General features: G+C 44.4%; 1 protein-coding gene across 2 annotated transcripts; it reads right to left on the bottom strand.

Annotated features, from left to right (window-relative positions):
- Positions 1-76,188: 76,188 nt before the first annotated feature.
- Positions 76,189-274,767, bottom strand: LOC144761285 (cysteine-rich venom protein-like). 2 transcript variants are annotated; one of them, XM_078646736.1, is made up of 8 exons: positions 274,712-274,767; positions 208,820-208,884; positions 161,007-161,123; positions 153,798-153,888; positions 131,796-131,941; positions 127,939-128,024; positions 113,661-113,749; positions 76,189-76,484 (listed from the first exon to the last, which is right to left on the bottom strand). In XM_078646736.1, exons 1-8 carry the CDS (start codon positions 274,716-274,718, stop codon positions 76,360-76,362), a joined length of 726 nt encoding a protein of 241 aa, XP_078502862.1. In that variant the 5' UTR covers positions 274,719-274,767; the 3' UTR covers positions 76,189-76,359. The 2 variants fall into 2 exon arrangements, with proteins under 2 accessions (XP_078502862.1, XP_078502863.1); XM_078646737.1 differs by lacking the exons at positions 208,820-208,884; positions 274,712-274,767 and adding an exon at positions 169,250-169,378.
- Positions 274,768-288,358: the final 13,591 nt, after the last annotated feature.

The raw sequence follows: 288,358 nt of genomic DNA, 5'->3' as shown, positions 1-288,358 counted from the left end.
AAGTCTCTGTGTGTCCTATCAAACAGCGACACATCACTTCCCTCCCCTGCTCCCTCCTCCTTGTCCAGCCTCTGGGTTGTTCAAACATGGCATCGTCAAGTGTCTCTGGCCACATGGCCTCTAAAACGCAACTCCTTCCCCCCTCACTGCCTTCACATGAGGCAACCTGGTGCCTGGCACCCAGCGACAGCAGTTGATGGATTGGCTTTTAGCTCCACCTATCTTTTCTCCTTGGAGGGAAGATCTTCGCTCTGGAAGGAAAGGTCATTAATCTAACCTGCCATGGCCAGACCCCAGCCAGGGACTCAGAGAAATGTGACATTTCTGGACGACCCAAAAGTAGTAAAAATATGACTTTGGGCTTAGCCGAATCCTCATTTTCACATCTGCTACACTGTACATTAGTGCGAATCTGGAATCTGTAGGCTTTGTGGAAGTTATGTTAGCCATGGGCCCCACATCCCCATAGGGAAATAATGAAGTAAAACACAGTAAGACACACTGACTTTCCCTGGCATGTTCCTTTCCAGTGTATAAAGCCTATTCCATGTCACCACCCAATTCTGCATAAGCCGGCCACGCCATTCACTCTGTAGCTGCTCCTGGACTGCGCACGCTAGGAATCTGCCCTGCGCAGCCCCTACACATGTGCACACGCATGTACACCTGTGTCTGCATGTAACCTGCACAGTGCCCCATACTCCAGCTGCTGCGCAGCGGCCTAGTCAAGCCAGGGGGACACCAGTAAAATCCCCATGCAGTCTGCTTCATTATGAGTTCACTGTGGGTGAGTCCCAGATTATGAGGCTCCCCCACAGTAAAAGCTCAACATTTAGGTGCTCAAAAAGGGAAAAATCCGGGCTGCCCATAGTGTCAGAACGACCTTCTAACACACGCCGCGCCCAGCTGATTCCTACAGGGAAGAAGTAGCCATTCTACATGGGTACACTTCCCGTAGTCAGCGATAACTAGTTATAAGGGGTTCTGACCAGACCCCCCTTACTCACCAGTTATCCCCTCAGACCACCTGCTTCTCCCATCCATGACATCTCCACCCATGACAAGGATCCCAGACTACCCTAAGAACCCTCCAGGCTCTAGGTTAGATACTTCCAGGTCATTCATGGTCTACAAGAACTCAGCCTAACTAGGCCCACCTTTGCCCTTGGGTATACACACTATGCCTAACCCTTGTCTGGACAAGGGTACAGTGCCTCAGCACTGATGCGGTCTCCTGGGATAGGTCGACATCCCATCCCCGGGTCACAAGCTGGTCTCCCTTCCAGAGTTTGTTCCAACCAGTACCCTCTCTCCGTTTTGGTCCTTGCACCCTAAAGTTGCAACCTCTCTGGACCCTCACCTCCAGCCTGCAGCTGAGGTCATTTTGCTGCCACCACCCTTTCTGGATGACTGGCTTCCCTAAAGAAAGCACAGCCACTCATGCTTCTCCCACTCAGAAAAGCTCTTCTGACCACTAGCCTGACTCCAAAAATAGGACCTCAGACCGGTCTCACTACCACACTGGCAGTGCTAGGGAGGAACACTGAGGGTGCCTTGACAGACCCCCTACAGCTCATTCCCCCCGTCAGTAGCTCCACATGGAAACTAGCCCGGGAACCTAGACCCCCTTCTTGTTCTCCGCTGCGCGAACAGGGCCTATGCACCCTTCCCTCCGAGAGGCGCGCTCTCCTCCCTGAGTACCCTTAGAGAGCCTGTGGGCCCCGATTCAGCTAGACCCAGACCCACTTCTCATGGCTCGCCCCGATCTCCCGGCAGCACCTTGGGAGACCGTCCAGGGACCTACATGGTCCCCAGGATGGCCTGCACCACCCCTTCAGAAGAGCAGGGTCCCTTCACTTAAGATAGTCCCCACCTGCCTTCAGGGTAGTACTACCACTCTCAGCCAGGGACACTAAAGATCCCGGCTAGGCCTGCACCACCCCTTCACGAAACACAGGGTCCCTTCACTGAAGATAGGCCCCACCTGTGTTCAGGGTGGTACTACCTTGCAGAAGTCCACCTCTTGCCTCGAGCTAGGGGAACATCCCCATGCTCCTGGTCCTTGGGTCCAAGTCCCACAGGACCTACCTGACTGGTTACTGGCTAGGCATCGCCCCAGCCACCACTTCAGGTTCCCTCTACCAGCTCCTGGTCCTGGGGTTCAAGTCCCACAGGAACTACCGGACTGGTCATCGTCCACCACTAACCCTTCAACTGAAAACTAGGGAGCACATCCCCCTAACTCAAATCTTCACTGGGTCAGTTACCTAGCCCACCTAGGAGCTACCACTACACACCATCACTCAAGAACTACCCTCCTTTGGGGCCACCCACTACCAGGGGCAACCCCTGGGTTGCTCACCTCCCCACCAGTTAACCTGGGGAGCCTGCTGGACACTCAACTCTACCACACCCTCCTCCCACCGTGGGAAAAGTTTGTTGGGGTCCCCCACCATGGGAACCCCTGGGGTGTTACTACCCGGGGTGAAGAAACGTCCTGCCCCACCCTTCAAGTGGTTTAGGCCTGCGCCAATAGCAAGAAACTTTCAGCGGGGGAAGGATATCTGGGGCCCCTTCTGTGGAAACCCTCCCAGCCCTTAAAAAGTGCGGGAACCTCCCAGGACCCCCTTTTCTCTTGACCCCCATAAAGGTCCATCCACCCCTACACCCCCCTCTGTGATGTAGGTATCAATTGCTGTCCCTATCTCTTGAGGAGACACCCTCCTCATGCAGGTGTAGTGCGTGTAGTGTTAGGGTTTAAAGGTGTACAATATGGTTTAGAACATTTGTTTGTAATCATTTCCTGGAAAGCACCGTCCCGCTAGCACATGATAATTAACATAGCGCGGTCATATTAATACAGTTTACATTTAAACCATAATATCTTCACCTGACACATATGGGCGCTGGGCTTTCCTTTCCCATACTTTTAGTTCACATAACCAAAACTTTGAACCCTTCTCAGAGCCTTGCGCTCTTCCATTTGCTCATTACTGCATAGGTAATGTGTGGCTAAACTGGACTTATCAAATGCTATAATTGCACACCAGAATGGGATACTATGTTTCCCGCCGCTAGACACCAATGTTGGAAAACGAGGCAGCATCTGTGAGGCCTGCACAAATAACATGACACATTTGTCCTTCACTGGGAACCAAACACCCTAGGGCAGCGCCTGACTCTCAGAGGGTAGCGTTGCAGAGCAGTCTGAGGCTTACTCAAGGGAGGTGGTGTGGACTAGTAATCGCCATTTGCAGGTGCGCAAAAATAACACTCAATAATTGATTGTCCAGTCTGTACTTTGCTTTATAAAAGTTAGAGTACATTTATTAAACACACACACCACTCAATACTATATACCAATTTACAAATATACATAAGCTGTTGGAATTACTTTGTGACATTGCATAACATCTCCACCCCTCCCGCAAGGGGGGGGGGGGGTCTAGTACCACCATTCCTATGTATGCACATCATCTTGCCCCAATGCAATTAGTTGAACCTATCCTGGAGGGAGGGCCCTGCACACTGGCACCATCCCAGTGGTGTCCCCCTCCCATTACCTCAACAAGCATGAAACAGGGATACACCTGCCTTGGTGACACATGACTCTGACCAAGCATCTCCTATTGACTCTAAAGTATACACCTCTACATCTTAAGGGCTAACAGTCTGGGGTCTTCACCTAAGCGCAGCAGCAAGAATACATGTTTACGCACACTTTAGAATGACAGTACTCAGCACATTTGGATATCATTAAAAATGCATTGCAATTACAGCCCCTAAAGGCATCACAGATGATCACAGGATTAAGTTGTAAATACCGTCAGACACCCTAGCAGGAGTGTCTAGCCACTTAAATCCCCTTTGCTTGTGACATCACCTTACATCAGTACATCACATTGAACATCAGTCCCTCTAAAAGAAATAACCATTAATAAATGCATTTCAGTGCAATCACGCCATTTCACCTCCAGGGGATGCCCTTCTCGAGACATCTCCAACTCAGCCCTTCAATCTTTGATGCACTTCTCAACGAACCCCCAGCTTTAGAACAAAAGTTCCAGCCTAGGAGGTAATGCAATCTTCACTGAGAGTTGAGGGGTTATTCTTTTTAAATCCTCAAGAAACTTAGGGTGGGACTTAGCTTTGTGCTGGGGGCGAGACTGCACTGCTGCAGCAGCTCCCCCCAGCACCTTTTCACACTCAAGGGTGACCCCTCTCCTCTGGGGGCCACCAAAACGCCAAAAACAATCCCTTCCTCATGCCTTGCAAGGCATCAAGGGGCGCTTCAAGCTCCTGCCGCTTTCTGGGGCCTCGGTGGGGGGCCCGTTCCCACCCGGACCCCCGGGTAAGGGTATGTGACGTGGGGAGCCCACACCCGGCCGCTCCGCGCTTTGGTCGGGGGCCCGGTCCCACCTGGGCCCCTGGCTCCTCCTTCCTTGTCCGGGGCCCCGGTCCCACCCGGGACCCCCGCAGGCTCTCCACATTGGAGGGCAGACCCCGGGGACCTTTTCTGGTCTGGCGGCGGAGCCTCACGCGCTTCGCCATCAGGGGGCCACAAGTCAAAGGTTGCTCACCTTCTGGGGGTCATATCTCAGTCCCTGGAGGTCCGATCTGCCCCATTTTCACGTCTTCTTGCTCCTGGCGGTGCCCCCCATCCACTGGGAGCACTCTCCTCCCCCCTCCGGGTCTCCAAGAGGGTGCATTCTGCAGAGAGTGGTCTGCACTGGCTACCTGCACCAGCTTTTCGTCTGGATCTCCACCTGCGCCACTCTTCTCCCTGGCAAGAGGCCTCACCTTCTGCGCACCGGTCCTGGGCTCTTCTTCTGGTGCTGTTAGTGCCCTGGGGGGCAGTCAGGGGGTCTCTCCTTCCAACTGCCCATTGCACCAGGCTCCAGCACCTTTCGCCTCCGCAGACCACACCCCAAAGAGAGCTTCTCTTCCTGTGCAAGTACTTTTTAAAAGTTGAGTAGGGGGCTGGCAGGAAGTCTCTGTGTGTCCTATCAAACAGCGACACATCACTTCCCTGCCCCTGCTCCCTCCTCCTTGTCCAGCCTCTGGGTTGTTCAAACATGGCGTCGTCCAGTGTCTCTGGCCACATGGCCTCTGAAACCCAACTCCTTCCCCCCTCACTGCCTTCACATGAGGCAACCTGGTGCCTGGCACCCAGCGACAGCAGTTGATGGATTGGCTTTTAGCTCCACCTATCTTTTCTCTTTGGAGGAAAGAACTTCGCTCTGGAAGGTAAGGTCATTAATATAACCTGCCATGGCCAGACACCAGCCAGGGACTCAGAGAAATGTGACATTTCTGGACGACCCAAAAGCAGTACAAATATGACTTTGGACTTAGCAGAATACTCATTTTCACATCTGCTACACTGTACATTAGTGCGTGTCTGGAATCTGTAGGCTTTGTGGAAGTTATTTTAGCCATGGGCCCCACATCCCCATAGGCAAATAATGAAGTAAAACACAGTAAGACACACTGACTTTCCCTGGCATGTTCCTTTCCAGTGTATAAAGCCTATTCCATGTCACCACCCAATTCTGCATAAGCCGGCCACGCCATTCACTCTGTAGCTGCTCCTGGACTGCGCACGCTAGGAATCTCCCCTGCGCAGCCCCTACACGTGTGCACACGCATGTACAGCTGTGTCTGCATGTAACCAGCACTGTGCCCCATACTCCAGCTGCTGCGCAGCGGCCCAGTCAAGTCAGGGGGACACCAGTAAAATCCCCATGCAGTCTGCTTCATTATGAGTTCACTGTGGGTGAGTCCCAGATTATGAGGCTCCCCCACAGTAAAAGCTCAACAATTAGGTGCTCAAAAAGGGAAAAATCTGTGCGGCCCATAGTGTCAGAACCACCTTCTAACAACCAGATACTAGAATATGGTCAAAAACTCTTTCCTTCTCCCTTCCCACAGGCGTTATATTAGGGTCACCACATAAATCTGATAAAAAAGATAGATCATTAGTCAACATAATTTCATTCAATGCTTCCCCATGTGGAGAATGCAAGAAACGGGCCACATTTTCGCCCTGCCCGTTTATAATGCCAAACATCTGAGTCCAACTATGATGGCATTTAGTGGCATTAAAATCCCCTGCCCCTATGAGGGTGGTCTCCTTGCTCAGTAAGCACGAGATTACTGCCTCCATGTCCTCAGTGATGTTCATGTGAACATAGATGTTAAGTGGCCCTAAGGGATTTATTTCCCACTCCTGGCTTTTAAGTCAACAGAACAGTGTCAGATTTGGAGACCCAAACTTCTAACGGAAATGTTAAACCAGTATACAGAGTGATGTTGGCATAGATGTGACACATGATAATGGGACCTTGTGAAAGTTATGGGTAGTATGTCGTTTTTCAAATGATATTTTTGGGGTTTGTAGTTTTTTTTGAATGAGCGGTCCTATCAGAATATCCCAAATCAGTGTATTCCCTTAATAAATTAACCCCTCCACCTCCCATTTTGTAATTTACTGGACCACATTTGATGAAGTTCTAAAACACATCAATAACACGACGGAGGTTACAGAGTCAAAAATTAACTACGACAAAATACCACAGACATAGCTTGCTGTAAAAGCTGGATGCTGAATGCTGCACCCATAGTAAGGAGGAGCAGGCCTATTTCCCACGTGTGACCCGATCATCAAACATAAGCTCTAACTCAAAGCGGATTCAATGATCAATTTACACAAACACCTACATGGATTCCTATATGAAAACCACTAGTTCTACAGCAAAAAAACAACAACATTTAATTGTATACAAAGTGGCAGCCCCAGACGTGCAAGAAAAATCAGCGGGAAAGGATAATTAACTTTAGGTGGACTTCAGATTCAGAACGTCTACTGATTGCCCTAGTGTGAGAATCGAAGACCCCAAACAGGAAAAAGAAAGTAAAATCATCTCATTACTTGCAACAAGGAGTTAAGCTGTGAAATGTTCACCGGCACACACCACAACTACTACAAAATTACTTGGAGGAAGAAGTGCTTGGATTCTTGAGAGGTTGAGCATTCTGTAAATGACAGGATACAAAACAATACAGAGGAATGTCACTCCATTCATTCACTTTATTGCTTGTGGATATATAACGTTTAGTGATAGCATGTCATTCCCAGCATCTGCTGCGAAGCTCCTAGCAACGCCTTTAGGATGTATTCCACCCATGTGAATGCCCATTGATGCAATTGACTAAGAGAACGATTCAGAACCAACTATTTGACCCCTGGTCTTCAGCAGCAAGTTTGCATAAATAGTGGAAATGCTTTGGTTTTGCATAACCAATGGGAGTTCATTATGAATGTGTGGGACTGGTAGACTTGCTATGTTTGCAATAACTAATTCTTCCTCAGAAGCAATTTTTTTGTTAGTAGAGAACCACTATGCAGTATAAAGAATCTGGAACAAAAACAAAGGTGTTCTTTTACTGTTCATAAGGGTGAATGCAAATTAAGTTCTAGTTATATAGACTTTGCTTCTTCAGGTATACAGTGACACCCAAATGGTGCATTCAGAGTTGCTGCACTGTTATTCGTAATACTGAAAATATTTGAATATATATTAGTGATGTAAACACATTTGCCGTACACAGCAGTGGCTGTACTACTAGAACCAGAGAAAGACCACCAGGTCCAGTCCTTGAAAGACTTTACCCCTGCCAAGTAAATCACCAGTGGATGATGCTACAAATAAAGAATCAAAATACATTTACAATTATACAGTTCCTGCATCAACAAGAATCAAAGTTACAGAGAATGCCAAGAGGAAGAAATTAACTTACATAATAATTAATCTGTTAAAAATGAAAAAAATGAAAACATTATTAAACTGTTAAACAACAATGAAAATGTTAAAAGTTGGCTTGTGATTTGATCACAGATCATCTGCGGCCTGATGGATGTCATGCTCAATTGACAGCACTTTATCGATTCAGCCTGATGGCTCTTCTTTGGTCTGAGGAAGGTAGCATGTTGCCTGTTGGACAATAATGAGCAGTCAAAGTTAAAATACACCTTCTGGTGAGGGAGAATAGTCACTATCCCTGAAGACCTGTTGATATATCTAAGTAGCAGTTTCTCAACTCAGGGATAAAAGTATGCTCATGATTACTGAACGCAGAATGTTGCCTGTGTCCCTTGTGCTCATATTGATCATTTACCAGAATAAAAGTTCAATAGAAAGCACCAATTTCGACACACACTCAACCCTCCATCAGGGTCATCAAGTCCAACACGTACAGATGTTGCATCACCATAACAGCAGATGCTGTCAGTTCTTCCTTGACAGCATTTAGGCCAAGCACAGTATTTTTTATCATTTTTAACATCTCCCACTAGGTTATTTGTAACCAGTGGGATTGTGCCTCTGTTTGCATGGTGAAGAAGGGTATGGACCCTTCTGCATTTACTTGAGTCTTTGAAATCAATCTAAATTCTTCTGGAATGTCCTTGTACTGAGCCTAGCCAAAATAATCAGCAGTTCTTCTTCAAGCCTGATGCTACAGAGTTGTTTTCCTCTGTAGCAAATGTTGAGACAACTCAGACAGATCTTCACCAGGGATGACCAGCGCTGTGGTGTATGGTCATGAGGGTGCAGAGGCCTCGCCATCCGGGGACGAGCTCGGTGTAGGCAAGCTCACCGCATTGCCAGTAGAAATCCATCAGTTTTGAGTTGCCTCATTTGCAGGTTCTGTATATGCTGCACTACTTCATAGTTCTCGTTATAACAAAGTAGTAGGGTACCTTTGCCTCTGAAACACAAGGAATACAGTGTAAGTTTCACTGCAATTTGGGGTTGTCCCTTCCCTTCTAAACATGTGTACCCCATTAGCCTTGGCATCCAAGATTTCTTAGCACCGGGCGTCCATATGGTGTTTGACCCCCCCCCCTCCCATGAGACTCATTTCCAATAGCATGATCGAGGTGAGTGGCCTACATTGGAACTCCATGTCTAGGGCCCACTTGGTATTAAAAAAAAAGTAGCCCCAAATATGTTAAGGGCCACCCCCGGCGGGCGGGGATGTATTTGTGCACAAGTGCAGAGGTCTTGCTACCTCCAAGAGTCTCTTCTCTATGATGCCCTGGGGCAAAACAGTGTCCTCACCTATACTGCCCCTTCTGCACATCCTGTCAACCTCAGTTTGGATGTTGCTAGGTTTGGTAAAAAGATACAGTGCTGTGAGCTTGGTCTCGTACTGGGTGAAGTCAACTATTGTTCTACAGGAATCTTGGCCTTTATCTTGCATACAGAAAGGTGGGTGAGGAATTTTGCTTTTTAGGGGGCTATCTCTTGCGATGAGTAAAGCTTGTCTGTGCCTATAGTGTGGGATATAAGTGAACATATGTAACAGGACCTGTTCGTGGTTTGAGTCCCCACAGTGGTCATATGTTGATACCAGGTGTTGTGTAGGAGTGCGCAGTGTAGTGCGTGAGGAATGCAGGCATTTGGTTCACCATATTTGTTAGTGAGGTGAGAGAGGTCCCTGCGCATTTATTGCAAGAATGTTTAAGTATAGTTCTTGAGACTAGGCACATTTCTGGCTCCTGAGGGGCACAAGAGTATCCTGGCTAAACAGAGCGTCTAGAAGAATGCATGAAAACATACCTTAAAAACAATCATAAGCTGTAGGGTGGTCTTCAGGAGAGATGTCTGTCGCCTGGACTAGGGGATGGTCTTCAGGGGAGATTTCTATCTCCAAGGCAACGTGTCTTCCCTTGGTGCAGTGCAAAAAAGAGATTTTATTAAAAAAAAGATTGTAAAGTCAATTTTAGTCTGTGTTCTTGAGCAGTAGGCTTAGTCGAAGTCCTTTTGGAAGTTTTAATTGAATGGCAGCAGACCACGGCAATGTTGGTGCACTTGCAGCTCAATCATAGACCTGTAGGATAAGAGCTGTGGTTGGTAGGTTAGCTTGGAAAAACACATAGTTAGGCAGTTTTTAGCAAGTTTTTGCATTCACTTTTTACTGATACACTCTATGGCTCCACTGTGAGTGATGTGTTCTAGTAGGGTGCAGGAAAGAGGTGCTAGCATTTTTAGGATATTTTGAGTTTAAGCTAGTTCACTGCTATTTATACATTTGTTCCCCCTCTTCTTGCTACTGTGCGGATAGTAATTTTCTTTGTGGGCTGCCTTGTTTAAAGGTGTGTTGTTTAACCAGTGTGAGATGTCCTTTTGACATGCATGGTCTATGTACAACTGCGAGGGGAAGTGGATGTTTAATTTTAAGCTTGATGTTTCTGTTGACTGTGTGCGTCTCTCGGGTCCCTGCACATGGCTTGTAATGAGATTTTCTCAAATGGAGTTGGGTTGTTGGGTACACCCTCCTTCTGAAAGGTCTGATGATTTTGTCCTACTTTTGGGCTGGTTTGTGCAAGTCATGTTTGGCGTTTACCTGTGGTTTGGGGGGTGCTGTTTTCAAGGCATGCTTATTAGAGGTATTCAGGGGGGTTGTGGCGGGAATCATGTCTGTTTGCTGTTTTTTTTGCAGAAAGTCTGGTTTGATGTTGGGACTCGTGTGCTCGGCCCAATGTATGTGATGCTTATGGACTCAATAGACTTTTCTCTATGGACTGGAGTCATCCGGTTGTTTCTTCTCTCATTTTGGAGGATGTCACTGCCCTAAGCATGTGAGAAATGTGGCACCCGTCAGTGAAGTACTTGCCTCATTTTTGAACTATAGGAGGGCCTTCATTTGGTGGAAACCCTGAGGTTCGTGAGACTTACATGGCATGCCCAAAACTGGACTAGGACTACTGTACCTGGGTGCTGGTTTTATGCACCAGCTGGGGGCTGCCCTGCTTCCTCGTCCGACTGTCTCCCCCACGGGGATGTGGTTAACCAACGCTGCACCTGGGGATCAACAGAAGTGGGAGCCCTGGCCACTGGAAGCATCTAGGTAGCAAACTCTAGAGTGAACTCCCAGCTGACATAGAAAAGTGGCCCTAATGTTGGCTGCGAGTGCAAGTTAAGACATGTAACTGGGAGAAGTATGTAGTCTCTTTGGGGGAGGATTTTGGACTTACTTCGTGTTTTTACTTTGTGATTGCACCCCAGACATTTACCCTTCTTTGCTGTGGCCCAGATCCATGCTAAGCAGGGATCCCAGTCTGTTGCAGCAGTTGTCCTGCACTCAGCCACCCATCCGGCCCCTGTGGCAGCAGTGTGGCTGTAGCCTGATTTCCATGGGGCTGATTGTACGATGCAACTTTGTTGCTCTGGGCTTGGCTTTGGGGATGGACTGGTACTATTCCTTTCCAAACGTGGTATATTTTAAGGCAGCACATGTTAGCCATGTGGATCTGTCTGTGGCAATAGTGGTATTTTCTGAGGCTGGGTTGTAACCAGCTTCCCTGACCTCAACATTTAGGACTGGGTGGATATCCCCTGGGGTCAGTAGGCAGAGCTCTTTTAACTACTTGTGCCTTCTGGACGCTTGTGCCCAATAGGGCCCCTTGACAGTGGTCTTTTTCAGCTTTTCTTGGGCCAATTTTGCAACATCTGCCTAGGCCTGCTCTTGCTTTTCCCTGTCCTTCTCTTGTCTTTTCCTGTAATAGTGTAATATGTGGGCCTGTATTTCTCACCAAGTGTTAGTGTCTAGCCCTACTGTGGGATCTCAGTGAGGCCTGGACGAGGAACTACGCTCTGTTCATAGAGTTTGCCGAATTTTTTGCACTCCGCACTCTGCGGAGCTCGGGTAGTGCAGAAAACTACGCTTTGGGATGTGCAGCGGAGTTGTTTCCCCGCTCGCAATCATGAACGGTAAGTTCGCGAGTGCAAGCTGCCGCTCGTGTAGAATTTCTTCCCGAGTGGCAGGAATACCAGCACAAACTGCAGTTCGCACTGCACTCCGCCACTCGCGGACCTTCGCAGAGTTTTTTTGTAACTTCTCGGAGTTCCGCATAGCAAAACTCTGCAAATTATGCCCAGGGCTAATCTCAGTGGGCAGTCCCTTCTTGAAGATGTTGTAGAAGAATGCAGTCTTGGCACCCTTGTCGGTCTAGGGCTGTCCTGTCTATTGTCCCCATCTTTCTCTCATTTTGTCTAGGAAATCAGTCACGCTCTAACCCAGTGCTTCATACTTTCTGCCATCAGTCCTCCTACATCTTGGCGGTCAGGGCATACCTCACTCAGGGCTGGCCAATTATGGTATCTGAATGAGTTAAATGTGGTCCCATCATGTTCGGTGTTTATCATTGTGACTGTAGGGATGCAGGCTCGGGAAAACATCATATCGGTCTGCTTCCTGATGAGGCTGTTTGAGTGGACGTTTGATGTCCCCTATAGCTAAGTTTACACTTGATGTGTGTTAAATTACTATCAGTAGTCCTTTCTTTTCAATGCTGGCATTCTTGTCCAGTAGGAATTTCAACAAAATGTGCAGAGAAACTGAGTTGGTGTATATAAATTGTGTTTAATACAATTTCTCTGAAGTTTCTCTGTTTTCTGCAGTTAGCAAAACATGGCTGTGCTTAATGTGTCAGCATCGTTGCATGAGAAAGCTTTCTCTGAAGGTTTTGTAGGTGTAATTGTACATCTATTGCTTTTGTGATTTTTTTAACCACAATTATGTAAACAGTACATTTCTATGTTATTTAGAAAATGAAAACCTGAACTTTAAATTTCAAAGGTAGCATAAACAGACAAACCAATCATTAATTTGTTTTACAGTATCAAAGTCCCGGGGACCTGAAAAGGAATCATGAATAATTACATAATTCATGAAAACGTTCAACACATATGTCAATTGGAATGTCTCAGTGGGTCTCATCAGTTAATATGGAATACATTTTCCCAAACTACTCCCTCAGGTACAGGATAAGCTGTAATGCTGGTGGCATAGAGATCTTGACGAGCTCTGTATGTAGGATGAGAGATACAGTTGAAGTTCCCAAACCACAGTTTGTGAAACAATTCTTTCAGTGACGTAATGTCCATTCAATAGCAGTAGAACAACAGCCACCATTGTCTGCTACATGATGAAAAAGAAATACTCTTTTAGTGATCCAAACATAGGACTATGGAGGTTACAGGACAGGTACCGGTTACAAAACCAATGATGTACAAGAAGAAAGGATGGTGCAGCTTGACTGTGGATTATTATGAGAAGTCCTCTGTGTAGAATGCAGATTCATTTTTATAAAGCGATGTTTCTCAAAAAAGCACCATCGGTGTTGACTCATACTGTGGACTCAGGGTACCAGGATCACTGTAGTCTTCCTGGGGTAGTTACCCCAGAGTAGGGAGAGACTGAGAGGTTGTACTCTGAAGGCACCTTCTTGTGGTTCCTAGAATCAGGCAGTGGAAGCAGGATTACAGTTCTTGAACCTTCTACCCCATTAACTTGAATGGGTGGTCTATAAGATGGTTTAAATACTTGTTTATCAGGAATCTTTTCTCAAACTTTGATACACCCATCCGCAGCTTCGAAAACCATAGCTTCACAGTTGGCAGAGTTGCAATGCACCACATTGGAAGACTATCTACAATTTTTATGATTGTTTTTATGTGATTCTAGCCAATCTTTTAAATTTGCTTATTTGCACATTGAAGGAAGGTGGACCAGCCAAAATATCAGTGTATTTCAAAGGGAGGTGGGAGCAGCAAAAAATTCTACTTTTATTTGGTCTTGAATTAAGGAATGTTTGCCATAAGCCAGTGGCGCCACTTTTTTCAGTGTGTGCTCTAGCACTTCTTGGGCCACATGTATTTAAGTGGAGATGCTGCACGGACGCAGTAAGGCTATCTGCAATTTTTACGATTGTTTTTATGTGATTGTAGCCAATCTTTTATATTTGCTTATTTGTACATTGAAGGGAGGTGGAGCACTTTAAACTTGTGTGTATATCAAAGGGAGGTTGAAGCTGCTAAAAATTGTAGTTTTATTTGGTGTTGAATTTGGCCACTTTTCCGTCTTTGGGACAGCAAAAGATGACATTTTGGCAGTGGGTACTCTAACACTTTTTTGGCCACATGTATTTAAGCAGAGACGCTGTGCATGCACACACAGCAGGGGTGCCTAGGGCAAGTCTGTCTGCACCAGTCAGCATCCCTGAAGCGGCAAGCCACCCTGCTTTCTGCTCTACAGAAGTAGGCCACGCACATTCTATATCAGCGATGTGCTTCTCAGTTTGGCCTTTAGGTCTAAATGCATTCCTGACTGTTACCCTCTTATATTGAAATATGTTTTTTCCTGAACACACTGTCACTGGTCACCGAAAACCTCATTAGAGATAAAGGCAACAGCTACCATACAAACAAAAAGGACAATAAATGGGCAGCATTCGGCAGCTTTACTAAATGTTCACTCGCTGAAAAAACATGAGATTAATGTTTTTCACTTCCTGAGTGAACAAAAGCCTAACTGACACACGGCTTGCAGAATACTCGAATCCCACTATAAAGGCAGCCATCGCCCAGTGTACAAATCACAAGGGAAGAAGACTGACTAGCAACAGAATGATCGGTATGTTGCAAGCACTAATGTTGCGAATATAGAACACAATATATTACAGATGGTTCGACACCATGGAAGTAGTTCCTACTGTAATTTCTTATTTCACAAAACACACTTGTTGGAACAATGACAACATATTGTGCCTGCTTTTATGTTTTCAAGCTTTCTCTGCAATGCAAGCTAAACATGCTAGCCATAATATTAGATGTTTGTAATCTAAAGTGAGACATTTTCAGAAAGAATCAAGGGTTATTTTAAATAATTGATCATAATATTTTGATACATTGTGTAAATGAACATGAAGTTATTTTGGGTTAAATCTCATGAATTAATAGTTTCATTCCCAAAAAAATTAGGGGCCAGATGTAGGTAAAATAGATTTACCGATTCTTAATTACCGAAAATTACCGAATTTTACCGATTCGGTAATTAAGAATCGGTAAATCTGAGGGGTGGATATGTAGATATTCCAGATGTGCTGGAATAACGAATCGGAAAAAATCGGTATTTACCGATTCGGTAAATACCGAATCGGTAATGCCCATTCATTCCTATGGGCTTTGAAGCCCATAGGAATGAATGGGCATTACCGATTCGGTATTTACCGAATCGGTAAATACCGATTTTCACAAGGGTGCAGGGGGTTTCACTTTGACACCCTCTGGCCCCCCCAAAACAGGCTCGGGTGCCATGTGGCAGGCATACATGCCCTAAGGGCAGGTCTGCCTGTCACATGGCATAGGTGTGCATGCACACATGTGCATGCACACCGGAATCTGTATTTTACCATCAAATTGGATTTGATGGTAAAATACCGATTCGGTAAGGCCTCTGGGACTCAGAAGAGTCCCACCTACATCTGGGTGCCTCAGATTCGGTAAATTTACCGAATTTTTATTTTACCGATTCGGTAATTTTACCGAATCGGTAAAAAAATGCCCCCTACATACCTGTCACCCATTTGTGGTGTTGGGTTCAAATCAGGCCTACATACTCTGCTAAACTCTCGAACACCTTAGTATAGAAGTTGGCACGGACACTGGAAAAGGTAAAAGACAAGTTTATTAAGACCCCATGGGGTGGTGATACATTCCTACAGCACTCTTCGGCAATGTAAGAAGTAGCACACCGAACATTGGTGCGCGACCTCTTTTATACAGTTTAATAGTAATAAAAAGATAGGCGGTTACAAGTTACACATTTTAGGTACATATAAGGTCATTTTTGGAACACAGCCAACGTGTGGGAGGAGCTTCAACAGCGCTGGTCAGTTAGTGTGAACATTCCTAAAGAGTGACCAATTGGTGCGTAATGCGCATGTGCGCTTGACCAGTACTAAAAATAGCCTGTTGCCGAGCAGACTAGTGACCATGGGTATCGAGAAAGGACGAAAGGGCACACTGACCACGAGGCAGCGTGTTCATAGGAAACGGAAGTCAGAGGGATTCAAAATGGCCCCCGTTCGTTTTGGTCAAGTTAACAGAAAAGACAGTGTAGCTGTGCTAAACGCTAACTCAGGAGCTGCCAAAACACGACAGACGGCCCTTTTAGCGTTTAGCAAAAGCTACCTCATAGTGGACATAGTCAGAATGTTCATCCTCAATGTTAATAGCCATTATTTTCAATACTTCATCATTGATCAGTTTCTCTTGCTTAACAATAGCTCGTTTGGACGGAATACAGGCTGTGATACATACAGAACATAATGTAGGGCCACATTGAATACATAGACAAAGAAAAAATAGTATTCCAATAAAAACACAGAGAATCGTTAATAATTTCCAACCCCAAGTACTAAGCAGGGTCCAGAACCAACCAGAAAAGGTCCATGTTCCATTTTCTGGGTGGATCTCAGCAGCTATCTTATGTAATTTTGTAATTGAATCATATACAGAAGGTGAGTTATCTGGTACGTACACGCAACAACTACTTCCGATGACGCGGCATGCTCCACCCCTATAAGCTAGTATCACATCTAGAACCATTCGATTCTGGAGCGCTACAATTCTGGTAATTTGTAATTCCTCAGTAATATTCCCTAAAGCAGAGGCAGTTTCGTTAGCGACGGCTTCCACTACACGTGTAAGCCGTCTTATCTTCCTGCTATTCAGTGCAGCTCCTACAAATGAAAATAACCCCAAATTAAAATCTACATATTGTTGTAAAGTGGTATCAGTCTGGTCTATTTCATCAAGATCTAGTGCTCGTTTCACTCTATTCAATATGAAATCATGGTACAAAACATAATCATTATGATACATGGGAGGAGCAATAAACACAGGTGGTAATACAAATGCTATATAACACGTTCCCAACCATCCCAATGGTAGACGATGGTATCCCTTATTTCCACAAACGAAATATGTGTTATGTGAAGCTACAAATGCAATTCCAGTCGGTGTATCAAAGGTAAGTGTAATATTACATTCACTGCGGCCTACAGGGATTGTACCTTTATTTCTAATACACAAATCTGCTTTTGTATCGATAACGGTTATTATATGCGAGTTCGTCACATTTATAAGTCTTTGATTCGTATATACACGAGGTGTAGAAACATTGTCCGGACGATATTCTTCCCATTCGAATTTAGTTCCTTCAGCGTGTGGATAGCCATCTTTATCGTTATAGCATATTTTATTCAACCGAAAAAGTAATCCACCTTTCGTCGGCCATCGCAGAGTAAAAAGAAGAGTGTACCAAGCATGACAAGAACCATTATGAGAAAACGGGAGAGGAATGAGTGGTGTTCCTCCCTTCTTCTGGTGTCCGGGCAACATTCCACATACCCAACAATTGGACGTATTGGTCATGTTATGAGTATGATGCAAAATTTTAATAAAACTGTTATTCAAATAAGTCTGCCTATGCCTTTCTTCGTGAAAAGGCAGAGTGAAATGAAAATGTTCAGACGGACTTGGAGTGGTGGGCAGTAAATGTTCTCGTACAGGAAACAACAGTTCTATAGTCCAAGCTAATACTGCGATCACCACTATGGTCAAGACAAACAAAACAACACCAAGAATTCTCCTCTTTCGTGTCGAAGGAGATGCCATAGTTCATAAAACAATACTCTTTAAAAACAACACTAAGCGGGAAAAATAAAAACGATGGTTCTGAACCGAGGCTGCCGTTGATTTGTTCTCCGGGATTCAAGACGGGTGTCGCTACACTGGGCAGAACTGATCCCCCCCCCTTGATATTCCCGGCTTCCGTTTCACAAACCTCAGAGCGGTCACCAACCAGTTTCAAAAAGAGCACAAAAGAAATCTTATTTCCTGGGGCGTAGATTATACTTCACTTTATCAGAAACAACGTGGTCCGGGAAGGCTCCCTCCAATTCATCAGGCGTGACAGCTGGGCTCTTTTCTGTATCCAAAATCTTTCTGTAGTCGGATAGCACCACAGGGCTCACCAGATCCGGAGAGACACGTCGGCAGTGCGTAGAATGTATCCACCGCTTCTTGTTGGTGACTCTCACAGCAGTTCGCGTAGCCAGCAGCACTTGCTCAGGGCCATGCCATCTCGGTTCCAAACTGCTGGATCGCTCAAAGACTTTGACCATCACGTGGTCCCCAGGGCGGAGATCGTGAGCCTCACCAGTGGAGTTATCAGGGAGCGCCTCTCGAACCTGTTGATGAATAGAAAGCAAATCATTTGTTAATCGTGCCAGATAATCGTTCATCATTATACAAGGCATATCATGTATCAAACGAGGTTTCGGAACTCCCCAGATATTCATAGGCCTTCCAAACACCACTTCATAGGGTGTGAGGCCAGACCAGAATGGGGCACTGATCTAATGGACAGCAATGCCAGAGGCAAAGCGTCCGGCCATTTCAGAGATGTCGATGCCACTATCTTTGCTAGCTTCAGCTTCAGAGTTGCATTGTATCTCTCTACTAAACCTGCCGATTGCGGATGAAAGACAGCATGGAATCTTTGTTTGATTCCCAATCCTTTCAGGACATATTCCACTACTTTTCCAATGAAATGAGGGCCATTATCACTCCACATAAGTTTACAAACACCATAGCGCGGGAAGTACTCCTTGAGTAGCACCTTAGCTGTTGTCAATGCTGTATTGTCTTTCGTAGGGTAAGCCTCAATCCATTTGCTGAAGGCACACACCACCACTAGGACATACTTGAGATTATTACAGCGTTCCAGCTGGATGTAATCCATTTGCAATACTTCGAATGGTGCAGTAGGTGGAACAAACCCACCTTTAGGAGTATGAGTCCCTTGTCCAGGATTGTGCTGCAAACATATCAGACAGGTCTGCACTACTCTCTTAGCCGTGCTAGCAATGTCAGCATTGTCCCAAACTCGTGTAAGCAATTTAGTAATTGCGAGAGCTCCAATGTGTGCCAGTCCATGTGTCATTTGCACCATTGTTTGTAAATAGGCCATGGGTAGTTTCCATCTCTCCATATCTTTACTACGCCAGCAACCCTCATCATCCAATACTCCCTCGGTGGCCCATTTCACAAGTTCTGCCTCTGATGCTGACTTCTGTATATCGAGTATTTCTTCTCTAGCATCATGCCACCGCTCAGCTTGTGACTTCACCACATACATGGGGAAATTATTTTGCAGCATAGCGGTCTCTCTCGCAATGCGGTCTGCAAAAGCATTGCCCTGTCCTATTTTGTCCGTCACCTTTTTATGTGCACTGCACTTGACTATTGCAACTTTCTTTGGGCATAACAGTGCATTCAGGAGATCGCGTACCAATTCTCCATGCATGATGTGTACTCCGTGTGAAGTCAGGAATCCTCGTTCCTTCCAAAGTAGGCCAAAATCATGCACTACTCCAAAAGCGTAACGACTATCCGTGTAAATGTTCACACACAGTCCAGCACTTAACTCACATGCCTTCGTTAAGGCTATCAACTCAGCCGCTTGAGCTGATTTTTGGGGTATCCGTGCTGCTTCTACCACAGTCTTAAGTGTCGTGATCGCATAGGCTGCGGAAGTCGTACCATCTGGTAACCTCACACATGACCCATCAACCCACAGTTCCCCATCTACATCTGGAAATGGCGCATCCTGTAAATCGATACGACCCTTTGTCTGTTCCTCAGTCAGAAAAACACAATCATGTTGTTCTTCCTTCTGGGTCTCAGCAACAGGATCCGGCAATAAAGTAGCAGGATTTAGTGTTGCACATCGTTTTAGTGTGATGTGCGGCGCCAACAACGTTAGCTCATATCCTGTCAGACGGGCACTAGTTAGATGCTGTGTTTTCGTTTGATTCAGTAACGCATCTACTGCATGGGGAACTAGCACCAACAATTTGTGTGACAAAACTATTCCCTCACTTTGTCGTATCGCTACTGCTGTTGCTGCAACTGCTCGAAAACATCCAGGCAATCCTCGAGCCACAGGGTCGAGTACCGCCGAGAAGTATGCACAAGGTCTCTGTTTGTCTCCGTGTGTCTGCACTAACATTGACAATGCGCACCCATCTTTCTCGTGTACATATAATGTAAAAATCTTCGTGTAATCAGGTGTACCTAACACTGGTGCAGAACAAAGAGCTTGTCTCAATTGTTCAAAAGCATTCTGACATTCATCCGTCCATTCAATGGGAATCGGTGTATCTTTAGACAACAATGCTAACAATGGTTTAACGATATGTGAAAAACCCAATATCCATTGCCTACAAAAAGACGTCAAACCTATAAAGGCGCGAACATCCTTCTGAGTGCGAGGGACTGGAGTATCTAGGATTGCTTGAATTCGATCTGGTGTCAATGCACGGCCCTCCTTAGACAAAAGATGACCGAGGTAGGTCACCTTTGGTCTACAATATTGTAGTTTTTTCTTCGAGACTTTATGATTATGCTTAGCCAGGAAGGAAAGCAAGGAAAAGGTACTCTTCTCACATTGTTCTGGTGTGTCTGCAGCAAGTAAGATATCGTCTACATATTGAATGAGAACCACTCCCTCTTGTAAGTCAAAGGAATCAAGCTGTCTTTTTAATGCCTGACTATAAATGCTAGGACTTTCAGTATAGCCTTGAGGAACTCGACAGAATCTGTACGATTTATTATTTAATGTAAAACCGAATAGATATCGACTGTCAGGATGTACAGGGATCGAAAAGAAGGCGTTCTTCAAATCAATGACTGTAAAAGTAGTTGCCGTCGGTGGAACCAACGTAAGCAATGTGGTGATGTCAGATACCACTGGATACTGAGGCACTACTATCTTGTTTATTTCCCTCAAATCAATAATGAAACGGTAAACCTTAGCATCTGTATCTCTCTTAAGGATCGGTAAAATTGGACTATTGCAAACATTGTAAGGAACTTCCTCGACTACTCCTGCCGAAATCAAATCATTTACAATGTGTATTAAAGCAAGTTCACCTTCTCTAGAAATCTTATATTGCGGGACACGTGGCAGAGATACTCCCTCCTTTACAGTAATATGCACTGGAGGAATTATCATTCGTCCTACATCCGTGTCAGAAGTGGCCCACAACGTTTTTGGTAAGGAGGCCAATACTTCAGATTCATGGAGAAAACACACTCGCTCAAAGTCTGGGTAATTCTCATTCAACACAACTCGCACTCCTTCTGGGGCACAGCGAATAGTAGCTCGAAAGTGTTTTAACATGTCGAGTCCCATAATATTATCTGGTGTATTTGGAGACAACAAAAAGGGACATGGGGCAGCAAATTTATCGACATGGAATGTAACTGGTTGAGACAATGGGCTAGAAGAAGGCGTTCCATCGAACCCTATAGCTGTAATTACCTCGCCAGACAGGGGAGCCCTTGGAACCAAGTGTTTGGACAAAGCGCTACGAGTAGCTCCTGTATCGACCAGAAATTGATCAGTAGAACCCAAAACATGTGCTTCTATGTATGGACCCCTCTGATCAACTGGTACCTCAACCGATTCCACACCCCATCCTACGCAATCCTATGCGTAATGCTCATCCCGTGCTTCAGCAGGACCACCCTCATTTATCTGATATTGATTGCGGTTATCAAACGTATTATAATCTGACTGACCACGACCCCTTGCTCCATATCCTCCACGATCATTCGTGCCATAACCTCCTCTTGTCCCTCCATAATAACTTCTAGACCTTCCACTTCCTCGTCCCCTCAAATTACGCTGTTCTCGAAACACCGGACAGTCTGCAATCCAATGCCCAAACTGTTTGCAGTATGCACATTGATTCACAGAAATGTCAGAACGAGGGGGAGGAGTATTACTGTACGATCCTCGTCCCCCTCTATTGCTCCCTCTCGTAGCCTGAACCTGAGCTAACATTACCTTCGTTTTCAATTCCTTCGCCTTCTTTTCACTACTTTCTTTCGCCTCCAATTCCTGTCTTTCATAATATTGAGCCATAGTCAATAAAGAAGCAGGGGTTGCTGTGGTCCATGAACTTTCACTCGCTTTTAATCGTTTCGCAATCTCCGGTAGGAGATTAGCCACATACTTATCAACGAATAAATGCCTGCCAGTATCTTCTGTCAATAATTGACCACTGTAATCATGGAACGCTTCCTCGAAGCGAGAGAAAAAATCAGAAACTGATTCATCCGCTTTCTGCTTACAAGAGGCTAATATAGTCCAATCAATCTTTTTAGCGGGAGCAAGAGTCTTTAATTTTGTTAGTATGGCCCCTGGAAGGTCTAATATTAATTGACACGGCTTACATGCTGGTTCTCTATCTAAATCAGCCTGAACAAGATCTTTCCAAGTGGCCCCGAGGGTCGTGAGGTCATCAAACCTACGAATCACTCTCCACATATCAGGGGGCAATATCAACCCGAAAAATAGATCAATATCAACTAACGTCATGATACATGAAGAAATTGCACTTTCAACATTTTCATAAAAAGCCGCAGGGTTTTTACGGGGATCAGGTAAAGCATTCTTAAGCGCCATGACATCTGCTCTATTCCAAGGCGTATAAACCCAATTATATACAAAATACCCTTTCGCATCTTTAGAACTTTTATCATCATCTGTGCCATCCCCTTTATGAGGGACATATAAAGGCGCAGCTTCTCGCATGGGTCTAACATTAATCGCAGCGATCTTATCTGTTTCAAAAATAGGGCATTCTTTGGATATCCCCGTCGCTCCGGACGCAGACGAATTCTTCGACGTTCCCAACTCCCGTAGTCGTATCGCCTCATTTAGTAGTTGAATCAAACGCTTGAAGAAATCGTCCGCATCTGAAAGAACAAAAAGACCTTTACGAAAATTCTCACGGCCCTCGGATATCTCCTTGGGTTCTAACTCGAGAGAATATTTTCTATACCGCTCAACAACTTCATCTCCAAAATGATCTAAAAAATACAGTCGTTCCTTATCAGGCCACTGTTCCATTTTTACAGCAATGTCAGAAACAGTAACAGTATTAATATTTAGCTTTCGTGCCAACGAACGTAATTCCGCAGTTCGTTCCGCATGTAACCTGGTACGCTGTGTTCGATCACTATCCTCGTCTGATCCCTCGCTCGGAGCCGTGGGTGCGACGTACGGAGGCGGACAACGATCTAGTAATGAAAAATCATCCGTTTCATTAGTAAGGACTGGATAGAGAGGACGCCTGATAGGGAATTGACCATTAACCTGTAAATTACGTTCTCGTCTCTCCCTCTCTTTCTTTTCCTGTAATTCCTTCTCCTGTAGCTGTAAAGCTTTGTCATGTGCAGCCTTCCGCTGCACTTTCTCCGCCAAGGCTTCCTCACGCTTCACTCGTTCACGCACCTCTTTCTCCCACATACGCACACAATCAAACATATCTTGTCTAGACCTTCGCTGAAACAAACACTGCTCTACATACTGTACCTTTCGAAGGTCAAACGACCCATATAGTGGCCACTGTAATTCACGATCAGTTTTAGTATACTTATGCCATAATGTACTATACATTATTGGTGGAATACCGAATTTGACATACATTTCACGATTTGGAGTCCCCTCTGGGGGAGCCGGCTGTTTTGCACTTAATCGATAATTGGTACCATTTTCAGAACAGCACATCCTACGGAGTGTGCTAAAAACAGGCATGTTTCAAAAAGTACCACGAAAACGTGATACTACAAAAATGCCACCTAACACGGTGCACTGTTCAAATCAAATAAATCAGAGAAATATCCCTACATGCCTGCCTATGTGAGGTGCACTTCACATATTCAAATTCAAATTCAAAGATTCAAAAACGTTAGCTAACAAATTCAAATTCAAATTCAAAGTTTCAAAAAGCCACAGTAAGTGTCAGTAGACTACTTCACCACTCAAAAGCTTACCAAATATTTTCAAACGCCCAAAGTCCAACTGCCAAGTTCTGTGGTCAAATCAGCCAAAACGGCACATCACGACAATCCAAGATCAGAATCTCAGTCGAGGACCGGCGCCACCTGGAAGGTCAGATCGGAAGGAAGGGAAAGCACACCGTGGGTGCCGGGACTCGGGTCACTCAATGGCAGCGATCGCGTCCATGGCGAGTTTCCTAACCTTCGTCACGACCTCTCCTTCGGGCATCCGAGTCGCCGATGAGTCCCTTCGTGGTCGCCAATTGTGGTGTTGGGTTCAAATCAGGCCTACATACTCTGCTAAACTCTCGAACACCTTAGTATAGAAGTTGGCACGGACACTGGAAAAGGTAAAAGACAAGTTTATTAAGACCCCATGGGGTGGTGATACATTCCTACAGCACTCTTCGGCAATGTAAGAAGTAGCACACCGAACATTGGTGCGCGACCTCTTTTATACAGTTTAATAGTAATAAAAAGATAGGCGGTTACAAGTTACACATTTTAGGTACATATAAGGTCATTTTTGGAACACAGCCAACGTGTGGGAGGAGCTTCAACAGCGCTGGTCAGTTAGTGTGAACATTCCTAAAGAGTGACCAATTGGTGCGTAATGCGCATGTGCGCTTGACCAGTACTAAAAATAGCCTGTTGCCGAGCAGACTAGTGACCATGGGTATCGAGAAAGGACGAAAGGGCACACTGACCACGAGGCAGCGTGTTCATAGGAAACGGAAGTCAGAGGGATTCAAAATGGCCCCCGTTCGTTTTGGTCAAGTTAACAGAAAAGACCGTGTAGCTGTGCTAAACGCTAACTCAGGAGCTGCCAAAACACGACACATTTACCAATCGGTAACGGCCAAAATCGGCCGTTACCGGTCGGTAAATGGCCTGAAAAGGCCACCTACATCTGGCCCTAGATCTCTAAAAGAGATGGGGTGTCAAAAGTTAATTTTTTACTGTGCATCTCCATTCCGTTACATCTCTTACCCCAAAACCGGTCCTAGGATGCTTGTTTCCGGTCCAGGGAAGACCTGGCTTGGTAGTTTTAGCTGGACTCTGTCCACACAAGGAACAGGGTCAAGACTGATTTGCCTATGGCTGAGTCAGAACTGGGGTGGCAAAGTGAGCTAAAGAACGACGATGGATTCAACCCAGATCTGTGACTGGGGGTGAGTGTCTGTAAACGTTTCAGCACTCCGTCTATCATCTCGTTGTGTTTCTTTCAAACTTCAGTCTGCTTAAGTCTTCTACTGCAGAGGAGGCACACTTAGCAGTACTCCCAGAGTGCAAGGCTTCATGACTATGATCCATCCACTATGTGAAAGATGGAAGTGGAAAATTGGAATTCATTCTTTGTTCAACAAGAGTTGTGAATGACCTTGTTCTAGCTGAAGTATCATGGATGAGCAATAGATACCAAGGATTTAGGGCCAAATATATGTACAACTGGCTGCCAAATACTGGTTGCATTTTGTATTTTCCAGCCAGTGTGGTAATTTGTGAACCTACCTATAGACTAATAGGTCAGTTTGCTGATTACAGATTCATAGAGGATGGCTATTCAACCTACCTCATGAATATCAATGAAGTAAGTCACAAATTGTGTCCCACTATGAATCACAAGTATGACAAGTGTAGTGACCTGCTGGGGTCAGAAACCCTCAGTGTCAGTGATTGCCTTTTTCTTTTTATATCAAACCTTTTTTTTAGTACAGCTCAATTGCCTGAAAGGAAATAGGACTGCTTTTAAAAAGAAAAGTTACATTTTTTTATTCTTTGTTTAAGAAGACACAGTGATACCATAGACCACTGGCTCTTACGCTTTTTTTACATTCTCAGAGTAGGTGGGGTTACCACTACATGGTTTTTAGTCAGAAAAGCATGAATGTTTTGCAACCGGAATTTGATTGCAAAAAATAATACATACAGTTCGGAAATGTTTTTGGTAAGTGAAGCCAAAAACACGTCCCTTCCAGATACCGAATGGGGATGCCTTCTAGTAGCTGGGCACAAAGGTATAAAAATTGGGTCCAGGCCACACATTTTGTTACACTGTTGGACCTGCACACAACTCTGCTTGAGTACAGGCTGCTGTGCTGGAAGGATTGCCTCTTTGCTGTGCCTGCCTGTTCCCAGGAATGGCTTCTCAACCTGGTTGAGCTGTCCTCCTGCCTGATGACCTCTTCCCTGACGGCCGGACCAAGGATTCAAACCAAATGTCTCCCAGGTTGGCCTGTGCCGCCTGACTCCCTGAGGTCCCAGGGAGTAAGTACCTTCTCAACTCAAGTTCAGCTGTGATCCACCCCACAATGCGGGTCTAAGCTGCAGTTCTACCTGAGCACTGAAAGCTCTTTTGACCGGGTGCACCGGGACAACGCGACTGCCTGAGACCTTGCCGACATCACTGCCGCTGCAGTAGCGTGCAGCTGAACCGAGCGTCTCCTATGAGCGGCACCGGGTTTGCCCACAGCATCTCCACAAGTACTCAAGGTGCGTAAGAGGTCCCAAGAGGAAGTGCCCGGGTCCCAAAGCCCCGTTCCTCACAGTGGGACTTACACACAAATGTGGGGGGTTGGTGTAGTCAAACCCGGGGTAGTCCCTGTACCACGGACTCGCTCATACTTCGCTTTGGGACATATTTGGACTGAGCTCCGTCTGTGCCAGCTGCTCCACATCACACTCCCCATGGCCGGGCATGACGGACTGTTCATATTGCACCAGGAAGTCCACCGAGATCTTGCCCAGCTGTTATTTTAAATACTACTTTCCAAACTTGGGCAATACTTAACCTATTGATTGAATGCCTGTCGCTTTGACTTTATTCATTTGCTCAATAAAGATTTAATATTTTTTAGGCCTGTGTGGAATCTTTTTGCAGCTTTCCCATTGAGTTACTGTAGGGTTGTGTTACACAAATACTTTACACATTGCTTCTTGGGATAAGCCCGTCTGTTCTGCGCCAAGCTAACAGAGGGTGGGTACAGGGTCCCCTAGGGCATTTTCAGACTTACCCTGTATAGAGTTAAGGTCCCTGCTTGGCTAAGGGTGCATACCCCTGCCAATCAGAGCCCCTAATTTCTAACATTGATGCTCAGTGGTGGGATAGGACTTGTGCTTGGGTAACACTAAACAGTGACTCAGTATACGCCACAATTTTACACCTGACTCAGTTCAATCCATTTTCTTTGATTGGTAACTTTTTGTCCGTTCACTCCGATTTGCATTTTGTTTTGTCAAAATTCTTCCTGATTGGTGGCTGTGAGCAGTTCTTTTTCAGTCCTTTGCCTAAGTCCCGTTGGTTTTCTCTGCAAACATTTGTGCTCCTACCTGGCAAGATGGAATTCGAGCTGGCCAACCTGGAAACTTATACAGTGGTGCAGCTCAGGGGTTTTTGCCAGGAGAAAGGGGTGTTCTACAAGTGAAGCGCCAAGAAGGCAGAGCTTCAGGAAATCTAGGAAGCATGGGCAGTTGCTCATCCAGAGGAAGAAGGGGACAGGGAGGATTAGAGCAATATGCCACAGAAGATCTTGACCTACTGCTAACAGAAGGAGACACTTTTCTCCCAGAACTGAGAGTACCTTCTATGGCAGGCAGCAGTATATCTTCAAGGACCTGTCCTCAGAGGAATCAGAGGACTGGATCGAGGAAAGACAGTTGAAATTGGAGCATGTCAAGTTGGAGCAGGCTCGTGAAGAAAGGAGGTTGGCCATGGAGGAGAGGAAACTTAGTCAGGAGCTCAGCCTGAAGGTACTGGGTATCCAGGCCCTACACGTAGGGGCCAGCAACAATGCGAATGGTGGCAGCATACTAACTGAAGCTTCATTTGAGTCTAGGGTCTATATACCCAAAGATGTGGGGGCCAGTTTTAATGTGCGGGCATGATATTGATAGATGGCTAGCAGCCTATGAGGTGTCTTTAAGAGCCCATAGGGTCCCAGAGAGTTACTGGGAGGGTAGCTTGTACAAGTACATGCCTCCGGGGGAGGGGCAAACTCCTTACACTAGACAAGGCAGATCAGACCAACTATCCTGTCTTGAGAACAGCATTAGTTAAAAATAATGGTCTTACCCCTGAAAGGTAGAGACAGAAGTTCAGGAATAGCCATAAACTTTCCGCGTAGAACTTGGTAGATATCCTGGATTATGTTAGTAAGGCATTGGAGGGGTGGGTGAGGGGCAGCAATATAAATGATTATCAAGGGTTGTATGACTTGTTCTTGAGAGAGCAACTTCTGGAGAAATGTTTTTCGGAACTACGCCAACACCTTGTTGACCGTAAGTGGACTAACCCTAGGAAGCTTAAGGACACCTGGGTCAGCACCAGGGTGTCCACCAAGGGATCTGGGGGGACTCCCAAAAGGGTGGTCAGGGTTCCAACCAGGAGAAATAGTGGGGAAATACAAAGAAGGAGTTCTTCAAAGGCCCCCAAATCAATTCACAAGGGAAAGGGTCTGGGTCCCAGCCCCAATCTTACCACCAAAATCAACTTATCCTGACAAAGGTCAGCAGCCTAGAAATGTCCAGTGCTATGAGTGCAGTGAGATTGGACACTACAAGGGGGACTCCAAGTGTCCAAAGAGAGCACACCATCACACTGGAGGTAAAAACTAGGGGTGGGCGAAATTTCACAAAACGGCAAGAAATGTCCGTGAGCATGCAAAATTTTGCGTGCTCGCAGAGAATTTGCTGCGCCTGACGAGTATCACCTGTAAAGGGGTGCTACTGTGTTTGCGTGAGAATAAACCAACCTGGTCACTGTGTCTTGCTATATTTATTTTATTTAATTGCCGATTTGGGGCTCACGTGCCGTGCTTTCTCAAATCGCTGCTCAGTGAGTAGCAAAATTGTTTAGACTTTGTGCACATCCAATTCTTGCCCTCTTTGCAGAGCTCACAGAGCGATGGTTAAATATATGCCAATTGTAACTGTGATTTTAAATAAAAAGGAGGCACACCGCTTTTAAAATTTGACAGTGACAATGGGGAAAAAATAAAATGCTTAATGCTGTGTTGGTAGTTAGGTTGTGTGGGGTATGGGTAAAGTGAAGAGATGAGCACTTACTTATACACATCCCTACATGTCCGTATTCTGTGAGGGAGAGACGCTTGTACTGAAGCTGCCCCTCTTATGCTTGTAAGCATTAATCACACCCACTGCTTCATACCTATTTCTTTGGCACCGCGAGGCCTCTCACTGCTAGTCGAGCTGTCTGATCCACAGGGCACTGCTTAATAGTAACATGACCAGGGCTCGAGTCGAAGATTATGAATGTGGGGGGGGGGATATTTGAAAACCTGAAGCGCGCAAGATCACACAGTGCGATGCAGTGCCCACCAGACTATGCAATATCGTGACCTGCTGTGGGTATTTCCTTGCTATAACATTTCAGTGAGTGAAGCTGGGGGCAGAGACTGCCGCCCGAGCGTCCGACTGCTGACAGCGGAGCCTGGCACATCTTGGGCACTGCTTCAGTGTTACCACACTGAGGCATGCATGGATGGTGGCTTCATGAGGCTCGTGAGCTGGGCACCAACCAAAGTTTCACCAGGCAGGGCAGGGGCTGGTAACCAAACCCCCCCCCTCCGGTAATGTTTACATTTAAAAGGGATTTGTTTTATCTGTCTTAGCATCAAAAGGCAGGCTAGACCAATAGTCACCGTTTCAATGTTTTTAAAGCAGCTTAAATTGTTAATATACCTGCACCAGAATATTACATGTAATTTTGATCTTACATTTCAGGTTTGACTAATATAGTTTAGGTGTGAAAGGTTTTTGGTGCAGATATCATTGTGTAACCTTTGCCCCTCCACTTGACACTTTTCTTTTGCATCCACCTACACACCACTCATCACTTGCTCTGCACATGGTGGCAGTGAGGGTGTTGACTTAGACTCCGTGTCCCTCAGCCCCCCTCTGTCTCAGCCTAGTTCAATCTAGTCTCTCTGTTGTTGTATCTCTTCAATTCATTGTGTCATGGTGCCCTGTCACAATCCAGTGGGTGAGGAGACAACAAGTGGGGCAATCAATCTGCAAAAATCCATCTAGATGGTTCAGTGTTGGCTAGCTTAGTAGTGAAACGAGCTCAGACCATACTTCCACCTCACCCTACAGCAACAGTACCTCTTAGACATAATTACTTTCACCTTCATTTGAGCAATACAGATCAAAGCAATACAATTGTCTAAGTGTTTGATCCATCAGTGGCACATCCTTCCGTTTTTCCGCGGATCGCGAAAGTTTCGACATTTTCGCGGAACGCAAAAATGCAGAAATTTTGCAAGTTCCGCGAGCAGAATGGAATTTGCCGCCCACCCCTAGTAAAAACCCCTGGGTGGCTAGTTTAGTGCTGGGGTACACTGCCTGAAAGGAGGTGGAGCTCAAGGCGCATGTGGAGAGGATGGGGTTACCAGAGTGGATCTGTGCTACCACACGGTCCATGGTTGCCAGGGAAGGGAGTGTGATAGGGCTGGATTCTGGAACAATGGCCCAGCCAACTACTAAAAATGGGAAAAGCAGAGGGCGTGCGAAATCCACCCCTGGATGAACTCCCCGTGAGACAAATAGGGCACCTGAGGTGGCCGCCCAGGAGTCAACGGAGGGGGTCTTTGCTTGCCTACCCATGTGGAGTGGCAGGTGGAAAAAGGACCCACCAGCGAGGAGTTTTGTAGGGCACAGAGGAAGTGCCCCACACTTGAGGGCATGAGGCGACAGGCCGAAGCCCAGGAAGCAGGAATGCCTTTGGGAACTAACACATTTACTGGGAGCATGGCCGCCTTTACAGTGAGCCTAAGGCTCCTGTGCAAGGTCATCAAGGGCCTTAGTGGTCACCCAATGCTACAGGGCCTTCCTATTGGGGTTGGCTCATGAGATCCCATTGGCAGGACACTTGGGTCAAGACATAACCTTTGCTAGGCTTCTCCCACATTTCTATTGGCCCAGGATGAGGACCTCTTCAAATACATTCTGTAGGATCAGTGTGACCTGCCAAGCTAGTAGGAAAAAAGGGACAAAGCCCCCCCTAGAACCACTACCTGTCATTAGCCCCCTCTTTGAAAAGGTGGGCATCGACATTGTTGGCGCTATGCATCCTCCAATCTCTTCTTGTCACACCTTTATCCTGGTTCTGGTGGATCAGGCAACCCGGTACCCAGAGGCCATTCCTCTGAGGACCATCACTGCATCTATGGTGGCCAGGGCCCTGCTGTGGATTTTTACCAGAGTGGGTTTCCTCAAAGACGTTTTGTCTGACAGGAGTACAAACTTTATGTCCGCATATATGCAAGCTATGTGGAAGGAGTGCGGGGTTACTTATAAGTTCTCCACCCCTTACCACCCTCAGACAAATTGGCTTGTAGAGAGTTTCAACAAGACCCTGAAGGGCATGATTAGAAGTCCTCCCGAGGGCCTGAGGAAAAAGTGGTACATCCTCTTGCCCTGTTGGTTGTGTTCCTACAAGAAGGTACTGCAGAAGGGTGTAGTCTTCATCTGCCTTGAGCTTCTGTATGAACACCCTGTTAGGATACCTCTCATCTTGGTGAAGGATGGGTGGGAGAAAACTCCCAGGAGGATTCTCCAGAATATAGTAAGATACAAGCTGGGCTTCCGTAGACAAATGGCTAAGTTATGGAACCAAGCTTCTGACAACTTAGAGGCCAGTCAGGCTGTAATAAAAGAGTGGTATGATCAGAATTCTAACCCTGTGGAGTTAGAGCATGGACAGAAGGTGTGGGTCATGGACCCTCAAGAGCTCAGTGCCCTCCAAGACGGCTGGATGGGCCCCTATGAGGTGGTTGAGAAGAAGGGCAAGGCCACTTACATGGTGGACCTTAAGACACCCAGGCAAACCCACAGGGTACTACATGCCAACTGCCTAAAACCCCACTACGAGAGGTCTGAGCTCACCTTGCTGATTGTAACTGATGGGGCGGAGGAAGAGGAAAGTGAACCTCTCCCTGACCTCTTTGCCTTCCAAGAGAAGGATGGGTTGGTGGAGGGAGTGGTCCTTTCCCCATCCTTAACTCCCGAACAGCAGAGGGACTGTCATCAAGTCCTGGAGCAGTACTCCTCAATATTCTCCCTTATCCCTTGAATTACCCACCTGTGCACCCATGATGTGGACACAGAGGACAGACTCCTTGTTAATATGAAGTCCTACATACTCCGCTTACTCTCCCCTGAGGCGAAAAGCCGGGGGTCCTACTTACTATCCCTTTCTGAAAGCGCGCTGATATTGCACAGACTTTTTTAGCACTGATATTGCACAGACTTTTTAAGAATTGTAAAATATTTTAATTGATGCAATTTTAAGCTGGTGTAATTATAGTTGGCTCGAGTGCAGGATTAATTTAGCACCGAGGCAAGCTTCACTCACCCCCCCATCCCGGCGTGGCCGATTGCGGGCTGACGACGCGGGACAGGGGCGCCATCTTGGAGGGAGGAAGGGTTGGCGGTCCAGTGGCAGGACGCCTCCCGCCCTCCCGGATACTTAAGGAGCAGCATTTGTAAGGCTCGCTGTACTCGCTTACTCTCCCCTGAGGCGAAAAGCCGGGGGTCCTACTTACTATCCCTTTCTGAAAGCGTGCTGATATTGCACAGACTTTTTTAGCACTGATATTGCACAGACTTTTTAAGAACTGTAAAATATTTTAATTGATGCAATTTTAAGCTGGTGTAATTATAGTTGGCTCGAGTGCAGGATTAATTTAGCACCGAGGCGTGCTTCACTCACCCCCCCATCCCGGCGTGGCCGATTGCGGGCTGACGACGCGGGACAGGGGCGCCATCTTGGAGGGAGGAAGGGTTGGCGGTCCAGTGGCAGGACGCCTCCCGCCCTCCCGGATACTTAAGGAGCAGCATTTGTAAGGCTCGCTGTACTCGCTTACTCTCCCCTGAGGCGAAAAGCCGGGGGTCCTACTTACTATCCCTTTCTGAAAGCGCGCTGATATTGCACAGACTTTTTTAGCACTGATATTACACAGACTTTTTAAGAATTGTAAAATATTTTAATTGATGCAATTTTAAGCTGGTGTAATTATAGTTGGCTCGAGTGCAGGATGAATTTAGCACCGAGGCGTGCTTCACTCACCCCCCCATCCCGGCGTGGCCGATTGCGGGCTGACGACGCGGGACAGGGGCGCCATCTTGGAGGGAGGAAGGGTTGGCGGTCCAGTGGCAGGACGCCTCCCACCCTCCTCGGCAGGATATAAAATAATGGGGTCATTCCGTCCGCGCAGCGGGCGGGCGCAGCGGGCCCGTCTGCGCCCGTCCGCGCCAGATACGGGCCTAGGGCCACCCCCCCTGGTCAAAATGCCCGCGCAAGCCTCATCTCATACCCGTGCTCAGCATTGACCGATTTACGCCCGCAAATCTCGGAACATTGCATAAGGTACAGTCCTGATTCCCTGCTATCTAAAACCGTATTGCACTGTAAACATTGTCAAATGTCTACTCCCCTATTAAATAAAAGAGCAGGTAGCGAAAGCGTGAAACAAACAAACCAAATTTTTATGATAGCCCTGATTAACGTGCGTTCATTACCCAAACACAGGCAAGAGGTAGCCGATGTACTCACCGATAGGAACATAGACATAATGTTCCTGACAGAGACATGGCTGGATAAAGCCTCTGACCCAGACCTCGTAATAGCCGTTCCACAGGGATACAAATGCCACAGACTAGATAGAATTGGCAAAAGAGGTGGTGGGGTTGCAATAATTGCCCGTGACTTTTTTAAAATTCGCACCACAGCCATACCTTCAAAGGCATGTGAAGCACTTCAATTTGACATTTATCTCTCCCCCTCATACAATTTTAAAGGTATATTACTTTATAGAAGACCAGAAACCCGGGTGGACTTCTTGACAGAAATACTCACCATCCTAGAAACTTCAGGCACTGACAATTCGATAACTCTGTTAGGTGATTTTAATTTCCATTTAGAACGTGGCGAAGATAAGGACACCATATCATTGCAATCTGAAATGGAGGTCTTTGGTCTATCTCAGCTGGTGAAAGGACCCACTCATAATGCAGGCCATACCTTAGATGGTATTTTCACCAACTTGGAAAATATATCAGTGTCTGATGTCTTGCCTATGGCTTGGTCAGATCATTATCTGGTTTTGGCAACCATTCAAATTAACAAAACCACAACCGCCTTTATATCTCCCTCACGAGAATTGTTCAAGGTCTGGAAAGACATCAGTATCCCCTGCTTTAAGGAGGCGCTATTGAACTCCACTCCCAAATGGGCAACTGATCCAGACACTGCTATTGAACAGTATCACACATGGGTAGGCCAGGCGGCTAACAAACTGGTACCTGAAAAAAGAATGTCCAGAAACAGAAGTTCCCCCTCAGCTCCTTGGTATACTGAAGAGCTTAGAAAAGTGAAACAGCAATGCAGAAATAAAGAAAGAATCTGGAGGAAAAAATATGATAACGAGGACAAGATAGTGTACAAGGAACTCTTAACTCAATATAAACTTCTAATTATAGAGACTAAAAAGAAGTTTTATACAGAGCAAATCGAAAACGCAAAAAACTCGAATAAAAAGCTTTTCGAAATAACTAAACATCTCGCGGGATGTGCCCCAGATCTTAATCCTCCTTGCTCACAAGAGTTCTGCAACTCATTAGCAGCATTTTTCTTCGCCAAAGTAAATGATATATTTTCAGCATTTAACCAAGGCGAAGATCAATGGATCAGGAAAACAAATATCCCTTCTCCAAGTAATACCCTCTCTTGCTTCGCAGAGGTAACAGATGACAATATTCAGGACATTGTGAAAACAATTAAATCCGGATCAGCTTTGGATCCTTGCCCCTTAAACACTCTTCGGTCATTAATAGACGTCGTAATCCCTGCAATTACTCAAATGATCAATCTCATGTTTCGCACAGGAATCTTTCCTAACCAATTGAAAAAAACCTTACTCAAACCACTTCTGAAGAAAGCAGGCTTGGATAAAGCAGAACTTAAAAATTATAGGCCTATAGCGAACCTACCCTTTATCGCTAAGGTAATTGAAAAAGCCATGAATATTCAACTTGCGGGATTCATCGAGCAACACCATCTGCTCGATGAAACACAATTTGGTTTCCGTAAGTTTCATGGGACGGAAACAGCCCTCATTAAGGCAGCGGATGACATCCGATTAATCAGAGACCAAGGTGGAACTGCATTACTGGTGCTCTTAGATTTATCAGCTGCCTTCGACACGGTTGACCATAAGATCTTAGTCAACCGTGTCGAAATGATGGGCGTGCAAGGCCTAGCAAAAGACTTAATAGCATCTTTTCTAGCAGAGAGATCCCAGGCAGTCATACTGGGCCAATATGAATCTGCTGAACTATCACTACCATGTGGGGTACCTCAAGGTTCATCCCTTAGTCCGACACTATTTAATATCTATGTGTCGGACCTCGCTAACACCATCAAAGCGCATGGGATGAACCTTACCTCATATGCGGATGATACTCAGTTGATACTGGCTGTCAGAAATGATGGGGAAAAAGTAGCGGAAAATTTCAAGACAGGTATGCTGGCCATTGGAAAATGGATGTCAGCAAACTGCTTGAAATTAAACTCCGACAAAACTGAGGTGGTCACCTTTGGCCACCTCAGCCCTAGTTGGTCCCCTACTTGGTGGCCATCATCTTTCGGAGCTGTACCTGAACCAGTTACGAAAGTGAGAAACTTGGGTGTCATCTTCGATGATAACCTAAATTTCATGGCTCATGCCAATCAGATGGCCTCCAAAGCCTTCTACAAACTTCGACTGGTAAGGAAGATTATTCCTTTTCTTCCTACCAATGTGGGAAAGACATTGGTTAGTGCAATGGTCCTATCAGCGCTGGATTACTGCAATGGCTTGTTTGCAAATGCCCAAGTTAAGACAATTAAGAAACTGCAAACAATCCAAAATGCAGCAGCCAGACTTCTCCTCAACATTCCTAAATTTAAACCTATATCCGAATCCTTGAGGAGTCTCCACTGGCTACCTGTTAGGAACCGAATCAAATTTAAGACGTTATGTATCGTCTACAAGGCACTACACCATCAAGCGCCTCAATTCCTGTGCGACCACCTTGTTCCGTACATTCCCACCCGAATGCTACGATCTGCAGGACAGAATGACCTAGTAGTGCCACGGACTAGATTGGTCAATTGGGGAGACAGACGTTTTTTAGCTGCCGCCCCAAGATTATGGAATACGCTTCCACAAACAATAAGATCAAGCCCAAATCTATTGTCCTTTAGGAAGAAATTGAAAACCTGGCTATTCAACCTCTGAAAAACTGCATAAATCATAAAGGAGGGTAAAACAGTATAGCGCCGAGACGCCTGCGGGCAATTGTTCGCGCTTAATAAATGCCAAAAATAAATAAAAAAATAAAAATAAATACAGGCTGTCAGATAAGGTGAGGGCCAGCATCAAGAGTGAAGTCTCCTAAGATGCTGGAATTGGGAGTGCTAGAACCCTCCAATAGCTCTTGGTCCAGTCATGTGGTTCTGGTACCTAAAGCCACCCCACTGGGCACCACACATGAACTTAGGTTGATCAGCTGGGGGTTGCCCAGTACTTGACTACCTTTGAAGTCACATCAGGGACTGGCAGATCCCCCTAACCGATGGAGTTAAGGAGAGGTCCATCTTATTCATCCGAGAGGGCTATTATAAATTTAGGGTGATGCTTTTTGGGCTATAAAAAATGCTCCTGCCGCCTTCCAGAGGCTTGTGAACCGGGTCCTCTTGGGTTTAGAGGCCTTCTCCACTGCCTGCCTGGACAACATAGCTGCCTGCACCTGCAGCTGGGAGGACCACCTGTGTCACTTCGGGGAAGTGCTTCTAGCCCTGCAGGAGGCAGGCCTGAGTATCAAGGCCAGCAAGTGTCAGATAGGGCAGGGGTCAGTGGTGTACATAGGACACTTGGTGGGCAGGGGTAAGGTGCAGCCCGTACAGGCCAAGATAGAAACCATCCTTGCCTGGGAGCCCCCCAAAACTGAGACTGAGGTCAGGGCTTTTGTGGGCCTCACAGGATATTACCGGAGATTTATCAAGGGTAATGGCACCATTTTGGCCCCCATGACTGAGCTAACCTCCAAGTAACAACCCACAAAGGTGATCTGGACCGATGCTTACCAGAAAGCCTTTGACTACCTAAAGCCGGACCATGTGCACAGCTCCTGTGCTCAGGACCTCTGACTTCTCTAAAGAGTTCATTGTTCAAACGGACACCTAAGAGCATTACATAGCAGCGGTACTTTCGCAACTCAATGAGGAGGGCTTGGACCAACCCGTGGCCTTCCTCTCCAGTAGGTTACTCCCCGGGACCAGCGATGGATAGCAATAGAGAGAGAAGCTTTTCAATTGCAAAAAATTAATACATACAGTTCGATATTGTTTTTTTGAAGAGAAGCTAAAAGCACGCCCCTGTCAAATATTGCGATTCGATGACGTATTACTGATTCGCACTTTGGATTTCACACACACTAAAATGCTTTTTGACACCATAGACAAGTCAATTCTGTGAATCAACCTGTTAGCGAATGCAAAAAAACTTAATACAGCTGGACACTAGGCTTTGATATGCACCTAAGTTTGCACTCACCCTTTTTCCTTTTACAGTTTACAAACTCCATACCCTGGATGCATCCTTCATAGGATTACTAACTCAATCGCACCTTTTTGTAGGGGGAACTTGTGTACCCTTCCCATCGTGCAAGCTGTGTTTAGATTACATGAATATTGTATGGTATTAAGGGATTTCTAGTGGTGAAGAAGTGAATGTATGTTATCTGGAGTAAAAGCAAACTACTGATAATTATTCATAATGTTATTGCTGATGAACTATGTGAATTTACAATCATTTAGATCACAGACTTGATTTCTAACTCACTTAATGCAGTTATAGATTTAAGCATGTGTAATAGACTTCCGGTTGTTCTATGCATTTGCAATGGTTATGTATATTTTTCAGCTTTAGGATAGAGTTAGCAGCAGCCACAGAACATGGGTTCTGCAGAGATTGCTACAAGATTTAATAGATGTTACAGTAGACATAGTGAAGGGTAATATTTTTGACCAAACATTAAAATAAATACTTTCTTTTGTAGATATCAACAGCACTCCACTGCAAATTGAGTTTGCTAGTAATAATAGGCAAGAGGAAGATATCCAGAGACTCTGTTTCTGCTTCTCTGTTATTCTCTTTCTTGTTCCGTTGGCATAGATATTCTTTGCATTGTTTGTTCTGGGTTCTGGTAAGTGTGGAGACTAGCATTTCTCCTGTTGGATCTGGATTCCCATAATGTACCATTTTATCTCACAATAGATTGGGTATAAAAGTTCATGGACATTTTTATATCCTATAGTCTATACCAATGTTGAACAATCCAATGCCCATTGTTACTGACAGAATCAGAAATTGCCATCTAGTAGAAAGTTTTACAGGAGCCTTTTTAACTAGCAGTGTGGCTTGTGGATCACAAATGCGTTGTGTGTATACTCTTTATTGTACCCTTTCTTTAGCTGTGGCCTATGGCTCCTGATTGCCAAATGTTGAGTTCTGTATGCTATTTGTGTATTTTATTGTTCATATAACACTGTTTTGATCATATGTCATACATTATGATATTAGTACTGTTAACATTCTTTGTATTGGCCTGCTATTCTATGCACATATATGAAATTATAATAGTTTCCATGATATTTTTCAGTGTGATCATTATGAAGCACAAAAAAATCTTCTCACTGTCCTCCTGCAGAAACACTACACATAGGATGCCATTTCTATATCAGTCTAAGGGGAAGAAGCTCTTTCATTAAAGAACATGGGCAGTAACACAGTCAGGCTCCTAAAGACTTGGGCTGTTAGAGCTGATGGTGGCTTTCCATTGCCAGATAGGTAAGTAATGCTATATTTCACCGTTGACGAAGGTAGACCAATTAGTTTATAACTCCATGTAGCAGAAACAAACTAGGAAAGAGAATTAATAAAACATGCTATCTCTTTTGAAAAAACTACTTACCTTTTTATACTTTATATTGCCTCCATATCTGTGATATATAGATATGTTCAGCGCTAGTTTCGCTTCTAACAAACACCAGTAACCTGAGTTTAGATATCTTGCTTGCGTTGTGCATAAAGAGAAAGGGGTGAGGGGGCCCACATAAGGACAGCTATTGTCTGTTGTAGAATCATCTGTTCTTTCTGTGGGTTCTTCCATGATAAGTTGGTAGTTATGTACTTTGCCCACAGGCCTTTCCAGTACTCCAGATGGTAAGTTCGCATTCCAAAGCCACCTGGGAGCTAAGAAAAATATTCTATAATATACCTCCATTTTATATATATTTATGTTCTCTGATACTAAATGCTATTTTCTCGTATTAAACACTCGGGTAACAGTTGTTATACAAACCCTTTGTGCCTATTTTTAACATTAACTATAACCACGAAAAATGTTCAACATTGCATTCCATTCTGTAAAGGTCACAAGAATATTTAGGGTGCAATTCAGAGTTTGGCATCTAAACATCGCAGAGTACCCTGTCCATCAAACCTTCAACCGTCCCACTCTGACTCAGGTGGACTTCCTTTCTGACAGCGGTGCCCTGGCTGGCCCTGCATCGGACAGCTTTTTTCGACAGTTCTAAATAGTTGAGGCTGATGGAAATAATTTTAAAAATAAACTTGCACAATGAATTAGAATGACAAATCTGCCTTGGGCTTCAAATATAAAATACATTTTCACAAACATGACACATAGACATTTGGTGCTGAAAACACGAGTCTTTGACCTAATGCTTTCTCTTTATTAAAATATGTTCTGTAAAAGCTAAAACATGCACAAATATGATTTATAGTTTGACTTTAATGTGACTAGTCCTAACTATAGCATGTTTTTTTTAACTTACAATAATTATTATACATGTGTGAAGAATTAACGTGTAGCTTGTATTAAATTAACAGCACATTTAGATGTGCTTAAAACAGTGACAGTTAATTAGAATAAAGAGCTAACTTCAGCTGAACCTTCAAGATAACAGTAGAATGTGTCTTTCATTCGTGAAATAAGACACCTCACATATATTACAGCATGTAACCTTTATTTATTTATTTTTTAACTGTATTTTATTACGCAACAAAAAAACATACAGTGCCGGAAGTTCAGTTACACACATAATACCCCTGAAATACAAAGTGGAGACGGTTACAGATACGGGTGCACATCATGTCAGGCATTATAGCATCAGAGGAATAACCACAATAGTCGGTACAAGACAGTAGAGGGATCAAGTCCTTGAACAATACATCAGAAAAAGAATCATAACAGCAACGTGCACAGTTACCATAAGCACGGCAGGGCAAACATTAGCCAGGAAGCATCCATTTACCCGCAGCCAAGGCATTTAGTTCCTCTTGTGGGATCCATCCTATTTAATTTATAAGGTGTCAAATAGGTGCAGTGTAAAAAGTAAAAATTACGCTGATTGAACCTGCTGTTACAAGGAACCGCGCACACCAGGGCAGAAGCGCATGCCCAATTAGAGTCCAAAGGTGGCTCCCCCCACTCCTGCTACCAGGCCCTACGTGCGGTGAATTGGTGTGCAAGCATGTCTCCCCTGAGGGCCCTGCAAAAGAGCGTGATTAGGTGTGGCCCCTCCCCTCACCAGATCAGAACATTAAGCCCCCACACCTGCCTCGCTACACCCTCTAGTTTGGTGTAGTGTAAAAAATGGTCTGGGATAACCCAAAGGAGTTCTAAACTTCACAGAAGGTGACAACGATCTCACTAGGATAAAGATAACTCGCCACCTGACAGACACCTTCTCCCGCCACTGCTCCATTAATCATCAAATGCTCAAACATCTACAAGATCCCACAGTTGTAGTTCCCTGCTAAAGGGTACCCTATGGATCACCTTCTGAACCACATTCTCCCAAATCTTTGCTGTGGCCTGAACCAAGTATGGAACCTAACAGTCTGACCTATCCCTGCGCATTAGTATTTGTGGCAGAGTATCCCCTCTTGCCGTGCACCCCAGCAGTCTCTTCTCTGAATTATCAGCCTTCACCAACCATCTGGGGGCATGCTGCAGATGTGCTGCATAATAATAAAGCTGGATATCTGGGATTGCTAACCCTCAATCCTCCAAATCTCTCTTAAGCACCGATGATGCCACCCTGCAGCGTTTTCCCACCCATATCAAAGAGACCAACTGGTTATCCAGCTGGCGGAAAAACCTAGCATTGATCAGGAAAAGTGAGTTTTGAAAGAGGTATAGGCAGCGTGGGAGGAAGACCATCTTAGCTATGGTTGCTCTATCCATCAAAGACAGAGGGAGCTTGTACCAGAACATAATTGCATTCTTGTGCCCATTCACAACCTGATCAACATTTCTTTTCTTCTGTTCTACCTCAGTGTGCATGGCCCAGATCCCCAAGTAACGAAACCCCTCCAGCTCCTAATGAAATCTGACAGATGGCAGTAGGTCTGGATATTTACCAATCAAACCTACGAAAGGGAAAAAGAGCGACATACGAGCAGTCGCCATAAGGCCGGAACATCACCAAAAGCTCCCAGCTGCAGTAGGAGCGGAACCGACTGACCAAGGGAGAGAACGTACACAATAGAAGGAAACAATATGAGTGGAACCGCCATCCAGATCCCCAAGGCTCCATTTCCCTACACACCAATAGAGCTAGAGGTTCAATGGCAAGCACAAAAAAGTAGAGGTGAGACAGGACACTCCTGCCTGGGTCCTTTACCGACAGTCCACAGCTTGAAGAGTTCACCACCCACTTTGACATAAATAGAGGTCTCAATATAGAGGGGTTGTACCTAGGAACACAAATTGGACCTGGGCCCCATACCTCACAACACAACTATTAGATACAGCCACTCTGCCTTATCAAATGCCTTCTCTAGGTCAAGGGAGCAAGGCCATTCCCTTCACCCTGCCGGCAGTGTCATGGAATACATGGGTCAGTTCCTGCAGATTTTTTGTGGTACTGCGTGCAGGAATAAAGCCACTTTGGTCCTCATGAACCAACTCATGAAGTACCCCTTGCAGCTTGGACACCAGAAGGTTACACAGCATCCTGAGATCTGAGTTGAGCATGGTGAGGGGCCTATTTGAGGAAGGGTCCACCATATAATTCCCAGGTTTTAACATAAGGCACACAATCCCCTGACGTAAGGTCGCCTGGATAATTCCATCATCCCTCGCTTCAAAGAAGACCTCCAATAATTTCTCCTTGAGTACAGAATAGTTGGTCTGGTAAAACAACACTGGAAATCCGTCACCGCCTGGGGCCTTGGATCTATTAAGAACTTTTATAGCAGTACTCAATTACTCCACCGTGATTTCCCCCCTCCAGATCCTGCATGTGGGCCCACCCTAGCTGGAGGAGACCAACCCTTGCCAGAAACCCCTCCAGCATTCCCTTAGGGCCAGTTGGGCCTCTCTGATATGCCTATTTTAAATGATCCAGAAAGCCCGACAAGATAATGTGTTGTCTGGTTTGAAGTTCACCATGTCCATTAGGAATGTACAAAATGAGTGGTATGTCCATTTCACATCCGAGTATCCAAGCCAAAAGCTTGCCTGATTTATCACCCTCCCAATGTAAGAGCTGACAATAGGATTTGAGAATAGTCCTATCCAAAGTGTACCATATCTCAAGCATTTCTCTGTGTACCCCTAATATAGTATGCACACCTCCGCCGAGGATGCTTCACATTTTTGCAAATCGGCCCTCCTGAACCCTAAGATTTTTTACCATTCTCCTCCGTACCCTGCAGATGGTCTCCGTGCACTCTCTACTCACTACCGCCTTGGGCACTTCCCACTCAACAGCCCTGGTGTCCATTGTTCCCCAATTTACTGCAAGATAACTTTCCAAAAAGGTTGCCAGAGCATCACTACAAACTGTGTCCTTAAGGAAGTCAGACTGCATTCGCCAGCCGCAAACTCAACCCGGCCTATCCTTCCAGGACAGAGTTAATTGCACAGCAGCATGATCTGAGAGGAATCGATGCAAGTGCTTCACTGCTGTTGACCGTGAATGATCGAATCCATCCACCAAAAAACAGTCCAAACAGCTATATGTGTTGTGCATCTGGATTGACAGGTGTACTTGCGCCTCCTCAGATGTAGCGGATTGCCAGTTGTCCAGTAGACCCAAATTGGGACACAAATAAAATCACCCGGCCAGAATAATTACCCTCCAACAAGTCAATGTAAATGCTGATCGTCAACATTAGGGACATACGAGTTAAGGATTGTGATATCTTTGCTGTCCAAAGTACCCTACAACAACAGATAATGCCCCTCCAAATGCACTTCACTGCAGGTGTACTTAAAGGGTAACTCCGGAGCCACCAGATGACCACCTCCCTAACATGCGAGGAGGAGAAAGCAGAGAAAAGTTGACCTCTTAATTTCTTTGTTAATTTTTGTGTTTCTGCCCCTTCTGAGGTGTGCTTCTTGAAGCCAAGCAATTTTCACTTTGTGGTGCCTAAGAAGCAAGTGGACTCTGTAGCACTTAGCATAATTTCTGAGCCCCCTGACATTTCATGTGATAATGCTTATCTGATCAGCCAGGTGAGTGTCCTATCCCTCTCTGCAGACCCACCTAATACACCATCCACACAGATGCCTAAATTGAGCACCACCAGTAAGGAAGATACATGTGCTGGCTATATCCCGGCTCAGTAAGCAAGGACAAAGAGGCCCCAACAGTTGGGCCATAGAACAGAAAATGGACCCAACACCCCCCCCCCCAGATGGGCAGTATATCAACAACTTACCATACTGCAAATCCAATGCATCTGCTGCTGTCAGGACCCACAGCCTAACCCCTCCTCCGCAATTGTTGCCTACTGCTATACGTAAAGAGGCATCCCGAGCACCCCATACAGATTATACCTTCTAGAATCCACTTGAAGCATGACACAGTAAACCAATACAGTGCCCCAAGAGTAAATGACCCCTGGTAAATTCAAACTCCTCAACAGTAACAGAGGGATACAACTTGAGATCACCCCCTGCAATAAGAAATAAAGAGTGGTTAGGAAAAATTACATCACAATTGCTAAGACTCAGGTGCAATATCAGATCCCAGAATCGTCCTCTAGCAATGGAGCCCCAAAGGAAGGCAAACGTTCCCCCAACACCAACTGTTGATCCGAAAGGTACAATGCCACAGTACCATTGTCCTGCATAACAGCCCTGGTGGGGCTCCACCTCCCAGGAGAATGACTGCCCTTAGTCCCGTCCCCATCATTGGGCCCCTAAGCAGGTCCATCAGCTCCAGGAGATACCTGAGATCTAGACCTCCAGAAACCCACTCTTTCCCCAGGTACCTGGTCCTAGGCTTCCAGTCACCACCTCACATCATACGGATGATTGAAAACATTTGATTTGCCCCTGAGAATACCCTCAATCTGGCAGGGTAACATATAGCAGAGGCCCATAGAACGAAGCATCACTTTAACCTCCAAGAATGTTAGGCGGATTCCTGTACTTTATTGGTGTAGTCGGTAAATAGAGATCTTTTGATTTTCACAACTGGCAGTGTCACTTTCCATGGCTTAACAGAGGCTACAGTTCCTGTAGTTCAGTATGTGTGCAATTATATTATGTGCAGCACTTCGGGTCGAGGCAGAGATACAAAGCCCAATGAGCTCTCTCCAAGGCAAATATTGGGGACAACCCACATGGTTTTAGGGCACCATGGATTCATTCTTGGACAAAAAGTTTGATGGCATTCCCTTCTACCTGCTCCTGAGAACCACAGTAGGTTCACATTACTTTGGTAGGACCTTCCATCCACGTCCTCTACACGCACCTCCAGGGCCCCCAGTCTGCATGTGACCATAACCACCTGCTTCTGCAGAGTAGCCACCTCTGCCTGGAGTTCTGCAATAGAACCTTCACCCACCCAGACCTTACCAGATACCGTATGAAGGTCCATGCACAGCAGTTTAACCTCTATGGCCATAGTCTAAATTTTTATGCAGCGCCTGCCTAGAGCCTTAAATGGCCCCAGTAAGTTCCCCTTGGTGCGTTCTCTGGTGGAGAGCTCTGGCTCCTGGTCCACCCCACATGTGATGTATCTGCTGCTAAGAGGTAGTCACCAGAGTGGTATACTGCTCCTGGTGGTGGTCCCGGTTGTTTGTTGAGCCCCATGGGGAAAAGGAAAGTGACTGGAGTGCCTCACGCCTTGTCCCGTGAGCCTCCAGATGGCCTTGTGCAGAGCAGACGACAAGCATCCCTGAAACAATGCAGATCCAGCAGTACACCACCACAGAGGAAAGAGTAGGCACTTACCCTGCATGCTGCGTCAGTGACCCCCCGCCACCAGAGCCAACAGAGTGTAGCCAGAGCAAATTGACCCCCCACCGTCGCAGACACCCGCAGTTATCTTGCACTGGTAATGCAATAACGTCAGGGTAGGAGGCCAAAGAGTGCAACCAAAAGGGAACAAAACACAGCTGTGAGCCTGGGTGAATCCACAAAGAAGGCAAAAAGCAATGTATGACCCCCAAGGCAACGGGGTCAGCATGCCCACAATCTCTTTTAATGTGCAGCAGCGACCAGTCACATGCAGCCTTCAACCACCATTTGGGGAAATTAACCTACAGGGCCAGGGGCTCTCAGTATTCAGTGCCTCCACACCCACTCACCTGGGGCCACTCTACATAGCACTAACGTCCGCTTGGCCACTCAAGGAGAAGCATGATCCCATCCTGGAACAACAATCTCGCCTGTCTGATTTACCTGTGCAATTCAAGGCCCCCAGTGCACTCTCCACTCTAGACACTATTCCAGCAGCCAGGCGGACTGCAAAGGATCACAGGGCTCAAGTGCTGCTTGTGCTCACAAGTCCAACAGAAGTCATGCAGCCACTATGGGGGATGAACCTAGGTTGGCGGCTAAAACTCTAACAACCAGCATGGCCTCTTTGCTGAAAGTAACTTCCCTGCGGCTCACCACTCAGCCCAGGTAGTCGCGGTTGGTAGCGTGACTGCGCAGGGGATCAAGGCGGGACCTCCAATGGAAGAATTCACCTGCAGCAGCCGCCCCAGTCCCGTGCCTCAAAGGCCTGGAAGCCTCCTCGGCAGAGTGGAAGGGCTTGCAACATCAAAGAGTGGGTTCCACAGAGGCTAGTGGAACGAGGGTGCCCGTGGGTCGCAACCCAGCCAGTTTCCAGTCCCTATGTCTCTAAGGCCTATGGGCACACCACGTGTAACTTTCCACTGCAGCTCCCTCGGTCACTTCCCTGATTTGTACGGCGGTATACAGGCGTGCTGGGGATCAAGAAGGCAGTGCACAGCAAGGGATTATGTAGGATGTTGCTAGGGGCTGAATTAGAGTCTCTAGCGAGTGCGTCCGGTTAGTCATTTTGCATGTCCACACCTCCAATGCAGAGCCCTATCCATAACTGACTTAAAGCTTTGTCATATTGCTATGGAGAGCACAAAACACATGTATTGCAAAATGCCTTATCATTTAAGTTTCAGATGATTTTCTGCTTAAATCAGCTTTCCTTGACGCGTACAGACCATGTGTTTAGTTAAAATAACAGTTTCTTTATTAGAAGGTTAGGAAATAAAGTAACTTAAACAAGATTCAAGCTGTGGAAAAGTTTTATTTGTTGCTACAAAGAAGATGACTAGCTGGCATGATGGATGACCAGTGGGCAGAAGGAGAAATGTGTCTTTTGGAGAACAGCTGGATTTCCATTGGATAATTATGAGAACAGACCATGTTTTAGCAGCATGAATTATTGCCTTTTAAACGCGTTCCTAAATTAGAAGCTTCAGATTCGGATGCAGGAAATTCAGCTGGAGAAATGAGGTGCAGATGACAGGAAGCACAGTCAAGACAGGGGAGACAGACAGCTGGGATGGGGGCAGATCAGACAGAGCTGGAGAGATTTAGTGCCCGATGAGATGGGAGGCAGATCAACTGAGATTCAGAGCAGAAAGGACAGGCTGTGTTCTTTTAAAATGGCAACCCAAAGTTTATGCTTTTACTAATTGAATTTACCGAGGCTTACTTGTTCTATGCTTTATTTCTCTTTACGGGTAATTCAGCAATTATTAAGTACTGATTTTTAGCTTCCAGCTCATCTCACTCTTGCCTTTATTTTTTAGCTCTTCATGGGTTCTGACAGACATAATTTGCGCCCATTTCTTAGAATAGGGATTCTTTCTTTATGGAATGTGCTGGTTGCATATTATTATATGATCTGCACTAACTATATTTTTCAATTATCAATTCTGTAACCTGATTGATATTTGACCAATGAATAAAGATCATAAAAATCTAAAAACTAAAATTAGAAAATAAAACCCTTCAAAACCACTCCCAAACCGCTTATCATTCACTGAACATTAAACATTTGACAGTTGATGATACGCATGACCTGTATGTTCTGTTTTTATCTCCATTCAGGAAATGGTTACAAAGGTCCATTCAAACTGTTAAGCACTCACCATTTCAAGGTTTCAAGCTGATGATGCTGATTTGATTGGTTAAAAACCTGATGTTCCTATTTTTTGGGCGATATCAAGGCCATTGGAGTTAGGACACTTCATCCCTCTAATTTTCTTTTTCTGTCCATCATCACGTGAGATGGAAATACCTGGCATTCTCAAACAGGCAAAAAGAATAATGACTTACGCACAATGACAGAACAAGAGTGTGGAGGAAATAGTTTTTTTATTTTCAATAATAAACGTGTACTTTGGGAGTTTATTTGTTAAAAAACCAAAATGCTTGGCATACAACCACCTGAGATGACAGCCGTGCACCAAACTTAAAGTACCTTTAGAGGAACTATCATACTTTTAATCATGCCTTTAGTTTTATCCTGTAACTGTTGCTATTCTCCAGGCAGGCATACAGAATGCTTTTCTCTGAACACTACAATGTAATTGATGTCCCTAATATTACTGGGGTACTGCATGTGCCTTGGGTCCCAGCTCACACTTGGAGCATGGTCGTATCATTCTATATTCTCGGTACAAGCTGTATTCTTAAGGTTGCTCCATATCAAATGTGAGTGGATTAGTGTCATGAATCAGCAAGATGATTGTTGCGGCAGAGGAGCGGGGTTCTCAGCAGAGAATGGTTGCGGCAGCATGATGGTCAAGATGAGGCGGTGGCAAGGCAAGGCGAAGGGGAAGCCCGACGAGCGGTTGACTTGACTGTGCATTTGGTTTTCCTGTGTGGTCCACGTCTCCAGCCTTGACTTGCCCTGGCCTCCTGCCCCTGCATTAGCCTTGCCTCTGTCTGCCTTTGGCCCTGCTCAGTTCTGCCCAGCTTGGTCCCGATGAACAGGCAGCTCACAGCTAGAAGCGATTGGGGGGGCATCTGTCGGTGGCAGTGAAGCAGTTAAGGGGGCACAAGAAGACAGCAAGTAAGGCACACAGAGGCAGGCTGCGGTGAGAAGGAGGAGAAACAGGCTCCAGCATATAATAGTGTTTGGCGAGGGATGCCACAATTGTGGTGGAGAGCAGTGCAGGTATGCCTGCATTTTGAGTTTGATGCTCCCACGCATCTCCCCCTAGTTGTACGTGAGTTGCAAGCAGCTCACCTCCCATCTTTCAGCTCGGGGCTCCTACCCTCGCTCCCAGCTTTCCCAGCTCTGGGTCCCCCAGTCTAAAGAATCTTGGGTAAGATCTAAGTGGGGCACACACTCAAGAGTCAAGAGCTGAGGGCTGGGAGGAGCGGATTAAAAGGGTACAGGGTGCTGGCAAAGCCTCAGGGGCATGGTTACTTCCCGACAGGTGCAGAAGTGACCAGCATTAGGTTGTGCATCTTGCTCCTCTCGGGGGAGGGCACCACGCTGCACGCTGCACCCCACCTTCAGTGACCACAACTCCGAATTTTAGACTCTATAGCACTGGAGTCCACGATTATTCATCATTATTGAACTTGCTGTTCCTTTGGAAATCTGTCTGGACTTTGCACAACCGCCCACCCAGCAAGAGCTTTACTCCCCTCTTGTGATTCCTTCCCCGCATCTGAACCGGCATGGAACCAGGATTGAACTGCAGGTCATAAACCCTGCGACTTGCCATAAGAAAAGCTTGGATTTCCTACTCACCTTATTCCGTGCCTAGCCCAGAGCTGCGTAAATACAGGAGCAGGATGACCTCAAGAAAGTTATGCTCAGGTCGTGCAATTTCCTCTTCACCTGGACAACCCCGTAAAACAAGGAAATCACACAGTGGCATCAAAATACTACAGCAACTCCGCTATAAAACCTTCCCAGCTATTACTGGATTCTTCCTAAAGATGTCACAGATTGTACCCGAGGTGAAAGCAGTGACCCTTAACGGTCTGGCCCCTACTTTTCATCTAGGAACTCCCTCCTCCTCAGACAATGTTGGCCAACAGGGGGGTTATTCCACTTCTGGTGGGGTTAAGATTCAGTTAAATGAGGGCACCCATGATAACCCAGTTCTACAATCTATTGCTGCTCCATTTCCTTTGGATACGAATGCACCATTCGATCTTCAGGAACTGCTCCACAATTCCTCGATTGAGCCCAATAAAGATCGTCCTCCCACTGTTACACCAATCCGGATGGATGTTGGTGAGGGGTTAAGCCAGGTCAGGGACTATGAAGATCCGATGGAATTTTAATCTAGCTCATGTGGGAGGGCGAGGATCTGTCCAGAATAGATGATTGGGGCATATTTTACACTCCCAGGTATTGATCTTGAAGCCCAATTAGGGGACTGTGGAGGCCCTCCTGAGCAAAACCTAAGAGCGATCCTCCACCAATGAGATCTAATGAAAATAGTTCTTTAAACTTAAGTTCTTCTCCCCGGCGTCTCTCTTTGCCCCCATGTATTGTAGCTCAAGTCATTAAATTGGCTCTACTTCAGAATCTGTTCAAGATGTATTCTTGCCTTATACACAGTCTAAGATTGGAAATGGCGGGAATGGTGTCCCCTTCTGAATAACTTTTTTGTATTGAAACGATTTTAAATTCCATTTTGTCTCTATTAGAGAAATCGTGTTAATTTCTGACCATATAGTGGAAATGATGTCAGTAGTTTTGTTGAAGTACAAAATGTAAATAAGTCTGCCCTGCTAAATCTACACTTACGGCACACTTTCCTATGGAATTAGCAGTGAGCCACAATCTCTCCCAGTATGCCTTGCTGGGAGGGCAGAGAAATGCTTCTCTTCAAGCAGGTATACCCTTTCATCTGCTATCTCCCTCAAAACCTGGGTGCGATTTTGAAAAGGAAAAGCTTTGCCTAAATACATAATTTAAGGATTTAGAAACAGGTCCCCTTGGGAAACCCAAAATTGAAATATTTCCCTTGTTTTAAGAAAGTTAAAAAAGGGGCATTAGAGAAGTTGGGAAACCCAGTGTAGTCCTCTCACAGCCAGGTAGAGGATAGGAGGGGGAACTGTCATCTCCCATTACCTTCCTCACTAATCTGTTGGAGGCAGGTGGTTTGAAGGATGGGCAGGGCGACAATCTCATAAGAAATCAAAAAAGCAAGAATAAGAAAAGGAAACATAAAACAGTTAGACAGTTTCCCAAATGTAAAACTATGAGGCTACATTTTCCGAGGGACTCAGTTATGTATTGTGACATCAAGAGAATGAGGGAGTAGTGAAATTCTCCTCTGAAGGCGGTCTTCCTAGAGCGACCCTCACACCGCATATGGCATCAGTAGGAAGGACCCAGAGGGGTGAGCTCGAGACCTGAGGGCTACACAAGGAGGGCCTAACAAGGTCCATACAGGGTGCAGCCTATTGTCCAATATAAATTAGGTGGGGGGTACCATCGACACTCTCACCCACACCTTGGTGCAGCCTAACAGGGGCCATAGCTTATAGCTACAGGGATAGGTTTCCCTTATGGATCCCCTTGAGGGAAGCTATAAAGAAAACCAGTGTGGTGCAGAATATCTAATCTTCCATCCTGGACTTCACTTGGTTATTTGATTATGAATACCCTCCAGTAAACAGAGGTTTTATCCTGAGCTCCTTCTTTGAGATTGAGACCTTAAGGTTGATATCCAGTTGAGACATCTCAAATATGAAGATCTACTTATTCGATATACTTCCCTACTCTAGGGACACCTTGTGCTCCTCTATCGTCACCATCCTGCTTAAGAATTCGATCAATTGAAACCAGATTTTTTTTTTTGTCGTCCCTTTAAACTGTGCTTATGCTCGAAGTTAGCATGTTTGGAAGATAATGGTTGCCCCTCTTTTTTACCATTTGCCAAATATGTATTTTCCACCTGGGAGACATTTTGATTATAAATCAACTAATACGAAAACAGCATGTGCAGTTTTCTATGGGTCACCAGCAGGACATTATCCATCTCACACATGTAAGACGTCACCATAAACTCAGTGAAAGGAGAAGGGATTGCAACTCGAAGAGGATCAGTTTGAGAGAAGCCGCAATGTTCAAAGATTCCAGGAAGTACTGGTGCCTGATCGCAAAATATTGTGACATCAAAGTGTGTGTGGCTCAATGGTTAGAGCGGCAGACCCTGATGCAGAGGTCTAGCCCGGGACCAGGGTTCAATTCCCCGCCTCGGCGGGTCTTGGGCTCAAAAATTCCACGGACCTGATAATTCTCGCCTCGGTGCCTATTCTAATCATAGAGCCCCACTCTGCAACTCTGGGCAATAGCTTGCTTAATCTCCACAACGGCCCCCACGACGCTAAGGATGCCTGGCCTTCACCCTGGGGGTCCCCAGGAGTGGACGCCTCACAGGGAAAGCCAGGACGGGTTCCACAGCGGTATTCGTACAAGCGCCTTGAGACCCTTGCGGGTGAGTAGTGCGCTATACAAGTGTCAATTTACAATTTACATTCAAGGCAGAAGTCACGTCCTATCTCGATCTCTGAAAATGACTCAGTGGATTATATCTCCCTATTATACACAAACAATAGACCAGTCATCCCTGTAACAATAAGTCTGGACAAGGACTCTCTCTTGGCATATTGTCCCCCGTTGGAGGATGAATTAGAGGGGTTTATAAAGAACACTAGAACATCCGGTGTACAGGGCCCTCATGGAATCTCCGTTGTGATAATCAAAAAGGAAGCTGTGGCCTGGGGAACCTTTCTTGCCACTTTGTTTAGTTCTTTTTTTCGAACTAGGAAAATTGCACTTCTTGGAAAGTAGTGTTGTAGTCCCTGTTTACAAGAATGGTCCTACAACCACTCCATCTAGCTTCAAACAGATTATTTTGCTGGACTTCGCTGGCAAACTATTTGCTAAAAGCATCCTCCACCATTTACAACATTGGGCTCATGACCAGAACATTATACCCCCAGAGCAGGCTGGTTTCTGAAAGAAGCATAGTAGATAATATTGCGGTACTCCAGAATATTGTAGAGAAATATGTTTTCATTTGGGGCTTGCCAGTTTATACTGCATTTATCGACTTCTCCACAGTGTTTGATAGTGTGGATTGTCATAAGCTGTAGAGAATGCTTCTTACATTGGGCATCCCACATCATCTTTTGGGTCTCGTTATGGGGCTACACTCAGATACTTGGTGCCAAGTTTTATTGGGAGGATACCAGGGATTATCCTGTAGGATTAGAACACATGATGGGTTTAAGCAAGGTTGCCTGTAGGCCCCATCTTGTTTTCTTTATATATATCTGATCACTCTGGCACCCTAAATTCTGTGAGAGGAGACACCCTTAGAATTGGTACAATGTGAGTTGGCTCTCAATTATATGTTGATGTGGCCTTCTTTGATTTGACGCCTATAGGCTTGCAACGTCGCTTGGAAGGCCTGACCAAATATGCAGAAGCCCATTTCTTGAAAATCAACATCACCAAAAGTGAGATCTTTGTCTTCTGTAAGAAAGGGCTTAGAATAAAGAGGTGTTTCCTGGCTGATGGGTTCCAAAGAACTTGAACTTGGTGATTCATATATATATATCCTGGAAAGGTCTTTTTAAAAACTGAGCGGGATAGAGAACACACTAAGCTCTGAGTAAGCAGGGCTCTTTTCCAAGCTGTGCACTGCACAGATTCTACAGAATCTGCGAGAAGTGCCATTTTGGGCATGTTTTATTAGTATTTAGGGTCAAAGTACCTCCTTCCTTGTCCTATGCTGCTTAGGTGTTGGATATGAGCTACTGGCTTTCCTTTGACAAGGCTGAAGGCCGAATCTTGTGTCAAATTTTCAACATAAACTATCTGGCAGCCCCCCATGTTTTGTGTCTTTAATTTGGCTTAGTCTCCTCATTTACCTCCTCCTCGGGAGCAATTTGGAGATGGGGCGATTTCCTCCTTCAGGGGGATGAGGGAACACTTAGGGCTGACCTCAGAGTATACATTTTTTGTAGGCTGAAACAACATTCCACATTCTTTAGGTCCTTTCGGCGAGCAAATGATTTATTCGGTCTTAGCTTGAATACTGATTACCCCATGCTAAAGTCTGTGTTGAAGTCATTTATAAAGATGGCTGTTGTAGGAAAGATACTAAGACCAGGATGAGGTTTCTTTTGGAGTTTATTGAAAGCACTGCTCTCCTGATAAAGTCAAGAACGTTATGACCTTCTTTCCAACTCCCACCTTCAAAAGACGCTGTGGCATGTGCACCAACAACAACTACAGACACGAGATAGACACGAGCACATCTCGTGCTATCTCATGTTACACATGCTATATAACACACCTCCCTTCCTGTAATAAAAAAAACAAAACAACAAAAAAAAAACCCATATAATATACTAATACAACATTGAAAGAAAATACATCATAAACATTCTGTGCACATGAAATATTGATTCATACAATAAGTGTAGCTCACAATAATACTAACTCATTACAAAATCTTTGTACTTTTCAGGAAGACGATGAATTCTTGAACATTTTTTTGAAAACACAATAGGAGGAGATAATGTAGTTTCTCTATCTGGAAGATTACCAGAAAATTTAACATTCTCAACATCCCTATCTGGAAGATTACCATTTGGAAAATATCCTTCATTGTTGGACTCAAAATCCAAGAAAACATTACTGTCACCATCTAATTTTACATTTTATTTGCCCTTGAATATAGAAACCCTGTTCAAATTCCATACACTCCCATCATCAATTCTAACCGCATGCTTAAAGACTTCAATGACTTCTTTAGGATGTGACCGAATTTGCCCCCCTTTCAACACACCTTCCTTTCTCTTGATACGCACCAAATCACCAACAGAAATTACCTGTTTGCTCACTGAACCTCGTTTCTTCTCCATCCTTTTCTTCATTTCGTCTTTATATGCACACACTCTATTACGAACCAATTCATAGTCGACCTTTGAAAAACTACAGTGATTACTCAGATTCTTTTTTAACCACCAAGGAGTCAATAGAGTACTGGGTTTCCGACCCCTTAAAAGTTCAAATGGACTGACCATAGTAACAGAATTCGGTGATGTCCTGTAAGACAACAACATGGACTGAAGAGCGTTACGCCAGTTTAGATTACCTTTAACTGAAAGTTGTATAGCTTCCTTAACCACTTTGTTAAATCTCACAACTTGCCCATTGGCTTCTGGATGGAAAACTGCAATTTTATTATGTTTTATCCCACACTTAGTAACAAAACACTCAAACTCCTTACTGATAAACTGCGGTCCGTTGTCAGTCACTAACTCTTCTGGGATCCCTTCCCTGCAAAAAATTTCGTCTAAAAATTCTATTACATTTTTAGTTGTAATGTCTCTTACCATTTTGACCTCTGGCCATTTCGAGAAATAATCTATCAAAACAATGCCAAACCTTCCTTGCTCAGGTAAAACAGCAAACGGTCCAATAAAATCAAGTCCTAATTTCCGCCAAGGACCAACAGGGTACTCGACAGGACAAGGTTCAGGACGCAAAGGGACAGCAGACTTGTCACTATTAGCGCATTCTATGCATTTCTGGACATAATGTTCCACGCAACCATCTATGCCTGGCCACCAAAAGAAGTCTTTTATTCGCCTCCTGGTAAACGAGATCCCCAAATGTCCTTCATGAGCGATGCTAATAATGGTATTCCTCAATGAAAGAGGAGGAATAAACTTATCACCTCTCATAAGCAAACCATTTTCAATTGCTAACTCATCTCGCACCTTAGCATAACTCATCATTTCTCCTGAAAATTTCCTTTGCTCCGGCCACCCTTGCATGATGTAGTTTTTAACTTCAGTTAATTCAGTGCTTCTTTCCATTTCCCTTGTCCAGGATTCCTTACTTAAGTCAAATTTTTCCCCATATACCATCAAAATGTCTTGAGCAGTAAAAGCAACCTCACACTCATCATCGTCACCAGACACATCATGAGAAGAATGTAGCCTGGACATGCAATCTGCATGAACATTAGTTTTCCCTTTTACATAAATCATTTCAAAATGGAAAGTTTGTAATCTGGAAGCTAGTCTAGCCAGACGAGCTGACATAGTGCGACCCCCACCTGGTGCCATCATATAGATAAGAGGCTTGTGGTTAGATTTTATTGTGAATTTTGTCCCCCACAAAAATGTTTTAAAATGTTCAGCTGCCCAAACTGAAGCTAATAACTCTCTCTCGATTACTGAATAATGTTTTTCAGCATCCTTCAACGCTCTTGAGGCATAGGCAATTATCCATTCTTTCCCACAATCATTTTGCATGAGAACAGAACCTAACCCTGTGCTACTTGCATCAACCATGATGGTACACTTTTTCCCTACAACAAAAGGTTTCAAACACGGTGCATTCACAATAAAAGATTTGAGACTTTGAAATGCTTCAGTCATCATATCAGACCATATAAACCTTGCATTCTTCTTTAAAAGAGGTCTAAAAATATCTACTTTTGATGAAAAATTGGGAATAAATTTGGCGTAAAACTCCATTAGCCCTAAAAATGCTACCAATTGTTCCTTTGAAATTGGCACAGGAGCCTTAATAATGCTCTCAATGTGCTTCTGCTTTGGTTTAATACCGGCACCACTGATGGAGTGTCCCAGGTATTCTACTTCCTTTTCTCTGATTTTACATTTATCAATACGAAGGGTAAGACCTTTAACTGATAGTGCAGATATTACATTTCTTAAATTATTATCATGTTCTTCAACATTTTTCCCAAAAACAAGTATATCATCTTGAAAGGCGATTGCTCCTGTCAATCCATCAAGTGTCTATTTCATAAGCCTTTGAAAGACCGAGGCAGCACTAGCCAAACCAAAAGGCATGCGTTTATATCTGAAAAGACCTTCAGGGGTAATAAAGGCCGTCAGGTTTTTGGATTCATCGTCCAAAACTACTTGGTGGTAGGCGCTTGCTAAATCGATGCATGAAAAAAGCTTAGCACCTCCTAAAGTTGAGACCATCTCATGGAGATTTGGCAAAGGATGAGCATCAACCCAAATGGAGTTATTTAAGCTGCGAAGGTCTACACATAATCTCAATTCGTTGTTGGATTTAACTGAAATAACAATCGGAGAAACCCAAGGTGACGACTCGATGGGCTCAATTATGTCTTTGTCACACAATTCCTTGAGTAGCATTTTAAGTTTATCTCTATATGTGAGAGGGACATTTCTGACCTTGTGTCGAACAGGTATTACACCATCATTAAGCTTAATAGTGTGTTTAAAACCCTGATATTGACCAAGTTTTCCACTAAAAACATTTGAAAATTCAGATTTCAACTTACCAAGCATTAGATCCTTGTCAGAATCATTAGTACTTATAATGGAATATACAGGAGGATTGGCTCTAGGGTCTATCTTAATACCCAATTGATCTTGGTGTGGCCATCCTAATAAAGATTGCCCAGACTTTGCAACATAAATTTTTCCATAAGTAGACTCACTTGTAAAAGTGATTTTTCCCCCAAAAAAACCAACTAAGTCAATTTTGTGTCCTGTATATCCTCCTGGTGAAATGTCAGATTCGAGTAAATTTTTGTTTGGCCAATTCTTTTCTACAATGTCTAAACCTAGTAGGGTATACCATGCACAAGTGTCAACAAATACATTTATCATCTTTCCATCTATGATCACATCACAAGATGGAAACTTACTTACACCTTCACTACCACAAATATTTATAACAGTGTTGATATCATTCTCATTTTGTAATTCATAATCATCAACATCTTGAACAATATTCACTTTTCTAGTGGTAGATTTGCAAAATCTTGTTAAATGCCCTTTCTTATTACATTTTAAGCATATTTTATCAAGTGCTGAGCAAGATTTAGAATTTGCTAGGTGGTTAGAACTTCCACATCTGAAACAAACCCATTGAGCGTTCTTTTTTTCATTTTTTTGATATTTAAATTTGGAATCATTCTTGTTATTAGAAGAATCGTATTTCTGAACAAAAGTTTTCTTAAATTTTTCCCCATCTGTGGGAATACTGAAAACATCTCCTTTTTCATTTCCTCTTATTTCTTTAACGAATTTCTCGGAATGTTCAATCGACCTTGCAATGTCAATTGCTGCATTTAAAGACATATCTGATGTTGTCCAAAGTCTTTCTTGAACTTTTTTATTATTTGTTCTCATTAGTATTTGGTCTCTCAATACTTGTTCGTAAGTTATGTGTTCGAAGTCGCAAGTGACAGCAAGTGACCTGAGCGATGATACAAAGTCTTCAATTGATTCATCCGCAAGTTGTTTACGAGAATAGAAAATAAATCTTTCCATAACAACGTTCTTTTTTTTCTCCAAATCTTATCTTTAACTGTTCTGCTGCACGGTCATACACATTTTTATCACCAGGATTGGTTAAAGCAGGAAGAGTGAGGAATTCTTTTAAACCAATTCCCCCAAGACAGTGCTTTAAAAGTGAGAGTTTCCTCTCGGCTTCACATTCTGTCCCTTCTAAAACTTCCACATAGGCTAAAAAAACTGGTTCCCATATTTCCATGTCCATAGGTGGATCACCCTTATTTGCCAAAAATGAGGGAGGAGGAACAATGCCACTCATTGTTTAATGTTGTAGTATAATCAATTGTTTATTATTATTATTATCAGTATTTGATTAATATTTAATAAATTTTGATCAGAAGAAACCAACATCCAAAATAGATACCTTGTTCCGATGTTTTACCGTGTTAAAGTCTTTATTTTCTGTGTTCCTTCAAATGTAAAGTTGAATAATAACTGAGGAATTGAATAGATCGATAAAATTCACCTTTCCAAGATGGCCGCCGTAGTTTTCACGTTCTTTTTAAAGGTGGTGGAGCTTGTTTATCAAGCGTTTGACGTCATACGCTTGTTGCTTATGCGTCCGTTTTGAAAGGAATTGGAAGTACAACTAGAGACCTCGCGCTGTAGGCTCGCAGTCGTCGGGAACCTCGTGCTGAAAATTACAAGGTATACTTTTAAATGAAATACCTTGAGAATGTTGAGATTTGACTCGCAGGTCTCCGCAATTCTCTCTGATGATTCCTTTATGGTGAACAGCGGGCGCCGTAGTCTCCGATTAAAAAGCTCCAATTTTTTTTTTTTAAATTTTTTTTTTACATATAATTAGATGAAAGCCTTTTTGAAGATCGGTTGCTAATCACCTTCATTCCTTTTACCCTCGTCGCCAGTGTAGGAAAGATACTAAGACCAGGATGAGGTTTCTTTTGGAGTTTATTGAAAGCACTGCTCTCCTGATAAAGTCAAGAACGTTATGACCTTCTTTCCAACTCCCACCTTCAAAAGACGCTGTGGCATGTGCACCAACAACAACTACAGACACGAGATAGACACGAGCACATCTCGTGCTATCTCATGTTACACATGCTATATAACAGCTGTATCCTCCATATCTTTGCCAGAGATATTGCCTTGAGTCAGTCCAAGTCGCACAATGAGGTGATATGACGGAGTGCTTTGGGGAACAAAGCACAGCCCACCTTACCTTGGAACTTACCCCATGGGACCAGAAGGCTGATACTCTTGTTGAGACTGCATTTGCTGTCCTTAAGATACATTACTGCTATTTGGGGCAAAATACTGAAGAAGGAGAGAATCTGTGAGATGTGTGATCTACAAGTCCAAGATATTAATCACACGCTATTTGTTTGTCTGGAGTTGCAAAAGGCTAGGCGCTATTTTTCACGGCCTTTATTCCTCAAATTCAATATTCACTCCACCCTCGAGGCCCTTTCTTTTATTTTGTCCCCCCTAAATGAAATGGTTTGTAATAGGACTCATTTGTTTTCAAAAACTTTTCTGGAGACTTATTATGAATTTTCAATGTGACCCCTTACATTGTTGGTAATATTTCCTATTGTTCCTCACTTAGGTGTACGTGCACTGCAATGTTTTAGGAATGTTTTATTTCCACCCACACTTTGTATATTGCACTTTGCACTATGTTGCCTTACAAGACTGTTTTATTCTATTCTGTATTCTTCTTGGTATGCATGATAATACATCTTAAGAAATAGTTTTGAATGATGGATTCTGCTTGGTATGCATATAATATATCTTAAGAAATAATTTGGAATGAATAAATATTATTTATTGTAGGAAATGTATTCTTTGTTTCATCTTTACTGTATAATTATGTGGCACTCCATAGGAGTTCTGTATCATAAAAAATAAACTTGAAGTGTGCATGAGTTTAAGTTAAACTTAGATTTATGCCTCTCGGATAAGATACAATAATTTTAAGAAAGCCTGAGATGTTAATGTTATGCAACACGGATCATTGAAAAAATAGTAATATTTGAACAATAACATGTCCTGCTTCATTATTAATTTCATTCACAAGGTCATGGTCTTCATTCATGCTTTCCTCTTCATTGATTGCCCGCTGTATTCAGTAGATCTTTAGCAACTACACACGTTTGCATTGTTAGAACAAAAGTGATGGCGAAGCTGAAATTACAAAGGAACAACTCCAAGTTTAATAAACACATACTTGATTGTAAAATGTTTTACCAAACTACTGGATGAAAATGAGCAGTAATCTCTGTAATCCCAGTCAGCAAATAAATGTATGACTAATATAAAGGCATACATTCATGTTAGCCTGATAATATATGCAAACTTTACTGACTCAAAACACGTTTAGGATTCAGAATTTCATTAATTGGATGTGTTTTGATAGCAAATTCATAGTCAGTTGATATTCCAAGATACAAATTATTGATTTGGGCTCTTGTCTAAGAAACGTAAGGCTCAGTTCACAATTATATTTTCAGTCATAAACATACAATTACATTCAGTTCCATTTGCACCTAAAATTATCCACAATAGAATTCCTGGCAGCTGGATTTAGTGCTGGGGATTTCTTCATCAAAAGTGCAGAAAAATCTGAAGTATTAAATCCTCCTCAAGAGGTGGTAAACATTTGTTACGAGGCATGGTTAACCCTGTACATTTGTGAACACCCACACACAAGCGAAATTTGTGGGCATTCATAAGCTGAAATGTGAGCTGGAACTAGTCATAACATTACTCCAGAAAAAGCCTGCAATAACTTCAATTCCTGGATGGGAAGGGAGGGGGGAGGAATTCCCGCCAAATATGCTGTGGTTGAATGGGTATGGCGTTCTCCACAGGAAAAATGTTTTACCAACAGAAACAATGTCTGGTTGCACAGGGGGTCCCTACATCTTTGCTTTCAGAGAGTACTACTAGGAATGTTTGTTAACTACCAAAATTAATATATTTATATTGTATGTAGAGCTTACATGTCTATGGGTGCAGGTTGACTACATTTGTCATGAATAGAGCCCATTGTGTGTTCTAAATAAATGACAATTTCCTTCTCTCCCTAGCCTAAGATTGATGGCGATGCAGATATAGGAATGGGAATATGATGCATCTGTTATGGTCCTGCAAGTTATTCAAAGCTTTTTGGAGTGAGGGAGCGAGTCCTAAGAATACTTCGAATGGAGCCCCACTTCACTTTTCGCCAGCACTGGTTTTGTTGTCCGATACACTAGAAATACTGGAACTGAAGTGACACAAGGAAAGACGGATTGATACATCACTGGCTGTGGCTAAAATGTGCATTTTGAGATGATGGAAATAATGTCAAAATCCTATGCACTGTGACTGGTTGGTTGCAGGCCAAGGACCTGGCACTGACTCATGATTTTTCTTTTACTGGTTTATGAATCAGACACATGTTTATGAGGCCAAATGGGCTCTCTTTAAGACTGTGGGATATATTCACAAGGAGTTAACTCCGATTTAGCTCCACCTTAAGGCAGCAAAAGTGGAGATAGATTTAACACCCCATTCAAAAGCTGGTGCAAACTGCAGACAACACCAGTCTTTCCTTGATAACTGCACCCAAATTTATCTCCATGGTGGACACCACCAACTAACACTAATGAGATGCAGAGTAGGTGATCCTGTGCAAAAACACATGAGAAAACCACAACACCACATTCACAACGAACTGCCAGATCTGCAAAGCAAAGCAAAAACAGGGGATAAACCGAGGTAGCACCTAGGGATTTTACCCCTGCCTTTTGCTGGGGCAAAGCAGGACGACTACCCACAGCATGAAAGGGAGCCCAGCCAAGAGCCACACTAGAAGACCCACATATGCCATGGAGGCAATGATCATGCAGCTCCGATACCCATGAGGTTCACAACACCCACCGACACCCCGTGACCCCCCGCCATATTTTTTTAATAACCTGCCAACCCGTTTGCATTCAACCGTGAATGCATTTCCATCTATCACATGTAGGTGCTGGCTGACAGGGTCTTTCAATAGAGTGGGGGTATAGAGGTCGTGGAAAGGGCTGCCTGCCAAATGTTAAATGAACTAGACAATGTCTCCTGCATTTGTTATTCACTTGACATCCTTACCCTCGCATCCTAATATTTGTAGGATCATGTTCGCAATGCGATATTGCCTGGGTTGAGAAAGGTGAGTTATCTGGTGCTGATGTGCCGATCCACGGCTATCGCCTGCTAACACAGGAATAACTTTCACCATTGTGATGTTGCTGTCGTCTGTTTTCTCCGCAGTTCACTGTAAATATCGCCATGTAGCGCGGGCTTCTGAATACCACGCTATCACAGTGAAAAAAATCGGGGTTAGGAAGTGCTAACTTTTCTGCCGATAAATGACTTTGCCGATAGTTAGCGCACGTTCTTGTGAATATACCCCTGTGTTTTATTTATTTATTTATTTATTTATTTGCATGTTTGTATGGCGCTGGGAATCGACTCCCGAAGGAGTATCTCCGCGCCTTAGGCAGCATCTGAAGACAGCAAACTAGTCCTAATTTAATGAGTAAGCACTAAGGCCAGCTAAAAATTAAATAGGAAGGTTTTAAGTTTTTTCCTAAAAGGGAAATGTTCCCTGCATATTCTAATATCCTTTGGGAGTTGGTTCCACAACTTGGGGCCAGCTACTGATAAAGCCCTTCCACCCTTTCTTGCCTTAAAGGCCCTGGGAACACATAGCAATTCCTGATCTCCTGATCTTAGAGATCTAGATGGAACATAGGGGGTGAATCTTTCCGTAAGGTAACTAGGACCTTTTCCAGTGAGGCATTTGTGGATGATACAACAGATCTTAAACATCACCCTCTGCTTCACTGGAAGCCAATGGAGTTTAGTCAGCAACGGTTTTGAGGGAGTACGAGGTGGGGCATTTAGAACCAATCGCGCAGCAGTATTTTGCACCACCTGCAATCTGGCAAAAATCCCCTCATTGGCAGCTAGCATCAACCCATTGCAGTAATCCAGCCTGCTTAGCACCAGTGACTGGACCAACGTTCTCCTGGTTGTATCCGGCAACAGCGGGAATACTCTCCTGAGAAGCCCAATGACATGAAAACATGAGCCTACCACTTGATTTGTTTGCTGTGTTAGGGCAAGCTCATGATCCAATTTCACTCCAAGGTCTTTTACCACCATTTTGGGCTCAGGGACGGGGCCAAGATCTTGAGGCCACCAGTCCGGAGTCCACAGGCGTTTGGCTTCTCCGAACAGCATAACCTCGGTCTTGGAGACGTTACACTGAAGGAAGTTAGCTGCCATCCAGCATGCCACCTCCTTCATCCCCCGGGCAAAGGAGTCACGCACTTCAGGAGTCATAGTTTTAAAAGGGAAGAGGAGTTGGGTATCATCCGCGTATGATACTGGAATGAACCCATGGGATCTCATGATGTTAGCTAGGGGTGCCACGTAGATGTTAAATAACGTCGGGCTCAAACAAGAGCCCTGTGGCACCCCCTTCGAGATCGCCACCACCTCAGATTGATATGGTCCCAGAATGACTCTTTGGGTGCGTTTGATGAAGAAACTCCTTAGCCAGGCCAGTGCCTTGCCTTCCAGACCGATGTCAACTAGTCTGGCGGTCATGATGTCGTGTGACACAGTGTCAAACGCCGCTGACAAATCTAAGAGTACAAGGACAACAGAATAGCCCTTGTCCTGTAACATCTGAAGATTGTCAGCGACGGACAGCAAGGCGGTCTCAGTACTGTGCCTGGGCCTAAAGCCCGACTGAGAGGGATCAAGCCCACCTGCCTGTTCAATGAACTTTGACAAGTGCTGATTTACGTATCTCTCAGCAAGCTTCCCCATAAAAGGGAGAAGAGAGATCGGTCTCAGGTTTGTCAAATCGGACCAGGGGATCGAATTGTTTTTCCACAAGGGTCTCACAAGGGCCTGTTTCCAATCTAAAGGGACTTCCCCTGAACACAGGGACAAATTGACTACATGTCGTATTCCAGCCCCCAAATCATCCAACAAAAGTGGCATAATACGTGCCGGGATGATGTCTGTGGGGCACCCACTTTTTGTTCGAGCGACAAGAACAGTCAGCTCTTCCATAGAGATGGGGGGGAAAGCGGCAAGCTTCTTAGCCTCATTACAAGCAGTTATAGTATAAGGCTGGACTTGATGGTCAATTTTTACTGAATTATTAGGGATGGAATTAGATGTTAGTATCTTAGTGTAGATAGCTTCAATTTTCCTAACAAAGAACTGTGAGATATTATCACAGAGCTCTTGAGATTCGATCCCATCAGTATCACAGGCAGTGGGCTTAGTAAATGTCTGTAAAATTTGATACAGAGTTTTTACGTTAGTACCAGCCTCTGTCAATTGAACTGCTATGTGTTGTTTCCTAGCAGCTCGAATTGCTTTGTGGTAGCATTTAAACGACCTCCTAAAGCTTTCCTTATCCTCTGCCAGATGTGTGACTCTCCATTTTTTCTCTAACTTTCTCATATTTATTTTTAATTGTCTGAGATCCCCCGTGAACCAGACTTCTTGTTTTGGGGCAGGTCGGGGTTTATAGGTTCTAGGCGGGACCACCTGGTTAATAGTAGTTAACGTGGCTTCGTTAAATGCATTCAAAACTGAAGTGACATTATCTCCGCATGTTTCCCATTTTGGTTCGGAGTATTTATCCCTGAAGCCTTCTGGGGTTAGTTTGTTCCAGGGTCTCCTGATCTCAGCCATAGTCCTATGGATGGCTTTGGCTTTGTAGTTGGAACAAGTAAAAAATATTATAACAGAGTGGTCCGTCCAATCAACTTGATTGGGAGTCAGGCAATCAATAGCTCTTGAGTTACAGAGCACTAAATCTAAAGTATGGCCGGCAGAATGGGTAGGCCCCTGATTCTTTTTATTGAGTCCAAGTGTGGACAAGTCTGTTAACACAGTATGTGCCTCAATGCACGTGGTAATCTCACTGTGGATGTTAAAGTCCCCCACCAGGATAAAATCAGAATTGGCTTGCATGTGAGGTGCCAAGATTTCCATTAATTTAATGGAAAAGGACCCACACGGGCCAGGAGGCCGGTACAGAAGTGCACCCTTCCTGGTTTCCCTAGAAGTAGGGTTAATGGAAAAAATCATGAGCTCCATTTCTGGGGTACACACGGTTTCAATGACTATAATCTCCATCTCTTGTTTAAAAACAATAGCTAGCCCTCCTCCCGTTTTAATGGGACGGTCCAGCCTTACTATTTTGTACCCTGCCGGTACTCCCAACGTTATGGCAGGAACTGTGTGAGGCTTAAGCCAGGTCTCAGTTAAGAAACATAGATGAGGTCTCTCTGTTGTTATGAGATCCCAGACCTGAGTAGCATGAGAAACAAGGGACCGGACATTACACAAAAGGTTCTTGCACGTTAGGGGCGGATCATTAGGGGCATTAATAGCCACTGTTGGTGGATTGGTGCTCAAAACTGCCCTGACACACTTTAGAAGAGGAGGAGTGATTATCGCAGTGCTGGTAAATTGCATATGACATATTAAACAAGAGAAAGGTCCCCCCACACTGGAACAGGTCCGGTGGGGACACAGTGTGGTAACATGCCTACCTATTTCCAATAGGGTATGGCGAGAGTATGACAGCGTGGTACAATGGCCATTCTCTGCTGGAAAAGTGCAATCTTCCATGGCCCCCTGCCCCTAGTCCCGTCCTGTCGCGGACGGGCGCAGACGGGCTGGTCTTCGGCTCGTCTTAGGCGCAGGAGTAGGCGCCACACTGCGCGTAAACACTGCGCGTTTAGGCCGACGAGTTGCTTTATAGCCCTCGAGTAGGGGAGAGCTGGAGCGCTAACCGCTCGCCTCCCTGGGTGCTCCTGGCTCTGCCCCGCCTTCCGCCCCCGTGATTGGCTGAAGGGTCGGGCTGGGCGAGCAGGCACAGGTCTGGCTACAGAGGAGCTGGTCCCTGATTGGTCCCTGAATGCGTGTGGGAGTGCGGATTTGTTTCACAGAGTGCAACTAAAATAAACAATTCCTGCGCTCTTACAGATCCTGACACTCTTTAAAAATACGATTTAAATTCAATTCAATATTAACACAGTAAAATACGAGATTTCTCGCTCACGGAGCTGTTAACTCAATTAAAACAGTGCAAGCAATCTGCATACAGAATGGCGCCAAGCGGAGTGGGAGGAAGCTGCCACCGACCCCCTTACCGCAAAAGTGATCGCCTCCTCGCTAACTTTATAGCCCTCGAGTAGGGGAGAGCTGGAGCGCTAACCGCTCGCCTCCCTGGGTGCTCCTGGCTCTGCCCCGCCTTCCGCCCCCGTGATTGGCTGAAGGGTCGGGCTGGGCGAGCAGGCACAGGTCTGGCTACAGAGGAGCTGGTCCCTGATTGGTCCCTGAATGCGTGTGGGAGTGCGGATTTGTTTCACAGAGTGCAACTAAAATAAACAATTCCTGCGCTCTTACAGATCCTGACACTCTTTAAAAATACGATTTAAATTCAATTCAATATTAACACAGTAAAATACGAGATTTCTCGCTCACGGAGCTGTTAACTCAATTAAAACAGTGCAAGCAATCTGCATACAGAATGGCGCCAAGCGGAGTGGGAGGAAGCTGCCACCGACCCCCTTACCGCAAAAGTGATCGCCTCCTCGCTAACTTTATAGCCCTCGAGTAGGGGAGAGCTGGAGCGCTAACCGCTCGCCTCCCTGGGTGCTCCTGGCTCTGCCCCGCCTTCCGCCCCCGTGATTGGCTGAAGGGTCGGGCTGGGCGAGCAGGCACAGGTCTGGCTACAGAGGAGCTGGTCCCTGATTGGTCCCTGAATGCGTGTGGGAGTGCGGATTTGTTTCACAGAGTGCAACTAAAATAAACAATTCCTGCGCTCTTACAGATCCTGACACTCTTTAAAAATACGATTTAAATTCAATTCAATATTAACACAGTAAAATACGAGATTTCTCGCTCACGGAGCTGTTAACTCAATTAAAACAGTGCAAGCAATCTGCATACAGAATGGCGCCAAGCGGAGTGGGAGGAAGCTGCCAAGGACCCCCTTACCGCAAAAGTGATCGCCTCCTCGCTAACTTTATAGCCCTCGAGTAGGGGAGAGCTGGAGCGCTAACCGCTCGCCTCCCTGGGTGCTCCTGGCTCTGCCCCGCCTTCCGCCCCCGTGATTGGCTGAAGGGTCGGGCTTTTACTCATCTACATTTGACACTGAAATATGCATCTCTCCTTTCATTGTTAAGTGACAATACTATGAATCAAATTGGAAAGATGTCAATACTAAATCGTATGGCTGCTTTTTTGTTTGAAAATAGTAATAATGTTTTATTTTTGGCATATGGATTTATTGTACCGTCTCTATGTCCACCTCAGTTATTTGTGATGTATTGGATTGTTACTAATTAGAAGCTAGATTCCTCAAACACATGCTCAATCCTTGGTTTGTGTCTAGCTCTTTGCAGATGATAAGTGTATCTGCTATGAATTTAACTGATTTGTAATTACGTTAGCTTGACCCAACCTTTAACTTCTATTGATGCAAAAGCTAAATTTTGAGTGTCTAATAATTTTCTGCTTTCCATATGTTTCATTATTGTACATAATGGAATGGTTGGCATTGGCAAACACCAATAGGGACTAAAGTTAAGAAAGATGATTTCCTACCTATGATTAGTTAGACCAGTAATAAAGTCTGACAAAATCTGATGAAAGCCCGATGACAAAATAAATCTACAGCACTAAAGTCACAGATGTGTGTATATCAAACTCACTAAAACCTGTAGAGAAGCAAAACTATAGGTCGGTTAAGTTATGTGTATTTGTAAAGCGCACTTTCACCCTCAAGGGAATCCTAGAACTCAGCAGGTGTATGTGCCTAGCTCTGCCTATAATAGGTTGGTTAATTAAAAAGTCAGTTCTCCAACTTCTTGCAGACTTCAAGAAGAGAGGAGGCTCTGATGTGGATTGTGAGGCAGTTCCATGTTTTATGAGCAATTTAGGAGAACTCCTGTTTCTGTGTATGCATAGGATGTGTATGAGTAGGAGACTTGTGGAGTGCCAGTATCAGGGAGGTGGGTGGAAGGCCATGCCATTGTTCAGGTTGGGGCCTAAGTTTTGTAGTTCCTTGAATGTGTGAGCAAGGAGTACGAAAAACGCATGTTTGTGTATTGGGAGCTAGTGGAACTTCCATAGGTGTGGTGTGAGTTCTCTATGTGATACGGAGAATTGGTCTCGCTGCCAAGTTCTGGAGTGTTTGTAGTCTTAGTCGAGTTAGTTGCTTGGTGATCCCTGCAGAAAGGGTGTTCCCATAGTCCAACTTGCTGGTGGCTAAGGTGTGAGCGAGTTTTTGTGGCATTGCTTATGAGCCAATCAAAAATCTTCCTCACCATCTTCAGGGTTTGGGAACAGGGTGCAGTGATGCTGTTGACTTGTTTGCCATTTCTGGTTTGCTGTTGAGTATTCCAAGGTTCCCGGGTAAGGGTGCTGGGTGTGAGTGTGTGTTGCAAGGTCATTCTGTGAACTGGGATATGTTGCAAAGTTATCTTGTGCCCTGGGTACTCCACACATTTTTACTGACTGATATTGGAGGCAAGTGACTCCAACCAGGCCTAGGGCCAGTGCTATACTATTAACACACTTAGAATACAGTAAGAACACCTGCACAGACTAGGGTGTAATATGGGTTTAGGTACCCCTATGATTGGCATAACCTCCTCTATAAGGCCCTACTACATATTAGGGAAATGGGATCAAAACGACCCTCAAGTCCCTAGTATATAATAGGGCATGGCAGTGTAGAGGCCAGCAGCCCTTTCTGCACTTGCATGTGTGCAATGTTGAGGCCTGAGGTCAATTTTAAAATGTAAATTGTGCCCAAACTCGACTTTGATGTATTGGGGCACTTAAAAATGAATAAACTTCAATATTATGTCACATTTCGTACCCCCTGTGGACTCCCCTAGGTGTCCCAGTGGTGGGGGGCATCAGGTATATATAAGATGGATCCTTATACAATGGTTTTTATATGCCCTGGGTTTAGATAAACTGCACATTTCACTTCCCCATTGTGGAAAGTGATTCCCAAAAACGACTTTTGTGCTAGGAGCACTGTGGAGTGAGGATCTGCTATATGTTGACCTACACATAACCCCAAAAGTTCCCCCTAGATGTTCCAGGGTTAAGGGGCCAGGTAGATATATTCAGGGTCCCTGTAAAATATGTTTTATAAACCTTGGTGTTGAAAAAATGTGCAAGCCATTTCCCCGATTGCAAATCCCCAGCCACATGGGTTAACATGGCAAGAAGATATTCTTTAATAATTCCCACCAGACGAATCACAAAATTATCATTCAGGGACTCACTAGAATGGTATCCAGCAATATATACTATTGTTGAAATTATCCTAAAATGTACAGTCAAGGTATTATAAGACATTCTTATTTGTAAGCCAAAAATCAGCCTTCCAGTGATCTACCCTGAATGGACACAGTTAAGTAGATTAGCCAGGCTATTTTGATAAGTAGCCCCTGGGGTTAAAAATCCATTCTGGGAGGAGAGGGTTCTGCTACATAGGAATGCCAGAGCAAGGTGGAGGGGTCAAAAACCATAATCTTCAATAGAAGGAGGAGACAGTCAAGAACAGCCAGTTTGACTTACACCCCTACTCTATAAACCCAGCCAGATGGTAGGCTTAAGGAAGGAATGTGTAGATGTTAGGGAGAGGCAGAATGTGGAGATGAGTCACCCTGGATGTTAGTTTAGTCAGCCCCTAACTCTCTGCTGAGAATTCAGCTATATTGAATTTTAGAAGAATAGTGCTTTCAGAGAGGCCATAGTGCCATACTCTGGAAAAAATGGTCATGCTCTGGGGTGTTGCCCTGCACCTCATTGGACAGGAGTGCTCTCCTGCTTGACCCAAAAAACACAAAATAAGTATCTGAGAGGGGTAGAGACTCCTTGATCTAATGATTGAAACAAGAAGAAGATAGGTCCAATCTAAGAAGTTTGATTTACATCAACCAGGCCTTGTACTCTAACTGACGGCACCCATACACAATCTGAAACTACAGCCTTGTGGACCTATCTTGCTACAGAGTGGACTTCCATGCAAGTTACAGGTTAACAGAGCTCACCTGGACCATCATCACCAAGAATCCCCAGCCTGGAGTGCTACCAGTGGATTTGGGAGGGTTTTTTTTTACAAATGGATTGTGAGAATTGAAGTCCAAACTTTCAAGGACCATATTGGAGCTTCCAGACCCTTTGAGTAAGTTTTGGACACTTTGGGACCCTCACATGAACTTCATGAAGAAGTTTGAAGGAGTTTGGAGCATCTTTGGAAAAAAGTTATATACGTGGACCCACTTGACCTTGCCAGCCAAGCTGGAGACCCTCAACCGCAAACCACCCAGTCATTTAGATTCATCATCAGTATGAAGCGGTCCTGCTTTCAGAGTTTGACTGGGAGCTTATCAAAACCCAAGCCGGGGAACCCTCACCCAATCTTGCCTGTTGAAGAGCATTGAGGGACCCTGGGAGAAAAATCAATGTAAAAGTTTCTAGGTTTGAATGTAGAAAAGGTGACCAGAAACAAGCGTGAGCGTCAAGCTGCCCACCTTCAACCGCAAGCTGCCTGGATCTCTGGTTCGCCCTCCTGCAAAAGTTTGACCGGGAGCTCATCATTACAGGGCGTGCTGGCGAATCCTCACTGAATCCGGACTGGTGAGAGTTATGAGGGACCTCGTGAAGAAAAGCTCCAGAAAAGTTTCTAATTTAAAAGGTAAAAACTTTTACGGAAACCTACCTCGAGGGGTAGCCCTGCAGGGCTCCATCACAGTCAACCTAAAACTTTGACTTTGTCCTGGTCTATCCTGACCAAATGTCCCAATAGAAGCTATAGGTTTCTATGTGCTATTTAGTGCTAAATCTTTATAAATTCATATTTACTGTTCCCACATTTGGATTTGTTTCATTTTGGTGTCATGTAAAGATAGAAATATCTCCTATTTTTATAAAGTGGTGTGAGATTTTTATTATGCTTTGTGTCTTAATTATTTACTGAATTAGTGTTTTTGACTGCTCTACATACCTGTCTTTGAAGTTAAGCCTGCCTGCTTGCAGCCAAGCTACAGAGGGCTGAGCATGGGACTAATTTTCTTTGACCTATACTAAGCCTTAGACCATGTTTGTGGCCTCATTGCCAGTGGTGAATATACATCTATCACTACTAATATGCCACTTTCAGAAAGTGTGGGTCTGAGTTTGGCTGACCACCAGTTGGTTTCCCATGGTGAGGTGTTTTCTGAACCTCACTACGTCTGGCTTGTCAGGGTTGAGCTTGAGACGGCTGAATTTCATCCAGTTAGTGACTTCGGTCATGCAGTTGATGTACTTGTTTCTTGTGTTAGGAGTCTCATCCAAGAGGGAGAGTATGGGATGTGTGTTGTTGGCGTAGGAGAGTATGTTAATATCATGTGCATGGATGACACTGGCTAGAAGGATCATATGTACATCAAAGATATTGGGTCTGAGCGCTGAACATTGAGACACTCCAATGATGAGCTTGTGGGCTTCCGAGGAGAAAGGTTCCAGGCTGCTAGCTTATATGTATCAGTTAAGAAAGAGCAGATCCAGCAAAGAGCAGGTTCTTGCTTGTCAATCTCATGTAGGTGTCTGCTGATAATATGGTATGAGACAGTGTCAAATGCTGCAAAGAGGTCTGAGAGAATGAGGGCTGCCATGTCTCCACTGTCGAGGATCATGCAGCTGTTGACTGTGGCAGTGATAAGGCTCTTTCTATACTGGGGATTGCCCTGATCCGGACTGAGTGGCATTGATGAGGTGGGTTGCTGAGGTGATCAATAAGGCATCAGTTGATTAGTTTCTCCAAGACCTTTGCCAAGTATGGTAGGAAGGAGATGGATCTGTATTTGGAAATTATGGTTGTTTGAGCAGATGCTTTTTTGAGCAGGGGCATGAAGGTGGCATGTTTCCAGCTGTCAGGGGATGTTTCTGAGTCAATGGAAGTGAAGAAGATGTGCGTAAGTGCTTCGCTGATTATTAGGAGTCCTTTGACGTAGGTGTGGTAGGGGCGAGGGGCAGATTGAGTACAGCTGTTGGAGCGACCACTGGTGGCCTTCCTTGCTGGGCCCCATCCCACCACCAAAAACTCTGGTAAAAAACCGGGGGGTTTGGCTGGACTCCTCACTGAGTTACCAAACCCACACAAAAAAAGTGGCCGCTACCTGTGTGGGCTTGCTGAGAAGCCTTAATCCTATACTTGGCTTCTTTGATTCCAAAACGCGCCAGCTCATAATCCAATCCATTATCCTCTCTCGGTTGGATTACGCCAGTGTCCTTCTTTTAGGCGCCAACAAAGCAGAAATAGCAAGGCTACAAAGGGTACAGAATTCAGCGGCTAGGGCTGTAGTGGGTCTTCCCAGGAGGTGCTCCGTTAGAGCTACCATACAAAGACTTCACTGGCTCCCGGTTGAATCTAGAATTCACTTCAAGACCCTCACCACTGCTTTTAAAATTCTCAAAACTGAAGGCCCTGAACTCCTTCGACCGCTTTTAGTACCTTACACTCCACAACGCAACCTGCGGTCCTTAGGTCAACATCTGGTAGTTGTTCCTCGAACGAAACTCTGCCGTGTTGGGGGCCGCTCCTTCAGAGTTTTGGGAGCGAAACTCTGGAATTCCCTGCCACCTAACATTCGCTGCCTGGACAATCTGTCCGCCTTCAGAAAGGCAATTTAAACCCATCTGTTCCCACCGTCCTAAGCCATTTGTATCTTTCTCCCCCTCCAATCAGTTGGTTATTTTATGGTTCTCAGCGCCGGGACGCCTCGTTGCTGGGGCAGCTGTCGCGCTCAATCAAACTCATACCATAACATAACATAAGTGGGTCTTCATGGTATGAGTGATTTTGACTGTGGTAACAGAAGACCACTTGAGCCATGATGGGAATTTGATTTGCAACAGTGGTGTCAGGGTCCAGTGGAGAGTCGAAGATGTTGTAAATGGAGGTGTTTAGATATAGAAAAATTCTGAGAATATTGCAAAGACCTGGTGAGGGAGTGTTGTTGCTGGCGGTGGTGGGAGACATTGAGAAATCTTTGATGATGGCAAAGATTTACATATCTGCTGCTGGTAATATCTTAGGGTTGATTAAAATTCTCTTTATCTCCTTACATGCTCCAGTTGCTTGCAGTGTTGTTTCCCCAACTGAGTTCTTCTGTGTACCAACTGCCATGTGGTCAGGCTCTGACTGTTGTGCTGTGCTTGAGAAGACCCAGGCTGTCGGTGCATCCAATGTTTCAGGTTTTTTAGTTCTTGCTAGCTTTCAGTAAGTTGCATGTGGGCTTCGACAGGTTTGCAGAGAGGGTGGAAGCCCACTCCTCTTCTTTAATGCTGTGCAAGCTGTTATAGGTGATTCAAATGGTTGTAGGTCTGTGCTCATGTGGGATTGGTATGCTGAGACTGACAAGGCATGGTCTGTCTAGGTCATAGATGCTGGCTTGTTGACTGTAATGTTATTGATTCAGGAGAAAATTGGGTACAATAGGTGTTGGCAGTTTGGGATCAGTGCGGTCTTCTAGGTGAAAGTTAAGGTTATGAGGAGGATGAAGGTGCTGGTGGTGATGATAACGATGCAACAAAGTCCATAATGTGAAAGTTAATCAACTCAGGGGCATATTTACAAGGGCTTTATCCAAAAAATGGAGATAAAACTATTGCCCTATTTACAAGAGGGTGCTAACATACATATTCGCATGTTAGCACCCTTTTTCCCAACGCCTCCCATTGCATCTCTAATGAGATGCAAAGTGGGCGTCCCTGGGCATACCCCGGATGGACTACCTTGCAAATATCGCTGATGTTCACATCACGATATATATACAAGGCTGCCCCAGCATTTTAGCACAAGTTAGTTTTTGGATAAAACCTCTGTTTTCTCCAAAAACGAACGTCTGCTAAAATGCAGACTTACCTATCCCTAACATTGGGGTGGATTATGCTGATACGACCCTGTGGGTCGTATCAGCAAGGTGTCGTATCAGCAAGGTTATCACCGTTTTGCAAGGAACATCGCTGGAAAAAAAGCAAAACCCTGCAAAACTGCGATAACCTCGCTATCTCTGGAATTTTTATCGTCCTGGAGAAACGTGTCGTTAATATCGCTCTCTCAGGGCTATAAATTCCAGAGCTAGCCTGTGAAAACAAAATTATCGCTAAGCACGGCCAGTGATAATTATCGCTGGCCATTGATAATGTGCCCCTTCATTTCTCATATTTATCTCTGCCTTTGAAGTGTAAATCTATGCATCTTGATGAAGGGTTATTGTAAATTATTGAACTTTTGATTATTCTCCTTCAGATAAATCTACCATAGGTCCCTTACTTCTTGAAGGGTCCTTACCTATTGATATTTGAATAGGTGGTGCAATGCTATTTATTTTGGTATTTTATGCAACTATGTTTTTCAGAAATGTTGCCTACCTAAAACATTTGCAGTGAATAAGCAATGAGCAGTATTGCTTGGAAATCCTTACTGAAGCCATTGTCTCTCTTCATCTTTAGATACTTCATTTTTTAACAATCCATCATTTGGTCTGCTGATTTTCAAGAAGCATGTATTTATTTTTTCTTGATTTCCATTTTGTTTCCTCACTCTCCTGCCCCATCGAGAAGGTGAACTTCGCAAGCCCTTATCTCATTTTTAACTATAGTGCTCCTTATTTTGTGTACTAGATTTCATATCAATTTGCTTATTCATTTCTCCTTGGTCTCCTTCTCTTTCAAGTTCTATTACTTTCCCATAGCTTTTCCCTTTCAGACATTATTTTGTTATAACAAACAATCTATTTTTAATAGTTTAGCGTGAAGTTATATTAAAATCTGTCACTTGGCTTTAGTTGCATTTCAGATCGCATCTGTTTTAATGACATTCCCAGTGTTATTTCCATGCTATGAAATTCGCCCGCACAAAACAGGACCAATTCCCCAACAAGTTACATATATACTATTAGATTCTATGTAATTGCTCCAAGGTTTCCTCATATACATAGAGTACATTTCTGACTTTTTTGGGATTCTCAAAAGCTTATTTTGCAGATGTCATCAATGCTATTTGGAAAATTGTGATTGTATCTCACAAGAATCCCCCTCCTCCATACCAGTTTTGGGAATTATATCTGCCCATTCTACTTCACAGGCCATGACCAGTCTAGAATACCCTCTCCCATGCAAGATGATTTCCCTCCTTTCAATATTATTTCACACTTATATATGTAAGTCTACATCATGTCATTTGCACCTACAAGATAAACTACTTGAATAGGACCTGTACCTGGTGATGATCCTGAAGATTTCTGCAATATGGCCTTCCATGTTAGGATGCAATCTGTATTTGAGTGTAGTGTATACTCATGCTGTTAGCATCAGCATTTTATATTTGTTAGTTTTACAAGTGATAATCTTGTGGGTTATATACTTATTGATTATAATGAACTAATTCTGGATAGAATAATGATTGTGTCTTGAGGGGTAGGTGAGTACTTCTTGGTACATCCTCAACAAAGTAACAACTATGGTGATGAGGATAGGCAAGACAGGAGTTGGTCAATTAGTTACTGTTAATATCTTAAACACTCATGACAAATTTTCCTGGTCAGTATTCTTGGCTTATGCTGCTCCTGGGAGGATAACATGACATCTCAGCCATCGAGTTACTGCTTGCCATTCAGCAGCAGTTTTCTGGGTAAGTTCTAAGATCCTAATACTAAAACAAAATGCCAAACAATAGAGGAAAAATTCAAATGGCCCAATTTGTAAAGAAACAAAATATTATGTGCAGAGGATTCCTCATATATGGTCACAGAAAGTCGTGAGGAAAGCTGTCCATGCCAAGGTTCCTATGTGCTTCTTGGAAGGACATGTGCCATTCTCATCGATACTCTATTCCAGTGGACCAGAGTTTGCCATAGAATAGAACGTTGCACAGAGGATACCATCGCTGGTGCAAATGCACACTTGTAGCTGTCTGAAAAATATTTTTTTATTGAGAAAGCCATATACTGTACACGTCCACCAAACCTGCAGTTGATCCTTTACTCTTTGAACACAGGAATGTGGTTCACATCAGACCTTGGATGTAGTAAAAATGGAATGAGGAGAGTTTGTGAATTCCCAGAAATAAACGTGTTTGTGGAAGTTGACAAACTTCCAAGACTGATTATGCCTAGGAATGCCCATTTACCACTCTTCGTAGGAAATCTAAAGATAAGAAGTACTTTGCACTGCTGGTGGAGGCTTCTGCATATAGAAAGGAGTCTACGCTTGCCAGGAATCTCTTTGTGAATTTCTGGCAGGCTCAAAATAAATAAATCTGGTAGTAAACACATGCTTACTTATGACTGAATAGATCTTTGTGAATAGGGCTCATAAACGTTAAGAAATAACTAATTTATTTTGTAGGGAGCACGTGAATTAATACTGTAAGACTTGGGCACAGAGTCAGATACATTGAAATAATAGATAGATAAGAGAGACATTTGTAGCTGTATTTACCATTCTAAGACATTATGCAACACTTTATAATATATTCTATTTATAAAGAATCAACAGTGAGTTGTAAGGAGTCTCATAAAACAGATTACATTCAATCACATTATACTAACTATGTATTTTCAGAGAATTGTCACGAATATAAACACAGGACAGACGTATTTATTTTGATGCAGACATTAGATACTGAGTGGCATACAAAATGATGTATAACGTGGTAAAGAGTTGACATTGCTCTTTAGTGCCTTGGTAGTGTTGGGGATGTTGTTTTTTTCCAAATCCATGAGAAATCTCTTGGAGGCTTTGCCTGAAGTATTTATTTTATTTCAGTAGTACATTTACACGTAGCTTGGCATCCCGCCCTGATAATGGGGTCAGTTTGGCAGCCATGTTTTAATCCCTCACAGTTTACATAGTTGTCTTTGTAAATACATGGATTGGCTAGAATAAAAAAAATGAGAAGCAAATGATTAGATGAGCATTTTCAGATAATGAAACACATATACATTTCTATTTTTGCTTTTGCAAATTTCGCTATCCATCACTCTATATATAATTAGTGTAGTTGACTAATTTACCAGTCGAGTTGTCAACCTCCAGTCTGAACTGGTTTAGAAAAGTATATGACAAATATGTTTCTTGCGCCTGATAGGTGATACTTCTGCCCCAACACTAAGGATTTAAAGGGCTTAAATCTCTACAGCTCCTGCTGGAGATATAAGCATATAAATTCAATGTAGACCCCTACCTCCTGGGACCACCAGATACAAGTGTGGATTTTCACATGGTAGATCACTTCCTCCTCTGCCATATCTTGGAAAATGCAAAACACAATTGAAGGCTTTGGTCTGCTAATGGAGGCACATCATTTATTCTGTGAGGTGTGTCTGGCTGTGCAGGAACCTGCTGACCTAAGTGCAGGACACCTAATGGGAGGAACAACACTGTTCCGCCACATTTACTGGGCTGACGGATTTCCTCATTTTTTTCCATGTAGGATACTATGAAATCTCTATCCACAGTAGAAAATGGCCATTGATAAGTTTTATGACCCGTGTGAATATAGAAGGATTTTTTTGTAGTCTGTCCCTGATCTGTTAGGATAATAATTTTTCCCTCACTTGTACTGTAGATTTTCTGTAATATATACCTCATTGTACAAAACAGAAGTGCTGAGGATCAGTTCTAAGTACAACACCGAAACACATCACTGTGTATCCGTGAACTGTCAATCTGCCTAATCACACACGCAAAGATTCAACAATATGGCTTGATTTTTTTAAAATTCCTTAGTAAAAGCACTTAAGAACTAGGTGAAGGTCATTACATTCACTACTTATGATGGACTACATAATCTGACCATGAAGTAGCACATCTTAAGTAATTGATATTCAAAGTTACATTGGCATCTAGTGGATTCCAAGTTGACTGACCCCAGGCAGAGAATGTGTGGGTGCACTCTAGGTTGTCTAAGGAGTCAGGGGGCGGGGTATTTCTAAGAATGGGAGACCGGCCCTCCTCAGATGAAACAGGGGAGCAATAGGATAAAGAAAAAGAGTTCTCACAAAAGCCCCAAAATTCTAACAGGGAGGTGGGTCCCCTGTTTTTCTCCATTTTTAGATGAGATGTGGAAAAGGGGAAGAAATCCTTTGATACCTCTAAGGCTGGGGTATGACTGGACTCTCACAAGCCAGGACACATTAAGGGAGCCTATGTTACAAAAAGCTCCCCATTGGTGAGCATTTCCAAAGGAGGGGTAGTGTAGTTACTGGGTAGAGTTGTCCCAGGGAAAACCTGGGCTGATGAACTGAAGTCACCCTAGTCTCCATAGGTTGAGTGGTTATTGAAGTACTTGCTGCCTTACCTCCCTGCATTGTGAAGTACAGACAATGGCCCATACTCAACGAGACCAAGATAGTGGCTCTTAGGGATACAGTGGTGGGCCGGTTAATGTCCCCAGAGCAAATCATTCCACATATTTTCCATAGGGGTATCAACAATGCCAATGTGGTGAAGTGTAATTTCATAGCACTAGTCACCATTAAGTGGGGCGGTGTTAGTGGCCCTAAGAAGGTTTTTGTGAGCCCAGTCAGACTAGTGGAATGTCTGTTGGGAAATGATCTAGAAATCTATGCTTGAATGGAGGTGGATAGGAGGACCCACATTGAAATGGAGGGCCAGTCTGAGTGGATGTGCTTGGCCACATGGGCCAAAACTGCCTGTCAGGCAACTCAAGAAAGCTTGAAGTCTGAAAAATCATTATCACAAGCTAGAGGAAGAGCAAGCGGGCTTGAAAACCAGTCTCAAAATGTCTCAGGGACATGAAGGAATCTGATCCACAAGGGGAAAATCTGGAACCTATAGGGTAACATAATCCTGTCTTGAGAATCCTGCCAGAAGTCTCTGTGTTGCTTGGAGGAGGAGAACTATGCAGGGATGAATTCTGTTATGCTCAGAAAAAGTGCATTCAGTGCCAGGCTGAGGTCCTAGAACAAGGGGTTACCAATGGAATGCATAGGATATACTGACAAGAAGGTGGCCTATACATCAAGACTATGGACCCAAAACCCGGGATGACCAGAAGATTGGTAGCATTACAGGGCGTTTCCCTTAGACTTAGCCTATGAGATTCCCTTGGCTGGGGCAGTTTGGTTCACCACTTTTACTGTCCCCAATAAAAAGTAGAAGGGGTTCTCTAACATCTGCACCACCAGTCAAGTCAATGGCAAGACAGGGGGCATGACTATGTCCAGTATTTTGTCCAGTATTTGTAACGTGCGAACAATTACCTGAAGGTGTCAAGGTGCTGGGGGCGGCCGGGAAGATTAAGAGAGCTATTGCCCAGTCATATGGTGCTGGGCAGACCCCTGCCGCCGGACCTGGGGATCGAACTGTGATCCTCAGCATCCAGCGTCAGTCGCCCTGGCCGCTGCGCCACACCTCTTCCACTCGCCCTGGCCACTGCGCCACACCTCTTCCACAAGGACAAGGATCCCCTGATCCCACTACCCATGATGGGGATGCCCAGTGAGAGGGTGGGAGGGCAGGGGTTGACATTGTTGGGTCCCATGCTACGACCTTCTGAAGGACTAGGTTAAGCTTTATACTGGTGTACTATGCCACTAGGTATCCTGAGACCATACCTTTAAGGACAGTGACTGCACCTGTAGTGACCAGGGCCCTGTTTGATATTTTCACCAGACTAGGATTTCCCAAAGAGGTGATCTCTGATATTGGTACAAACGTAATGTCTGTACACTTGAAGGCTATATGAGATGACTGTGAGGTGTCTTAGAAGTTCACTATCCTTTATCATCCCCAAATCAATGGGTCTGTGGAGAGCGAGTTTGTCTGAGAAACTACGTAGGAAGTAGAATGCCCTACTGCCATGCCATTTAATTGCCTACATGGTGGTACAAAAAAGCGCCAGGATGCCCTTTGGGAGACAGTATAGCGCTATATAAGTATGCAAAATAAATAAATATAATAAATAAAATAAAAAAAGGGAGTGGGCTTCAGGCTCCTTGAGCATTTGCATGGGCACCCTGTCATAGGTCACTTCCATCTAGTCTGAGAAGGATTGGAGAAACCTCTCAAGGAACGCAAATAGAACATCATAGATTATGTGCTGGTCCTGCATTCCAGTATAAATGAGTATATGAAGGATGTGAACCAAACACATGGAGGCCAGCCAATCAAGCAATAGTATGATTAAAAGGAAACATTGGTGGAATACCAGCCCTGCCAAATGGTGTGGGTTGTGGAACCCATGTCAAACAGGGCCCTCCATGACAAATGGAGTGGGGCCATACATGGTACTGAAGAAGACCGGGGAGTCACATACTTGGCAGATATTCGTAGCCATAGCCATCCCACACGGTGATCTATGTGAATGGTTTGAAGCCTCATTTTGACCAGACTTAGGACAGCTTATCTGGAAGAAATTGCAGCCTTTAGCTTCACCTGGGGGGGAACATCTGACTCACCTTTGGAAAATGCTCCAGGCCTTGCACCCAGCTGGACTGAATGTCAAGGACCTCAAGGCCAGGGGACAACATAGAAGACAATGATAGCTTAAGAGCCTCCCAAAACCTAAATTCAAGTCATCTTTCACCTGTTTCTGACAGTATATTAAAAGAAGTGGTTGAAGAGGTTCGGTACCATTGTGTTACCCCTACACCGATGACTACAAAGAAGTAGCCTAGGAAGGCCACATAGACTGAAGAGTGTCAGAAGGTCTTGGACGTCCTGAAAGTGGCACTTGGTACATATCTATTTCAGCAAAGAGTTTGTGGTCCAAACCAATGCTTCATAACAGGTATTTAGCAGTATTAACCCAGCTAAATAATGAAGGTTAGGAGTAGGGGTGGGCGGAATTTGTGTAGTCGCACTACGCAAAGCTCCGCGAAACAGTAAAAAATCTCTGCGAGCGCGCAAACGTTCCGCGAACATGCGGAACTGCTTGTTCTGCCCATTCGCAATGCTCTTTTCCTGTTTGCGAATGCTGTTTGCGTGCTCGGGAAGAAATATCTCACAAACACGCATTTTGATAGTGCGAACAAGCAAAAAATTCAACGAAACTGCGGCTCATGGAATATTTGGCAATTCCGCAGAACGCGAAATTACCCAAATTCAGCAAATTCCACGTGCGGAACGGAATTGACCCCCCAGGCCTAGTTGGGAGTAACCAGTCACCTAGATCAGCAGGTGACTGTTCCCTAGTACTCAACTTTGGAGTGCCATAGAAAGGGACTCCTTTGCTGTACTTTGGTCACTGAAAAAAAAGACCCTATCTGTTTTGGACTCACTTATGGATCAAACTGACCAAATACTTCTCCAGTGGCTTATGCAGGTGAGGGATGAGAAAACTAAACTGTTGAGGTAGTCCATTTCCCTACAGGGCCTGGACTTTACAGTGAGGCAAAGACCTGGAACTGGTCAAGCAAAAGTATATTGCTTTTCCAGTTTCTTCCGTTTAGATAATAACTGCGAAAGACTGAGTTGCTCCACACCTTTTATCTAGGTGTTTGCGTTTGATTAAGTATGACATTTTGCTTGGACACCCAAATTGTTTGAGGACTGATGTTGCTGTTTTTTGACTCCGTGCACTTGGACACTGCTAACAAAGCCATGGTGCATGAGCTCTTTCACCTAAAGCATGTCAAAATTGGTTACAGTCAAATTGCCATGGGATACATAATATCACATATGGACTACAGCAGTAATGTGCCATCCACTAATGTGACAAGACAAACATGACGCCAAGCCTACCACTTTAGCCTGGCTATTACAGTGTTAAAATTTCAACTTAACCTGACAAAATTAATCCTTTTCACTGAAGAAAACCTAGTTTTTTACATATTAATATGCCACTCCTATATTGGTACCATCTACCATGCATGAAGGCAGGGTCAATGGTATTTTGAAAATGGGACCGATCAAAGTTAAACATTAAAAGATAATATCTCCGTTCATTGACTAGCCCCGTAAGATATTTGCACTGTAGGAAGGCTGGCTAACCCACATTTAAACTTTGGAAAGCAATATGAAATGTCAAATCTGCTATCTCATTTTCTCACATACAGCTTTTACTATATTTAATCATTTTCAATATTGTGTTAGTAACTGGAGACATGAATCACATTATCAGTGAACCATAATTTAAAAGAGCAGTCACAAATATACATGTGGAGGAGATATTGTTAGAAATGTGGATTATTATTACATGGTGTGGTTGTGTGACCTCATCATGCTGCACCTCTGCATCTAGCAGCGGATGCAGTTTTGGTGCTAGGCTCTCAGGGTGCAGGCTTCTCAGCTTTTATAGACCAATGGCTGCAATAAGGAGCCAAACCAACTGAATCTTGGAGTAACTTCTTCTGTCTGGCACACATGGGCAACTTTTCCAGGAGTGGGACACCACAGGCACAGACCTCTCTTTGCGAGCCCTCATATTCAACAGATGCAGCCTAGTCTTTGCTGCAGCCTCTCTTTGCTGGGTCAAGGAACAACAGGGCGGTCCTTCTTTGATCTTCTTTCCAGAACAGTCATAATATGAGGTCTTTGAGCCAGGGGTGCTATTTTTATGCCTACTACGAGCTTAGAAGGTGGTAGTGACTGATTATCCAATGAGCTATGGGGTCCCCTCCTGCCTGATGATCAGGGGTGGGCGGGATGTCCCGTTGTGGCAAAGGAATTGACAGAATTTTGTCCACTCCACAATACCATATCTGCAAATTACACCAATCACAGCGTGGGAGAAATTTTCTCCCACTAGGCTCCAGAATATGCCAGCTGGTGAGATTTGGCATGCCCTAGCATGATTTTCTAATATGGGTGGTTCGCTGACATTTGAGAACAGTTGCGGTCAGAGGGCTGCCGTTGGAGTAGATTTGCTACTGCACAAGTTGAATTCCTATTCATGTAGTAGGAAAATCAACTCGAATGTGTAATGTATGGCATCATTTGTGCTGATTTTCAGTGCTGCTTGTGCTGCTGCTGGTAAATTGCAGCGTGAGCTGCATATTTTCGGCCTATTAGTTGTGTGAATCTCTGCAAGTTCTACCCATCTTTACTGATGACTACTTCCTGTAAAGTATGGCATATCCCGGAATGCATTAATCAGCCCACTTACAGCATGGTGAGACCCTTCTCTTGGTGTGTGCAGCTCCGTAGTCAATCCCATAGTTATGGCTACATGGGGGCTACACCTCCCACTTCGCAAAAATGGTTTGACAACAGGTTCTTCCTCTCTGCCTAGGATACCAGTCAGTCTGCCTAAACAACATTGCAGTGGGACTGACAAAGGCAGCTTTCTCTTTAAAGCTTTTTGTTTGGGCTCAAACCCACTGTGACCATTCTGCCAGGAGGAGGTTATTCCTCTCCCCTCAGCAGGTACTCTGTTTGCATTCCTGAAAGTTGTACTCACATCTTCCCAGAAGGGTAGCAGGCTATCTCAAGGACAGTAGCTGTTTGCAATAGAAAACAACTACTGGAAAACTTGAGCAACAAAGTTGCAACTTTCTAAATTTGATATTTGTAAAATAGTTACATTAAATGTGACGGGCAAAAAGTCGGGTTTTTCGAAGTAGGTCAGAGTTATCTCGTAGTTTCAGTTTTAGTAGTTCAATTGAAAAGTTATCACTGCTGAGTTGTCAGTGTGTAACTTCATACTCACCAATGGGACTACTAGCTTTATTATAGTTTAAACCACAATGCAGGGTTTTTACTGTCATAGTACATAAAGTCATCAAACCATATATATTTTTGTATATATATATATATATATATAATGCATCCTACTCCTTAGGGTGTGTTAGGCCTACTTTAGGGGTAAGTTATGAATATTAAAAAGGAAGGCTTTAGATTTACCAAGGGTTCAAATGGCAAAGTTGAGCTATCAGTTTAAAAGCACTCAACCAGTCTGCAGTGGCATCCTGGGAGTGATACCTAGCTTTGTGTCTTATAAGTAAGTTAACTAGTGTAAATTTGATGTAAACCAATCAAACATATATTTGTAAGGGTCAGAGCACCGGAACTGAGGCCCGATTGGCAGGTTCCGACTGCACTTTCAGAGTCAAAACACCAGCAGCATCAGTTCTAAAGTTTAGGGGGGGGGGGGGTGATCATGCATTAAATCATGATAAAAAATCATTGAAAAATACAGCATTAGTGTCGTGTCATATGCGGATGACACCCAGCTCGTAGTATCTCTGTCCCAATCTCAGGAATATGCTGCCACTAACTTCCCCACATGCCTACAATAGCTTGCAATCTGGATGTCTAAAAACTGCTTTAAGCTGAACGGTGGCAAGACCAAGGTCTTAATTGTGGGTAAGGCTCTCTCGATATGGTCCCCGAGATGGTGGCCGCAAACTCTGGGTACCACTCCCACCCCGAATGAGCAGGTAAAGAACTTGGGGATGTGGCTAGACTCTAATCTTTCCTTTGACCACCACACCAGGACTGTGGCTGGAAAGTGTTTTGGCATAATGAAAGGCCTTTGGAAGAAATTAGATGTGCTCCCGGTAGCTGCCAGGAAAACCCTTGTCCACTCAGTTGTCACCTCTCACTTGGACTACGGGAACTCTCTTTACAAAGGCGCCAGTAGTAAAAGCGTTCAAAAATAACAATACATTCAAAACGCGGCTGCCGGTCTAGTCCTGATGCTTCCTAGGAGAGCCTCGTCCAAGAATGCCAGAACCGTTCTACATTGGCTCCCAGTTAAGGCCCTATGCATTAGTCAATGGATCTTGATGAGGAAAGGACCAAATTACCTATACAATCTAGTGTCCCCCTAAACTCCTACCAGGGCCTTATGCTCTTGGGGCGCAGGGTTGGTCCAAGTTCTAGTAATAAAAAGAATGAGAATGGGGGGGGTCGATCTTTCAGCTACCTGGCCGCCAAACATTGGAATGTGCTTCCCCTGGATCTTCGGATGGAGCAATCTGAAAACATTTTTGGGGAAAAACTGAAGACATGGCTCTTTCAGACATAGAGCTTTCTCTTCTATGTTTCAGCCTGTTTTTATTGCTTCTCATGTAGCTTCTTCTGGCCGCAGCATGGGGACACACTAGCTAGTGTAACCAGGTGCTTTACAAACTCTTTATTATTAAGATGCATTTTCTTATGTGTTGAATAAATAGAGGATGGAACTGTAGCTTGGTCAAGAGAGATGATTTGTATAGTAACTTAGAGCCATATGTATAAACAGATTTTCCGTAGACCTAGAATGGGTGAAACCCTTTGATACATCTGTCCCTTAAACCCAAGAAAGTGAGAAACAATCCAGTTGGATTGTGAACCGCAGTCTAATACATAGAGATAAAAGTGTTTTGATCAATAAATACATTTGGTATTCCATGGCCGTATGACCTTAGCATTAAGGCATCTCTCAGAGAAGGTATATGTAATAGACAATCAAATAAGATATTTAATCAGTAGATTACAATGAAAGTGGGCATAGGTTAGAGCAAAAAGACAATAGACAAGAAACATTGTTATTCTATTTAAAATGTGTGACCAAGAAGTTGTATTTATTTGAAGGGGAGACAGGTGGCCATTGCGATACTTCAAACATGCCAGAATGAAGCACACATATTTGTATTTGTTTAATGCAGAATGTTCCTCAAATGAACATAAACATTCTAAAGATCTCTGAGTTGTATCAGTTCTCAGACACTTTGGGCTGAGTTTTACATTACATAGATATCTTAGCAAAATTGTTGAGGGGTGCCCTGCATGTCTAAGATGTGCTGCTTATAGTCAACAATCTTTTGAGATTTTGCAGATTCCTACTCAGTAAAGCAGGTTAATTACAGCAGTGATATGACCAGATATTGCAATTTGAAGAGGTTCAGGGAACTGCCTCCCCCAGACCAGAAAACAGGTCATAGATACTGAGGTTCAGAACAGGAATAAAGCAAAATCTTCCTGTGTCCTCTTACAAGAATTGGTAGGTATCCATTAAACAGCAAATAAACACACGTTCTTCTTTCATTTCCTTAATTGTCAGAGGCCAGGCTGTCTTTTCAAAGGGGCAAGTAGAATCCCATTGATGGATCACCCTAATCTTATAGGTAAATGATTCTAATACATCCCACTCCTACTTTCACCTCATTGAGATGCAAATCTGCACATATTAGCACAGATATTCTCCTATAGTGGTCAATGAGTGCACTCTGCAAGGAATAAAATTGAAATTCACTGTTAGATCTTTCCCCTCTAAACCAATGGCTTTAGTGTGTTGGCAAAAGGGTATCCAACTTAGAGTGGACCTCTTTGGATAGCCCTCAACTTTCTCCCACTGGAGGATTTCTTCTTCCAAAAAGAAGAATCAAAACAAGAAGGTAAAAACTCTGACTAGGGTGGCCCATTTAGAGCATCTGACATCCGTTCCACTGAGGTCATCCTCAAATCGTGCCTAGGTCCACTCAACCATGGATAGTGACTTTTGATTAGTGCTATACTTTTTCTTGGTGCTTTATGCATCAAAACATTAGAAATTCATATTTCCAGTTCTCACGATTGGATTTGTATTATCTTGTGCCATTTTTGTAATTACATTTTAATTTATTTTTAGAAATTGGTTGTGCAGTTTGTTTTAACTTTTTAGTTGGTTTGGTATTGCTAAGTACAAATGTACCTAACGTTAAGCGTGTCTGTACTATAACATACCAGGAATTTAGCCCACATTTACTTTATTGAATGTATGTGTGGGACTTGACAACATTTTGCATGCATTATTTAGGAAGAACGCCAATCCTCCATAACTAATGACCCATTTTCTTAAGTATGCACTCTAGAAACTGACTCGCTACAGTTCACAAAGAATGGTTATGAAATTGCAGAACTCTTCTACACCAAGTTTGTTTTGTTTAGTAGGATTCCAATTTCACTAGTCTGCAAGGTTAAATGTAAAACATAACTAAGAGAGCATTTTCCTTGCGTTACAGCTGATTCTAAATGAGGACCAATAGTAAAAAGAATTATGTTCATGCTAAAAGAAAATTAATATAAATTTAGGAGCATCTAGGAATATTTGTCTTTAACAGCTTGTACTGATTATTCTGGTTGCTTTTTTACTTTGCTTGAGACTCATTCTCTATATTGTCAACACTTATTAAAGCATTTCTGTCTCCCTCTTTATGTTTCTACCATTTATCTGTAATATTATCTGTATTTAAAAGGAAATAGAGAAGAATACTAGTTTAACAGTTTTTCTCATTTATGTATAAAGATAGTGAGCATTTAGTCATAGATAGGAGTATGTGTAGCTTTAAAGTGTTGCATGTATTTGCATCTTGTTCAATACTTCAAAGGGAATTCAAGAAAGTAGTGTACAATATGAACTATATACTTTTGGAACAAAAAGCACCAAATCTTGCTACACTGTAACGATTTACTGCTGTCTTGGGATTTGTAAATGTAAACGTTGAATATTTAGTGTACTACTGTGTAACTTTAAAGTTCTGATGAGGATGAAGGAAGCTAATTTATCAATAATGTTAATTGGAAAAATATTGATCTACAGGAAGACAAGAATAACAAAACAACATATGTGGGACTAAATGTAATACTTCACTGTTGATCATATTCGTATTGAAATGTTGATCCAACATTAATCTCCTCAATAACCTTAATGTTTAACATTTTTTATATGAGCAATATTAATCATTGTATAAAGTTATATCCATCCCTAATCACATATGTATTTCATCATTCCTCTTCGCTCACTGACATAACTATATAGGGCCCCATTACGATGACGGGCGGACTTTGTCCGCCCATCTCCATAACGGAAAACGGGACCGACCTCCAGAAGTGCTGCAGTCTCGCGGGGCCAATTAGGATGCGACCGTCACCCTGGTGGTCACATCCCGCATCGTTTACATTGCTGCAGACAGTGCTGTAAGCACCACCCGCCGCAATGTAAAAGTTGCACTTTGTGCATTGACATGCACAACGTGACAGGCACTGCATGGTGCCTGCCACCTTGTTCATACCAATGAAGGGGGTACCATGGGTACCCCACAAGTGCACCCCCGCATCACCCCGGGGGCCCGCAACAAGTCCCCAAAGCCAAAGACTGCATGCCTTTCCATGACGGCATCGTCACCATGGAAAGGCCTAAATCCTCACACATCGTAATATGGTGGGTGGTGCCTGCTAGGCACTGCCACCATATTATGGGCCAGGTCCGCACGGCAGGCAATCAGAACGATTGCCTGCCTGCGGAAAAGCAGCGGACGGTCTTTCAGTCTGCCGCTGTACCCCCTATTGAAATATGGTTGGGGTTAAATGTCGGGCGTGCGGGGAAAGATGTCGGGCGGATCGCTACTGCCGGTTGGGCGGTGTCGATCTGCCCAACATCAAAATGACCCCCTTGGTTTGAACAAGTAGACTCCACAGTTTGCACATGGTTTGGAATCAGAGAATATGAATTTTGGACCATGAGACGAAGTAAAGCTTCTAACACAGTTTTCTAAAACAGAGACAGAGCTGCTTCCTCATTTATGTGAGAATAATGATGGCAAATGAAAGAGATTTGCTGACTGCAAGCATTTAGATATAAAAAAATCTTACCAGTTATAACACATCAACACAATCTTTCAAATGTGATCATCTTGTTTGACCTCTGAATGATTTATTTACCTTTAATAGAAATTCAATCTGATAACCATTGTTATTATCGAAGTATGTTATACCACTGACTAAGACGAAACACGTGTTGGCTGTTCAGTTGAAATTAATTTGGAAGAAAAGAAGATAAAGAATAAAGAAAAAATAACTTGAAGAAGGATAATTTATTGTGGACATTATTTGACTATTGAGTGCTTGGTGGATCTAAGTGCTATATGTGAGAACTACCCCTGAGTGGTTTTGTTCGAGTCAAGGCAACAGGCTCGTATCTGCCTTGAGCACCATCTTACTTTGCTTAAACTACGCTTCCTAAACTTGCTGTGCGCTCCCTGTAACTGTTGTCATTGGTGTTGTTTATGTTATACCACCCCAACTGATGACTACATGTGGAAATGAGTAAGTCTTAGGGACATATTTGTAAGGGGAATTGCCATAGGCTCTTAAACTTCCAACTCACAATGGTGCTTTTCTTATCATTTCCCAGTTTGTGACTACAGGGAGCATCCTCCCCTGAGGCCTTATGGAGCCAAAAGCAACTAATGAACAGCGTAGGTCACTATGACTGTTGCTTGAGCATGTGTGTGTGTGTGTGTGTGTGTGTGCATGAAGTCACATAACACAGGGCACGGCTTACCTTTATATGAGAAGTGTGCCTTAATATGAGAGTTATAGTGTGGTGATGCCTTAAAGCACACACTTAGCATGTTGTTGCGCTTTGACTGTGATGCATGGAGGCACAATTCTGTGCCAGTTATGAAAAATAATGAATGATTTCTCCTTTTCTTCAGGCACTATGCACAGCGAGCGGTCGTGGACCAACGTGAGCAGTCTTGACCTGCCACAACCACCAATGATTTGTTTACCTTTAATAGAAATTCAATCTGATAACCATTATCATTATCGAAGTATGTTATTCTAGCCCAACTGATGACTACATGTGGAAATGAGTAAGTTTTAGGGACATATTTGTAAGGGGAATCACCATAGACTCTTAAACCTCCCACACACAATGGTGCTTTTCTTATCAATTCCCAGTTTGTGACTACAGGGAGCATCCTCCCCTAAGGCCTTATGGAACCAAAAGCAACTAATGAACAGCGTAGGTCACTATGATTGTTGCTTGAGTATGTGTGTATGCGCATGAAGTCACAAAACACAGGGCACGGCTTACCTTTATATGAGAAGTGTGCCTTAATATGAGAGATATAGTGTGGTGATGCCTTAAAGCACACACTTAGCATGTTGTTGCGCTTTGACTGTGATGCATGGAGGCATAATTCTATGCCAGTTATGAAAAATAATGAATGATTTCTCCTTTTCTTCAGGCACTATGCACAGCGCAGGAGGGGGCATCTTAATTCTGCTGTTCGTGTAGATGTTCTACTCAAGCGGCAGCATCCTCAATGTGAGTGACAGATTTCTCAACACGAGCGGTTGTGGTCCAATGTGAGCAGTCTTGACCTGACACAACCACCCGCATTGAGAAATCTCACCAGGAGCAAGTCTTGCGCATACGTTTTTCTCAAAAGTGCTCGCAAACTTAACATTTGTGGTCTGAGAGAAAAAACTCTGCTCCACGTCAATTTGGGGAGTTTTTGCAGAACTTGTGTTCTGAGTGCACAAAACTCTCCGAACTACGCTGGTGGAGTGGAATTCTTCATCCAACCCTTCTTTGTTTTCATTTTAGACAAATTTCCTGAAGTCTGGTCTGTACTAGCGTGCCTGCTTTATTAAGTGTGACAGTGTTGCACCCTTAGAGCAGTTTTAAATGGGAAAAATACCACAGTAACATAGGGATTAGACTTACATTGGTCCTGAAGAAAACCTGTTGACCCTCAAGGGCACCTAGTGGGACTGGAACATGTCAACCCAACCTTGATGTTTGAGTCATCATACCCAGCGGCATTATTTTAATTTCTGTTTTTATTCTTGCAAAGGTACTCAGATTAAAGATAGAAACTGAGAAACCTGCAGGCAATTTTAAATCCCTCTTGCTCCGCTTACAAAGTACATCAAGACCACCCACTCACATTAGAGGGCTCATGATGATGTCGTTCGGAAAGGCACTGAATGGCATTCAATTCATCCAAATCCGATTCAGAACCCCCCTTTCCAACCGACTCAGATACTTTTCCGAACAACTGTTTAAAATGGCTGAAAAGCGTTCGGACTGTCCGACTCGGTTCTGAAAGGCATTGGGAGTAACCGAGTCAGTCAGAGGCGAATCGTAGTGGTCTATGGACCGCATTTCCAGCTGAGTGATTAGGATGGCAGATTTAGAACACCTTTGCAAATTGGTTGTTCCAACACAGATCGGCTGTTGGAATCTGACTTTAGGGGTTGTAACAAGCCCCCATTTACCCGACAACCTCTGAAACAAGCCTGTGGGGTACCCGTGGGTCCCTCCTTTCTATGCATGCACAGGGTGCAGGGTTTTCTCCAACCACCCCTTTTGTCAATGGGAGCCTATGTTCTCGTTCGGAATACAGGATCCCATTGAAGTCAATGCAAGTCTGACCGAACGATGTCCAGAAGCATTGTAATCATAATTGTTTGGTTGAACTTGTAGTTTCAGTTGGAGATGATTGCAAAACAGATTCAGTTCATGAACTACATCGAAATTGGCCCCTATGTGTAGTTGGTGATTATCCAGTGATGAAGCATCCCACAGTTGGTACTTGTGGGTTAGGATGCTAACAAAAAATCCAAGAGATTTCTGGGTCTCATGATCTACCACCTTTAGGATTCAGGATTTAGAAAAGATAGGATAACCCTCTGATATTTGTTATTGATCATTTATTTAACCAAAATGCTAAAATTAGCTGAAAACTCAACAATCACTATGCATGCACAAAGTTTTTTACCGTTCATTACAAATTCTCAATTATATGTTAAAGATAACTGAGCTCACAGAAAGAAGGGTTGATCCTGAAGTCTGCATGGTATATGTACCAAGTTTCACCTGCCAAAAGCTGTGGCTAAAATTACAAGTGAAGCTGGATGTCTGTGCCAGAAGTCCAAATGCCAGAATTGCCAAAACAATGGGTATCAGTACTTCCAGGAATTAAGAAAAAGTTAGCCATTAAGTTTTTTATCTTGGCACTGGTTGATGTGCAGGAAGGGTGACAGTGCAGGCGCCGGTGGTCTGACTGTCCTATTAGTTTAGCGGTTGCACTGCCAAAGGACACTCCCAATCGCTGGGGATTCGTGAAGCCTCCACTGTGTTGCCATATAACAACAACAGGCTTGACTCTAATCAGTAAGGCTGAGTCCACTAAACCAACCAACGAAAAAATTGCCAAAACTGATAACTAATTACTAAATTTCTTAATAAGAATGCAAGGATGATGAAACAATGCACCTATAGGCTTGTCAATTGCCTTTATTACTGTATCAAAACTATTTTTGAATTTTGATATGTACAAACAGATCAGGGAAAAACAATTTGCAAAAATACAAAAGACCAATGACTCATATTACATTCCTACAAACTATCCCACATACTCACTCAGTTTTTTCATACATTCCACACTCACACTATTTTCAGACAAACAACACAAGACAAGTCCTAAAGGCCACTGGGGCTTGTTTCTATACAGGGGCTCAGGCTCACACCAAACAACCACAAGTCTGTAAAAAATTAATAAATTGCTACTTATGGTTATGCATATAACATACAATTCCACTAATTGAAACCACAATGTTGAAGTTCATTAGAAAACAAGCAACAGGCCAATACAAATTAGACACGCTTATTTTGGTGTTGAGAGCAACAAGGTCTACGCGTTTCAAAATCCTGCTGGTTCGGGGTTCTCATCAGGACCAAACAAAACTAACTCCTAGGGGGCCACATCCGTGGAATTGCTGAGTGTTATGTTATACAAATGAATTGAATCACTTCCATATGTGGGGCCTCTCCTGTGGATGGTGATCTGAGGCTTCCCTGAGGCCAAGAGGTGTTCTTAACCTTTGTTGTACACGGGATACGAGGGCTGCTCGCAGGACACACGAAAGACGCTGCGGCACGTTTAGTTGGCGTTTCCCTCACGGATCATCACCGGCAGACATTTCCACTGTGTTGCAGCGGTGTCAGCTGCAATATGCTGGCAGTGTTGTTGCACCACCGCCAAGCATATTACAAGTTTCCAGACATCCATCCTTTTCATTGTGGTGAGCCTGCCATGAAAAGTGTGGTGGTGAGGAAACCCCTGTTGCCTCAAGGCCTGGGGATGCATGCAGGGGGGCTAGAGGTGTGCCTCTGTGTGTGCATGCACCTCCTGTTCCTGCACAATATGGACTCTGCAGTCATGTTGTGGAGGAATGGGCTTTGGCTCTCCCTTTAAAGTGCTTTTTAGTACGTACCACTGTGGGACCGCCAAAGGGCCGCTCACTAAACAATGAGAAAACTCCTGATTAGCAGGAGGACAGTGGTTGAGTTTGGCAGTGTGGCAGCGGGGCACCGCTGTGGCGGCCTGCTCCCACATCGGCAAACTCGTAATCAGGCCCTAAGTTACTCAGACTTACAAAATATATTAAGAAAACATGAATACCAAATAAACCAACAATACTAACACATAATATTAATATATTACTAAACTAAAACAAATTAAAATAATTAAACAATATTGTTACAACTATATTAATGAAAACTATTTTTAAAACAATATTCTTGAGACAATATATATATAAAAAAAATTTCATTCATGACGATATTATACACTGCAATTTCTTTGACTCAATATTTTTTCCTAATATTTCTGTGTTCTGATATATTTAACTCTGAATTTTGTCCAAACACTGGGGTATATTATCAAGGGGTTTATCTCCGCTTTTTTGGCTTTAAAAGCCAAGAAAGCGGAGATAAAATGATCTCCCTATTACCAAGCTGTCGCTAACACCAGTTAGTGACAGCTAATAGGAGATAGCGACCATCTTGGGCCCCGCTTTGCATGTCAGTGATATTTATCACTAATGACATGCAAAGTGGGCGTGCCATGATGTTAGCGACTGGAAACAGTCGCTAACATCGCTATCTCCTATTACCAACTTTTGGAGATATTCGCGCTAAGCGCGAATATCTCCAAAAGCTAACACCTGCCCTGAGCAGTTCTTCACCATGTTATCCAATGGGAGGTGGATAACATGGCTAAGAGCATTTGCTCGATAATGCATGAATATCGCTCACTTTTCAGCGATATTCATGCATTGCGGCCGTTTTTTATCGCATTTGCGATAAACCTTGCTAATAGCAAGGTTTATCTGCGATAAAAATCGCCGATGTGCGGCGATAATTTTTGTCTCTAAACTAGTTAGAGACAAAAATTATCGCTAGTTGTTGGTAATATGCCCCACTATTTGTTGCACTGTGTCTTTCTCCGCCGAAGCTTGATTGGTTACCTACCCTTTTTTACCTGACCACCACTGTGTCTTTTCTGTCCCTGTTTTAGGCTTGAACAGCTTGATGAGCAGTATGGCGATGTTGTAATGTTCTGTCCCACAATCGAGATTTTTTGCTGTGTTTGCAGCTGCTTGCCTCCCTCTCTTCTCTTGTTTTTTTTTATGTATGGGGTTCTCCCTATACACCTATTCTTTTTATTCTTTTCAACCTGTTGGATTCCTGTGCTCTCAGCTGATAATCACCATTTTTTTTTTTTAGGAATTCAAATATCTGCATTTGCTGGACTGCTCTTTTGCTATGGCAGTGTTAAGACTCTGTGATGTCCTGTAAAGTACCACCAATCCTGACCGACCGCAGTCAGCTCCCACACTGAAACACCTAACAACGTACTTAGGACCTTAGTGTCAAGCACTTTCCCTGAATTTACTGCTATTGAAGAAAGAATAGTAATCCTTTAGGGTTTAGTGTCCAGCCTATTCCCTGGATTTAGTTATATTGGAGTAGGAATATTTAATGTGTAGGGTTTCGTGTACCGTACATTCCCTGAATTTAGTTATATTAGAGTAGGAATAATTAATTTGTAGGGTTTAGTGTCCAGCACTTTTCCTGAAATTAGTGATTTGGAGAAGGAATAGTAATTTTGTTGTTTTAGTGTCCAGCAACATCCCTGAATGTAGTGATATTGGAGTAGGAATAGTATTTTTTTAGGGCTTAGTATCCAGCACTTTTTCTGAATTTAGTCAGATTGGAGTAGAAATATTGAATGTGTAGGCTTTAGTGTATAGTCATTTTTGTGAATACTGTTGAAATTGTTAATTTTTAAAGTGTAGTGTGCAGAATGTTTTGTTAATAATGCTTTATTACAGTACACTAAACGAGAAGTGTTAGACGGACCGGGAGGGTCGGCCGAGGATACGGGGAGAGGTCTCCGGGGAGAGCCGTCTCCAGTGAATCGTACAGACAAGTAACTTCCCCCCCCACAGACGGACACCACACAATGATAAAGTTCACGATACTTTATAGATAATTCTTCAAGTACGGTAGAATGGTACAAGGAGGTCTGGACTCAGGGGTCCCCTCTATTCTGGTCTCTGTTTGGGAAAAGGGTAGCGGGACAGTCTTGTTACCAAAAGATGGAAAATAGCTCTCAATCCTCGAGCTCGGTGGTGTAGATGAACGGGCCGCGGCGGAGCCAGCAGGTCCCGAGATGGATGAAGGAAGACGACGGTCCGCGGCAGAGCCAGCAGGTCCTGATGAAGGTGGTGGTTACAAACGGTCCGCGGCCACGCCAGCAGGTCCCGACGATGATGAAGGATAGGGTGGTTCCCAAAGCCGCGGCAGCGCCAGCAGGCAAGACGAGGGTGCACAAGACAGAGCTACGGCAGCGCCAGTAGTCCGTCAAGGATGAGTTCTTCTTTGCGTCTCTCGACTCCAAGATACAACTCCCGTCCTGCTCTGGAGCTGCCCCAGTTATAGGGCTGGTGTGCTTTGATGTCCGGACCCTCGCACTTGGAGGTCGGGAGGTCCGGGATGAGGGGGTTCAGACACCCAGCAGGGGGGTGGAGCCAGCGCCCGGGGAGGCGATGGGCGAGCGGCACTTGGCGGGGGAGAGCCATCGACACCTCCTGCTCCCATTGACTGACCAAGTAGCCCGCTCACCTCCTGGGTGGATGTTGGTGCCGGAATGTCGGAGGCCTGGCCGGGCCCAGGGTTGAGGTCGATCGGGGGCCAGGCGGCCTCGTGGTGGAGTGTCCAAGATGGCGCCCAGGATGGGCGCGCAGGCCGGTAGTGGGTCGGCCTACGCGGTCAACAGGTTCGAGTGTAGGGGTCCCTGCGGGGACGGTGGACGTGCAATGGTGGTGTGTGGTACTTGCGTGGCTGGTTCGGGCCTGGTTGGGCCGGGGGGGAGCGGCCCTTCATGTGGCCTGTCCAACATGCGTCCCCCCCAGCTGAAGGCGGGGAGAGCTACCCATTCTCTTGGGGACTCTTCTCGTCGAGGCGGAAGAACCGGGACAGGCCATCTGCGTTGGCGTGATCGGGCCCAGGCCGATGTTCAACTGTGAAGTCCATCCCTTGTAGGGAGATGGACCAGCGTAGTAACTTCGGGTTTTCCCCCCGCATCTGCATCAGCCACTGCAGGGGTCGGTGGTCGGTCTGTACCCGAAAGGGTGTGCCAAAAAGGTAGGGCCGGAGCTTCTTGAGGGCCCATACCACCGCGAAGGCCTCCCTCTCTATGGTGCTCCAGCGTTGTTCCCGTGGTAGGAGTCGCCGGCTGATGAAGGCCACCGGCTGGTCATGGCCTTCGGTGTTCACTTGGGACAGGACTGCCCCAATGCCATGGTCGGAGGCATCCGTCTGGACGATGAACTCCCGGCTGTAGTCGGGGGCCTGGAGCACAGGGGCGGAGCACATGGCGGCTTTCAATTGTTCAAATGCAGCTTGACACTCTGGGGTCCAGTTGACTTTCTGGGGCTGATTTTTTGACGTGAGCTCTGTGAGGGGCCTCACGATAGTACCATAGTCTTTCACGAACCTTCGGTAATAGCCCGTGAGGCCCAGGAAGGCTCGTACCTCGGTCTGGGTAGTGGGGGGCTGCCAGGACTGGATGGCGGCAATTTTTAGCTGCAGAGGGGCCACCAGGCCGCTTCCCACCTGGTGCCCGAGGTAGGTTACAGACCCTTGCCCAATTTGACATTTGCTGGCCTTGATCGTGAGGCCAGCTTGCTGAAGGGCGTGCAGTACTGCTCGGAGGTGGTGGAGGTGCTCGGACCACTGGTTGCTGTACACAGCGATGTCGTCTAAGTAGGCGGCGCTGAATCCTTCGAGCCCCGCCAGGACCTGATTGACGAGCCGTTGGAACGTTGCTGGGGCATTCTTCATGCCGAAGGGCATGACTGTGAAATGGTAATGGCCATCGGGCGTGGAAAAGGCAGAACGTTCTTGTGCCCGGGGTGTGAGGCCGATTTGCCAGTAGCCCGCCGTCAGGTCGAAGATACTGAGGTAGCGGGCAGCTCCCATGCGGTCGATTAGTTCATCTGCCCGGGGGATGGGATGTGCGTCTGTCCTGGTGACCGCATTCAAGCCCCGGTAGTCGACACAGAACCGGAGTTCTGGTGTGGTGCCGGGGGCAGCTGCTTTGGGGACCAGTACTACAGGGCTGGCCCAGGGGCTGTCTGAGGGCTCGATGACCCCGAGCGTGAGCATTTTGGCTACTTCCTCCTGGATGCAGGCCCGTACCCGATCTGGCACGCGGTAGGCCCGGTGGCGGATAGGGGGACTGTCCCCCGTGTCCACATCGTGCGTACACCAGGAAGTGACACCTGGGGTGAGGGAGAACAGGCTGGCGAATTGTGACAGGAGAACTTGGCACTCCTGGTGTTGCTCTCGGGTGAGGGCCTCTGAGAGTCGGACCCCATCTACGGAACCGTCTTTCTCCCGCGTTCGTAGGAGGTCCGGGAGGGGCTCGGAGTCCTCTTCAGCCCCATTGTCTGTGGCCATCAGGAGGCTGAGTTCTGTCCGTACAAAGTGCGGTTTCAGTCTGTTAGCGTGGAGGACCCGGAGGGGGTTCCGGGAGGATTCCAAGTCGATGAGATAGGTAGCCGGACCCTTGCGCTCGACCACTTTGAAGGGCCCTGTCCACTTGTCTTGTAGGGCGCAGGGCTCGGTGGGGGACATCACCCATACCTGTTGCCCAGGTTCAAATTCGATGGAGGAGGCATTCCGGTCATACCACCTTTTCATGTCCTCCTGACTGGCCTCTAGGTTGGCTTTTGCTAGTTCTCGGAATCGCCGGGTCTGGTTGCGGAGTGTTAGGAGGTAGCGGAAAACATCTGGTGGGTTCTTTAGAGGGGGCATCTCCCAGCCTTCCTTAACTAGGCTGAGCGGCCCGCGCACGGGGTGTCCATATAGCAGTTCAAATGGGCTGAAGCCCAGGGACTTCTGGGGAACCTCTCGATATGCGAAGAGAAGGCACGGCAACAGTACATCCCACTGGCGACGGAGGGGCTCTTCCAACCCCCCGATCATCCCTTTGAGCGTGCGGTTGAACCGCTCAACGAGTCCGTTTCCTTGAGGGTGATAGGGGGTCGTGAACCGGTAGGTAACCCCGCACTGTTGCCAGAGAGATTTCATATATTTCGAAATAAAGTTCGTGCCTCTGTCACTGACGACCTCCCGGGGGAAGCCCACCCGGGAGAAGATCCCCATCAGAGCCCGGCCGACTACCGGGGCTGTCACAGTCCGCAGGGGAACAGCCTCCGGGTAGCGGGTGGCGTGGTCCACTAGCACCAGGATGAATCGATGGCCTTGTTTTGTGCGCGGGTCCAGGGGCCCCACGATATCGATTCCGACCCTCTCGAACGGGGTGGTGACCACGGGAAAAGGTTGCAGGGGGGCTTTCAGTTTGCGGCCGCTCTTCCCACTGGCTTGGCACGTGGGGCAAGATCGGCAATGCTGGTGTACATTGTCCCTCATCTTGGGCCAGAAGAAGTGGGTCACCAGGCGGCTATAGGTTTTGTCTTGACCCAAGTGTCCTGCCAGGGGGACATCGTGGGCCAGGTTTAGCAGAAAGTCTCTAAAACGGAGGGGCACCACTAGGACTCGGCTGGCCCCCAGCTCCGCGATTCTTTGCTCACTGTACAGCAGATCATTGTCCCAGTAGACCCAGTGAGTTCCGGAGGTATCCCCTGCGCTTTGGGCTAGCGCTTGCTGGCGGAGTCCCTCGAGGGAGGGACAGGTCTTTTGTTCTTGGCGAAATTGTTCTTGCGTGGGCCCCCCCTCTTGAGGCCACTGGTCGAGGTTAGCGAGGTCTGGAGGTTGAGCTGGTTCGGGGGGGACGTCACGGTCGGTGGTTTCGGCGGGGGCGACCGGAGGCGGTGGCGCCGGCCATTCGAGTTCCTCTGGGCGGGTGTTGGCACGGGCGGTCATGGACCGGGTGGTGACGCACGCCCAGTCCGGGACGCCCAGCATCCCCAGGTGCTCTTTTCGCTCGACTGCTGCCCATGGAGAGCTTTCCAGGTCATTACCCAGGAGGCAGTCTACGGGGGCATCATCTCGGACCGTCACCTTCAACATGCCGGAGACCCCTCCCCATTCGAAGGGGACGCAGGCCATCCGACACAGACTTTCTGAGTTATCGGCTGAACGTACAGGGCAGAGAATGTTTGGTAAGTATTGTTCGGGGGTCACCAGGTGACAGCGGACGGCTGTTACACTGGCCCCAGTGTCACGAAGGGCTTCAGCCCGGCGTCCATTGATGCCCACCCATTGGCTGTACTTCTGGGTATTAGCGGGTAGGGGGACCCGCGGGACCATGTCTCTCCCCCCTAGGCAGGCGAGAGCCATGGCGGCTGGCTCCCATTCTTGGTGTTCCTGTTCATATTCTTCTTGTTCCTCTGAGATCCGTTCCTCCCCCAGAGCAGCAGCGGCTACTTGGCGGGGTCTTGGGCTCTGGTACTGGGGGCAGTTTGGGTCGTTTGCATAGTGTCCGACTCGTTGACATCGATGGCAGGTAACATTGGTTCGATGTCCCGGTCGCGCTGGGGTGCTGCCCCGGTTGGCCGGGGGGGTGGGGCTGGTAGTGGGGGTGACCGGAGCGTTGCTTCTTCCGCGTCCTTGGCCTCCACCTCCTCGGGGACGGTGCTGACCATTGTTGTTCCGGTTCTGTTCGCAGGACCCATTTCGGCTCACTCTGGTGATCTCCCACCGGTCTGCTTCGGCTGCGAGCTGCCGGGGATCCGTTAACTTGCTGTCGAGGAGGTGCTGGCGGAGTTCAATGAAGCAATTGTTCGACAGATGCTCCCATACCATAAGATTGAACAGTTGTTCGTAGGTTGTGACCTTGCTTCCTTTGATCCAGCCCTCGAAGGCTCGGCTAAAGTAATTGACATAGTCCACCCAAGTTGTACCTGGGATGCGGGTGCAGTCTCGGAACCTCTGACGGTACATCTCGGGTGTGAGGCCATAGCGGGTGAGGAGTGCAGCTTTCATATGGTCATAGGAGGTCATCTGCTGGTCCGGGAGTTGCAGCAGGGCGTCGCGGCCCTCATTGAGGAATCTCCCCCACAGACCGGCCCCCCAATCGCTTCTATCGATCCGGTGTGCAGTCATAGCGATTTCATAGGCCTTAAACCATTGCTGGATGTCGTCCTCTCGGAAGTATTCTCGAACGACATCCTTGGGGATGTGTACCTTCTTCTCTGTTGCCCCTGGAGTGTGGGGTTGCTCGGGCACCCCTGTTTCTTTATTCTGTTTGCGTAGGTCGATTTCAGCTAATTTCCGCTCATGTTCATATGCCAGTTTCTTTTCCTCGAGCTCCCTTTGTCTCTGTTTCTCCTCTCTTTCTTCTCGGAGACGCAGGTGCTCTAAGTTGATTTTCTGTTCGGCCAACTTTAGTTCAACGTCCATTTTGAGCCGGGCCATTTCCAGCTCGTGTAGTCGGGTTCTTTCTCGTTCCTGGATCTCGTCTGGCGAGAGACCCGTTCTTCGTTCTTCAGGGGCCATGGGGGTTTGTGCTGCGATGTCTTGATCGGGGGTTCCGGCAGCCCCGGTTTCCGCCCAAGATTCCAGGGCCTGCTTAAAGTCATCTTTGGTATTTAGTCCGGTGGTAGCGATACCTAATTCGATACAGAACTGTTTAAGTTCACGATGGCTGTACTCGCCCAATTTCTCCATCTGGAATTTCTCCGTTGATCCGCTGTCTTTAGTTGACATCGTGATTCGTCGTGGGGTGAGCTACTCTCTGTACGGTTTATGCGGTGATTCGGATCCCGTCGCTGGCCACCAATGTTAGACGGACCGGGAGGGTCGGCCGAGGATACGGGGAGAGGTCTCCGGGGAGAGCCGTCTCCAGTGAATCGTACAGACAAGTAACTTCCCCCCCCACAGACGGACACCACACAATGATAAAGTTCACGATACTTTATAGATAATTCTTCAAGTACGGTAGAATGGTACAAGGAGGTCTGGACTCAGGGGTCCCCTCTATTCTGGTCTCTGTTTGGGAAAAGGGTAGCGGGACAGTCTTGTTACCAAAAGATGGAAAATAGCTCTCAATCCTCGAGCTCGGTGGTGTAGATGAACGGGCCGCGGCGGAGCCAGCAGGTCCCGAGATGGATGAAGGAAGACGACGGTCCGCGGCAGAGCCAGCAGGTCCCGATGAAGGTGGTGGTTACAAACGGTCCGCGGCCACGCCAGCAGGTCCCGACGATGATGAAGGATAGGGTGGTTCCCAAAGCCGCGGCAGCGCCAGCAGGCAAGACGAGGGTGCACAAGACAGAGCTACGGCAGCGCCAGTAGTCCGTCAAGGATGAGTTCTTCTTTGCGTCTCTCGACTCCAAGATACAACTCCCGTCCTGCTCTGGAGCTGCCCCAGTTATAGGGCTGGTGTGCTTTGATGTCCGGACCCTCGCACTTGGAGGTCGGGAGGTCCGGGATGAGGGGGTTCAGACACCCAGCAGGGGGGTGGAGCCAGCGCCCGGGGAGGCGATGGGCGAGCGGCACTTGGCGGGGGAGAGCCATCGACACCTCCTGCTCCCATTGACTGACCAAGTAGCCCGCTCACCTCCTGGGTGGATGTTGGTGCCGGAATGTCGGAGGCCTGGCCGGGCCCACGGTTGAGGTCGATCTGGGGCCAGGCGGCCTCGTGGTGGAGTGTCCAAGATGGCGCCCAGGATGGGCGCGCAGGCCGGTAGTGGGTCGGCCTACGCGGTCAACAGGTTCGAGTGTAGGGGTCCCTGCGGGGACGGTGGACGTGCAATGGTGGTGTGTGGTACTTGCGTGGCTGGTTCGGGCCTGGTTGGGCCGGGGGGGAGCGGCCCTTCATGTGGCCTGTCCAACAAGAAGTATTTATTGGTATATGTTATTATTAAACACAAAATATGTTTTCATTGAATAGAACATATAGTATACAATTTCCACAACAGCTTATGTTAAATTTATTACAAAAATACAATTTGGCCATATTTTTATTTTATTAGACATATAAAACATAAACAATATGACATTCATTTGTATATGTTTGTATTTGTGCAAAATGGTACTTCTTGTTTGACATTTGTAAAATAATATATTTGAAGACATATTTTTATTGTTGCATGTTTTGGAAAGTATTTTATAAACAATCAATCAATCAATCAATCAATCAGGACACTTGTAGAATGCACTACATACCCGTGAGGGTCTCAAGGCGCGGGGGGGGGTGCTGCTACTGATCCAAGAGCCAGGTCTTGAGTAGTCTTCTGAAGGCCAGTAGGTCTTGGGTCTGCTGTAGGTTGGTGGGGAGGGTGTTCCAGGTCTTGGCAGCAAGGTGGGAGAAGGATCTGCCTCCGGCTGTCGTTCGTCAGATGCGGGGGACAGCGGCGAGGGCGAGGTCGGCAGAGCGGAGCTTGCGGGTGGGGGTGTAGAAGCTGAGTCGTTTGTTGACCCAAAAACAGAAAAGGGCCTTGACTCGAAATCAGTCAGGCTAAGTCAAAACAATCTAAAGAACAATCTGTGTGCCAGGGCTGATAGTTATTTGAAACTGATACTTTCTGGTGACCCTTATGAACGAAACATAAACGTCTGCTTAATCATTTGCATCATTTAATGATGTAGCTTGCATTTTTTGTTTTTTCTTGAATTTTTGAAAGAAATATTCTTTGTGCAAAAAACCTTATTTGACAAATTACTAGTTATATACACATATATACACAATATATAATATACAATACATTTACAATTGAACAATTTGCACTTACACCACATACATACTTCTCTCAGACTTCACACACACACTACACAATGGTCCCTAGGTACACTCTGATGAAATGAAAAAAATCTATATCCGGAATGAAACCAATTATAATACAATATTACAAGTAATTTTGAAATTTACGCTTATGAATTAAATTCAAAACACAGTGATGATTCCTCAGTTCGTGTGCCCTGGGACAAGGTCGACGCGTTTCAAACCCTCAATTTGGTGGGGTTCTCATCAGGACCCAAAAAGACACTAAAAAGACAAAAACAAAAAACAATTTGTGGATGGCTGTAACCAGATACTCCATCGTTAGTGCCTAACCATATGTCGACTCCCCTACCTTAAGTCTTCTCAGTTCACTTTTTTCATATGTGATGAAGTGTGCTCAGAATCTGAAATTTGAAATTCACATAGAGCCAAATTAAGGACTTCTATATTGTGGCTGATAAACAAATGTTATGTTATGTTATGTTATGTTATTAGTATTTGTATTGCGCACGGCTGCTCCAGCGAAGGAGCGTCCCGGCGCACCGACAAGGTAGCGAACACAACACAACAGGACACAGAAAATATTATTAAAAATGGGGGGTATGAATTTTAACAGATCTCGGAAAACAGAAAAGTTTTGGCGGCCTTGCGGAAAGAAAGCAAGTCGCCAAGGGTCCGGAGTTTCAAGGGAAGAGCATTCCAAAGTGCAGCTGCCCGCACCCTAAAAGAGCGACCCCCCGCCCGACAGAGTTTGAACCGAGGGGCTGCCGCTAATTCTTGGTCCAACGAACGCAGAGTGCGGCCCGGGATGTAAGGGCACAAAAGTTGGCATAGTAAGGGAGGTGGTAGGCCCTTCAGAATCTTAAAAGATATGCACAATAATTTGAAATGGATCCGCTGCCTGACGGGTAACCAATGCAAGGCTCGCAAAGTTGGACCGGCCGAGCAAAACCTAGGAAGACCTACGATTGCTCTGGCCGCTGCGTTCTGTACTCTTTGAAGTCGGGTTAGCTCGGCCTGGTTTAACCCTATAAAAAGGGAGCTGGCATAATCCAGCCGAGCTAAAACCGTTGCTTGTACCACAAGTTGACGGGTTGCGGCATCAAAATATTTAAGGGCAGGTCGCAGATTGCGCAAAATGCCAAAGCAGCACGCAGCCGTCCTTTTGGTATGGCCAACAAAGTTGAGAGAAGGGTCCAGCCAGACACCAAGATTTTTGATCTCCGTAACCGGAGTGGGGGTGGGACCCAACTCAGGGGACCACCAGGTATCTCCCCATAGGTCCGTCCGTTTCCCAAAGACCATCACCTCCGTTTTTTTGGCGTTAAGTTGGAGACAGTTGGACGTCATCCAACCAGCCACCGCCCTAAGTCCTTCTCTGAATCTTGGGGCATCCACCCCAGAGTCCCCGCTGATCGTGACCGCTAGCTGGGTGTCATCTGCGTATGACACCATGGTCATACCACAGAGCTTCACAACCTCAGCCAGCGGCCTTACGTAGATGTTAAACAACGTGGGACTCAGCGAGGAACCCTGCGGGACCCCAAGAGACAGAGGATGACATTTGGACTGATAGGGCGGGGACGCCACACAGAAGGACCGATCACTGAGAAACTAACGAAACCACTGGTGTGCAGTGCCGGTCACCCCTATCTCCTCAAGACGCTGCAGGAGAATTTCATGGGAGACCGTGTCAAAGGTGGCGCTTAGGTCTAACAAAACAAGCGCCGCCGTTTGACCTGCATCCAGAACTGCCCGCAGGGCACTTAGACACTTAGACAATAATTAGTAGCGCTCATACACACGCTTTTCAAATGTGTGGCCCGAGGAACTTAACCCTATTGTGGTTAATCTGGAGAGTGTTAGATGAAAGCCTCCTAGCTGCCTGTTGGGATAAAGGAGGTGAACTGAAATCAGCCTGGTTTTGTGGTGAATTAACGAAAGAGAAATCGGCTTGGCGTCGCAAGTGACTTACCAAGTTGCGCCCCAGTTTAGCCGTGGGCTGGTTATGTGTCCACGCTGTCTCAGTCCGTGGCTTTCTTTTCGAAAACAAACGATCTGTGAAAAATGAGAATCATCCAGGAATGAGTTATTTTAGCAGCGGTGAAAACAACCGCGGTGCGTTTGCAAGCTGATGGGTGGAAAATTCCGTATCAGTTGGGGATAAAGTAAACGAGCTCAAAGCAGATCGAGGGCTGCTCATATCTCCAGCGGCGCATTCTAAACTCTCAATTGTATACTAGAGGCACTGGCTCTCACCTCTATCGAAGTTCAACTCTTCACTTGCTTCGCCAAACTGTCGGGCCGGTTCTGTATCTCAATAGGCGAATACGAGGCTCACAGTCCCCGTGCAGTCAGTGGCTTAACTTCCTGAAAGTCACATGGGGTTCCTCGCTGATGGAATTCTGGGAAATGTAGTCCATAAACTCCTTTTGGTTCTCTTATCGAAACTGTGAAGGGAGTATTAAGTCAAAAGCAGGCCAATATAATTGAAGCTTTCTCAAATTTGATTTGGCCTCAAGAAAAAAGAGTCCAGAGTTTAAATGTTCAGAATCGGGTAGCATGTACTCAGACTGGACTTACTATGTTTTAAAAATTTCAGAAATTTCGTTGAGCCCGTTAATCGCAGTGTTGTATTTCATAATTAACAACGCTTCTCGTTGGCTCAGTCTGGCATCCAAATTACTGCCGCGTTTGTCCATTTCAATTTTAGATATTACCGTCCATCTGAGATCAGATTCCGCATGGTTTTTTAACGTCCAATGACCACTGTGACTACAGCGTCCGCTTTTCGTTGTGTTCTTGGATTTCAGGTCTCTTTGCTAAAGCGCCGGGACACCTACTGGGGTAGACGTGCGCTCTAAAAGTATGGCCGTAACATAACATAACATAACAATGGTTCACCAATGGTGCGTTTGCCACTGTTCTTAGTACCCGTGATTTATGCTGGGTGATTCTCTGACAGATTTCTTGTGTGGGATCAGACTGAAACACCGACTAACCCGGCAGTACTCTGGCACCATTGGATTACGTTATTGTAACGCGGCAACTCGCGCCCGATTCCGGGCTGCTGTACCGAAAACAGGCATATCTTCCCTACCGGTCAAGTACCAGTGCATTGCCCTGGCAACTAGAGGCTAAATAATGCTAAGGCATTTATTGAATGTCCTGATGATGGTCCCCATGATTAAATAGGGGGACCGAAACGCCGTCGACCTGTCTAGCACCCTATACAAAACTTGATTTCTATGTATGTAATGGTGCTTTATTGACACTTCTGTACAATTGGATTTTAAACAGAAAACGTTTGTTTGCTTTAAAAAGCCCTTCTATGCTTCTAAATCTACCTTCTGTGTTGGATCTGTTAGTGTTGGGCACAGGCTTGTGTACCACACTGGTAAATTGTGGAAGGTATTCTCCTTGTTTGGATCAATTGTTTTTAGAGTAAACTTTTAAGACCTCTGTCCGGCTGGACATGTCGCTCCAAATATAGATCTGATTCTGTCTATATTTATTGCTTCATATATTCCTGAATGCATGGGACCACTGTTGTTCTAAAAAGTATGCCCCCCGAGGTCCCCTACTGACTGAATTGGGGTCCCTTGTTGTTGTTAATATAGTTGTCTTTGAGGTAGCGGGTCAGAAGTTTGTTGACGATTTTCTCAGTGACCTTAGCCGGAAATGGGAGCAGGGAGATGGGCCGGAAGTTCTTGAGGTCCTTGGGGTCCGCCTTTGGTTTCTTGAGTAAGGCTTGATCTCTGCGTCTTTCCAGCTTTCCGGGAAGGTTGCTGTCTCGAAGGAGATGTTGATCACCTTGCTGAGATGAGGTGCGATGGATGCGCTGGCTTTGTTGAAGATGTGGTGGGGGCATGGGTCTAGCGGTGAGCCGGAGTGGATTGTCTTCATGATCTCGCTGGTGTCCTTGTTGTTGACGCTTGTCCAGGAGAGTAGATGGTTGGTGCGTGTGGTGGTGGTGGGAGCGGTAGTCGTCGGTGCGGTCGTGGCGTTGAGGCTGTCGTGGATGTCGGTGTTCTTGCGGTGGGTGAAGGTACCCAGTGAGTCGCATAGGTCTTGCGAAGGCGGGATGTCGTTGGAGAGCTCCTTCACAACGTTGAAGAGCTCCTTACTATTGTGTGCGTTGTTGTCAAGGCGGTCCTTGAATGAGGCCCTCTTGGCGGCTCTGATGAGTTGGTGATGGCTGCGGGTGGCGTTCATGTGGGCTGTGTAGGTGTCCGGTGATCGTTCGCAGAGCCTGTTCTTCTCCAGTTTTCGGCAAATTTCTTTTGGAGGCCTGGAGGTCTTCGGTGAACCAGGTGGCTTTCTTGCTGGTGTGGCTGTTGGAGGGTGTCTTGAGCAGGGCGAGGGTGCTGGCGCAGTCGTCGATCCATAGTTGGAGGTTGCGGGCGGCGGTGTCGGGGTTGGTGGAGTCGGTGGGAGGGTTCAGGCCGAGGGTGGTGGTGAGCTGGTCCTCGGTGACTTTGCTCCACCATCGTCGAGGCAGCAGTTGGGTGCTGTGGTGCGTGGTGGGCTTCCTAAAGGTCAAGTGCATGCAGTGCTGGTCGGTCCAATGGGGTTCGGTGGTGCAGTTGAAGGAGACGTGGGGACTTGTGGTGAAGATACATTGTTATTTATAATTGTTCATCATTCAGTAATATATTTTTACTACATATTATATCATTTTATAGAGATACTATTATTATTTCATCTGTATTTTACAATGTAAAATAATATTACACAGTCATTTTTGTCATTCTTTTTTGCTTGATAATATTATTTAATTTTTAATTTTTTTAAAAATATGTTGATATATAAAAATTATTTTTATAAACAATATTTTCGAGTAGTTATACATTGGTATAGTTTTTTTACACCATGTACAAATATTATACATGTTTTATGTATGGGAAATCTTTTTTTATTTGCATTTTACAATATCAGGTATAATAGATACTAAATATTATAATGAATTATATAATAATATTTAATATATTTAAACCATTTGTGAACATTATAAAACATTTTTAACATTTCTAATATTTTTCATTTTTTAAACAAAAAAAAAGTAACCATCATTTGCTCATTTCTATTTTTCACTATTCATTTCTATAGGGAAATAGTATTTTTTCTAGTTCAGGTAAGCTGAAATTTTAAGGGGTTTCTTTGTTTTATCTATACCGTTGGTTGGTTAGATTTGCTGCAGGAAGTTTGCAGTTGGGAGCTGTATGTCTTCGATTAAGGTAACTTTGTTTTAAATTAATTTTTAGGTAATTTAAGAGTAGGGGGAAGTTAGTAGAGATGTATTTAGAGTATGTCGTTTGGTATTTAAAATGTTACTGTGCAGTGCTGCATAGTTTTGGTAGAGTAGTATTTAGTGTTAGTTTTGTGATTCATTATTGGTATTTAGTGCAATAGTTTATTAGTTATATGCTATTGATTATGTTGTGTATTGTAAAATGTGTTTTATTGTCGTAAATTAGGATGGCGGAATGAATTCGTTTTTGCAGTAGGGTATTGTGTTTATGTTTTGCAGGTTAATGTTCCGTAGTTATGGTGCGGGCAAAGATGCATTTAAAACATTTTTTTAAAGAACATTTTATTTAGTTTGATTGACTATATTATTTTTATATACATTTTCTTTTCTTTTTTTGGGTTTCCTGGAGCATTTCTTTTTTTTTTAATCTATTTTTTTAGTTTTTGATGGTTCGACTACAGAGAAGATTGTGCCATTGATTTATTTTATTTAAAGAGTTTTATATAGCGCTGGCTAGACCCGAAGGTTTCAGAACACTTTACATAAGGTTCCACATAGTTACAAACTTACATCAATTATAAGTTATCAAAGTTATCAGTGAAAACTTTAAGGGAATATGGATGAAAACGAAAATTGAGTGAGAAAGGAAAAGAGGGAAGAGGAAAAGGGGGTAGGGTATAGATGCGACGGAGAGATGAAGGGAAAGTCTGCCCAAGGTCCGGCTGGGTAGGTGATGAGTAGAGGGGGAATCCACAGCTCATCTCCGCATCAGGTAGCTCCACCGGGCATCGGTCAAATAGCTAGATCTCAACAGAAAATCATTAAAGGGATAGACGACGGGAAGAAGGGAGGAGGAAGAGGGTAGGGTAAAGGGGAAGGAAGGGGATACGACAGAGAGAGGAAGAAAACTCTGCCCAAAGTCTGGCTGGCTAGGTGACGGCCGAGGGGGAATCCACAGCCCATCTCCTCTACAGCTAACAGGTAGCTCCACCAGGCCTCATCAAATAACAGGATCTCCACGGCCGGGGAAAAGTTCAAAGAGTACATGTCCTGGATGGAGAGCAGGATCAAGGTCAGGTGAGGGATGTGATTAAGATCAGGTCGATGGCCTGTTCTATTATCCAGGAGTGGTAGAGCATCGTGGAGAGACCAACTGAGGTGGCCATCTTGAGGTCAGGCAAGGGGGTTTTGACCTTGGTGTTAACTTAAGTCATTGGATCCCTATTTTTAGAGTTGTATTTTTCATTTTGGAGGGAATTTGGTCCTTTTATTTAATATAATTTGGATCTTTGTCAGGTGGGATTTCTACTGGGTTAGGGACGATCTACTCCAAATTATTTTCAGATGGGTGGAAAATGTTAACTTTTTATGTGTTTTGCTGTCAATATATTTTATATACTAATTTATGTAAAATGTATTTGTTTTTATTGATGGTTTATTTCATTTTTTTAATTCTGTTAATTGGTAGTAATTAAAAATATATATATTATTATGTCAATTATTATGGTTAAAATAATATTAAATGTTTTACATTATAAATATATTCAAAAGCGTATCTTGGTTATTGTGGTAGGTAGTTTTTGTGTTGGCTATAATTTTAAAGAATGGATTTTGCTATTGTTCTAGTTATTCTAGTCCTTGGGTGTTTGGGTATAGTGTTGTTTCATATTGTAAATGTCCATACATTGTTTTGGTTTGTTTACATAGATTAGGGCCTATTTTAGTTACAGATTGGTCTAGTTAATTTCTTGGTTGCTTTATTCATTTTGGATAGCTTTTAGTAGTTTAATGTGTTTTGGAAGGAGTTATGCCATCCTCCCACTGAGTTGTTAGTTTTAGCTTGTTGGGCTACGGTACTGTCATACACATTCCACCAGGAAATATGGAATTTTGGTTGCTGTCTGCGTCCTAATCTGTGTAGTTGTCAATATCTGTGTGTCTTTGAAATAGTCAAGTAGGGGGGTTAACTTTTCTTCAGATGAGTGGTTTGCTACTTCAGTTAAAGAAACAGGTCTATTATTTTTTTTACTTGATATGCAAAATTACTATTTGTTGCATTTTCTACACTTATGGCCCGAATTCGATGTTATTAGGAAGGGCTCCAAATCAAATTTGGGCTTACAGAATCCGACTCTGAACCCTTGCTTCTGACAAAATTGTACCCAGTTCTGAACAACAGTTTACGATGCCTGGAAAACCATTTGGGCTGTCCTGAATCGGTTCTGAAAGGAATTCGTACAGGTCGAGCCTTTTGAAACTGATTCGTACAGCTCTATGGACTCGTTTCCCGAATGAGTGAGTTTCGATGACCTGTTCGGACAGCTGTTCCAAATCAGTTTCTCTGGGACCAAATCGGCTGCCAGAATCAGTCTTTGGGGGCCCATAGCAGGCCCCCCTTCACCCAGGGCCCTCTGAATCAGGCCCGTGGGGGTACCCAAACAGACCTTCCCTTTCCAACCATGCACAGTGTGGCAGTCACCATGGGGTGCCTGGCACAGGGGGCTAGGTTTTCCTCAACCACCCCTTTCTTCAATGGGAGCCTGTGTTCTTGTCTGAACACAAGCTCCCATTTAAGTCAATGGGAGTCCAACTGAATCATATCCGAAAGCATCCGTATGCATCCAAATCGCTGGGTCAGACTCCCCCCATCCGATTCATCCGGAAAGAATTCTGCAAACGATACTGGAAGAATGCTTTCCGATCAGGCTCGTAATCGGCCCCTTACAGTACACTTTTGCAGATGGCATCATATACTTTGGTTAAAGTGACAGTAGCATCCTTGTATTGCTCTGTGTGGGTACATTTTGAAAATAGCTTGCATCATTACTTGTTTGAAATCAATTATTTTATTTTAGGGTAGTAATTATTAGTTTGTTCTTTCATTTGTCTTAGGAGTTCTATTTAAGTTGTAGATTGTTTATTAGGTAGTAATGCATATATAAAGGACATATTGGTGTTGTGGTATTCCCCATGAATTTTGTATAGTTAGTAAAATGGTTGTGGACATATCTTAAATATCCCTTTCATCATCTGTGCTTCACATTGTACCAGTTTGTGTATATTAGTAGTGGTAGCAAAGATAATAATTTTGTTCATGAATTTTGTTGTTATAAAGAAGGAATTGTTCTTTTTTTGTCAGTATTTGTGAATTCAGATAAGATTTCTACTTCTCTAAATGTTTTTGGGGCTGGTGTTCTTTGGCTGGTAGATTTTTGGCATCGGGCTATTAGGTGTTTTAGTGTTGGGATGGCAGGTAACTGGCCCGTTATGTGCTCTGGAACATCGTTAAGATATTTTTTTAATATTTCAATACTTGTTTTTTGGGAACTAGAGGTTGCTTCTTCAATGTTTTCTGAAACATCTCTGACTTCTATTTCATTAAGGTTGTGGGGTGGTGATTATGTCCTTTTACATTTATCACTGTAGTTTCCCTAGCTGTTGCATGAATTAGAGTAGTATTTGGCACATTACCAATGAATATGGCTAGATGATGTTCTCTCCTGGCTATAAGCGAGCCCATGTAACAGAGCTAAAATTCCCTTTTTGAGAGAATGTGAACATCTGGCAGTTTGTGGGTTATACTGTAAATGCATACAAAAATATAAATTAGTCAATGCAATGGCTATATTTTCACTGTTACATTTCTATTTCTTTAAATACTGACATATATGTTGTGCTTGTATTTTCTTTGTTTTCTTTGTTTAATTTGTTGTTTTTTCTTGCTCTTTTGTTGCTGTTTGGATATGTTGGGGGAAATGTATTTATTATTCATAGTTTAATGTTATTTCGGTTTAGTTAAGTTAATGTCAGTTGGTGGTTAACTACTTTTTTCTAATTTATTTAAAATAATACTTACTATTTTAGGTGGGTAATCCTGTTCATGTAACTGCTTCCGTGCGTTGGACGGCCCCCGGCCATCTGACGTCACGGTGGGCATGTGCAAAGGATGGCCAGGGGTCATCTGAACTGTGCACATGTAAAATTCTTTCGCACAGCAGGGGAATTCTGGCCGCAGTGAGGCAGTTAATGTAGTGTGAATTTTTGCAGTTACTGAAGGCTGAAGAAAAATGTCTGAAAACATTTATTAGTTGTATTTGTTAGGGCATTTTGTTTTACAAATTAGTTAGCTCCATTTCAAAATTAATTTGCAGTCATACTTACCTTGTTATAGAAATTATTGTTTTCTTGTGTTGGTAATATGTTGTTGGTCAAATTTAGCACAGTTTATTTTCTCTGCAGCATTTCTTTTCAGTTAGGTTTGTTAGATTAAGGTGTCCAGAAACAAGAAAACGATTGGCACATGGTAATTTTTTTAATTTGGTATGTTTTACTTGTTTAAAATTTAGATAGAGTATTGTTTAGATATAATTGATTTTGTTCTTAGTTTGTATTTAGGTATTTTAATGCAGAAGTTTTGAAGCAATCCGGCACCATTTCATCCTTTTTCAATATTTGCAGGTTATGGTATAAATTTGTGTTAATTAATTGGCTTATTTTATACTGTTTTAATTAGTTGAATGTTTATATTGGTTTTCGTTGTTTATAATTTCCTTTCATTGGTTGTTATATCATCTTTTTAATTATTTTGATAGTTATGTGTGTGTTTAGAGAATTAATAATTTATTTATTTAAAGGAGTATTTTGTATTTATATATATATATATATATATATATATATATATATATATATATATATAAAGTAATACCCATGTTTTATTATGTTTAAAAATGTGTTATTTGCATTTTATATATGTTTATTGATTTTGTAATGGTAGTAAATGTTATTTGGTAAATAGTTTTTAATTTATAACAATTTTATGTTGTCAATATTGTGAGTTTAGTCATTTTTGTTAAATATTATGTTTATTTAATGTTTGTGATATTTCTGTTCTCAATATTTTGGTATTCAATATTAGTTATATCAATTTTTTAAACAACTGTATTTTGTATCTATTTATTTATCTTTTTAATGGTAAGTATATGTAGTCAATATTTTTGTATGCAATATTAATGTCTCGATAATTTTGTAAGTCAATATTTTAGGTGACGATATTGTGATAGTGAACTGCTTGGAATACTTCAAGGCACATTCAGTCACTCCTATATAAAGCACAAAAACAAAATTGACAGATTACTGTGTACGACTGTATGCTGTATGTGATCTTGGACCATATGGCATTCCGGAAAGCATTGAAACATGCAACCTTCTTCTTGTATATCAGTAAAGTACTAAATACAGTCATGCAGCCACCCCACCTATTATCCTCACTGCTTGTAATCTGTTTTGGTTGGTAGCTCTTCGGACTCAGAGCACCTGCCCTATCTCTCGATTTCTCTTCTGCCTTTCAAGCAAACCATCTGCAACTTACGCACCCCAGAAGCCTATCATCACTAACTGAACCCAAACTTTCACAGAATACAGCCCTGAGGGCCATGATAACCTTACCATAGAAAAGGCTGCACTTAAAAAAATTGTAACTTTACATAACTTCATTTTCCAACAAACTTCTTTCCATATTATTAAACCATCGAATACATATAAAAACGGGGATCACGGAATGCTTTCCCGTTGTTCAATTTTAGGGGGAAAGGTAGAAAATAATGTTAAGTATTAACCAGTGACTGATCATTGATTTAAGTACATAAATTACTGACAATTTCATGATGACTTTTATGTGTATAACCCTGCAATCGGTTATCAATATGAATATTAATTCCCACATTCCAAGGTGATCATATGCTTACTGCATTTTTCTGAGATTTCACATACAGGTGAGGATTACCTCAAAAATGTGTGTTTCTGCACGATTATTCTCAAAATCTATGTCTTTTTCCAGGGACTCTCACCCAGATTTGATTTTGCAAGGTTAAGGATAATTCTCCTTAACCTGGATTTCATCCTACATTGAAAATCCTGAGTAACTTAAAATAGAATCCTGAATATTAAAAAGATGAGTTTCACTGAGCAATGATCATTATTTGACTGAGTATTATTATCTTAAACCTATTGCCTCACCCTTCATAAAAGAAATAGACAATGACATTAAGGACATGTTAAGCTTTAGAATTTCAATGTGTAAATGAATTGATAATGCAAACTTACTGCATAGTCCATCATCACAGTGATTAGGACATCTTTCGCATGGCTCACCAGCTTCATATGGTGAAGCCATCTTCTTGTAGTCATTACCCCTGGAAATATGGAAATTAAAATGTTAAAAACAGATTACTATAACAGTGATTGTCCTGGGCATGGAGAAGTGATACAAGATAAATTAAAGCCCCTATACAGTAATTACTAGTCACAAAATCTGATTACTATTTATGAGTGTTTTTGTGACCAAAGAATTTAACAAACCCTTTTACGTACTAATTGGCAGGTTCACTAACTTACAATTCAGAGTAGGTCACAATCTAACCTATGTCATGAATATTAATGGAGCAAATCACAAATTGCGAACACTCTGATCAGTGTACATCACAAAATTAGTGGCCTCCTAGACCAACTAGACCAGCAGACCACCATATCTGTGACTGGCTTTCGGGAAAGTAATTTTTCTTTTTCAATTCATCTCTACTGCATTTAAATATTTCAAAATAGAAGTTTTGTTTTATTGAAAGCTTTGTTGGAGAGTTGCCACTCTTCCGTGGTACACTGCTCACTTCCCAAAAACGATTTTTAACAATCACAAAGGTTAAGGGGTGCTAAAGGGCTCTCTACCCTTTTGTAAATGCATTAACACCCAAGCAAAGGCGTCTGTAACATTTAAATGTTTTACTACTGGAATTGGTACTTGGAAGGGATCTAAGTAACTCACACCTTTCCAATACTGAAATCAGTATGGGGTCACAATCCAAATTTTAAGAATTAATAAAAGGGGAAGAGTACATCAGCAATCGCAAATTCTGAATTGGAGTTTATGCAACTGTAAAAATGCTTTGTACATCAGGCTCCTAAACCTCTTGCATAAATAACAGAATCTGGATGTGAAGGGGATCATTGCACATGGACAGTCCAGTCAATCAGTTTCAAATGGCTTCTATTGGATCCAATATCTGCATATGGGCTTTTGGACATTAGCCATTTTGTCCATGAGAAAATGGGTCATTCTACTTGCGAAATACACATACTAATTGAAAACAATATATATGATTTCATGCTTATTACCAGTTAAAAAAAGTAAGTTATTTTTAATTAGCAGATGGATGGACCAGATAAGAGCAAGTGCAATTTCCAATACAGCCACGTGTAAACTATTATGGCAGATTAAGCTAGCATCCTAATTAATCATACTCTCTCAGGCAACCTAGGAAATAGGAGTCCATAGGCTACACCTCAATTGAGGTATATTTCTGTACCTGCGAGTTGCGTCTGGAATTTAAAGACCCAAGCTACCCACTTCAGTCAGCAAATTAGTAAAGTATCCTTAAAAAATACTATTGCTCTCATCCCCCCATAACGCTACCCCTCCAATAAAAGCGCGTATGTGGCGCACACACTACCAACCTGTATCATGCAAGTATGTGCAGAAGCGCTGCTACCTGCCACCATATCTTGTGGAAAAAAACTTAAGAATAGAGACTTGTTGGAAAATTCCCACATTACAGTCGCTAGTTCAGAACGAAACAACACTATGTCCCAACTGTTTGCCGAATAACTGCAAAACAAACACCATCAATAGCATTCAAGTGGACACTACATCCCTCTACTCCAACACTTAGGTTTATGAAACTGCTAATAATGCATGCAGACCATAACTGGTCATTTTTGTCCAGCATTCCTGCATCAGCCCCCTGCGTCTGCTCAGATGCAGTAGTACGTTGCTGCTCCCTGGAGTAGTCCTTGAGCGCTCTTTGCAGGGATTTGGGGTCCACAAAAATCTTGGGGTTGCCACTCATGGTATCTCGCAGGCGCTTGATAGAGCATGGCATAGTCAAGTTCTTGGGCTCGCAACAGTGGAGCAAACTGTCTGCCCGCCTCCTGTACTTTGGCAGTAAAATCAGGGAACAACGATATAGTCTAGCCCTCTTATTGTAGGGACCCCAATTCTCTAGCTTTTTTCAGAGCTGCATCCCTGTCCCTGTAATTTAAAAACCTTGCAGGCCCAACGAGTGATGCACTCGTTCAATAAAAAACATTGCCCAAGAGCGTAGTCAAAAGGGATTCAATGAACAATTCCATATTTCCGGTAGATGTGGATTTGGGTAGGCCTGTGAGGCGTATTTTGCTCCTTCGAGACCTAGCCTCAAGTTCTTCGGCTTGGTCTTGCAGTTACGTAAAAGCCTTATTTATCTGTTTCTATGCTGTGTTGGTCTCTCCATGTTGGCCTCCTCAACTTCAGTGATATGGCGCTCAGCCATATCTAGCCTCTCCATGTGTTTATCGAGGCGTTCCGACATACGATCAACTCTATAAACCAGAGAGTGAAGTTCGCTGTTGATTGAGCTTAGGCTAGACTGGATGGTGGACAGGATTTGACAAAAATCTGCCGGGGTCTCCTCACCCATAGCTCCCTGACCAGTGAGGGAATGAACCTCCTCAGTCTCCCGGTTTTTGGTTTGGCGTTGGTTGAAGGACAGCTTAGATTGGGCTTTGTCCACCTTCCCCATCTCAGCTGTTTGCCACCTCAAGCAGGACTCTTAGTAGTGTCACTTCCGTTAATGATGCAGTTACTGCTAGGCAACCGGGGATGTACCCCTTAACCAGCCCCCTGAGACCGGGCCACAGCTCCAGCGACTGTGCCACAAGGAGTCAAACAAAAAGGGGGGATCCAAAAGGTCCAGCTCTGCCTTACAAAGCTCTACTAGCCACTCATTTCAGCTTGATTCAATTGCTGTCTCTGGGCCACATGCTCCTCTAGGGTGGTCACAGGGAAGAGACCAAGCTATCTGGAGACCCCAGTGTCCGGGCACAGAAGACTGTACTGCTGCGCTCCATGCTCCGTATGCCTTCTGTGCGTGGTGCTCCTCACAGTGCTGCGGACCAAATAGAGGGTGCTGTGAGCCTTCAGCCCCAGAGATTGTGCACACCATGCAGGCCCCAAAGGCAGTCCTTGCCTCACTACCCTATTCACACCTACAACATGCACCATACACAGGGCCCAGGCCCTGCAACTCCATGTGATCTGTATGTCTACTTGGTGTGGGACGACTGTAGGTCAATGAAGGTGCTGCACGCCCCACTGCAGGCCAAATAGAGGGCACATCGAGCCTCCAGCACCTAGGAACTTGCACAATGTTCAGTCCCAGAAGACAGTCAGTGCTTTACCACTCCTTTCTCACCTGTCACATGTGCCTCAGACAAGGCCCAGGAGCATCAGCAAACTGGCATTAGCAGGGCTGGAGGGAGGCCGCAACAGAAGGCCATCCAGGCGAGGGCCACTCCTCACCTGCAACGATTTCAGGACCGCAGGGCTCCGTCGTCAATGCGCTGTGCTGGGATCACTCTAGCCGCAGCGCGGCTAGTCGTCAATCTGGCCGGGCCTGCAGGTTTCAATACACAGGCCACGCCACGCCCAAATGTGAATCCGCAGGGTCGTCCAAACAACACATGGGGGTCAAACAAGGCCTCCAAGCCAGTGCGCTCAGTTCAGTTGCCCAGGCAGGCCAGAAAAACCAAGACTGTATTAGGCAGGCAATTGTACTCCGGCTGCCATATCACCCCTCCGAGGTCCGTCGCAGCTCACTAGCCGGCGTCAGGGCACCACTCCTCTCGGATATTTCTCCACAATGGCACAGCTGCTCCGGACAAATGCCAATCTATGCGGAAGGACCTTCGATCTGTCAGCCTCCTAGATGTGCTGAGATCAAACCTCTGCTTCTGCCAGGATAATGAAGGATTTTGATGTGGCGTAGCAGAGCTCAACTAAGAAGCGGCCGTTTTGTTGAGCTGGCAAGCTCCGCCCTGCACGTTGTACTTCTTAGTGCTAGTTCTACTTAAAACTTTAAAATTCCTATCCACAGTTTGTCTTGTTGGATTTTTGTCATCAAGTTTATTGAATTTTACTCTTTTTTTTTTATTTACTTAGGAACATTTTTTGCATTACATCATTATTACCATTTCAGTACTGCATAAATACTGTAAAGTACGGCCTTGATTCACAAACTGTACTTTGGAGTAAGTTTGCTACTTTTTGTATTCACAAACTGCACTTTTTTTGCAACTCACACTTTTGTAGTAAGTCCAAAACTATACATGGCCAACCATTGCTACTGCAAATGTAATTATTTTGCATGAGAAGTTGGGGAAGTACCAGTGATTGGCCACGAGTAGTCCTGGAATTATTGTTATTTTTATAGAAGTAAATTATACTCCTGTTTATGAATACCAGAAAGTTGTAAACTTACTCAAAAGTGTAAACTTTCTGAAAAGTGTAAGTTACTTTTTTGAATCAGACTCCTTGCCTCTAGGTTAAGCATACCTGGTCTGTGCCATAGCTATTAAGGGGTTTAGTTCTGGTTTACTTAGTGACTTTAGTTGTTCACTCTGACAAGTACTCCGATTATTAATGAAGGTAGTTTGTGCCCCTCAACTAATAAATTAATCAGTTTGCTTACAGTGGTCGCAAAAGTTGGTGTGCAATATATGACCACTTTTTGTGATTACTTTGATCGTATATCTGGCCCTGCAGTCCCAAGCTCTGCATTTCCTGTGCCTTCCCTTATCTATGTAGGGTCCAAATATGATTGAATCCTTGCTTGGAATTAGCACATGATGCGCTAAATAGCTAATGTACAATAAACACTCGATTCTCAGTCACACACAGCAGCAATGGGAGTTACAAGTGCATTGTGGATGATTTCACAAGGTTGAGGGTGAGACAGCTGAATTTGACCCTGCGATTAATGTCCAATTTTACATGACAAATCTCAGGAGTAGAGTTCTGCATCCACTGCATTTTGGACCCAATTTGTAATCCTCTTTCAGATGTCAATAGTAGCTTGTATATGTATGCAGAATCCAAGCCTTTTGTAATAAAATACCTAGATAGCTCAATGCTGCTTCCCCTCAATAGTTTTGCGTCCGATAGGTTGTGTAAATATTGAATAGTTAAGTGTCAGAAATTGGGGTATTAGTTGAGAGGGGTGAGACCCCCTATCAAATAATAAACCCAATCCTTGTCAGGATAAACCACAAAAGTCGCTAAAATAACCTGCGGCTCTCTGGTAGCTTGGCACAATAGGAGTCAGGCTTCACTTAGAGGCAGTGTGTAAAGTATTTATGCAGAATTTAAACAGCAAACACAAAAAAAGAAAAATCCTGAACCACTATACAAAAATATAGTATATTGCATTTATAAAATTACACCAAAACAAAAAAATACAATAAGTTGAACCAGAGTTGTCAATTTTTTAGGTTTCCGGTGATAAAAACTCCAAAAAGCACAAAGCACCATTCATGTTTATCTAGTCATGCTGTATCCAGTCAATGTCAAAGGTTCAGGCCAAACGTAATGGAGCTCCGGTCGGATAAAGTCAAGACTGTGCAAGGAAATACAGCTTAAGGTTTTCGATGTGAGGAGCCGCAAGGAGCAGGTCATCGCTGGTGTTTCACATTGGTGGGAAATGCAGGGAGTCGCTGTTTGGCATGAACAGAAGGTAGCCATTAGAATTTCACATTGGCGGAGATGCAGATGTCATTGCTAACACAAAGGTCCCACCTTTGGTCACAAAGATCCCAAAATAGCTGGATGTTAACCTGTAGTTCTGTTTGTGCAGTTCTGAAGTAAGAAGAGCAAAGTCTGATGCCATCTAAGGGTCCAGGACCCGGTTGGCCTCTTCTTGGGGATCAGGACTCACTCCAGAAGAGGTAAGCAGCAGGGCTAAGGCAGGTCCATTTGGTGCTGATTAGCTGGAAAGTTTCATGTAAGGCCTCTGAAGTTCGTTTGGTCCCACATAGAAGGTCGGTCAAGTGACCCTTGGAGTGACTTCTCAGGGTCCTGGGTTCAATGCAAGCAGGTCCAGTCTCCAATCTTCAGACAGCACCCCTTCTTCTGAATCTGCCACAGGTCCAGTAGTGTTCTCATGAGAGCTCTAAGGGAGCCACTTCTATTCTGCGTGCCAGCCTTTGTGTTGGGGAAATCCTTGGCCTACCCTCAAACTAGTTCTACCTAGTTCTGCCCACTTGCCTGAGTTTTACTCTAACCTGGTATGGGGCACGTCAAGTGTCAAGTTCCTTAGTGTGTACTGCAGGCAGGGTTCTCTGAAGGGTAATCATGGAAGGGCACAACTCCTTACCTGCCATCCTACAAGAAAGATCCACTCCCCGAAGACCAAAATCCCTTTTGTACCATTGTCTGGAAGCAATACACATGCAAGCCATTTATAATCATGTGATCCTGGACACTGGCAGAAATGAACGTTTGGCTTAGGCAGAAAAATTACACATTTCAAAAAGTGGCATTTTCAGATTATTAACTTAAAATCCGACTTCACCAAAGAACGTTTTAAATAATAAACCAAATGAGTGGAACATCTAGAGAATTTAGATAAGAACGTGGCCCCGCCCCAGTAAAGAAACATACCCAGGTAAAGGAATTTTTATTAGCAAACCCGAAGAAAGGATGCAAAAAAGCATAGGAAAATGTAGGAGTACCAAAAATAACCCCAAGAAAACACAGGGCGAGAAAGAAGAAGGGGGTGATATGGTAAGGAGGAAGGAAAATAATCTGCAAACGGGACCTACTAGCAATTCTAGTTACAGAGGCCTAGCGAAGAAAGGTAAGGATGCTGACTTTCAAGGAAGAAGGAAGATCGATTCATCTGGGGACCCACGGGGGTTAGCGGCAGAATGTAGACAGGACCTGTGGGTTTTCCTAGAGCCAATAAGCCAGGGCAAATGGGGGGAAAACGTGAGGAAATTAATCCCACTAAATAGATCTCTACTCCTCTTTTCCCTATGTAAATGTGCAAGTTTATGGAATATCGGCACTGAGGATCTTAGGAAAGTGCAGTTTTCGGTAAATAGTAAAGGGGGTGAAGTAACTAAGGTCCTCCTTTACTCAGCCCTTGTAAAAACAGCACTAGTAAATGCGGAATATGAGTTACAAAAGAAAGGCATTAGGTTAGTAAAAATGGAAGAACTGCTGGGCCATAATATGCTGGATTATAATATGCAGGGGAAGACATTCCTCATGAATCTTGCGGGTTGGGAATTTGTCAAGTAAAATTGATGGATACCTGTTGGAACAACAAGGAAGAACTTGAAATCACCATAAGAGGAAGTGAAATAGATATATTAGCTGGAAATAGATACAGAGCCCTATCTTCGCCATCATCCCTAGATTATGAGGAAGAAGGGTGCTTGAGTGAGAATGATTAGGAGCAAGAGGCTAACGAACCAGGACATTTTTAAAAAGACCATTGAGTGTAACAATATTGTGTGCTTACAAGAGACGTGGTTGTGCGACTATACCCCAGCAACCGTAGGGTTTGCTCAACAGAAAAAAGTGGCAAAGAAGAAACCCCTTGGTGGACCCTCTGGGGGGCAATTGACCCTGATTTCCACAAAAATTGCTAGGAAGGTAGAATTTTGGGAATTAAAATACAAATGGGCATTAGGTTGTAGAGTGTTACTGTTGGTCCCCGTTCCACACTATGAAGGCGTAGTCATTGTTAATGTATATATACAGAAGGGTAAGGAGGATGAATATAAGTTGGAAATGGGAAATTTAAAAGAAGCTTTGATGGCTGTTTCTGATAAGTACCAGAAAAATGTACTCCTTGTGCTGGGTGACTTCAATCATAAATTAAATCCGAGTGGAATAGATCCTTGGTGCAAGGAGCTGTTAGCCACATATAATATAGATGATGCCATCTTCCGGAGGGGAGATATTTTGGCCCAAAATAAGGCTTTTGGTCAATTATTGGGTTCTATGGGTTTGGTATGCGTGAATGGAAAATGGAGACTGATCAACCGGCAAAGCGCACATTCACGATAAGCCAGCAAGCCTGCCCAATTAATTATGTGTTCATGGATGCCTGGAATTCCAAATGAATTAAGTGTTTTGAGGTGGTAAGTGCGGAAGGTAGTGACCACTATCCTCCTAAATTGGAATTACACGGAACAAGGGGTAAACAAAGAGACATTGCTTTTCAGGTACATGTGACATACCCAAGGCAGATTACAACCCATATATCGGAAGAATTTATTGGGAAATTAATCGCCGTACAGACTCTTCCACTAGAAAACATTCGGACTGATAATGGAATTGATTGGTGTGAAAACACAATAAGACAATTGGTGGAATGTTTAAGGGTGGAAATGAAATTTGGTAAATCTAGGGTAGGAAGTAAAAACAGAACCCATGGCAAAGAATGACCCTGGTTTGACGACAAATGTCGTAAAGTAAAAGCAAGGATTAGACAGAAGACAAGAGTAAAATACAATGCCGATTTGGCCCACACTCTCTTGAAACTAAAGAGAAAATAGATAATGATTATTAGGGATAAAAAAAGAATCTATAGAGATAGTTGTTGGGCAAATATGCTAACTGTTATAGAGTCCAAAGATGTGAAAGGCTTTTGGAAACTGGTCCAAGAAAGTTCCGGTAAAAGCTTTAGGTCTTTGCTTTGTGCTGTCCCTGAAGAGGATTGAGCTATCTGGGGGAAATATATGGAAAGTGGCCGTTGGTGGAGAGAGTGAGAATAAGATCCTGGCCAGGAGTGAGGGAGGAAATAAAGGAGTATTTTACCCCCAGTTATATTAGAAAAGTTATAACAAGCTTGAATCTAACACATGCAGCATGCCCAGCTAATTTGCCCTCAGTGATTTTAAAATCAAGTGGTAGGCTGAGTTTTTTGCAAAAATGTTACTGGGGATTCTTAATACAGGCATTATCCCAGATAATTAGAGAGGAGCAATAATAAGACAAATCCATAAAAAATTAGATTTAAAAACCCCGAAAAATGACAGATTAATAAACCTGCTTGACATAGGTTAAAAGGTATTTGCCAAAGTAATTTTGGAAAGGCTTACGGACAGGGCTGAAGTAAATCGAATTGTTCCCCCGAAACAGGGGAGGTTTAAAGAGGGACACTCATCGATTGACCACTGTTTTGCACTCTAGTCCATTGCGCAGAAGTCGACAGAGCAGAGGGGAAGTTTGTTCTGCTGCTTTGTGGACTTCCGCGCAGCATTTGACCTAGTGGGCGGTGAGTTCCTGTGGGAAACGTTGATTGGGTACAACATCCCAATTGATTTGTTAGGGTTGATCCAAGCAAGTCATACCGATAACTTGACCCAGTTAATTTTAGATGTAGAGGGGAGCTTATCCCAGAAAATTCCAATTGGTAATGGGTTGAGGCAGGGGGGCCTATTGCCCCCCTTGCTTTCTTCCTTTTTTATTGCAAACCTACCCCGAATCCTAGGTAAAGAAAGGGGGGATTAAGTCCTAAGCTGGATGGAAACATATCTCATGTCTATTATATGCGGACTATCTTGTTATAATTGACCAAACATAGATTGGCCTACAAAGAAAGCTAAATAGGTTTAATGAATACTGTGGTGTAAATAAAGTGTGGTCAATATGGACAAGACAAAGATTCTATACTTTGGTAGGAGGAAAATAGGATTTACATGGCTTCTGGGTCCTGAGAATTTGGAAAAGGTAGCTGAATACAGGGACCAGGAGTTGTGATTCGAGAAAAGTCTGCATTGGCGCACCCACCTTGACGCTTTAAAGTTCAGGACATCAGCATCGGTCAGTGGATTGAAAAAATGTAATGGGGTTTATGATGAAATGTCGGCTACACTGGTCCTAAACAATGGTACCACCACAATTCCTATATGGTGAAGAATTGATTTATTTGAGTGGTAAAAACAGTTACCTAAGTCTTCAATGGTCCAGGAGGTGAGATTAGAACTGGGAACCACTTCATGGAGCATATCAGTTTGCATGACCTTATTATGTTTCTGGCAGCGCCAGGGAATGGGACAAGATTTTAAAATTTCACAATGGTGCAGAAACAAGATATTAAAGAGTGAGCTAACGGGGGCAAAAGGCATAAAGCTATCATTAGTAAAGTGTGTGGCATACTGAGGGGTAAGTTGTGCCTCCAGACCCTCCAAATTGAGATAAAAAAGAGAGACCTTAGGGCCCGGGGAAATGAGATTTCCTGAGCACAGGACCAAGATTATCTCCTATACAGAAAAGTTCTGTACGTTTTATGGGCAGGACATGGCAAAATGAAAAACAATTCCCCTACATTGATAGGTTACCCTGCCGCTGGTTAAGAAGGGAAATATTAAGATTAAGAATTGGGGTTAACCCTTGCTACGTCAATAGCGCAGTAAAACGATTTATGATTGATAATAAGGGTAAGTGTGGCTGCATCTTGGGAACAACTTGTGACATTTTACATATATTACTAGATTGTCTGAAGGTTGGGGATAGACGAAAATAACTTTTGCGCCTGATTTTTAAAAAGAACGATGTAATAAATAGAGGCTAGGCAATAAACCTTTTAATGGAAATGAGTACCTTGGACATAGCCTGTGCCACAGAGAAGTTTATTCAGAAAGTTAAATAATTCCTCAAAAGTGAATATAGTTGAAAGATTGTTTTATAGTTTTGGGTGATCTGTGTATATGTATTGTGGATAGGACAATTGAGTGTTTTTCACTTGACATTTTTATGATGTTTTAAGAATTTCGATTTTATAATTTGTATTAATGTAGTTTTAAAAACGTTTAAAAACCATTGGTCTAAATAAACTTGCTTTGAATCGAACTTGACTTGAGTGGAAGAAGTATATCTTTATCTTGTCCCAAACTGAAGCTATTCCTTATTGAGTGTATTATGGGAACCCAGTGTTAGTCTATGTGAAAGATAGCCCTGCTGCATGGAAAAATAACTTTTCACTGTCAGGACAAGTAAAACGTGAGCACAAATGTCCTTATGTGTATGTATAATTCACAAGCTCCCCCCTCCCCACTCACCTACCTGTGACTTGTCCTCAAAATGGTCCTAGGCCGTTTCGGACCCCGCTCCTCATCTTGGGCATCCTGCCTCATACCAGCTGAGCCACTCCTCTCTCTCAATCATCTGCTCTTCAGATTTTTGCTGCTCTCTCTCCAATCGTGTGCCTTTTCTATTTTGTGTTTTTCACTTATCTGTTTTGATCACTCTTTTGTTCCTTTTTTCTTTTATGCTCTGTCGTTTTTCTCTTTTGTGTATTTCTCTTTTGTGCATTTTCTCTTTGCACCCTTTCCCCACTCTCCCTTTGCAATTTTCCACCGTTGTGGCTTTTTGTTTTGTTCCTTTTCGCTTTTCTCTTAGTGCATTCTCTTATTTTTGCCCTTCTCTCTTTGTGAATTCTCTCATCATGATTTTTCTCTTGTTTGTTTGTGGCACTCCATTATGATCACTGCAGCTCTGGCCCCGTGCATTTTACTGCCTCCCTACTCCTTACCTGCTCCTCTTGCATCACAGTCCTGACTCTTCTTCCCACTCCTCTGAATCACCGCCCCATATGCTCCCCCCTTCCCAGGACTACTTAATGGCTGCTGATGTGTGACCATACCCATGGCACACCAAAGGCTTGCTTGTCTGTCCTGTCACATAAGTCAGCCAGAAATGGAGCAGTGTAAGAGACTGGCTCTATGTATTCAAAACAGACCAACACAATACCACTATCGACCTCAACAAGGACATTACCAACTTCAACAAACGGATCAGGAACTGTACAGACTCTCTCTTGTGCCCATCAAAAACAGAGAAAGTGAAATCAAGGAACATGCCAACTGGTAAACAGACGACCTCCTAGAATCCAAATGTTACTAAAGCAACTGGAAAGAAAATTAACAGATAGCCACAATGCCAATGCTAAAAACACCAAAAAGGCAGCAATCAGACACTACCATCAACTCCTGTGAGACACCAAAAGGGCAATAACCAAGCACATAAAAGAGAACTTCAATTGGTTGAAGGAGATCTTCTCGCTAGTCAAAGAATTCACCACCCCCGTAAAGGTTCAAATGGATACCCCAGAGCACCAGCTGCACTGTCATACAAGCCCTCATCATAAGCAGTCGCTCTAAGCTGGGACTTCCAACCATCTCCTACTGAGTGCAAACCATTCAGAGCACAGCAGCACGACTCATCCTGGACTTCTCACAACACACCCACATCTCTCCACACCTCAGGGGTTTCCACTGGCTCCCCATCCACAAACGCTGAAAATTCAAGTTCCTCATGCACACATAGACGACAAAGCACAACATCGGACCAACATACCTAAACAACTACCTTCATTTTCACCAACCCACCAGTGACTAGCGCACAGCCACACTCTCACTCACACACACTCCCTGCATCCAAAAAAAGCGGAGCAGGAGGTAAAACCTTCTCCTACATCACACCCAAGACCTGGAACAACCTTCCACAACACATCACGGCCACCTCCTTACTTCGTGAATGCCACAAGAAGCTGAAGACATGACTCTTTGACTAACACCATACACCCTAATCCTACACCTACACTCCAGCTCAACAGCCTGGATATCTGAGTGATTAGCTGCACCATACAAATCCTAATAACATAACAGAACATAACCTGGACCTTGGGGACCTACCTCAGGGGTGACTTATAAGCCTTAAAAAGAAAGGTTTAGACCAGGACAATATTTTCTTTTGCCAGGTCGAAATCACAGTTTAGGTCTACACTGTAGGCTGCAGTGGCAGATCTGAGACAGGATTTATAGTGCTATTTTAGTGGTTGGCACAATGAGTGCTACAGACCACTGTTAGCATGTAATTTACAGGCTCTGGATACATGTAGTACAATTTACTAGGGACATATACGAACGTTAAATGTGCTAATTAGGGTATTCCACTTTTACCATTTTAAGGGAGTGAGCACAAGCACTCTACCTCCAGTTGACACAGGGAAATTGTAATGTCCTGAGCTTTTTTCACCTTCTAGACATGAATGGTGGACAGGAGAATACATGGAGCAAGGTCACGCATTGATGTAACTTAGTCTACATAGCTTTCCCAAAGACAGTATATAGTCTATATTCCACACACTTTATAGGCTATCTGAGAGCCCCAAGGTTCCAGTCTCTTCTATGTTTACATGGCCTACTTGCCATCTCAATATGAGCCCATGAATTTAACATTATCTTGTGCACCGAAAAAAGCCAGTTCATGCTTACCCTTGCCTTCTACAAAAAGTCAAAGTTTATCATATACATGCCGGGTGAAGATCAACTGCTCAAAGCCCAACTCTGACAAAACAGAGGTGGTACTAGTACACTTTGCAAAAGACACTCGCTGGTTCTCAACCTTATGACCCTTCAAATTAGGACCTACACTGACCCCTTCGAACCATGCCATGAACCTAGGAATCATGATCAACAATCAAATCTAAATTACCACCCTGTTCCTCAGGAAAATCTTCAGATCATTTCCACTTAACACCAGCAGAAACATCACTCCAGTCCTGATTATGAGCAAGTTGTACTATGGAAATGCACTGTACATCAGCATCACTGTCCAGTTCACAAGGAGACTCTGGATTATGCAGAACAGGCAGGCTCATGCTCAAACTACCACACCTACTCACATATCCACAAACCTCAAAGACCTCCATTGGCTCCTCATTCACAAATGTGCCCTCTTCAAGCTCCACAAACACATACTGCCCAACCAAGGTACTGCATGCCTGAACAGCCATATCAGCTTCCACACACAGACCAGATCCTTACATTCTGTCAGCCTCCTAAGTGCCCACTTCACCTGCATCCATAGAGCCAGTGGCAGCGCCGTTGTGTACCTGGCTCCTAAAGCCTTGAATAACCTCCACCTGCACACCAAAGCCTCCAGCTCATTCAGAGAATGTGCAAGAAGCTGAAACGGAGGCTATTCCAATTGGTGTCAGGTAGGACAGCACCCATTTCTCAGTGCGCCAGGATACCCTCCCGGATAACATAAGCGCCATAGAAAATACACATAACATGCCACTGTCTGTGCTGCACCGGTGCAGAATGGGGTTGTAGTCTTGTTTTTTGTTGTCTTGAGTGCATACATTAACTCCAAATATCTCCCAGAGTTCAGAAACATAATGAGGTATTTGCTGCCCTGTCTTTCTGACATCTGCTGTTGGCAGCCCAAGGACAGACCAACAGCTGATGTAGGCTTTCCCATAGCAGAGGTGGCTCAGCTTATACAATGCAAAACAAAACAGTTATCCCATGTATAAATTAGAATTTAGAGAGAAAGAAAAAAACTAATTTACCATGCTTTGTCGAATCCTAAACGGTCCCTCTTCTCACAAACGAGTTAGAGAAGATAGTGTTATCTGAAATACCTACCTTGTTTATTCTATGATGTTGACTTTCAATGTAGGATTACAGATTTCATGTGTTACATAATACTCACGCTGGACACAAACTGCAAGAATACATGAAGTCTGTACCACAAAAAGCCACATGACATCCAACCTGATGAGACAGGGCCCACACCATCTGGAATTGTGAAAAAAATGATAAGTATTGGGATGGCATTGCAAAATGTAATACAGGGTGTTCTTAACCTACAACTGCATCAGTCAGTCTGAAGTCTAGTTCCTATATTCCCAATAGGCTCTGCGCATTGGAATAACATATCCTATAGATTTGACGTAGGACTTAGGTCGACTGGGTCTCTATCGGATATATTAGACTTAATTATGAGTGCCAGCTAGCTCAGAGGTCACTAGAAAGTTTCTCGAATTCACAAGAAGGGATTAGTTTCTGACAACCGCATAAACAAGACAACTTTGTTTCCCCAAGAATAAAACTGATCTTCAGAGTTGTGGAAACAATAGATAGATATTTCACTCAGTCAATTGTGCATGCTTTGTTTCATCAGAGGTGCAGAGAAATAGATACTGTAAAAGCATTGTATGGTTCCTAGACCATAGATAAATACATACATAAATAACAAAGGCTAACAGTACTCAACTTGTGCTTCTAAAATACGCCTACCCCAAATGTACCTAACCTAAGTCTAGTACGAGGGAAGAAGTAAGTGAGGTGTAGCATAGGTTTAGTCTGTTTTTGCCAAGAATCTAATCAAGATTTCTCTTAGGGTCTAATCAGCTCTGTACCCTGGTTTTAGAATGAAGGAGGTCTAGTATCTCTGTCTCTGGACTCGATTTCCCAACACCTCGCGAGGGGAGCTTGGAAACACTGGAGCTGGATTCTCAGCGAGAGAAAGGACAGCTTCTCTGTCAGTGCGTCAGCTGGAGGGTCGGCTTCCTTCGGCACTTGCTGTAGCGAGCTGTGTTGGGCAAGTAGATAGTCAAGCTGCTCCGAACCACCGATTGTTTGCTAGGGCAAGTGTAGGCAAATGTATACCTTGAAGGTGCCCTGTTTGACGTAAAGTCGGACATAATAACGTCACCAAAGAATCCCAAGGGAATGGTAGTTCTTTGAAAATGCCATGATTTCTAGGACAAATCAATATTCAAGTAAGGGGATGTCCCTGACTGTTGAAGCTGAGTTTTCCAAGAAATTGTTGTGGCTTTTTGGAACTAGTGGAAGTAGCCATGCCTGTATTTGGACTGGATGGGTTATGTCTAAATATGGATGTGATTTCTATACCTATATAAGGGAAATGTGAATTGTACCTATAAAAGGGCATGAATCAGTAAATTACGCTTGATTCTAAAATGCTTCACAACAAGTCCAGAGTGAACCATCCCACGGATCCGTAAGACCACAGCTAGAGGAAGATCCTACTCCCACCTCATTGCAAAGACCTGGAAATCCCTGTCTCTGCACCTCAGGTAATCCCCATCACTGCTTCAATTCATGAAGAACCTCAAGAGACTGAACCACAGATCCAGCCCCTAACTCTCTTCTCCTTGAGATCACCATGGGTGAGTAGTTGCTCTTTATAAGATTACTGGTTGCTTGATTGATTGATTGAGTGAAGAGCTGCACCTTTTAAATATGATCAACCGCAAACATTTTGGTATCAGCAGGTGAGACTTTCTCTTATGGCACTTGTGACTAACTCTTGAATTTCATGAGTATTCCTGGCCTATTCCTGCGTTTCTTCTAGGTGCAATTCACGAAGGCAAAGCTAACTTCTGAGATCTCCACAGCTATAGATGTGAGCCTGAGCCTAGTTTTAATTCCCTGTCTAGTGCAATTCACTAACCCTGGGAGTACACTGCTCCACTCCATTGTGTGAGGTGTTGAAGACACATACACCTTAAAATAGAACCATAAATATACTACTAGTAACTTTGTGGGCATACTCTAGGTGTACTTCTCCCAAACAATGATTAACATAGCTTAGAATATTCATTAGAAGTATGCATTAAAATGAATAGAGAAGTAGTCAACATTACTCTTGTAAGCACATATATAAAGCCCAAATCCCAGTGTCTGACTTCTTCCTGAGATCTGAGAGATATTGCTGAGTTACACATCAATACATGTATGAATATTTGGGTCAGGAAATGTGTGATGATGTGGCTTTGAGTGTGTGAAGTGTAGTGGAAAATGTAAGATGAGCTATGTGGTGTTTTGTTTTCTCTAAAACCATAGTTATAATTTTCTATGGATGTGCATTTGTTTCGTTTAGATTTTAATGAATTTTGGCTACGATTAGTTATGCGAGTTATTTTCACATTTTTTATTTAATGATTTTATATTGCGGTTTAATGTTTGTGCATTGTGCAATGTAATTCATATGGGTGCCTGCAATGTTGGAATGTATATAACTGTCATTCATAAAATAATCTTTTATATATTTACATTTGTGCTATGTGGTAAACAATGAATGCTTAGAAAATATTTAGATGTACAAACATTAAGTAGAACTCATTTGATGGATGGTGTGATATAGTGGTTTCTTTATTTTAGGATTAAGGGAGTCAAAACACATACTTGGAAGATGATTTACCCGCTTAACTGCGGCGCAAATTCTGCTGCGGTGCGGCGCTTTGATGAAGAGGGCAGGGCCACGTCGGCCAACGGACGTGCCCCTCATTACAGAGGTAGTGCTTGCGACGGCTGTTGGCCGACAGAAGCAGCGAAGCGGTTAATATTTGTTTAACATTATGTTTTTGGTTGTGGCCTATCGTGCTATGATTTGGTTGGGTGTTTTCCTGCCAAGATGGCCTAGTTGGTCTATCAACTGGATAGAATAGTGAATGAAATCTATCAAAATATGTCTCTTTTGCTCAACTGTTAGGAATTATATGGATAAACAATAAAAAAGGTAAATATATAAAATGTGATTAGATCTCATAAAAGAGTATGTGTTGAAATAATTTATGTTCTATATCTAGCACAGCGCATACAGGAAAGTTATAGCAAACTATTAGGGACAATGATGGAAATAAGACATGCTACGTAAAAAAAAAAAAAAAATGTGGCACCACGGTGGGGGGTGGGGGGGAGGATTACGATGCAACTTCCAAGGGACCCGAGGGCACATTTATTAGAGCCCTGCCTCACTTTTGCACCACACAAAGTGGTACGTGCTTGACGCAAGGCTCGGAGTAAGATTTCTGAAGCCATGCAAAGCCACCCTGTGTCGTTTTGAGTGGCCTCATTAATCTCGAATAAGGCACCAAAGTGCAAATCGCTGCGTTTCCCTTTCCCAGCATGCATCGTTCATCACACACTCACTCATCCAACCAGATTCCAAACAACACCAGCAAATCTCTGGCCTCCCTAATATCCACGGGCTGCCGCCCTCATCCGCCCCCATGAACCTGAAGCGAAGTGGATTCAAGATGAGCACTAAAATCATAGGTAACCTGTTTTCACGAGACAACAAGTGAGCGATATTGATAACACATAGTGGGATTGCGGGGCTAAAGTGTGGGCCGGGCATAAAGACAGTGAGAGGAAAGTAAGAGAAAAAGAGTACCCAAAATATATAAAACATGTAAAGGAATAGAAATGAAAGGAAAATAGAATGTCATAATAAATGTTTACATTTTAGCGACAGATAATTTAAGATCAGTCATTATGTTTCTAAATTACATTTGATCAATCGATACCCTTAACCATGTACCATGCCAGTGTTTATGTAGGTAAATGCTATAACTGAGCTTTTTATATGGTTAATATTTTTCAGATAGGCCGCCACACCATTATGATTTTTAAACTTTACAAAATATGCGCCGAAGTGCAGCCCAAAGACGCACCCTGCCCAATACCATTACTCTACCACAAAAAACACCCACACAAACATCCGACTCAAAAATGTTCCTCAGAAAGCTGCAGCCATACCTGTGTATAATCTCCGACCTGTGCATCATTGAACTGTTCCCCAACCCCATAAGTAAAACCGTCCTTCTGGTCAAACCATTCGTTAATTACAGTGCTCCATTCATGGGGAATGTATGTCTTGTATAGAAGTTCACTACATCGAGTTGCTTATAAGAAAGAAAGAAATATAAACAACAAAATTAGTTGAACAGAAATGACGACGAACAAAAAGCAGTCCAAATTTATATTGTAATTACATCTGAAGAGTTAGGCAACCAATACCAGTGCCCTTTCCAACACTTTTCATAATTGTATTTCAAATGTTTCTTATAGCAGCAGTAAAATGCCTCAACAAACTCTAAATATTGGCACAGCAACAAAGAGATTGGAATAGAAATGATATCATGGGGCCCTATTATGTGAAGGGCACGCTGCCTTGGTCTGCACTGCCCGCTTCCTTCAATGAGTGCACTCTTGCGCATTATCCATTTCAAATTCTTGCAACAATCATACTACACGCTGACACAACTTTATAGGTATGGCCTACTGGGGGCATGATCAATGTATACAATGTGGAGCCACGCAGGCTGACTGTATACGCGTTGCATGGGCATGTTCCCTGATATGGTAATAGTGGGAGGAGGTGACGAGCGCATTGGGAACTTTGCTATCAGAACCAATAGCTAACACCCCACAGATTGGTTTATTAAGCCTGGTTGAACCACAAAGAACATCCAATTGCAGACTGCTGCTGATTGCCCTTTTATTGGCCAAACAAGGTATTGCCATGAAATGGGGTAGTAAGCGAGCTCCGAACACGAAGAACTGGATAACATGGTATATTGCAGTGAACAGCTGGAAACATATGCAGAGGAGCTACCAGTGGCCTCCTGACCAAAGGATTTTCGGGTTCCACCAATTCAATACTTGCAAGCACAGCCTGACGCACAAACAGGGGGCAAGGGTGGGTAGGGATGGTCGTATTATAAACGTCATGATGAGAGGAAACCAAAGATGCTATAAGACCCTGTAACAGGTGGTAGAGGATAAAGAATGGTCAGGTCGTGCTGAAGTGGATAGTGTTACTGTGCTGTTTATGATATGATTGTATTGTATGCCGAATAATAATAAAATATATATATTTTTTTTAAATGAGAAGCACTGGGTGCAGACTGGGGCAGTGCAGCCCGTTAGAGTTAATGCACTACCCCTAGGGCATCTGTAAACTCCTGGCTGCCCCGAGGACATGGTATTAGTGAAAGGAGGGTCATCTGTTTCAAGCAGTCAGTTCATCTTTCACTTTCCTTGTGTTGCCATGGCCTGCATTTCAGTAGGGGACAGGGATACCCTTGCAGGTAGGTGCAGTGACTGACTACACCCTCAAGCAGTTGGATGGGGATTCGTGGAACCCTCTTTTATCCCCTTCCAAAGATCTGCCTCAGGAGGTGCTGTTACTATGTGCCACTTTTTTGTGGCACACAATGTGCCCCTACCACCTCCATTGCCTCTGCACCCATATCTATGAATTCCGGAAGCACACTGAGGCAAAATGTTTTCTCATTTGTATTGATGTATGCCCGGAACAAATGAGAGAAACACTTGTCACATGTAGGCTCCGGAATGATCTGTATTTACAGAAGGGGTTGGTCAAGAGTCTGCAGCACTTTCCATTATACCAAAGTGCTTTGGGGATTAAGAAAGTAGGCACTCATGCACCCAGTGCAATACGGCACCTGGTTTACATGTAGGAATCCACTGCACTAGCTTATGGGTTCTTCTATGAATGTTGGCTACAATTGTGGTTGCCTTATTTTGTAACAACATTTTGGAAGGTGCATTTTCATCATTCCAACTACGTGCTATATTACACAAAGTGCCCTAATAACACAATGGGTCTGTGCCCAACTGTTCTGCCCCCAGGTACTTAGGTAACACAAAAGATCCTCAGATGGTTGTGTAACCACTTCTGTAAAACAAATCAAGCCAGTGAACTTGTAGTGGCTGTGCAGTCTCAAGGAGACGTTCCCTCATTTGCATGGAAGCCTGGACCACATGAAAATGAGTAAACACTTTGCGTCTGTGGGTGCAGCGAAAAGTTAGAGAGTGCATCAAGTTTGCACCACAAAGAGGTGGAACACCATCAGTGTACCCCCTTAGAGCAACACGTGAAAGGAGTCCCAGGTACCCCCTAGGCCTTTCATGCTGACAATTGTAAATGCATTCATATACAGCACCCTCTGCAATTCTTTCATCCATCCATCAATTCATCTTATAGCATGTTTATTTACTCTAACATCCTTTTACATGTTCATCCACTTATTCCTTCGCATTCATTCATACACTCATCTCTCCATCCTCCCCCTTGTTTGTCCTACCTTTCTTTCACCCTTCCTTACATTCACCTTTCTTTACATTCAATCTTTCCATCATTCTTTCCTTTTTCTTCAACCCCATTTTTAATTATTCTTACAGTGTTGATCATGAGCTTTTGTCTACAGAGCTGCAAACAAAAGAGGCCCATAAACCCCCCCACTGTAGCTACTAAACACATAGCCTTGGTTTGCTTCCATTGAACCAATTAGAATAACACAAATTAAAGAAATGATTTGCTTACAAAATGTTCAAAAGTGGAAATACTGTTCGTGATGACTTGAAGTGATGTGGTCACTTTAGAAGCGATTGTCAGTGACCAAAGAAAGTCAACACTTAGGAGCGGATTTAGACAGTAGCGGCAATGAAGGATTTGCCCAAAGAATTGTTTTAGCATTTCCTGCAACTTAGCAGAACCAATAAGACCTCTAAACATTTTGGCAAGTTCCACAATGTTTTGCTGCAACTTGCTCTTTGTGGTATTCCTGACTCGGTTATGGATCAGAATTTCAAGTGCTAAGAAGCAGAAGCCAATGATGATGCTGTCCAGCTGCTCAATGCACAGGATGCGACCTGCTACCGTATTTGCTAAATGTAGCACCATCAAAGTCTGTAATGTAAGGGCTGACACATTTTCATGACTCTATAATTCTAACAATGTACCTCCACCTTTTAGAGTCCATTTTATGTATTCTCATTAGGCTGAGAAAAATCCACCATTCTACATGATTATTTTGGACATAACACCCCCTTTCTTCAAAGTTGTTACCCCCTCTCCCCTTTTGGCCCTAGCAGTGAGTTTGGACTGTAGCTGGTTTTCCACAAGTGTGGTAGAGTAACTAGGCCTGCAGGGATGGACGTTTCACCAGCAAAACTCAAAGACGCAGATCTACAAGAAAGTGACGCAGCGCGGAACAGCAAGCCCTTTGGCTGCGCCACTCTGCAGCACTTTCAGAGCACAGGAATGCAACATATTTACAATGATATGTTGCATTCCTGTGCCCTCCCCTGTGCTGGCGCACAAACAGCTGCCAGGGGCCGGCACAGGCACCCTTGCGCCATGGTGCAAGGATGTCTGCGTCATGGGGAGATTGTTTTTGTGCAGGAAGCGGCACCTTCCAGCATGAAAACAATCACTACAGGCATTTTCCTCTTTCAGTGTGTGCTGTATAATACAGCACTCATTGAAAGAGGAAAAAACGAGGAGAAATAAAAACAACCCGTAGGGTGGCGTAGCATACTGACGCATTTACAGATTTCCGATTTCTTGTAAATCTGGAAATGTGTCTGGTTCCATGGGTGTTGCATGGGAACACCCACAGCAACACCCATGGAATGCCCCTTTCACGCAAAGTGCTGCATGTAAAAGGGCCGTATTAACAAGGGCAGGAAAAGCCACGGAAAAGCCACGCAGGGTGGCTTTTCCTGTCCTTGTAAATATTCGGCAATGTAATGTGCTGCCAGTGCGTCACAAAAAGTGACATACTGGCAGCGCAAGGGACTTATAAATCTGCCCCTAAATAATCCTGTTATTGCCACATTATGACATCAGGAAGTACAGCAGTAATAGAGCTGCAACAAACTATGCATTCTCTTGCTCCACCTACAATTAAGAATTTTACCGCCCTGCTAATCATCTTCTGTTGATTTAATTTCCTGACAAGAGGAGTATACAAAGTCCCATTTTGTAATTTTCAGATTTTGTGGCACTTCACAAGGTTCCCCAGAAGAACTTACCTTTGCATGCAGACTCATCCTCCTCCCTCCTTAATCCCAAGAACCAGCTGCAAAAACAAGCATTAGCAAATAATGCTATATTGCTCTACGTGAAAAACAAGTTTTCCTATTGAATAAATAGCATCCCCATGTGCCTGTGATATGTGTGAGCACTTCGGCTTTTTTGTACATATTTTAAGCACAGAGTCCAACAGTAAGTAACTCTAAAACATGAAATGTGGGAAGTATGTGAATAGTCACAAAGAAACTACATTGTAGAAGGTTACTACATTCCTTAAATGCCACCCCTTTCTTCTTCTCTAGAAACACACTATTTTTGATCTATTACACTAGAAATATCACTAGAAGTAATAGCAATTGTTGGAAATCCTAAATATGAGTGGAATACCACCTATAGTAGGATTGTGCAGTAAGAAAATAACCAATCTTTATTGCGTGTACCAGGATTTGATTTTACATTTCTTTTTCGACATTATGGATTCCCAGTCACATAGGTTAACATTGCAATAGTTTATGAGCTCATAACGCCTGCTAGAGATAACCAGAAAATATCATTCAAGGACTTAGGAGAAAGGTATTGATAAATCCATCAATATACTATTGTCAAACGTATCCACAAATATATAGAAAATACGTTAAAGAGATTTTTTTTGTCTTTCTCCAAGCCAAAATTCAGCCTTCCATTGGTCTCACGTGATTGGTCAGAGTTAAGAAGCTTATCCAGCATTGACGAGGTGATAAGTGGCACCCAGTAAAAAAGGCTCTCGGACAAGAGGACCCTGCTGCACAGGAATGCCAGAGCAGGGCAGAGGGGTCCTAAAGCATCAGCTTCCAAGGGAGAAGAGGACAAGCAGAAACAAAAAAGTCTTTCTACCTCCCCCCTCCCAGAAACCCAGTCAGATGGCAGGCTTAAGAAAGGAATTTGCAGATGCTAGAGGGAGGTGAGCTATGGGAATGAGCCATACTGGAGGTTGGTTTAGCTAGTTCTTGCTTCTCTACTGAGAATTCAGCTATATTGAATTTCGGAAGACTAGTGCTCTCTAGAAGACCATTGTGTCACAATTTGGAAGAAGTGGTTATGCTCTGGGGTGTTGCCCTGCAACTCATTGAACAGAAGTGTCTTCCTGCTTGACCCAGAAAACACTGTATAAGTATCTGAGATCTGCTGCTTAAAACTAAAAGAAGCAGGGTCCATGCTTGGCACCAACCAGGTTGGTTTAAAGATAAAACCATTCCCTATTTTATAAATTGCTGCTGAATTTTTATTTTGTACGGTCTTAAATATTTACTGAATTGGTGTTTTTAAATGCTTTACATAACTGTCTCTGAAGTTAAGCCTGCCTTCTTACACCCTTCTACCAAGGGTTCAGCATGGGAATCATTTTCTGAGACTACTTCTGAGCCCAAACTCTGTTAGTGACCTAATTGCCAGAGGTAGATATAAATGTATACCACTATAAATAATCCACTTTCCAACAGACATCAATATAGACTTTCAAGCAGCTAAACCAAACTTGGGTGCACAGAATATTTTATTAATGGTTTCTCAAAATTGCACTGCTGTATTGTCATTTTTGTAATCGGAAAATATCAGTGCAAACTGGTAGCTCAACTAGTGGAATCTATGTAATACAGCCATGGTTTCCATTATTAATTATAGTAGCTTTAGTCTTCTTCAATGGTATCTATGTAGTGCATTGGGCACAGTTGTAATAAAAATGTACAATTGACAAGGACCATGCAGAACTGTAAATAATGTCCAAATGCTGAACAAATGTATTGTGTGCAGTTTAGTGATTCTTAAAGTTAAAAATTAAAGGGCCTACCCTTGGTGTATGCTTTCTGCTGAAAAGACGTTCAAACATTTTACATGTTAAAGATGGTTTAAAACTAGGGTGTGTGCGTTTACAAAGTTTTCTTTTTTTCTCAAACCTTCACGAAAAGCTATGGAAAATTTTGCAAGTCACAAAAATGTGAAGAATCATGATTTTTTGACCAACCTCTAAATGAAAACTGTGACCGAAGCGAATGACTATATCATGAAGGCATGCATGCTATTGTCATTCATTCCAAGATGAGCCACATTTAATAATGTATTATTTTTTTGTTTTTCGGATTCTTGGCACCTTTCTGGGTTTCCCTTCTCTGTCAGATCCAATTGAGAACCTATGAGCTCAATATGTTGCGGTCCAACATTCTAAGATGGCGACCTAAGCCGGCCCTCCCTGAATGAGTATTTCAATCAGTCATTTCTAAAGCGCACTACTCACCCGTTATGGTCTCAAAGCGCTGGGGGGAGGGGTGCTACTACTGCTCGAATAGCCAGGTCTTTAGTGCCCTTATGAAGGTTGTTAAGTCCTGGGTATGCGGTAGGAGGATGGGGAGGGTAATCCAGGTCTTGGCAGTGAGGTGGGTAAACGATCTGCCGCCGGTGGTCGCACTTCGGACGTGGGGGACGGTGGTGAGGGAGAGGTCGGCGGAGCAGAGCTGGCAGTTTGGGTGTAGAAGGTGAGTCGTCTGTTGAAGTATGTCGGTCCAGTGTTGTGGAGTGCCTTGTGTGCGTGGGTGAGGAGTTTGAAGGTAATGCTCTTGTTGACAGGAAGCTAGTGCAGGTCTCTCAGATGGGGTGCGATGTGGCCTTGGCGAGGGATGTTGAGGATCAGGCGTGCAGAGGCGTTCTGTATGCATTGTAGTCATTTCAGGAGTTTGACAGAGGCTCCTGTGTAGAGAGCATTTCCGTAGTCCAGCCTGCTGCTGATGAGGGCCTGGGTGACCGTTCTTCTTGTTTCGGTGGGGATCCACCTGTAGATCTTGCAGAGCATGCGGAAGGTGTTGAAGCAGGAGGATGAGACAGTGTGGACTTGCTTGGTCATGGAGACTGTTGAGTCAAGGATAAACCCGAGGTTGCATGCGTGGTCAGTGGGTCTCGGTGCTTCTCCCATTGCGTTCGGCCACTGGGAGTCGTCTCAGGCTGAGGGGGTGGAGCAGAGTATTAGGACCTCCGTCTTGTCCGAATTCAGTTTCAGACGGCTGTTCTTCATCCACTCAGCAATGGCCTTCATTTCTTCTTGGATGTTGGTTTTGGCGGTGAGGGGGCCCTTGGTGAGGGAGAGGTTCAGATGGGTGTCGTCGGCGTAAGAGATGATGTTGAGGTCATGCAGTCGGGCGACGTGGGGGAGCGGTGCCATGTAGACGTTGAACAATGTTGGGCTGAGGGATGATCCTTGGGGTACGCCGCAGATAATCTCAGAGGCTTCGGAACGGAAAGGGGGGAGGCGGATGCTCTGGATTCTGCCCGAGAGGAAGGTGGTGGTCCATTCCAGGGGCTTGTCTCGGATCACTGCGATGTGGAGGCATGTGCGTAGGGTGCAGTGACAGAATGTGTTGAAGGCGGTTGATGAGGCAGTTTCGGTACTGTGGTTGCTGCGGAACCCAGACTGGAACGGGTCCAGGAGGTTGTGCTCCTCGAGTTAGCAGGTCAGTTGCCTGTTGACGGCCTTCTCGATGACCTTCACCGGGAACGAGAGCTGGGAGATGGGACGGAAGTTCTTGAGGTCCCTCGTATCTGCCTTGCATTTCTTGAGTAAGGCATTGATCTCGGCATGCTTCCAGCTCTTCGGGAAGGTTGTGGTCTCAAAGGAAATGTTGATGGCCATGCCGAGATGGGGTGCGATGGTGGTGCTAGCTTTATTGCAGATTTGGAGTGGGCATGGATCAAACAGAGAGAGCCGGAGTGGATGGTGTTCATGATTTTGATGGTGTCATCGTCGTTTGTTGGTCCAGGTGAGTAAGGGATCGATGAAGGTGGTGGGCGTGGGGTCTAGGGGGTCAGTGGTTGTCGGGGCGGTCTGGTTGTTGAGGCTGTCATGGATGTCTGCAATCTTGCAATTGAAGAAGGGAGTTGCACAGGTCTTGCGATGGTGGGATGTTGTTGGTGTTGGAGCTGGGGTTAGAGAGTTCCTTCACGATGTAGAAGAGCTCTTTGCTGTTGTGCACGTTGTTGTCGAGGCGGTCCTTGAAGGAGGTCCTTTTGGCGGATCTAATGAGGTGATGTGTCTGCGGATGGCGTTCTTGTGGGCTGCGTAGCTGTCCAGTGTCTGTTCGCGGTGCCAATTTTTCTATAGTTTTCGTCAGGATTGCTTGGAGGCCTGGAGGTCCACGGTGAACGAGCTGGCTTTAGTGCTTGTGTTGGAGGGTTTCTTGATCAGGGCGAGGAGGTTGGCGCAGTCATTGATCCACTGCCTGAGGTTGCGGACTGTGGTGTCGGTGTCGGCGGGGGTCAATGGGTGGACTTAGGGCGAGGGTGGAGTTTAGCTGGTCTTGGGTGACTTTGCTCTATTTGCGGCGGGGGGATCTGTTGAGTGCTGTGGTGCATGGTGGGTTTCTGGAAGGTGAAGTGAATGCAGCGATAGTCGGTCCAGTGGTGTTCGGTGGTGTTGCTGAAGGTTACGTGGAAGCTTGTGGAGAAGATGGGGTCAAGCATATGGCCGGCGGATGGGTGGGGGTTGTGATGAGCTTTCTGAGTCCGAGGTTGGCAAGGTTGTCAATCAGGGTGGTGGAGTTGGTGTCGTTGTTCTCGAGGTGGAAGTTCAGGTCTCTTAGGAGGATGTAGTCTGTGGAGGCGAGGGGGTGCGTGCTGACGAAGTCGGCGATGGAGTCGCTGATATGAGGCCGTGGTCCGGGGGGCCTGTAGACAAGAGTTCCTCTGAGGGTGGTACTGGGATCAGTGTGGATCTGGAAGTGCAGGTGTTCGGCGGTGCTGAGGGTGTTGGTGGTGCTGTTCGAGACCCTGAGGGTGTCCTTGTGGATGATGTACGATTCCAACTCCTACTCCATTGGTGCGGTCCCTGCGGGTGATCTTGTAGCCATCCGGGATGGCTATGGCGATGTCCGGTGCCGAGGAAGCGTTCATCCAGGTATCGGTCAGGAAGGCGACGTCTGGGAGGATGCGTCGAACAGGTCCCAGAGTTCGACGGCATGCTTGCGTGCGGAGCGGTTGTTCAATAGTATGTATCTGAGGTGGTTGTGTCCTGTTACAGTGGGTCGGTTTTGTGGCTCGGAGGCTGGTGAAGCTGCAGCTCTGGCAGGAGAAGGGTCCTTTGGTGTGCTTTGGGGCGGCCAGGAGGCAGGTGTGCGGTTGTCCAGTGTTTAATGCGTGGAGGCTGCTGGTTTCATAGCGAAGTCGAGTGTCGCGGCGATCGCGGGGGCCCAGGGGTCCGTTGCTGGGCGTGGTCCAGGGACAGACGAGCTTGCCTTAGGAGTGCCAGCAGCACACCCGCTGCGCGCGTGTGCTTACCTACCGCGCAGTGGCCAGCATTATAAGGGAAGGTGGGAGGGAGGAGCAGTTGGGGGCGGGAGCGAGGGGATAAATGGGCAGGCAGGGGGGCGGGGCTGCAGGGGACGCAGCGACGGGAAAGAAAACGGGTGAAAAAGTAGGTACAGAGAGAAGGGCACCAGTGGGGGGAAGGTGAGGGGTACAGAAGGCAAGGCGAGGGGACAGAGAGGCCAAAAAGGAACAAGAGGAAACCAAAACAAAAACAAAATGACAAATTACAGAGAACGCAACTCAGGCAACTCAGGCAGAGGGTCCAAGGCTACGGCGGTGGCAGAGAGCAGAGGGACAAGGCCACACAGTGGTGCTTTGCGGCATAGGGGAGCGACCTACCTGAGATCAGGGTCAAGGGCCTACTTGACATTGTAGAATTGGTTTGGGTAAGAATGAGTGAGAAAGCATATGTATTGTCTTGCTGAAACTACTGGTGTCTTAACAAGGGCCATAGTGGACATCATGACATTATGACTCCCTTAGTCCCGTTTTGTCCATCTGTCATTTTGCTGTCTAGTGGAGATGTTGGTTTCCTATGTACAGTTTTCAATATTACAAGATGGTTGCAGGCATTGGCCGATTGAAAAGAGACTGAATGCTGCTATGCATCTCGTGGTCTATTATGTATCGTATTATGGCACAATTTATGCACAACACTGAGTAGATATTGATCTTAATACGATTCAAGACACTGATATGTTTGTGTGTGTGCTCCGTGTTATAAAGTTGCTACTGACCCAGGCAATATATTATTATGACGCATCTCTGCATGATGGTAAGTGCTGTTGCGATCACATAACAAACAGTTAACACCAGGTGACACATGCCCTTGATAGTGCCAGCGAATGGTGTTATCAGATACATTGAGGGTGTTTTCTATGCAGCTCAGCACGAAAGGGAGGATCAAGGCAAAAAATCCTGCACCAGTCAATGTACCTTATCTAGGTACATTTTTGGAGATTGGTGCAAAGGGCCTGGGACATGCCCTCCCTATGCCCCAAGGAAATGACATGCAAGTCACTTAGACAAATTGAACAATGGGTGGCCCTGCACTCAAATAAGAAAATGATCAAAATCTACCAGTGCCTTTATTTGATTGGGAAGATCTTGATGGACTGCTCTTTCTTGCATTGTGATTATGGTTAATTAGTACCCTCTGCTCATAATTTGCTTACCAACACCAATTGGTCAAGGTGTTTGTCCGTGTGTACAATAGGGTCTACTACACATTGCATTTTGGAATTCCTTGAATCTCTCACTGCCTAACACTTGGTTATTAGGCAGTTGATGAAACAGACAGGTTTTCAGGTAGTTTTGCTTTAATTACAATATTGTTGATATATGTCCTATTGCTATGTACTCCTCCAAGAGGGCGTCTGTTATCATTTTTGTTTTAAGGAATAGCTTACATCTTCTGACACCTATAACGTTGGCATGGGCCTCTATATTACTGTTTATCATTTAAGGATGTCAATAGATCAATGTTTAAATTATACAGTGTGCAGTAAAATTAAACAATAATGCCCTCTTTTTGAGCAACATATTGTTCAGCTTGCATTACCTGTGTTATTATGCATTGTTTTACTGTTGTAATTACTATTTTTATCGATGTCAATTGATCCACCTGATTATTGACTCTGTTCTAAAATATGTTGGACTGCAGAATATGCTAGGGTATATATTACCTTTTGAGAAGCTAAATACTATGGCCCATATGTAGGTAAACTACATTTACCGATTCTGAAAAATACAGAATTTTACCTATTCCGTATTTTAGAATCGGTAAATGCAATGTAGGTAAAAATTCAGTAAGTATTACCCAATCGGTATGATTCGGCTGATTTGGTAATTCCCATTCATTCCTATGGGCCTGGAGGCCCATAGAAATGAAGGGGAATTACCGAATCGGTAAATATTGATTCGTTAAAAGGGGGAACACATTGAAGGGTGGCAGGGTGTCACTTTGACATCCTGTTGCACCCCTCAATAGTGCGTGGGTGCACATGTGGCACACATACATGCCCTCAGGGCATGTATGTCTGCCACATGTCACTGTTTTTTTTTTTTAAACAGATTTTATTGACTGCATAGCAAGCACATATCACGTAATGCTCTGACATCCAGAGACAATCACCATTATCAATTGAACAGGTTCAAATGCAGTTATTGCCGGTAAAGAAGCAAACATACAAGCAAAAATGGTGAAACTGATGAACCCCCCCCCAAACTCACCCACGGCCCCACCCTCCCCCCCCACATGTCACTGTTTTAAATTGCAAAAAACTACTTCTTTTAGGGTTTTCCATATTTACCAACCAAATAACGAATCCTAAAATGGGAAAAGCACTCATTTGAGTGTGCCCTACATTACAGATTCTGTAATTTACCAAATCGGTATGTAAAGAATTCGGTAATTTACTGATTCCTTAAGTTACCGAGTCAGTAAAATACAGAATCCTACAATCATGCCACCTACATCTGAAAAGCCCAATACTGGTCGGTAACGGCCGAAATTCGGTAATTTTGGTCATTACCGACCAGTATTAGGCACCCTACATCTGGCCCTATATGTGTAATTGTTTCAGTAACTGCATTTAACCACTATGGATAAAATGGAGAAATGATACTAAAACCATCTCTTGCACATCACTGAATGGGAACAATTGTGAAGTTAGACTAACATCATGTAAAGGCTTCATGGGAAGACACGCAATATGGTAATCTGCTTTTTATATGAAACCTTAAGTAAATTATAGAAGTGTTGTTTGCGCCTCAGTGTGCACACCAAGGATTGGTCACTGCTTCTTATATGGAAAAGTAATGGAATGGAAAGGGATCTATATAGCGCGACTAAGCCCGGAGGCATCAAGGCGCCTAGAAAAGCGATCAGCAATTGCCAGATAACAAGCATTACAAGTATGCCTTGGAGAATAACCATGTTTTCAAGGCTTTCCGAAAGGTCAGGACTGACGGCTGGGTTTTAATTCCAAGCGGCAGGCTATTCCAAAGTTTGGGGGCTACTGCTGAAAACGCCCTCCCACCCCATTTGGTTCTGCGAACACGGGGAACCACCAACAGACTCTTGGTTGAAGATCGGAGAGCTCTCTCCGGAACGTATGGATGTAACAATTTCCTCAAGCCCTCAGCCCCCTTACCAGTAAGTGCCCCATAGGTCATGCAGAGAGTCTTAAAAATAATTCTAGACTCAATAGGGAGCCAATGTAAGGTTTTCCTGGCCACCGTGGCGGAGGATAGTCTGGGAGCATCCAGCACAAATTTGGCCGCCACGTTCTGTACTGTCTGGAGGCGCTGCAAAAGACCTTTGTTGACCCCCGCATAAAGAGCATTTCAATAATCAAGTTGCGAGGCCACCAATGCAACAACGACCTGCTTACGAGCCAGCGGAGACAAGTAATGCTTGATTTTGCGAAGTATATTAATAATGCCCCAACAGGTAGCAACCGTTCTGTTAACCTGCTGTGCCATGGAGCGGTCAAGGTCCATAATTACTCCCAAGTTTTTGGCAGAGTCAGTAGGAGTAGGGCAGATTCCCAGCGAAGGAGGCCACCACTCGGCCGTCCAGATGTTAACATTACCACCAAAGACCAGAACTTCGGTCTTCTCCCCATTCAGTTTGAGTAAGTTGTTAATCATCCACTCAGCAACCGCCTCCATACAACTTCTAAAGTTATGAATGGGAGCGCGCACCAAACGGGGGAGGGACACCAAGATCTGTGTGTCGTCAGCATAGGAGACTATCTCCATCCCATAGGATCTTACCAACCTGGCAAATGGGGCCACATAGATGTTAAACAGGGTCGGACTTAATGCCGACCCTTGGGGGACCCCACATTGAACAGGAGTGGGAGGGGATAGAAAGTCTCCTAGCTTAACCCTTTGCTCCCTCTGATTCAAAAAAGAAGCCAATAGGCTCAAGGCCACGCCATCTACCCCTATCTCCCTCAAACGAGATGTTAAAACAGAGGGAGACAGGGTATCAAAGGCGGCTGTCAGGTCTAAAAGAATCAGCAGGGAGGTATGGCCCTGATCGACTTCAGTGAGGATGTCATCAAGCACAGTCGTCAGGGCCGTCTCCATGCTGTAAGCCCTCCTGAAACCGTGTTGGGACTGAGAAGTCTTATAAAAAATTCCCAGCCCACCTCCTCTCCGCCCAACTCTATCCAGCCTAGCCAGCGCATATCCTTCTGGTGTAGCAAACACCAGATCCGGACGGGAATGGTCCGAGGCCCAGGTTTCCGTTACAAACACCCAAGTGGGCTGTCTTGCCGATACAAAATCATTGAAGGCAATACTGTTTCCCACCAAAGATCTAGCATTGATGAGAAAACCACTTTCCTTCATAGAGCTGGTGGTACACGGAAGGCGAGCTGGGAGGGGAGATCTAAGGCGGTCGCCAAGCAGCAACCTGCCCCGGCTGTGAAAACAGCCACAACAGGGAGAGTTTAGGAATGCCTCAGGAGGGCAGGAGAAGTGTCAAGGTAGCCGGGATGGCTTAAAGGCACGCATATCATAAATAGTGTAGGTATTGCCTGCTTGTAAATCTACCTCTGGACTGCATAATTCCCCAATAATCCCGTCCATTATCCCGTCCTTAGCGCAGACGGGCTGGACTCTGGCGCGACTCCGGCGTGCAACCGGCGCTCCCGCTGCGCGTAAACGCTGCGCGTGTGAGTGGCCACCTTAATTAGATGTCCAGCGTGTCCCGGGAGCACTAGCCCGCTGACAAAAATGGCGCCGCCGAGTGTCCCGTGTTACCCCCAAGATGGCCGCAAGTATCGAAGACACAAGGGAAAAGGACCCACCAAAAGCGGTGATCAAACAATTATTGTGCGAACGTGAGGAAGTCTATTTTAAAAGCAGGGGAAACCAAATTAAATAAAATAAAATACAAAACACGGAGTATTTAAAAAGGGATCAGACTGTCACCCAAAGTTACTAGCAGGAACGCGAGCTATCTATGCTCTGCAAATTCGTAGTGCACCATACTTTGTGCTTTTATGAATTCGTTTTCTTATGTATTGTGATACATATGACAAATGTCATGTTCATTGATATACATATAGTATACTTACATTGTTTACAACACTGAAGAAGTTCAAATGTATGACGTTTGTTTTACCTAGTTGGAAATGAACAATAAAAGAAAACTAACTGGATTATGGGATATATGCTTTGAAATATTTATGGAACCTATATGTCTTGTGCGCTCTTTACCTTCGTTTGCAATTGTTGTATACGTTTGCCTTTGCACATAGAAAAACTGTACAAAAGATAACATTGCAGATTAAAAGGTGTACATATATTTTTCATCTAGGTTGGGCTTGAGAACAACAACAACACTCTTCTACTGCAGGAAAATTATCCTTCAATGTTCAGGAAACTTTAAGTTGAAATGGTTAAAGAGTAACTTATATCGAGAAACTGGAAACTTGGTGATTTATGAAAAGCAGCACTTTGCAAAACTTTACTTGCAACAAACCTTCCTATACCTCGATGTAAAAAACCTCCCTTGTTAACATTCACCAGGAACAACCCACATTTACACTTGATAGGTAAACCAGTATGATAAAATCAAAGGAATGATCCGATTTTAATTACCTATAAGGGATTCTCCATGTACGAGGTTGATTTATAGCCTGGTGAAGCTTAGCTGCATTGAGATACAATACACATCCATCACTGAAAACATGCCAGTCACACTTAATCCCCAATATGGCTCAGGGAACCAGTAGTTGGTAAGTCAGAGACCCAGACATCCTTGGTCAAATGAGCTCGTGAAAACCCCAGGTAGAAAACCTTGGGGACTGGCCTGAAAAAATTAGCCAAAAGCAGCCTGCAGACTAGTGAAGATTTGAGATTCACTGTGAGGATTGCCTTTATTTCTTTTTGGTTTAAATACCTGAGCCAACTTTGGTATGTAGGTAATTCCACCTCAACTGCTTCATTTTATCAGTTTTCAAGCATTCAATGTTTTAGAGTTCAAGATGATCGATAGACCACCCAACATATTCACCTAACTTAATGACTACAGTGTTTTTTCAGTACAAAGATAAACCTTTTGTCCTTCGCTACCCAGAAAACTGCTCAGATATGAAAGAAAAGGGAAGAATAGGGCCTGGCAAGTGGGTGCACTTGCCAGGTTGCCATGACAGTTACGAACTGCATGCAGACTCTGCGGTGGCAGGTCTATCTTTACAGGGCTACTTCTGTGGGTGGCACAATCAGTGCTGCAGTCCCACTAGTAGCATTTGATTCACAGGCGCTGGCACTCTCAGTGCACTGTTCTAGGGACTTCCCAGTAAGTAAAATATGACAATCATGGAAACACCAATCTATAACTCAATTTACAACTTGCTCTTTAACACTGAAGTGTAGTGAAAAGGGTGCAGAGACACTAAACCAGCGAAAACCAGGAGATCAGAAAGCAAAAAGACAGGGGAAACATGGCAAAAGATGCCATGTCAGTATTTAACAATTCACCCTAGGTCCCGGTATATCAAATTATGGAAGCTAGCATTGCTTTTTCACATTGGCATTGTTTTGACTGGAATAGGTATTGCTGCTCAGGTCCTGGTCCAGTGGGTGGACCAGCCTGCACTTGGATTTGGAGCAGGGATCTGAGATTACACCACCCTATGTGGTGGGAACATTTGAGATAATTGGCAACCTCTGTGCAGGGCCTTTGAGGCACTGTGGAAATGGCGAACCGTCAGTACATCTTCCAAAAGCCTCTTTGCCCCTGCACCCACATTGTTATAATAGAGCTCGCTTACCCGCTTGCAGACTGAGAGTGAAGACCAAACTGCACCAGCTCAGCACAATGAGTGCCATGATGACAATGTCCAACCAGACACTTAAATCTCTTTTTCTGAAAGTGACCCATGAAAATACCTTAAGCTAGATGAACCAATACATCAAAACAATGCAAAATCCAAGTTTGTGAAACTCCATTCCTGGCAGTATTAGACTTAGAGTGAATCTAGATCTCTTTGGGTTCACCTCTCACTGACCCGTGGAAACTATAACTTGCTAGGAAACAGATTCTACTGATCCTATTTTCCTATTCTGTGTGTCTTTGTTACATTGTGATTTTTGTACACCACAATACTACCCTTGTGCCTAAAATTGCACTATAGAAATTCTCCCAAAAATAAAAAAGACCTCTAATCCTCTGCCTTCCAAGAGCCTTCTTTATATTACACAATGCAATACTAAAAGGGGTTATCACTGTATTTTGAAATGTGGGGTCCCTTCATCTACATCTCTGGGTTGCCCATGCAATGTTGGATACCCTAGTCAGCATCATCATCTCATTTCTTAGATGTGAGTGAACATAAAGTTGACTGGATTTATGACTGTCCACCACACAGGAGCTCACATATATTTGCATGTCACCCGTGTCTGCTCTTCAAATAGTGTACAGAATTTCATTGTCCCTTCAGGATACATGTCATAGTTAGGTGTAGCTACAAAGTGCAAACACCATAGCAGAGGGTATGTGTACTTTTCTATAGTGCCACATATACACCAGGAGGCATATTTTCAATGTAATGGCGCAGGGAGGCACCGCAAGCAATTTATGTGCCGAGCTGTGTCATTTAAAAAATGCAAGGATGCGTCATATTTATAATAATGCATCAACGAAGAATAAATCACTGTAAATCTGGGACAGTGTCAAAAAGCCATGGGTGTTGCATGTGAATACGCACAGTAACCCCCCTTGACACGCCTCTTTAATGCAGAGTACTGGGTAAAAGTGGGCAATATTTACAAAGCCACTCAGTGGCTTTGCGTGACCTTGTAAATATGGATCAGCACGCAGACCCACTGGAGCATCAAAAAAAGTGAAACTCGGGTAGAGCTAGGGTCTTTTAAAAAAGCACTTTTGTGCCTTCCATTTGGTTGTGCATAAATTAAAGCTTTACTACCATTTTGTTATGATGGGGGATATTTACTTGTCCCTTACACCATCGGAGTGTCTCTTTTTTGATTTTCTGGTGGCGCACAGTTTTTGTTTTATTTTATGAGTTTTATATAGCACTAGCCAGACCCGAAGGTATCGGAGCGCTTTACAGCATGAATCACTCGTAGGATACATTAAGCCAATTGTTATATACAATGTTCCGACTTTAGATGGCCTTGTAGATATGGGCTTGCACTATGCACCACCAAGGCCCTCCTCAGAGCATGGAACGAGGAAAATAAAGAGAAAAATGTAAACATTTCTCTGAGTTTTTTCCTCTTTCCATGTGTGCTGCCTTCTGCATAGAATGAGGAAAATGGCTCTTGTGATATGTTTTGTGCAGGAAGGTGCACAAAAGCAATGATGCCAACAATGCCGACAGCCTTGAGCCATGGTGCAATGGTGCCTGTATTGGCGCACAGCTGCAATTTTTGCACTGGCTAAAAGGAGAGGAATGCACAGTATCTTGTCACTAAGGGCCAGATTATGAGTCAGGCAGTTCTCTGACCACGAGACTCGCGGTGGCGCAGCGGCAACAGATGCAGCCGCCGCTGCACCCGTGGTGCATCCACCGGATTACAACTTGGGCAGTCGGAATGCCCTAGGACTACTGGCTCCACCAAGTCACCACCATTCCCTGGCATAGGAGCAGCAGTCAGAGGCCACAATATGCCTGGCAGGACTCCCACGGCACCACCAAGCATATTACAAGTATCCTCTCTGCCAGGCTTTACATGGTAGTTTAACCGCCATGAAAAGCCTGGCATGGAGGAAACAAAGGCTGCTCTACCTCAGACATATGTGGATGCACACAAGGGGGTATAACTGTGTCCCCCCTGTTTGCATGCAGCTAGGTTTTTGCACAGCATGGACTTACGAGTTCATGCTGTGCAGAAACCTCGTAAAGTGTTCCCTTTTGCGGGCCTTTTTACAACAACTTGAACAATGGAATGAAATATGGCTTAGTTGTATTGCATTTTGTTGTGCTGCGTTGTTTTTTGTTATATTATGTTAATTACGTTTTATTATTTGTATAGTGTGTGTCTCACCAGGATATCAAAGCAGAAGAACAAAACGAGAGGACTGCGTTGGCCGAGCCTCTGCTCTAGTATAGCGCCATGGTTTCATTTTTAGTCTTGAACTCCGGGACTGGGAACGCAGCTCTGAGGTGCCATGGGAAGAGTAATCCATTATTTGGGGCGGAGGTATGAGAAATCTCAGCATGCCGGCTGTGGCTCTCTGATGTTTAGTAGCTAGAGTTGCAGATTTTGAAATATGGGGAGCCAGGTTTGAATTCCAATCTTGGCTCATCATCCTGTGATTCTGGGTAAATTGCTTAATCCACCGGTTCCTAAGGGAAAATGTGCAATATAGTCTAGTGTCTTAGTGCTCTAATGTCTTTGGGTCAATAAAAAAATTGCAAAAAAGTAAAAACACTATTTTTTTTTTTTTTTTTTAGTCCTCATCTCACCACTAACGAGTGCAAATTATCTCCTAAGGCCTAATCTTATCCCGGACGCCCCAGGCCGGAGTTCTTGCTTTTGCCTCGGGCCAACCTGCCCTTCCTTTTTATACCAAGGCATGGTGTAATCATTGGACCTTACATATTTTATCACAGCCTCATTGCTATTCCCCAATCCAAAAAAGGTTTGCACACCGTGCTATTTACATTGTGAGTTAAAAGTGATTCTAAACGTGCCATTCTAAATGATGCTTGGAGCCAATTTTCGTATAGTGGAGGGTTGGCATCCTTCCAAATCTTACAAATTTCTCTTCCAGCAATCAGAATTAAACAAAAAAATAAAGCAACTTGTGTCCCCCTTAATTCAGCAATGAGATCTGCATCCAGGCCAAACATGTAAATGTAGTGTATTTTGTAAAGCGCACAGCTGCCCCAACGGGGCGTTCCGGCGCTGTATAACGCTGTGGAACCCTTCCTGTCTCTCCCTGTGAGATGCCCCTCCTGGGCACCCCCAGGGTGAAGCCAGGCATCCCAGTTTTGTAGGGGCCGTTGTGGAGAATAAGCAAGCTATTGCCCAGAGTTGCAGTGTGGGACCCATGATTAGAGTAGGCGCCGAGGCGAGAATTATCGAGTCCGCGGACATTGAGCTCAAGACCCTGCCGCGTCGGGACTTGAACCCTGGTCCCGGGCCCGATCTCTGCTTCAGAGTCTGCCGCTCTAACCAGTGAGCCACACTTCTCCTGATTCTCCTGAAACATGATTCTAGCTAAGTTCAAACATAACTTTGTTTTAAAGATACTTTCAATAGCCCGCTCTACCCCAGAATGATCCAACTGCCGAACAATCATAGAAGATGTGGGTATCATCTCCTTCTGTGAGTCCACATCTTGGACAACGAGGAGATGGGTTTACGAACTTCGCTAGTTTTTTCGGTGTATACTACAGCCTGTTTATTGTATAAATATGATTTTTTTAAGAGATACAGTCCTAACATATTTATACAGTACTTTAAGAGAAATGTCGTACAAGGTATCTGAGTCTGCCTCCAGCCTAGTGGAATTCCATACCCGATATAATGGGGGGGACTGCGCTTCCTCTACTTCCAGCATTTTCCTATACCAGAGCCCAACTTCCTTCTTCCTAGGCCCTGGAGATAGAAGAGCTCATTCAATTTCCCAGTTACCTCCGATGTTCTCTTTTTCGGCTGTGAACCAGGAACAAAGTTGGATGTATTTAAATCTAGAAAGGGAGTCCCCTATCCTAGCTTTCAGTACCTCCCACGGAAGGATCCCTTCTGATGTTATTAAGTCGGACCAGATGTTTATTCCTGCTCTCCTAATGGGAGGGGACAAGCTATCTCTAAGGCATGTGGGCAGACCAGGAGAATCCCAAATTGGGGCACACTCAGAATAATATTTGATGCCCTATCTTCTTTTAACTTTGTTCCATACTGTAAGAGCCGATTTTAAAACCTTTAAACGTACCTTTTTGTAGAACTTTACTGCTCCAAATTTATATAAATCCCCGGACTCGCCTCCCTCTAGACCTACCATTATGTTCAAAATCCTCCCCCAGTTTGAGTCATCGGGGCATGACAGGAGGCATCTAATATTTTTCAACTGAAAGGATAAAGCATACCAATTTATATCTGGGAGTGCCAACCCCCCCTTTAATAGTCTTCTTTTCAGCTTCTTCCAGGATAACCTGGAGTTTTTTTTAGCCCAGATCAAACTGCCAATCTTTCCCTGAATGTTCACCAAGATTTTGTCTTGAAAGATAAGGGGTATTGAGTAAACAAATAGGTCAGTTTAGGCAGAATTATCATTTTGACTAAGTTGACTCGGCCATATATCGTAAGGGGAAGGTTCTGCCATCTGGAAAAGAGCTGGTCAATGTCCTTACTTAGTTTCTTTATGTTGGTTTGAGCTATGTTATTGATATCTGGTGTGATAGTAATTCCCAGATATCTGAAGTGGCTGCTGCAAGGACCTTCCCAATTATCTATCCACAACACATGATTTCTGTTTTCGAGTTGTTTATTTGATAGCCAGAGTGGAGCCCAAAATCAGCCATTATCATCTCCACCCTAGGGAATACTTCCACGGGGTTGCTGGTGTAGATCAAGAGATCATCAGCATATAGGGCCAGTTTACAGCTGTAATCCTTGTATTTAAAAGGTGTAATTGACTCATCAATCCTCAATGCTTGTGCCAGCGGCTCAATATAAATGTCAAAAAGAAGGGGCGAGATGGGGTACCCCTGCCTGGTGCCCCACCCAATATTGAAGCTCGATGTTAAAGAGCCATTCAATAAGATTTCCACGGAGGCACCCTCATAGCACCCTCTCATAGTTTGAATGAAGGTCTCACCGAAGCCCATTACCCATAGCACATTCCATAGGAATCCCCAGTTGACACGTTCGAAGGCCTTCGCCGCATCATATGCGGCTATCGCCAAGGGCTCCGACTGTGTTACCTCTAGATCTATACTTCCAATCAGCTGCAGATTCAGCTCGTGGATATATCTGCCGGGCACAAAACCTTTCTGGTCCGAACTGATGAGTTGTGGAATCAGTTTAGCCAATCTCCCTGCCAAAACACTGGTAAAGATTTTATAGTCAGCGTTTAGCAGGGATATGGGTCTGTATGAGTCTGCATTTAGAGGGTCTTTCCCTGGCTTTAAGATAAGTACGATAATGGACTTCCTCCAGGATGCTGGTATCCTACCCTTTGTATTATATACATATTTAAATAGCCCGCATAATCTTGGGACCAGACTCTCCTGGAAGATTTTATATATTTCGCCAGGGAGGGCATCAGGCCCCGCTGCTGGAAAAATAATGAAAACACTCTATTTTTATTGTTAATAGAATCTTCTAAGGATTAACAAATGTACTCCTTCCAAGTGACTCGCTCAATATATTGTTTCACAAGCACACTGTTGCTTGTGTGTAATGCACTATTTTGGCACTCCAAGCATGAAGGTTTTTAATAAAAAAGGTACATTTCAGAAGTATTAAGTAATAAGTGGAAACATAAAGACACAATCTTGACAGTTGTACCATGTCAAGCCATGCGACTTAGTAAATGGTGAGTTACAACATAAGGGGCAAATAAAGGAAAGTCAAAATGACACTTGACCTACCATTCACAGGTCTCATCCTCACAGGGTTGTGGCCAAAGCGGCATTTACGAATCCAAACTAGTGCAACGGTTGCAGCTTCGTCACTCCATGTCTAGATAAGAAGAGAAATACTTTGTTTCAAGCTATTTTTTTATGTATATATTGAGAGAAATTAATATATGAAACATTTATGAGGCCTGTTGAAAAAGGGATTCCTGGTTGGCCGAGATACGCACCCAGGCCAGGAAGAGACCACCACTCTAGTTGGGGTAAACTAGATACACACTAAAGGATAACCCATGCTCACCCTCTGGTAGCTTGGCACAGTGCAGGCAGGCTTATCCAAAGACACAATGTGTAAAGTTATTTGTGCAACACACAAACACTAACACAATGATTGTTCCACAAAAAGCCTCCACACAGGTTTAGAAAACTAGATTATTATATTCTGAATATAACAATACTAAAACAACACAATTCCAATGTGTAGGAGTTGACATATTCAATGTTAAAGGAATAAATGCAATAAACCACCTAGAATCAAGTAGCACAAAGTAGTTACTTTAGGCTGCTCTGGACCGGAGCAAAGTCAAAATTCAGGCTGACCACGATGGAACACCAGCTGGCTACAGGACCCAAGAAGGCCACTGGTGAACAAAGTACTTTCCTGAAAACAGAAAGATGTCGAGGTTTGCAATTGCAGGATGCGTTGATCTTCTCCACACAGTGAAGGCGCTGCGTCAATTCCGAAGACGGGTCCTAGTGATGCGCCGGATTCTGACAGGCAGTTGAGGTGCTGTGTGAATCTCACCATGCTGCACTGGTGGCGATACACTATCCAATGTGTCGATCACTGAAGGCAAAGCACTGGTTCTGAGGAGATGTGCCGATTTGTCTCCTGCAACCAGTTTGATTCGTGAGTTCTGCTACAAGCAGACAGGACATGTGTTGAAATCCTTGTTGCAAGTATCTGTACCACGTTCAGTGAGCCAGGCACAGGAGCAGGGGTAGATACCTTGATATCCCTAAATTTCAAGCAACAGGAGGCAGCCAACAAGGCCTCGGAGATCATCACTTGAAGTGAAGGCTGAGTCCAGCTCTTTTTTAGCGGATTCAGAGATTAGCAGGCCGGCAACAGGACAACACACATAAAAGCAGGCCTTCCAGATCAGCAAGCCAGTTAAGTCCCTCAAGCCGCATAGCAGTTCTTCTGGTAGAGCTTCAGTTACAATTTCAGCAGTGTCTGATTTGAGGTGGTTCAGAGACCGAGCACTTATACCCAAAAGTGCCTTACATGAGGGGATAACTTCAAAGCAGCTCTCTGAATTGCATGAGTATCCCTATCACCGAGTCCTGCGTGTCCATCCTTTGTGTGGGGACAGGACACTGCCTATTCAAGTCAAGTGTTAGCCCCTCCCTTCCATCCTGTCCAGTTAAGGGCATCAGAATGCAGATGGGTACTCAGACATACCAATCCTTCCTGTGTTGTGGATGTCTTAAGGGGATGCACAAAGTGTAGCCATCACAAAGTTCAGACATGTATTGGGGACAGGCTGCAAAGAACACAGAGTTATAAGCACAAAGAACTGTCAATTTTCTAAAAGTGGCATTTTTAAAATAGCAATGCCAAATCCATATTTACCAGTAAGGAGAATTTGTCATTACCATTCCAATCATATGAAACAGCTACTCCTCTCGGATTGGAAATTACTTTGCTACTTTATACTTCACTTCAGCAGTAAGACATAAAAGCAGATGGTATAACACATACATAAAACATTTGGAATTTATAGTATAAATGTACACAATTATGTGCAATAATATACCCAATGAAGCAACCTATGACTCCTTGCTATGAAGCAGGCTACTACAGTGTAAGGATTTAATGCAATTTGTCTGGGAGTGCCTTTTACCTCCCTAGGCTTGAATTATAAATTATAGCCGAAACATTTATTAAGGAATTCCTAATGCTAACCTATAAGGGGAGAAGCCCTCACAGTAGTGAAAAATGAAATAGACTGTCACTGCCAGGACATGCAAAAAATACTAGAGCATGTATTACCTAACATTTACACAGCACCCTGCCATTAGGGCTAGCTAGGGCCTACCGCAGGGATGACGCATGTGTAAGAAAAGGGGAGTTTCAACCTTTGCAAGTAGTTTTAAATGCTAAGTCGAAGTGGCAGTAAACTGCACACACAGGTGCTGTGGTGGCAGGTCTGAGATAGTTTTGAAAGGATACTCCTATTGGTGGCACAATGTAACGCTTTTGGTATCCCGGGATCGGGTAATGTCAGGGTGCAACAAGAGAAGCAGACGGCAAGTGGCTATTAAAGTATTTAATGGTGTTCGAAAACAATAGGCTGGATTAGCCGAAGAAAAAACGATACAGGACAATGAACATAAAGGAAAGTTTACGATACCCTTTGCAGCACCAGGGGTTCTTACCGTCGTCCGCATGTACACCGGTCCCGGTGTACTCCAACGGAGGGCACTGTGCTAAGTAATGGCCGAAAATGCCGTTCGACTGCTGCACAAGGGAAGTATGTCATTGGTGAGTGTTCTTTGGGTTGCCACGAACTTGGACATGCCCAGCCGGGCACTCAACCATGCAGCCCGCGACTGGAGCCAGGGAACAGCCGCTCAACCTGCTCTCCCAAAAGAACACGATGTAATGAACGGAGAGGGGCAGAGAGCAGCCGCTCGATCTTGCCTCCTATCCTCTCTCAGGTTTGGTTATGGCACAAACTCTCCTGTAGGCAACGCTGAGACGCGGCAAACACCTCCGCGGTGTGCGTCTCAGCTAGATGTCAAAGGTTAACAGGGCAGGGGCGGAGAGCAGCCGCTCGATCTCGCCTCTGTATCACAAGCGCTGAGTGAAGTATCCAAAGGTTCTTCTCAGCTGAGACACGGCAAACAACTCCGTGGTGTGCGTCTCAGCTCAACAGCAAGGATCGTGAAACAGGGGCAGGGAGACGCCACTCCCTCTTACCTCCGCTGCGTACTGGTTCTCCACTCGGAACGGAACACTGTGAAAGCTAGGCTCTGTGGTTGAACACTACGTCGGCAAGGATCAAAATATCCGACGCTGCGTCCTCGCGGTGAACCGTACAGCCCGTGTCTGGTCGCGCTGAAGGCCGCGGGAACGTCAGGGGCGAGGGGAATCGTGACACACAATCAGTGCTGCAGGTCCACTAGTTGATTTAGTTTACAGGTACTGGGTATATGGTATACCACATTAGAAGGCACTTACATGTAAATCAAATATGCCAAGCAGGTGAAAACCAATTATACCATGTTTAGAGGAGAGAGCACATTCACTTTAGCCCTGGTTAGCAGTGGTAAAGTGTTCAGCGTCCTAATGTCAACATAAGGAAAATCAGAAAAAGAGGAGAAGGAAGGCAAAAAGTGTGTGGTGTACCTTCCAAGAGGGCCATTTTCCAACACAACCAAATAACGGACACACGTAGGATAATTAGTCCTAGCCCATAGCATACAAACATGTAGAAAGGAATTTCATCTGGCCATGAATTTTACCCAATGTTAGAGCCAACATTTTTCAAAAAATGACACTAAATTTCATGAAAATGTCACAAAATGAAAACAAGTCATGGAAGATACAGGCATCAGAAGGTTCTGAACACTTAATGTATTATGTCAAAACATATTCAGCATGAACCCGGATCCTAAGTGCAAAATGTCTACAAAATGTACTACTTAGAAATATCAAGAAGATGAACAAATTTTACTTAACATAAAATTGATGAATTGAACGAATTTCGCTGACATAATTTGCATTTTACCCACATCAGATTTTGGCATGTCAACTGAAGAAAATTGGATTCATATTTGGGGTGGAGGACTACCCACCTGATGTAACATTCAAAACCCTTATTAAGGGGAACCCACCAAGTCACTAGATTAAACAGAGCTCAACCCACAGGCAACTATGGCACAAACTAAACAGGCTTAACTTAGGGCAATGTGTAATGCATTTAGTGCCAAAACAGTAATACAGTTGAGATGCAAAACAATACAAATCCCAAACTAGATTGGAGAAAACAGATTAAAAAGTAATAAACAAAATGAAAGAACACCAAAATGACAAAAATGCAATATGGGGAATAGGAGGTATTCATTTTTAAAGTGCTACATTGGAATAGTGCCAATATGTGCAAAGTGCCAATAATAGTCATCGGTGACCAGGATTTCTTTGAAATTTGACGCAGACCCCAATGCACTGCAGGTTGGATACACCAACCAGGTTCATTTTGGTTAAAGATTATACCTTTTAACTGTAGTGCTTTAAGTCCCAATCGATCACATTACTAGACTTCTAAAGCTCCCCAGGACCTCAGGAGAGGCACTTAGAGAATAACTGGGTGTGAGGTAGAAGTGAAACAGCACAGTCCAATCCAGGTCCAGTTGCCGGCTGGTCAGCTAGGCAGTTGCAGGAAAAGACCTCTTTTAGCTTGAGTGTGCCTGTAGTTTTAGCAAGGAGGTCAGCCTTATGACCCTTGGAGTTCACTTTTTGTCCTGGATTCAAGTGCGAGCAGGTCCAGTCCTCTCAAACTACTCCTCAGGTCTCAGGCATCAGGTTAGGTCCTTTTCTGATCTTCCACACACCTTGGAGTGTACTGAAGTGGGTGCCTAGAGATTCCACATACATGCCTGGAACAAGTCTGTGGGTGGGGATGGTGTCTCGGCATTCTGTAACCAATGACTGGACCTTCTTGGACCAACCCTATCCAACTTTGGGGATTTTCAAGATAGCAGAAGTCTTTACCCACACCAAACTTGGACTTTGAAGGGTAGGGGTATGTGTGAGAAGTGTTTTTTTTAAATACTAGTAAAATCCATTTCGAAGCAGCCATGGCACCCCTAGTAAATAAGCTAATCTAGATAAAGTTAGATAATTGCACTCCCTTGTATTAAAAAAAATAAGTAATCCATATTTTGGTGCTGATGGGTTTCGTCTCCTGGGCACGAGACGTTTAATCATTCAATGTAGAATGAGTTTTCCTAAAACCATGAAAAACTTCCCCTATCTGCACTAATTCCATAAAAGTTCAATACATTTTCATTTCAAGAGTAGTTTGAATTATTCATTTATTTTCTTATCGTTAATTGTTCGTCTTTTCTTATGCATTCAATGATGGTAATGTTATGCTCACATTGCAATTTTACTATATAATCTTTAGAACTTGCTCAATGAATTTTAGGCTGGGCCATTCATCAGGAGATCTCTTCTTCAAAAAGGTAGAACGTTAAGCGAACATTCACATATTTTTTAAGCCAAGGCCTTCCCCCTTAAGGCAAGTGTTTGGGCAGCAAGACAATGGATACCCAAGAATTGTTTAGACATCATGTGTCTTACCCTTTCAAACACACCCAAAGGGTTATATGGGAAACTCTAGCAGACCTGTCAAGTAGGATTTGACAGTGAAAGGTCAAAAAAGGCTGACAGTGATTAGAGACACATGTATAGCTACAGATGTAGCTTGGATACAAATAAAAGGCCCTGCCCAGGTGTCAGCTGACATTTGCTTGTGATAGGGAGAAGCCTCTTTGAAGTTAAGCAGGTTCCTGGGTACAACCTCCTGGCCATCCTGTTGAGGGATTAACACCTCCTCACACCCAAATCCTTTGTTCTCTGCAGTTGGATCAATTTTCATGCCCTTCCCAATGCTAATTCCAAATTATGCATTACAAATCCAACTTCACCAGTGAAGTGGGCTTATAATAAATATTTCAAAAAGTTCAAGAATAAAATTTGTAGGTGTTTTCTACCTGGATCTAACACTAACATTATTAAATAATGTAATATTGCCTCATAAGGGTTTTCTATAGGACATCCAGAATTGCTTAATTGAAAAAACCTTTTGGGGCATTTTTACTGTAAGGACAATTTTAATATTACATTTTTACATGACATACTTCTGGGTACAGGGCACTTGTCTTATTGGCAGTGCGGCCTACTTAGGGTTCACTTAGTATATACAAGGAAGGTTTAGGACTGTCAAAAGAAGTTAATTTGACAGATATTTTTTCAAATTTAAAACTGCACTGTAAGGTCACACAGGCAGGCATGAAGCCATGTTTTACTCTGTCAATGGCGTGGAGGGCACAATAGATGCTGCAGGTCACTAGTCACAATGAACTTACAGGTCCTGGATACATCTTGAGGACTTGTATGTAAGTTAAATATACCTATTTGGAATATGCCAATCTGGTTAGCTGTGGTAAAGTGCAGAGAGTTCTAAAAACAGAACACATATGGGGTCCAGCAAAAAGTAAAAAAACTGGGACACCTATATGGGAAAGGTGCATTTCCTAAACCATATGTATGGCTGTGCTGAAACAGAATCGTAAATGATTAACCTGTGAACCTGGCAACTATCAGTTTATGGAGGCTTAATTCTATGCCCTTGGATAACTGCTTTTGCAACTGTTCTCAATTACTGAGTTTGAAAGTAGTAGAGAAATCTAGTACCATATAGCATTGCCTTGTAGCCCTAAACATTTTTACTTTTCTATACATATTCTCTGTAACCTGTGTTACACTCAGACAGTAGTGTGGCTTCCTTAAGGCATTGCTGTTTCCTGACAGTATCCAAGAATGAGTGAATAATCTACTCACAGGCACAGCCCTTGGCAGACTGTGACACCAAAGAGTTTCCTGACCCTCTCAGTTCATGAATCAACAACTCCAGGGTTGGTTGTCTAGCATGCAGCAGCAGAAGCAAACTCCGATTCAGAATCTAAAGAAATCAAATGAATTTCTAGGAAAGATCCCTTCTCTCCTGCCAGTTGTCCTACTAACCCATGACACACTAAGTTATTATTTTGCAAGCAGTCGTCTTTGACCCAGGGCACAAAGAAGTAGTTGTGTACCATATCGATCAATAGAATCATATTAATTTTGTCTTAGATTTGTTAGCTCTCAAGTAATGCTTGAACATGAGGCAAGATACAGCTATACATAAGCCATAAGTAATGCAATACAATGAAAGATGGAGGCTGGAGTAGGATGCGTTCCAGACTACTCGATAGATTGATTGTAAATATAGACAACGGTGCACTTTAAGATTAAACTTTAAATCAATTAACATGATAATTCCCTGCCCTGAAATATAAACATGTATGTACTACTTTATGTCATTGTAGGTAATTCTTATCTCTGTCATATTCCACAATGTAAAAAGTTGTTATTACTAAAAAAAGGCTTACCAATTTTAGCATGTTTTGTGCTTGAGGATCCACACTTCTCCTTAATTCATTTAGTGTATCAACAATCTCTTCTCGAACATCTTTATTACTGGTGTCCCGAATTGCTAGTATTATTTGCTACAAATAATGTGGATAATTCAATACACTGATAAGAGTGGGAAATACAAATGAATGATAAGAGATACATGGATTAAAAACAACAGCATGCATAATATCAATGTATTAGATCCCAACAACTATTTGTATTACTACTACTGCTAGTATTATTGTAATGCCTACCAATAGATAACATAAGCAGTGCAAAACCCAACCGGACTTGCCACATCATAAGTGAAAGTGATTCTTCAATGGATGACATGTTTCTATGCGTGATTGTGTGTATTGATATGAGTTGATGAATGTGTGAATATGTCAACAGTTGGACTGATGCAAAAACAGTTAAATACATTAGTGAGTGATTGAATGCATTGAAAATGAGATAGTGAGTGCATGTCTGTCCGAGTACTTGACTGCAGGAGTGGAGAGATGGAGGAATGGGTGAGTATGCAAAAAGGAGGATAGATGCTGAGAGGTTAAGACAATGAGATGTTAGACAACGTTTGTAAAAATTATAAAATGACAAGTGTCTCCACAAGTGTCTCCAGCACAAGTATTACACAAGGGTAGATGCACTGCATTGCACTGAGTTTTAAAGTATTGCTGCATACCATGGTGTAGGATTAAATTGCATTTTTGTATCTTGTCCTTTAGTATTGCACTGTTTAGCATGGTTTTATTAAATATTATTGCATTGTAGAGCAGAGTTGCGGTGTCCAGTATTGTTGCATTGCATATTGTTGCAGTACATTTAACTCTATTATTGCATATATTTGCACTGTAAAATATTGTAGGATTACACACCATTATATTGAACAGCAATGTACTTTATCATTGTAGAATAGATTAATCTAATGTAGAGAGAAGAGTAGAGCAGTAGAAGTTGGTTAACAATGGCAGCCAACTCCATGGGTGTTAAGCAGAGGCAGTAGGAGCTCCATGTTGAGTGTAGATGAGTAAATAGGAAAATGCTTTTGTACGAGAATGGGTTATTACATTCAAGTTCAATTAATAAACCTAGTATCAACCCCTGGTAGCTAAGGCACAGAAGGGATATGCTTAACTTAAGGACAAGAGTTAACGTATTTAGCAGTTCCAGAACTATTAACCAGTCAGATCTCAATACAAATCCCACAACCAATTTAAAAAAAAAAAAAAATGTCAATAAGAAAAATGACTCCAAATTACGAACAACGAATAAAGAGAACCTGGGATATGAATTTTTCAAGTTTTAGAGAAAAGGGCATTAAGAAAAATGCTAGCTTCAATCAGAAGCAACTGTCTGTGGTGGAGTAGGACCTAGGCAGGATTTCAGACTAAGTACGATGAGCAAACGTTGATTACTCCTAGTAGGTCCTCTTGGTCAAAGATTTTACTTCATGACTATCTGAAATGGAAAATAAAATCCTCCAGCGGTGCTAGGTTGCGAGCTGTGTCTGCCAAAGCCCTCTCAAAGTCTGGTAGCAATTGGATGAGGTCCCAATTAAGCTGTTGATTTTGGCAGAAAAACTCAAATTTCACACCCACTGATGCAATCTTGTTGGTTTGGTCATTTTCGTGCCTTATCCAGGTCGAGATTTCAACTTTAAGATTTACGACTTGATTTACAATTTTGCAGACACCCCAAACTCTCACAAATGTGTCAGATAGTCCGTCTGCCTTATTGCAAGTGGCATAGGATCTAATCCACTTGTAATAAGGCAGGTGGGATACTTGCCGCTTTTGTGATGAAGTAACCTGTTTTTCAAACTCTAAAATCAGGCCCTTAGTCTGTTTTATGGAGCTTGGAATTGTACAGCAAACTAAGCTTGAAGATATATTCTGATTAACTTCTATTGAAATTGGATCCCGATTCTACCCTGCAGAGAAGTTGGAACTCTCAGATTTTAGGATTTCTTGAGTCAGATCCTTTTGATCTCTTTTAAAGATTTCCTGGACTTCAGGTTCTTGACTCACTCCAGCAACAACTGAACACAGGTTCTGAACCGGCTAGTTTTTACCAGTCAGCCAGAAATATGCCTCTTGCATGTTATGTCCATGTTGCAACAAAAGAGGTGAGCCAACTGACCTTTGGAGGCCATTTCCCAGTCCTGGGCACAAATGGGAGCCAGGCCAGCCCCTTACATATTCACACAGGTCACAGGCAACAGGTCCAGTCTTCTTCTGTTCTTTTATAGGTCCAGAAAGCATTCTCATGAGCTTTGAGTGAGGTGTCACTTTTGTAGGATTCACTCACCATTGGGTGAGGTTGCCTCCAAAACACTTCCTACGAATGAGAAATAATGTTCCCTGGGGCAACACTTACCACATTTCAGCACATCCCGTTTGCTCTACAACAAACTATAACATAGAGCACTATTCTGAGGAAAATTCATCATGACAGCACTCTTCTGCCCTTGGAGGTATCTGATTTCCCAGGAAGGGGTGTGTTTAGAGAAATGTCAAGCTCCCTCCTTCTCAGATACACTAAACTGGTTCTAGGAACTGATTCTCCTTGCAGAGGGCCCCTTTTAAGCTAGCTACAGATACTCCAGGAAACAAGGACTTCTGTACTCCAGTTTTCCCTTTCCATTTACCTGTGAATGGGCAGGTATCACCCTGATCCCTTTCAAATTAATGAAGTTCCTGAACCATCCCCAAATGCCCTTCTTGAGCTCAAAGGAGTTACATATCTCACACCCTTTTCTTCATTCCGAATTACCTAACTCATTTTTTCTGCTTTGAGAGAAGTCAACACACCTCACTAAAGGGAAGCACTGACACTGCTCAACTGCTGGCAGGCTGATGCGAATTAGCCCACTGGAGTTTACTTTTCCTAAAATATTTATGAAAGTTTGACTTCCTCACTGAAGTGGATTTTTAAGAAACATTAAATATAGTAGCTGACCCATTCTTCCTGCTTATCCCAAAGAAAAGATAGCAGAATTAATATTTTGTTTCTACGGCATGAGTTAAACCCTACATGGAAGAACATGTGACCTTGGTTGTGATGTCACCTGCGATCCCCGACCTGGAATATCATGTGAAATGCGGGTTTAGCACCCACAAGCTGGAAAGCAACCCTGAGAAGTGTATAACCTAGTAGGATTACACTATATGTGACTTTACAGCAGCCCTATAAGACAAACTGTAGCAAAAATGTTGACGTAGGCACCTGCAGGCAGAAAAACCGCCTTGAGGCCTAGACCAACAAGCAGCTATGCAGTACTAACAGGGTTCTTGCAGGGTGTAAATCAGCGGTCTTCATAACAACTGTGAGAAATTGGGTTGTTGATTCAGTGGGGTGCTAACCCAGCTAAAGTAACAGCCACAATCCCTGTCAGGGTGAACCATAAAAAGCCATTTCACTAACATGTGTTTAACCCTCTGGTAGCTTGCATAAAATCAGTCAGGCTTAACTTGGAGACAATTTGTATTTATGCAGCACACAAACAATAATAACGTCAAAAATCAAGACAAGAAAAACCCCACACCAAATTAGAAAAATTGATTACATTTTAATAAATGATTTGACACCAACATGTCAAAATCTAATTGGTAGAACCTGCACTAATGATTATAAATTTTAAAGGAAAACAGAAGCTCCTAAAAGATATAAGCACCAACTGTGGACATGTAGCTGCATAAAACCGGGTCAAAGTTGAAAAATATTTATGACCACGATGGAGAACGGGTCAGATACAAGAAGTGAATTGAGCCTGGTTGGCTCTAGGCTAGTGTGCAAAATTCCGCTCTGCTTGAGGAGTTTGCGGAATTCGGCAACTCCACGTTCTGTGGAGAATACACAGTTGACGATAGACAGAGCAAAATTATTTTTTCCATTGGGGCGCTAGTCAAATCATTTCACGTGCACAGGGAGCACAATGAGACTTAATGGGCACTCACCATCGCCCACTAGATTTGCTAGCTGCCAGTGAGATTTTGCTGCTGCTAACACAGCTTCAGGCAGTGCCAGAGTCTTCCGGCACTTCTTTTGTGCCCTAGGCGAGCACAATCAAGTGCGAGCGACCATGGCTGCATCCTGTAGTGTGGCAGGTGGCCCCTTTGAAGAGTGGTTGAGAAAGGGGGTGGGGCCTCCGTTGACGTCCCAGCAATCCAGCTGTGGGGTACTTACTAGTGCGAACAATAGGGGTAATTGGCCCCCAACAACCCTCAGCAGCCATGGGGACATCATTCCCCAACCACATGTGCGCAATAAAGCCTCTTTGCTAAGTGGTCGAGAAAGGGAGCTGAGTTTATGATGACATCTTAGCAATCGGCTGTGGGGGACTTACTTGTGGCAACAATAGGAATTTTTGGACCCCCTCAGCAGCCATGTGTACTTCATCCCCCAAGAAGTAGTGTGTCAGGCGGCCCCTTTGCAGAGTGGTTGAGAAACAGGAAGGGAGGCTTTGAGAACGTCTCATCAGTCCCACAACATCTCTTATCGGATGCCTTGCCCGTGTCTATCGTGACCACAGGGGGGGAGGTCGAACGAGCGGTGGCAAGATCAATAATTCCTATCAAATGCTGCATGCGTTCTGGTATTTGCCTCTTTGTAATAAATCCTTTCTCATCAAGCTGTATCAACTGGGGGTCCAGCTTAGCCAATCTCCCTGCCAAAATGCTTGTAAAGATTTTATAGTCAGCATTTAAAAGGGATATTGGATGAAAGGAGTCTGCCTTCCATGGAGCTTAGCTATACAAAAGGGGATGATGGACGGAGAGTTTGAGCAAATCAAACACTCACCCCCAGTCAACTGATCTGGGTTTAATCCATCACCATTCTTTAGGTCACTCTGCCACCCCAGTTCAGACATGGCTATATGCAAATCAGTCTGACCCTGTGCCTCATGCGAACAGTCCAGCCCGAATTGCCAAAGCCATGTCTTCCCTGGACCGGAAGCAAGCATCCTGGGACCGGTTTCTGGCATTTCAGCCGTCATCAGCCAGGCTAGCTTGAATCCAGTGGCAAAGTGAGCAAGGAACTCACGTCTGAGCATACCCTGCCAACTTAAGGCGAACAAAGCGCTACAAAAGGGGATGATGGACAGTGCGTTTGAGCAAATCAACCACTCCCCCCCAGTCAACAGATCTGGGTTTGATCCATCACCGTTCTTTAGCCCACTCCGCCACCCCAGTTCAGACATGGCCATATGCAAATCAGTCTGACGCTGTGCCTCATGGGAACAGTCCAGCCCGAACTGCCAAAGCCATGTCTTGGCAGGTTTTAAAACACAAACAATTATGGCCTCTTTCCATGAATTTGGTATCTGTTCACCCTACTGCAGATATATTGAATTAAATAATAGTTCCCATTCTGGGACCATCTCACTTGTTAGGAGCTTATAGAGCTCGGATGGTATTGCAACGGGCCGGCAGCCTTCCCATTTTTTGTCCAATGGAGGTGTGTCTCATTTTCCTCTTGGGTGTTGGGGCTTCCAAGCATTCTCTACCCTCCCTTGTAAGCCCAGGAAGGTCTTCATTTTCCAACCAATCACTGAGCTTATCCGAGTCTGGTTGTACCTCTTCTTGGTATTGTTCAACAAACAAATATACCAGGAGGCCCTGCATTTCCACAGCCTTATTTGTTACATCTCCCTGTTGGTTGATGACAAATTCCCTGATGTGATTCCTAGACATCTTGAACCTTGCTTTGCATGCTAGCAACAGCCCCGCTTTCTCTTGTGTATTAAAATTATTTCATGCCCCCGGTTTGCCAACGCTATCTGCACTTTGCTTCCAATACAATATTTTAACCTTGCCTCCTTCAGCTGGCTTGAAAGACTCCCCCTACCCCTATTGAGCCTTGCATTTTGCTGTTCCATCTCGGTCTCCAATGCCCCTACTCTTTCCTCCGAACTACTGAGTGCTGCTCCTTCCTCCTTATTTTGAACATGTGCATGACTTTTCAACACCCCTCTAGTATGCATTTGAATATGTCTAAGATTACATCTAATGGGGCCAATCGTGCATTGTGCAGAAGGAAATCAGTACATTTCAGAGGGGGGACTACCTCAGGGTCAAACAGGATAGCTCTTTTTCACGTCTGCCTTATATTATATTGGCCTTCAAAACACTTAAGCGACATGCTAACTGCTGCATGATCTGAGATATGCCCCAGTAGCGATTTGACCTCTTTTATTTTACCGAAGAGAGCTCTATCCTTGGAGATATGATCCAGTCTGGAAAAGTGGCCATACTTTTTACTGTGAAAAGTATAACCCCTTCTTGAAACCATTAAATATCTCCATGCATCTACTAAGCCCCTTCTTGAAACCATTAAATATCTCCATGCATCTACTAAGCCCCTTCTTGAAACCATTAAATATCTCCATGCATCTACTAAGCCTATGTCCTGAAGCATGTTTTTAAGGGTCTGTCTCGCCCTAGGCATTTGGGAATAACTCTTTTGGGTAGATCTATCTAAAATGGGGTTCAGAAGGGTGTTAAAATCTCCCCCAATAATAAACAGGGTTGTTACCTCCACTAGGTTCCACACCAGATATACTATATGGTGGGGGTCATCTAAGTTCGGGCCATAAAATCCAACAAACATAAACTCAGAGTCAAAACATCTAAGAGTCGCCAAAGCCACCTACATGAGCAATCAGTTTTTAAAGATTTTAGATCAGCACCCCCCTTACAATGCACTGATTGATCTGAAACAATATAGCTTTCTAACCAGCTAACTCTTCTTTAAGTGGATGATCCTAGGTCAACCGGTTACCCGGGTATGGCTAGGTGATGAGGATGTATTTTTTTTATTTTTTCTACTACTGCTCCCCACCTGCTGCCCTTCTCTGCCCCCATGCCCCACATCACACCCTGGGGAATCCCTCCCATAGCTAAGAGGCAAGGATTGCCTGAAGAGCTTCCCTGCGGAGGAGTGGTTATGCGCAAGTTAATTGCCCTTTGGTGTCCCCTCACAACTCTCTCACTCCCACCAGAATAGCACTCATTATCTCATTGGGATAAAAGATTACAACCTTTTTTTAAGGCTTTAATGGCTTCGATTAGGGCATCTACTTCTTCCACTGTACGATAGGACTTACCCTTGAGGCTACTGTCACTGCTCTGGTAAGCAAAGTATATCTTGAAACTTTGCAGCGGAGCTTACCCATCTTCTCTGAGGGAGACTGATCCTCTCCGTAAGCATGGGGCAATGCGCCTACCGGACTTCTTTTACTGCCTCCCAAATATATCTCCCGTTCTTTTGCTGGACATGTGGACTCCTAGACGCCTTAAATAATACTGTTGCAGCCTGTTGAAGGTTCTCCTGACCTTCCTGCTGACTTGTGCTGGCTCTGCCACTATAGTTATGAGCCTGCACACAGGCTGCCCTACCCCACAGCACTTCCTTTACAGCAGCCTCCCACCACTGGATTTCCCCAGCCATCTTGGGGGAACACTCGGCTGCGGATGTCGAAAGGAACTCCGCAGCAGAACATTTGGGTTTGGAGCACGTCGGGCTGCCAAGAACAATGAAAGTGCCGGGGGGTGAGGGGAGGCCACCATCACAGAAAGAAGTGCTGTTTTCTATGGAGCTCACGTCTACTTATGGCTGCCATGTTCCCCTCCTCAGACACACGACCACACACTTATATTCATGAATGACATGTTTCAGTTGACTTCAACCTTTCTCAAAATCAAAGTGCCCCACCACCTTTAGATAATGTATACAAACCTAAATCCACATACCACTGAGACATCCATTCACTCACAGACACAGCCGGATGCACACTCACTCCTGCATACAGTCCCTCACAGATGTACTCATGAACCCATACACCCAGGTATTTACCCACTCATACATCCATGCAGCGAGTCACACTCCCCCTCACTCACCCACACAGACACTCAGACACATATACAGGTACTTAGACTACTAATCAATAATTCATATAGACACTCGTGTACCTACTCACCAACCCATTCAGCCACTTACACACCAACTGACAGACTGATAAAAACATTCACATAAATTAGTCTTTCACACATGTATTCACTAAGATATGTTTAATTACTCACTTATACAGTCAGTCACGCACTCACCAAATCATCCATTCAGACACTCATACATCCACTCATTCGTCAATACACCATGATATAGATATATATATATATATATATATATATATATATATATATATATAAACAAAGTTTACCCTTTCTTGAGCTGCATTCGCTGGAAGGCTCTCGCTGATAGCTGACAGGCGCCTCATGCGTGGACCCACACCTCATTACTCTAGCCTACACGTTTCGGGCATTGCACCCTTCTTCTATGGGCTTTTCAAATAAAGAAGGAATGCAAAAACCCGCAGTGATATTCCGTTGTTTTTCATTGATAATTGCGCTCAGGTGAGTATTGCGCTTGGGAGTCTGGTACTCGTAGTCCAATTTTCCATTCACATGGATTGCTCACTCAAAGATCTTAGAAGTTCATGTCCTTCACAATCCCGCCTGTACAAATTACACAGCTCCAACCAGCTCCGCATCTCGCTGCCCCAGTAAACAGCAGCAGAGCCACAAGGATATCATGGCGGTGCATGCTCGTGGCTCAGGCGGGGTCACGAAAAACAAAGTTTTCCCTTTCTTGAGCTGCACTCACTGGAAGGCTCTCACTGATAGCGGACAGGCGCCTCATGTGCCTCATGCGTGGACCCACACCTCATTATTCCAGCCTACGCATTTCGGGTATTGCGCCCTTCTTCCATGGGCTTTCAAATAAAGAAGGAATGCAAAAACCAGCAGTGATATTCCATTATTTTTAATTGATAATTGCGCCACTAAATATCAATCAAAGATCTTAGAGGTTCATGTCCTTCACAATCCCGCCTGTAAGCATTACACAGCTCCAACCAGCCCGGCATCTCGCGGCCTCAGTAAACAGCGGCAGAGCCACAGGGATATTGTGGCGGTGCATGCTCGTGGCTCAGGCAGGGGCCCTATATCCGAAAAACAAAGTTTACCCTTTCTTGAGCTGCATTCGCTGGAAGGCTCTCGCTGATAGCTGACAGGCGCCTCATGCGTGGACCCACACCTCATTACTCTAGCCTACGCGTTTCGGGCATTGTGCCCTTCTTCCATGGGCTTTTCAAATAAAGTAGGCATGCAATATTCCGTTATTTTTAATTGATAATTGCGCTCAGGTGAGTATTGCCTTGGGAGTCTGGTACTCGTAGTCCAATTTCCCAAGCGCAGTAGATATATATCCAAAATAACGCCTACTCCTACTGGAAAAGAGCACACACATGAGGGCTGCTGGCTTATGGCTTTTTTTTCATAGACCCTCCTCTGACCCTGCAGATAAGGGAGGTGCATTTCTGCTGACTCAGAAGCCTTTCTCAATCTAGTGAGCGCCATCTTGTTTCAACATATATAGCCTGTCCCAGTTAAAAAAACATAGAAGAAATACCAATCACCTAATGGGAATTATCAAATACATAGAATACATATGGATACAAAAAGAGTGCAATACAATCAATATATATGTACTAAGTGGAAATTGCTAACATCGAAAATGGTCTTCAAAACGCATAATGCATTGGAATATAACATTATAAATGCCTAATGCACGAGCAATCCACTAAGGGTTATGTAAAAAATTGAAAATGTGCCTAAACACAAAATATGTGTCTCCATATCTTCCATTGCGTTTGGAACACTTGCTTTTGTTGTGACATAACCTTTTTATAAAAAACATAGCACCAACCTCCTCAGGTAGCACTTCTAAAATAAATAAACACTGCTGCTAAAATACAACACACACGGGAGACTTAATTGGACTGCTCTTTTTTTCCTCTGGAACATGACAGCACTACATACTTTATCAAAGAGGCCTCATTAGTTTAGCTGGGTAACCGTGTACGAATGGATCACAAACCGAGCTGAATTTTAACAGACTAGCACCTCATTGTGATTACAATGTGAAATCACTGATTGAAAATACAAATGAGCCGTTACATACATATAACCTGCGCTTGAGTGTGTGTTTTGTCAACCTGAACAAAGTTGTGTATTTTGTTGCCTCATCAAAGGTATATGCACTAATGAATTTGAATTAATTGTTGTGCCACTTGTTGTGTTTTTTTAATTGTGTAATTTTGTGATTTTGTTTTATTTAATACTGTCTGATTTGGTCTATATTATATATGGAAACAAGTCTTTCTAAAATATGTGATTTTAAATGTATTTTTGTCAATAAACAAACAGAACCTTAGTTGTTAATGTGTTGTCTCGCCCAGCTGTCATTGTACAGATAAGACAATACAATTGCCTAGGTTGTTATTTTTCATACATATGCACTAATGAATGGCACTGATAATTTATATGGCAGAAGAAAACAGCGTGCTTGGTACACTGTGATAATATTCACAGTGACATTAACAAGAGTCCGATTTCATATATGATAATGTCAGTAAAAAGTGACACAGCTTCATCACTTAACTCCGAACAGAGGCTCCATGTGGGCTGATAACATCGGTAAAAGGCAAACCCCTGCAGGTGCCCAGTGTCTTGATGAAGTAACATAGAATAAACAAATATGCAGGGTCGGGGGAGTTCCTTGTATAAAAGCTATTACACCAGAATAGTCTCGCCGTTACAGCGAATGCTTTCACAGTGCTTAGTCACCAGAGATCAGACGGTCTGCTGAGTGAGGCATATCAAGACAGGGAGAAATACGGCCCTGCACTGAATGTCGACAGACTTCCTCGCGTCAAGGTCACCACCTCACACTCTGCTGTCCTCCTCAAATCCTATTCCCGACGGCAATTCTGGAGGCTGTCAGTATAGTACTACATGCTGCTCCATCCAAATTACGGGTCAATCTGACAGCCCAGAATGACTGGTAGTGCGTGAAGATCGGCAATATACATATATAGATATAACCTAGCAGACGCCAGTAGGTAGTTATAGTTAGGACCAAAGTTTCCATAGGCTCAATTTTGCCCCGGGGACCACCACCTTCCCTAGGCTTCTTTATTAAAAAAAAGAAAGCCTTAGGGGCCTTCACCACTGCCCAGGGGACCAACATCTCCCCGGGGCTTATAGTTTTATAAGTGGGGGGCTCTTAGATCCCCCTAAGCCTGGGGGAACGCCACCTCCCTGGAGCTTCATCTATAAAGATAGTGGGGGCAATGCAGACCCCCCATCAGCCCGGGGGGCTGCCACTTCCCTGGGGGTTTTCAATTTACATAATGCAGGGAGGTGGCGAGGATTCCCCTGCAGTCCTTGAGGACTGCCACCTCCCTGGGGTTTTAACCCAAATAAATTTGGGAGGCAATGTGCCCACTCACAGCCCTGGGGGACCACCATCTCCCCAGGGCTAAATCACACAATGATAGAACTGTCTGAGACTTGCTAGAGGTAAAAGGAGGAGTTGTTGGCCCCAAGGACGTTTTGTAGGCCAACTACCCCTCCTGTTACCTTCAGTAAGTCCCACACTGCAGGATTGCTGAGTGGTCTTTGTGGCCCTCTTCCTTTCTCTACCACTCTGCAAACACACCTCCTGGTGCACTACTAGTTGGGGCATGAAGTCCCCTTGACTGTTGAGGGTCCTTGGGAGTGAATAACCCCTCCAGTTACCTCCAGTAAGTCCAACAAAGCAGGATTGCTAAGGGGTCTTCGGAGGCCATGCCCCCTTTCTCCACCACTCAACAAATGCGTCTCCTCGCACACTACTGGTTGGAGAATGTAATCCTTTTGTATGCTGAGTGACCTTGGGGGCCAAGAAACCCTCCTGGGTTTTTCTGTATGTCCGACACAGCAGGATTTGTGAGAGCTGGTCAGAGGCCCACCCCCTTGTCCCACCCATCTGCAAACACCATAACTACTTCAAAAAACACTAGAAAAATCTAAAGACTTTAGCGACGTTATGGTTAGGCTCAGGTTCAACTCAAACAAAGTTGGCCTCCCCAGACAGTGCAGAGGAATGTCTGGAGACACCGACGGTCAGAGCGGTGCTCCTCTATACCTGAGCTGCAGCCAGGTGGGGTGAAGCGCCATCCCACAACGATTGGTCTTGTGGTGGAGTATATTGCCTCATTCAACAGGTGATATAATTTTAGTTTTAATTTTTCACGTTATATAGCAGTAGCAACGATTTGGTCCTGAGGAATGCATTGGCACACTAGCCCTCCATGCTGAAACATGTCGACCGTTATTGTTTACAGATATTATGTTAAATCTGTATCTGCACATAGTAATTTTTAAGCTTGGGAGAGCTAATAAAAATATTAAAGTAGTAGTTTATTTAGCTCTACCCAATTTTAGATTCACTTACACTTTTCTTTTTCTTTTGCACTGCTTATTCAGTAGCTACTAATACTAAGGTTCTGCACCATTTACCCTAAATGTTTACTTTATGGTAAAATCACAGTCTAGAAAAAATGTATAGGCTGTGAACTCTGTCTCCTGGGTAAGGAGAACCCATATGATGTCAAGGGCGGTACAGGACAGCTACTGATGGGAAACTTTTACCAAAGTTTTTGAGCCAGAGTTCACTTAATATCTGTCATATATGGGTGTTTACTCTGGTTTTGTTTCCCACATCTAATAATGACTTAATGATTAATTGATGATATTCTTGTTTGCCATATCGTGGTTGTGAATTTGTTCAGTTATTAGTCACCTTGTGCCCTGACCCTTGGTTACTTTTTGTGTGATGAGTCCAGTACATGGGGTATGTATCCAGTGGGTCGTTAAACTCACCCTCGGGTCCTTCTTTGTTGTCTTTGTTTCAACTCATACAAAACCAATGAAATCTAGCGGGGCTAACTACGAATCACTCGCCGCAATGCACTGCTTAGGACCTAACATATTATTAACTATGGGCAGTGAACTCCCGCTCCACTCGCGGAGTTTGCGGAGTTTTCTGCTCTGTTCTTTATGTTTTACCTCACTCCTGCACGTCAACGTCAAGTTGACGACCACGAGCGAGGAAAATCAGCCTACCGGTGACAGTTTTCCTCATTTGCGATCGCCGACATCAAGTTGGTGAGCGTAAGCGTGGAAAATCAACCTCCCGGTAAGATTTCTCAACACGTAGGTGGGTCAGGATTCTCATTGCGATTGGTTGCGTATGCTAGCTACCGTTCGTGTTGAGAAACAGGCCGTTCGCGTTGAGAAAGCTGCCGCTCGAGTAAAAATCGACTCCGTTGGCAGAAGAGGAAAGCAGGGACTGCTTGGGCTGTGCATGGTGGCGTTTGTGATGATTGCACAGTGCGGACAAGCATTCGGCACTGTGCAATCACCGCAAACTGCATTTTTCTTTCCTACTCTGCTGCTTGCGGAGCTACGTGTAGTGTGGCGGATTTTTTTTTGCACTTTGCAGAATTCTGAGTAGTGCACCTCCACGAACTCCGCCCAGGGTTACATATATCACTCATTACATGGTCAGTGACATTACTGATGACATCTCAAATTACATCACCTATGACACACTGATTACATCATCCAGTTTGATCCAGTGTTTGCAGTCCACTAGAGCTCAATGGTGTGGCTGAAGGTGATATTGTCGCTGGCGGAAAAGATAGGTTCAAGCATGTGTCCTGCTGAGTGTGATGGGGAGGGGACCAGTTGTTTGAGTCTGAAGGTGGCAAGGTTCTCCAGCAGGGTTGAGGTGTTTTTGTCATTTGGGTTGTTCAGGTGAAAGTTAGGGATGCAATGAAGTCGATGATGGAATCGCTGAAGGGGGGGTGGGCCCGGGGGTCTGTATTTGAGGATGCACAGAGGGTGGTGTTTGGGTTGGTGTGGACCAGGCCTGGGCGTAGGTCACAGAGTTTTGGTATGTGGAACTCTGCGAAGTTACAAAAAAACTCCATGAAGTTCCACGAGTGGCGGAGTGCAGTGCGAAATGCAGTTTGTGCTGGTATTCCTGCTGGCAGAAAGTCTACCCGTGCGGGAGCTCGCGCTTGCAAACTTACCGTTTGTGATTGTGAACTTACCATTCACGATTGCGAGTGGGGAAAAAACTGAGTTGCACATCGCGTAGCAGAGTTTTCTGTACTGTGCAAGCACCGCGGAGTGCGGAGTGCAGAAAACTCTGCAAACTCTGCAATTGGAGCGAAGTCCACCACCCATACCTAGTGTGGACCTGGACGTGGAGGTGCTCCATGTTGGCTGAGAGGGCGTTCGTGCACGTGGTGAGGTGTAGGGTGCTTTTGTGTACGATGGCAATGCCTCCCCAGGTTTGTGCAGTGGCAGGTGAAAGTGAGCGAATACATTTATCTTACTGAATGCATGGGTTAGTGAGTAAAGTGTGTGAATGTCTGTATCTGTCTATCTATTGCTGTGTAAGCTGCTGCATTGGTTGGTGAGTAGCTACATGAGTGTCTATATGGATTATTGATTGGTTGCATGAGTATTTGTATGGGTACCTGAGTGTTTGTGGGTGGATAGGAGGTGTGTGACTCTGTGCATAGGTGTGTGAGTGCTTCATTCACTGGGTGTCTGGGTTCAAGAGTGCATGTGGAAACAGCTGTATGAGTGGGTGAGTGTGTGTATGGGTGTGTTGGTGAGTGAATGCATACCTCAGTGATACATGTCCGAGTAACTACATATGTAAAACACAGTGCAAGTGAGAGTTGGAGTATATAAATGCCTATACATGAGAGCCATTGATTGTGATAGTGGCTGTATTTGATCAGTGTGTACTTGTATCAGTGATTGTATACGATAATAAGTATATGTTAGTATCTATATAAATAAGTGAGGCTGTATGTGTATAACTGTAAAGGTGAGTAAATAGAAGTGTGATTGATTCTTTGCATGACTTACAATTTACAATTTACATTTAGACCTAGGAATCTGTGAGTACGTACATAGTAACTGGTATTGGTGTCTCTATTTTTTTGAAAATGGTAGTCTGTATTTTAGAGTGGGTGTGTTAGAAATGGGGTAGCATGGTGCAGAGCGGGCAGGCCAAACTCCAAAGGACAAGTGTGAAGCATCCAAATAGTAGGCACAGACGACACACAAGGCACACCACAAAAAGAAGCAAGTGCCCACCCCGCATTATTGCCGCCACCGCGTGTGTTGGTGCCCTTGGTGTATATTAAAATTTAAGCGGGTGCCTACCCCGTGAGTGGATACTGCCCGTAGGCTCGTCTCAAGAGCGGGAGCCTACGGGAGCGCACTTCCAACTGTCCCGGGATCACCGCCGTGACCTGGGTTGCGGAAAGAGGGCAGGGCTGCCGCGCTGCCGCGGCGACCCTGAGAGAAAAGGAGCCACCCCCGGAAGTCCTGCCCTGTGGACACGGAAGCAGGAGGAAGCCGCCAGCGAGTGGTGGCATGGCGGGGCTCCCATGGTGACGAGGGAGCCCCGGGTTAACATTGGAGCCAGGCGGGAGCCTACCCCGTGCTGGACCAGCCACCCCGAAGACGCCTGCAGCCCCGGGAGTGCCGAGAGACCAAAGCAGGAGCCAAGACCAGAGTGGGAGCCCACCCCGCCGGTCAAAGTCCCGTAGTGCCCGAAGCTGCCGAGTGAGTGAGAGAGGGAGAGGGGGCGTCGAGGCACGGTGTCAGTGCCTGCCCCCTCTCCAGCATCGCGTGGAAGTCCCCAAGGACCTGCAGGTGAAGAGCGGTAGAGCCCAGAGCCAGGGGCAGAGTCCCGGAGCCCGGTGAGTGGGGTTCAGCTGTGTGGTCGTTGGGGGTGTGTGTCGGGGCACAGCTGGTGCCCGCCCCCCCGGCGTTAGAGTCCTGGGAGGGGCTCCCCCGTGAGCTGTACTGCCTGGCCTGAGTTATTGATCACAGCTGCCCTGCTGGCAGCTGCAACAGAAGAGGGACTCCCACATGCCATCAGACCAGGACCGTGGGCAGTTGCAACAGTTGGGGCCCCTAGGGTTTTTGCCTGCGGGGCCTCCTTTGACTCGCAGCGTTGGGCCTACGTTAAGGGTGTCCCGGGGTGGGGGCTCCAGAGACACTGATGGAGAAGCCTTGTGGCCCCCAGGTTTAGGTACAAGGCGATCCCTGCTGATGGTTTAATGCCTGATGTTTAGGCCTTATGGGTTACTATGCAGGATGTGTATTAAAGTACGGAGGTGATTTATGCCTCATGTTCATGCACGTACGCCAGGGGGGTTGTGCCGCTAAGGTGATATCTCCTGGTTTAGGTATATTGAGAGGTCCCCTGCCAGGGGGCCTCATGGTCGTGTGAGTAGGCCCTATGCTCATCATTTGTTGTACTGATGCGGATGCTGATTACTAATGTCCTGCTAACGGTTTATGCCCCCATGTGGAAGGTGTTCATGCCAGGGAAGGTTTTTAGGCCCTGTGTCCTGCCTAAACTATTGTGCCTGATGTTTTCCCCTAAGGGTGATGCCCACTGTTAATGTGGCTTCTGCTAGAGCGAAGCCTATAAGGCAGTTTTAGGTTAGGCCTAGTGCTCCTGGGCCTCAATATCATCTATGTCTAAGGCCTCGTGGTTTATGTCTACTGATGTTCTATGCCAAATGTTAATGCTTACGTCTTAATTGCAACATTGGAACTGATGGACTTACCTTTTTTCCATTTTCCCTGTAAAAAATCCCCATTGTATATATTGCCCTGGCGCCAGTCGGTGCAGTCCAGAGACTACTGTGGTTACATTGGCGGTTACTCTTGTATGTTTTATACAATACAAAAGTTATTCTTTCCATCTAATCTGATGTTGTCTCTTTCTGTGGTGTGCCTTGTGTGTCGTCTGTGCGTACTGCGTGGATGCTTCACACTTGTCCTTTGGAATATGTTCTGCCCGCTCTGCACCATGCTACCCCATTTCTAACATTGTTGGCGAGTGGTGGGATAGGACTTGTGTTTGCGCAGTACCGCAGCGGCACAGGTTACACCGCAAACTGAGCAGTTAAAAGTAATCACAGGTTTTTTTTGTGGGGATTATTGTGTTTTTCCTGATTATTGCTTCCTCCTGAAAGTGTTGTTTTTGAAGTGTGTCCCCCTGTTGCACGGTGGGTGGTGTATCCAGGGTGTTCCTTGCCAGGATGGGGTTGATGAGGATTACCTCATGGAGTACACCGAGCAGGAAGTGATGTACTTCTGCAGAGAGAGGGGGATACCAATAGAAGGTGACTCCGCAGGAAATTGTTCCTCTTCGAAGCTTTCAAGAGGGGGGAACGCTTAGAGCCCTGTGGGGACCTTTCCGATTACCCCTCCGCATATTCAAAGGGTGGATTTGGTGGAGACCAAGAGGAGGACTCTGAGAGTGAGGGTCCCCGGTCCTTAACCCTGGAGGGTGGTGATGATGAGGAGGAAGAAGTTGATAGGGCGGGGACGCCAGTACCTATGGAGGACACCATAGACAGGGAGTCCCGTGCTGGGTCCTGTCCCGGGGCACTGCCCCATCCCTTTCCCTGTCCCCAGAAGAGTGGGTAGATAGGAGAGAAGAAAGGGAACATCAGCTGGCGCTAGAGAAGCTCAGGTTGGTGCATGCCAAAGAGTTAGCGCAGCTGAGGGTGGAGGAGAAGAGGCTAGACACTGAGAAGGTCCTAGTACAGGAGTGGATGGCGGAGGCGGAGAGGACCTTGCCAGAGAGAGACTAGCTCAGGTGGGTAGGTTGTCCCCTGAGAGTGGTTTCTGTGGTCTGGATTCACTGATGAGGGTGGGATCCAGTGGTGGCAGCAAGAGTGGTTCCAGGGCAGGTAGTCCCACTCCCAGAGCCCGGGAGACGGTGCCTGATTCCCAGGAAGAGGGGGACGGGTTGGAGTTCAGGGGCAGGGGAAAACTGTCCCACCAGTCCTGGGGAGAGTTTGCGGAGGTTTGTTGGACTGCATTGGAGGATTGGGTGGTGGATAGTGCAGTGGAGGATTGGGAAGGGCTGTGCCATGTAGTTATCAGGGAGCACATGCTAAGGAATTGTTTCCCAAGGTTGCGTCACCACCTGTTACAGTGTGGGTTCTCAGACCCCAGGGAACTTGCACGGGAGGCAGACCTTTGGGTAAGTGCCAGAGAGTCTGAGAGGGCATTGGGGAGTGATCCTGAAGGGAGTGGTGCAGGGATCTTCTGACCCAGCGAGGAAGGAGAGGTGCGGAATAGCCCAGCTAGGTCCCAGGGAAGTGAGAGGGTTATAGGGCCTCACGTTCTATCAACAGGGAGGAGTGAGATGGGGAGGTGTCCCGAGGTGCCCCAACCACAGTCTCAGGGCCTGGAGAGTTTCAGACGGGAACCCCAGGGTGAGAGCCTAGGCTGTCCTGATGGGCCGTCAAGTGAAAAGGATACCCTAATGTCACGAGAAATCGGAGCATCTGTAATCGGAGCTCCAGTGGTTTGGGGGTCTGCCTAGTCGCAGGGTTTAGAACCTGGGCTGGGGTGCCAGGTTCAGGTGTTGCCTGACCTGGAGGGTGGGGCATTTGTAAACAAGGTCCCTACTGGTGTGACTTCCAGGGGTACTTCTCCAGGTGGGAGGGTCTCATGTTCTATCGACAGGGAGGAGTGAGATGGGGAGGTGTCCCGAGGTGCCCCAACCACAGTCTCAGGGCCTGGAGAGTTTCAGAAGGGAACCCCAGGGTGAGAGCCTAGGCTGTCCTGATGTGCCGTCAAGTGAAAGGGATACCCTAATGTCACGAGAAATCGGAGCATCTGTAATCGGAGCTCCAGTGGTTTGGGGGTCTGCCTAGTCGCAGGGTTTAGAACCTGGGTTGGGGTGCCAGGTTCAGGTGTTGCCTGACCTGGAGGGTGGGGCATTTGTAAACAAGGTCCCTACTGGTGTGACTTCCAGGGGTACTTCTCCAGGTGGGAGGGTGCGGAACTCTGGAAGGGGGTGCAGAGGGAGGAAGGTCCCGCCTCTGGCACCGCCTCAGCCACAGGGTTTAGATCCTGGGCTGGGGTGCCAGGTTCAGGGGTTGCCTAACCTGGCGGGTGGGACGTCCGTAATCAGTGTCCCCCCAGAATTGTCTTCCAGGGGTACTACTCCAGGTAGGAGGGTGCGGAACTCTTGGAGGGGTGTAGGGTGAGGGAGGACTCACCCCTGTCACCAGTTCAACCTAGGGGTTTAGAATCTAGGTTGGGGAATCAGTTGCAGGGTCAAGGCCCTGGACTGGGGAGAGAGTGGTGGTCTGAGGGTGCCCCACGTAGGAGGAGAGGGCGGAACCCCAGAAAGAGAGGTAGGGGGAGGAGAGCCTCGCCCCGGGTGGCTGGTCAGCCTGAGGGTGCGGACCCAAGGTGGGAGGACCGGTGGCAGTTTGGAACTGCACGGAGGAGAAGGAGAGTGGTAAACGGGTACTACGGGCCTGGGGCTAAAGTCCCCCACTCTGTGAGAGAGCAAGGGCCAGAGACATCTGGATAACCGAGGGGCCGGTCCCGGCCACAACCAGCTAGAGAGCACCAGTGGGGTGGCTTAGTTGGTCAAGGGAGGTGTGACTTGTGTGTCGCCTGTGTGTACTGCATGGATGATTTACTTAGTCCTCTGGAGTTTGGCCCACCCGCTCTGCACCAGGCTACCCTATTTCTAACAGGGTGTATCAAAGATTTTATTAAGGTATGAGGAGGTGCATCAGATGTTCAGGTTTATGATGTCCTCACTGATGTCATTTGAGAAGTTATCAGTGATGTCATCAGTGATGTCACTGACCATGTCATGAATGATGTAATATATGACATCATCAGCAGTGCATTACGGGGGTGTGAGTTATAGTTAGCTCAACTAACTATAACAGCGCAATTTCTATGGTTTTGTATGAGTGAAATGTACAACTAACTATAACGTCCCTGAAACCTATGTTTTTTCAGTGAATTTCAAAGGTTTTTTAAATGCTAATTTGTAATTAGGAAGTACCTGAAACCTATGGTTTTTTCACTGAATTTCAAAGATTTTTTAAATGCTAATTTCTAAATATTATCTTCTTTAAACCTGTAGTTGTTCCAGTGATTTTAAATTATCACTTCATTATGAACCTAGCGAAAACAGCCGAAAACCCCAGTTTTCCAGCAATAACTTCTACCCCAAAAAAATATCTCACAAATGAGAACAATAACTAACGGTAATATACGCTGAGCGCTAAAGGTACCACTAATTCAGTGTACCGTAAGTCATCGCCATGTGGCATAATTGAGGCAGAGTTCAATAGACAAAACTCAGGGCTCCCGGAGACATCGCGCTGCAGTGTTGGCAGCCGCCTTCTTGGGTGAGTGAGGGAACCAGGGAGTGCTGAATTGCTGGCGCCATCTTGGTTGGGGGTCTAGTGATTGCATTACAGGACTGTAGTGACTGGAAGTGCATAAAAGCAGAACTCTCCATCGTGTGGTCAGACTTATTTGACCATTGCGCGCTGCTGTATATAGCGCTGCATTGCTGCTGTTTTAAATTATTTTAAAAAACCTATCTACTTCACTGCGCGTTCGCGCTGTTGCTCTCGGCGCTATTTCGCCTCAGCGCTTTACTATTATTCCTCCCCTCTTACCTGCACTATAAATCGTGTCCCCATTCCGCACTTAGCGGGAAATCGACCATCTCAGGGAACTCAGGGCTCCCGGAGACATCGCGCTGCGGTGTTGGCAGCCGCCATCTTGGGTGAGTGAGGGAACCAGGGAGTGCCGAATTGCTGGCGCCATCTTGGTTGGGGGGTCTAGTGATTGCATTACAGGACTGTAGTGTCTACGGCTATAAATGATGGCTGTCCCAAAAGCGCGCAGCGTAGGCGCGCAGCGGGAGCGCCGGCGGAGCGCCGGAGGTGCGCCAGAGGTAAGCCCGTTTGCGCCCGTTCGCGCACGGGACGCGCCGGCGGCCGAACATATTACCTCTGGGAACTTAGGTGCTCCCCTCCAATCGTACTCCCGCGATGAACTTTTACGCCTTAACCCTGGTTCTGTTAGCAATCAAAAGTACAACTCCTCCTGTTAGCACCCAGCTACCGTGTCTTGTGGGCTGCTGAATGTGCGCTCACTTATCAAACACTGTGATGAGATCGCGTTACTTATAGAGTCTCACCATCTTGACGTACTCTTTATGACAGAGACGTGGACAACACCGACTAGTTCGGTGGAACTGGGGTCAGCGTGTCCCCCGGGCTTTAAAATAATGCATAATCCTAGGGTGGGAGGTAGAGGAGGTGGAACTGGCATAATCTTTAGACAGACTTTACACCTCACTCAGCTTAACGTCAAGGCTATTGCTGGGTGCGAAACACTGGCCTTTTCCATCAAGGACCTGGGAGGTGTGCTACTTACGGGTCTATTATGTTACAGACCCCCGGCTTGCCCGCTATCGGCCGTTCCTGAGCTCATTGATTTGGTATATGATCTCTCCCACTCCCACACAAAGATGATGGTGTTGGGGGACTTCAATCTGTGCTCAGAAGGATCGACCAAGACGGCCTATGAAGAACTGGTACAAGCGTGTCTTAACATTGAGCTAGAACAACTAGTACTCTCCAAAACCCACGCAAAGGGCCATATTCTCGATCTACTCTTTGCTGATGCCGGTAGTACTTCAATTCTTGACGTCCTGCCACAGTGTTGGACGGACCATGCCCTTGTCCAGTTCTCCCTCTCGTGCACTAGCATCTGCTCGAAGAAGGGGAGTGCGGCGGGCACTAGAACGGGGAGACTGTGGTCCAGACTCCTCAGACAAGCCACTCCGCCTTCTTTGTTGCCGGATGGCTTTGTACTGGGAGTGAACGTGGATGAGAGCTATGAGACTCTCTGTCAGCAAATCTCTACTTCTCTGGATTCTTTGGCCCCGGTGCGGAAAATCAAAGATAGGACTAATCTTGCCATGCCATGGTACTCGGAAGAACTTCGGCAGCTCAAGCTACAATGCAAACAGGCTGAGCGAACCTGGAGGAAACAGTACCTGGAATCACACAGAGTCCTCTTTAGACAAGCACTGGCATTCTATAAGACCCAGATCAAGCTGGCCAAAGCCAGATTTTTAGAAGAATCTTTGCTGGCAGCCGTTAACAAATCCCAGGCCCTATTTAAGATCGTAAAGGACTTGGCCCATCCTGGCTGTACCAAAAACGCCATCCCGGCTTCACAAGCTCTCTGCGACTCGTTAGCACAAGCCTTTGAGGATAAGATTACCAACATCTTAAATAACCTCCCCCCCTCAACTGGCAGTACTACATACGATTCCATCTCGCCAGAAAATGGGAAGGAGTGCATCAGAGCAGGTGAGCTAAGCAATTTCCCTCTACCATCTTTTGAGGACTTTTGCTCTTTGGCTGGTGGGATGTCCTCTGGCTCACCCCTCTACCCTTTACCACCCAGATTCTGGAAACTTTGTCGTGAAGAGTTGTTCCCTCCATTGTTCTCCATCTGTTGCCAGTCTTTCACCTCGGCACGGGTGTCAGACTGCTGGAAACTGGCGGTGGTCTCTCCATTGCTCAAAAAGGAAAATCTGGACCCCACATGCCCAGCTAACTTTAGGCCCATCTCCCTCCTGCCATTCCCTATCAAAATCTTAGAGAAACTGGCCACAAAACATCTTTCCAACTTTCTTGAAATGAATGATTGTTTGGATGTGGCTCAGTTTGGGTTTCGACCGGCACATGGGACAGAGTCAGCTCTGGTGACTGTTCTTGATGACCTTCGGACGCGGGCCGACCAGGGTCAAGCAGCCTTTTTAGCGCTGCTTGACATGTCGGCCGCGTACGATACGGTCAACCATGCTACTCTGATCAGGAGATTGACAGAGGCGGGGGTGTCAGGCTTAGCCCTTGAATGGCTGGTGTCATATCTTGAGCAAAGACACCAGGTAGTTGCAGTACCACCCTATCAATCTAACATCAAGAGGGTTGGACAGGGAGTACCCCAGGGCTCTGCCATCAGCCCTATCCTCTTCAATCTGTACCTCCGTCCCCTGATCACGCTGATCAAGTCGTTTGGCATAACAGTTACCAACTACGCCGACGACACCCAGCTTATCTTCTCGTTTGAAGGTAAGGGTGGAGTGTCACAGGAGGTTTTTCATCGATGCATGGGTGCCACGGTAGAATGGTTAGGGAATAATTCCCTCCAATTCAACAGCTCGAAAACCGAGGTATTACACTGTTCCACGGATCGGATCCCCAGACCCCTACCACAGGGTTTTTGGCCTCCCGATTTCCAAGGCACCAGTCTACCTGCTGATTCGGTTCAGAATCTGGGGGTCTTGCTTAGTTCCGATCTACAGCTGGACACCTCAGTAAATAAAACGGTGGCTACGTGTATGGCTTTACTTGGATCCTTGAGAAAGATCCTACCCTTGCTTCCGGCACAGGCAAGACCAGAAGTAGTGCGGAGCATAATCTTAAGTCGTCTCGACTACTGCAATGCACTGCTACTGGGGGCACCAACTACTGTGCTAGGAAAACTCCAACGGATACAGAATTTTGCCGCCAAACTGGCACTCTCGCGATGTCGCTCTGACTCTTCTACTAAGGCACTCAGGGACCTCCACTGGCTCCCAATTTTTCAACGGGTGAACTTCAAGGCTCTATGTATCGTGTTTAGAGCTTTACACAGTCAAGGTCCGGCCCCTTTGCAGGATCTTTTTTCATGGTATATCCCCTCAAGATCACTCCGATCAGCCTCGGCTCACTTGGTCGTGGTACCCAAGTTTCGGAGGACCCGGATGGGCGGACGATCCTTTAGGATTGCCGCAGCATGGCTGTGGAATTCTCTACCGCTGGGTCTTAGGGGCCTGGAAGTTTTTTCCACCTTTAAAAAAGAGTTAAAGACCCACCTGTTCCCCAGAACAATGTAAATAGATCGGAAGTTAGTAAAATCTCGCTCTGTGTCATAACAGTCTAAGCGCCAGGATGCCCGGCGGGTGACAGTGATAGCGCTTTACAAGAACGTCTATACATACATACATACATACAAAAAGACATTGATCCGAGTGCTCCTTCCCCGGACCACGCATCATTACAGGGTATGTACACACAAACGCCTAAGGTACTACTAACTCAGTGCACCATAAGTCATCGCGAGGAAGAGTGAACAGTTTTATGTCAGCAGTGAGGCATACTATCACTCCAAAATCACCCAAAGATACTTGAAATATAAATAGAACAGAAGAATCATAGTACATTAATGATTACAATCCGGTGATTTTGAAGATGTGGAATTACAGTATGTTGCAGATAAGTCAATTGCTGTTGCTCGCTATGTCATGTCATATATTACCAAGTCTGAGAAGACAGAATTGAAAGAAATGTGGGAAGAAATTTCACAGAAGACACTTAGCAAAAAATTCTACAGCTTCAGCTTGAAGATGTTTTCACATCGAGAAATTGAATTTTTCGAACGACTCTGAAACCTACATATTTCAACAGTGTATTCCATAAATGTTTGATCTTATGTTCCATACACCTACACTGTGGTCAGAAGACCTGACAATTTAAATTGAGACATGTTTTATTTATTACAGAGAGAATTCTACTCTTTGTCCTCAAACTTTGTCAAGAGGAAGTGACTAAAAAGATTCCTCGATGTCTGTGCTGACTACTGCACCCAAGAGATGGAGAACGTTACGATGCCAGATGTGATGTGGCAGAGATCGTACTTGCACCTTTCTTTATAGCTGGACGAAGTTACCAATAAATACATCTGTGGAGTGGTCACTAAAACCCTTTATGATAAAATATTTTGTGTATAATTTCACATCTGCTGTCCTACCTAAGGTACCACAATTCATGAACACTTTATGATGGAATGTGTAGTAACTGACCCCACGCAGGTTGGCGATATTCAGGTAGATTTATTGAAGATAGATGGAGACCAGTAGTACATCAGTAGATAGCTCCACCAGGAGTACCCAGCTAGGCACTCAGCCCTACTCCAACTGACAGCTTCATAGAACAACACTCCAAATGACATCACACCAGAGTGTTCCACAGATGGAGTAGTGGGAAATATGTATACTCATAATATGCAGGATACTACATATCCTCTTTTCTAATAAAAGTGAAAAGAACATAATCAGGTGTGTAACTATGTAGACAGAAATAAAGAGAAGATAGTGTAGAAACAAAGCTGTAGACAGAAATAAAGAGAATCTGCACATTCACAACTTACCCTGTTGGGTGTATAGTTTGGGTTTTCACCTTTTACTGTAGTGCAGTGGTCTATTAAGACTGGGCATTTCTTTTTTCTGTTTTACAAACTTATTTCGCTGTAGCCCAGTACTTTTCTATTGTATTATTTATTCTAATGTCTGTTATTGTATAGAGAAGAAAGAATTCTAGATTGTTTTTCTCTTCTTCTCTATCATCTTATTTTCTCCTGATGTGGTCTACTCTTTTGTGTACTTTCCTGGCCAGTTTGTGCACAGAGAGTTCTCATTGATGGTTTCTGTTTCTTCTCTTTATCTCTTTTCACATTCATCAGAAAAGAGGATGGGAAACAAGGTTTTGTATTTCTGTTTCTTATTATCTAGCTTTACTTTGTTTATTTAGCTCTCTTCTCATAATTTCCATCCTCGTCGCCAAATACATGTAGTAACTGACTCCACGCAGGTTGGTGATATTCAGGTAGATTTATTGAAGATAGATGGAGATCAGTAGTACATCAGTAGATAGCTCCACCAGGAGTACCCAGCTAGGCACTCAGCCCTACTCCAACTGACAGCTTCATAGAACAACACTCCAAATGACATCACACCAGAGTGTTCTACAGATGGAGTAGTGGGAAATATGTATACTCATAATATGCAGGATACTACAGAATGTTTTCTGTATTATTTCATATCTGGTGCCCGCACCTTAGTGCAGCACAAATCATTGAGCCTTTATAATTGAATCTCTGTGTCTGATCCAATGATTACTGTTGTACTTGTTGCCAGCACCAACCATTCCAAGAGGGTTGGCTTACAATCACCCCACACACATCCACCACTGACGTCACTGGACATATGACCCTGGTAATAAAAAGGAGTCAAGCGCATGTGCCCGTACCCAGTTCCACTATCTATCTGTGCCTGTGTGTTCATCATGTATGCACCATGCTGTCCCTGAGCCCTACCACATTATATAGTGCTCTGGACAGCGTATGCAACCAACTTACCTTTGACAGTGGGGGAAAACATTGGTTATGTAACTTTGTCTCGGTCATTGTACAAGTACATACATAGACACTGGATCATTAGAGTACTGCAAGGAGAGTGGACAGTGAATTTATAAGTGCGTGAGGATCATTGCAGTGATTGTATCAGTGCATATGTTGGTGCAGCCTAACTCCGACAACGAGCTTCTCTCTAATTGACTGCCCTCCATGTGCCAAAAACTGAAACTTCAACTTTCCATGGCCCTGTATTGCTACAACTGCAACACTCCACTGAATGTGCAATAAACATTCATATCCACACAGGTGTCTCATGTCCACTATCTTTCTTGTGTGGAACTATGCATGAATATAGGATCAGTCATCCCCTGTACCTTACATGTTGGCCATATTGTTGGACTTCGCTCACAGAGTGACACTTTGCCTTTTGCAACCCGGGTGACGGTAGCACTCCAACACAGACACCCGCATCCAGTGTTGTCAGATTTTTTTAGCTTTCTATAGTCCATAGCCTATCAAAAAGTAGCCCAAACTAGCCCAATATTGCTACTTTGGGGAAGGAGGGGCAGAGAAAGGGTCAGGAAGGCGGTGAATGCATTGGAATTGATGTTGCAGCAGGATGCAAAGTAAATATTTGTCTAATAAAGCGCTTTAACATACTACTTTGCTGGAGCCCTGTATATAAATGTTTAATCTGGCAACTAGCACAAACCAAAAGATCATCGCACACCCGAAAAAAATATAGCCCTATTGTGTGTCATCTAGCCCAATATGGCAACACTGATAACACAGCCACTCCCTCACGGCTGGTATACACCCACACAACACCCATCCAGCACAGGCGTCACAAGACACGTGACCCTGCTAATATAAAAGACTGGGCACACGTGCTCTTTGCCATTTTAGAGTTTAGAGTGCGTGGCCTCACTTCTCACTGAGTTAGTAGCACCGCAAGCACTGAGCAGGTGTACAACCTGCGATGATGATAGGTGTACTAGTATGTCCTCTGCCATGGCAATATCAAGACTCAGTACCAAATGTGAGGCCTGTTAGCTTGCAGAACGGAGCTGCATGATGTCGAGGGTGCCTTGACCGCGAAAAGGTGAGCAATGAGGCCTTGTTGCGCAGCGTTGAACAGATACCTCTAGGCCGCGGAAGTGGATGGGATACAGCAGCCTGAATGCAGAAAGACGGCAGAGCAATTTAGGCGTATGCACTCGTATATACTCTTCCACAGCGTCGGATTGCTAACGGGGGTACTGGTGCAATGCCCGAGGGGCCGGTGCCCAAGTCCAACAGTAGGATGCTTTTGGAGCAGTCTGGCGGGCAGTTTTGGGAGGTGTCGCTGTTCTTTGGATACAGCCAGTGACCCAGTGGGTGTCTAAATGGCCTTTCTGGAAGCAGATGAGCATTATTACCTCATCTTTAGCAACAGGCAGAGGTGTTACTTTCTTTCTCTCGCAGGGCCGGCCCGTTATTGTATACATACCTAGCAGCCAATTCTTCACCAGAAAGGAGACAAGCTACCCCCTTTTCTGAATCATTTTGTCCACCATAAGCGTGGAAGGGTATACTCAGATGTGAGTCCCTTGCTCATTGCACCATCAGGATTCAAGCAAGCCGGGCCGACGACGCCTGAAATGGCAGAAACCGGTCCCCGGAAGCTTGTTTCCTTCCCAGTATAAGAATTGGCTTGGTAGTTTGGTTTGCCCTGTTCCCATCATGCACTGGGACAGGAACAGACTAATTTGCATATAGCCAAGTTCTGAGCTGGGATGGTGCAGTGAGCTAAAAAAACGGTGATGGATCAAGCCCTGATCTTTTGACTGGGTAAGAGTGGTCTGCTTAATTCAGGCACTCTGTTCATCACCACCCCCTTTTCTGAGGTATAGTTAAAGAGGCAGAAATGTTTGGAAAAATTTCGGGTTATAAGCTAAACCTAGACAAAACCCAAATTATAGTCAACTATAAACCGCCAAGACCTTTGATGGGAGTATGTTATGCTGCTACTTACCTCGGCATTAAGCTAACATCTAATATAAAGGAAATTATTTTACTGAACTATGATGCTTTATTAAAAGATACTGAGGCCCTCCTCAAAAAATGGCATAAGGTACCATTAAACCTAATCGGGAGAATCAACCTTATTAAAATGAACATTCTGCCAACATTTTTATACTTATTCAGATGTATACCGCTGAAAATAAACACAGTCTTTTTCAGAAAACTAGATGGCATATTGGGCAGCTTCATTTGGGGTTATAAAAAGAACCGAAGAGCACTTTCCTCTCTGAAGCTACCATTTATAAAAGGAGGGCTTAATTTTCCAGATTTTCGACTATATTATTTTGCCTCATTTTTGGGGCGGCTACAGAGCTTGTTTAATTCCAGCAACCCATACTTTTTTCATCAATTTATGCTGGGGCCAGATTGCTTGCAGTTTTTGACTAGAAGTAATGACCCAAACTACTTCAAAAGAGTGAGGTTTAAGACCGCAAAGGACATAATTAATATTTGGAGGATACTTATGAATCAGAATAAGCTTTCACTTTATCATCCTCTTTTAAGTCTTTGGAACAACCCAGATTTACCTAGCATTTTTTCCGACTCTGGGTGTAAAATATGGGCGAGTCAAGGTATATTGAAACTTGGGGATCTTTACGGCTCCTCAGGTTTTTTGGAGTTTGAAACATTAAGGTTATTACATAAACTACCAGAGCACACTTATTTCAAATATGTACAAATTTGTGACTTTCTTGTAAGAAAATTAAAACTGAAGGAGACTGTGGATTCGGATTTCTGGCAATGCTTGTACAAGGGAGAGGAAAACCAAAAAATAACTATTAGTGAGGGATATAAGTGCCTTACTGAAAATAAACAAGACGAGTGTCCAAAAATAGCTGAGAAATGGGCCTTATGCTTTCCCATAGGTATCACCTCGAATGAAATATCACACTCTTTAAAGAAAATTATCTGCATCGATATCGGTAACTTTTATCCCTTTGGGCTCGCAGTCCACAGTGGCCCACCCACGTACCTAACGGCCATTCACCATTTCTTCTCTCCCTCCCTTTTTCACCAGACGATCATCTAATTGCCCCCGCTCCTGGACCCTGACATCACGCGTCCATCGGCAATAATCAATTAAGTATGTTCTCCCTCCCTGTCCTTCACGCATATTCACACCTGCCTCAGCCCCCCACAACTTATTCACGTCCTCCCTTTCTCCTCCCAGCTTCCACTGGAGACGCTGCCCTTCCGGCCATCTACTAAAGCCCTTGGCAGCCCGCGAATCATCCTTGAGGTATGATCATTAACATTCTTCCACGTTTTCTCATAGGCACTTACCAGCCTCCCGTTCTCCATCACCCGCACGCACACACCCCCCCCTCGATTACCATCGGATCCAGGCGCTAGTCAATCTTATGTCGATCACCATCGCGACCTTGCCGTGCACCACCTCCCACGCACTACCAGCACTCCTTCCCATTGTGTCCGCCCACTCACTCCCCACCCCGATGTCCTCCCATTCCTCCACCTATTCCCCTTCCTGGACACCTAGACACCCTGTAAGTGGACACTTCCATCCCTGCCTCCGGCACAGTGATCACATAGTACTTGAGCATGCCCTTCTCCGTGCCTACTACACCATCAGCTGGCCACACCTTGCCAGCCCCCATCGCTCTCGCCTCTGCCATTTACTGCATGCCTTAGCCGTCTTCCGTCCTTTGACCCCCGTACCTTGCCCGTGCCCCTTCCTTCCCTAGCTTACTTACCCCTTTCTCCCCGCAGCACTCCATCAACATGACAACCCTGTCCTGAAGACGATCCCGACTCACGGGGATCGAAACGCCGTCGACACCACAGCGCAACTCTATGGCATATCTTATGTCCTTGGCTCTAAAAAATGTTGAAACTTTGAGTAAAATTGTTCAAACTGAATTCTACTGAGCCTACATTGTATATATATTGATCACCTTGCGCCGTTCACGCTGTTTACTTTCAGCACTTGCGTCGTCACCTCTCACTAACTGTATATATCACAACTCACCAAGTGCTTTCTAGTTGTCACATGATTTCCTCTGTACAGTGCTGCCTAACTGTTTTTCTATGTGCAACTTCCTTTAAGAATTGGTGAATTACAAGCCCTTGAATTGTACAAGTCTCCTTGTTTCTCTTTTATGTAATGCTGCCTGCATACATTATTGAATTGTCTTGAATTGAAACCTGTTGGGAAACATGTTTCTTATATACATCCTGCGGGAACTGGCATTGCTTTTGGGCAAGGGGAACTGCTAACATGCAGCTCCCCTTGCCCGAAAGCAATCCTGCTTTGATTTGTGGTTTTCCTGCTCTCGCTTCAATAAGGCAAAGCAGGCCATAGCAAACAGCAATGTTCCGGGTGGGTACTCTGGGACATTGCATGAGCAGGCCCTGGGGTGTGGCAGTCCCCAGGGCAATCAAGTGCTCCAGGAGGGGGGCCGCGTGGTCCCCCTCCCTCTATTTTCAAAGCCCCAGGGAAGTGGCGGTCCCTGATGCTTCGGGGGCCCGTGAGGCCACCCTGCATATTTAAATAAAGCCCCGGGGAGGTGGTGGCCCGCGGGGCTTAGGAGAGCCTCTAAGACCCTCCGCTGATTACAAAACAAGCCCCAGGGAGGTGGTGGTCCCGGGGCTGTGGAAGGGCTGTGTGCCCTCCCGCACCTAATTTACATTGGAGGTGGTGGTCCCCAGCGCTGCAGGAGGCCCCACAGGCCCCAGCAATATAATTAAAGGATTACCCCCAGAACCTGTCCCACCCAGAGGCTCATTTAAATAAAGTGGGGGAGCCCCCACTTCATTTCTTTTTTTTTGTGCAGACTCCATGCTGTGTCTTAAACTCTCCTATATAGACTCCATAGCGACCTGTAATAAAGGAGTCTATATAGGAGAGTTTAAGACACAGCATGGAGTGAAAATTACGATGTGTTGGAGCACTGAATGAAATTAGAGGACGAATGAAGGCTAGTGTCTAACCTGAGAGCAGATCAATCAGGATTTTGCCCACTAGGGCGGAATGATTGAATGAACTGAGTTCACTCATAACTGTTTAGTTTTCAACCTGAGAGCAGCTTGAGTATTATTTTGCCCATTTGGGCGTAGGAATTGCAATGAACTAAGCTCTTTCGCTATGGCAATGCACTTTAATTAGACTGGCAAGAAATGCGGACTTGAACTATTTTGGGCCCACTGGGGCGACACTTTGTCTGAACGTTGGAAGAATCTGGAGTGGTTGTTGAGAATGTTACAACACTGCCAGAGCTGTTGCCATGATATAAGGATCTAATGCTCGCCTCGAGCACAAAGCAGATCGAATATTAGTGCGGGCATTTAGAAGGGTTTTTCCTTTGCCCAATGGGGCAACAACCGGATTGAATGATAAAAGAATTGGGGCATTTGGACAGAAGGTTGCAACAAGGCCACCCAACAGAGATGCTATCAACGCTTATTGTTCTCTGCTAAAAAACGTTAATTGCGCAATGAGTTGAATCCAATTTCATTGTTGTGGTTTCATTTAATTTAATTTATGTACACCGTTTTATTCATGCCCTCATGCCATTTTAATTTTATATTTTCCAATTGTGTGCCAATTGAGAAACAGCCATGAGTCTGTCTTCTAGCTCCTATTGTAAAGCACTAACGGGAGTCTGTTGTTTATGTTCACTGATGGTGAAAGTCACAAGATGTGTATTTAAAACTTTATTCAATCCTACACTCGCACTCGTAAAAAAGGAGTCTTGATCTCTGAAACGCATCAAGTTTGCTGCAAAATAAATGCACGCTGAACCTAAGGATTGTGGCCTGGACTTCATTTTTTTACTTAGTGAAATGAGGACTGTTGGATATTTTGGGTGTTGCGAGCCCCGTCCCGTCCCGCCGCTGCGAGTGGCTGGGGTAATCTCGGAATATATATATATATATATATATAGACATATATATATATATATATATATATCTACATATATATATATATATATATATACATATATGTATATATATATATATTCACTGAAAAAACCATAGGTTTGAGACCATATTTAGTTAGGAATTTGCATTTACAAAACCTTGAAAATTCACTGAAAAAACCATAGGTTTGAAACCATATATAGTTAGCTGGATAATTTAATCATACAAAACCATTGAAATTCCCATATATAGTTAGTTGCACTAACTATATATTTCGCGCACCCGCAATCCACTGCTGATGATGTCACATATTACATCATTCATGACATGGTCAGTGACATCACTGATGATATCACTGATGACATCTCAAATGACATCACTGATGACATCTCAAATGACATCACTGATGACATCACTGATGACATCTCAGTTGACATTACTGATCACATCACTGATGACATCATTCATGTGATAATACGATGAACCTCTACAGACTCTAATATAACCTTAGAAACACTCAGTGTAAACAGACATTCACACACTGTCACTCATCCATGGAGTTACTCACACACCTAGTCAGTCATGCAAAGAATCAATCACACCTCCATTTCCTCAACTATACAGTTATACACACCTTACTTATTCAAACATATACTAACACATACTTACTCTCCTATACAATCCCTGATACAAGTTCACAATGATCCATACAGCCACTCTAACATTCACTGGCTCTCATGCACAGTTATTTATATATGCCAACTCTCTTATGTACTGTGTTTTACTTATGTACTTACTTTGACATGTAGCATTGAGATATCCATTCGCTCATCAATACACTCATGCACACAGTCATTCGCCAATACAGCTGTTTCTACATGCACTCTTGAACCCATACATCTAGTGAATCAACTGCTCACACATCTATGCACAGAGTCACACACCTCCCAGCCACCCACACACACACTCAGTCTCCCATACAATTACTTGGGCAACCAATCAATAACCCATATAGTCACTCATATAGTTACTGTTCAACACATGCAGCAGTTTACACAACAACAGACATACTGATGCACAAATTGAGACAGTTTATTCACTAACCCATGCATTCAGTGAGACACATTAAATCACTCACTCATACAGTCAGTCATGCACCTACTAAATCCTTCATCCAGACAGTTATACATTCACTCATTCTTCAATCTGTAAAACATATTTAAACTTTACAGAAACATACTATGACTCGATGATGTCATCAGTGATGTCATCAGTGATGTCATTTGAGATGTCATCAGTGATGTCACTGACCATGTCATGAATGATGTAATATGTGACATCATCAGCAGTGGATTGCGGGTGCGCGAAATATATAGTTAGTGCAACTAACTATATATGGGAATTTCAATGGTTTTGTATGATTAAATTATCCAGCTAACTATATATGGTTTCAAACCTATGGTTTTTTCAGTGAATTTTCAAGGTTTTGTAAATGCAAATTCCTAACTATATATGGTCTCAAACCTATGGTTTTTTCAGTTAATTTCAATGTTTTTTTAATAGCAAATATCTATAGCTGTAAAATATATTCTTCTTTATAATGAAGACTATATTTTCTATGCATATTTCAATGGTTTTGTGTGAGTAAAATATCAACTTTAAAGGTTTTCTAAATGCTAACTCCTAACTATATATGGTCTAAAACCTATGGTTTTTTCATTGAATATATATATATATATATAGCAATCCGCATTGAAGAATAAGTGGATGTATAAGTGTCTGGATCGAGGATTTAGTAGCAGTGTGATTGACTGTTTACTTGACTAATTTGTAGTGTGTCACTAAATATATTGGATAGTGACTAAACTGTGTGAATACTATTTTTTCTATGTATTTAATATTTTTTTTTTGGATGTATGAAAGTATTTTATTTTTTTAATTTTTTTTGCTTCGGTACGCTTCCGGTGCGCTCCCCGGGGAGCGCCCCGTTAGCGTAACTTTGCATCGCGCCCCGGTTCGCGCCCCGGGAATCATTCCATTAGCGCAACTGACGCGATCGAAAACAACATCATGACGCGTCGCGTAAGTGTGACCTATTGCGTAGCCGCGTGATGCGTCTTATGACGCGCTGCGTTAGCGCACCCGGAAGCGCTCCGGAGCGCTACAGAGCGCGACACGCAGCGCCCCGGAAGCGCTCCGGGGCGCGGGGCGCGTAACGTAAGCGTAACAGGTCATGTGACATTAAAATAACACTTTTCATTGGTTCAGACATTTTTTTTTTCAAAATGATGAAAGCCCCCATCTTTTTACCTCATTCTTACTTTCTACTTCCAGAGAGCAAGACCTGTTTTTGACAATGGCTTCTGTAATAGCTGCAGCTGCTGCTTCTCAGCAACCACCACCACCAACACCACCAAAAGAACCACCTCCAACACTGGACGTTGGTGCAAAGGAAGATAATGAGGACGAAGAGGAGGAGGAGGAGGAAGAACAAGTGAGGCAGTTCCTGCCAGAAACACCAAGGCAGAGCCATATTAAAGAGCACTACAAATGGCAATTTTTTAAATTTCCACCTGGACAACAGAACGTCAATGCACCCCAGGTGTCTTGTTTGATATGTAAAAATGTACTTTCTCGTGGCAAACCCAACAAGAAATACAGCTTTGGGAATCATACTGAGGTTCCGTGACGATTTTACTCGTGTTTGTAACATTGTCGTAAATACATAATTTTGGTATCAGTGGACCGCAAATGATCCATTTAGTATATCCTGGTGTTTTCGCTATGCTACGAGCAAGAGCACTCCAGTTACAAACACATTTCTGTCCTACCCATGGCATCCATCTTAGGACACGGAAGCCATTTTGTATTCCTTGCCCTCACATAGTCAATGGACACACAATGACCTCTTTTCATTTAAGGACACGTAGGCTTTAGCCGGCGATTCACCTTGCGAGTGACACGTGCACCTTAGGCCAGCAACGCTGTGGCAGCATGACTCGGCAAGAGCTGCCTCCCCAGCCTAAGGCCAGTCCTGCTATACTGGTTCTTGTGTTCGTTGGCCTGATCATGATTAGGCGGCCGAAGCTGGTAACCGTGCCCATTTACGACCCACAAACATCTCTTATCCTGTCTTTCTATCTTCCACACCTGGCTCTGCTCCTTTCCTTCTGGGCCTTTATTAGGGGGAGGTAACGAAATTTACGATGAGGCGGTCCGGGTCTTGAATGAAGAATTGACATAGGATTATGATGGACTAGTGGGAACCCCTCATTCGTAATGTTTTGACATCAGATACTGTTGACGATTCCTGTGCAACGCCAAATATTTATTGTTTAAGACACGAATGTTTAGAACTGTGGTAACATGTAAAGAATTTGCCCCAAGCAGAATATTTAGTTTATAAGGAACAACCCTCTTTGTACAAATTGAACAGGCTCCTAGACACTGCCCGTGTGCAGTTTCTGTGACTTCTGTGTCCCTGCAGTAATAAACCTTTGGTCTTTGACGCCACCATCGAGAAGCCCGTGTTTCTGTTTGTTTGTGCACCGAGACAGGTTGAACTCCGGGGTCTTCGGGTGTTGTCCCTGACACCTCTGGACGGAACCAAAAAGTCCAGAACTCCAATTGGCGCCCAACGTGGGGCCACGTCATTCGGTACCGGTCCAAAAGCCTGAAGAGTTCGAGGAGCTTCGTGTGAAGATTTCAGAGGGAGGCGCCCCACTTCATCGATCCCGGCATATCGCAAAAGTGGCCCCGACGTTCTCTTCCACGAGGGTTCCCGTTCAGACGGCTGCAGTGGTCCGTTGCCTTGACCGTCGCCCTGTCTTGGACCCGAGGTGCAGTCCTTAGTACGGCGAGACGTGACGGGTTTCTCCTTGGTGACGTCTTCAGTACCTCAGTTAAGTATTTTGTGAGGGTTGCTCCTGTTTGGATAATCCTTTTAGTTCTCAGTTCAGTTCAGTTCTGTAAGATTATCACTGGTTATTCTGGTTACGATAATCATTCTGTTCAGTTCAGGTATCGATACATTTGTATGTTCTGGTAGGCCTAAGTTCTTGGTTCGAGTGCGCATCTTTTCTGTTTGTGTCTTGTTTGTTTTGTGTTCCGGATTATAAAATGGTAAGTCGGAAAAATTGTATGTTGTCTTGTTTTAGTTGCAACAGTGATTCCCAGTTGGAGGACTCGTGTTTGGTTCCTCCGATTGGAACTCCCCTTTATGATCTATATTGCAAATTTGGTGTTGGCCCTATCTCTTATAACGAGGTATGGATCCGCTTCACAGAGAAAGATGGTGTCCTTAGTTGGCCACTACATGGTAGTTTTGAACCTGAAGTTCTCGATAATCTAGAAAGAAGGTTGTTTAAGAAGAAAGCCCGGCCGGCAATGTTTGATTCTTTCCGTTATTGGCGAAAAGAATCTAAACAGAGAGAAATTAAAAAGTTGAAGAAAGAACAGAAAGAGCAAGAGTTGACTTTAGAACAGTCTGCTAGGCAGCTGCAACTCAACGAGTCTGAAAAAGCGATGGAGGTGGCCAATAGAGAGCGTAATTTAGCGATAGACAAGTGCTATCCTGCTTTACCATCGAGTACGGCTAAGATAGTAGAGGACCCTGAAAAGGATCCCCTGTTGTCTTACTTGTTACGATCACCCCCACCGTATGCACAGGGTGCTACGGCTCCACCTATACCGAATGTTCAATTACCGGTTGCTGGACAACCTGGTGTTCCCGCTCCCCTGAATCAAGTTCCTGTACCTCCTGTGGTCAATATTAATGTTCCTTCGACAACCCCTCTTCTAGGGTTGCCGGCTTCTTTACCTATGCCTGTGTCGCTCACACCTGCTAGTTCACAAGCTATTTTTCCTGCTACTCCTACTGCTCCTAATCTATCTGTTCCAACTGCTACTCTATTTACTGCTTCTGCTAATATTATGACTCCGCTTTCTGTTCGTCGGAGAATCACTGATTCTGTCTCTAATATTCTATCTCCCTTCTATAAAACTCTGATTAAGACTCCTACCTCTGACTCTGTACAGAGGCGTAGTCAGCTTCCCAGTACTGAAGAAAGAGGAATATTAGATTCCACTGCTCTTAGATGGGTTTCGAAAGTTGGAAGATATAATGTACAAGATGTATTAGATACATTTATGCAATGGAATGAACCGACACAACGATATGTGTTCGATGAAATGTGTTTCCTTCTACGTGAGGAATTGGAAGAGGATGACCCTGAATCAAATCTAGAAGAATTAATTAATGTTCAGAAAGAGTTTGCTGCAGGTATGATAGTTGGACAAAATATAAAAGAAGCGATGGAACTGGTTCTAAGTTATAGAACCGACTCATCCCTTCGTTCACCAAGAGAGTTAGGGAAACGCAGTACGAAACAAAATCGTCAATACCCAATGAGAGAGGTTCCACCAATTTGGCGTGAAGCTGTGCAAGCTAATGTAAACCTTGGTATTGCAGCCGCTCCGGCACAATTCCAGAGAGTATGGATACATATTCCATGGAAACGAGCTGAAGTATTAGCAGTGAAACAGGCCTTGCCAGATCCGCGTAAAAATCCTGCAGGGTACTACAAAGAGTTGGCTCAAACAGTTGACGCTTGTGTATTGAATCTTGCTGACATAGATCTGCTATTTGGTAATGTAGTACCGCAACCAATTTGGGCTAAAATTCGTAAAGAGAATCATCCAGTTGCCCTAGGTGGTGACTGGGCAGCTATAATTGCAGCGGATGGTCAACAAATAGGTGGTTCCAAACCAGAACCCCTAATTGCTAATTTGCCTGGTAGAATAATCGATTTAATGAAAACCTTGATGCCAGCATTGCGCGTTAACTGGGACAAATTGTCCGCGTGCAAACAAAAGAAAGACGAAAGCGTCTCAGACTTTTTCACAAGATTCGAGGAGACTTTCGTGGATCATAGTGGTCAGGATATGAGCACAGAAGGAGGCCAGAGATTATTTGTTGATAAATTTGTGCACAATCTGTTACCAGAACTTAGTGGTAAATTAAAGAATTCTGAAAGTGCGTGGGCTGTCTCTACGACTGCGCAAATACTTGCGACTGCCCAGTACTATGAAAATAGGGATAAAGAAGAGAAGGAAAAATCAGATAAAAAGACGAAAGATTTAAAAACTAAAGTACTTTTACAGCAAGCTTATCCGCCTCGCACCAATCAGACGAATATGCAGCAAGGGTCATATCAAAGAACGGAATATAATTTTCAAAGACCACAATACCAATGGAATCAATGTGCTTATTGCAAAGTGGAAGGTCATTACAAAAATGAGTGTCCAGTTCGGGCACAAAATAATGCTGCGGCAGCTCAGAGAGGTCGTGGTAGTTCTATGCAAAACTCTAGAGGTCGAGGACGAGGTGCTATGCCTCCGCAGACGAGTGATCGCCCTTCTAATTATTTCGACCAGCGAAATGGACAATCGACCCAACAGAATAAGTCTCCACAATATCATGTTGAAGACTATTATGAAGCTAGTGAGGAAGGTCAGCAAAGTGAGTACTAGGACAGCCATGGACAAAGAGAGGGAGTAGTATCAGTTCCAGTAGATCAGAGTGGGCCTTATGTCGCAGTAGCAACATCAGGTATAGTCGAACCGTTTCTGTTGGATACTGGTGCAGCAAAAAGTTCTATCATACATGCAAAACTCCCTGGCGCACCTTTGTCTGGCTCAACAAACGTTTCAGTAGGTTTTTCGGGCGCCCCTGTTCACAACCCTGTTTCTGGTCCTTTGTCTATTTCTGTTGGACCCTGTCAATTGAAAGCACCCCTGATTTTGACGACAGGTTGTAACGAAAATCTGCTTGGTTTAGACTTGTTAAAACGCCTGTACGCGACATTGTACTGTTCTCCAGCAGGAGTACAGCTTACGTTGGGTAAAAGAATAATCTCTCCGATGTACTTGTCGATGGATGCGCTCCCACCAGAGCTGCGTTCACTCCCTGATACTCTTTGGGCGACTGGTCCTAATGATGTAGGTCTATTGGAAATTCCACCCTATGTAGTAACTTTGAAAGCAAATGTCAAACTTCCACGAATTCCACAATACAGAATCTCTAATGAAGGTGAGCGTGCGCTCCTACTGATAGTGCATGATCTGATTGAGAAAGACGTTATAGAAGAAACCAGAGGTAATGTCTGTAATAGTCCTGTACTGCCTATTTTGAAACGAACTGACCCTACAAAACCTCCAGTATATAGGTTTGTAATTGATCTCAGAGAGGTTAATAAAATTGTGATTCCACAGTTTCCTGTGGTACCAGACATTACTGCATTGTTAACGTTGATTCCTGCTACAGCAGCATGGTTTTCGGTTGTCGACTTGAAAAATGCCTTTTTCAGCATTCCGATAGCCGAAGAAAGCAGAGATATCTTCGGTTTCTCTCTAGGAGGACGAAGCTTTAGGTTTAAACGCGCTCCACAAGGCTATTGTGAAAGCCCATCCATTTACAGTCAAGCATTAAAAAGCCAGTTAGATTCCTTCGTACTTCCTCTTGGTTCTGCTTTAGTACAATATGTCGATGATCTTCTGGTGGCTGCTGATGACAAAGAAACTTGCAAAACAGCTACGATTTCTTTATTGCATCACTTGTCAGATTTGAATCACAAGGTGTCACCTTCAAAAATGCAATACTGCTGCCAAGAAGTGACCTACCTAGGTCATCTCTTGTCAAAGGAGGGAAGGAAGTTGACCCCAGAGAGAATAAAAGCAATTACACAGATGAATGTTCCTAGCACGCAGAGAGAAGTACGTGCCTTTTTAGGTATTACCTCATATTGTAGGCAATGGATCCCAAATTTTTCTCTTTTAGCAAAACCATTGGTAGCCTTGACTGGGAAAGGTGTTCCGAGTCCGGTACCATGGTCTGCTGAATGTCAGCAGAGTTTTTCTGAGTTACGAAATGCACTGTGTTCAGCACCTGTATTGGGTACACCCGACTACAGTAAGCCATTCACGCTCTATGTCCACGAGAGAGAAGGTTGTGCATTGAGTGTTTTGACGCAGAAATTTGGTGATAAACAACGCCCTTGTGCGTATTTTTCATCAACATTAGATCCAGTAGCTAGAGCGTTGCCTAGTTGCTTGAGAGCTACAGCCGCAGCTGCAGCTTCCATTCGACAATCTGCTGGTTTAGTAATGAACAACATGCTAGTAGTTATGGTTCCTCATGCTGTGGATACACTCATGAACCGAACCAAGACGCAACACCTTACCAGTGCTAGATTATCAGGTTATGAACTGACACTGTTAGCTAGTCATATTCAGATCAAAAGATGCAATGTATTGAATCCAGCAACATTGTTGCCGACTAGCCAAGAGTCGAGTGATTCCGAACCACACGACTGTTATTTCAAAACTGAGGAAGAAACAAAAGGACGAATTGATCTAAAAAACACTCCGTTGTCAGATCCAGATGGCACGCTGTATGTTGATGGGTCTTGCTTCAAATTGGAGAATGGTGATGTGACTGCTGCTTATGCAGTAACGACTTTGAGTACGGTTGTGGAGACTGCAAGAGTGAGTCAGAATTCTGCCCAGGCTGCAGAATTGATCGCGCTAACAAGAGCGTGCGTTTTAGCTAAGGGAAAGAGAGTGAATGTGTTCACAGATAGTCAGTACGCGTTCGGCGTGGCCCATAGTTTTGGCCGCTTGTGGAAAGAGAGAGGTTTCATTACGTCCCATGGGACTAAGATTCAACATGGCCAGCTAGTTAATGACTTGTTGGAATCTCTAACCTTGCCGACTGAAGTTGCGATTGTGAAATGCAGTGCTCATAAAGCAATCACGGATGATGTCGGTCGTGGGAATGCTTTTGCTGATGAGACTGCAAAACAGACAGCTAGAAATATGATGAGTAGAATGTATGTTGCAACGTCTGCAAGATGGATTTCTGAGTCTGGAATGTGTGAGGACACAGTGGAAAGCGTGAAGGAAATTCAGAAAGAGGCGACTGAGGAGGAAAAGCTTGCATGGAGAGAGAGCACGGGTAAATTGGACTCGAGTGGGTGTTGGATTGACTTGTCGGAACAACAGCGTTGGATGTTGCCTGATGCGTATGTGCTTGCAGTAGTAACGATGGCACATGGAACAGCGCACATCAGTTCAAAAGGGATTTGTAAGATGTTGGCTCCGGTCTGGAAGAATGATGGGATTAGTAAGTGTGCAGAGAGAGTGGTGAGAAATTGTATGGTATGCTTGATGCATAATCCTGGCAAGGGAATCCCCTCACCTACAGGTCACTTCGCTCCTCCTTCCTGCCCCTTTGAAGTGATCCAGCTAGACTTCATTCACATGGATCGTTGTAATAACCTGAAATACGTCCTAGTGGTAGTTTGTGCTTTCTCCAGATGGATCGAAGCATACCCGCTAAAGGACAATACTGCCTTATCCACTGCCAAAATTCTTCTTAAAGAATACTTCCCCAGATACGGAATGCCACGGATTGTATGGTCAGATAACGGAAGTGAGTTCGTAGGGAAGGTTATGCAGAGTGTGTGTGCCGGCCTAGGGATTAGACAGAAGTTTCATAGTGCGAATCATCCCCAGTCCGCGGGTTTAGTCGAGGGTTACAATGGCACCCTTAAACTGAAACTTGCTAAGATACAAGCATCCACGGGTTTGTCCTGGCCAGACGCATTGCCGTTGGCTTTGCTATCAACAAGAGCAACCGTACATTCTAGAGTAGGGCTTAGTCCTTATGAAATAGTTTTTGGTCGTCCTGCAAATATTTGGGGGGTACCTAGACCAAAAGAATTCAAGCAGCTGGAATACCCAATGTTAATTGATTACCTTTTCGACTTGACTGCTAAATTGAGTCTTATTCACCAACAGGTTTTCGATGCATTGCCAAAGCCACCGGAGAGTCCAGGCCATCAGCTGAAACCAGGTGATCAGGTGGTCATCAAAAATTTTGCAAGAACAAAAAATCTTCAGCCCAGATTCATTGGCCCTTTCCAAGTCCTACTAGCAACGAGAACTGCTATTCGTGTGGCCGGAAGGAAAAACTGGATCCATACGACACATGCTAAACGTGTGCCTCTGCCACTTCCTTACGACAACTGGGTAAAGAAAGGAATCGGTGCCTCTGAAACGGAACAAATCCCCAGGTTCATACCTTTTAGCGATGCAGAACTGATCACGGATTCACCAAATTCTGACTCTCCTCCTGAAACTGCTCTTTTGAACCCTGAACATTTGTCATCCACACCCAACGAACATTTGCCATCTGCACCAAAAGAACATTTGCCATCTGCGAACGTGACCATTGCAACGTCAGCTGAAAATACATTGTTTCCAGATCAGACAGCTCCTGCAAAACTGAGATACAACTTACGTTCTCGCAATATGGACAAATAAAGCAGGAAACTGCCTATTTTCAGATTTGAATTTTCTATACATTGCCTCCAGCCAGGAAGTTTGCTAATACTTTGTATTGTTTCTTTTTGTTTTAAAATTGCCTTGCCGTCTGGGTAGCCGTAGGGTCGTGGCTGTGTGCCTAGTTGAATCTGCGGGGGTCAGACACAAGGTCGATCTTTCTGTTAGTTCTGGGAACTCCCAGGGCTGATAGAGGCATTTTCATCTACGTACACATCATCAGTGGTCGCGAACGGTCGTAGAAGATGGAGCTTCCTGAGCTGCAACGAGAAAATGTAATTTATGTTCGCAGAAATAGACTGTACCGAATACTTCACAGCAAATGCTTTCTAATGCAATGTGCAGTTACATTTTTTATTGTTTTGATAACGTTGGTGGGTGGAATCATCTTTGGTGTACATTTGATTTTTATGCCAGTAACTACAGTACCTCCCCTTGATCCTACTACTTCTACGGTTTCTTCTATGCATTCTTTTCACTCATTTCCTGAACACGAACAAGCTCGACGCTCAGAATTTATTAACAATACATTTGTACAGCTCTTGCATCAACACCAACTGGTAGTTAATACTACAGACTGCTGGGTGTGTGGCTTGATACCTCACACTATGGATAAAGGCATTCCCTATTTAGTCTTGCCTTTTAGCTACAATGGATCATTTCAGGCCTTTCAGACCATTTTTTCATATGCCCTTGAGACCTATCCTCCGCGTCCACCACGGTCCACTAAATACAACTCAGCCAACAAAGCTTTAGTCCAGGGAATTATTGATATGATTAAAGACGTCAATAATACTCCATCTTACCCTAGAGATGAATTACGGGTGTATTTGAGTTGGAACTCTACAGAGTATCGCCTTAGTTTGGGAGAAAACAAGCGTAAAAGCTCCATTTCAGTTTGGGTCGTGCCTCACCGAGGTCAAGTCTGTTTGCAAGGAAATGGGAGAAATCCGAGAGCTCAGCTAGGGAGGAGTGAGTGCGTTGAGACTTACGTATTTCCGTCTAACTCCTCCCCTGCCTTTCTGACTGCTAGGGGTACCTACTTCATCTGTCAGGACAGAGCTTATACATGGCTGCCTGCTGACTTCTCAGGTTCATGTTATATTGCTCGATTGTTACCTCCGACATACACTGCTTCTTCAGATTATCACAAAACCAGAGTAGCAAGAGGTGTCTTCAGCAAGGAAGATACCGCTGGTCAAGAAGCTGGAGACTTTTTCAAAGGTTTCCTTCCGTTTTGGGGGCCTATGGCCAATAGTAGAAATCTACGTCAACTAACACGGGTAGTTGAATCTACTATTACAGAAACTGCTGGTGCCCTTAGTAACTTAACAGCTGAGCTTCAGGCGGATCGTCTCATGACGTTGCAGAACCGTATGGTTCTAGACGTAATACTTGCAGATCGAGGTGGGGTATGCAGAATGATCCAATCGAGCTGCTGTGTCTTTATTCCAAATAATGCTCCAACAGTCTATGAAGCAATCTCTAAGCTACACAAAATTTCCGACTCTATACACGTAGATAAGGGAAACTGGTCCTTCATGGAGTGGTTTTGGACTCTGGTATCAGCGTGGGGATGGAAGGTTCTGATGGTCATTGGTGTCATCCTAGTATTTCTGTTCTCGTGCTGTCTTATTATCCAATGTGGTCCCGCTCTGTGTAGTCTCTGTGCTGCAACCTGTTTCAGAAAACCACCTGCATTAGGAGAAAAGGCACGAGACAGGATGATGATACAACAACATGTCACTGACCTAATGAGCATAGAATTAGACTCTGACTCTGATATAGACTGAGTAATTGCCTATGTAAGGGCAAAAGGAGGGTCTGAGGTTCCGTGACGATTTTACTCGTGTTTGTAACATTGTCGTAAATACATAATTTTGGTATCAGTGGACCGCAAATGATCCATTTAGTATATCCTGGTGTTTTCGCTATGCTACGAGCAAGAGCACTCCAGTTACAAACACATTTCTGTCCTACCCATGGCATCCATCTTAGGACACGGAAGCCATTTTGTATTCCTTGCCCTCACATAGTCAATGGACACACAATGACCTCTTTTCATTTAAGGACACGTAGGCTTTAGCCGGCGATTCACCTTGCGAGTGACACGTGCACCTTAGGCCAGCAACGCTGTGGCAGCATGACTCGGCAAGAGCTGCCTCCCCAGCCTAAGGCCAGTCCTGCTATACTGGTTCTTGTGTTCGTTGGCCTGATCATGATTAGGCGGCCGAAGCTGGTAACCGTGCCCATTTACGACCCACAAACATCTCTTATCCTGTCTTTCTATCTTCCACACCTGGCTCTGCTCCTTTCCTTCTGGGCCTTTATTAGGGGGAGGTAACGAAATTTACGATGAGGCGGTCCGGGTCTTGAATGAAGAATTGACATAGGATTATGATGGACTAGTGGGAACCCCTCATTCGTAATGTTTTGACATCAGATACTGTTGACGATTCCTGTGCAACGCCAAATATTTATTGTTTAAGACACGAATGTTTAGAACTGTGGTAACATGTAAAGAATTTGCCCCGAGCAGAATATTTAGTATATAAGGAACAACCCTCTTTGTACAAATTGAACAGGCTCCTAGACACTGCCCGTGTGCAGTTTCTGTGACTTCTGTGTCCCTGCAGTAATAAACCTTTGGTCTTTGACGCCACCATCGAGAAGCCCGTGTTTCTGTTTGTTTGTGCACCGAGACAGGTTGAACTCCGGGGTCTTCGGGTGTTGTCCCTGACACCTCTGGACGGAACCAAAAAGTCCAGAACTCCAATACAATGATTCGCCACATGGAGCGGTGGCATCCTAATAATCTTTCCCAAGCACAAGTAAGGGATCTTGCTGCCAACCCCCCAAATGTCATCCTCAGCACCTCCAGTGGACAAAGCTCATTCGCCGGACCAGAAGGCCGAGAAATGATCAACAATATTCAAACTCCTTTTGAAAACTACAAAATAGTTTGTATATATTGTGGAGGAACTATTTGTTATGGAGAGAAGAGTATTACTTTGATTAACCGAGCTGGAGAAAATCATGAATGCAACAAGAAGAGAAAACAATGAATCCTTTTTATTTTTTTTTGCTCCTGTTGAGACATGTTCAAACCCTGCTTTTTTGTTACTTCCCCTAAAAAAACACAAAAAAAACACAAAATAGTTTTCAAAAATCCTAAAAAATCAAAAAATTGTTCAGAAAATTAATAAAAAAAAGAAAAAAAAGAAAAAGAATAAAAAAACAGTTCTTTTCAGAACTACCTTTCATTTATAACAAAATTGCTAAAATTTTTATACCCTGTCTTTCTTTTTTTTCTCTTTGTTGCGCTTCCCGGAGCGCTGCCCGGTTCGCGTACCGGACGCTTAACCCGCGAAAATTTATTTTTTTTTTTTTGTTGCTTTATATGGGCCCTTTCAACCACCCTCAGTAAACCCAGGGGGTCAGAGGGTGTCTACCATGCCCCCTTTTACCCATTCCCAACATTCTTTGCCCTCCATCTTGTGTATGAATTCTATCGAAACACAAGATGGTGGACTCCCGTAGCTATGCCGGTCACGCTTCCCGGTTCGCTATCCGGTGCGCGAACCGGGCGCTTAACCCGCGAAAATTAAAAAAATTATTTATTTTTTTTGCTTTATATGGGCCTTTTCAGCCACCCACTTCAAATCTAGGGGGTCAGGGGGTGTCTACCCTGCCCCCTTTTATTCATTTCCCCTTTCGTTATTGCCACCTCTTGTCTCTCGATCTTACCGAGAGACAAGATGGCGGCCGCTCCGGACTGTTTGGAATGTTGACAGGCACCGGAGAGCCAATCCGCTTCTTCTCGCGAAGTTCCGTTACGCGTCAGGTACGCGAACCGGGGCGCTGCCCGGAGCGCGCTTACAGATATATATTTTTTTTTAACGTTAATTTCTCAAAATCCACTGGAGCACATATATTGAGACCTAGCAAAGGCACATCGGGCTACCAGTCCCTACAATTTTGCCAAGTTTCGTGGAAATCCATTCAGCCGTTCGAGCTAAAAGTGAGGCCAACCGCCCTATGGAAAATTGAATGGGAAAAACGCGTTTTGGGACACCCCTTTTTTCTCGGCCCCCCCTTGACGAAACCCCCCCAAATTTTAAGGGGCTGCTCAGAAACAAAATGTTCCATTTTCCTGAACATTTCAGCCAATTCCGTCCTCAAACGCCAAAGTTATTCGACATAGAATTTTCAAAAATCCCATAGAGAAAAAATCCTAACTATATATACCTACTGGCGACTGCCAGTAGGTAATATATATATATATAGCTACACTTATTAAAGATGGAAAGTATTGAATAGGAACATAGTTAAAGATACATTGATGTATACACACACAAATCAATGTACTTAGAAATATGTTGACACTATATATTGGTAGTTTACAACAATTATATTTTTCTTACATGATATTCTTGTAATTCGATATTGTTATTTTCAAAATGTTGTCATGGTTACATTTGTGGAAAAAAGCCATGTGCCAGAGGTAATGATATTGTTTGAAATTATCCTGAAATGTAACTTCAGAGTTCCTCTTGAAAAGAAAGCGTAAAGTTGCTCTTATACTATTGATAGAGTGCAATTTTTGCTATTTCTTTTGTAGGGCTGCATTATAATTACGGGTAGTTCACATCCACATATATTCCTTTGTTGTATTAACATTTGGCCTTAGATCGTGTACTACAATAACTTGCAAAGTGAAGTGTTCAGCATTCTTTCATGTAAACGAAGAATTAGCAGTGCAGTTATTTGTGTTTAGATTAATCTTAACGTGTAAAAGTGCATTCTTAACTAATGAGCATTTTCGATGTTAATGTGTTTATGTAATGTGAATTAGAATAATGCTTTGGTTTTAAGAGCTATGCTTAGGGAGAAGAAGATACATTTTGACAGTTATGCTGATAATGTGGGATGGTGTTCTTTTTCACTAGTGAAGGCCTGGGAATCAAGGTCAACCTGCAAGATCCTGGGAGCACCGTTGCTGCATGGAAAGTTAGATGATGTGATCTCGTGATGTGTTGAGGGGTGTGACCAACCACTTTTGTGTTGTGGTTTTGTGCCCCAAAAAATCCTTAATGTGGCACTGGAAAAGTAAATATCACCCTAATTTGTATTTATTTCTGGACATCTTGTTGTGATACTTTTATTTTGCTATCTTAAAAAACATAAATAGTTAAAGTGCATTCCTGGTAAAACTTTTTTTAATGGATTTGTTAAATGTATTTAAAGCAAAGATTACCCTGTATTTGCTTTTTATCCCAAATCTAAATCAAGGAACACTCAACTGCATGTTTTAATTCGTCCTTAGATGAAGAAGAATATCTGCACTTCAGAAACTGCCGAAATTATATTATATTTCGAAAATTCTCCATTTTTTTTTTTCTGACATTTCACTATCTTACCTGCCCAGTGGATTTTTGAAATGCAAGGGCCAAAATAACAGTTGCCAGTGCAGATACGCCCATTCCTGGAAAGGAAATGCACAATTTTAGTGGTTTGCATTAAATTCAAATCAAAATCCATCCATGCAATTTTTTTTAAAAGTTTTATTCCCAATTCATTTTGATAGAGGCCCATTGAAAAATATTAGGTTAAATATGGAGATACAAAAATAAATATAATGTATATGAAAATAGAGGTTAGAAGAATGAATTTCCTTAATCAAATGATACCAATAATAGTAACTTTATTGACAAAACCACCGGCATATCAGTTGAGGTAAATTTGTTGCCTCACCAATTACAAATAGGGCCAGCCAGTTAGCTGTGAAGTTATTCACTTTTAATAAAATGAAGGCTGAATGGCCCTTAACTGAGTTAGGAAATTGGTGAAAGGGGCACTCATTTGTGGCACCCACATTTCACATTTGAAAGTAGGTATTTATAAAGAAACTGGTGTGACCAAGGGTTACGTTTCAATGCTTCAATCAGTAGTTGTGAAAACTGGCAGTATTATTTGAAGGGGGCGAGTGTTCTCCTCAAATGAAAACCACACTCTTTACCAGGGTTAACCTTTAAAGTCACTAAATTAAACTGTCTCAATCCCCTGCTAGCTATGGCACAGATCAAGCAGGTTTAACTTAGAGGCAATGAGTAAGAAGATCCAACCACAATCCTTGTCAGGGTGAACCACAAAGAGACACTAAATAAAATGGTAGCTTGGCACGAAAAAAGTCAGGCCTAACTTAAAGGCAATATGTAAAGTATTTTAGCAGCACACAACTAGAAATAAATCCTAGGACAATTTAATAAAATAGAGTGCTTTTAATAAAAAAAGATATAAAAATGACAAAAATCTAGTCAGTAGAATAGGTGATTATAATTTTGAAAGATTGAGGTAAAAATATTGCCAAGAAGCACAAAGCCCCACTCACAGGTATCTGGACGCGCTAGACCGTACAGAAAGTCACAAGTTTAGACAATCCATGATGGAGTGCAGGTCAAATACAGGTACCAGGCTCGTCCCACTCAAGTTACCTTCTCACGTCCTGTGTGAAGAGTTCTATTCGCGTTGGAGGGTGCCGCAAGAAGGAGGTTGTCAGCACGAGGAGCAGGTTGATCGTCAGGGTTGGTCGTTGCTGTAGTGCAGAGTCAGACATAGCTGGAGCATTGCGTTGGTTGATTGTTGAGGACAGTCACTAATGGTGCAAAGTGCAAGTTTTACATTGCCAGTCATCACAGACTGTCACTGCCTGCGTGAAGAGCATGTCCAGCTAGAGTTTCACATTGGTGGTCATTGCGTGTGGTCGAATCAAGGTATGAAGAGGTCACATTGAGACTGGAAGAAACCCAAACTTCTGAATTTTTACCTTTTCTTGAGGAATTCAGACTAATGCCAGCCAATGGTACAGGACCTAGGGGCTCCTCTTGGACATCTGGACTCACTACAGCGGAGGTCAGCAGCAGGGTTATGGCAGGTCCAGTTAGTGCTGGTCGGAAAGACAGTTGCAGGGAGGTCTCTGGAAGCTTGTTGTGTCCCTGTACCATACACAATAGGACAGCCAACAAATCTCTGGATTTACTCTATGTAGCCTAGGATCAAGGCAGGCAGGTTCAGTCTGCCTTCTTCAGGGAGCAGGAGGGCAGTCCTTTTTTGAAATTGTACACAGGTCAAGAAGAGTTCTGATGAGAAGTTCTGAAGGTCCTACTTTTATGCCTAATGGTAGCCTGTACATTGAGGAATTCACTGTTGTACCCCTAATCGTGGATCTGGTCGGTTCTTTCTCTGATTGCAAACTGTCTATGGTGATAAAGGCAAGAGCAAGCATGGGGTAAGGTCACTTTGTGTGAGCTGCCGGAAGGGCTCTTTGAAGTGTAATCAAGGCAGGGGTCATCTCCTCCCCAACCATCCTGACAGGATAACCCTCTATCCTTGCATTTAGGATTAATTTGTCCCACTATCTGGAAGCAATACACATTTCACAATAGCAGATCTATAACTGCAGCAACTTGAACACCTCCTTCTTGATGCTGAATCTCACTTTGGAAATTTGTTTTTTAACAGGCATTAGGCCCCCAGTCTCAATCTCATGGGTACACTAAGTAGTGAGCCTGTGATAAGTGAGAAAAGCGAGGCAATCTGCTGACAACAAGTAGTGACCGTCCCTCTGTTGTTCTAGAGTCATGGCAGAGGAGAGGACAACTCAATGCACTGACCCATCTTGCTCTTTAGAAGACAGAGGTTGGGGAATGGCTTGCTTTCTTCCTCCACACCATCACCTATCACCAGGAGTGTGGTTACTCTAGACGTCGTAAAGCTGGGTTTGGGGGCAATTTACATGCTGGACATTTAAAGGATTCCCTGATGTCTTGTGGGCCACCAATTAGGAAATCTCTCCCTTCTGCTCTTTGACCTAATAAATAACTGAGCAACAGCGGCTCTCATAGTTGTTATTTATCAAGATTATATTCAGGAGATAGGATGACCTCAAGCAATCAAAGCTATGATTTGAATACATCTTCAACCATCCACAATTAGAAACACAGCACTCCTCAATTTTGCATACAAAAGATACACCATCCTTTTTAAGTAGACTCAGCAAACTAAACGCAATTAAGTAGGAGCATAGTTAGTAGGCATGGGCGGAGTGACCAAAAATCTCTGCCACCCTACGGTGATTTTCCGAAGCGGCACAGAGTGTTAGGTCAAGCCGTTTGCGATGATGTTTCGCAACATTAGTTTGACTGGTGCTGGGAAATCAGCACGAACGGCACCATGCACAGGACACGAGGGTGCTGCTTCTTTCTTTTTCTAGATTTTCTACTCCAGCGGTAGCTACCTCACCGCAAATGGATGGTTTCTTAGCGTGAGCAGTCGCAACCATCCGTGACCACTTGCGTTGAGAAATCTCGCTGGGAGGTGGTCTAGTCTTGTCTTTTCCTTCCTTGCCAAGTTATAATTGGGAAGTGCTAGCGAGGAAAAACTCAGAACAGAACTCCACATGCTCTGCAGAGAGCAGAGTGTGGAAAACTCTGCAAACCCTGCGAGCATAGCGGTGTTCACTGCCAAGGCCTAATAGATAGCCAATTAAGACAATGGGAATCTGTGCAAAGTGTACCCAGAGTGAAGAAAGCACCACGTAACAGAGAACTTTATAATAGTTGCGAAATCCAAAAGTGCTTGTGAATTAGGTAAAAAACAGCCATCAAGGAGCTTCAACTCATTTTAGATGGTGTGCTTTGCATCATCCCCAAGCAGGAAATCCAAAGGCCTGGTGGGACTCACAGTTACCCTAAAAGAATATGAGAACCCACCTGCCCCCATTCAAAGAGAACCCAAGCCATGTGTTAGTGACTCTCATGGTTGTCAGTCGTCACAACGTGGTGGAATACATTTGAAATTACCTTCTCTGAGCACACCAGCTGACAGCGGGCAGTGGTCATTTAGCTTCCGTGTCTATCAAAGCCTCCATCTTCTGGCCACTGATGGTGACTCATTACCTATACTTTTTGTGTTGTTGGAAATGTGAGACTTTGAAGCAATTTCTCTGTCACCCAGAGCTACTAGGATAACTTCTGCACTCCCCACAATTCCTAACTGGGGCAAACACCTCCCTAAGCACTACACTTGCTGTCCCTTGGGTCTGCCCACCAGTGGGAGCGGCTTCCTTTTTTGTCAGTTGGTATCCCTCTTGATGTATCCATATTGGTAAAACTCATATCATTGGGGTGTAAAGTAGCCTCAAGACTTCTTCCAATGGAAAAATAATTTTTTCTGTTCAGGATGCTACTAGGTATCCTTCCTCTGTAACTCCTTTGGGGGCCTTGAATGAGAGAACCCTTTGGTTTTATCCTTTTCTCTGTCCCTCTTTCGTCTGGCTGGGACCTTGGCCACCCTTTTGATGATTCCCCCCTTCTAGACAATCTGATGCTGTTTAAGGGGTCTTCCACTTTAGCATGATTCTTGGGTTCAGTGAGCTTTGTATATATCAGATGTTGGCACAACTCTGTAAAACAATTACTGAAATGGTGCTGTCTTAAAATCAGTTTCAAACACCCATCAATCTCGCTCTCATTGCTGCCGCTCACCCAACCATTCAGTGCCTCACCGGAATTATTCACAAAATCCACTCAAGACTCGTTAGACCACTTCTGGCTGCCCCTAAACATTTTAACTATAGTTCTCAAGGGTGAGATCAATTTTGGAGCATGGGATGCCTTCAATGGAACATAAGACATCTTGGCAGTTTCTGCTAAGACCAACAAGGTATTCCTCCCTACATTTGGCATATGCTTTCAGAAACTTTCCCCCATCCTCCTCTAGGACACTGTGGATACTCAGGGCTATCTAACATGCAGCTAACAAAGTATCACTATCAACCCCCCACCACATAACCTGTGACCAATTCTTCAGGGACGTGGACCCTTCTGCCTCCATTAGACACTGTTTTATTATTGACACCATTACTATTTTATTGATCCAGCTCCATCTGATAAACTTCATGAGCCAGCAGAATTGTCTTTTTCTAAATTGTTTGATTCCTGTCATCTAGGGTTAGCCTTTTGTCCTCTACACCTGTTTTGTTTTCTTTTGCTGCCAGTTTCATCTGGGCAAGCTACGGCTTGAGCTTTCTCTCAGCTCTCCTATCCACCAACTCCTAAGGTTATAGGTTATGGGAACACACACTTCTCTGTGCCCCAGCAGGGGACTTCAATTTCAATTTTTTGGGCAAGGTGCCATTCTCCTCCTGCTGCAGGTTTTGGCCTATGGCCAGACCACTTACTTCTACATCTCCATTTTCCATTTTCCATATCCGCATCCTAATTCTCAGGGTCATCCCTATCCTCCTCCGTTGCAGCTTCCATCCTTCAGACTTCCTAAAAGACTCTGAGGACTATTAGAAACTCCACCTTTGTGGCCCTCTTTCCCACAGTCAACCTTCTCTCCTTGCAGAGCTTCTTCAACTCTGTTTGCTAGAGGGTATCAATGCTTCTGACCTTCAATTCCATCTTTGTAACCAAGAGTCACAGATGCACAAATGTGCAGAAGAAGTTAAATTTGAAAAAAAGAATAATATGGCCAATCAAAGGAATACATTCTGATGTCAGATTATTATTAGGGATTTTTAGTTTTTCACAAATCACAAAGTTAAATTGCACAGACATAAATATTGGATCCCACCACTGAAAACCACTCAAGCAACAACCACAGAATTTGCCAGGGTGAACCACAAAAGTCACTAAACTAACCTGTGCTTAATCTTCCAGTAGTTTGACCCAAAACTAGTGAGGCTTTAATTAGAGGAAATGTAAAAAGTATTTATGCAACACACAAACAGTAATAAAATGAAAACATAACACAAAAAAATCCCCAAACCATTTTAAAGAAATCTGAGAACATTTTAACAAGTAAAATCACAACAGAATGCGAAAAATGCAATCAATGGAACCAGAGATATTTCAAACACTTTTTGGAAAAATAGCATCAAAAAGCACAAAACGCCATTTGTGATAACCTAGTTGCACTAGACCAGGGAAAAGTCACAAGTTCAGATTGACTACAATGGAGTGTGGGTTGGATAAAGGAACCATGTTAGTTCCGCTGGAGAGGTACTTTCTTAAGTCCAGCATGAAGAGTTCCTTTCGCATTCGAAGGAGCTGCGAGGAAGAGGTTGTCGTCATGAGGAGCAGGTCGAGCTTTGTGGATGGTCACTTCTGTAGCGTGAAGAGCAAGTCATAGCTAAAACTTTGCATTGGTTGATCATCATGGATGGTCACTGTCAGCTCCAAGTGTAGGCCTCAAGTTTCAGCAGCAAGCCAGTTCAACTTCGTAATCTTCCACAGGTCTTAGAGTGTTCTGATGAAAGTTTCTAATGGTCCAACTTTTATACCTGGTTAAAGACTGTGTGTGAAGGGATTTATCGTCCTGTCCCCAAAACTGGTTCTGGTCAGTTTTCCCCATGTCTTCATTCCAAACTGTCTAGGGTGAAAAATGTAGGGGCAGGCCTGAACTCAGGTTCCTTATGTGTGCAACAGGCAGGGTCTTTTGAAGTGTAATCAAGGCAGGGGATAGTTTATCGCCAGCCATCTTGTCAGCAAGATTATTATTTCACACCTAGGCTTCCCTTGTAACGCTGTCTCGAAGCAATACATAACACACAACAGCAGAGCCATTCACTGTCATGGAACCCAGGACACTGACAGAAAGACACATTCAGTTTGGGCAGAAAAATGCCAATATTCTAAAAGTAATACACAACAATGAACCAGGCTACTCATTAATTTAACTGCTGCACAGTTCAAGCAAAGATCGCTGGAAGCAATCCAACATGATCTGGTTATTTATTTAACCTTTTAATATCTCATTTTGTAAATCATTTCTTTTTTTCAAATAATTTGAGATGAGACAAACACTTGTTCATTCAAAAATAAATATACAGTACAAATACAGACAACAACATGTATATACATTTGGCATTCGTACATGTGAAACAAAAAAGATTTTGATACACCAATCTTAATTCACAAAAGGGGCAAACCCTTCAAATTACAATTCCTTTCATCATAGAAGGAGGATGCCCTACATTGGGAACATTAATGAAAACAGCGGAGGTTAAATTGACTTAATTGTTCCCTCAAATTCTGAATAGCCACCATATAGCTCTTCCTCATTGTAATTCCTGCCCGGTTTACATACACCGGGAGACATGCCGATGGAGCTTTGTCACATCAGTTTTGATTTACCACGCGGAGGCGTTGTGCTGAAGTCAAATCCTTTATTAAATACTGACTCTATCGGGAAATCTGAAGACAGGATAACAGAATAACTGCTCCTGCAGAGACGTGAATAATTGCAAGCAGCAACCTCTTGCTCAACCTCAAGTCAATTACTGAAAAAGATGATAACGAAAAGTTGCACATTTGTCGGGACAGCATTATTTGAAGACGCTACTCAATTCCTGAGTGGAAAATATAGTTTCAAGGAATTTGTGGATAAAAAAGCGAGGAGCCAAGCTACAATTTTATTAATTAGTGCATCACAGCAGCTCCTGCACCAAAAAGGGTTCTGTTTAAACACTCACCACATGGTTCACAAGGGACTTCACTGATGGCAATAAGCGACATCCATTAGACTACACCATCTCATTTAAATATGAAGTCCTGATGAGAGCCCCTGGAGTAGACAAAGCACTCGAAACGTGTCAGCATTTTGGAATTACATTGAGGAAAAGCCATATGGTGGCGTTTCACAGTTTTAGGGAACCATAACGTCAATTTAACCCCGACTGTTTTCATTAATGTTCCCAATGTAGGGAATTCTCCTTCTATGATGAAAGGAATTGTAATTTGAAGGGTTTACCCCCTCTTGTGAATTACGATTGGTGTATCAAAATCTGTTTTGTTTCACATGTACGAATGCTAAATGTTAATACATGTTGTTATCTGTATTTGTACCGTATATTTATTTTTGAATGAACAAGTGTTTGTCTCATCTCAGATTACTTAAAATCTAATTTCAGGGTTAACTAGGATTTCAAATGTTAAATCATTCACGTGCTAGCATAAATTCTCCATCTGTTTGCCATCCGAAGTTAGCACTTATTAAAGGTTATAAGGTAGCCCAGTGGTAATCTATGAGAGGGAAAACATTACAACAGTGAAAAATGACTTTAGGAGTTGTTCATTACCAGGACAAATAAAACTTAAACCCACATGTTCTGCTTTTTAAATACCAAGCACCGTGCCCTAAAGAGGCTTAGGTCCTAATTTCAGGATGGATTACACGTTTTAACAGGGAAGGTTTAGGCCTGTAAAAAGGTTTATTTTGCTAGATCAAAATGGTAGTTTATAACTGCCGTACAGCTTGCAATTGAAGCCCTGTGGCAAGTTTTACAGTGATATCTTAGTGGGCGGAATAATGAGTGCTATTGCCCACTAGTGAAATATAATTTACAGGTCCTGAGCAAAGGGATTATAATTTTCTAGGGATTTACAACTAAATTTAGTGTGGAAGTTAGGTGCCGTGCAATGTTACCATGTTTCAAGGAGCGAGCACAAGCACCTTAGCTCTGGTTAGTAGGGATAAAGAGCAAAAAGCCCTAATGCCATAAAAAATTTGCTGTCTGGTGGAATACCAAGGATATGCTGGCTAAAACAGTGTATAAAGTATGCAGTATTTAATAATGATAGTATTAAAGTCTATGTCTCAACAAATAAGAGGGGGACTAGGAGCTGGTTGTGTTCCAGTACCCGTGCTCCTGATATTAATCACGATACCAAATATAGGGTAGCTGTTCAAACGGTAGGTTTGCTAAAAGTCACCCACTCACCGGAAGTAGATCAAGTAAAGCGGTGAAGGGAGAGTCCTAGGTCTAGAACACACTAGCCAGAGGCAAGCACATGTCTTGTCTCTTGTTGCCCTCACACACCCCGAAGGATGTCATGCTTCATGATTGGGCGATTGCTCCGCTTTGGGGCAATCGCTGCAATGCCCTACGGGTCCCCGAAGGGTCACTTTGGAAGAGGTATTTTGTTAGAACAGCCATCAGATGAGTACTGGTGTATTGGGGGGTCCTAAGTGGAGGGTGAGAGGGTATGTGACAAGTTAAAACTGGGTAAGGGATACCAGGAGCCGATTCATTTATTGTGAAGGTACCCTTGTCAGAATAAAAGACCCCTAAGGTTGTGAGTTACTCCAACAGGCGTACTGTGCCCCAGTAATTAGAAGGTCAACTTGTTTTGCGTCTCTCTGGTCACAAAGGTTTGTGACGCTTCATCAGGACCAAAAAAGCTGTGGTGTGACAGTGAAAGTGAGTGAAAGGGTCAAGAAAGCCTACTAAATCAGGGCGGGCCAAATCTGTGAATAACTACAGTAAGGCTTAAACTAAAAACTTGAACCGTTCCTGAAGGAACCTAGGATTGCAAGAGGGAGACAAAAAAAACAAAAGACAAACATGAAACACATAGGAGGAGTCCTTGCGTATATAGGAACAACATCGAGACCGACTACACAACAAACCATAAGGCTTACTCCCACAGGGATAGCTATCGTAGTGGGCAAGGCAGCCAGCTATTTGTCATGCCTTTTGACTGCCAATTGCATATGTGGTGTACGCCTGCCCCCAACGATGCTGCCCCCAAGCTGTGTGAAGACGTAAAAAATAATGGGGCCCATATTGTGGGACAAGGAAATGTCCTCGAGGGACGGTGGGTTGGGGCGGGGGAGGGGCAGGTTGGAGGGTAGTAAACTCCGGAATACGTCTGAATGGAGTTGAGTAAATAAATGAAGAAATAAAATGAATTGCATTGTGCACGCTGCAACGCCAAATCGGCAATGTAGCTCGCAATGTAATTTGTTTAATTTAATCATTTATTTACTCAACTCTGTTTGGACGTACTCCGCAGTTTATTACCCCAACCCTGCCCCTCCCCCACCCCACCCACCACCCCGCAGCACTCCCTTGAGAGCCGCTACTGCATACAAAGCAGAAAATGTCAACAATCATTCGAGGGCAGGTTTTACGGGCACCTGATCTGGGAGGCAGATGGGAGGTGAGAGCCGGAAAGTGCTCATCTGCTGATGCGCCGGTTAGTATGTCAGGAAGGGCCAATAGTTCAAATTAAACAAGAGAGTCCATGTGGCCCGCAGGGGCCTCAAGTTTGGAAGTGACTAGTTCCATATGCATGAAATGAAACGGGCCCAATAGACCCAAAAGGGGTATGATGTGCATGTGTATCAGTGTAACGATTAACTATTGGCGCTTCCTGAGCCCAGTCGTGTACATTCTACAGAGATTGGTGTTACCCTGACATACTAACCGGTGCATAGGCAGTAGAGCACCTTTGGGCTCTCACCACCCGTCTACCTCCCAGATCAGGTGCCCGTACAACCTGCCTTCGAATGATTGTTGACATTTTCTGCTTTCTATGGCAACCACCCAGGGCACACGTCACGTTTCTTAGCACACGCGCAAGGGCAGACCAGCCGTACAAGTCAATAAATCCCTGCACATGCTCATTATGCGCAGACATTGCCACTGCATCTTCGCATATGCGCAGCTAAGCCCGACATGACAAGGCAACCTGGAAGTAGGTACCTCCCTTCAATGCCAGCACTGCTACTATATATTAGGCGCGCAGACAGCGGCCATGCAATATGCATGCAGGCGTGATGGCGGGTAGGTGCTGAGAGCCAGTACACTGACGGAAACTGTGAGTATTCGTATGTGGCCGGGGCTATGGCAATGCCGACAGGCTAAACACAGTAAGTTGCAGCTATGTGGCATGTATGACTTTGTTTCACTCCCTGTTTTGCTATCGTATTTCTTTCATTTTTCACAGCCCGTAAAGGTGAGGGTGACCTCACGCATTAGCCTATGGAGCAACTATTTTCATACCTTTAGGTAAGGACTCACTAACCACGCTCCTACTAGTTCCCACGCGTGCTATGTGAACCATGCTCGATCTTGTGCGTAGCAATACGCTGTCAGTGTAATCAGTACATTTCCTTGTGCCACAGTATGGGCACCATTCTTCTTTATGTCTTAACACAGCGTGGGTGCAGCATCGTTGGGGGTAGGAATACGCCCCATATACTATTGCCAGCCGGGAAACAACCTTTACAACACAGTCATCACATCGCACTACATTTACAATGCAGTCATTACATCGCAACATCCTTTACAACGCATGTCACTACAATGCAACCATTCCATTGCCTGTCACTACAATGCATGACATTAGAACATATGACAATACAACGCAGGCATTACATTGCATGTCATTACAATGAATACCATTACAACGCATAGTACCCCTACACGATCCAACACTTACCCTACTGTTGTACCCCCGTGGAGTTAGAATAGTCATTTTTACCCCTACACTATCCAACACTGACCCTACTGTTGCACTCCCTGGAGTTAGAATAGTAATTTTTACCCCTACATAATCCAACACTTACCTTAAAAGCAATGTCATGGTATGCGTTGTAATGGTATGCGTTATAAAGGTATACTGCGATGTAATGTAATGCGTTGGAAATGTAGTTTTAAAAAAATTGTTGTAATGGCATGCAATGTAAATGTATGCATTGTAAGGGATGTTGCAGTGTAAAAACTGAGTTGTAAAGGCATGCTTTGTAAATGTATGCATTGTAACGTCATATGTTCTTGCCAGCCACCTGGCATGACCAATAGCTGGCCTGCCTTGCCCACCACGATAGCTCCCCTGCTGGAGTAAGCCTTCTGGTTTGTTGTGTAGTCGGTCTCGATGTTGTTTTGATATACAATGTGCGCTGACTGATGTGCTTTGTGGAAGCTCGCAATGACTCATCCTATGTGTTTCATGTTTCATGTTTGTCTTTTGTTTTTTTGTCGCCCTCTTTCAATCCTAGGATCCTTCAGGAATGGTTAAACTATTTATTTTGAGCCTTACTGTAGTTATTCACAGATTTGCCCTGCCCTGATTTAGTAGGGTCACTCATTCACTTTCACTGTCACATCACAGCTTTTTTGGTGCTGATGAAGCACCATGGATCTTTATGACCAGTGAGGTGTGAAACATGTTTACCTTCGAGTTACTGGGGCACATTACACCTGTTGGAGTAACTCACAACCTTCGGGGTCTTTTATTCTGACAAGGGTATCTTCACAATAAATGAATCGACTCCTGGTATACCTTAGCCAGTTTTAACTTGTCACGCACCCTCTCACTCTCCACTTAGGACTCCCTCCACACACCAGCACTCATCTGACGGCTGTTCTAACAAAAGATTGCCTCCAAAGAGCCCCTTCGGGGGACCCGTAGGGCATTGCAGCGCTGGCCGGACGAGGAGCAATCGTCCGATGATGAAGCATGACATCCTTTGTGGTGTATGAGGGCAACAAGAGACAAGACATGTGCTTGCCTCTGACTAGTGAGTTCTAGACCTAGGACCCTGCTTAACCGCTTTAATTCCTCTACTTCTGGTCACTGAGTAATAAAGTTTAAACACAGCATGAGAAAAAAAATACCAAACCAATTTATTAAAATAGAGTCAATTTCAATAATAAATGACATAACAATTAAAAGAATCCAAGTAGTAAAACCGCAGTTATGGATTTTTAAGGACTATTGTTCAAAATAGCACCAAAAGACATTACGTGCCAACTGCAGTCACCTGGTTGCAATTATAAAGACAATGGTACAAATTAAGGCTGACCGTGATGGAGCGTGGGTCATAGGAAGGGACCAGGTTCATCCCAATGAAAATGTTTACCTTCGTACTTTGTCTCTGGAATGAATGCCGATAATCCTCAGTGGGGCACGGCATCAGGCTGTGAAGGAAGAGAGCTCCACATCATCGGATAGCTGCTGAACGAGGTCCCGGTGTAGCGATTGACTTTTAGCAGGAAAGCTCAGAGTGGAAGAAATTTGAATTTCATGCCCAGAGAAGTTCCTTTCCTGGCCGGTTACTTTTTGTGCCTTAGCCAAGAAAAAAGTCCTACCTTCAGACGTGTTCACTTTTTTGGAGCTCGGATTCTTTTAGTGGCACAAGGCTGTGCCACCAGCTGAAGATGGCTCTTTGCGGCTGGGTACATTCTCTGTGCGGTCCCACTGAATATAATTTTCTGCTATGGAGAGGAATGAAGCAGGAGCAATCTGAATCTTTGGCCCATTGGCAAGGCACCTTCATCAGATTGTCTGGCAGCTCTTTCCCAGTCCCCCATCAGTTCTCAAAACAAATATTCGGCAAAAGGTTTCTAAACTCAGATTTTAGGAAACTTTAGGAGGCATAGACTTTGACATTACCCAAGGGTTGAGGGCCATGGGGACATCACTTAGTTGTCAACACTCACTCTAGCAGAAGCCAGCAGTAGGTTCCAGGGCAGGCCCAGTTGGAAAGGATCAGCTGGAAACACAGGAAAAGGCCTCTTGAAGCATATTGTCTCCCTATATCTCAAACAAGAGGTCATCTGTGTGACCTTTGGAGCCCAACATCTTGGACACAACACTTGTTTGTTACTTGGGAATCATGCACCTGCTTATGCCATGTCCTTGTAATAATATGGCTAAAGAAACTATTTTGCACTTTATTATCTTTTTTGCACTTTATCAAATCCAGAGAGAAAAATCTTTGTTGCCATCGTTGAGGGCACACCACCCTTGTCTTATAGAGAAGATTTCAGCTACCTGCTTCATTGGATTCTCTTGATATCTTTTCTGCCATCTTAAATTATATAAGAGGAGCACTGGTAATTAGAAAGCAGCATGGAGAAAATAGTTTTTAAGAGGCATGGTCCAGGTATCTAACGTTTGCGTTTTTAAAGAATTTATAATTGATTTTATTCTATTTATGTCTGACTCTATTGATGTAATATTAGCTGAATAATGTACTTGTATTCATGTATTTCTTTTTACTTTCTGTTCTTATGATTTGCTTGTTAAATCGAAAAAAGCTTATTTGATGATGATAATGGCATTAACTGTGTTGAAAAGATTATGTGGTGAGGCCTCTTCCAAAGCAGCATCTTAGTGTTAAATTGCCATGTTAACACAAAGGGATGATGGACAGAGTGTTGGAACTTTTCAGACACTCACCCCCAGTCGCAGAACTGGGTTGAATCCATCATCATTCTTTAGCTCACTTTTGTTTTTTGCAGAGTTTTATATAGCGCGAACTAGACCTGAACCGAATCAGGTATCAGAGCGCTTTACATATTTTTCCAGTTACGTTACGACACACTTTCATTTTTTAGGCACGGGGAGATTAAGTGATTTGCCCAGAATCACAGGAGGTTTGGGCGTCGTTACCGAGACTCGAACCCAGATCCCCAGGTCCGAGGTCGAGCGCCCTAGCCGTTAGGCCAAATCCTCTCCCTCCTCTCCTCTCTTTGTCACCTCAGTTCAGACCCCGCTATATGCGAATCAGTCTTGACCCTGTGCCTCATGGGAACAGTTCAGCCCAAACTGCCAAGCCAGATCTTCCCTGAACCGAAAACATGCATCATGGGACCGGTTTCTGGGTAACACCTTTCATCAGCCAGGCTAGCTTGAATCCAGTGGCAAAGTGAGCAAGGGACCCAAGCTAGCCAGGCTGTTCTATTACTTTGCCTGGTGGCCGGGTTATTGAGTGTTCTGAGTTGTGAAAATGTATGAAGTTAATGAAAAATTCTGAGACAGGAATTAATGCACGTTTTCATTGTGTAGCTCTGCACTTAACTCTCTTGCTATTTCAAAGAATACTCTATGTGAGTATCATGATATAGTACAATGTTTGTTCACTGTTTGTGCTGGTGTGTGATAAGATATTATTTTTATTCATGGAGGTGTACACTTGTGCTATTGTGGTGTGTTGGAAACCTGACTTTACATTGTGTGGACTATATGATTAATGCAATGGCACACTGGTTTTTCAGGGAACAACTTTGCCCGGGCAGTGTGCCATTTAATAGGATCTTTATAAGCAGGCAGAAGTGTATAGTTGTGGTGCACTATCACAGGGTTCTCACTACATGTGCAGTATTTTTCTCTGTGTAATGACTACAGTATTATCTGTTTGAGAGTTGAAAGAGGTTCTGCTGTGAACGTGGTTTGCAGGGTGTTGCTTAGATAAGATGGAGACCTGAAATTAGCGCAGAAATCAATAGGAACTATTTACGGGGTAGAAGCTCCATGTTTATGTTTCAAGGAAAAACATTTGCTTTTTAGGAAGTCCCTCACCCACCAACCTAGTTGGTGGCATGCTTCATCATCGGGTCCCTTCCAAGTCACTGAGTGCACCTTGGGTGTGCTTCAACGCCTGATTGTAGCGGAGTGGGTTATGTGCAGTGAAAGTGAAAAATGTGTGAATTAAGAACTGTCCACAGGGTCCCAGGAATTCAGAAAATTATTTTAATAATGGGCCCTTGGCAGTATTAAAAATGAGGGGTGGATATTGGTGGAGGTAATTTATGGCTCCAATGTCCTGTGCGGTCTACATGTTTCAGCCAGGTCTCAGTGTTATACTGCCTTTCAGCAGGACCTATGTGAAAAGGAATTAGTGATTATGGAGTCCTGATGCAGGCCGCAGTAGGCATGGACAGAGGACTGCAGACTTTGACCAATGTGTGACTATAGGTCCGGCCCCCCAACGGGACTCATGGGGCTCATTCCGAAAAGTTCAGAGCACTGCGCTACTAGAAGAATACCTCCTCTTCCAGTTACCACACATTATCTCAGACGCGCTAGAGGCATTTAATATCAGTCATCCAGTGTGGTTAGTACTACAACCTGTGGAAGGGCCAGGTGAAGGCCTTCTGAGCTATTGTATTCAGCTGTTATTATTATTATTAAAAATACTTATAGAGCGCACTGCAACCCTACGGGCATCCTGGCACTAGTTAGCTACATAATAGAGGGTCGACATGTTATCCTGAGAATCTCCTTCTACCCCTCGCAGAGCGGCAAATCATATCCTGGGGAATAGCCAAGTCTTGATTTTCTTGCGGAACATCAGCAGGACTTGCGTTCTCCTTATTTCTAAGGGGAGGCTGTTCCAGAGGCGTGCTGCTGCTATGTTAAAGGCTCTTCCTCCTAGAGTCACCCTCCTTACTTTAGGTACTCTCACGGAGTTTGTAGTCACGGAGCAGAGATTCCGGGTGGGTTTATACCACGGAAATCTAACCTGAACTGGCTTAGGGCCTTGCTCATAAAGAGCTTTGTACACAATGCACAGTGATTTAAAACGGATCCTTTGAGCTACTGGTAGCCAGTGTAGATCCGCCAGTGCTTGTTGTGTTTATAAATTACGCTCTTAGTTTTAGGACATTTCTCACCCTTTAGACTGAAGTCCTTTTTAATCACTGCTACAATCTCACTGTCTTACCTGTGTTACTGCTTGACTTGCGTGTTCCCCGGTCTGTTGCAAAAGTTTCGGTTTGTGTGGAGGGTGGGTTAATCAAAATGAAAACGGACACTTGTGACACTCCTCGACCATTGGCTAAGAAGTATGCTAGAATACCCTCAAAAACTCAATGTTATTGGAATGCGGTATATATGTTTCCTCCGCCCCACATTGTAGTTATGGCAGTTATCATAGGGTATTCCAAAAGGTAGTGATTTGCCAGCCTCATCCAGAGGCACCTCTGGTCTTAAAGTGCAGTGTCCAGAGATAGAAGAGGAAAAAGTGTGAAAACAAATTTTTGGAAAAAAGGAAAAAATGTTAAAAAGGGGAAGGACACCCAAAGTTTTTTAATGGAGGGTGAATTTCCACTGTTCTAAAAAATGTTCATACTACAACAGATCAAGTTACTGGATCTTGGGGTATTGTGGTAAAATTGTCGACATGTTTCAGCTCCTACGGCCCGAGGGGTCTATGGAGCTTTCGTCAGGACTAACAAAACAGGAAGTTTTTACTCACACAATTTGTGTAGTACCTTTTGTTGTGGTCGTTATTCGGATACTTGTTTTAAGCAAAACTGTTCCTCCAAATTCTGTAATGAGAGGAAGACATACATATACATATACACACTTTTTTGTTTGTATCGTATTGCGATCAAGTGAGGCTGGAAAGAAGTAAATAAACTTATTCACAAAGTAAACATTAGTTACCAAAGCAGTTGAAGGAAGGTGGCTATGCCATGGATTAAGGTAAGCACGCTAAGCACGGACCCCTGATTTATGGTCCGAATTCGTTGTATAACATGAATTAATAAAAGTCTTGATTTTCTTGCGGAACATCAGCAGGCCTTGCGTTCTCCTTATTTCTAAGGGGAGGCTGTTCCAGAGGCGTGCTGCTGCTTTGTTAAAGGCTCTTCCTCCCAGAGTCACCCTCCTTACTTTAGGTACTCTCACGCAGTTTGTAGTCACGGAGCAGAGATTCCGGGTGGGTTTATACCACGGAAATCTAACCTGAACTGGCTTAGGGCCTTGCTCATAAAGAGCTTTGTACACAATGCACAGTGATTTAAAACGGATCCTTTGAGCTACTGGTAGCCAGTGTAGATCCGTCAGTGCTTGTTGTGTTTATAAATTACGCTCGTAGTTTTAGGACATTTCTCACCCTTTAGACTGAAGTTCTTTTTAATCACTGCTACAATCTCACTGTCTTACCTGTGTTATTGCTTGACTTGCGTGTTCCCCGGTCTGCCGCAAAAGTTTCGGTTTGTGTGGAGGGAACAAATCTCATACAGGAAGTACCTTTAGCACACTTCTGGCAAAAACGGGGCGGAGGTCAGCGTTCTAGCTGTACGCCTTCCCCATAAAAAGATGATGCCTGCCTGAACGCGCAGAGGACGCGCACAGTGGGCTCGCCGCTGGCAAGCCCATCTGCACCCGTCCACGGCCGACCGAACCTGGATCCAGAACTGTTGTGTATCAATTTAGATTCTGAATGCAGTTCCCGATTCATGCCCTTATATAGGCTCAATTCACATTGTCCTTATATAAGCATAGAAATTCAGTCCTTATTTAGGCATAGCCCATGCTACCAAAATACAGACATGACTACTTCCATCCGTTCATCTATTTCACAACGATTTCTTGGAAAATCAGATTCTTAAGCTAAAGTTACTTCCCCTTGCCTGGATATTGATTTCTCCAAGAACTCATTTATTATGCATGAACATCTATTGCTTAGGCGTTCATTCATGACGTTCATATGCCCGACTTTTACGTCAATACTGGCATTCCTAAACACCTTCAAGGTATAAATATACCTTCACTTGCTATGGCAAAGCACAGTGTGGTTTGGTGCAGTCCGACTACCTACTTTCATGACTCAGCTCGCTACAGCAAGTGCCGAAGGAAGCCAACTCCCCAGCTGACGCACTGACCAGAGGCTGTCATCCTCCTGCCGAGAATCCAGCTCCAGTGTATCTGACTCCCCTTGTGGGGTGTTGGGAGATCGAGTCCAGGTAAAGAGATACCAACCTCTCCCATTCTAAGGTATGGAGCTGATTAGAACTTAGAGAAACCTTTGGAAATTCTTGGCAGAACTAAACTATAAACTAAATAAAGCGTCTACTTCTTCCCTCGTACTAGATTTAGGTTAGGTACACTAGGGTAGGCGTATTTTAGAAGCAACAGTTGAGTATTTTAGCCTGTGTTATTTATGTATGTATTTGTATATATGTCATGGCAACAGACAATGCTATTGCAGTACTATTTTATATTACTGTTCACGCTGTACGCATTATACTACACATTCTGTAACAGTTCACCTCTCTAGCATGCGAAAGAAGACTGTTCAATAAACCATTTTATTGAAACGCCAGTCTTTCTATTTCTGGGCAAAACTCTGTAGAAAAGCAGCATGCACGATTAAGTGAGTGAAATAGTTATCTATTGTTTCCACGACTCTGAAGATATTATTCCTGTTCAAGGAGAAACAAAGTTGCCATGTTCATGCGGTTGTCAGACACTAATCCCTTCTTGTTTATTCAAGAAAGTTTCTAGTGACCTCTAAGTTAGCTGGCACACACACAATTAAGTTTAATATACTCGATAGAGACAGACTGACCTCAGTCCTGTGTCAAATCTATATTGTATATTATTCCAATGCGCAGAGCCTTTTAGGAATATAGGAACCACACTACATGGCACCCAACGGTTTGGTAAGGCACTAATTTAATGCTAGATACTGAAGTAACTCACTTGTGCTTTTCTCAGAGACCCCATACTCATAATACTCCAATAGACGTCTGGAGTGGGTAAGGGATAATATCCGCCATAGCTGAGTAGGATGAAAAATCCTATGTATTAGTTTTTGGTTTGTTCAATGTTGAAGGATACAGTGTTCCAAAATATTGTGCACCTTATCTTTGTTCCCTTGAAACTTGCTCTGCAACTTTCATTAAACAATGTCCGAAAACCGCGACAACACCGGAAACAGTGGAGCTGCAGCCGACCAAGTCGCAGCAGCTTTCAACGTCACAGGTTTCCAATAAACCAATGAGAATGTTATAATTATTCCTCCATATATAAGGAAAGCCATCACTATAAAACTTATAAAACATGGCCGATCATCAGGAGGTGGTAGAGCAGTTTTTGTGATAGAGGCACATGAATATCACCAGACAGAGGTCTTCTATTCATGGATAGTCTTCCCAGAAGCAAATCCAGTAACACATATGTTTCACTTCTACAAAGAAGATGATCCACCAGAGGAATATATTCCACTCACATACCAGGAGCATGAGCTCTGGTTTGAAGGCGCCCTAAAACATTTAAAGCACATTACCAGGCTTGGTCCATTAGGTAGACCAGGAGCAATATGGCCAATATTAGCCGGCTATACACCACATCCTGATATTGAAGAAATGATAGATGTAGCTCAACTCAAAGAGTTAATCAAAATTTACAGACAATTGGTTCAATATGTCATGGGGACTCTTACAGTCCAACCTACTGTAGTTATTCCAAAAGAAACCTATCACCAGGGGAATACACAAATAATTACACCACAGACTTTACAGGCAGTCATGGGTAGGTTACCTGCAAAACATGAACAAATTCCATTCTGGGTAGCTCAAAAGATTACTCAAATCGAAGCAGTATTTCCTAATACTAGCCCTCATGAGAAACACAGAATTTTAACAATCTGCTTACCAATGGGGATCACACCACATCTGGAGGAATGCACACTTGGGGTACAGTCTTCGCTGCAATCTACACTAAAACACATGGTGTTCCGTCTATGGCAGTAATATCTGATGTCCTGAAAGAGATTCAAAACGAATATGGGGCAGAGCCTACTCTGAATTTAGGTATGACATTACTGAAAATTTTCACCCAGGTCTCATCAATAATATCATCTAATATTAAAGGAGAAGCAGCATCAGTGGCGAACCACCAGAAATTAAGGGGATTTGATGTAATAGAACAACCACAAGAACTAGCCAGAATAATTGAAAAATCCTATGAAGAATTAGACAGAGACAGTCTGGGTGGGCAACCAGTTAAACCACAACTGTCCTGAAAAGGTCTTTACTAAAAACACTCCTACTCCTCATAAAAAGAAGTGGGAAAATAGCAAACAATCTTTGAAAGAGAAGAGGTCTCATTCCCGAGGTAGATCTCCTCAAAAGGAGCCATCTGAAAGGAGGTAACACCTCAGGAATAGGGATAATTTAAGAAAACCTGATAGATATGAAGATACTGATACATGTTTTGCTCGTACCTTTGAGACTGCGTCACAGAAATCCGAAAGAAGAGGACGGTGAGAAAACAAACAAGAACGCGGCAAGTCCAAAGACATTCAACACGTTCAGAAAAGCAAACCAACAACTCAATTCACCAAAAAGAAGGTAGCAGGTCTAAAAATCAGACATGCCGAGGATCTTGAGGACAAAACTCAAGAACAGAGAATGGGCTCAGACAATGTTGGACAGCATGGCAGAAGTGACAATAGCTCACCAGAACCTGAAGGGTCTTCTGGAGACAGTGGACTTGAATGAAGACATTGAAGTTAGTTCTCCACATAGGCTATATGAAATAACACTCCAGAAGGAGGGAGACATACCAAGAAAAGTGAAAGCACTCTTTTGGGAGCGACTTTCCAAGGGTTACGATATACTTCTGGCTGAAAAAGACTGGCCACCTACATTTGTAAGGGAGTGCCCACATGGCAAAGACATTATTATTCAACAAATTATTTCAAACATTAACTGTCTGAAATTGAGGACGCACTTTTCACCAACCCTGTCATGTGTGAGGTTTTTTGCCAAAGTTTACAAGGTATATCTGCCTATATATCTATGATAATTTGTCACAAAAACATGTAACAGACAAATACAGTGTGCTACTCTTAGAATCATAAACGGTTTGTAGAACACATCAGTAGAAAAACAACATAGTATTGCATATGGAATAAAACTCAAAAAATACGCAATGTAAATGTTGCATTAATTTTAACAGTTCCAAAACACTGTTGCTTGGTTTATTTTCTTTGTAGAGAAGTCATTTCTCAAAGCTTCAAGACAACGTTTCAAGGTTCACAAATCCCAATGCATTTCGTTGCAAAGCACCTTCATCAGGGGAATGCTGTAAAAATATACAAGTATTGCGGATGTTTCTGATATTCAAATTGTAAACAACATAACATAAATGTCAAGCAATTGTCCAACATTACCCACGGAGATGCTTGTACAATGGTAAATGTGCTCTAGATACAAGCAGAATCAACAGATGGCAGAAAATAAGACTATGTGCAACCAACTTTAGTAACCCCATGTATAACAACAATTAGATGAGGCATCTAACTTTATGCTGAAAACAACTAGACTGCTACTTCCTAACCTAAAACTGCGCGCGTGTGATACACAATACATAAGCTGCTGTTAAATGAACAAACAAACGAATTACAAACCCCCAGACAAATTGATATAAACAAACCAATATTAAAAATAGAAAAAAACTGAAAAAAGGAGAAAGAGTCATTGAAAATTAGGCCACCACAAGTGTGATGCTGCACACAAAGATGTGCATGATAGTATATGAACACGTGACCACACACTTATTTCAATTTCAAAAATCTTTATTCGATTGTAAAACTTACAATCATAAAAGTACAATTCATAAGTACGCATTTTAAAAACAATTCCAGACAATACATTTCATGTGGCAAATAAAGGACACAGTATACAGTACAAGAAAAAGAAGGTACAGCGGGCACTATGAGCATGAGCAATATAAGATTAAAAAACATAAATTACTATATTGATTAAAAAAACACCTAAAATATTCACAGCTTAATTATCCGTCCATACTTTTCCTAAAACAAATGGCTTTTTTAAAAAAGTTACAGACAAATAAGGTACAGTCACAATTCAGTAGTTGTAGGTAATAAAGTGCGGGCTTGATTTGAAAAAAATTCAGTTTTTTAAGGCACGGTTTAAGGTATAATTTCCGTGGGATAGAATAATAAGGGCAAATAAAAAGAAAGTGTGCCAAGTCTTGAGGAGACTTACCGTCGCAGCCACAAGCTGGCAACACTTCACCCCGTTGAGCCCCATTTGGTACCGCCATTAGAAGATGATATAGATCAAAACGGAACCTTATTAACAAAAACCGTTCATAACTAGTCATAGGCCATGTCAAATAAGGCTCCGTTTGAGGACAGGTTTTAAGTAATAAGTGTTTCCTGACACTATCCTTCTGTATCTCAACCTCTTCTCTGTCAGTACATCTTACCAATAATATGGCGTTTTTTACCAAAATGACGTCAGGTTTTGTGATCAGGTTGGGGGCATAAAACAGATCAGAACGGCCAATTGCCGACAAACAATCCCTTATATATTTTACCCACGGAATTTTAAACTTACCGTCTAACAATAAGGCCTCTTTCAATAAGGCATGTGTGAGTGGAATGTCGGTGTTAAGCCAACAGTTCAGCCAACACAAAACCGGGTTTACTGCTATTCTGTCACTTAGGTATGGGACCCCCAACTCCTCGTGTACAGAGTAATTCCCAATACCCCTTGGCAGCCTCAGTATCTTTTTCAGGACGTTATTTTCTGCGACCTCTAGGTCTTTTATCCTACGATAGCCCCAGAGCTCGCTACCATAACAGGCAACAGCAACACTTTTTGCCTGATAAAGTTTGAGCAGTGCGGCCGTAGGGCAGTTGCCAATTTTTTTCCCAAAGCCAAGAATGGCCGCATTTACCCTTGTTATTTCGCCCTTCTTTTTGGACACTACGGGGCCCCACGTTAATTTATAGTCTAAAAGGACCCCAAGGTAATGGAAAGAGTTAGTTAAAGGGATTTTCTCCCCATTTATACTAAAGGAGTCAGTTTTCCGGGAACCCTTTCCTGTTTTCATGACATAGGACTTGGAATTATTTATGCTAAGGCCACGTGACTCCATAAACTTGAAGAAGGAATTTAATAATTTTTGGAGACCGATTGCTGTCCTAGATATAAGAACCGCATCGTCTGCATAGAGTAGCACAGGCACCCCCTTGCGTTCAACAAGGGGGTAGTCTGCTTCTATATTTAAAAGAAATTCCTCCAGTTCGTTTATGTACAGGTTAAAGAGGAATGGGGCCAAAATGCAGCCCTGTCGAACTCCCCGATTTATTCTAAATTCGTCCGTTACTTTAAGGTCTTGGGTGTAACGGACGTTAGCTTTAGTATCCGAGTGCAAGTCGGCTAGGAAGTTGACAAGATTCCTCTCTACACCCATTCTCAACAAGGTAGCCCATAATAAGCTTCTGTCCACACAATCAAAGGCGGACGACAGGTCCATAAATGCCATGTAGACAGTTCCTTGTCTAGCCAGGGTATATTTACTTAGAATCAGATATAGGTTCAGACATTGTGTAATGGTCGAATGGCCAGGTCTGAACCCATATTGTATAGGTGACAGAATATTATTGTCTTTAGCCCATGTAGATAGCCTATTAAGGATTACCCCCCTACCACTTTAACTACTGAATTTATTAAAGATATCGGCCTGTAACATAATGGACTGCTGCGATCGCCCTTTTTAAAAACGGGGACTATGGTCGATAGGCCCCACGTTTTTGGGCACCCCGTTGTAACAGCTGCATTTATTACTGCCGTGAGGACGGGAGCCCAAAAGGGGATACTAGACTTAAACAGGTCCGGTGGTAAACCATCCGGGCCCGGGGCCTTGTTGCTAGTTAGACCCTGAATCCCCCTTACAACCTCATTTACTGTAAAGCGTAATGGGTTTACAGATGGTGTTAAAAAGGCATTTTCTGCCCTATGCTCGTTACTCTTAAAAATTGTGCTGAAGTGAGACACCCACTCCCCTTCTGAAATACTTGTACCTAGGACTGTGTCATTTGGGTTATCAAACAATGGTTTGTTGATAATTTGCCAGAACTTGCTGCTATTCCCCAACACTGTAGGATCAAGGAGGGAATCTATCGTATTAGCCTTAATTTCCTTTTTTCTTACGGCTAATGCTTTCCTATAAGACACACAAAGACTTTTTATCATGTCAGGGTCTCTAGGTTTAATTTTTAAGGCGTTCTTCAGGTCTCTGCTTGCCTTTGAGCAGTTGTGGTCAAACCATTTAACCTGCTTTCTACTTTGCCCCTTTATTGGTGCTGTTAGCATAGCACCAATTTTAGAAGCCAGTCCCGCAAACCCAATCAAAATATTCATGGAGGATGAATCAAAAGATGAGCATGCTAACAGCTCCTCCTCACATGCACTATTTATTTTAGAATATAAACTGTCTTGGTTTATCATTGTCCATTTAATACGGCGTCTGCCGTTTATGCAACTCAGCGTGCCTCGGTCAATGCGAGACGGTCGTTTGGTGAGTAAAAACCCACCCAAGCTATTAGCTAGGGGGTTATGATCACTATATACACTGAGGAGAATGGTAAATTGCAGAACCCATTGTACAAGATCTGAAGATAGAAATATATGATCTATAAAGGATCCCTGACCATGTCCTTTGAAAGTTGGAATATCAAAGATTTTAGTATCAGGAACCATGGACATAGCTACTGTTAAGTTATTATCATTCACTAAGTCATTTAGGTTCTTACCACCCCTGGTATGAGAAAAGTGAAAACCTTCAACACTGTTACATCCCAAGGAGCCCATTGAAGTTAGTTCTCCACATAGGCTATATGAAATAACACTCCAGAAGGAGGGAGACATACCAAGAAAAGTGAAAGCACTCTTTTGGGAGCGACTTTCCAAGGGTTACGATATACTTCTGGCTGAAAAAGACTGGCCACCTACATTTGTAAGGGAGTGCCCACATGGCAAAGACATTATTATTCAACAAATTATTTCAAACATTAACTGTCTAAAATTGAGGACGCACTTTTCACCAACCCTGTCATGTGTGAGGTTTTTTGCCAAAGTTTACAAGGTATATCTGCCTATATATCTATGATAATGTGTCACAAAAACATGTAACAGACAAATACAGTGTGCTACTCTTAGAATCATAAACGGTTTGTAGAACACATCAGTAGAAAAACAACATAGTATTGCATATGGAATAAAACTCAAAAAATACGCAATGTAAATGTTGCATTAATTTTAACAGTTCCAAAACACTGTTGCTTGGTTTATTTTCTTTGTAGAGAAGTCATTTCTCAAAGCTTCAAGACAACGTTTCAAGGTTCACAAATCCCAATGCATTTCGTTGCAAAGCACCTTCATCAGGGGAATGCTGTAAAAATATACAAGTATTGCGGATGTTTCTGATATTCAAATTGTAAACAACATAACATAAATGTCAAGCAATTGTCCAACATTACCCACGGAGATGCTTGTACAATGGTAAATGTGCTCTAGATACAAGCAGAATCAACAGATGGCAGAAAATAAGACTATGTGCAACCAACTTTAGTAACCCCATGTATAACAACAATTAGATGAGGCATCTAACTTTATGCTGAAAACAACTAGACTGCTACTTCCTAACCTAAAACTGCGCGCGTGTGATACACAATACATAAGCTGCTGTTAAATGAACAAACAAACGAATTACAAACCCCCAGACAAATTGATATAAACAAACCAATATTAAAAATAGAAAAAAACTGAAAAAAGGAGAAAGAGTCATTGAAAATTAGGCCACCACAAGTGTGATGCTGCACACAAAGATGTGCATGATAGTATATGAACACGTGACCACACACTTAAATTTGTGCATGTTTTGAAACAAAATGACAATAACGCAATCACAATTATAGTGTGTAATGCAACTAACGTGGTGCCAAAATCAGTGCAACAACATGTTAATATCGAAAGTATATTCATGGTGCCTATATACAAATTATACAAAACAAGTGAATTCAATCGTGTCATTCAATCCACAAGGACTTATGGTATTCAAAAAACAAATACAAAATGTTTCTTTTTGTGCAAGAAATCTGGTAGTGTCTCCATACTGTAATACTGATACCTGTGGTATGGTGTGTTTTTTCTCCATCCAGTGTACCGCTAAGCATGATTTCACATTAGCCCTACAAATCATTATTTTGTGCTCAGTAAGTCTAATTTTAACTTCCTAGATGTGCGTCCGACATATACGAGCCCGCATGGGCACTTAATGGAGAATATGACCATGCTCGTGTTGCAGTCAGATGTATGCCTGAGTTTTATCTGTTCACCAGTGTGTGGGTGTGTGAACTTGTCACTAACGATCACATAACCACAGTGACCGCAGTTGTGGCACTTCTGCATGCCCAAGTGTGCTGAATCGCACCCAGGCGGTGTTTTATTATTTAAAAGTTCTTTTATGTTTTTTGATCTAGTGAAGGCGAATATAGGACGACCCATGAAAACACCCTGAAAATAATTTTTCTGTTCTATGATCTCCCATCATTTGTTAATACACCGCTTAATATCCCTGGAAGCAGTAGAGTATTTAACAACACAAACCTCTCTCTTTGCTACCTGCTTATGTGATTTTGATTAACAGTTGTTCTCTATCAAAATTACCAGCTCTCTGTTACGCTGTCGCAATCACCTCAGACGGAAACCCTCTCTTCAAGTATGCTTGAGAGGCTTCCTCAATGCTTGCTCTTCCCTGGGGTTCCTCAGAACAGATTCATCTAATTCTAATGAATTGTGACAGTGGTTGGTGATTTTTGAGGGCAGGTGTGTGAAAACTGCAATAGTGTAAGGCATTATTCCTATCAATCGGTTTTGATACACACTGGTCTCAAGATTACTTGCCTTTTCTTTCAATCAAAATATCCAAATAGTTAATGGAAGTGGAATTTAAGGTGTGAGTGAATTTGATGTGTGGATGACAATTGTTTAATAATATGAATGCATCTTCCAAAGACTGCTTTGTCCCCTTCCACAGTAGCAGGATGTCATCAATATACCATAAATATAGTAAAAGGTGATCAGTCCATGAACACGAAAATGATTTTCAGGGTGTTTTCATGGATCGTCCTATATTCGCCTTCACTAGATCAAAAAACATAAAAGAACTTTTAAATAAGTAAACACAGTCTGGGTTTGATTTGGAATACTTGGGCATGCGGAAGTGCCACAATTGCGGTTACTGTGGTAATGTGATCGTTGGTGACAAGTTCGCACACCCACACACTGGTGAACAGATAAAAATCAGGCATACATCTGACTGCAATACGAGCATGGTCATATACTCCATTAAGTGCCCATGCAAGCTCGTATATGTCGGATGCACATATAGGAAGGTAAATAATTAGACTTACTGAGCACAAAAGCATGATTCGTACGGCTAATGTGAAATCATGAAATCATGTTTAGCGGTAAACTGGATGGAGAAAAAACACACCGTACCACAGTTGCATTTTACTGTACTAGAAAAGCTGTCAGTATTACTGTATGGAGACACTACCAGATTTCTTGCACAAAGAGAAAAATGTTGGATTCGTTCTTTGAATACCATGAGTCCTTGTGTATTGAATGACAAGATTGAATTCCCTTGTTTTGTATGATTTGTATATAGGCATCATGAATATACTTTTGATATTAACATGTTGTTGCACTGATTTTGGCACCACGTTAGTTGCATTACACACTATAATTGTGATTGTGTTATTGTCATTTTGTTTCAAAACACGCAAAAAATGTAAGTGTGTGGTCACGTGTTCATATACTATCATGCACATCTTTGTGTGCAGCATCACACTTGTGGTGGCTCAGTTTTTAATGACTCTTTCTCCTTTTTTCCGTTTTTCTCTTTTTTTAATATTGGTTTGTTTGAATCACTTTGTCTGGGGGTTTGTAATTTGTTTATGTTTGTTCATTTAACAGCAGCTTATGTATTGTGTATCATGCACGTGCAGTTTTAGGTTAGGAGGTAGCAGTCTAGTTGTTTTAGGCACAACGTTAGATGCCTTCTGGTAGGGAAGCCTAGCGGTGCTCGGAATCCGCAGTTTGTGTTTATTGCGGCTTTCGTCACACGCAGAAGTTTAAATTGGGTTTCGGAACGGTTGTCGGATAACGAGGAAGGAACGCTGACTGAGCGTGTGTTTACTACGTAACACGGTAAGCGGCTGCCCCCTTGTTGGGCCTGGGGTCAGTTTGGAGATACTGAGATCTGGCATTTATCATGCCTTGTCTTTTTTGCAGTACTGATTGATACACCATATAACGGAGGACTTGCGGCAGAGATACGGGCCAGCTATCTAGAGCACATTTACCATCGTACACGCATCTCCATGGGGCTTCAGTCAGTTGTGGACTACTGTTGTAGGTGAGTCATTTTCTAGAGGCATGTCCAGTATCCTTTTGGCATGTTGCGAGTCATGGTCTGTTTAGCTCCTTTCGTTTTTTTCGTTTCTTTTTGGCACTTGTTCTTACTTTTACACTCTTGGGGATTGGTAGGGTGATTTCACATCACTCATGTTTTTGCGTGATTTGAACACTATGTTTACCACAGTGGCACATTTGCATGTGTCTTGACTTGTATATTGTCACACATAGAATTGTGGTTGGGGCCTAGCCACGCTCTGTAATTTCGTTTTGAAGTAATGTTGGACAATTGCTTGACATTTATGTTACGTTGTTTATAATATGAATATCAGAAACATTTGCAATACTTTTATGTTTTTACAGCATTCCCCTGATGAAGGTGCTTTGCACCGAAATGCATTGGGATTTGTGAACCTTGAAACGTTGTCTTGTAGCTTTGAAAAATGACTTCTCTACAAGGAAAATAAACCAAGCAACAGTGTTTTGGAACTGTTAAAATGAATGCAACATTTACATTGCGTATTTTTTGAGTTTTATTCCATATGCAATACTATGTTGTTTTTCTACTGATGTGGTCTACAAACCGCTTATGATTCTTAGAGTAGCACACTGTATTTGTCTGTTACATGTGTGTTGGACCTGGCCCTTTTTGGCAGGTTCACCCCGAAACTTTTTTGCTTTTTCCTAGCCTGTTTCTGGAACGTAGTGTTGATGATTTTAGGCCTTGGCGCACTTTTTCACTGTGGTACAGTGTAAAGTGCGTGAGCTCTCTGTGTATGTGTGGTGAGTGACCTGCCCTGCCATATGAACGAATGGGGAATATGTATGCCCATGGTAGTTCCTGATGTGTGGGGAGTGCAGGGTCGAGTTTGATATGTGCAAACTCGTGATATTGAATGCTCCATGAGCGGAGGGAGCCCTGCGGCAGAGGAGGAATTGACCCCGTGGTGTCCCGGGTCCCAGGAGGGGGCCCGGGTGATGCCAGAGATGTGCTGCCGCCTGCCCGAAGGAGCCCCACCGGAGGAGAGCAGCCGGTAAGTGTAGACTGGCTGTGGGGCTCCGGGCGTGTGTTGTAGCGGCGAGTGAGTCACAGTGAGGGGTGCATCTAGAGCGGTCCCGGATGGCAGTGGGCCGCCCTAAGGTTTCATACTGGTGCGCAGAGTCTACGAGGGACTCCAACGACGGCCGCATTATTCATTTAGAGCCTGAGAGGCTCACGGGGCAATATTGCTGAGACCCAGAGGCCCCAGTGGGCCGTTTGCGATTCCGAGTCCCCAGAGGGGGGACTCCAACGTCCAGGGGGCATTATGTTGCGAGCCCAGAGAGGCTCGTGGGGGCATTTCCTTGTTTCGAGCCCCGAGGCTCCCTGCCCACATGGTTGTTTTAGAGCCCCGAGAGGCTCCCTGCCCCCTTGTTGTTTTGCGAGCCCAGAGAGGGCTCTTGGGGGGCAAAGTTATTTACAGAGCCTGTGTGGCTCCAGCTGGGCGCAGCTTTGGTTCTAGGGCCAGTGAGGGCCCTGTCGCAGTTTTTGTTGATTCCCAGCTGCCCAGCAATTAGTGGGCAGCTGCACCGTTTAGGCGCTTGGGATTGTCTACAGCTGCCCAGCAATTTGTGGGCAGCTGCAACGTTTAGGCCCCTGACATTTGGACACAGGGCGTCCTAGCCCCAACAAGGCCAGTTGGCCTAGGGACTGCCACAGGTGGTGGCTTATGTAAGTTTTTGCGCAATTGTGTGATTTTTCCTTGCACCTCTGAATGTTTTAGGCATCATGTGTTTTTGCGCTATTGATTCCTGTTCTTACACCTCTGAATGTTTTATGCATCATGTGTTTTCTTTCCTTACACCTCTGAATGTTCTATGCATCATGTGTTTTCTTCCCTGCACCTCTGAATGTGTTTTTGATGCATCATGTGCCTTGTTATTACACCGCTGAATGTATGTTTTATGCATCATGTGTTTTTCCTTCCCTACACCTCTGAATGTTTGTTGCATCATGTGTAATGTGTTCTTGCTGATACCCCTAAATGTATTTTATTATTAGGTGGTTGTTCATTCCAGTACAGGTGGTCCTTGGGAGGTCCTGGTCCCCTGCGTGATATTCTCCTAAGGTGGTTAGGGTTGCGTAGGTGGTACTTACCTGTTACCAGTAGTTACTGGTTGTGTGCTATTCTTGCTAATTTGTGCTACAGTGATTTTATACCCTTTTATTCTAATTTCTGACAGTATTTCTATAAGTGTTGATTCTGACAGTGGCCCATGTGGCCCTGTCTTGTAAATAATCCCTGGTGAATATTGCCCGTGCCAGTTGGCACAATGTACATGTGTGATTTCTAGCTGATGTGATTTTGACAATACAGAAGTTATTTTCATATAACCTTGTGTGGAGTTCCTTTTGTGGTGTGCCTAGGATGTTGTTGCTGTTGTGTGCTGGTGCAAATACTTTACGCATTGCCTCCGAGTTTAGCCTTACTGCTCGTGCCAAGCTACCAAGGGGGTGAGCAGGGGTTATCTTGGCGTGTGACTCCCTTGCCCTGACTAGAATGGTGGTTTCTGCCTGGCTTTGGCGTCAGCCTTAGCCTACCAGAAATAGCCAGTTCTAACAATGTGTTTATGAAAAATTATCATAGATATATAGGCAGATATACAATTTAAACTTTGGCAAAAAACCTCACACCTGACAGGGTTGGTGAAAAGTGTATCCTCAAGTTCAGACAGTTGATGTTTGAAATAATTTGTTGAATATTGTTGCCTAGTAGAGGCTAACCAGGCTTTTTGAGGAATGCACCTCTATATATTGTTTGGATTACTATTGAAATTTATGTTGACTGTTTATAAGTGTCAGAAATTAGATAAGGAGTGCAGGTTACACACACCCCTGTTTTTGAAGACATCATTATGCCAGCCTTCTCTAACCATATTCCAATTCATTTAAAGTATACGTATGCCAGGAAATGGGCAGTTGCCCAAGCCCCAGCATTATACAAAAATCATGTAGGATGGGATGAGGACTCGCCTCACCATAAAATCCAACTAAAGAATCACCCAACCGCACAAAGGCAGTATCCAGTTAAGCAAGAAGCTAAAAAACAGGTCAGGGAGATCTTAGATCAACTTGAATACCAAGGGGTGATTGAAACATGCACCTTATTAACGAAAAATCCTTTGTTTCCTGTCTCCAAACCAGACAATACATATCATCTAGTATTGGATTACAGACATCTAAACTCTTGTTGCAAAACATTTGCAGTGCAAAATGCACACAGTACAGCATTAATGAATAACATTGTGCGTAAAAAATAAGAAAACCACATAAGATATTTCGAACAGTTTCTTTTGTCAAAACATTGCAAAAGAAAGCAGGTATTTGACCGCTTTCTCAATTATGGGGACACCGGGTCACTTCTGTCGTCTCCCTAAAGGATTCAAGAATAGTCTGGGATATTCTCAGCAAGAGTAACAGAGTTATTACATACTTATGATGATGAAGCATTGTCATATGTGGATGACTTCTATCTGACCAATGATGACTTGTATAGGCCCTTGAATAGGGTGTGTCTTCGTGTAGGACACCGCGAAGCCCCACAGCGTTTCTCTTCACACCAGAGGAAAAGTCGGGAGCGGTGTCTTCGCAAACGCCACCCAGCGAAGAACCACAACAACTCCCAGGCGTAACAGTCATCATGCCTATCAGCTACATCCAGGTCCGACCCTGCTGTGGGTCCTGCAAAGGAAACCGTGTCTTCACGCCAAAACAGCGAAGCACCACTGAACTGTAATCCAACGGGCATCCGCTCCGCTCTCCAAACAAAAACAATCACAAATCCAATGCAACCCGTTTTCCATTTCCGCCGAGTTTTTATAGATCCCGCCTCCCTACCGCTAAGTCTTCTGGGACACGTAGTTCCATTGTTAGGCAGGTGCGCTAACCAAGGCATCAGACCCTGACAGTATGTCCTCCTCCCCGGCGCCTCCTAGATCCAGGCTTACCAGGGTTGCGGGCATGGAAGGAACGCACCGCTCTTGGAGCATGGACTCCCGCACATGGCTCCCAGGAATCCTCCTCCGAGGTGTACTCTTTACAGGAGACCAGATACCACTGCCGGCCCTGACGGAACCGGGAATCCAGGATTTTGCGCACCTCATACTCGAGTTGTCCGTCCCGCACCACCGGGGGCACTGCCATGCGTCGGCGACCGCTGGCCGGTTTCAGGAGGCTGCAGTGGAACACCGGATGTATTCGAAGGGAGGCAGGTAGTTTCAAACGATACGCCACTGGGTTCTCCTGGCGGATGACAACATACGGGCCTATGAAACGAGGATGGAACACACTGCGATATCTGAACCTGATGTTCCTAGTGGATAACCACACTCGGTCCCCTGCCCTATACTGGGGCCCCGCCTGCCTGTGGAGATCAGCCCATTTTTTGTACGTGAGCTTAGACCGCCCCAATTCAGCCTGTATGCGTTTGTGTACCAACAACAAGTCCTTGACCTGAGCGTGAACAGAAGGATGGTTCAGGACCTTCCGAGGTATGGTCAATGGCAACGTGTTGGCATGATACCCGGTGTTTGCTCTGAAAGGGGTCTCCTTGATGGAACTGTGCCAAGAGTTAATATACGAGAGATCCGCCAACCATAACAGCGAGACCCAGGATTCAGCTGCCTCCGTAGCATAACATCGCAGGTACTTTTTGAGTGTCTGGTTTAACCTTTCGGTCTGGCCATCGGTCTGTGGATGAAAGCTCATGGATAAGGCCACCTCCACCTGCAACGCCTTACACCATGCCTTCCAAAAACGAGCAACAAATTGTGGTCCTCTATCAGACACTATGACCGTGGGCAGGCCATGCAACTGGACCACCTGTTGTAACAACATTTGGGCCGTCTGGGCTGCGGTCGGCAGGTTTCTGCAGGGAAGGAAATGTCCGGCTTTTGTTAAGCTGTCTACCACTACCAAAATGGCGTTACACCCCTGATCCATGGGCAACCCCACCACAAAATCAAGACTGATGGTTAGCCACGGCCGAGAAGATGTGGGCAACGGTTGCAACAGCCCCTTTGCCTTAATGGCCTCCCCCTTGGCACGGGCACACGTGTCACATGGGGAAACTCAGGTTTTCACATCACCCGCCATGTTCTCCCACCAGAAGTATCGTTGCAAAGAAGATAGCGTCTTCGTACCACCAGAGTGCCCTGCCAATATCGCATTGTGGCACCAGTTAAAAGCTTTCTGGCGAAGCTTATGTTGCGGCAGATACAGTTGATTGCAAAACAAAGGTACCCCGTGCTGTAAGGAGCGATGTTGATCTTTCCCGGCCCATTCCTGCCATTGGGCTAGGGTCTTGTGGTCTTTCACCTGAGCCAAGAAGCCCTCCACCGTGACCCCAAATACTACGTTTTCGGGGGGGTATAATGGCTTCTTGAGCAGCTATGCGCGTGTCAGCTCCCTCGCTTTGTCTGGACAGCGAGTCTGCTTTCCGATTGTCAATGCCAGGACGGAATGTAATAACGAAGTTGTATTCCGCAAAGAACAGAGTCCACCGCATCTGCCTCTGCGATAACTGCCGAGCGGTCTTCATAAACTGCAGATTGCGGTGGTCCGTGTATACCGTGACAGGATGTTGAGCCCCCCACAGGTAATGTCTCCATTCCTGGAAGGCTCGCTTGATCGCCAAGAGCTCCTTTTCTGCCACGGTATAATTCACCTCCGCTGGGTTCAGTTTTTTGGACAGGAAGGCCACTGGATGCAAGTGGCCTGTCTCCCGGTCCCTCTGGGACAGTATCGCCCCAATAGCTAGATCCGATGCGTCAGCTTCAATGATAAAAGGGATATCCACCTGAGGATGGCACAAAACAGGCGCTGAGCAGAACGCCTCCTTGAGATGTACAAAGGCCTCGCTTATCTCTGGGGTCCACCTAAAAGGAACCCCTTTTCCCAGAAGTCTAGTGATGGGGGTTGCCAACTGAGAAAAATGTACGATGAACCGCCTATAAAAGTTAGCGAAACCAAGAAATCTTTGCACCTCTCTCACGTTCTTAGGCGTCGGCCATTCCTGCACTGCTGCCACTTTTCTGCCCGCCATGCTAAACCCCTGAGGACTCAGAATCACCCCCAGGAACTCCACCTGTCGTACGCTGAACTCGCATTTGCTTAACTTACAATACAGATGGTTCTCTTGTAAGCGTTGCAAGATCATGCCGACGTGTTGAGCGTGTTGAGCAGGAGAGGCAGAATAGATGAGTATATCATCAATATAGACGACCGCTATGCGGTCCAGATAGTCTTTCAGAACGTCATCAAGGAAGTATTGGAATGCCGCTGGGGCATTACACAGCCCGAACGGCATTACTAGATACTCGTACAAGCCATATCGCGTTTTAAATACCGTCTTCCACTCATCTCCCTGCCGTATACGAACCAGGTGGTATGCTCCGCGTAAGTCGAGGCGAGTATAGATCGTGGCCTCACGCACCTGGTCCAAAAGCACGGCGATGAGCGGAAGTGGGTATCGGTTTCTTACTGTGTTCTTGTTCAATACGCGATAGTCAATGCAGGCTCTCAAGTCCCTGTTAGCCTTGGCCGTGAAGAACAGAGGAGAGGCTGCCGGTGAACGAGAAGGGCGAATGAACCCTAACGCACAATAGTGGTCCAAGTAGTCATGCAGATACTTATTCTCAGTTTCGGAAAGGGCGTAAACCCTACAGGAGGGTATGGTTGCACCATCCACTAAGTCGATCCGGCAGTCATACTCGCGATGTGGGGGTAGCGACTCCGCCTCCACCGCGCTGAAAACATCCTGAAATGCTGCGTCCTCCCCAGGTAACTCGACCTCCTTTTCTGCCGCTGTGGCCACCTGATGAACCAGGGCAATAGTCAGGGCAATGGAATTGTTCTCATGCATGCACTGCTGCAAACACTCCCTGGATTGGAAGCGTATGCTCTTTTGTCGCCAATCCACAGTAGGGCTGTGTTGCCACAGCCATGGCATGCCCAGTATGATTTCGTACTGTGGAGCCTCTATGATGTTAAGAACTATGTTCTCCACATGATCTTGTGGACTCCCGGGACAGGTTAATTCTAAAGCCTCAGTATATTCTGTTATGGGGCCCGAATTTAACGGAGTGCCATCCACCGCCAACACCGGTTCGGGATGTGTGCCACGCACCCTTGTCAGCCCTAACCGCTGCACCAACCCCTGGTTGATGAAATTCCCCGAAGCCCCTGAGTCTATCATGGACCGGACGGGATATTGGGTTTGTCGCACCGTCAAGTGCATATCCACTATGATGTGAGCTTCCAAGGTCGTATGTTCTGCTATATCCACGGAGGGTATCTGCCATTCGGGTTTCTGCGCCTCCTCCTTTCTCACATTAGAGGACGGAGGTGTCTCCTCGGTTTCTCCCACCACGCTCACCGCTACCCTTTTCACCGGAAAATAGGTATTTCTCCTCTTGGGTTTACCCGGACAATCACGAACATAGTGCCCTTTCTTGCCGCAGTAGAGGCATAATCCTTGAACACGACGGATTTCCCTTTCTGCCCTAGTTAAGGGCGATCTTACGGCCCCTATGTCCATTGGTTTGGGTCCCGCCTCCTTGGAGGCCACTTGAGACCGGTTGTCTGGTTCTTTTACGGGGAAGGGCCTATCCCCCCGTCGACCACCCCCATGTCTAGCAGACATCCGATGGTCTAATCTCAGCGTGAGGTTTATAAGATCGATACAGGTGGTGGGCTGGGGATCGATTTGCCCCAACACGTCCTTCATCTCGTCATATAACCCCTGATAGTATAGAGACATCCTCTTTTCCTCTGGCCAGGCGGTCTCCGCAACCAGATGGTTGAACGCCGTCATATACGCTACCAGGTCCTTTTTTCCCTGTCTGAGCTCTAACAGCTCCTTATCCGCACTAAAGGTGGTTGCCCGCCGATCGAACACCCTCTCGAATTCCTTCCTGAAGTCATCCCAGTTAGACAATAGAGGGTCATCATTGCGAACCAATGGGACCGCCCAATCTGCAGCGTCCCCTGTAAGATAAGAGATCGCAAAGGCAACCCTAGAGATGTTAGTCGGAAAGGACGCAGGTCTACACGAAAAATACAGGGCTATCTGTGTAAGGAAGGCCTGAATTTTATTGGGATCCCCAGAATACCTCTCCGGGGTGGCCAAAGGGACTGGCGGGGGCACCGTCACGTGTATATTAGGGTTAGATGACGATGCGTCAAAGGGGTTACGCGCCTGCCTATCCACCCTTTCTCTTAAGGCCGCGGTCGCTGCCTTGGAATCCGCCAGTTCTTGCTGTACAAGCACTAATGCTTGCAGCACATCATCCAAGGATGCCATGATTGAGGAATCACCCGGACCGGGAAGAGCAATATTTCGTGGGCATTGGATTCTGTCAGAACTCCACGCTCTCCAGCATCCGGGCGATGCTCAATGGGTCAACCTCCAGACCTCCCCAAGCTTGGTTGTCTTAAAGATCCCAAGCCTAGAAGTGATCTGGCGAGGGAAAATGTGAAGGGCCGGAATGGGATGGCCAGGGGGTGGTTACCAATCTGGATAACAAAGAAAGAGCCCGTCAATACCACTCTGGGGTGTAGGAGAGTAGGGTCTGCTATCCTATGGTCACCCCAAATTTTTGCTTTTTGCTTCACTGGTTTATGACTTAATGTGGCTGTGGGCCTGCTAATCAGACCCACAGCCTGCTGTTCTCTCTCTAAATTATTGCCAATGTACTTTAGGTGCATTACGAAATTGGAACTGGTTCACCTTATTGGCCCCTGTAACAGTGTACCCAGGTACCCAGGGCATAGGTGCTTCCAAGGCCTACCAGGGGCTGCAGCACGTATTGTGCCACCCCTGGCCTGGCCTCCATATTTGACACAACTGGCTGATCACTTAGCTGGGGTAAGTCGGTGTAACCACCCCTTACTTAGGTGTAGTATGCCTATGCCTAACCTAAAATGGACACATATGTTCCTATCAGCCACTCCTATGGAAGGCCTCATCAATCCTGGAGGCAGAGTGCTTGGAAATATGTAAGATGGTGCTCTGGCATGAGCTGAGCCTGTCTGCAGCTTTCTGAACCATGTCCTTTAGCTGTTTCATGATACTGCCATACCATATACTCTTAAGTGCATTATGAACCTCGTGGTTAAATGCTATCTTTGGTTTGGCTTTATCAAAACATGTCGAGTAAGGTGTCATACGAATTGGAATACTACCCCCTCGCCAGTTCTGGCGACGGAGGTAGCATTCCACCCTTATAGAGGGACACGACATGTACCTAACCTGAACCGCGGTTAAAGTTAAACAGAGCCTCAGCATCACAAAATGGATGCTGCCACCACAGACACAAGTCTGACCTCCTGCTGCTGGGAGTCCTTCCAGCGAGGGCAGCTTGGACAAAGGGTTTCCTGCCTTGGGAGGTGCTAGCACCACCCCAGACAGGATTTTGTGTATTGGGTAGGACAGGGCTGAATAGAATCAGACATGCCTGGGGCATACAAGGTGTCCCTGTGCATAGGCCAGTTCAAACCGGTGCTGGGGCTTTCCAGCCCCAGTCTTGGCGCGAAGCTGGACAAAGGAAAGGGGGTGTAGCCACCCCCCTTCCTGGTCCCACCCAGAGGAGGGACTTAGTAGGTGATCCGGCCCCCAGATTTGGAATAAGAGTAGGAGCTGTGTCCTGAGACTTCTGATCATCCTGAACTCGACTTGAAATACAGAAGAAACTTGGTCTTCGACATTCTGCTGCACAGAAGACTGAAGAGAATCTTCCTTGTGGCCAAGGAGTGACCACCCTGTGAATACAGGCACCAACCAGCAACTCAACATCTGCTTTGCTGCCGCCTCCCGCCAGAGCCCGAGCCCAGAGCCTGACAAGACCCAGACTCCCAGACATCTCAGAGCCCGATCCACAGTCCCTGAAAAGAAGAGACCCGTGGAGGCACCGAGAGACGTGGGACCGGACATCTTGGAAGACCCCCGAAGAGCTGACTGCGCAGCACCCGAGGCACCCTTGATGCTGTGCTTTGGGGTTTGAGAAGCCCCAACACCGAGCAGCATTTGCACCGAAAATCAGCCCCCCAGCATCTTTATGATCTGCGTGGGGCCTTTTTGCACATTGCCACTCGACACGCCATCCCGGTCACTTGCCACGCGGCTAGTGGCCATCTTGGCGACGAAAACTACGATTTGCACCACTGGTCTGGTTGCTCCAGACTGGCCCTTGCTCCCCTGAAAAGGAGCACCCGCTCTGACCTTGCTGGTCCGAGTGAGAAGCTTGCATCGATTCCTGCGTGGCTTGCTTTAGCCAAGGCCTGTTTGCTCCAATCAAGTTGCCAACACGGCCATCAGCGAGAGCCTACGTGGAACAGCTCGTGATCGACTCCTGGACGTCCTTGACCTCTTCGTGTCCACGTGGCTGCAGAGACAATCTTCACTTCATCACCTGTTTGCACCCGACATCGCCTGGTTCCATCCTGGTTCCACGGTAGTCACTAGCTAGTGACTTTGAACATTGTCCCCTCTGCTTTCAGGTCTTCACCTCTTCAGATCCACCCTTGGATCCACCGGAACTCTTCTCGACGACCCGCCTGCAGCATCTTCAGCTCCAAGCACCATCGACCTGCGTGACGAAACCCGACACTACTTCGCACCTGTGCACCCGCTTCCTGTGGGTGAGGTAACTCAGCAACGCCGGTGTTCCCACACTGGTGTACACCTCTAGTGCCTGTGTCTAAAGTTTTATCCTTGTAGGTCCATCGGAAGGTTCCTTAAACACTAACTTTGTAACTTTTACGCACCATTGACTTAACATTGGTGCATGCGTGCACTTTGAGCACTGCACCCGAGTCCCGCGGGCCTTTCCCGACTTCATCACTGCTAGTCTCGAACAGCTCCAGCGATTCCCTAGGCCCTAGGCCTCTTCACTTTCCCCATAGTGGTTCTTATACCACTATTTTAGTATATGGTTTAGGTGGCCCCTAGGGCTCATCCATATTTGTGCAATTTTTGTATATTTAAACTGTGTTTTGTTTTAACGCATTTGCTTCTGTGCTCATAAAGAGTATAGGGGATATTTGTAGAAATAAATCTATATATATTTTCAATATATATCTGTGTGGTGTCCTTCCATTTGGTATTCAAGGGGATTGTGTATGGTAAAACAGCTTGCTTCACATGCCTTTACAGAGTTTAGCCTAAGACTGCTTAGTCCATGCTACCCCTAGGATAGCTTGTCTATAAGGTTGACTTTACAACCTCCACCATAAGGGTTGCTTGGCATGGTACAAGGTGATCACTAGAACTAGTGAGCATCATATACCAGGCCAACATATTACATGGGGCACCTAGCCACCTCTGACTACTGATACGGTATTGCTCCTACCTTGCTAAGAGGACTCGCGGGAAGGACCTCGCTGTGTCTGACACTCTCCTCCTGCGTGACGCCCCCGGGATGTTCCTATGGGAACATAAACACAATCTTATTCCCCCCTATAGCTCCTCGTGGCCTCTACACTCGGCAATTATTTACATGTACCTACCGGTTGCACGCACTCTGAGGACCACAAGGAAACCGTCAGAAGATGCGAATCTATAGTCTCCTAGCCACAAACAAAAGCCCCTCCTGTTCTGTTAAGTCACAGAAGCCTATCCCAGTATCTGTTGAGTTCACAACAACATTCCGGTAACTGAAAAGAGAAAAGGAAATAAAACGAAGAAAACCGAGGCGGCTCCAGAAGAAGAGAACCGACTCGCCTTACCCCTACAACACCGGAGTCAACAAAGCAATGGGCTCCTCAGTACCAGGCGAGCCGTGTCCGTCCCGCACCACCGGAGTCAACAAAGTACTGGGCTCCTCAGTACCCGGCAAACACTCTCTTCATGTTGTCCTTGAGAGAACACTCCCAAACTCGAAGGACCTCCCGGAGCCTGTGTCTTCGCGCAAGGACTTGCGAAGCACCACAGCGTCTCTACGGGAATCCTAACGACCCGCTCCTCTGCGGCCACCAAGGTCCAATGAAGGCTGTGTCTTCGCGTAGGACACCGCGAAGTCCCACAGCATTTCTCTTCACACCAGAGGAAAAGTCGGGAGCGGTGTCTTTGCAAACGCCACCCAAGTTCAAGTTCAAGTTCAAGAATTTGTATAGCGCACTACTCACCCAGAGGGTCTCAAGGCGCTTGGTGGAGGGGGGTACGTTACTTATCGAATATCCAAGTTTTTAGTTGCTTTCTGAAGGAGAGGTGGTTCTGTGTAAGGCGGAGGTGGGTGGGGAGAGAATTCCAGGTTTTGGCCGCTAAGTAGGAGAAGGATCTTCCCCCCATGGTGGATCTATGGATGCGTGGAATTGCGGCGAGGGCTTGATTGGACGATCGTAGTTGGTGGGTGGGGGTGTAGAAGGACAGTCGCGTGTTGAGGCATTCTGGTCCTAGGTCGTAGAGGGCTTTGTGTGCGTGGTTGAGGAGACAGAAAGTTATTCTTTTGTTGACGGGGAGCCAGTGGAGGTCTTTCAGGTGACCGGAAATGTGAGCTTGATGGGGGATGTCTAGTATGAGTCTGGCTGGGGCGTTTTGGATGCGTTGGAGTTTTTTCTGTAGTTTGGCTGTGGTTCCGGCGTAAAGGGTGTTTCCGTAATCCAGTCGGCTGGTGACCAGTGCGTGGGTGACCGTCTTTCTTCTTTCGGTGGGGATCCAGCGGAAGATTTTTTTGAGCATGCGTAGTGTGTTGAAGCATGATGATGAGACGGCGTTGACTTGTCAGGTCATCGAGAGGGAGGAGTCCAGGATGAAGCCCAGGTTACGTGCATGGTCCGTAGGTATGTGTGCGGTTCCCAGGGCCGGCGGCCACCATGAGTCGTCCCAGGCAGCGGGGGATGAACCTAAGATGAGGACTTCTGTTTTGTCCGAGTTCAGTTTTAAACGGCTGTTCTTCATCCACTCGGCTACCCAGCATAGAACCACAACAACTCCCAGGCGTAACAGCTGTCACGCCTATCAGCTACATCCAGGTCCAACCCTTTGATTTGATTTTGATTTGATTTGAAAGGCATTTGTTAAGCGCGGCTAACACCATTAGGTTTCTTGGCGCTGTGCTGGGAAGTGATAAAAGAATAAATGGAAAGAAAACAGAATCTAAGGATACGAGATAGTAAAGAGAAAAGTTTTAAGAAGTGATCTGAAGCCAGAGTATGATGGTGCTAATCTGAGGGAAAGAGGAAGGGAATTCCAAAAGGATGGGGCCAAAAGAGAGAACCTAAGGCCCCCGTGTTTTTTCCTCTTGAACCTAGGGATGGATAGCAGGGCCATTTGGGATGAGCGCAAGGTACGGGACGGAGTATAAGAGTGAAGAAGAGAAGAAATAAAGGAAGGACCTGAACCAGAGAGGGATTTATAGATGGTACAGCCTAACTTGAATTGGCAGCGGGCAGAAACCGGCAGCCAATGAAGACTCTTTAAAAGTGGGCGAACATGCTGATCTCTAGGCTGGTGAAAAATCAGGCGAGCAGCCTGATTTTGTATCAGCTGGAGTCTTCTCTGTTGATACTCGGGAATACCGATGTATAGCGCGTTGGCGTAGTCGAGTCGACTGATCACCAACGCCAAGAGCGCCAACGTGAGCGCTTCGGTGGTTAGAAGACGAGATATTTTCCGGAGTTTCCTGAGTTGGAAGTGGCTGGCGGACACCACTGCACTGATGTGGGGGGTCATTGAAAGATCATTGCTGATAATGACACCCAGGCTTTTAGCAGAATGGACTGGAGAGGGAGGGCTTCCAAGACTGGCAGGCCAGATGGACGGTTGCCATGGGTAGGAGGCTCCCCCGACAAGAATTAGTTCAGTCTTGTCGGGGTTAAGCTTAAGATGATTTGAGCTCATCCAGTCACTGATGAAGCAGAGTGTATTTTGAAAAGTGGAAATGGAATCCTCAGAGAAATCAATATCAAAAATTAATTGGATATCGTCCGCGTAGTTGAACGCAGTAACGTTCAACTCGCGGAGAGCACGAAGTAGCGGGGCCAAGTACAAATTAAAAAGAAGAGGGGATAATGAAGAGCCCTGGGGGACACCACAGGACAGCTCAACCTGAGTGGCGGAGAACTGAGATAGCCTGACAGCTTGTTGTCGTCCCGTCAGAAAGGACTGAACCCAATCAAGGGCGGTCCCTCGGATGCCGGCCTCCTCGACACGGTCGACCAGGATCCAATGGTCGACCGCGTCAAAGGCGGCCGATAAATCCAGAAGGACCAGGGCTTGTCGGATGTTAACATCAGCCCCTCTGCGCAGTTCATCCATCACGGAGAGAATGACAGCCTCCGTTGAGTGCGCAGGTCTAAACCCTGCCTGCTTAGAATCCAGGACACACGAGTCCTCAATGAAGGAACTAAGTGTGGAAGTCACATGCGACCCTGCTGTGGGTCCTGCAAAGGAAACCGTGTCTTCGCGCCAAAACAGTGAAGCACCACGGAACTGTAATCCAACGGGAATCCGCTCCGCTCTCCAAACAAAAACAATCACAAATCCAATGCAACCCGTTTTCTATTTCCGCCGAGTTTTTATAGATCCCGCCTCCCTACCGCTAAGTCTTCTGGGACACGTAGTTCCATTGTTAGGCAGGCGCGCTAAGCAAGGCATCAGACCCTGACACACCATGCCATTCAAGTTTGACCCCAGCCATATGCAAATCAGTCTTGACCCTGTGCCCCATGGGAACAGTCCAGCCTGAATTGCCAAGCCAGGTCCTCCCTGGACTGGAAACAAGCATCCTAAGACCAGTTTCGAGCTTTCAGCCCTAATCAGCCAGGATAGCTTGATTCCAGTGGCATGGAGAGCACGGGACTCATGTCTGAGCATACCCGTCCCACTCAGGGTGACAAATGCAAAACAACTGTTGATGGACAGAATGCAGAACAATGTCATACATTCACCACAGTACAGAGATCTGGGCCTAAATCCATTGTTTTTTTGCTCACCATGCCATGCTTGTTTCTAGTCCAGGGAGGACCTGGCTTGGCAGTTTGGGATGGACTGTTCCCATGGGGCACAGGGTCAAGACTGATTTGCATATAGCTGGGTTCAAACTGGAATGCATGGTGAGCAAAAAAACGATGGTTTGAGGCCCAGATCTCAGTACTGGGGTGAATTTATGACATTGTTCTGCATTCTGTCCATCAATTGTTGTTTTTCCATTTGTCACCCCGAGTGTGACGGGTATGCTCCGACGTGAGTCCCGTGCTCTCCATGCCACTGGAATCAAGCTATCCTGGCTAATGAGGGCTGAAAGCCCGAAACCGGTTCTTGGATGCTTGTTTCCGGTCCAGGGAAGACATGGGTTGGCCGTTCGGGCTGGACTGTTCCCATGAGGCACAGGGTCATACTGATTTGCATATGACCATGTCTGAACAGGGGTGGTGGAGTAAGCTAAAGATTGATGATGTATTAAACCCAGATCAGTTGACTGGGGGTGAGTGTTTGATTTGTTCAAGCACTCCGTCCATCATCCCCTTTGGTATCGCTTTGTTTGCCCTAAGTTGGCAGGGTATGCCCAGACATGGGTCCCTTGCCCACTTTGCCACTGGATTCAAGATAGCCTGGCTGATGAGGGTTATGAACACGCAACCGATCTCAGGATGCTTGTTCCCGGTCCAGGGAAGACATGACTTGGCAGTTCGGGCTGGACTGTTCCCATGAAGCATAGCGTCAAGCTGATTTGCATATGACCATGTCTGAACTGGAGTGGTGGAGTGAGATAAGGAATGATAATGGATTAAACCCAGATCAGTTGACTGGGGGTGAATGTTTGATTTGTTCCAGCGCTCCGTCCATCATCCCCTTTGGTATTGATTCTTTCTATTGTGTACAGTCTTATAATGAATATTTACAGAATTGGCTTCAGAACGGTTTCAAAGATGCAAAAGGTGGCACAATTAAGCATAGTTCAGTTACTAGAAGGACTACAAAACACTCACGTGAAACATACGCTGAGTCATCAACGTGATGGTGTTCACGCTGAAGGGAATTCATTGGCTGATGAAGCCGCAAAGGGGGCTGTGCAATCGGCTTCCGTAGCTGCAATCACTCGTTCAAAAACAAAAATAGACAGTGAAATATTGCTGGCTGTCAATGCTAAATGCAAATTCAGCGGTGCAGCATTATCTCAAAACTATCCACTCAAATACTCATATATAATTGATGCAAACAATGTTCCTTTTGCTCAAATTCCTGGAGTGGGGGATAGAGTAATTCCAAACAGGGAACCAAGGACAGCTTTGATTTACGAAGCACATTTGGGAGAGGGTCTGATACATCAGGGGATCTCTAAAACAATATTAGAGTGAAAATAGATGTGCTGGTAGCCAGGAATGAATGCACTTATTCACATATTTGTAATTTACTGTATAGACTGCAATAGAGATCGCAGCACGGAATGCCATAAGATACCTGACTATAGCATAGCCAGCCCAGTACAGACACCATTGTTAGACAGCATTACATTATCTACATGCAGACTTCCTTATGGACGAATGCAGTCCTACAAGCACTAAATCAAGGTTCATTTGGATGTGGCCTCAGCACTTGGTTGACGCTCGAACTGTTATAAAAGATTTGCGAGTCCTTATGGGCACATACGCAATCGGCACGCTACCTTCTGGCCAGGGTCCTGCGTTTAGCTCTCGAGCTTACAAAGAAGCCATGGCCAGTTTGGGCGTTGCATTGCGGTATTCTGGTCCATTCCATTCTGAGGGAAATTTGATTGTGGAGAGAAAAAAACGGGACATAAAGCAATCTATAACAGCTAGGGTAGTAGGTTCGGGGGACGGGTGGGTCAAACATCTAATAAGTGTCCAGCATAGTCTTAATAACTTGCCAAGAAGTTCTCTAGGGGGTATCGCTCCAGATGAGGTCCTTTTTGGAACAAGAATGTTGGTCCCCGACCTTGATTGTCACACATCAGTGGTGGAACAAAAGCATTTTGATATCAAAGATCATTTGGCTGTTTTACAGGACTTAAATGAATTAAGAACGAAACAAAGCAACGTGTTCCTTAAGCCAACCACCACTGAGGAAAAACCGACCGTCCCACCAAGGCCTGTCTGGATCTCAAATCTTGGTGAACTAGTCAGAGAAAAGATTGCGGTCAAGAAGGAATTTGGGCCTTCTTACAGACAACCAGTACCTGTCCTAGAAAATCCACGGATCAAGAACAATTTTGCTGCAGCCCCTTGCTGGTAAAAAAGAGAACAGGTTTGTGTCAATTGACCTGATCAAACCACACTATGTGGCCGATACTAACCAGTAGGCCAAGTGGACTCTGACCATGTAGCAGATGCATTCCTCTAGCTACAATCCAAGAGGTTCAAACTGAGAGACTCATCACCTTTGAAGAATCTACAGTGAGAAAAGAAGAACTAAGCAACTAAGCTTTGGAACTTGTACCTCTTGAGACCCAAATTACAGTTTGTCAAGAAACACCTGTCTGCAAGAAAGTAACAAGTGAGCAAGTGGTTCCAGCAATTTCAATCAATCCTGATGCAATCCCAACAATCAACAGAACTGCCTCTGGCTATTTCATTAACTTTGATACATTTTCTGAGGATCCCAGCATACCTGAAAGGACGCCAGAAAAAAGAACTATCAAATAACAAGCAACTGACTTTTTTCATCACCTGGAAAAGACTGATCTGGTTTCACCATGGATTGAACTTTGGATTGTGTTGGGAATATTTTTTCTTCTACTTTGGTTAGCTCTGGTAAGAACTCGGTATGCTGATAAATGGAAGATATGTCAAAATGGACACAGCAAGTAAGAACAACAACTTACTCCTTAAGCCACACAAATCATCTCATCGTAAACAAAGAGACTTGTCAGCAGTGAACATCACAGCCGTTCCTGTCCCTGATGGTATAGATTGGGACAGAACAGAATATGAAATTTTTGGCCGGTCGGAGCTGTTAAAGATTCCACACCAGTTCAAGATTTCATTAAGTGACTTTGTTTCATATAGTACTTATTCTGATGATTAGGACTTCGAGACTGTTAATAATATGTTGTTAGACCTAGAAATGTCTGCAGTATTTACTAATCATGAATATTTAGGTTCTTCAGACTATGAACAAATGAATTGTTATAATCACTATGGTCATCATTTCTTGCACAAACCAACAATGCCTAGAAATGTATATATGTATAACCAATGGGAACATTGTCCTACGCACCAAAGGGTAGCTCAAAAACCTTTGCTAATAAGTTTCCATACTTTTCAGGGTTCAATGTATCCAATTCAGAATCATTTTATTTTAGAATTGTAAATAAATTGGGACTGAAAACTATGTTAACAAACACAAAAAAGATTTTTTCTGCAGCCTTTTGTGTCCAACTGTCTAGACAAGGTTTCGACTTTTGGAAAGACAACATTGAGACGGAAACTGTCTGGGGTACCAAAGATTGGCAAGTCCAGGGGGTAGAAGCTTTGTTTAGAGGCTGTATCATCCCTAATTAAATTATGTTTTTGAATGACACTGTCCAACATACGTCTTGCCTTGGGTTTGCCAAGATTAAAGACATGAACAATCCGTCCATACCTAAACCTATACCTGATAGTAATAACACTTCAGAAGGGGAGGTCGATGTACATACTATTTTGCATCACAACAGAACAGATCCAGATTGGAAAAAATGGTTGATCTTGCCCACAGACACAAACAACTGTCAAGATAGATCCCTGAACACAAGGGGTTAAATACAATGGGCCAGAACCAAAATATGTTCAAAGACAGCATCCTGGAATAGTAACAACATATAGTATAGGGAAACTCTGCCTTAATTGGCTACAAAGATCGACACTTAGGGATGTAAAGCAACACTTATCTTTACTTAAAGATGGTGCAGACCTTAGGGAATGCTTGTTAGGACCAAGAAAACCGTGTCAAAAACGTTTCATATATGCCGGTATATATGCTGCATATAATAAAGCATGGAAGATTACGCAAGGAGAGACTGCAGAACGAATATGAGAAATTGATCGTATTAATTTAGAGAAAACTCTCTCTGTAATTTGACAATGGGTTAACAACTCTGTCGTCCAGGATATATTATTTGTACAGCATAGTATCTTCTGCCCTAGACATCATGGAACAGGACTTGGTCATGCTGGAACATGGTCAGTTGCAACTACGTTCTATCATGCTATTAGGCTGGACCTTGCAAAACCTTCATTCAGGCTATGTGCCTTGGCGTTTAATCAATACTACGTTACTGTTTTTAGAATTCAATATCACTGATAAACAGATCAAATTGGCGCAAAGGGGAGCAGACTATACGGTGCAGAGCATTGAAAAACTGGAAAGATTGCCATTTATGGTAGCAGCAAAACCAGCTACTGAATGGATAATACATGGAACAATCACTCTGCCTGTTACAATTTTTTCATTTTCAGTATTTCCTAAAACACATACCAGCAGGCACATATGAAAGGTTGGGTTAAGAATACATCAAGACATTCTGGGATTTACCATACACACACAGATGTTGGAGTTGGGGACGTAAAATGTTTCTTAGCGGTACAAACTGTGAAATCGCACTAAGCCGTTCTCTCCTTTGTCATGGTATTAATTTACACAGGGCCTGCGATGGTTCCTCTAACAACTTATCCTGTCACCTGCAAGGTTCACCAGCTATGGTGATTGATCCAATTTTCTGACAACTTTCGAATGGGAGTTACCTCATGTTGAACGATCACAGCTGTGGCATGTTGCCAGGTATACCATATCTAGTAACTGTGTCATCCAGGGCCACATGCTGTATGCAAGTATTGTTTCCTCAAACCAAGACAGCCAGGAAGTCGTCTTTATGGCCTTCACTGTACATCTCTTCTATATGAATTGATACTCTAAGCAGAATGAAAGCCATTCTTTTGCAAAAAACTGTGCCACTGACTTCGGCCAAAGAGACCTATGATCTACAAGTCGCAAGGACGTCTGCCGAGATACATGCACTTTTGAATACAAACTGCTGTGTACATTTCTCAGAAATGTTAAGTTGTATCTTAAACATGTCTGATACGAGTGGTATTGTACATCTATTTAAGAACGTATGTTCAGGACCGTTAGCACCTTTTCAAGCAGACCTCAGAATATTTCCAAACTTCATGCACTCTGTGTTTGGCGGACTGCCCTTCCTTTTAAGACTCGTTGCAGGGATACTATTTTTGCTCCTACAGCTACGATATGGCAAGCCAAATCACCAGCACCACTCCAAGCACCATAGAGAGAGCACTATTGGAGATGAAGTGTCGTGAGCGCATTGTCCAAATTTTGGGATTAACTCATCTACGAGAATAAAATACCACATGGTATCTGTCATTCAGACCAATCTGGCAAGATTCCATCTTACCTGTTCTACGCTGCCTGCTATGCGTAGAAGAATGCATGCTAGACATCTGTCTAACACTCCCATCAGTCATGCCAAAGGATGTTGATACTTTGTTGAACCGGTAACGGCCCATGCTCAGTGTTGTCCCCAGCAGCTACCAATTCTGATGACGGCATTCATTGACATCTCACAGACACAAAATGCTGATGCTGAGGTACGAGAGGAAACTACAGGCACACAGGTAACGTCCAATTTGAACATTGTTAATGCGACCAATGCTGAAGGCGATGCTTCACATCTATGTGCGGTTAATCTTCTAAACGAGGTAATCCAACTGTCACCTACAATGATAGACAATTTTTTAAAGATATAGAAGATTTCGGGCCAGATGTAGGTAAATACCATTTACCGATTCTGAAATACCGAATTTTACAGATTCGGTATTTTAGAATGGGTAAATGGAATGTAGGTATTTATTCAGTAATTTCTACCGAATCGGTAAAATTCGGTAAATACCGATTCGGTATTTACCGATTTGGTATTCCCCATTCATTCCTATGGGCCTGGGGGCCCATAGGAATGAATGGGAATTACCGAATCGGTAAATACCGAATTAGTAAGAGGGGGAAGACCTACAAGGGTGGCAGGGTGTCACATTGACACCCTATTGCACCCCTGAATAGTGCATGGGTGGACATGTGGCACACATACTGCCACATGGCACTGTTAAAAAATCACAAAATTGTTTTTTTAACGGTTTTCGTTATTTACCAACAACTTGTAGTTGGTGGTAAATAACAAATCCTTACAAGTCAAAAGCACTCACTTGAGTGCTTCCTACATTAAGGATTCGGTAATTTACCAAATTCGGTATTTAAGAATTCGGTAATTTACCGATTCCTTAAATTACCGATTCAGTAACTTACCAAATCCTTAAATTAGGCCCCGACATCTCAAATGCCTAATACCGGTCGGTAACGGCCAAAATTCGGTAATTTCAGCCGTTACCGACCGGTATTAGGCTACCTACATCTGGCCCTTGATGTTTCCTTCAAGTGCTAACACTGACTTTTGAATATGACACACAGTGTTCTGAGAGACTTTGAATTTGACCTTCATTTTTGATACCAAAGAACATTTTCCTATGATTACGTTTTTTTTTCCAAATTTGTATTTTTCATTTTTTGGCACAAGTAATCTGCTTATAGTAGAACTAGTCATATAGAACAAGAATTATTTGAATACTTCCAGAGACAATATATGACCTTGTCCACAAACAAACAGTTTTATGTAGACTGACATGAAATCGTTTCGGCCTTTTTTCTTCTGTATTCACGAGCCATTTCATAAATGTATATTTTCGTGGTTCATTCACGTAACTTTCAAATGTAAATATATGCTTAGAATGAAACATTGCTTTAATGTGTACAGCACCAATGCATTTTGTATGCTTATAACCAATTCTAATGATTTTGTTATGTATTTTGGAGGGGTTTTAGCACTTCATGTGTAGATATGTTTTAGATATGAGGAGGGGGTGTTGTGTATCGATTTAGATTCCGTCTGCATTTCCCGATTCATGCCTTTTTATAGGTACAATTCACATTGCCCTTATATAGGCAAAGATATCCAGTCCTTATTTAGGCACAGCCCATGCTACCCAAATACAGGCATGGCTACTTCCATCCGTTCATCTACGTCACGACGATTTCTTGGAAAAGCAGACTCTTAACCTGAAGGGACTTCCCCCAGCCTGGATATTGATTTCTCCAAGAACTCATTTATTATGCATGAATATATATTGCTTAGGGGTTCATTCATGACGTTCAAAAGCCCAACTTTTACGTCAATACTGGCATTCCTAAACACCTTCAAGGTATTTTTTTATTTTATTTCATTTTTAAAGTTTTATATAGCGCGAACCAGACCCTTGCGGGTATCAGAGCGCTTTACATGGTAGGTGACATTGTTACATAAATACAAAGAAAATAGCATAGGGTTCAATGCTGGTCCTTGATGTTAGAACCTACTATCATAGATAGATACATGGGTATTAGATGAAAAAAAACATTCAGTGCATAACAAGCAAAACTATAGTTACAGTATCCAGGAGACCAGACTGGCCAATATACAATAAAAGGACCTTTGAAGAAGAAATGTTATGTAGCTATAAAGTCATAATCCATGCTCAACTGAATTTAGCCATGAGGAGCGATTTCACTTCTTTTTTGAAAGATGCCGTATAAGGATTAAGTCTGGTTTCTGGGGGTAGCGCATTCCATATTCTGGGTGCCATCCCTGAAAAGGTTTGGGTTTATGTTTTCTTCTTGTTGAATTTTCGTGGTTTCAGTAGAAGGGTTTTAGCACTTCTTGAGGCTCTAACCCGACATGAGGTCCCCAGTTTCTGTACCAAAAAGCTAGGTGCATTGCAGTGAATGGCCTTATGTGTCATAACTGCTATTTTCAGGTGTATTCTAGCTTCAAAAGGTAGCCAATTAAGGGATTTTAGGTCAGGAGATATGTGTGACTTTCTTTTGGAGCCTGTGATAAGTCTTGCTGCAGCGTTGAGTAAGGCTCTTAGAGGGGCTGTTGCCGCTCTGGGGAGGCTGCAGAGAGAGATACTCCCGTAGTCAATTCTTGGGATAACTAGAGCTTATACTGCCAGTTTGAAGTCCTTTTCCGGCAGGGAGGGTTTCCGTTTTCTCAAAGTATGTAGCTGAAAATGTGCTCCTTTCGTAACGTTGCTGATGTGTTTTTGCATATTGAGGTTTCTGTCCAGTGTGATTCCCAGCGATTTTGCTGAGTCAACAATGAGAGGTTGGCAGTTGAGTGCAGTAAGGTGTTTGATCAATTCTTGCATTCTGGGTACTTGTGCGGGAGGAGCCATTATGAGGAATTCGGTTTTGAGGGCATTCAGTTTTAGGTGGTTTTTGGCCAGCCAGATCTGAGTTTTTCCGAGAGTTGTGTTGAGAACTTTGATGTCTTCTAGGGTATGAATCTTATGGTATAGTTGTGTGTCGTCAGCTTACATGTGATATTGCATGTTAGACGAGTTGAGAGTTTCGGTGAGTGGTTCCATGAATAAATTGAACAATGTTGGTGATAGTGAAGATCCCTGAGGGACTCCTAACGTGGACAATGCGAGGTTGACCTTAAATCGTTGCGATCTATTTTGAAGGAACGAAGAAAACCAATTTAGAACTGATCCAGATAGTCCCATTCTGTGTTTCAGAAGGTCTATCAAGTTTTCGTGTTTGACGGTATAAGAGGCCAAGGAAAGGTCTAGCAAGATGAGTAATGGGGCTCCATTCTGATCTGAGATTTGTAGAGCATCATCAATTATATAAGTCATGGCTGATTCAGTGCTGTGCCTTACACGGAAGCCTGATTGATATTTGTTGAGTAGGTTAAAGTGTTCAATATGTCTTACCAGCTGGAGGTGTACACATTTTTCTAAAAGTTGGGCCAAGGTAGGGATGTGAGATATAGGGCGGTAATTGCTTAAGTTCGCAGGGTCCGCTGTGGGTTTCTTTAGGATGGGGATACCTGCCCGGCTTTGAGGGTGTCAGGAATGCACCCTTGGCTCAGGGAGTTATTCATAATCTTGGTCCATAGAGGCAACAGAAACGGGATGAAGTCTTTTACTAGGCTTGGAGGGAGAGGGTTGATGAAGTGATTAGCCGGATTCAGTGCAGTTAGCATTTTAAGAATAGATTCTTCATTGTAGGTATTAAAAGATGATCAAGCTGCATTATTTTTTAATTTGAACTTTGATGGGTTTGACTGCGGAGCATTCAGAAAGGAGGGTGACATGTTCGTATGTGAGGCCGTGTGAGTGATTAAATCGTTGTGCAGGTTTTTTTTATGGTTTCGGTTTTCTGCGTGAAGAAGGTGGCAAATAATTCACAGTTTGGTCGTGGACCACATTTATCTAGGGGGAGGTGAGATGCCTCTTTCCACTGAGATTTGATTAGCTCCAAAAGTTTTCTCGGACGATTTTTTGCCTGGGGTAATTGGTGTGTGAAGTGCTTTAGTGCGCTTGATCTTTCTTTAGTATGCATTTCTCTTCTTTCTTAGTATCATGAGATGATTGGCGGATAGAGCATCACTCCATCTACGTTCAGTCATTCTTAGGGCTCGTCTGTCCTCATTTAATCTTCCATCGTACCAAGGCTTAGAATCTTTTGAGGAGACTCCCTTCAATTGAAGGGGCGCCACCTCATTTAGAATCACATTCATGGAATTGAAGTAGTGGTTGTTGAGCTCATGAACATCTGATATCCCTTCCGGAGGAAGAAGTAAGTTGTAGCTCTGAGCAGTCTTTATGTTAGGGTTGATATTTTTCAGGTCCCTTTTCCATACTTTAGGTCTTGAGGGATGAACCAAATTATATTTCACTATTTCATTGATATAGAAGGTGATGATGTGATGATCTGACCAGTCGCATGAGTGGATCGTGTCTAGCTGTATGGACTCCGCTTTGGAAATTACTAAATCAAGGGTTGCACCTTTATCATGTGTAGAGCTGTTGCAAATTTGGATGAGGTCGGGGTCAGCAAGGACGTTTTTGAGGCTATTGACCACTGCATCATTGGTGTCATTCCAGTGGAGATAAAGGTCTCCAAGAAATATTTGGGTAATTTGATGTCCAGCATTGGTGGAAACTATGTCCATGAAGTGTTCGATGAAAGTGAGGTTATCACCAGGTGGGTGATACAGGGTGTGAAGACAGCATATAGGTTTGCCATTGCCATTGATGTCAAGGCATATGTATTCGCAAGAGGGGAATACAGGGGATGTGGATTTGTTTACTGAGATATTATTCTGGTGTATGCAAGTGATACCACCACCTATCTAATCAATTCTGTCGAGTCTGTTGATGTTGTAGTTCGGAGGCCAAAGTATGTCAATGAAGAGTGTAGAGGAATCCTTTAACCAGGTTTTGGTTAGCATGAGCAAATCGTGTTCTAATGAGAGAATGAGGTCAGCTATTTCAGCTGCGTGTCTTGAGGCTGATCTACAGTTTAATAGTTTACAATTAAGGTGGGCGTAATGAGGGGGTATACATCCTTTACGACGCATCTTTTACAACGCAAACCATTACAACGCATTGCGCTGGGGGCGCTCTAGGATAGGGAATAGATTTAAATTACTATCCAACACCTTCCCTACTATCCACGGGGACTGGAGTTGGAATAGTAAATTAAACTATTCACTATCCAGCGCTCAAAAGCACTATGCGTTGTAAAGGTATTCGTTGTAAATACCGCGTTGTAAAGGCATGCGATGTAAAAGCATGCATTGTAATGTCATACATCCTAATAAGGGATGCAGTGGGTTCCTGACTGAGGGGAACTTGTCTAAGCTTGTTTTCGAAGATGCCTCTAGGGTTGTGTTTGGTGGATCTGTGAGTGTTGGGGGGAATAGTAGGGATTGGAGATAAATTGTGTGAGCAATCTGGAGGCAAAGTGTTGTGATGTTATAATAAGGGCTCATATGACTGTAATAGAGCCAGTAAGTCTCTCTCCAATAGCGTATTTATCCTTCGGATTGGGCGAATTGAATTATTTTGAAAAGGAACTGATTTCCATTCAGGGTTTGAAATGTCTGCTTATTTGCTGAGTGAGTCAAGTGACAGCTTGTTTTATTCTGTTGTGCACAATTAGTGTTCCAGGGTTTGCTCAGAAAGACCTCAGATAAAGCTTGAAGTTCTTCTCTGATTAGTCATAACGAGAGTATGATCTCGTCAATCTGGGGTCTGGTGGGGATGAGGGCAAGAGTTGTGGAGGTGTTATTGGTGTGAGAGGTGTACTTATCTCCCGTGGATGTAAGGGGGGGCGCATCTTCTAGGATGTTGTTGTTGTGGCACGTCCTATCTGGTTCCAGCTCCGTACCATAGCGGACAAGGACAGGAATGTGGAGCGGGTGTAGGAGGCATAGAGATGTGTGTTGGGGTTATGGTTGCGGGAGTGAAGAGTTTGCATGGGATAATGGTGACAGTGGGGGAAAGGATAGTGGATGGAGAAGGCATATTGGTGTGTTGTGAGGGTGTGATTGTGGTGATGCTGGTTTTGCATGGAGTAATGATGGCCCTAGGGGATGGTGTGTAAATTCTAGGGGAGGATGCATAATCTGATAAAGGTGTGGGTGCTGGTGTAGCAGTCAGGGGGCAGTGTCTTAAGGAGGAATCTGTTGGGGAGGAGAGCTTAGTTGTAACTAATGGTCGTGATATTAATGTGTTGGTGAGAGGGTAGGTGATGGGTGTAAGATCTGAAGAAGTGATGGGTGTAAGCACTGGAGAAGATGGAGGGGGCATGTCTTAGGGTTACGTCAAGCGAAAGGGGGTAGCATATAATTCGGGTGTGCAACTTAGTTGAGATGATAGCGGGGCGTGGCTGGGGGTGGAATTTGGAGGTGTTCTAGATTGTGTACTGGTGTTCTGCGTTGCTAGGGAGGGGTTTTGGGTTTCATCACTTGTTTTTTGATAAAGGGGAAGATCTTATCCAATAGGTTTAAGCTGCGGTCTGTTGATTGCACGAGAATGATTCCATTATTATATATGGTGACGGTTGCGGCAGCTTTGAAAATTTGGGAAGGGGATATAGAGATAATGAGACAAAGCACGGTGTGGTTCGGTACAGTTCGACTACCTACTTACACGTGGCAGCTCGCTACAGCAATTGCCAAAGGAAGCAAACTCCCCAGCTGACGCATTGACCAGAAGCTGTCATCCTCCTGGCGAGAATCCAGCTCCAGTGTTTCTGACTCCCCTTGCGGGGTGTTGGGAGATCGAGTCCAAGTAAAGAGATACCAACCTCTCTCATTCTAAGGTATGGAGCAGATTAGAACCAAGAGAAACCTTTGACAATTCTTGGCAGAACTAAACTATAAACTAAAGATAGCACCTACTTCTTCCCTCATTCTAGACTTAGGTTAATTCACTGGGGTAGGTGTATTTTAAGAAGCACCAGTTGTGTATTTTAGCCTGTGTTATTTATGTATGTATTTTTATATATATCATAGCAATAGACAATGCTATTACAGTATTATTTTATATTACTGTTCAAGCTGTACACAATATACTTTGCATTCTGTCGAACGATTGTAGCAGTTCACCTCTCTTGCATGAGAAAGAAGACTGTTCAATAAACCTTTTTATTGAAATGCCCGTCTCTCTATTTCTGTGCAAAACTCTGTAGAAACGAAGCATGCACGATTGACAGAGTGAAATAGTTATCTATTATTTCCACAACTCTGAAGATATTATTCCGGTTCTAGGGGAAACAAAGTTGTAATGTTTATGCGGTTGTCAGAGACTAATCCCTTCTTGTTTATTCAAAAAAGTTTCAAGTGACCTCTGAGTTAGCTGGCACACACACAATTAAGTTTAATATACTCGATAGAGACATACTGACCCCAGTCCTATGTCAAATCTATAGTGCATATTATTCCAATGCGCAGAGCATATTGGGAATATAGGAACTACACTACAGAACCCCTGGTCAAATCCGGACCTCCTACGAGGCAGACTTCTACACTCTTGCTTCAGGCAGTCACGCCCTTAGTGAAAGAGTGGTAGATAAGTTAAGAGCTGAGAACCTGCTGAGGGGCACTCACACCAAAATTCCAGACCCACCCCCCAATATCAGCACCACGTTCAGTAACCCACCCAGCCTCAAAGTGGCAGTCCTAAATTCTCTGGGCCCGATTCACAGAATGAACTTAAGACTCAATCCTAAACTTACTACTATTTTGGTATTCACAGAATGCAATTACTACTTTTGGCATTCACAGAATGAACTTACTACTTTTGGTATTCACAGAAGTTAGGATTTTGTCTTATGTTTGTCTTAAGGCAAAATTAAGACAGACTTAAGACAGACTTAAGACAGACTTAAGACAAAATCCTAACTTCTGTGAATACCAAAAGTAGTAAGTTCATTCTGTGAATGCCAAAAGTAGTAAGTGCATTCTGTGAATACCAAAATAGTAGTAAGTTTAGGATTGAGTCTTAAGTTCATTCTGTGAATCGGGCCCTCTATCCTTACAGAAGCACCAGCTAGAAGTTTTCTCACTCCTCCAGGATGGAGATTTAGACATTTTAGCTCTCACTGAAACCTGGTTAGGTGATAACTCAGTCCCAGATATTATCGCCGCCCTTCCAGGGAACTTCAATGCTCTCTGGCAAAACAGACAGTGAACTGCCCGGGGAGGGGGAGTAGTTGTTATCTTTAATAAACGGATAAAAGCTACCGAAATAGTAGCAGAAATTATCAACCAGGCAGACATTTTAGGGGTTAAAATCCTATTTAAATCTTCTTCTATTTTAATGCTGGTCTCATACTACCCCCAAGGCTAACCCCTAGCTTGAAAAAACTATTTTTGGAAATTGTCACTGATCTCTGCTCCCGGTACAAATGTCTTCTTATAACAGGTGATTTTAATTATCACTGGGACACTGTCCTGAAAGAGCTGCACGCTAGCCAGAATGAGACAGGAATGTGTGGAATGGGGCTCCATCAATTATTAGATGCCCATACCCACCAGAAAGGGCACACTCTTGACCTTATCTGGACTTCACTTCCTTGGGTCAGCTTAATAGATATCAGTCCCTACGCCTGATCGGACCATGAACTTTTTAAGCTGCTGGGTCCCAATGAACAGCCAACTACTACAACCACCCATAGAGTGGAGTAAGGTGCGCAATTGGAAGAAAATTAATGCCACCAATCAAGTAGAAGCCATACTTAGGTCCCCCCAGACACCCACGCTCAAATCAGGAACTCTAGACCAGGAGAGCGAAGCCCTGACTAACACATTACGCTGAACCATAGACAAAATAGCCCCAAAGAGAAGAATTAGAGTGAGAAACAAAGGGAAAGGAGCACCCTGGTTTAATGAGACCCTGAAGGTACTAAAGCAAAGCCTTCGCCATGCCGAGAGGCAATGGCGGAAAGCCTATGAACCAGAGCAGCTGGCAATATGTGAATACTGACTTACCCTATAAAAAAAATCTATAATTGGCAGGAAGGCTGAATACAATGAGGCGAGAATCACCATCGCTCCTAATAAGCAGAAAGAGACTTTCAAAATATTGAAGGAACTTACTCAAAAAGCCGAAGTGAAAACTACAGATGCCTCCGTAGACTGAAATACCTTCCAGTCTTACTTCTTGCAAAAAGTCAGGGATATTACCTCTGAGATCGATAACACCCCCAATTAACCAGAACAATACAGTTCAACACCAAATACCCCCACCCTCCGCGCACCAACTTACTGCCTTCCCTCTATTGGATCACACATCACTGAAGTAACTGATGAATTGGACTAAATCAGGTTCCCCTGCCGAAACTTGCCCCGAGGATCTTCCGAATGGCCGTTCCTGGCCTGCAAAACCAGTTTATCTCACTATTGAATAACTTTCTGGTGACCGGCCACCTGCCCTCCAACTTGAAGGAAGCAAGAGTAACTCCCCTCCTAAAGAAACCGGGAGCTGATGCCGCCAGTCTTAACAACTATAGGCCATTTCCCAGATCCCCTTCTTAGCGAAAGTGGTAGAACAACACGTCCTTAAAACTCTTTCACTTTTCCTGGAGAAACACCAACTACTCCAAATGCAACAAGCAGGCTTTAGAGCACACCACAGTACTGAACTGGTGATGCTGTTGTCCTGGGTGACCTCACAACCATGGCTGACAACCGAGCTCCCTGATTCTATTAGACCTATCAGCGGCGTTCGACACGGTCACCCACACCCGGCTTTTGGATCAACTAACAGCCTAAGGTCTGCAGGGGTCGGCATACCGATGGCTAGAATCCTTCCTAAGAGTGCGGTCCCAGAGGATTCAGTTGGGGGAACGGGTATTGAACAGGGGCGCCCTCACCTGGGGAGTCCCCGAGGGCTCTGCACTATCCCTGCTCCTCTTTAACATCTACCTACAGCCCCTGGTGACAGCCCTGGCCCATATGGACTGCTGTGTCTTCAACTATTCAGGTGACACCCATTACTTGTCATCCCCACAAAAGGTAACCCGTGGAACGATCGTTTCTGGCCCCAAGAGCTGGGTGCCCCTCCCACTCCAGCCTTCACCGTGAAAAGCCTAGGCATTAAAGTGGACCAAGAGCTCTCAATGGCTAACCAAGTCACAACTGTGGTAGGCACCTGCATAGGGCTTTAAAGACAGCTACGGAAACTTGTCCCCCTCCTTTCAAATGCTTCCCTACAAATGATTGTGTCAGCCACAATTGTTTCCAGACTGGGCTACGGAAAGTCATTGTATATAGACCTTCCTCAGAAGCTTATCAATAAACTTCAAGTAGTACTTAACGATGCAGCTAGGTACATTTTTAGGTTGCCTAGATGGGCCCATGACTCCCCCCTGCTGTGCAAACTCTACTGGCTTCCATTAAGCCGAGAGTAAAGTTTAAAGGCCTCTGCTTTGCCCAGAAAGCAATCTATGGTAAAGCCCCGGCCTATATTAAGGAACGCTTGAAGTACTATGTTCAATCAATCAATCATAGAATTTGTAGAGCGCGCTACTCACCCGTGAGGGTCTCAAGGCGCTGGGGGAGGGGGTGCTGCAACTGCTCGAAGAGCCAGGTCTTGAGGTGCTTCCTGAAGATGTGGTGGTCCTGGGTCAGTCGGAGGTGAGTGGGGAGGGAGTTCCAGGTCTTTGCTGCGAGGTAGGAGAAGGATCTTCCTCCAGTGGTGGCTCTGCAGATCTGTGGGACGATGGCGAGGGCGAGGTTGGTGGACCGCAGTTGGCGGGTGAGGGTGTAGAACGTGAGTCGGTTGTTGAGGTGTTCAGGTCCCAAGCTGTGGAGTGCTTTGTGTGCATGGGTGAGCGGTCTGAACGTGATCCTTTTGCTGACGGGGAGCCAGTGAAGATTTATCAGGTGTGTAGAGATGTGGTTGCGGCGGGGAATGTTGAGGATGAGTCGTGCGGAGGCGTTTTGTATGCGCTGGAGGCGGTTCTGGAGTTTGGCGGTTGTTCCTGCGTAGAGGGCGTTACCGTAGTCCAGTTGGCTGGTGACGAGGGCCTGGGTGACTGTTTTTCTGGTTTCGGTGGGGATCCATCGGAAGATCTTCCGGAGTATGCGTAGGGTGTTGAAGCATGAGGATGAGACAGCGTTGACTTGTTTGGTCATTGTGAGGGAGAAGTCTAGGATGAAGCCCAGGTTGGGTGCGGGACGAACTCTGCGGTCCTCTGAGGCCTGCCACCTGGCCACCTCTAGATGCAACATTACATCTAAAGGGGGTAGACCCTTTTCTGTATTGCTCCCACAATACTGGAAACAGCTGCCCAATCACCTGCGTAAAGAACCGGCTCTTCTCCCATTCAGGAAACAACTCAAAACGGGAAACATCACTTACAACGAAACTTTTACAACGCACTACCATTACAACGCGGTCATTACAACGCAAACCATTACAACGCATTGCGCTGGGGGGCGCTCTAGGATAGGGAATAGGTTAATTTACTATCCAATAACCTTCCCTAGTGTCCACGGGGACTGGAGTTGGAATAGTAAATGAAACTATTCACTATCCAACACCCAAAAGCGCTATGCGTTGTAATGGTATGCGATGTAAAAACCACGTTGTAAAGGCATGCGATGTAAAAGTATGCGTTGTAACGCCATACATCCACTCAAAACACTCCTGCTTAGGGAAGCACTGGACACTGTCTAACCTTACAACACTGTGGGGCTTTAGATCTGCCCATGATCTGTGGCCATTCCTCCGAAAGCTTCTAGAGACCCACCGGTGATTAGCGCTATATAAAAGTCAATTAGAATTACAATTACAATCGCCAGTATAACATTGAGACCTGGCTGAAAGATGTAGACCGGACAGGATATTGGATCCATAAATTACCTCCACCATTATCCACCCATCATTTTGAATATTGCCAAGGGCCCATTATTAAAATATTTGTTCTGAATTACTGGGACCCTCTGGACAGTTTTGAATTCACACACTTTTCACTTTCACTGCACACTCACTGCACATAACCCACTCCGCTGCAATCAGATGTTGAAGCACACCCAAGGTGCACTCGTTGCTTTGGGTGGGATCCGATGATGAAGCATGCCACCAACAAGGTTGGTGGGTGAGGGTCTTCCTAAAAAAGAAATGTTTTTCCTTGAAACATAAACATGGAGCTTCTACCCTGTAACTAATTCCCATTGATTTCTGCATACATTAACGTTGGAAATGAACTAGCACACATTATTCCTCTCTCTCCCGCTTGATACTTATGACCTGAAATTAGCATCTAGCTCAGAAAACAGTAGCTTTAATCTTTTAAAATTTTCAAAGCTTCAAGGGAACAACAGAAAAAAGTATCCAACTAGTTGTTCCATGGCGTCGGATTGCAGTTCAGGTTTGTCCCGCATTGGGATTCTTTCCTTATAAAAACAACACAGTCAATTTTCAGATTGGGACTAGGAATCTTTTTTCAACTTCCAGTCCATAACACGGTCAATCTACTTGTTCCAACCCAGGCTACTTTGCGGTCAGTGTCATTTCGTGCATAGGTCCCGATATACTGGTGCTTTTACTCTCATTGGCACTTTGCACTTTTTAGCACTATTTTGCCTGAAATCTTTAAAATAATCATATCTGGCCTTTTTACATTTTTTATATTTTGGTGTCATTTTGTTCATTATGGCGTTGTCAAGTTTAATTATAAATTGGAGTGGAGTTTTTATTGTGTTGCCCTAGCTACTAGGAGTTGCAATCAGGTTTAAATAAATGAAACATTCAACTGGACCTAACAAGGTAAAAAAACAAATTCACAGAAAAAAAATTAAAGGCTAAAGTGAATTTATTTATAGCTTTGTTTATAACATATTACTATGTGTTTAATTTCACATAAAAAATTCACTGATTAATCCACAGTAGTTGTTGTTAATTAAAGTAAACAAATACTGAATTCCAAAGTTATTGTTATGAAGGCAATCGATTAGCTCTGAATCTGGTGCATGAGTTGTGACTTGTTGTATGAGTTAGAGAATTTCTATGTTTTCTTAAATATATGTTAATCTGTTATAACCAAAGCTAACTATGACTTCATTTTAACTTTGTTTTTTAAGACTGTACACACAAACACCACAACCGTAGATACACTTTCTCTGAAATTATATTAATAAAGTAACTTTGATTGCACTTTCACGTTTAACATAATCTCAAACTCCAGAATATTTTACAAAGCATGAAACAATGAATCTGTAACAAACAACTATTGCTTGGTAATTGTAATAGTTGTTTCTAACTTTGTGGTTAAGACATATCAGTAAAAGATCCTGTATTTAATATTATCACCTTCCTTTAAACAGTTTACTGTTCTTGAGTGTATTCCATAATTTACCACAATATGTCTGTTGTTGACTCACCACATAATACATTTGTTATGTTATGCTATCTATGTTTTTATAGCGCACTAATCATCCATGAGGGTATCCAGATGCTCTATAGCAAGTGTGTGAGGCCATCTTTGGGGCATGCTCAAAAAGTAGGGGAGGTGCTTGTTGCTGGCTTTTTCCAGGACTTTGTCTGGTACAGTAGGAGGTATATAGTTTGGTAGTCGGCCAGTTTGATCGGGCAGCTAAGGGCTTCTTTGGGAGCAGATTGATGTCAGTGTGTTTTTCTAGAGTTCCACAAAGGTGACTGTACTGATGGAGGTGTTGAGGATAGCCTTGCTGATAGGTACTGCTCCTTTGACAAAGGTGTAGTGGGGGTAGGCCCACTACGGCCCCGGAGTGAATGGTCTTTCTGATTGTTGTGACTTTCCTCGAGCTAATGGTGGCCCATGTGGTAATTGTGTTGACTTCCTTCGTCACTGGGCAATTTCTAGACTGTGCCAGGGGGTCTGATTTCAGGGGTAAGTTGCTGTGTATGGTTGTAACTTTGCTGCAAAAGTAGTTTGAGAGGTCTCTGCACAGATCTTGTGATGGGTTGACATTGCTGGTGATAGCTGTGGGTGTGATGAAATCTTTGAATGTTGATAAGATTTCCTTACTGTTGTTTAAGCTTGTGTTTGTTCATTCGAATAGCGCCTTCCTCTTGGTTTCCCTGATGAGCTGGAGGTTTCTCCTCTGGGAAGCTTTAAAGTCATCGTTTTCAATTTTCCCTTTACTGATTTTCCATTTCTGTTCCAGTTGCTTGCATTGTCGCTAGGTCATATTGAGGTCTTCTGTGCACGAGCTGGCTTGTCTCATTGTTTTTTCTGTGTGGCTTTGTCTCATGTTGGCACAGTTGATGATTGACTTTTTGAAGTTCTCGATCTCAAGTGCCAGAATGCCTGTGAATTACAGTGTGTTCTTGTGTAGGGCAGCCATCCAGTCCGCCTCTGTTAGGTTGTTCCAATGTTGGCATGCCAGGCCCACTGTGGTGGCTCTGGGAAACATCCTTTACAACCAAACTTTTACAACGCAGTGCTTTTACAACGCAGGTTTTACAACGAAAACCATTACAACGCATTGCGCTGGGGGGCGCTCTAGGATAGGGAATAGATTTAATTTACTATCCAACACCTTCCCTAGTGTCCACGGGGACTGGAGTTGGAATAGTAAATTAAACTATTCACTATCCAGCACCCCAAAGCGCTATGCGTTGTAATGGTATGCGTAGTAAAACATGCGTTGTAAAAGCATGCGTTGTAATAGTATGTGTTGTAACATCATACATCCGGTGGCTCTTCTAGGTTGAGGAGTGTCAACTATAAAACTGACTCTGATGTGTTCTGTCCAGGTAACAGATCTTGGGGTGTTGCAAGAAATGTTGATGGCAAATGTGGAGATGGGGTGTGTGATGTGTTTGGCAGCATGGGTAAATTCTGTAATGCATTTGGATTAGTCCCAGATTACTGAGTTTGTCAAGAAGGGCAGCTGAGTTTGAGTCGGTCTGGAATTCAAGCTGGAAATTGAGGGCTCGTAGAAGGATGAAAGCTCTGACATCAAGGACTGAAGGGGGCAATGAAGTCCGTGATGTCACTAGCAAAGTTGGCTTGTGGGCCTGGAGGTAGTAGAATAGGGTCCTATCCAGAATGACATTTGCTCTGATTTGTAATTTGACGTTGAGGTGCTCCATGTAGTTTGTTTCGGCTTTGGCAGAGGCGGCGCAGATGAAGTTACTTTGTAGACAATGGTGATTTCTCCTCCAGGCCTACTTAGGGGGTCTTGCCTGGAGATCTTGTACTCAGCAGGGATGGCCGTGGCAATGTCTAGCATTAGGGCTGTGGTCAGCCATGTTTCCATGAGGAAGTGGAGGTCCAGAGCAGCGTCTATGTAAGCAGGTATTGAGGAGCATGCATGCTATTGGTGAGTGGGGGTGCTGAAGTGTTTATTGGTAAGTGCTACATGTGTGTGGGCGGGTGTAGGGGGTATGTTGGTGTTGCAGGTGCAGCAGAAGTGGAAGAGAAAGCATTTAAACCTTCTTCTGTGTTGTGTGGCGTGGTGCACCAGCAGAGGGTGCTAGGGTGTGCGAAGTTCAAGGCACATAAGACAGCAGCAGGGTAGTAGTGGGTCGGGGGACTCGGTCATCAGGAATTGGGCACAGTGCAGGCATAGATAAGGTTGCCTTTGGTACAATTTTAGCATGCCAGCAGTAAATTTACCATCAAGGTGGTCCTGGGAGGAGCGCAGGTGGAGGTGGGCAGGGCTGGGGTGAGCTCCATGGCGATGACAGAGAGAGGCGCGAAGGAGCAGGTAAGGAGCGTGGGTAGGAGGGAGTGGGGCATACAAAGAATGGTAAAGGGTTGCTGAGAAGGTATACACCTGTTACAACGCATTTTTTACTCCGCACTACCATTACAACGCGACTTTTACTCCGCATACCATTACAACGCATTGCGCTGGGGGGCGCTCTAGGATAGGGAATAAGTATAATTTACTATCCAACACCTTCCCTAGGGTCCACGGGGACTGGAGTTAGAATAGTAAATTATACTTACCACTATCCAGCACCTCTAAGCGCTATGCGTTGTAACGGTATGCGGTGTAAAAGTCGCGTTGTAACGGTCTGCGGAGTAAAAGTATGCGTTGTAACGTCATACATCCGCTGAGAAGCCAGAGGGACGGCAAAGGTCAGAAAAAGAGTGTGAGAAATGGCACAAAGAAGCAAAAGTAGCAAGAGAAACAGTACAAAAAAGTCCGAGTGAGAAAATAATGAGAGAAATGGCAAAAGAGGCAAAAAGTGAGAGAAACAGCACAGAAAAGTCAAAGATATGGCACAAAGAGGCAGTAGGAACGAGAGAAATGGCACAAAAAAGTCACAGACTAAAAAATGTGAAATTAGTGGCCAAAGAGGCCAAATAGGTGAGAGAGATAGCACAGAAACGTCAAAGAAATGGCACACGTAGGCAAAAAGAGCGATAGAAACAGCATAGAAATGGCACAGACATGACACAAAGAGGAAGACAGAGAGAGCGAAACGATACAGAAACGTCCCAGTGAGTGAGGAAAGAGTGAGAGAAACAGCACAGAAAAGTCAGGGAGAGTGAGAAAAGACTGAGAGAAATCGCAGAGAGGCAAAATAGTGGGAGAAATAGCACAGAGAAGTTGTAGTAAGCTGAAAACGCACAAATAGAAATGGCACAAAGAATGAGAGGCAAGGCACAAAGAGTTATTGAAAAATGCCAAAAAGTCTCAGTAAGGGGGATAGAAAAGGCAGAAAGTGTGCGTGAAGTGGCACAAAAGTTATAGAGGGACAGAGAGAGGCCAAATTCAGAGAGAGAAAGAGGCAGAAAGGCAAGGGGATGGTGTCGTGAGGCGCTGGATCTGGGTCCCCAAGGGCTTTCACTGGTAAGAGAACTGGGCTCTGGTACGTCTAACGGGGAAAGGGGACTAGGCCTATGTCCTGCTTAATTTCACCTTTTAAGACTACACGTACACTCATTTCTCAAAGCGTCGTTGGCAAGCAAAACTATTCACAAAAAATGTTTTCCAGAAAACTTCTGCAAATGATTTTTGGGAGACAATCTTAATAATTAAACTAGACTTTTGCAGAGATTTTTTTATCCCACAAAACATACTTTTGCAGTATTTGCTTCCTTTTCCTGGTCCTTTTTAAAATTAAAGAACAGTTTATCAAAAGTTTCAACATTTCCAGAAAGTACACAAAAGCTGTATATATGGTGTTAATTTTAACCTTGTAGAAGAACAAGTGAGCGTAAAGAATAATTTTCTATTTTCCATCCTCACAATTATTGTCCGAATCTGCTCCAAATGGACTTTCTTCCATCTATGAAAATTCTTCGGAAACTCACCTTTCTGTTGAGCTTCTACAGCCATTGTCAAGGATCCATTCCTGAGACATGATGCAACTTACCCCTCATATTAAGGTGCAGACAAAAGGAAGCAGGTCTGTGTGGACTCCCCAGTCGAAGCTGCACGGTGTATGGAGTAAAAGACTGCATATCATATTCTTTTAATGCGTTTGGGTAATTAACTAATGGCTTACTGTGCACTTAACTATTGGCCGAGCCGCTCAGAACAAAGCATTAAAAAACACTGTGTGCAAAATTGTTGCAGGACTGATTATTTCATATTTCGTTTTTGTTGACATAATGGACGGATGCCAATGTTGGCATTCATTCTTTCTAGTAGTTAGATTCATGTAACATGGGGCCTAGATATTTGGATGATTGTCCCCATGTGTAAATGATTCTGGGGGAGGTGACCTTCTGTATTCTTTAGCAAAGACTATTTCTAATTACTCACTAACTAGCACTTAGCAATCTGTTGGGCCGCTAGTGCAAACAAGTCATAGGTAAAAATAAAAAGGAGCCGTAGCTGTGATGCTGGAACATTTTCGGAGTAGGGGAGCTGGCCATCCCCATCACCTGATGTAACATTCCTTGGATTTACATTCCATACAGCTAGTATATATGTTGAGGTATTTGTATTTTGTTTTATTGCCGGTCCTTGTCTGTATTTAACTCAACAGTGGCACGTACGTTTAGCAGAGCTGGGGGTGGACGGGATACACACACATACACACTCACTCACACCCATGCATTCAAACACACACATCCATTCGCAACATTAATTCGCAAATATCGATACATACATGCACGCACCAAACATTAAAAAAATGGCACTTATCTGCTGCAGGTTTGCCTCGGGAGTCCCAGAAGGATTGGAACTTCATTGGTTGGCCCTAGGTCAGCCAATGAGGGGAGGCAGCAGCTTCTACCTCGTCATACATCTGGATAGGGTTAGTGGTAACCCTGGGCGTAGTTCGTGTAGTAGCGCTACACGTAGCTATGCGAAGTGCACTTCGCACTACGCGAGCTACGCGGACTGCGTAGTGCACTGTGCAAAATGCTGTTCACACTGATTGCACAGTGCCGGATGCTTGTCCGCACTGTGCAATCAGTGCAAACCGCATCTTGCACAGTTCAAGCGGTCGTTTTCTGCCGCTCAAGTAGAATTCTACTCGAGCTGCAGCTTTCTCAATGCGGACTGGTAGTTTCTCAAACCTGACCTCCCCGCGATGAGAATCTCACCAGGAGGTTTATTTCCCATGCTCGCGATCGGCAACTTGATGTTGCTGATCCCGAATGTGGAAAAAGTCTCGCTGGGATGTCATTTTGCTCACCTAATTTTCCAACTTGATGTTGAGGACCGCGAGCAAGCACAAAATGACCGCTACGCTACGCTATATGTGTTTGCACTGTGCTACGTGCAATTCGCGTAGTGAGAAGTAGCACAAACTTCTCAAACTATGTGAGTGTAGCGTAGTACTTTGCCCAGGGTTAGTTAGTGGGAGTAGCTGACCCCACCCCACACTGTGACAATGTGTCACTGATTGACACTCTGCCCTGGGCACTTCAGGGCTTAAAACTGAAGAGCCCAGGTCTGAGGCAATCAGTGACGCTTTCCTTTGTTACAAGGAGGAGGGCCATGGGGTAGTTCGCCAGGCTGAAGAGGTCAAGACCACAGGAACTGTGACATCTTCAACCCGGCAACGTTCAGCTCAGTCAGGCAGGAGCTTGGGCATTTAGGGCATGTCTAGCTCCTTTCTTGTATATCCGAACAGAATAGTGTATGTCAGGCTGACCTTTGCTCAACATGACAGACACTCTTTTTTGGGCAAAGGGTGAGGGGTCGTGTCCCCTCCACCTGTTAAAACGGGGCGCAGCTTCTTTTATTATGCGTTACAAAGCCTCTGGAATAGTGTGGTGCTTTTCTGTCACTTGTACCCCAGCAAGGGTAGATAAACTTACAAACTACCCTAAACACGCTGTTGTGCATCATGCTGTTAAAAGAAATAGCAGCACTGAACAACATTGACAGTCATGAGACAGTCTGAACTTGAACAGACAGTAAATGGTTCTAGATTACTAAATAAAGGGTTCTTTTACCCAAATTGTGTATCTGAACTCTATCAAAGATACATGGGGATGCTGCAGTATCCCCTGCACTCCCACTTCCAGCATCACTGGTCACAGTTCGCACCATTATGATGCTTTTGAGTAATTTCAAGCAGTTCTGGAGATTACTTTGAAGCTGGTGTGAATTTCTCACAGTGCCTAAATGTCAGACATAAAGGTTTTCAGACTTCATGTACATAACATCCTTGGTCTCGCAGCATAGTGCACAGAGCAATGGTCATATGAGTGCTATTTCTTTTTATGATTTTATGGAAGTTGTGAGGAGGAAGTACACAGCTGTCAAAATATTGACAGCTCCAAAGGAAAATAAAATACAGCACTAAAATCGAAATTGGTGGGCTGGTTGTGTGGGGTGTCGGTGAAGTGCAGAAATGAACGGAAGTACGTGCAGAAGAATAGAGCAGCAAGATGGCATGAAGAAGAATATGATGATATCTAGGATATGCAGTGCGAGGATTTTGGGTAGATGTAAGCAGAAAAAAGAGTAAGGGCCTCATTTAGGAGGACTTGCGCCAGTTTTGCGCTTCCGATCCGTCACTTTTTGTGACGCATCAGCAGCATAAAACATGCCTCCTGTTGTGCCCCATTTACAAAGTGACGCATGTAAGCCGATGTGTCACTCTGTAAACCCCTGCGCTACATTATACCTGTGTCAGGTATAATGTATGCAGGGGTGGCGTTCCCCCGCAAAAAGCCTCATAGAAGTGACGTAGTGAAATCTATGAGATTTCACTGCGTCACTACTAGGACGCCGTTGTGTCAAAATCTTGCGCCCTAAAGGACGCATTGCTGGAGTTGCGTCACTTTTGTGGCACACTCCAGCAATGCGTCACTTTTGTGCTTAAAGATACGTCAGAAATACTGACGTATCTGTAACTCCTTGCAACATGATGCGTCATACATTAAATTTGACGCATCAGGTATGTCGCAAGGAGTGCGCACTGAGAAGTGATGCATCACTGCTTTCACGCAACGATGCGTCATTTCTCATAAATGAGGCCCTAAGAGTCTAAGGTAGTGAGAGACGGCTGAGGTTAGTAGCATGAAGTGGAACAGAAGTGATTCATACACCTCACCTTCCAAAGATCTTATCAATTTTCATTCAGTATACAAATTTCAGAATTCATGCATTTGCAATTGTTTTCACAACAAAATCATTGTGTTGATACTGCTAACAACCATTGGCTAAGCACTATGTTAGGCTTGTTTTTACGCATATGTCTGTTGCTGTGCTATATGTCTTTAAACAGTATTATACAACACACAGACAGTTTTCATGTTAAAAGCAACAAATTCCTAGTGACACTTCTTTGCCAATGCTCCTTTGAAAGGCGCCCCCACACATTTTGTGTCCCACTTAAAGCACTGGCTGTACCATAATGATCCGATTAATGCAAAGCATTGGACTTTCAAACCTCAATCAGGTCATGGGTGTGGTGTTAGACACTTGATACATTGTGTTTCAGCAACTGGAAGCAGCTCTCAAGTTATGTGTTTTCAGCTGCAGCCTTTGATTTCATCTATTTGAAATTCCTCATGCATATGAAAAGTATCAGACATCAGCATGCAAAGTTGGGTCTTGAAAGCCCCCAGCGCTGCGCCTCCTCCTTCACTTATGGTCTGCTTGAACTGTTACTCAAAGATGCTTCATGTTGGAACACTCTGAAGTGCTATAAATTATGACTGTCCTGCTAAATCAGGACCCATGGATAACACAATTGCTAGAATCACCCTCAAACCTGATTCTACAAGCCACACCATGTTTTATATCATTCTGAGACAGCTCACTGATATTCTTTCTGTTATGTGCCTGCCACACAGCTAGTAATGGCCAGGTCATAGTGTCATATCAAAGACATCATGTTTGTCATTGTATATTTTTCTCTTACTTGGGAAACTTTTGTTGTATGTAAAAATATATACAGATGGAGCTATACTTACCAATAGCCCCTATACCAATTATCAATAATCAGTCAGTTGGCAGTGAGGAAAGTTCAATCGTTTATTAACAAGGTACTCTACGCAGAGGAGCCTCCCCACGGCCTCCACCCTCGAGGTCCGCAGAGAAGACTGCTGGCTTACATTCAAAACAGGGCATATATACCTTTTCATCACACACGTGAAACACTATAATAGGAAAAATACCAGCCGGCCCTCGAGATCTAAGGAAAGACCATATATGGCACACATAATTGGTTTTCATTATTAGACATGGCTGTTGTGGGTGTAGGTCAGTAGGGGTGACTCCCTTTCGTCCTGGTGCTAGGGAGGGCAAGAACGGCGCCTTCAGGAATGCGCTTATCGCACTAGCAGCCAGATGCGACCTTGGTTCCCAGGACAGAAAGGAGAACACCCCACATTCAGCTGTCCACTATAACTCATTATATTCGTGCAAGGAATAACACGTGACCACCACTGAAGCTTAAGTAACAACATATCAACATGGCGCTGGTCTTGCGAGGGCCTAGACTATGTACAAGAACAATCAATGCACTTCTTTAAGACCGAATAAATGCAAGATACATTCTGTTAAATCAAAGACAAATACTTATTGATACATCATGCTAATACAATATATATCAACAGTACGGGCTTACTATATTTTATACATGAGCACAAGGAAATCAGATTTTTATCCTTCAGGTCCACCCTTTTTAGCCTGATGTATCTAATAAGTACTAATTTCTCAATCTTCGAAAATTCCTTCATCGATCTGCATTAGGTCATTTATTTCTATGCTGAACTAATTGGGCCTTGTGTTTTGTCAGTGAAGGGTAAGTAAGTAAACTTTATTGTTTAGGTTAATGAAAACCATTACAAAAGAATACATTGAAGGCAAGTATCCACAGATAAAGGTTAAAAGAAGAGGTTTAAAAACAAGAAAACTTTAGTTAAAAAGTAAAACTACTAAAAAACAGTGAAATATATGAGGTGAGCATTGTTAATTGCGGCTTGTCATGGCCATAGTTCGTTATGTTTAATCCGGGCCGAATTCAAGGCTTATTTGTTTCCGCTCCACTAATTTCAGGAATTTCACCAACTTCCCGTTTAGTGGCGGAAGACCAGGATGGAAGCAAGCGAGGACTGCTTGTCAGCGTGTGCGGATATTATATTCATTAAAGGCAGTTTTTAGCAGGGCAACTCTTTCATCGTTCAGCATTGGGCAGGTGCATAGCAGATGTTCGAAATCTTCATTCGCTGCACCGCACAGCCTGCATCTTGTCCCACAGTTCCTTCTCAGCCATGGTTGTAGATGTGGAATTCCTAGCCTGTGTTTTAAAAAGGCTTCTTTGGTTTTCCTGCCATACCCCAGACCAAAATAAACTTGAAGGCCCAGTGTCTTGTATGTGCACAGTGTCATCCAGGCATGACGCCTTTGAGAAAAGATGGCTTTGTCTTCCACATGCGAATGTCTCTTTAAGCTCTTATTTACTACACGCTTAAATTGCGCATGCGATAGTGGAGTTTCCCATAGTTCTTTTAGTCCTGTGACAGTCAGGGACTACTCTAAGTATTTTTTCGCCGGCATTTTGGAGGAGCTACTTAGATCTTGCCAAAGCTGATGGTTCAGTGTGTTTTCTGATGAGTTCCTTATTTTGTGCCAGCACTTTATGTATGAGCCTCTTCGTACAAGGATTTGACCGGTCAGACCAAATTCTAACCGGATCTGGGCTTGCAAAGGTGTAGGTTGGCAGGTTGAAGAGAAGTCTGTAGGCCTTTGAAATGGTTATGTCCAGCAGTTTCGCGTCTGTGCCTCTTAGAGCCTCACTGCCGTACGTGATAGTTGACTCTATTTTGACTTTGGCCACGCGAAGCAGTGGCAGAAGAGTATGGCCACTCAAGTTCGACTTTAGCTGTTTTGGTGTCGTACCTATTAACATACCTTTTCTCTTGATCGCCTCTAGTTGGTTTGAGAAGCGGCCGCCTTTGTCGACTAGGATCCCAAGATATTTATATTCCGAGCAGCTTGTGACCGCCTTTGTTCACAAGAACCAAGTGTGCGGCTTATTATACCCAGTTATGGACAAGACTTTGGTTTTGTTGATGTTTACTTCTAGTAGATTTTCTTCTCCGTATCCGTGCAGCGTGTTGATAAGAGTCTGAAGGCCTACATTTGTGTGGCTAACCAAGACCACATCGTCTGCATAGGATATGCTGGGCAGTGCTTTGCCCCCCAAACGGGGTGCATGCGAATTACAAGCCTCTAGAGCAGGTGGCAGATCGGATATAAATAAATTAAAGAGGGTGGGCGCTAACACACACCCCTGCTTTAGGCCTTTTGAGGTCGGAATGCGCTTAGAGAGGTGTGTTCCATTACCGAGCTTTACCTGAACCCACGTATTTGTGTGCAATTCAATCAGGAGATTTAATAGAGACGCGGGGATCCCCCAGGAGGCCAGTTTCCTCCAAAGTTTGCCTCTATTGACATTGTCAAATGCCGCCTTGAAGTCTACAAAGCAAAGGTGAATACCCTGTTTGTTCACCCTTGCCTTGTCGATAAGTAGCGAGATAGCCACCAGATTAGTTGTTGTTCCCGTGTCTCTGCAGAATCCTGTTTGGCTAGATGGAATTAAATTTCGGTTTGTTGCCCATTCACGCAGCTGGGTCAGTAAGAGCCCGCGAAATATTTAGCCTCAATGTCTAGGAGAGCAATCAGGCGGTAGTTTTTTGTTAGTGTTCTGTCCCCCGCCTTATATATTGGTGAAATGATTGAGCCCCTCCATGAGGCAGAAAGGCGCCCAGAGTTGCTGACAGACATATAGAGCGGGGTCAAGGTTTCTGCCCAGTATTCCGGATCGAGTTTGAAGAGGGCTGGAGGGATTCTGTTTGGCCCTGCAGCGCCATCTTTCCTTCCTTTGGAGATTAGTTTCCTGAGTGAAGCCGCAGTTGGTTCAAATTTGGCTTCTTCACACGGTGTAGCTGTTTGTGGTGGTGGCCCTCCGGAGCAACCTGGGGCTTGCTTGTTATTGCGACCTATAGGTTGAAGTGTGTGTCTAGATAGGATTCCGATGAGAATTTGGTTATATAAGAGGTTATGCCGCTGTTTTTCGGATTTAGCATTTTGTTTATTGTGGACCAGAACTGGGCGCTGTTGTTGCCCTTGGAGTCGTAATGAAGTTTGGCCCAGAAGTCCTCTTCGTTGGATCTTTTGACTGCCTATTTCAATTTTTTGAGGTCCGCCCGGTGCTTGTGGAGCTGTGCAAGAAGGGATCCATCCCACAGGATTTTTCTCAACAGTCTTAGGGATTTATTCATCGCTTTTTTGTGGATTTTTAACGCAAGTTTCTGGGTACATGAGATCTTCCTTGTGACACCGGAGCCTAGAGATGGAAAATGCCGAACAGTTGTTGAGTAAACGTTTGCAAAGCCGGTTGTGAATTTTTCCCATCCAGCTACTGGGTTCCCCGAAGGGTAATTTAAGCTGTTTAGTTGGTTTTTTGATGCTTGAAGTACCTCCACAGTGTTTGCTACCGAGGTTTTGATTCGTTTGAGGTTTATGGTGTAACTGTCGTGCGGTCCTGTTGGATTTGAGAGAATTAAGTCCGAAAGGGCACCAAGAGAGACTTCTTGAGGGCGGTGGTCACTATCGCCCTTGTCCCCTAGGTTAAAGCCCAGTACGTGGTGAAAAAGTGAAAGAGAGACTAACATGTAGTCTATTGTAGAAGTTGCATCGCCTGAGATGAACGAGGCCACGATGGAGAATCTTCAGGAAATCTTCTGTTTAGAACCCTCAGGCCCGTGTGTTCCAAGTCTTCCAGCAGCTCCTTTGCAAGCTTGGGGACTTTGCCTTGGCTGCAGAATGATTGGGTTGGAATATTCCATTGGTAAGACTGGGCCTGAATGTCACTATTTGAGGATGACCCTAAGATACATTGATTAAAATCTCCGGAAAGAATTAGATCAGATGATGTTTGAGTAGTCGTGACAAGGTGTAGGTGATCCATTAGGAGTTTCACCTTTTTCTTCTTTTTTGGGTTGATGTAGGTGTTAATCAACTGGAACTCTTTCTTCTTTCCCCAAAGTTTAGTGAAATCCCAACTGTGTTTATAGCTGAAGAGTTGGTGGTAAATGCCTGCGCATTGCCAGTGGTTGAGATTTTAATGTAGGTTGCTAAGCCTCCTGCCAGCCGACCAAACTTGCTTTTCCTTGTGGCTGGGGAATGGTAATAGATGTACCCCTCTATGTGAACCGGCTCTTCCAGCCAGGTTTCCTGGAGGAGGATGATGTCGAATGATTTCACATATTATAGGAAATCGGTATCTGCAACTTTGTTGTTAAGCCCCTTTAAATTCCACGAGCATAGTTTCAAGTGTGGTGCGGCCAAGCGCGGGCCTGACTCTGTTAGGTTTACTTGTCATTCGGGATTCCTTGATGTATTGCTTATTCTGAAGAGACGGTGGTCGACCGCGCAGTACGAGTTGGCGATCCTTGAACTCTTTTCATTCCGTGTCTCCTGAGCGGCTGTGGGAGAGCGACCCAGTGCGCCCCTCAGTACAGACCTTGTCTTCGCGGTTGTAGTAGATAGTCGCTACTTAGGTCTCTCGTGCAAGGGCAGTGGGTATTCTATGTTGTGGTGTACGGCGGATGTGATCCCCCATGTTTAAATGAGTGTTTGCTCTTCTAAAATTTTATTTGCTATTTCGGACGAAATCCATGTTGCTTTTGTCGCCTCGTTCCCGTCTGTCCAGTCAGTGTTTACGAATCCCATGGAAAGAAGGTCGGCTGAGGATAAGTCGTTTAGCGCTGGTATGGTGCGGAGTAGCCGTAGTAGGTTACCTCTATTCAGTATGTCGAATGGGCCCATAGATTCGTACTCTGGAGTAAAGAGGATAATGGTAGATTTTCTATTTGGATCGTTCGCCTGAGCTATTGCCAAGTTAGTACGGACTTGGTTCCTTAGGTTGTTGGAGTCAGATTGAGGAAAGATTCCTATGAGAGTGTCAGAGACAGGAGCAGAGGGAACTGTAGGGACGCTCACTACGGTGGAATATAGCTTAGTTTGGGGGCTCGAGAGCTCTATTTCCCTCTGTTCTTTGGCTTGGGATATTTCACAGCGGGAGACAATAGAAACTTCCAGTGCAGGGTCCGTGGTGTAATTTGGCTGTCTCCCCCCCGGTTCAGATGTTGATAGCAGTTTGAGGGGGCTTGCTCCTGCTGCTCCTGTCTTTTTCCTAGCTGAAAAAGTGGATAAACTTCTGGCATGTTTATAATTGTTGTTTTTTTTGCGGCCTTTCCTTCTTTGCTGCCGCAGCCCTTTCGCATTCAGGGGCGGCGTGTTGACCTTCGGAGGTGGAGTCGAGCACATTGACAGGTGAACCGGTGGCGGTGCCAGACAGTCCGATGGCGGCTCCGATGGAGCCTTATCCGCAACGCTGGATAAGATTGGCCCTCCTGTTGATGGTGCAAGGAAGGCTGTTTGGCCAGGATTGATGTACTGGGGCCTTGCATTGGGCCCTTTTGACAACCCATCGATCGGAGAGGATATTGTTTCTGGAAGTACTGCAAGTTTGTCGATGATGGGACCGCAGCTGCATACCAGCTTTGCTTCTTCCTGGGCTCTGTTAATTAGAGAGTTTAATTGGCCAAGTTTATCCGCCCAACAAAAACTGCCAAGGTGTCAAGTAGAGACAGCTATAGGTCCATTTTGTCAGATTGGAAGTGGAGAGTGTCTACGGTTCGTTGCATAGTGTTAAGCAGGATGTCCCACGTGTTTGACACATCTGAGGCTTGAGATCTGGGTAGGGGCCTTTTTTGAGATGTCCATTTATTAGGTGTTGAGGACAGTGAAGCATTCGATTAAGTGGTTGAATTTGAGGAAATCCCCTCCCGGATGGAGCCCCTTTTGGTGGGCTGGGTTATGTTGGTTGGTTCCGCTGTAGGCGAGGATGGATTAGCCAGCGTGGTCGGAATATATGAGGCAACTAGATCGGCCCATTCTTGTGAACCCAAATAGGTTAGTTTGGTGGGGCCTTCGCTCCCGAGATTTGGTATGATTGCCACGTCCTCCTTCCGATGGTCCTTGGCATTGTGGACTTTTGCTGCTTCTTCAATTGGCTGTTGGTGAGATTTTAAGCTGTCCAGTTGTTCCAGAAGGCTTTTGTCCATGGTCAGCAAGTTGTTTGGATTAACTGGGTTACCGCTGCTTAGGACTTCTTGCCATTGGTAGAAGTCTTTGCCGCTGCAGGTAGTGAAGTTGGGCGGAGACTGGTTTTGGTTCTGACTAATTACAGGTGAAGGTGGAGTAGTTGGAGTCGGTGGGGAGTTGATATACTTGAGAGAGGAAGATAAGTGGGGGGCAGACGTACCCCCCCTGCCGCCTGACCGCAGGGCTGATGGGCTGCAAGTGGCCGTGTTTGAAAGCTCACCTTCAGCCAAGGGCCCTGTTTCCCCCACTGGCATTGGACACGATGCAGGTATGCCGACAGCTACGGGGGAACGGTTCGTGATGCCAATTGCTTCATCCAAGGATTGGGCATTGTGCAGATCGCCCGGGGATAGTGGAAGAAGTGAGTCCTGGAGACCCAGAATTTTTACGCTGGACGAAAAAATAGTGGAGAGTGGATCCTTCAGAAAGTTACATTTTGATGTACTTTTTGGTTGCCGAAGGTTGGGGCGAGGAATCACAGCTGGTGAGATTTGATCACTGGACGCCCCGATTTCTCCTTGTGATGCGACCCAGCTCCCGCTGGCTTCGTTGTCTTTTTCCATTTTATTGGCAGTCGCTGCGGCGTTCTGCTTTGCCTTTGCCTTGGTTTTGGGCTTGTTCTCGAGGTGGACCCTTTTCTTGCCTGACCTCATGCTGAATTTAGTGGATTTTGGGAGGGCTGTTGGAGATGATCACGCACCACTCGCAAGGAGAATGAAAGGATCGCAGTGTTCGTGGTGCTACCTATCCTGTAAATCGTTTTTCCTTGTCCTCACGTCCTTCTCCCCTTCCCACTCCTTCCACGTGGCACTGCCCTTACCGCAGTCTCTCTAGTCGCCGGGCTACAGATAAGCTGGCTGCTATACTTGCGGGTTAGTACGGCAGGCTGTCTGGATCGACTATCTGATTTAATGAACGGTGTTGCAGCTGTTGTGGTTGAAGGCTATCGTCTGATGGGCAGGGAAAGGCTATGAAGCGGTGAGGGGGTGGGGATGACCTTCGGTCCTCAAGCCTCCGCTTTGCCTGTGATGGCCGGCGTTTTTGGCACCGCTCTGAAGGGTCTAGAGGTTCTCCTACTACCGGGACACAAGTCAGGGGTCGCGGCACGGGACGCGGCGTCTCACCTCCCCATACCTCTGGCTCCTCCGCAGCCGCTCCTCACCTCTGCTCTGCTCCACGAACTCCGCCCCACCGCACCGCCACTCCTATTGCGGGCTCAGCTCAGGTCAGGTCAGGTCAACTCTGCGGCAGAATTCCGCAGCCTCTTAGCCAGAGGAACAGCTGATTCAGGCACCGCAGCCGAAGATCACTCAGAGCGGCATGGCTTGGCAATTAACCCCCCAAAGCTCAGGTCGATCCCTCCCAGGTGCCGTGTGCAGGTCGCCGAGGGTCGCCGTGGTCACAAGGGACACTGCTGTTTGCCGCTATATCCAGGCTCCAAGGTTAGTCCTGCTGACCGCCACAGTCGCCGGAGCCGCCGGAGCCGATTGCCTCTTCTCTTCTCTCGCTGCGGCAGGCCGTGGCCGGTGGGTTGGGGCTTGAGGCTTGAGGCTTGTGGCGTTAGCTGCTCAGTGCTGCTCCGGTTCGTCCCCGTCTCTCCCGTCTCCTGTGCTCCGGTCATCCAAGCCGTCACCGCAACACAACAGCCGCAACAGCCGTCGGTCTCCTGCCTGCCTCGCTCAACTCAGCGCAGGTACCGGGAGCGGGAATCACGACCAGCTCAGAGCCACCGTGACCGGCGTAACAGCCACAGGACTGGCTCTGGTCTGCGGCAGGTTCGCAGCTCCCCTCTGGCCTCTGATGTCCGTGTCACCCCGTGCGCCTCACAGGCCGCAGGCTGCTGGTCAAGGGTTAAGGATCGCGGGCTGGGCTGGGCTGAGCTACCGTGGCCGGGCTACCGCTCCTCCGCTCCTCCGGCGGTTTAATTGCATATGCTCCTCTCTACCAGGATATGGCCAGTTCCTTGAATACAAAAGGGTGAGGTATGGTTTAAAATAGGTATTGGGAGTGCTTCATCATTAGTGACGTTCCGTTCCCTAAACTGTCGGAAATACTGGGTATGGTTGAATTCCTCAAAAATCCATTAATTCGTTTTTTAACCATGTAGAATTCGCTTTCCCTGTATACACGTTCATGCAAGCTTCTGGGTCCAAGGACCCTTGACCTCCATTCCCCTTTGGGTCGAAACCTTGATGCACTTCTATATACGCTAGGATCATATCATAGTCCTTTTCAGAATATGGATGTGGATCTACAACGTAGTGCATGTACATTACGGAAAACAATTTAAACCAGGATTCGCAACTTCCCAAATATGATAAAGGTAGAGAAATAAACTGATCCTGCCGATGCATAACAGAGGGTAAGAGACCACAAACCCAATAATTAGTAGTGTTGGTAGCATTATGAGTTTGATGTAACATTTCAATGAAAACATTTCTACTATAAGTCTGACGATGTCTCTCTTTATGTGGGGCCATCGTATAAAACACATGCTCAGGTGGTGGGGTGGTAGTCCCTATAAGCTTTTGTGCTGGATATTGAAATTCTAAATATACAAGGACACTCATTAAAATAATCAATAAAACAGTAATGCTGACTACAAAGCATATTTTTACACGTAACGTCCAACTGGAAAAGATAGGTATATAATCAAGTTGATGACGGGGTACAAAAGGGCGCTCCTCCTCAGGAACGAAACTAGCAAAGGGATACATGTTAGCTAAAAGTCCGATACTAATCTTGGGCTGTGCAGTCCGGCCTGCCAGAGGGTTCTTATTTCCTGTGTTGGTCTAGAGCCTCACAGGCAGGCTCCTATCGTTCATCAAAAAGAATTTCAAAGCAATCCTGGCGCGATAATAATCTCGGGCTGTGCAGTCCGGCCTGCCAGAGGGTTCTTATTTCCTGTGTTGGTCTAGAGCCTCACAGGCAGGCTCCTATCGTTCATCAAAAAGAATTTCAAAGCAATCCTGGCGTTGGAGTTATTTTGGCAATATAACCCTTGAAGAATTTACAACCCGGGCCCTAATGATGCAATATTGTCTTTCTTTCTGAACAGAGCAAAATCAAATGTTCCAAGCTCTCATCGAGTTCAGTCCAGTGTCTAGCTCAATACCTCAGATTGATAAATCCTATAACTCACACTCTGTCCTATCTCCTAACACCTTCACCTGAGGTATTGCGTTGTTTTCTGGGCCGCAGGTTGTTCCACAAATGACCAGGTTCCTCCTGATCAGAGAACAAAACAGGCAAAACAGGCAAAGGAGCGTTCCCCACAACAGGATTATGACGGGCTTCTGCTTCAGCACTTAACTCTGTTGGTGCCGTTATTGGAGCTCTCGAAGTTTCCACAACTCCCTCCTCCTGCCCCTCTCCAATTTGGAGGGCGTCAGAGAAAGGAACAAAGCGTATTGCCCGCTCTCCTTCCTGAGTC

Source organism: Lissotriton helveticus, chromosome 6 (assembly GCF_964261635.1).
Source record: "Lissotriton helveticus chromosome 6, aLisHel1.1, whole genome shotgun sequence".
In the NCBI taxonomy this organism is placed as follows: domain Eukaryota; kingdom Metazoa; phylum Chordata; class Amphibia; order Caudata; family Salamandridae; genus Lissotriton; species Lissotriton helveticus.
This window is presented reverse-complemented; position numbering and strand designations above follow the sequence as displayed.

Coding starts and splice junctions, on each gene's coding strand:
- LOC144761285 (XM_078646736.1), bottom strand. Junction 128,025..131,795: donor AGGTCGGAGATTATACACAG/GTATGGCTGCAG, acceptor TCACAATTCCAG/ATGGTGTGGGCCCTGTCTCA. Junction 76,485..113,660: donor CTGTGATGATGGACTATGCA/GTAAGTTTGCAT, acceptor TTTTTATTCTAG/CCAATCCATGTATTTACAAA.